Raw genomic sequence first — 288,358 nt, 5'->3', positions numbered from 1 at the left:
TGTAAATTGTGGTATCAGTACTTATGGAAATTCTTCATTGTCTATGAATAATCAGTTTTTCTTACAGTTTGCATTGGTGGGGCAGGCATATTATATAGCAACAGCAACAATGATTTATACCAAGGGATGGAAATAATGCCCTTTGAAAAGTCCCAATTTTGCAATTGGAAAATGTGATTTTTAGATCTGGCTGTTGGAGGGCAGACATTGTCTCAGCTAGCAAAAAATGCAATAATAAAGGAAAACCTCACAATTCAGTGCAGTGAAACAGCTCAATATTTTTGGGACTATGTTGTTATTGAGTTGCCATTGATTCCTCACTGGACTGCAGACTGGACATGTGTTGTGAAGGAAGCAAGGGAGATAACCTATCACTGGACTAAAGGCACTGAAGGAATTAAACCACACAATGGTGTTTGGAAATGCTTGATGTTGGAATACTACTGATGAGTGGCCTCAAAATGGTCGAAGGTTACATGTACGATGAAAGAAGTCATGAAGAACTGAGACGAGATTGTGTAAAGGAGGATATTGGGTTTGTCTAGAGGATTTAGTTAAGAATGGGTTAATAGATTGTGTGTGTGTGTTTTTCTTATGATAATTATTTGCTAATAACAGGACATTCCTGAAATTTGTTTGGCAGATGATACTTATTACATTGCTACTTCAAGAACATTACAAGAAGGGAACTTTAAGTTGCAATTTGCAATTTTCAGTATTTTAAGTTACTTAGTTTTAGCTTGGCCAGTATTATCCAAACCAGTTGCAAAACCACCCATTAAATTGGACATATATACTGTATACTGAGGGCTTACTTAGATATGTACCTACTGCTCCTCCGCCTATCTTTCATTTTACAGCATATAATTAAGCTACCATTAGACAATGGTATGAATTATCCAAGACTATTAAAGATCATGCAGATTTAGCTAATGATGTTTTGCAGAATTCATCCCTTTTGGAGTAAAGTTTGAAAGTGAGATTCAAATGTTAATGTACATCCTATGTATGTGTGTATGTGTGCATGCATGCTAAATACCATTCCAAATCTCTTTTCGTAATTTTTTTTGTTTGATTTCATACTATGAAATCGTGCTCAAGTGTTAATATTGGCTGTTAAGTGCCTTGATATGTAGTATGAAATTAGGTACATTTTTATCATGTTTCATTGTGCCCTTGTACTGATAATATTATTTTTAAATATGCCAATATGTTGATATTGTTTTATCTATGTTTACAGTCGATGATATTTAGTTAGTATCTTTATCAGTATTATTTGCTGAAGTTATGAATGTGGTGTCCCATTTGTTCTGTATTCTCACAAACATATAAACAGTAGTGTGATCCCCAGAATTTTCTGTGGATCAGAAGTGGGAGATGTTGATCATGTTGTAATTAAAATATGGAAGAAAACACCAAACAAGTCAAGGCCAGTGGAAGCACACAAACCAGTTATTTTTGTTCTTGCCATGTGCTTGAAGAAAGAGGACGCCATTTTGTGAAACTGCTCTGTAACCTCCATCTTGCAAACTGTTTGAACTGATTCTTGCCCTGGGATAACCTAGTTAGAGCAACTGAATGTGGTGCTATCGATCTACCAAACCTAGATCATTCTCAGATAAACTGTGTATTGTGTACAATGGTGGTTCACAGAAGAACTATCGTTATGTCAGCCAGTGTCTGGGTGACCTGTTTGGTTTGAACCAAAATCAAAAGGAACACAAGAAGACACCTAGGCAAGAAGTTGTGTCACCCTTGGACTACATTCAATGAGAAGATGTTATAGGTCAGTCAGATGACCCATAGCCATTAATGCTAAATGCAACATTTGAACTGGTAGGGAATGAATATAAAAGCAGAGATTTTTGAATACAGCAAGTATGACACCGGAGATTCACCATCACAGGGAAGAACTCCCATGCAAGGGGCTGAGAGAAGAAAGGATCGATTGTCTGGTTAACAGAGATCCCTATTTCAGTGTTATAAATTGGAAAATTGGTCTGAATGAGTATTGGCACAAACGGAACAGTAGAATTCATGTTTGAAGTTGTTGGCCCGGGGTCAACATAGAAACATAGAAACATAGAAAATAGGTGCAGGAGTAGGCCATTCGGCCCTTCGAGCCTGCACCGCCATTTATTATGATCATGGCTGATCATCCAACTCAGAACCCCGCCCCAGCCTTCCCTCCATACCCCCTGACCCCTGTAGCAACAAGGGCCATATCTAACTCCCTCTTAAACATAGCCAATGAACTGGCCTCAACAGTTTCCTGTGGCAGAGAATTCCACAGATTCACCACTCTCTGTGTGAAGAAGTTTTTCCTAATCTCGGTCCTAAAAGGCTTCCCCTCTATCCTCAAACTATGGCCCCTCGTTCTGGACTTCCCCAACATCGGGAACAATCTTCCTGCATCTAGCCTGTCCAATCCCTTTAGGATCTTATACGTTTCAATCAGATCCCCCCTCAATCTTCTAAATTCCAACGAGTACAAGCCCAGTTCATCCAGTCTTTCTTCATATGAAAGTCCTGCCATCCCAGGAATCAATCTGGTGAACCTTCTTTGTACTCCCTCTATGGCAAAGATGTCTTTCCTCATATTAGGGGACCAAAACTGCACACAATACTCCAGGTGTGGTCTCACCAAGGCCTTGTACAACTGCAGTAGTACCTCCCTGCTCCTGTACTCGAATCCTCTCGCTATAAATGCCAGCATACCATTCGCCTTTTTCACCGCCTGCTGTACCTGCATGCCCACTTTCAATGACTGGTGTATAATGACACCCAGGTCTCGTTGCACCTCCCCTTTTCCTAATCGGCCACCATTCAGATAATAATCTGTTTTCCTATTTTTGCCACCAAAGTGGATAACTTCACATTTATCCACATTAAATTGCATCTGCCATGAGTTTGCCCACTCACCCAACCTATCCAAGTCACCCTGCATCCTCTTAGCATCCTCCTCACTGCTAACACTGCCACCCAGCTTCGCGTCATCCGCAAACTTGGAGATGCTGCATTTAATTCCCTCATCCAAGTCATTAATATATATTGTAAACAACTGGGGTCCCAGCACTGAGCCTTGCGGTACCCCACTAGTCACCGCCTGCCATTCTGAAAAGGTCCCGTTTATTCCCACTCTTTGCTTCCTGTCTGCTAACCAAATCTCCACCCACACCAATACCTTACCCCCAATACCGTGTGCTTTAAGCTTGCACACTAATCTCCTTTTGGGACCTTGTCAAAAGCCTTTTGAAAATCCAAATATACCACATCCACTGGTTCTCCCCTATCCACTCTACTAGTTACATCCTCAAAAAATTCTATGAGATTCGTCAGACATGATTTTCCTTTCACAAATCCATGCTGACTTTGTCCGATCATTTCACCGCTTTCCAAATGTGCTGTTATCACATCCTTGATAACTGACTCCAGCAGTTTCCCCACCACCGACGTTAGGCTAACCGGTCTATAATTCCCCGGTTTCTCTCTCCCTCCTTTTTTAAAAAGTGGGGTTACATTAGCCACCCTCCAATCCTCAGGAACTAGTCCAGAATCTAACGAGTTTTGAAAAATTATCACTAATGCATCCACTATTTCTTGGGCTACTTCCTTAAGCGCTCTAGGATGCAGACCATCTGGCCCTGGGGATTTATCTGCCTTCAATCCCTTCAATTTACCTAACACCACTTCCCTACTAACATGTATTTCACTCAGTTCCTCCATCTCACTGGACCCAACATAGTAACGTTGTTGTTTGTACAGAAACAAAAAAGTGCAAATTTTGATTAATTAAGAGTTTTGTAGTAAATTTCTTAACCTAATTCTGTTCATGAGTGGTCAATAGACAATAAAATGATTATACAAACATATAAACAAGCATTATAAACTACAAGAAAATGACAATTTAGACTCGAATCCAACAGGTGCATCTTCCCACATTTTAAGTACTTCCACCATCCTCTGACACCAAAAGACTCCTATGTACCTCAGTTTTAAATGACTGATCTCTTACCCTGAACCTAAGTCCCCTCAGCTGAGGCTCTCCCGCTAGTGAAAACATCACAATTGTCACATGACCGGCAACAATGAATATAGAATTGAGTCAGGTTTTATAAAAACAAACAAACATTTATTAAACTTTGCTCAAAAATAGCAAAATATATTTAAACAACTAACTTAACTGGAAGTTAACTGCTATATGACAACTCTGGAACAGTTCTTAAAAGGTTAAATGCGAAATCAGTTCTTAAAGTGGTAAATTCGAACACAGTTCATAGAGTGGTAAATTCGAAAGTCCAAGAGATGTATACAGTCAATTAGGAGAGACTTTCCTGAAGTAAAGAATTTCTTGAAGATGTGTCATTACTGCTGATCCCAGCCGGAACCTGCCTTGTCCTCAAGATTCACGACGACGGAAATAAAATGGTTTGAAGAACTGACCTTTTCCACTGGAAAAGGTAAACATTGCACTATCCTTCTTACTTTAGCAGGGGATATCTCAGTTGCAGGTCACTTTTTCTTGAATGAAGATTCACTAAAGGTCGATCCTCTCCAAAACCGCCAAACGATATCAGCTTTACTCGGCTCGGCGAATTCCTGCACTTTGGTAAAGTCTTCACTCTCCAATACTACTTACAATAGAAAGTAGAACTCCAGTTTAAAACAAAACTGCATCATAAGCCAAATACGCAGCAAAACGGAGTATCTAGTACAAAACTAACTGAAAACTAACTGTGCCACATCAGGAGTCTCTTTTATATACCTGTTGAGAACAGGTCATCATGTGACCTCACTGGTGGGAAAATGACATCATGTGTCCTCCGCAAGACCATTAAATCATCCTCATAAGACAATCACAAGGTATCCATGAAGTATGTAACACCTCCCTCCAAAAAAAAAAATTTTGGTCCTTTAGGAGCAAAATTTTTAACAATTAACTATTTACAAAAAAATGCAAACGTATAAAATTTACAACATACACAGTATACACTGTATTATCATACAGCATTTTGCAAAATAATATACAGTAGGAGTGTTACAAGTGTTAAAATACCACTCCACACAAAAAAAATTTACATTGTACATTTTACATCTAGATAGACAATCAGTGATCACGTTATCTTTACCTTTAATATGAGTTATCAAAATATTATACTCCTGTAACATCAAACTTTGTTGCTAAATTGGAGTTTGATTTATTTCCTTAACCATTTTCCTTAACTGAGCCCGGACCTATAACGTAACCAAGGCATGACCAAATTCACTTTTAGCTAAATTAATAGTTAAGTTAGCTTTTGAAAGTCTCTCAAATAGTTTCTCCACCGCAGTAATATGTGCTTTCCAAGTATTATTTCCTGTAAGTAAATCATCAGTATAGGCATCTGTATCTGATAACCCATGAATCACACTATTAATCACCCTGGTGCATTCTTCATCCCAAATGGAAGAACATTATATTCATATAACCCAGATGGGGTTGCAAATGCAGAAATCTCTCTACCTCTATCCGTCGATGGAACACACCAATAACCTTTTAACAAATCAATCCTTGTAAGGAACCTTGCTTGTGCAACTTTATCCACATAACCATCTACCCTAGGGACTGGGTATGCATCAGTTTTTGTCACAGCATTCACCTTCCTGTAATCTGTACAAAACCGAATACTATTGTCTGGCTTAGGCACCACAACACAGGGTGAACTCCAATTCGAATTAGAAGGTCTAATAATATTATTATCTAACATATACCTAATTTCTTGATCAGCAAGTTCACATTTTCCCCTGTTCATTTGATATGGATGTTGTTTTATGGGTTTTGCATCTCCAACATCTACATCATGTGAAGCTATGGTGGTTCTTCTAGGGACATCTAGAAATAAATTCCTATATATAAAAATTAATTGTTTCATCTGCCCTCTCTGCTCTGGCTGTAAATGAGCTAATTTCTCATCAATATTTTCTTGAATTGTTGAATTTGGTAACCTGGCAGAAATAATGTTGGATTTAAAATGAGTTTCAGATGAATCATCTGTCAAGTTTTTAGAAAGATCAGACTCATTATTGACCACAACAGTCACAGTAGCAGCCTATTTCTCATAATACGGTTTTATCATATTTATATGACACAGCTGTGTTAGCTTTCTTTCATCTGGGGTTTTTAATCACGTAATCCACATCATTTACTTTAGATTTAATCTCATAAGGACCATGAAATTTAGCTTGTAATGGGTTCGTTTGCACCAGGAAAGGAACCAACACCCTGTCTCCAGGCTTAAATGACCTCGTTCTAGCTTCCTTATCATATCAAGTTTTCATCTTCTCCTGAGCCAATTTTAAATTTTCCTTGGCCAAGCTACAAGCTTTATGTAATCTTTCCTTGAATTTTAGAATATAATCCAGCAAATTAGTGTGTACCTCTTTATTAATCCATTGTTCTTTCAACAAGGCCAAAGGTCCTTGAACTCTATGCCCAAACACAAGTTCAGAAGGACTAAAACCTAATGATTCCTGTACTGCCTCCTATACTGCAAAAAGTAGTAAATGTATGGCTTCATCCCAGTCCTTTTTATTTTCCACACAATACGCCCTAATCATAGTTTTAAGGGTAGAATGGAATCTCTCCAAGGCTCCTTGTGATTCTGGATGACATGCAGATGAGGTAATCTGTTTTGCTCCCAGTTTATAAACTATCTGATGAAACAATCCAGACATAAAATTACTCCCTTAATCCAATTGTATTTCCTTAGGCAACCCAAAATAAGTAAAGAATTTTATAAGAGCCTTCGTCACAGTTTTGGCTGTTATATTCCTCAGAGGTATTACCTCTGAAAACTTAGACGCTGTGCACATAATGTTCAGCAAATATTGATGTCCAGTTTTAGTTTTTGGCAATGGGCCTACACAACCTATAATAATTTTGGAGAACCGCTCACCAAATGCTGTAATCAGTTGCAGTGGGGCCACCGGAGTAACTTGATTAGGTTTACCACAATTTGACACGTATGACACATCCTGCAAAATGTTGTCACATCTTTTCTTAAACTAGGCCTGTAAAAATATTTAAAAACCTTGTTCATAGTTTTCTTTACACCTTGATGGCCACCCAAAGGCATACTATGAGCCATAGTTAAAATCTCATTTCTATAAACTTTAGGAACTACTACTTGGTGATTAACTTCCCATTCCTCACTAGCAGGAATTATAACTGATCTCCACTTTCTCATTAATACTCTCTTTTCAAAATAATATCCTACTGGCACCTTCTCAATTTCACTATTTGAAAGAGCTTGTTCCTTTAGTTTGACTATCTCAGGATCTCTACCCTGCTCTGCTATCATCTCCTTCTGAGATAAAGACAAATCTTCATGGTCAGACTTACTACCAAAATCCTGATCAAATAATGAAGGTAAGAAAGTTTCTGACACATCTTCAAAATTCACATCCTGAGTTGAACAGTCATGGGTAACAACCTCATCCTGTACATCAGTCTTTTTAGCCATAGCTCTTGTTACAACACAGGAAGAATCTGTGTTAAAATCCCTCTGTGGTTCCTCAGAGTTAGGCTTTATTGTCAAATGCACTTCAGGAAAAACTAGTCCATCTGCTAAGTCATTCCTTAACAAAAGAGAAACATCATTCACAGGTAAACTGGGCTGTAGTCCTACTTTAACAAGCCCTATAACTAACCCTGATCTTAAATTTACTCTATGCAAATATACTGGCACAAGGGCACTCCCAACTCTTTTTATATAGTTTACCTCACCAGAGTCAGACTCATCACTAAACTTTAGAACACTGTCTAACATTAGTGATTGAGAAGCTCCAGTATCTCTAAGGATTCTTATTGGTACTGGATTGGATCCCTCTTTCAAGGATACAAATCCTTCGGTTATAAAATGTTCATATCCCCTCCTAACTTGGTCAGACACTGACAAAACTTAATTTGTATTTATTGAACTCTGCGGATTTACGGGTGTTTCAATATGCTGCACACAAGCATCTGGGACGGCCTCCTTCTCCTTTTTCAATTGAAAACAGTTAGCTATCACATATCCAGGTTTCTTACAATAATTACAAATTAGACCAAAATGTCTTTCCTTCACGTCTCCTTTCATCCTTACCTTTCTCACTAACTTCAGATTTAATTTCTGGTTTACCTTGACTCTCTGTGCTATTTTTCCTTTTAAAAGTCCTACCCGGAAAAAATTTATTCTTATGAATTAAAGCATACTCATCAGCTAATTTAGCAGAATACTACAAAAATGTAGCAGTGTCCCTTTCATTTAAGTATGTCCTCACTTCAACAGGAATGCTCCTTTTAAATTCTTCCAGTAAAATCAACTCTTTTAATTTATTATACTCCCCATTCACATTTTTAGAGGAAACCCATCTCTCAAAACACACAGATTTCTCGTAGTCAAATTCTATGTAAGTTTTTACCACAGATTTCTTCAAATTTCTGAATCTTTCTCTATAAGCTTCCGGAACCAGTTCATACACTTTCAATATATGCTCTTTCACAATATCATAATCCAGTGCTTGCTCAGCATTTAAAGCTGTATAAACTTGTTGTGCCTTGCCTTTAATTACACCTTGTAACATCACTGGCCATCTCTCTTTCGACCACTCTAAACTCAGAGCAACGATTTCAAAAAGTTGGAAATATTTTGTCCACTTCTGCTTCATTAAATGGAGGAGCGAAAATAACCTCTCGACTAGCAACGAACTGTTTCCTAGAACCAGAGGAGTGATTTTCCATCCTTAATTTCTCCATCACTAGCTCAAACTCCTTTTTATCTGCCTCTCTTTTGGCCATTTCTGCTTTAAATCGTTCAAACTTTATCTGTTCAAGATGTAACTGCATTTCTAGTGTACTCATTGGAAACCTCCCTAACACCTCATCATCAAACTTTCCCAAACTTATATAATGCTCCGTGATTTTTCTCTGAATGACGGGCTTTGTTGTAACCTTCGTAATTCCTTTAATATCCAACCTCCTAGCAATCTCCGATACAACAGTTTTTTTTTGCCTTCGCTAATTCTCCCAGGTCAGGCGAATCCATAAAGTCATCAATATTTATTGCTGCCGAATACTACCAATCAAACAAAAGAATTGGGTTTTCCCTTTTCCAAATCAGATTGATAAGTAAACAAGCACTTAAACTCAAAATCAGAACAAATCTGAACGAGCCCCCAAATTATGTCACGTGACCAGCAACAATGAATATAGAATTGAGTCAGGTGTTATAAAAACAAACAAACATTTATTAAACTTTGCTCAAAAATAGTGAAATGTATTTAAACAACTAACTTAACCGGAGGTTAACTGCTATACGGCAACTCTGGAACAGTTCTTAAAAGGGTAAATGCGAAAACAGCTCTTAAAGTGGTAAATTCGAACACAGTTCAATAGTAAATTCGCAAGTCCAATAGATGTGTACAGTCAATTCTTTCCTGAAGTAAAGAATTCCTCGAAGACGTGTCGTTACTGCTGATCCCAGCTGGAATCTGCCTTGTCCGCAGGATTCACGACAACAGGAATAAAACAGTTTAAAGGAACTGACCTTTTCCTCTGGAAAATCAACACTGCACTATCCTTCTTATTTTAGCAGGGGATATCTCAGTTGCAGGTCACTTTTTCTTGAACGAAGATTCAATAAAGGTCGATCCTCTCCAAAACTGCCAAACGATATCAGCTTTACTCGGCTCGGCAAATTCCTGCACTTTGGTAAGATCTTCACTCTCCAATACTACTGACAATAGAAAGTAGAACTCCACTTTAAAGCAATACTGCGTCATAAGCCGAATACGCAGCAAAACGGAGTATCTAACACAAAAATAACTGAAAACTAACTGCGTCACATCAGGAGTCTCTTTTATATACCTGTTGAGAACAGGTCATCATGTGACCTCACTTGTGGGAAAATTACATCATGTGACCTCCGCAAGACCATTACATCATCCTCATAAGACAGTCACAAGATACGCATGAAGTATGTAACACAATATATATTCTGCAGTATCCCTATGGCAACTTATATGTTTCAATGTCAATATCAAATTTATTGTCATGCAAAAATACATGTATGAAGTTGTGCAAAGAAAAATTTACTTGTGGCAACATCATAGGCATATACGATTATGTAAACAGTGTTCACTTGAAAAATGCATAAATTAAACATAAGTTATCCACAAAGTCCATTTTAGTGCAAATTATAAAACTGTTACAGTGTTGCTATACTGATGTGATGTTTAGGTTGTGCTGGATGGTTCAAGAATCGAATGTTTGAAGGGAAGTAACTGTTATTGAACCCAAAGTAGTGAGACGTTAGGTTTCTGGTCCGCTTGCCTGATGGTAGCTGTGATTTCTTTTATTCCCTTTGATTTTGGTTCAAACCAGTCAGCACAGTCACCCAGACACTGGCTGACGTAATGAGATTGCTCTGAGAACCTGCCAACGTACACAATACACAGCTGCACGCAGGGGAGAAGTAGTAGAGGGGCCAGACACTGAGTGAATTTGGGTGGACAGGAATAGGAAGGGTGCAATCACACTGGTGGGATTGTACTACAAACCCCCTAATAACCACCGGGACATTGTGAAACAGATATGTAATCAGATTAAGGAAATGTGTAAAAATAATAGCTTGTTGTCATGGGGAATTTTGAAGTCCCTAATATAAATTGGGACCTTCTTAGTGTAAGGGGTTTAGATGGAGCAGAATTAGTGAAGTGTATCGAGGAAAGTTTCTTAAATCAATATGTGGACAGTCCAATGAGAGGAAGGGCAGTACTGGACCTGGTGTTGGGTAATGAGCCTGGCCGGGTGACTGACCATTCACAGGGTTGACAGTTAGGGAACAGTGACCACATCTCCTTAATTTTCAAACTGGTCATAGATAAGGATAGATATGGTCCTTGTGGGAGAGCTTTAAATTGGAGAGAGGCAAATTATGAGGGCATTAGGCAGGAACTAATTGGGAACACCTTTTTTTTCTGGTGAATCCACATCAGACATGTGGAGCGTGTTTAAAGATCAATCGTACAGAGTACAGGAAGGGTATGTTCCAGTTAGAAGGACGGAGATGGAAAGATAAGAAAGCTTTGGATGTCCAGAGAGGTGGTGAATTTAGTCAAGAAGAAAAAGGAAATTTTTCGAAGTTAGGATCAACTGAAGCACATGAGCAGCATAAAGAAGACAGAAAAGAACTTAAAAAGGGAATTAGGAAAGCCAAGTGGGGCCATGAAAAGATCTTGGCAATTGGGTTTAAGGTGAATCGCAGGGCATTCTGTACATACATCAAGAACAAGAGGATAACTAGGGAGTGAGTAGGACCACTCAACAATAAAGGGTAGAAAATTTGCTTGAATGCAGAGAATGTGAACGAGGTATTTAATGAGTACATTGCTTCAGTATTTACCAAGGAAAAGCATATAGAAGGAGGAGAAGATGGTGGCACGACGCAGCACGCGCAGCCTCTCCGGTGATGAATATCTGTAATCTGTCAAGTAGGAGGCCGTGCACAATTCTGATTTGATGGAGGCAGACGTGAGAGCATGGAGGAACATCTGGTGAAACTTCTGAAGTGCCTGCTTTGCTGCCGCCGCTACTGTGTGATCCAAAATCTCCGGAGGGGAAGGCCCGAATCCTCGGCTTTGCCTGTTGCTTGGCGGCCGGGGTCGGGGTCAAAGTGCTCAGCAGAGATGGTGCTCGGTGCTCGGTGTCGGAGGGCTGGTCGGAGGCTCGAAGTTTTCGGACGGACTCAGAGTTGGACTGTGCTCGGGTGCTTCCAGGATGCTGCATTGGCAAGTTTGCGGCATTGGAAGCTCGTGGCAAGGAGAGTTTCTTCCTTCTACTGTCCGCGTGAGATGTTGGGGCTATCAGACTTTGAGACTTTTTTTTACCATGCCCATGGTCTGCTCTTATCAAATTATGGTGTTGCTTTACACTGTTGTAACTATATGTTATAATTATGTGGTTTTTGGTAGTTTTAGTCTTGGTCTGTCTTGTGTTTCTGTGATATCATACTGGAGGAACATTGCATCATTTTTTAATGCATGCATTTCTAAATGACAATAAACGAGGATTGAATGTCCTCATAATCTAATCTAATCTAATGAAGGACCAAGAGATCAGTGTTGAGTGTATAAATATGTTTAGAGGTCTAGGAGGAGGAAGTGTTGGGCCTCCTAATGAGTATTATTGTGGATGTCCCTAGGGCCTGATTGGATTTATCCCAGGTTATTGAAGGAGGCAAGAGATGAGATTGATGGGCCCTTGACCAGTATCTTTGTGTCTTCTCTAGCCACAGTGTTGGCGCGTGGCCAAGTGGTTAAGGCGTTCGTCTAGTGATTTGAAGGGTGCTAGTTGGAGCCTTGGCTGAGGCAGTGTGTGTGTCCTTGAGCAAGGCACTTAACCACACATTGCTCTGCGCCGACACCAGTGCCAAGCTGCGTGGGTCCTAATGCCCTTCCCTTGGACAATATCGGTGGCGTGGAGAGGGGAGACTTGCAGCATGGGCAACTGCTGGTCTTCCATACAACCTTGTCCAGGCCTGTGCCCTGGAAACCTTCCAAGGCGCAAATCCATGGTCTCATGAGACTAACGGATGCCTATCTCTAGCCACAGGTGAGGTCCTGGATGACTGGCGAATGGCTAATATTTTACCTCTATTTAAGAAGGGAACAAGGGAAAAGTCTGGGGACTATAGTCTGGTCAGTCTCATGTCAGCTGTAGGAAAATGGCTGGAGAAAATTCTTAGAAATAACATATATGGGCATTTGGAAACCCGTGGTCTAATTAGGGAGTCCTAGCATGGCTTTGTGCAGGGTAAGTCATGTCTTAGCAACTTGACTGAGCTTGTTGACAAGTTGACGAGAGAGATTGATGAGGCTTAGGGCAGTGAGATGTTGTCTACATGGATTTTAGTAACGTATTTGACAAAGTCCCTCATGGAAGGCTAATCCAGAAGATTAAGATCCATGAGGTCAGCAGCGAATTAAATGTCTGGATTCAGAACTGGCTTGCGCTGAGAAGATAGGGTGTAGTGGTTGAAGGGACTTATTCAAGCTGGAGGTCTGTAATTAGTGGTGTTCCACAGGAATCTGTGCTGGGACCTCTGCTGTTTGTGATGTATATAAATAACCTGGATGAAAATGTAGATGGCTGAGTTGGTAAATTTGCAGATGATACTAAGTTTGGTGGATTTGTGGGTAGTGTAGAAAACTGACAAAGAATACAGTGTGATATAGATCAGTTGCAGATGTCGGCAGAGAAATGGCAGATGGAGTTTAACCAAGATAAATGTGAGGTAACACACATAAAAGTTGCTGATGAACGCAGCAGGCCAGGCAGCATCTCTAGTGAGGTGCTAGTCAGCATCAAATGTGAAGTGTTGCACTTTGCTAGGGCAAATGCGAGGAGACAGTACACTGTTAAGGGCAAGATCCTTAGAAGCATTGCTGAGCAGCGAGATCATAGTTTTATTTAGATGGTTGAGAAGGCTTATGGAATGCTTGATTTATTAAGCGAAGCATTGAATTCAAAAGTCAGGAGGTTATGTTGTAACTTGATAAAACTTTGGAGTATTGCATATAGTTCTGGTCGCCCTACTATAGGAAGGATGTTGAGGATTTAGAGAGTGCAGAAGAGATTTACCAGGATGTTGCCTTGTTTAGAGGGCATGAGCTATTACAACAGGCTGGATAAACTTGGGTTGTTTTCTCTGTAGTGCCAGAGGTTGAGATGAAAACTGATAGAGTTTACAAGATTATGAGAGGTATAGACAGAGTGGACAGAGAGTATCTGTTTCCCAGGTTTGAAATGTCTAATACCAGGGGGCATGCATCAAAGGTGAGAGGGATAGGTTTAAGATGGATGAGAGGAATATGTCTGGATTGGCACATGGATGCAAGGAAGATGGAGGGATACGGACATGGTGTAGGTAGGAGGGATTAGTGTTCGTTTTTAATTTGCTTTTTAGCTAGATTGGCACAATATTGTGGGCCAAATGGCCTGTTCCTGTGTTGTACTCTTCTATGTTTTACGTTCCAAGATGGCATGGCCCAGATGATGGAGATATTTAATGCTGGATATTGCAGCGTCTCCTGTAGATATCACCAATGGTGGGGTGGGATATATATATATATATATATATATATATAAACAGTACATATAGATTTGTTAGAGAATTTAGTGATAAGCTGAACCTTCTCAGTCTCCCAAGAAAGTAAAGATGCTGCTTATCTTCCTTGTGAGTGCATCTATGTGCTGGGACACATCATCCATACATTAATACCCACGAATTGAAAGCTGCTGAGTTTCTCAGCTGACTATATCCAAAAATATCACCCCTCATTCTTCTAAATTCCAAAGAAAACAAACCCAGACATACTTAGCCTTTTATAATAGGACAATCTTCTATCCCAGCAATTAGCCTTGTGAATCTCCTTTGGTTAGGACTACAAAACTGTGCACAGTACTCTAAGTATGAAATCACCAGTACTCGATAATATTGCAACAAAACTTGCCTATTTCTAAACTCCTACAGTAAAAAAGGCATGGAATAAAGACAAACACACTGTTTGCATGAATCTTGCCCATGCCTCTGTGCTAATGTTCCTTTGATTACACTTTTGTGAAGTCCCAGGGGGTGTTTTGCTGCAAGTAAACAATGAGTAACCAATGTGATTGCTTGCTATTATTTGAAGTGATTACAGACGATATTTCATTGTTTTAACCAATCAGTGCTGACATTTGCCAAGGTTTCTTGGATTTTACGTTCTGTCATTTGATTTTTCAAGCAGGAGCCTAATTGGTCAATTCTATTTCCAGTAAATTTGGAATGTGCAGTGGGAAAGTGACACAGTGTGCCAGACTCTCATTATGGAGACAATTAAAGCTAATTTTCTGCCTGAATTGAAACTCTTAGGAAATCATCAATGCATTAACCCTTTGATTTAATGTAAAATCGCCCTTAAGTTAAATGAATCGAACTCAAAATGTTTCAAAGAATTTTAGCATTGTACAGTATATGTAGGATTTTGTTTGTGAGCAATAATTGTTACTCTCAGACTGCCCGTGAGTAACTTGTCTCTTGGCTGCAGTGATATTTTCCAGAGGCAGTCTGTGAAGTTCCCTTAAATAAGTTCACATTTTCCTGTCGTGTTGCTTTTGTTAGTACATTTCCTTTTTAAGAATTTGGTGCCTAATTCCTCTTTAATGCTCTGTATGACTCTAAGCAAGTTCAGTATCTTGTATGTGATAATAAAGCAAGGAACTATTAAAGCAGATTGTTTGACAATGAGCTAGCCGAGTTAATCATATACATCAAAGACTTACTGGTTGCAGTTGATAGTAGCAGTGTGGCTGAGGGAGCCAGAAGTTCATTTTGCTCAATTAGTGTGTGCAATCCAATTTTTGCCTATGGTGTCTGTAACTGAGTGAAGAGCTAGTTAACACTTTGTGAGAAGCTGGTGAATTCTAACACCTGATCCAACTAATCAGAGTCTGTGCAAGACAACCAGTATTGAAAATACATCTTTAAATAAACAGCATGTTTAAATAGCGAGGGCAAGCCCTGCTACACCAGTCTTCATGCATTCTGAGTCCAATGGGGCTTCTCGGATTTGAAGGAACGATGAGGAATCTGCAATCACAGGTTGTGTGAGGAAGATGCACTTCTATTATATAACAATAGTGAAACACCTACATCTGCTAACTCAGTGTGATGAAAGACTGGGAGGGTGAGGATGATTATTTTAATAAACATGGGGAGAATGTGGTGCTTTATTATGTTTAGAGTCATTGAGTCATGGTGCTCCACAGCACAGAAACAGGCCCTTCAGCCCGTCTTGTCCATGCTGAACTATTATTCTGTTTAGTCCTGTTGACCTGTACCTGGACAATAGCCCTCCTTACCCCTACCATTCATGCACTTATCCAATCTTCTCTTATACGTTGAAATCAAACCCACATCCACTACTTCTGCTAGCACCTTGTTCCACACCCTCACCACCCTCTGAGTGAAGAAGTTCCCCTCATATTCCTCTTAAACATTTCACTCTTAGTCATGACCTCTAGTTCTAGTCTCTCCCAACCTCAGGGAAAAAACCTGCTTGTACTTAACCTATGGATACCTTTCATAATTTTGTATACCTCTGTCAAATCTGCCCTCGTTCTCCTATGTCCAGAGATTATAAAGTCCTAACCTATTCAGCCCTTCCTTATCATTCAGGTCCTCAAGTCCCGGCAACATCCTTGTAAATTTTCTCTGTACTCTTTGCAATGTTATTGATACCTTTCCTGAAGGAAGATGACCAGAACTGTACACAATACTACAAATTAGGCTTCAGCAATATCTTATACAATTTCAACATAACTAAAAAAATACCTGTACTTAATGCTTAGATTTATGAAGGACAATGTGCCAAAAGCTCTCTTTACCACCCTATCTACCTGTGGTGCCACTTTCAAGGTATTGTGGATCTGTAGAACAATCATGGTCATGGATAGAGAAAACAATAAAAATGACAGATTGAGGACAGGTGGAAGACCATGATCACCTACGGAAGGCACATTATGATGATGATGATTCCCAGATCCCTCTGTTCTACCACACTCCTCAGTGCCCTACCATTTATTGTGTAAGTCCTATCCTTGCTTGTTTGTCCCAAAGTGCAACACCTCACACTTGCCTGCATTAAATTCAATCTGCCATTTTTCAGCCCATTTCTTCAGTTGGTCCTGCTGCTAGCTTTAAAAGCTTTCCACATTATCCAATATTCCCCCAAACTTGGCAACATTCACAAATTTGTTAATCCATTTGACCACATTATCATCCAGATCATTGATATAGAACAACAATGGACCCAGCACAGATCCTTGCAGCACACCACCTCTAGTCAGGGAGACAACTGTCTGCTACCAATCTCTGGCTTCATCCATGAATTCAATGTTGAATCCAATTTACTACCTCATCTTGAATGCCAAGTGATTCAATCTTTCTGACCAACCTATCATGTGGGACCTTGTCAAAAATCTTGCTAAAGATCATGTAGACTAAATCCACTGCCTTTTCTTCATCAATTTTCCTGATAACTTCCTCAAAAATCTCTATAAGATTGGTTAGACATGACCTAGCATGCACAAAGTTACATGGACTATCCCCATCCAGTCCCTGTCTATCCAAATACTTACACATTCAGTAGCATAAGTATTTATTAGGTACTTCTGTTCATTACTGCAGGTATCTAATCAGCCAATCATGTGACAGCAACTCAATACATAAAAGCATGCAGACATGATCAACAGGTTCAATTGCAAGCAAAAGAAAATCTACAGATGCTGGAAATCCAAGCAACTCTGAGTTCCTTCAGCATTTTGTGTGTGGTGCTAGGCCATAGTCAACATGGTTTCCTCAGGGGAAAATCTTGACTGACAAATCCGTTGGAATTCTTTGAAGAAATAACAAGCAGGATGGACAAAGGAGAATTGGCTGATGTGTACTTGGATTTTCAGAAGGCCTTTGACAAGGTGCCACACATGAGGCTGCTTAACAAGATACAAGCCCATGGTATTACAGGAAAGATGCTAACATGGATAAAACAGTGGCTGATTGGCAGCAGGCAAAGGGAGGGGCAGTTAGTTTTGAGGGAGTAGAGAAGCTACAGAAGGATGTAGACAGATTAAGAGAGTGGGTAAAGAAGTGGCAATGGAATGCAGTGTCAGGAAGTGTCGGTCATGCACTTTTGTAGAATAAATGAAAGGGTTGACTATTTTCTAAATAATCCCTGTGCAGGATTCCCTAAAGGTTAATTGGCAGGTTGAGTCTATGGTGAGGAAGGCAAATGCAATGTTAGCATTCATTTCAAGAGGACTAGAATCAATCTAATCCTTACTTCCCACATGGCTGTCCATTTTTCGATCATCCATGTGGCTATGTAAGACTTTCTTAAATGCCCCTATTTCATATGCCTCTACCACCAATCCAGAAAGGTCATCCTAAATCATTGTGCAGTTCTGAGCATGCCCAATATTTTGGATCTGGTAATAAAGAAGACTGCCATTGTTGTGCGATGCACTGTAGTGAGTTTATCTCATTAACCACACAGATTTTGGAGCTCTCAGTCACAGATGACTATACCTGGTTTGGCTCCTTGAGTCTCAGATATATCAGATTTTGCAAAGTGCAATGGTTTTTGCTAAAAGTTAAGGAGATAGAGAGCATAAGCCCTTTGATACATTTCTTGTGCACGGGGAATGGATGTGAGCTCCTTCCCAGCCAATAGGAAGGGTGATTTAGGATTCGAATGATCTGCTTTATCAAGGGTTAGTAAACCCAGAATGAACTTTTGGGAGGACTCGTGTGTGGTTTGTTGTGGGTAAGTACCCTTGCCCCATCACTTCTCGTAGAAAGATGGCGGTAGATTGTTGCAACATAAGTGTGGCATGCTAAGGTGCATAGCTACTATACGTCAATTGGATTTCAATAGGCCTCATTTTTACTGAAGGCAGTGGGACCATGTAAAGACACTTCAGGATGTACTGTAGTCAATAAGATCTTGGACTTCAGGAAGTTTTAATATCTGTGTGATGCCAAGTCTTTAAGCTACAATTAAGTGATGAAGAAAGTGATGAGCTTTTGCTTCGGTTAATGTAATTTTAGACATCTCATAAAGGGAGAAGAGACAAATAATTCTGCTGAAAGCAGGAAGGAGCTGATGGCAAATATTTAAACACTGCAGGGATCCTGACCAAAGCTGGCAGCATGTGGTAGCTGTAGGTTTCTCAGCAGTTCTACTATAAGAGATGGCAGGGGTTAAATCTCATAACCTTCGCAAATGCGTGGAGTGAATGTGATGTGCAATTAACCCGTACCCATTGCTTGTGATGTAGACAGTACACCACGTACAAATTGACTATAAAAAGCACACAGCATATCTAGAAAGGTCATAAAAGTCCAAGGAACTTGCGTATGAGTAGTTGGTGATCCTTTTACACTTAGTGGCCACTTTATTAGGTATAGGAATGGAATCTCGTGTGGTCTTCTGCTGCTGTAGCCCATCCACTTCAAGGTTCGACATGTTGTGTGTTCAGAGATGCCCTCCTGCACACCACTGTTGTAATGAGTGGTTACTTGAGTTTCTGTCACCTTCCTATCAGCTTGAACTAGTCTAGCCATTCCCCTTTGGCCTCTCTCATTAGCAAGACTCACTGCTGCTAACTGGATGTTTTTTGTTTCTCGCACCATTCTCTATAAACTCCAGAGATGGCTGTGCCTGAAAATCCCAGGAGATCAGCAGGTTCTGAAATACTCAAACCACCCCATCTGGCACCAATAATGATTCCACGATCAAAGTCACCTGAGTCACTTTTCTTCCCCATTCCGTCATTTGGTCTGAACAATATCTGAACTTCTTGATTATGGCTGCATGCTTTTATACATTGAGTTGCTGCCACATGATTGACTGATTAGATATTTACATTAATCAACAGGTGTACAAGTGTACCTAATAAAGTGGCTTCTGAGTGCATAAGTAGATGGGAACTGATTAGGGATAGTCAACATGGTTCTGTGCATGCTAGGTCATGTCTAACCATCACCCATCTAGGACATGCCCTCATTGTGTTCTATCATCAGGGAAGAGGTACAGGGGCCTGAAGACCCACACTCAATGATTTAGGAACAACTTCTTCCCATCAGATGTTGGATTTCTGAATGGTCCATGAACCCATGATCACTACCTCACTATTCCTTGTTTGTACTTATTTTTTATAACTTATAGTAATTGTTTATAGTTTGCACTGTGACGCTGCCACAAAGCAACAAATTTAATAGCATGCATCAGTGAGAACAAATCCGATTCTGATCCTACTTCTGATTCTGACGTATTATTAGGTTTAGTTGTGCGGAACAAGGCACAGCACAAGAGGAGATATTTCTTAATGCAGGCAAGTGGGATCTGCAAGGATGGGCAAAAAGGATGGCCTCAACATGATGGGCCAAAAGGAGCATTTTTTTTAGATTATGAAAACACTCAGTCCTCTTTTATTGTCATTTAGAAATGCATACGTGCACTAGGAAATGATACAATGTTTTTCCGGAGTGATATCACAGAAAACAAGACAGACCAAAGACTATTACTGACAGTATTGGACTGTATTCATTAGAAATAGAAGAATGAGAGGGGATCTCATAGAAACATTTCGAATGTTGAAAGGGTTGGACAGAGTAGATGTGGAAAGGTTGTTTCCCTTGGTGGGTGAGTCCAGGAAAAGAGGCCATAGTCTTAGAAGTAGAGGGTACCCAGTTAAAACAGAGATGAGGAGAATTTTTTTTAGCCAGAAGGTTGTGGATTTGTGGAATTCATTGCCACATACAGTTGTGGAGGCCCGATCACTGAGGGTGTTTAAGGAGGAGATTGACAGGTATTTAATTAGTCAGGGTATCAAGGGATATGGGGAAAAAGCCGGAAATTGGAACTAGATGGGTGAATAGTTAGCTCATGGGGGAGCTGAGGAGCAGACTAGATGGGCCGAATGGCCTATTTCTGCTCCTTTGTCTTGTCTTGTGTGACAGAACCATATAATTATAACATATAGTTACAGCAGTGCAAAGCAATACCATAATTTGTTGAAGAACAAACCATGGGCACGGTAAAAAAAAAGCATTTTTGTTCTTTATAACAATGTGTGACTCTAAACTGAGCCTAGTCTCCCTGTAAGAAGAACACTTGGCAAATAGTGATCAAGACTTGAATTGGTAATGGGCCAGTGCTCTCTGAAAGAGACACTTACAACACGCTGGAGGAACTCAGCAGGTCGGGCAGCATCCGTGGAAACGATGAGTCAACGTTTCAGGCCGGAACCCTTTGTCAGGACTGTAGAGGGAAGGGGCAGAGGCCCTATAAAGAAAGTCGGGGGAGGGTGGGAAGGAGAAGGCTGGTAGGTTCCAGGTGAAAAACCAGTAAGGGGAAATAACAAGGGGTGGGGGAGGGGAAGCAGGGAGGTGATAGGCAGGAAAGGTGAAGAAGGAATAGGGGAAAACACAATGGGTAGTAGAAGGAGGCGGAACCATGAGGGAGGTGATAGGCAGCTGGGGAAGGGGGCAGAGTGAAATAGGGATAGGGGAAGGGAGGGGGAGGGAATTACCGGAAGTTGGAGACTTCTATGTTCATACCAAGGGACTGGAGACTACCCAGACAGTATATGAGGTGTTGCTCCTCCAACCTGAGTTTAGCCTCATCATGGCAGTAGAGGAGGCCATGTATGGACATATCTGAATGGGAGTGGGAAGCAGAGTTGAAGTGGGTGGCAACCAGGAGATCCTGTCTGTTGTGGTGGACGGAGCAGAGGTGCTCTACAAAGTGGTCCCCCAATCTGTGTCGGGTTTCACTGATGTAGAGGAGGCCGCATCGGGAGCACCGGATACAATAGATGACCCCAACAGACTCACAAGTGAAGTATTGTCTCACCTGGAAGGACTGTTTGGGGCCCTGAACGGTGGCAAGACAGGAGGTGTAGGGACAGGTGTAGCACTTATGCTTACAGGGATAAGTGCCAGGTGCGAGATCCGTGGGGAGGGACGTGTCTATCAGGGAGTCGCAGAGGGACCGATCCCTGCGGAAAGCGGAGAGGGGTGGAGAGGGGAAGATGTGCTTAGTGGTGGGGTCCTGTTGAAGGTGGCGGAAGTTGCGGAGGATAATGTGCTGGATCCGGAGGCTGGTGGGGTGGTAGGTGAGGACAAGGGGAACTCTGATCCTGTTGTGGTGATGGGAGGATGGGGTGAGGGCCGAAGTGTGGGAAATGGAGCAGATGTGGGTGAGGGACGGCAGAAGGGAAACCACGATCCTTAAAGAAAGAGGACATTTGAGATGTCCTGGAATGGAAAACCTCATCCTGGGAGCAGATGCGGCGGAGACAGAGGAACTGGGAATAGGGAATGGCATTTTTGCATGTGGCGGGGTGGGAAGAGGTATAGTCGAGGTATTTATGAGAGTCAGTGGGCTTGTAGAAGATGTCAGTGGACAGTCTGTCTCCAGAGATGGAGACCGAGAGATCGAGAAAGGGGAGAGAAGTGTCCGAGATAGACCAAGTGAATTTGAGGGCTGGGTGGAAATTTGAAGTAAAGTCGATGAAATTGCCGAGCTCAGCATGGGTGCAGGAAGCAGCACCAATGTGGTCGTCAAGGTACCGAAGGAAAAGTTGGGGAGCAGTACCAGAATAGGTTTGGAGCACAGAGTGTTCCACATAACCAACGAAGAGGCAGGCATAGCTGGGGCCCATGCGAGTTCCCATAACTACACGCTTAGTCTGAAGTAAGTGGGAAGAGCCAAAAGAGAAGTTATTTTCACCTTTCCTGCCTATCCCCTCTCTGCCTCCCCTCCCCCACCCCTTTATCTTTCCCCTTACTGGTTTTTCACCTGGAACCTACCAGCCTTCTCCTTCCCACCTTCTTTATAGGGCCTCTGCCCCTTCCCTCTAGAGTCCTGACAAAGGGTTCCGGCCCGAAACGTCAACTCATCGTTTCCACGGATGCTGCCCGACCTGCAGCGTTCCTCCAGCGTGTTGTGAGTGTTGCTTTGATCCCAGCATCTGCAGAGAAATTTGTGCTCTCTCTGAAAGAGAACTTGTTAATTGGACATGGGCAGAATTCAATAGGGTGTGAAGTGATTCAACCAAGATTATGTGAAACTGAAGCTCAACAAATACAGCTATTGTGAAACAAGTAAAGAGCAGAATACAAGTTGGTTCCACTCGCATGAGGGGGACAAGTATACTGTTAGTGTTCAAATTCAAAACTAAAACAAAAACTTGTGTTGTGTTTTTACAATAAATTACTGGTACAGTAGATGGTATTGTGAGACTGCATGTGAAAGTGATCAATAATACAGCAGTTGGTTAATTTTCTTTTTTTCAGCATTCAAGATGGTTTATTGTCATTCTTCAGCAGACACGTGTAAAGGAGAATGAAATGATTGTTACACTGGATCTGATGCAGCATAAAAATACACAATACGCAAAAATAACACAGTAAAAACACAATAAATACAAATACATAAATGCGAGGAATTCTGCAGATGCTGGAAATTCAAGCAACACACATCAAAGTTGCTGGTGAACGCAGCAGGCCAGGCAGCATCTCTAGGAAGAGGTACAGTCGACGTTTCAGGCCGAGACCGTTCGTCAGGACTAACTGAAGGAAGAGCTAGTAAGAGATTTGAAAGTGGGAGGGGGAGGGGGTGATCCAAGATGGTAGGAGAAGGCAGGAGGGGGAGGGATGGAGCCAAGAGCTGGACAGGTGATAGGCAAAGGGGATATGAGAGGATCATGGGACAGGAGGTCCAGGGAGAAAGACAAGGGGGAGGGGGGGGAAAAACCCAGAGGATGGGCAAAGGGTATAGTCAGAGGGACAGAGGGAGTAAAATGAGAGAGAGAAAAAGAATGTGTGAATATAAATAAATAACAGATCCGTGATGGTAGCTGGGACAATTAGTCCATAAACAGTGTGGGTGGGATCCTTCACATTATTGCTAGCCTCTTTCTTGGACCTTTCTATATACATGTCCTTAACGTCAGCCAGCCTGGAGCTGGTGATGCATTGAGCAGTGTAATGACCGACTGTAGAAATTTCCTGTCTGCCACAGTGCAGTTACCATGCCACACAGTGATGCAGCGTGTTAGGATGCTCTCAATCTCTCTTCAGCCTACTCAGAAATTAGAGGCGTTGGTGAGGTTTCTTGGCTGCGGAGGCTGTGTTCTGGGACGATGAGAGGTTGTGCGAGATGGGCATTCCCAGGAGTTTGAAACTCCTTGCAGAATCCACTGTTGTGCTGTCGGTGTATGGAGGGGTGAGACTGGTGTGAGGTCTCTGGAAGGCAGTAACCACCCTGAAAGTGATGTTGACAGTGAGGAAGTGCTTATTTGCCTGGCACCAGCTCTTGAGCTCTGTCACCTCCTCTCCGTAAGTCATCTCACCCCACCCCACCACTGGTGTCATTGACAAACTTAACAATGTGATTACTCGGGGTGCTTGGCTATACAGTTAATTGTGAGCAGAGTGTACAGCAAAGGGCTTAGCACACAGCCCCGGGGGGCTCCGTGTTGAAGATAAAGGGGAGGGAGGAGCAGTTGACTGTTTGATGTCTGTTGTTTCAGAAATCCAACAACCAGTTGCACAGTTGTATGCTTAGACCAAGGAGTAAGAGTTTTTTAAACCAAGGTCTGTGGGACAATTGTGTTGAATACCAAACTGAAATCAAGAAACAGCATTCTGACATAAGTTTCCTTGTTTTTTAGGTGTGTCATGGCAATGTGAATGACAAGTGCAGTTTTGTTGGTAAGCATATTGATGAGGGTCCAGTTATGGCAGTAATGGACTTTTAGATATGTACCATCACCAGCCATTCAAAGCACTCCATGACCATTGGCATCAGCCTCTCTGGACAGTAGTCATTTTTTTCTGAAGGTGCAAAGTTCTCAGGGCATAGGGATGGTAGTGGCTGATTTGAAGCAAGAAGTGACAGCAGCCTTAATGAATGAATTTAGTTATATGCACTAAATATTAATGAAGATGTCATTTTATAAACATTGCGTTTGACCTGTTCTACTAATTCAACCGTGAAACCAATCTTTCCAAAATTATGTCAGCTAAGTTGTTTTTCCTTGACACTGAACGGTTCAGTAACGTAGATTTTGCAGAGCCAAATTCTCATTTGATGTAATCAAAGCATCTACCAGTGTCAGGAAACAGAGCGGGCTTAATCCAAATACAGAGCAGTGGAGCCAATTTAGTGGTGAGTGTTACATACCCAGTAACTGGGTTGCCAAACCAGCAGAAATGGAACACTCGTTGGAGTCTGGATTACTAGGAACTAATAAAGTTTTATTAAAGGCATAAGTAATACAGTACTCTAATCAAAAGGATATTGATTTAACAGGTTAGCAATGATAATGCACACATATACACACATATACACAGAAATAGGGTAATAGGAATCAACCAAGCTCTATCGCAGTCTAGGGGTAAAATGATCAGTCTTAAGTGAAGCAGAGTTCAGTTCAGTTTAGTGCAGTTTGCAGTAATCACTGTTGTGCCGTTGGAGAGAGAGAGAGAGAGAGAGAGAGAGAGAGAGAGAGAGAGAGAGAGGGAGATGCAATTTGGTTCAGGCAGATCTTTGATGTCTTCGCAGTTGGTTTCGGGCAGACACTTTTATGTCTTCAATTGTAATGCTAGTATGATTGCTGGTAATTCCTTCTCCACAGTGGAATAATTTTTCTGATAGACATTAAACTTCTTAGAAAAATAAGCCACTGGGTGGTCAATCTCCTCTTTGTCTGTAACAACACCGCCCCGGCCGCTTCGTCGCTAGCATCTGTTGCTAGGGAGAAGGGTTTTGAAAAGTCAGGCACATTCAATACAGGGTGGTGACACAGAATAGCCTGTAGACTCTCGGAGGCTTGTTGACAAAGGTCATCCCACACAAACTTTGCATTCTTCGGCAAGAGCTTAGTAAGAGGGAGGGTAATATCTGCAAAGTTTTTACAAAACTTCCGATAGTACCCCACCATCCCCAAGAACCTTCTCAGAGCTCTCTTGTCCGTCGGGATGGGAACTTCAGAGATAGCCCACACCTTAGCCTGCATCAGTGCCAGCTGCCCCTGTCCTACCACAAATCCCAGATAAGTGACCTTCACGTGGCCGAATTCACTTTTTGCAAGGTTCACTGTCAGGCTGGCTTCAGACAGCCGTTTAAACAGTTCCTCTACTGCCACAATGTGCTCCTCCCACGTGTCACTCCAGACCACTAAATCGTCAATATACGCTTCTGCGTTCTTTAACCCTTTCATCACTGAATTAATCATCCTTTGGAAGGTTCCTGGGGGGTTTTTCATGCCACAAGGTAAAACATTATACTCGTATAACCCAGATGGAGATACAAATGCTGAGATTTCTCTAGCCCGGTCGGTTAAAGGAACGCACCAGTACCCTTTCAGCAAATCGATCTTTGTGATGTACTTAGCTCTCCCCACTTTATCGATGCAATCATCTACCCTTGGGATGGGGTAAGCATCAGTTTTTGTGATGGCGTTCACTTTTCTGTAATCTGTACAGAATCGTATGCTCCCATCGACTTTCGGGACAACCACACAGGGAGACGCCCATTCCGATTTGGATGGCCTAATAATATCTGTGGCTAGCATGTGCTCAATTTCTTTCTCCACTAGCTTACCCTTCTCCAAGTTCATCCTATAGGGGTGGGGTTGCTTAATAGGCTGGTCTGAGGTGACAACAACATCATGTACCGTCACTTTGCATCGTCTCGGGACATCCGGACACACATCTGCATGCCAGTTAATTAGCTTTGTCAGCGGCTCGCTCTGTTCAGGGGTTAAGTGAGAGACCTTATCAGCAAAGTTGGCCAAAACAATAGAGTTCTCCAATCTGGTCGGCACCATATTTATCTTTTCAAGATGGGTCTTCCCCTTATCATTTGGCACCCCAGCCTCATTGATTTTCGTGATAACACCAACTAGATCTGCTTTCTGATCGTGGTAAGCTTTTAACATATTAATGTGTACTAATTGTGTTGGCTTACACCTGTCCGGCGTTTCGATAACATAATTCAAAGAATCTATCTTTTTAATCACCTTGTACGGACCGTGGAATCTCGCCTGGAGGGGGTTGGTTACCACTGGAAATAGAACTAAGACCCGATCACCCACTTGAAACACTTGTGCGCAGGCATGTCTACCATACCACTGTTTCATTTTAGTTTGGGAGAGTCGTAGATTTTCTTTGGCAAGGTCACAGATCCTTTTAAGCCTCTCACGAAATTTTAAAACATAGTCTATCACATTGACTTGTACTGCCGGACTGGACCATTGCTCTTTCAGTAAGGTCAGAGGTTCTCTGGGCCGATGACCGAAGACGAGCTCGAATGGGCTGAACCCCAATGACTCCTGAACCGTGTCCCTTACAGCAAATAGCAGAAGAGGCAAAGTATCATCCCAGCCCCTAGCGTTCTCTTGACAATAAATTTTAATCATGGTCTTTAATGTTGCGTGGAATCTTTTCAATGCCCCATGGGACTCTGGGTGGTACGCGGAGGCCAAAATCTGCTTTGCTCCCATCTCATCTAACATCCGTCGGAATGTGTGAAATGTGAAGACACTCCCCTGAGCTGACTGGATTTCCCTGGACAGCCCCACCGTAGTGAAAAATTTCACAAGTGCCTTTACCACTGCGGGAGCCTTGATGCTGGCCAGGGGCACCGCCTCCGGAAACCTGGTGGCGGCGCACATCATAGTCATCACATACTCCTGCCCACTCGCAGTTCTGGGCAGGGGACCGACAAAATCCACAATTATTCGGGAAAAAGGTTCCCCAAAAGCGGCTATCAGTCGACGGGGCACTTTAGGCGGGACCTGGTTCAGCTTTCCTACCACCTGACATAAATGACATCGCCTACAATATTCAATAATATCCTTCTTCATGTTCAGCCAGTCAAACTCTTTCATAATTCTATCGACTGTTTTCCTCACTCCAAAATGTCCACCGAGGGGTATCTTGTGGGCCAGGTTAAAAATCTCGTCCCTATAAATTTTCGGCACTACCACCTGGTGTACCACCCCCCACTCCTCATCTGCGGGCACGGTACTTGGTCTCCACTTCCTCATTAGTACTCTCTCCTTCACATAATAGCCCATTGGTTCCCTATTTATCTCTGCTTCGGAGAGAGCTGTCTCCGTCAAAACCATCAGCTCCTCGTCTCGTTCCTGTGCCTGTATAAATTCCTCCCTCGCTAATGGTAAATCCACCTCAACTCCCTCACTTCCTTCCGCTCCACTATGCTCCTTCTTCTCACTTTCTAACCCCTCCTGGTACAAGGCTGGTAAAAACACCTCAGCTAAATCTACATTCGCTTCGGCAGCCTTTCTGGACATGCGCCGAGTCACTGCGCAAACGGGATAAACCTGTGAGTCCATGGGCGGGTCCTCAGTCCTGGCAGGCTTGCTCATCAGCTTTACTGCTGGGTACACATCTCCGCCTGCAAGGTCATTACCGAGTAAGACCTCCACGTCTTCCATCGGTAATTCAGGCCTCACCCCTATCATGACCGGTCCGGAGACTAAGTCGCTTTCTAGGTGTATCTGGTGCAAAGATACTGCTTTAGTCCCTTTCCCAATGCCTTTTATCACACTGACCTCCCCAGTCTCGGTCTCTGAACTAAAGTCTAACAACCTCCTTAAGATCAATGACTGACGAGCCCCAGTGTCTCTCCAGATCCCTACTGGAACTGGGTTTGTCTCCTTCACCAACACCAATCCAGCCGAAATAAACTTCTCACGCCCTTCCTGAACTCTATCAGACCTCTTCCTAGACCTCTTCCTAGCGGTTTGTTTGCCAGCTCAATACAGCCAGTTGGAGTCGCCGTTTTTCCTTTCCCCATCTCCTTCTTTGGGGCAAAACACCTGGACGCAATGTGACCGGCTTTCCCACAATTATAACATACGACCCCAGGAGACTTCCTACCAAACTGCTTCCTGTCTTCCTTATCCTCCTCACTAGTCCCCGGCTTACTTTCTGGCTTTTCCGGTGGACTTTCTCCGCCCTCTCGACTACCCTTTCTGGTAGCTCTTACTCGGGGTAAACTTTGTGTGTTAATGCGTACTGATCCGCTAACTTAGCAGTTGCGGCTAAGGTTTCTGCCTCTTTCTCATCTAGATAGGGCCTCATACCTTCAGGGATACAACCTTTAAATTGCTCAATCAGTATTAGCTGTAGCAGTCTGTCATAATCCCCACTGACCCCTTTCGAGACGCACCAACGCACCACCATCTGCATCTCACGGGCGAACTCTAAACACGTGCGGCCCCACTGCTTCCTCACATTCCGGAACCTTTGCTGGTGTGCCTCCTGGACCAATTCATAAATCCTGAGTATAGCCTCTTTCACTACATCATACCTCTGGGCATCTTCTGCTGACATTGCTGAGTAAGCTTGGTGAGCCTTCCCCTTAAATACGCTCTGAAGCAAAACAGCCCACTTATCCCTCGGTCAGTCCTGACTTGCAGCGACTTTTTCAAAATGTAGAAAGTACCGATCAACATCGGCCTCCTCAAATGGGGGATCCAACCTAACCTCCTGGGTCGCCCTGAACCCTTCACCTTGGTTCGGCATTTGGCTCCTCTCTAGCATCATCCTTAACTTCTCCAGTTCAAATTCCCTTTCCTTCTGCTTCTCTCTCTCTTCCCGTTCTAACTGCTTGTCTCTGTCTTCTCGTTCCAACTGCTGTACTCTCTCTTCCCATTCTAACTGCTTTACCCGGAACTCATGCTCGAGTCTCAATTTTTCCATCTGCAGCTGCACTGCTTCCCCACCAAGTTTGCTCATAGACACCACCTCCAGCTCCCCGTGGGGAAACACACCTTTAGATACATAATGCTTAACGATAGCTCTGTGCATCTCCACTCTCCTCATTGTCAGCTTCCCCTTAAAAAGATTCAACCGTTTGGCAACAGTCACCAATTCTGATTTCCTGGCATCCTCTAATGCCTCCAAGGTTGGCACCTTTAGAAATTCCTCAGTCTCCATTTCTGCTGTTTTCCCTTTCTTTCTTTCGGGAGTTTTAACCCAATCAATTTACCCAGTCCCAAATTTGGCATTCAAAACCCAGACGAGATCCCCACTTATGTTACGTACCCCGTAACTGGGTTGCCAAACCAGCAGAAATGGAACACTCATTGAAGTCTGGATTATTAGGAACTAATAAAAGTTTTATTAAAGACATAAGTAATACAGTACTCTAATTGTAAGGATATCAATGTAACAGGTTAGCAATGATAATACACACATATACACAGAAATAGGGCAATAGGAATCAACCAAGCTCTATCTCAGTCTAGGGGTAAAATGATCAGTCTTAAGTGAAGCAGAGTTCAGTTCAGTTTAGTGCAGTTCGCAGTAATCACTGTTGTACCATTGGAGAGAGAAAGAGAGAGAGAGAGAGAGAGATGCAAATTGGTTCAGGCAGACCTTTGATGTCTTCGCAGTTGGTTTCGGGCAGACCCTTTTATGTCTTCAAATCCCCGCTGTGGTCACCGACTGTGACCCCTCCGTTCCGGATACGATTGTTCTTCCACAGTGAACCCGGCACCTAGGCAAGGGCGGACACACACCCCAGGTTCCCACTGATCGTACCTTTACACCCTGTGAGCCTCTGGTCGGTTCCCGTGAACCGGACCTCCAAACTCCCACCACTTGTCGGGGTACACTGCTCTTTCCAGGGTCTCGTGGTCTCGTGGTGTGTCACGTGCCTTTGCAAACCTGCTCTTTTTATCCCCCTGCTGGGGTATCATCTGTCCATCAAACTTCAAACAGTTCAGGTTCAAAGCAACCGGTCTGCCAATATTCTGAATTGTGTTTCTTTTCCTTTAATCCCTCTCTTCTCTCTTATTAGCATTTTGAATGTTTCTCCATTGTCTTTCTCATCTCTCTCATTAGCATCAATCGTCTGATAGCTTTGCACTAACGTAGATTTTGCAGAGCCAAATTCTCATTTGATGTAATCAAAGCATCTACCAGTGTCAGGAAACAGAGCAGGCTTAACCCAAGTGCAGAGCAGTGGAGCCAATTTAGTGGTGAGTGATTACTTTAATAATAAACTACAAAATAACAAGCCACGAGGGAAAACAAGACAGGAGAGATTGGATACTTACCCCACAAGGCAACAAGGTAACTGAAGGCTAGGAGCAACTGGTTGAGGCTGGCTGGTTCAATGGGTGAACAAGGACTGGGGATGAGAGCTGGGTTTAAATAGGCTGCAGGTGACGAGTTGGAAATGAGTGGCAGGTGACACCTGGGTGGAAACTGGGATGTGACTGCCTGTACAGGCCTGACAGACAATCCCCTCCCACAATTAGCACCAGGGTGATCTGGATGAGGCCAGTGGAACTTCTCAATGAGCAATGGATCCAAAATGAAACTGGATGGTACCCTGTTTCATCTCTCCTCTGCGCCATACTCTTCCCTGCTGACCAGGTACTGCATGCCCCCATTCACGATGACATGAATCCATCAACCAGCAAACCGTGTACACTGGACCATCTTCCACCATCCTAGGTTCTGAAAGTGCAGGCCCAGGTGGATTGAGTGGTCAATAGGCGTGAGGCAGAACACATGGAAGGCAGGTATGATCCTGAGGGACAGTGGCAGATGGAGATAGTAAGTGATGTGAAAGGTGATCTTGAAGGGACTGGTAAACCAGGGCAAGACCTCATAGGAATCAATGCACAGGGGCATATCTCAGGTGGACAGCCAGATGTGGTCTTCATGGTGGAGTAGTCCGGCTGAGTGACACCCGAGGTTGGCCTGGTGGTAGGAAACCTGGGCAGGTAGCTAGGATGGCCTTCCTTGCCCTTTTCCAAGCATTCTGGCAGTGGCGAACAAATGCCCTGCAGGACTAGACCTCCACCATTGGCTTGTCCTCAAGGAACAACATGGGCTGGTAGCCATGAAGCATTTCAAAGGGTGACATACCTATGGCAGAGGAGGTGTGTAGATTTGGGAGATAGTTTGGTCCAGAGCAGGTTCTTTTTCCATGTGGAAAGGTTAGAGGTGGTGAAGCAACATAGAAACTTCTCCACTTGATGATTGAGTCTTTCTAACTGACCACTGGTCTGCTGATGATAGGCAGCAGAAGAGGCTTGCTAGAGGTGTGAGATGAATTGTGTGACTCTATCCAACACAACATCCTGAGGGCAAGCATGGAGGCGAACTACATTTTGGAGAACCAAATCCGCTGACTCAGTAGCTGACGGAAGTATGGGAAGGGCGATGAAGAGGGCTGCCTTGGAAAAACTGGCCCACCACTGTCATAGCCCCATCAGAAGGTGGCAAACCCATTATGAAATCCATGGTGATGTGGGAACATAGGTGTTGGGGCCACAGGAGCCCAGAGGGCTGCTGGTTGGAGGAATTAGACCCTGCACATTGAGTGCAGGCAGTGATGAACTGACATACATCTGTGATCATGGTGGGCCGCCAGAACTGGCGTCGTAGAAAACCCAGGTCCGTCTTCCACCTAGCTGATGGGAGAGGGGTAAGAAGTGGGTCCATTGGAGTGTCTCAGAGCGCACATCCAGCAGCACATACATACGGTTGTCAGGTGTGTCGGCCGTAAAAGGCTCATGCTGTAGGGCCTGGTGAAACTAGTTCTCAGAATGGCAGACAACTGGGGCAAGGATCTGTCATGATAAAATGATGGGATGAGGGCCAATCTCCATCTCATCCGGTCAAATTGGTGGGATAGGGAACTCACCTTAGTGTTCTTGGAACCAAGCCAGTTGGAGATCAAGTTGAAATGCACGAAGAAGAGGGCCCAGTGAGCCTGGTGTGGGTTAAATTGATGGATTTGAGTTTAACTTGTGTGAGTAAGAGGTGCAAGGTTGTGTCTTCCCATTGGGTCCTCAGTGGGAGAAGATGGCCATGGCACCCACATCCAATGCATTCACCTCTATCATGAAAAGGCCTGAAGGGTGTTCGGATGGCGGAGAACTAGAAGTGTGGTCCATGGCAGCAGACCAGGTTATCTGTGAGGTCGGTGATATGGTGAGGGAGGTGAGAGGCCGTAGATTCTGATGAAACAGCAGTGGAAGTTGGAGAAGCCCAAGAAGTGCTGTATCTGTTTGAGGGGCCATGCAACGATGGTGTACATTTTCACTGGGTCCATGGTTACGCCTTGGGTTGAAAGGACATAACCCTGGAAGGAAATGGCTGGGCTGTGGAACTGGCATTTCTCTAGTTTGCAATACAATTGGTTTTTGAGGAGATGCTGAATGAATGTGACAGACATGGTCTGGGACTCCAAGGGAGGGGGTTGACTGGCGCAGGTTTGCTGTAATGAGATGGCGAATTGGTTGAGAGTGATGAGCAGACTCTGCTGGCTGAAATGGTGGTTCAAGTCAAGTCAAGTCAAGTCACTTTTTATTGTCATTTCAACCATAACTGCTGGTACAGTACACAGTAAAAACCAGACAACATTTTTCAAGACCATGATGCTACATGAAACAATACAAAAACTAGAGTGAACTACATAAAACAACACAAAAATTACACTAGACTGCAGACCTACCCAGGACTGCATAAAGTGCACAAAACAGTGCTGGCATTGCAAATAAATAATAAACAAGATAATAAACAGAGCAGGCATTACAATAAATAATAAACAAGGCATAAACCATAGAACCATAGAAACTACAGCACGGAATCAGGCCTTTTGACCCTTCTTGGCTGTGCCGAACCATTTTCTGCCTATTCCCACTGACCTGCACACGGACCATATCCTTCCATACACCTCCCATCCATGTATCTGTCCAAATTATTCTTAAATGTTAAAAAAGAACCCGCATTTACCACCTCGTCTGGCAGCTCATTCCATACTCCCACCACTCTCTGTGTGAAGAATCCCCCCCTAATGTTCCCTTTAAAATTTCCCCCCTCACCTTTAACCCATGTCCTCTGGTTTTTTTTCTCCCCTTGCCTCAGTGGAAAAAGCCAGCTTGCATTCACTCTATCTATACCCATCATAATTTTATATACCTCTATCAAATCTCCCCTCATTCTTCTACGCTCCAGGGAATAAAGTCCTAACCTATTCAACCTTTCTCTGTAACTGAGTTTCTCAAGTCCCGGCAACATCCTTGTAAACCTTCTCTGCACTCTTTCAACCTTATTTATATCCTTCCTGTAATTTGGTGACCAAAACTGAACACAATACTCCAGATTCGGCCTCACCAATGCCTTATACAACCTCATCATAACATTCCAGCTCTTATACTCAATACTTTGATTAATAAAGGCATTACAATAAATAATAAACAATACATCTTGTCAGGAGGTATAGAGGAGGTTTAAACCAAACAAAGCAGCCGAGCCGATTTAGCAGTAAGCAATCACTTTAACAATAAAACGCAAAATAACCAAGCCACGAGGAGCCACGAAACAAGAGGGAATGGATACATAACACGACAAGGTAACTGAAGGCCACGAGCAACTGACTGAGGCTGACTAGTTCAATGGTGAATAAGAACTGTGAATGCAAGTGGGGTTTAAATAGGCTGCAGGTGATGAGTTGGAAACAAGTGGCAGGTGACTCCTGTTGGCTGGGTGGAGACTGGAAGCTGCCTACCTGTGTAGGGCTGACAACCAGCTTCAAAAGTAAAAGCCCAAATCTTAAGGACAAGATAATTGAGCTTCTCAATCATGGAAGTGAAGAGAAGAGGTGGTTGCCAACTTAGTCTGACAAGTTTATAAACATTACATTATGAACAATGGATCTGGGGCTTCCCTGAATCTGCTCATTTTGATTTCCAAACACAGGCAGCTTTCACTTCTGATGAGGGATGAGTGAAAGAGGCAGCACAGTGTCACGACGGGTACTACTGCTGCCTCACTTTTCCAGTGAAATAGATTTGAACCTGACTTTGCTGACGTTTGCACATCTTCCCTCTGACCACATGGATTTCCCAAGTTCCAAATCCCTGTCAAAAGGTTAAATAACTACTCTAAATCACCCCAGTGTATCTTGTTAGCATCAGAAACAAAGGAGAATTGATAGGCATGTGAGAGTATAATGGCACAGGGAAGTGAGGAGGGGGGAAATGAGACTGATGAGATAATTAGTATTTACTTGAATGGGTTCAATGGCCCCATTCATTGTATAAGTAAGACCTGATGTACCATAAATGCAATCTAATCAGCTGACTACTTCCAGCAATTTCTGATTTTTATCTCCTCTCTAAATACTTATAACCTATTTAACTTTCCAAACAAATTACTGTAATATTATACAGTAATGGGAGCACATTTCCACTGTCTAGTTAAGGAGCAATGATAGTATTGCACGGGGTGTCCGCAATAGCAGTGAGTGGCAAACCGAGCTTAAACAGAGCTCTGGTTAATGGAGGTTATTAACAGTCTAACAGGAGGGGAGTCTTCACTTCCCCTGCTATAGGTTGACTCATTATAGAACCTAATGGCCAAAGATAAGAATGACCTCCTATAGCACTCTTTGGAGCAACACAGTTGTCTCACTGAAAGGTCTTGAACTCCGATATTTCTCTGTAAAAATGCTTTGTGCTGTGAAAGATAACTTGATCTGAGGTCATAGTTGTGATGGCCCAAGAGTGCAAACACCTTCCACCAACATTACCATCTAGAACTAACAGATATGATGGTATGGGAAGTATTTTCTTTTGAGGCTCACCATTGGTCAGGGTCAACCATAGATATTATATCCTACTTGCCTATGTGATGCAGAACCCAGGGCAGTATGACATGGAGAGCAAGCTGTTGCCCATTTAGCAGATTCCCCCTCACCACACAGCTGATAAATCCAAAGGAACAGCAGAGACTGATACTGTCTGGCGCCAGCGACATCACAGTCAGCATTGAACTCAATGTAGAACTGCCTTGGGGACTCTAGCTCCGAATTTCTGCTCAGGTTTACTCCCAAAGCCTTCCACATGAGTGGGTGTAGCCACAAAGCAGCGGAGGTTTGAGATCAGAGTTGTGCATCTCCTAGAAGAGCTGCCAACCACAACCGATGAGCCCTGATCTGCCTGAAGTGACTGATTTCAAGGCACCGTAACCCACATCTTCCCTTTCTTTTGTCAGTAGAAACAGTTCTACCGGGCTTGGTAGTTAAGCCACACACGAAGGTCTGTAGCTGGACTTGATTGTCAGAGGCTATCTGAGATGCATGCCATTGGGAGCATTTTTTTTTAGGTAGTGGGCGCTTAGCCCCACTACCAGCCCCCGGCTATGTCAACCTTAAAGAACCATGTGAGGTATTGTGATGGGAGTTAAAAACCCCAGCTTTGTTATTCTTTGAGTTAATGAGTGATTGACATAAGGTAGAGAGTCATAAATATGCCAAGTGTAAAACAAAAATGTACTGTTGTGGAGATAAACAAGAAGAAATATTTGATGTGCAAACAAGAGCTCAGGTAGATCTACTTGTCAGACTTAACAATAGATTAAAATTGGTCCACTTCAGGCCAAAAGACTTTCAAGTCTGAAAATTAAAAAAAACCTGCAGATGTCAGCTCGTTCCACACTCCCACCACTCTCTGAGTGAAGAAGTTCCCCCTAATGTTCCCCCTAGGGGGAACTTCTTCACTCAGAGAGTGGTGGGAGTGTGGAACGAGCTGCCAACTGACGTGGTAAATGCGGGTTCACTCTTAAGTTTTAAGAACAAATTGGATAGATACATGGATGGGAGAGGTCTGGAGGGTTATGGACTGGGCACAGGTCAATGGGACTAGCGGAATAAAGTTTCAGCACAGACTAGAAGGGCCGAATGGCCTGTTTTCTGTGCTGTAGTGTTCTATGGTTGTATGGTTCTATGTTGGAAATCTGAAACAAAACAATGTTAGGAAAACAATGTTCTGGCTCCATCCGCCAGAAAAAGTGGGATTGCCCAGTGGCTACCCATTTTAATTCCACTTCCCATTCTGACATGTCCATCCATGGCCTCCTCCATTGTCATGATCAGGCCACATTCAGGCTGGAAGAGCAACGTCTTATGTTCCATCCAGCTGGCCTCCGACCTGATGGCATGAACGTTGATCTCTTGAATTTCCAGTAATGCCCCCCTCTCTCTATTCTACATCTTCTTCCTTCTCGCACCTTATCTCCTTGCCTGCCCATCCCCTCTCTTTGATGCTCCACCCCCTTTTTCTTTCTTCTATTCTTTTCTGTCCTCTCCAATCAGATTCCTCTTTTCCCAGCCCTGTATCTCTTTCACCAATCAACTTCCCAGCTCTTTACTTCACCCCTCCCCCTCCCGTTTTCACCAATCACCTTGTATTTCTTCCTCCCCTTGCCCCACCTTCTAACTCTGACTTCTCATCTTTTTTTTTTCTCCTGTCCTGCTGCAAGGTCTTGGCCTGAAACACCAACTGTACCCTTTTCACAGATGCTGCCTGGCCTACTGAGCTCCTCTAGCGTTCTGTGTGTGTTGCCTCGATTTCCAGCATCTGCAGATTTTCTCTTGTTTGTGGTAGGAACACTCAGCAGGTCAGGCAGCATCAGCGTTAATATTTCAAGTTAGAACATTAACTCTATTTCTCTCTCCACAGATGCTGTCTGACCTCCTAAGTATTTCTAGCATTTCCTGTTTTTATTTCTGATTTTATCATAGAACACAGGACACAGTACATGTCCTTCAGACCATGATATTGTGCCAACCAATATAAACCTACTCCATAATCATTCAAACTCTTCCCTCCTGCACAGCCTATAACCCTCTATTTTGATGCATTACAGCTTGGGAAGTGGGTGTTTGGAGTTCAATTCTGCCATCTTCTGTTAGAAAGTTGTACGCCCTTCCCGCGAGCTTAAGCGTTTCCTCTGGTGCTCTGATTTCCTCCCACTGTCCAAAGATGTACCAGTTATTAAGTTAATTGGTCATTGTAAATCGTCCTGTGATTAGGTGAGGGTGGGTTGTTGGGCAGTGCAGCTCGTTGGGATGGAAGGGGCGGCCCTATGCAGTATTTCTATTAAAATAAAAATAAGTATTTTTCTTAAATCCATGTACCTATCTAAGAGTCTCTTAGATGTTCCTTATGCATCTGGCTCTACCATCAACCCTGGCAGTGTGTTCCATGCACCCACCACTTACTGTGTATAAAAAAAACTACCTTTGATATCTGTCCCAAGCTTTCTTCTACTCACCTGAAGTGGATATGCTCTGACATTGGCCACTGGTGCCTTGTTGCCCCTGCCCATCCTGAGTGTCAGTTTCACAGCTATTGAGATGCTGCAAGGATACTGGGAGTATTCAGATAAGCTGCAAATCATTTGAATTGTTCAGCCTCAGAATACTTACGTCTGCATTGTGGACTACAAGTTTTAATTCATTTATTCATGGTGAAAAGCTACCTTCTAAAAAGTTGTTGTAGTTCATTTGTCTATTATTTGTTATTCAGTGAGCTCCTGGTCTTATCCGTGCCTCAGTCCTGTTCGTCTGTCTCAGCTGAAGAGTCAAAAGTCTTTGATGTCCTTAAACCGAAGTGCATTGATTGTCTGAATAAATGTGACTGTAAGTTAAGGAGGACAACATTGCTCAGGGTCTTTTATTTCACAACGTTCACACATTCCTAACAGCTATATAAAATACATCAGAACAAGCCTGCAGCAAAGCTAAAAACTGCAGCAATGGAGCAATGCATTCCCATCTCTCCCCTAGGGCTGGTGTATAGGGAGACCTTTACCCTCTGACTTTCCTATGAATTTAAACTTCATGGCTGTCTGCTCCCACTGGAACTCAGAAGCTGGAATGGAAAAATTATGCTTCCCAGCACTTCATGTGACCATAAGACCTAGGAGCAGAATTAGGCCATTTGGCCCATCGAGTCTGCTCTGCCATTGGTACTGATAGATAAAACTGTAATTCAGCAGTATTAAGTCATTTAACTAAATTCTCCCTATTCCTGGATCTCCCTACTAAACGCATTCACCTCATTCCTGGATCTCCCCAGAACACTATTATCCTCAGATCTAGATCTCCCTCCCCAGCAACAGTGTTTTCCTCAGTCTTGGATTGCACTACCAGTCCTGCTCTTCACATTCTTGTAAATCCTTGCCACTCCAAAATGCTAAAATGTCCAGTATCATTATTAAAGTAGTGGCAACAGGGCGCTTGGGAAAAATGATGGGAAATGTCATGATAAAAATGAACTTTTGAAAGACTAATTGTGGTTGAAAAATCTATTGGAAGCTTTTGACTATGTAACCATCAGACTAGAAGATTGATGTGGTGTCCTTGGAATTTCAGAAGACGCAAAACAGGATTATTAAAGAAGACGACAGCACATAGGATTGTGTAATCACAGTTTGTTGATTAATTAATGGAATAAAAACTGAAAACTGGAATCACTAGGCCATTTTGTTTTTAGAAGGCTGTGAGTGTGGTATCAGAGAGAAAGAGTTTAGGGGAATAGAGAGAGATGGCATGGAAACTGGCCTTTCGGCCCACTAAGTCTGTGCCAGCCATCAGCCACTCATTTACACTAAGGCCACATTTTATTCTCCCTACATACTTCCCGGATTCTACCACTCATGCACACCAATACAGAGGATGGTGAAAAAGATATTTACTATGCTGATCTTTGTAGCTCAGGGTCTTTGAGCTGAGACAATATGTTGCAGTTATATGAGTCATTGGTCAAGCCTCACTTGGAGTATTCTGTACAGTATTGGTCACCACCTTATAGGAAAGACATTGCCTCCCCTCTCTCTCTCTCTCCTTTTTCTCCCTCTGTCCCTCTCACTATACTCCTTGCCCATCCTCTGGGCTTCCCCCCTCCCCCTTTCTTTCTCCCTAGGTCTCCCGTCCCATGATCCTCTCATATCCCTTTTGCCAATCACCTGTCCAGCTCTTGGCTCCATCCCTCCCCCTCCTGTCTTCTCCTATCATTTCGGATCTCCCCCTCCCCCTCCCACTTTCAAATCTCTTGCTATCTCTTCTTTCAGTTAGTCCTGACGAAGGGTCTCGTCCTGAAACATCGACTGTACTTCTTCCTATAGATGCTGCCTGGCCTGCTGCATCCACCAGCAACTTTTATGTGTGTTGCTTGCCAAGCTGGAGAGTGTATAGAAGAGATTTACAAGGCGCCGCTTGGCCTGAGTTATAGGGAGAGAATGCCTATGCTAGATCTTTGGAATACAGGTGAATGAGGGGTGACTCATAGAATTTTATAAAATCACGAGAGGTATGGATCAGGTGGACTGCCATAGTCTTTACCCCATAGTTGGCAATCCAAAATGAGATACAATATTAAAGGGGAGAGATTTAAAAGAGAACTGTGAGGTAACTTCTTTACACAGAGAGCAGTGATTACCTGGAATGAGCAGCCTGAGGAAGTACTCAAGGTGAGTACAATTGCAAAATTTAAGAAGCATTTGGATAGGTACATATAGAAGGTTCTGGCCAAACGCAGGCAACTGGATCTAGCGGAGAGGATGCTGTGACAGCATGGACCGTTTGGGCTGAAGGGCCTGCTATATTACTCAACGACTCTATGGCATGGCTCCTGCCATTTATTTCTCAGGAGGCACTGCATTTTCTCAGTAACATCAACACTACTCTCAGTGCCCACTTTATTAGATACACCTTACACCAGCTCATTAATGCAATCATCTAATCAGTCAATCATGTGGCTGAAAACTCAATGTGTAAAAGCATGCAGACATAGTCATGAGGTTCCGTTGTTGTCAGACCAAAGATCAGAAAGTGATCTAAGTGACTTTGACAGTGGAATGATTGGTGGTGCCATTCAGGGTGGTTTGAGTATCTCAGAAGCTGTTGATCTCCTGGGATTTTCACACACAACAGTCTCTAGAGTTTATAGAGAATGGAGCAAAAAAGCAAAGAAAAACATCCGGTGAGCGGCAATTCTGTGGTTGAAAACACCTTGTTAATCAGCGATGTCAGAGTAGAATACCCAGACTGGTTCAAGCTGACAGGAAAGTGAGAGCAACTCAAAAGTCCATGCATTACAACAGAGGTGTGCAGAAGCGCATCTCTGAACACACAAAATGTTGTACCTTGAAGTGGATGGGTTACAGCAGCAGAAGACTACAAACATTTAATCAGTGGCCACTTCATTAGGTAGAGGAGATATCAAATAAAATGGCCATTGAGTGTATGTTCTCATTCTATTATTGCTTTGACCTCATATGACCTTAAAACACTTTTGTGAAATGATCTGTGTAGATGGCATGCAAAATAAATTTCTTTCACTGAACCTTGGCACACATGACAATAATTACCCAATTACCAAACTAGCAGTGAATCATTCAGGAAATGTGTCCCATTTCTAGTTTATTTCATTTCCAGTTCCAGTAAGATGGTGGTGTGCTCAGATGCAGTGGCCTCTCTGGGGCCAACGAAAGATGTTTCTGTCTTTTTTAAAATGTCTTTTTTATGATCGCAAGGCAATGTTGGACATTAAGAACTTGAAGTAGTTAAGGTCTATCCCATCAGCGAGTTGCTCATTGCCTGAGGAGCTGGGCTTGCTGCCTGCTACAGAAAGGCATCGGAGTTGTGCGAGGGGGCAGCATGGAGTCTAACAATGAGTGATCGTCTTGGATGTTTTTCTTGCGATCGCAGGGCTCTCTTGGACATTGGTAATGTAAAATATTGCAAGTCCGGATCACTGGTTTACTGGCACGGGAGCTGTGTGGCCTCGACTGTAGCGAAAGGTAGGCCTTATGCCGCAGGCTTGCCTGTTGCAGCAATACAGGAAGGGAGTCCAGAGGTGGTGTCCATGCTGGATTAGGGCTGGCCCCATCCATTGGTGCTGCCCTCCTGTGTTCACTTGGTGGAAGATAACTGCATTCCATGTGTGTGTGTACATTTGTCCGCGGACTGCTGAGAACAGGTTATTCTTGCTGACAACATCCATGTACCATCAATTCATAGGACATACCAGTCAGGGAATTGGGCTAAATAAATAAATAATTACACACACACACACACACACACACACACACACACACACACACACACACACACACACACACACACATATATATATACATATGTATGTATGTGTGTGTCTATATATATATATATATATACACACACACATACATATACATATCTATATATATAAATCTGTGTGACTGTATGTTTATTGTTATCTTACATGAGCCTTGTGCTATGTATGACTGAAGGTACTGTGCTTTGCACCACAACCCTGCAGGAACACTGTTTAGTTTGGCTGTGTTCATTGGTATTTATGCATGGTTGAACGATAATTAAACTTGAACTTGTTTACATGGGAGAATTCAAATGCCTCATCGACGAGACCATGTGTATGAAGTAAATGCTACTTTGCAGCGTGGAGAGATCTGCAATTGTGGGAAAGTTGTATGCTTCCTCCAACAGCTATAATCAAATATAAGAGAGAATGCAACATAGTTCGTTTTAATTAACAGGGAGTATCATTGCCCTTACCTACATAGCATCAGATGGTAAATCTTAAAATGTTGCAAAAACTATCGCCTCTGGCCAGTAAATCTTGATACATCAATGGTCAGCACCATTGCCAACTTCATAGGAACTGGTAAGAAGGTCCTTGCCCTGCTCAAGACGTTGATGAAACCAGACTTGGAGTATTCTTTTGTGCATTACACTGTACTGCTGCAGCAAAACATCAAATTTCATAACATATGTCAGTGATAATAAAAATGATTCTGATTGTAATTCTGTGCAGTTGTAGTTTTCCATCTGCAGCAGGGGTTCCCAACCTTGCTTATGCTTGGACCCTTACCACTAACCAAAGGATCTATGGACACCAAGTTGGGTAGTTCTGATCTTTGGGAAGGATTTCATTAAACTAGAAAGAGGCAGAAACGATTTGTAAGGCTGTTATTAGGACTGGTGTGATTGAGTTAGAAGATGAAACTGGATAGACTAGGATTATTTTCCATGGAGCTTAGAAGTTAAGAGGTGACCTTATATTGTAGAGTTTCATAAAATCATGAGAGACATAGGTGAGTAGTCACAGTCTTTTCTTCAGGATAGGTGAGCTCAAAACTAGGGGGCATAGCTTTAAAGAGGGGGAAAAGATTAAAAAGGAATGCAAGGGGCAACTTTTTCCACACAGAGGGTGTTGCACATATGGAACAAGCTGCCAGTGGAAGTCACCGAGTTGGGTACAGTTATGACATTTAAGTGGCAGTTGGACAGAAAATGGATAGGAAAGGTTTAGAAGGATATGGGCCAAACAGAGGAAGATTAGACTAGCCCAGTTATGCAACTTGATTAGCATGAAATAGTAAGCCAAAGTGCTCTTTTCATATTGTGTAACTCTATGACTCTAATGTTGCGTTTAAGTTAGAGTAGAAAGCATGCTTCAGGTAGAATGTCCTAATTGGAGCATATTTACCTCACACACAAATAATTCATCCATATGTTCAACACAATCATCCCATCTAAACTCATCATCAGACTTCAAGACCTGGGCCTCTGCACCTCCCTCTGCGACTGCCTACTTGGTTTCCTTATAAACACACCGTAATCCATGGGGACCTGCTGCTTGCTGGCCATCAATACTGGTGCACCTCCAGGCTGTGTACTTAGCTCTATGCTCTGCTCCCTACATACACGTGACAGTGTGGCTAAGCACAGATCTAATGCCAAAGGCAAAATCGCTGATGACACTATTATTGATGGACGAATTGCAGGTGGCAATGAGTCAGGATACCAGAGCAAGATGGTTGGATGTTTCCACAACAACAACTAGAGGTGGCTTGCCCTGGGGTTGGGAGTGTCTGTGTGAGGGGGTGCATGGGTGGTGCGAGTGGGAAAGGCTTGTTCTGTTGTTCTTGTCCTGTTTTATTCCATTGCTGTTGATACTGCTGCTTATGTTGGCCTGCTGAACATTGTGGACATGCTACGTTGGTGTCAGCACTTGGGGCTGCCCCAAGAACATCTTTAGGCGTGTAGGTTATTAATGCAAATAATACATTTCACGGTATGTTTAAATGTACATGTGATGAATAAATCGGAATCTGAACCTGAAAAACCTCTCGCTCAACGTCAGCAAAACTAAAGATCTGATTTTAGACTTCAGAGAGGGGAATAGACAATAGACATTAGGAGCAGGAGTAGGCCATTTGGCCCTTCAAGCCAGCACCGCCATTCACTGTGATCATGGCTGATCATCCACAATCAGTACCCCGTTCCTGCCTTCTCCCCATATTCCTTGACTCCACTATCATTAAGAGCTCTACCTAACTCTTTCTTGAAAGCATCCAGAGAATTGGCTTCCACTGCCTTCTGAGGCACAGCATTCCACAGATAAGGAAGGAACACCAGTTTACATTGGGGGGTGGGTGGTGGAGAGAGTCTGTAGCTTTAATTGCTGGGTGTTAATATATTGGGGGACCTGTCTTGGGCCCTGTACTTTGATGCAATTAGAAGAAAAGTACTCCAGTGACTTTACTTCTTTAGGAGGTTTAGTTTGTCACTTGTCGTTGTATATCAAACTTCTGCAGGTGTACTGTTGAAAGTACTCTGACTGGTTGCATCATGGTCTGGTACGGCAACATGAGTGTACAGGAACGGAAGAAGTTGTACCGGCTAGTGGACTCTGCCCAGTACATCACAAGCATATCCTTCCCCACCATTGGTAGCACCTACAGGAGGCATTGCCACTAAAGCACTAAAGGGCAAGATACATAATCAAAGATCTCCATCATCTGGGCCGTGCCATCTTCTGGCAGCCACCATTGGGCGGCAGGTGCAGAAGCCTGAAGTCCCACAACTCCATGTTCAGTAAATTACGTCTCTTCAATCAGTCAGGTTTGAACCAACACACAAAACCCAAATCGCTACTGCTTATCTGAACTAAAATGGATGTCTTTTTTCTATTTGTGTATCTTTCTTTTAAAAATTATGTATACTTTGGTTTCAGTTATGTTTTGTGAATGCTGCTTACCTGGCGGTCTGAGCCTGGGATGCTGCTGCAGGCAAATTTCTCACTGCGCCTGTACACACATGCACTTATGCATATGACAATAACTTCAACTTTGATTCAATCCTGTTCTATCAGTGTGTCCTGCTTTGTGTGGTCATCTTCTCAGTCTGATTGTATTCCGGGACAATATATATTAATGCACCCATGTCTGAAAACAAGAGCAAAGTCCTTTCACCCCTGCCACATCATACCCTGCAGCTTAGTTGCTGGGTGCCCCTGAATATGTACATGTATTTCAATTGAACTAGACACACCTGAGATATGAAATGAGATGATACTTTAGTGCCTGTTTAGTGTTAACACCTAATTTGTCCCATTTTCCCATTCAACTCTAAAGCATACACTATTCATTTTGAATGCAGTTGCTGCTCATTTCAATAAACCACACTGTTTGAAAGTGTAAATTCTCCATTTTATTGATAAGGAAGTGTAAAGCAAACATTCGAGGGCCTTGCATTGAAAACCAGTACGGAAACTTGAATTACATATTTACAATAGTGCAACAGTGGCTGGTGTAGAGCCTTAAAGGAACCAATACCAGTCTGAATGTATTCATTCATCCCAAGTGTGCCACGGAGGCCAAATTACTACTTTCATCTTGTACAATTTCAACAAGTAGAACAAGTCTTTCCAAACTAATTTCGGTTACCTTGTACAATGTATTTTCTACCATTTAAAAAAATTCCTTTTGTCATACCTCGACACCTGCTTCTCATTTGATTTGACTTTAAGATACTTATTAATTTCCAAGGTAACAGTTTCAACACATTAAATACAAATCTCTCAACATTTTACAATCACCAAAAGGATAAAGAAAAGGCAGGTTGATTAGTACTAACTGACAAATATAAGGAGTGTTGTATAGCATAATTATTCTAGGTGTTTTTCCATTGTGTTTTGCACTGCAGAACAAGAACGCGTTTGATATTTCAAGGCAATTTGTCATATCTTAATTGTTGACAATGATAATGTTAAGATCTTTCTTAAGTCAGTATTTATACCAATAAGCACAAATTGTGGAAAATTATCCTCCAATTGCTAAGCTAGAAAGGGATTAAAAGAAAGAGGCCATTAACAAAGCAAGTTCTCGAACTCCCCATTACATCCTCCAAGTATTTTACCGCCCATGAATGGTTTGTGAGGGCTGTCACTCCTATTGCATATGTTACAGGTTAATTTTAGAGTAACATTGTCCATGTCTTATTTCAATACTATTACCCTCTGATAACATGCAGATTATGAGTTTTGCTTCAAAGTCAACTAATCTGAAACCTCAGTTGCAGATATGCACCTCAGTGCAACCAGTCTGGTCTTAAGTAAATATTTATTGCAGCATTCAGTAATAATTCTATAGGCTTTTACAAACATACACATTTTTCTACACCACAGGGAAGTTTTATGTTTGTGATACACATTAACAATTTGGATACAAATGGAAGAATGATAATTAAGTTTGCAAATGATACGAAGGTTGGTGGCGTAGTTGTTAACAAGGATGGCTGTCCAAGTCCACAGCACAGTATAGATCAGCTGGAAAGCTGGTAAACGGATTTTAATCCTGACAAGTGAGAGGTGGTGCTTTCTGGGAGGGCAAACAAGAGTTGCATATACACAGTTATTGGAAGAGCCCCAGCGAGTGTTAATGAACAGAGGGACTTTGGGCTACATCTCCATAAACCCCTGAAATGGCAGCACAGTAGATAAAGTGGTAAAGAAGGCATATGGAATGGTTGCCTTCATCGACAGTGCATAGAATATAACAGCTGAGACATCAGTTATAAAGCATTGGTTGGTTACATCAGGAATATTGTGTGCAGTTCTAGTTGCTACTGAATAGGATAGATATGATTGCACTGGAAAGGATGAGAGGAGATTCACCTGGAAATTGTCTGGATTGGACCATTTTGTGACGAGGAGACTGTATAGGCTGGGTTTGTTTCTGCTGGAATTGAGAAGCCTGAAGGGTGTCCTGATAGAGGTGTATACAATGATGGGGGAAAATATAGAGTGCAGAGTGAAAATCTTTTTCTCATGGTGGGGGAAGTCTAAGACTGGAGGGCGCAGATCTAGGCTGAGAGGCAGAACGTTTAGAGGGGATCTGAGAGGCAGTTCTTTTTTAATCCAGGGGGGTGCTGAAATCTGGAACATCTGAGGGGATGGAGAAGATTGACGCTCTCACAACATTTAAAACGCATCTAAACAAGTACATAAATTATCAAGGCATAGAATACTGTGTACCTAATGCAGATAAATAGGATCAGCATGCAGAAGTACAATGGTCAGCAAGGGGATGATATGCTAATTACTGCACTCAATAATATTATAACTCCATGAAGAATATCTCAAATATTTTTCATAAGCAAAACAGAGAGGTATACTTGGGCGACAGTGAGTGGTTGGGATCTATGAGCTTGGAGAATGAGGAGGGAAGATATCCCTGAGACCCACAGGCAACCCTTTCCACTTGCTTGTCCCCTCAGTTCTGCTTCCTATTCCCACTCTGACGACCACCTCCAGCCTCTGATTATCTCATCAGAATATGAGGCTGGCTCAACAGCCAGCAGCAACATTGCTTTTGTCACAGAGGTTCCCCAACATCCTCACCATTCACTCCCCCACCTCCTCTCTGCCACATAAAGCTAATCTTTAGCTTTTGCCACTTATGACCACACTTGGGGTATTGTGTTTGGCTCTGGTTGCCTCATTTCAAAGGAGCATTGGAGCTTTGCCAGAGTGCTGCCTGGATTAGAGAACATGCCTTATAAAAAAGGTTCAGTGGGCTAGGGCCTTTCTCTTTAGAGTGACAAAGGACGGGAGGTAACTTGATAGACGTACATAAAGTTATACGATTGAGAGAGTGGACAGACTTTTTTCCCCAGGCAGCAATATTCAGTAGCAGAAAACATCCTTTTAAAGCTGGGGTTCCCAACCATTTCATGCCCCTCCCATTAATGGAGGGGCCTGTGGACCCCAGATTGGGAGCCCCTGTTTTAAAGTGAGTAGAGGAAAGTTTGAGGGAGATGTCAAAATAGCTTTTTTACACAGAGAATGGCAAGTTCCTGGAAAGTCCTGCCGGGTGTGGTGGTAGAGGCTGTTACATTGGGGATAGTCAAGATACTCCTTGATGGGCACAGAGATGAAAGAAAAGTGGAGGAGTGCGAGTTATATGGGAGGGAAGGGTTAGTTTGATTGTGAAGTAGGTTAAAAGGTCACCACAATATCCGGGGTTGGGGGGCAGTGCCCTGCTGTTCTGTGATGCTCTGTCTTCTGACGCTACCTATTTACTTCCAGCATTTTGTGTATATGGGGCATTGTTATTGTTAGGATATCAGTTGGAAGGGCTCTTCCACCATGGGGTTTAAAGCCCACAAAGTTTGGGTACAGTCAAGGGCAAGGAAAGGAAGTGTGATACGAAGGAGACTGAAGGCTGTGAATCTCGAGAAGGTCACTGTCAGGCAGGGTTAACAACACACCTGAGAGCCATGTATCTTGAGCTGGTACTGGGGGAACTCAGCAGGTGGGGCAGCATCTGTGGAAATGAATAGATAGTTGACCTTTTGGGCCGAAACCCTTCTTGGGTCCTGAAGAAGAGTCTTGGCCCAAAATGTTGACTATCTATTCATTTCCATAGTTGCTGCCTGATTTGCTGAGATTCTCCAGCATTTTGTGGATGTTGCTCTGGGTTTCCAGCATCTGTAGACTTCCTCATGTTTATAATTTATCTTTAAATTGAATAACTAAATATTTGAAACAATGCAATCTGTAATAAGGTATTAATCTCAGTTGAACTGCAACACTTTTCCCACAAAAAAAACTTACTGATGATTACAATTCAACATGTAGCAATTCTGAGAAGTTAGAATAAATCCATTCAGTCTTGTACAATGACAATTCTCTAGCACTGCAGTGCATTCTATGGTTCATTAAGGTGCAAAAATCAATCATTTTAAGGCTAATGCTTGCATAGGCTAGTTGGATGTGACATGTTATACTGACAGACACTGATTAAAGCAAAGACGGTCTTGGAGAGAAGGTATGAAAGTATGTTTTTTGACCTAAGTAAGATTGCATAACTTTAGATAATAAAATGCAAAAAAAAACATGGTTGCAGAGTGAAAAAAAAGATTAACGTGGAATACCAGCATTCGGGATTATTCACATATCAGCCTTTACAAAGGATGCAAAGATGCCTCCCTCATGTGCCAGGAGACTTTCAGGTTTATCATATTCAAGGATGGTGCCTCGTTTCATCACAATAACCAGGTCTGCAGTTAGGATGGTATGCACTCGGTGCTGTGGGGAGAGGAGGAACAATTAGAATGCAGCCCACATCCTCTGAAATGGTCGAACTTAAATACTTACATTTTTCATTGTGGATCACAAGTTTTAAGTCTCTTACACATTCTGAAGAGGAAAAGATCCAGGCCATTTAGCTCATTCTGTTCTAGTATTAACCAATCCTGTTTACCCTCTCAGTTGCTGAGACTTAAACCATTGATACACTATAATGATGTTATGAAAAATGCTTAGATGATCCAACTAACACTAGATGCAGTTTAAAGGGGGACAACACAGCTCAGAAATATTTGTTTTACAACAATCAGAGATTTAAAACACTTGTGTGAAGATTAGACAAAAGGTGCACAGCAAGCTCACACCAGCACTCACAGATGCAGAGAAGCTGAACTCAATGCGTTTTCAAATGCTTACAAGTCAGACAGATAATTGCCTTTGTGACAATGTAAGGACTACTTTCTTCAACATGCTCTCTTGGCACGTAGTCTCACCCAGCAGCAACACATATTGGGAAAACCGAGAGCGAGTTCTCCACCCACTATGAAAAGGGAAGTCCCACCTGAAATTTATTAACATGAGTCCTTGTGTAGTGAGGCTGGGAGCCAAGAGGAACAGAGGGAAAGCGGACCCTTCGATGCAGTTATCCTGCATTTTGTTAGTTTCACACCAAGTGAGTGCACAAATATCTTCACCCCTATCTACAACAGCAAGAAAATATTATTAACTGCTAAATGCTCAACTTTCATCACCTTAGCAGGTGTCTGCACTTGCTAGAAAAGTTGTACTCCCTATCATTTTCACAAGTTTACTTGCATTAGCTAGAAATCAATAGGCAGTTCACCTGTGATTCCCCAATAAATCTTCCAATAGGTAAATGGAGAATTTGCTCTTCTTGAAATTCAGAGATTGTTGGTTATACTTTCTTCAGTGGCTTTAAGTGAAGTTAACTCACTTTTTTTCATGGAATGCCTGACAATCAGTATAGTAGGGGCTCTGAAATTAATTTAGATGATTGGAAGTGATCCAACCCAGGCAAAACAAAGTGATTGCATTTATCTCTGAGACAACGGAGACTCAATCACAGAGTGTAAGACTATTGTCATGTGCAGGGAAATGGGGTGAGATCCTTCCTGCTTTTCTCATTACAAATGTGCTTGTGCAGCTTTGTAATGATCTGGTCACAAACTGCAAGATTTGTTGAATTCAATGTTTTGGTCTGCTACTATTACACCGGCTGCTAGCCCAGCAATGAAGCCAGCAACACTGAATCGCTTACCCTGTTTCTCTCCCCATAAATACTGCCTGACCCACTGTGTGTCTTCAGTATCTTCTAATTTTATTCCAGATTTTCAGCATCTGCAGGTCTTTTAAGAAATTTTTACTGAAGCCTCTCAGTTAGTCTGCTCACTGTGGTTCTGAAATAATACTTCTGATTTTTCAGTCATGTCTGGTAGCACCTACAGAGCTCATCTGAATTAGGCCATGAAAAGTATCTCTAAAGTACAATGGATTTTCCTAGATGGTTTTGCAATCTGCTATCTCCATATGAATATTCCTTTGTAATCTTGACTACCCAGCTGTCTTTGTGTTCATTCAAAGCTCTGTTGCCAAAACCATAACTTACTCTCAATACTGTTCACTCATCATATCAGTGTCTTCCGGATAATTTTTAAATACTCACACGTATTTTCAAAGCCCATCATGATCTTGCCCCCTCACTTTCTCTTCCAGCCTTACTGGCCCTTGCACTGTTGAAATGCAAACCTCCTGCACATTCCAAATTAATAATCATTCCATCCTTAGCAGCTTTGATTCTAATTACCTTGGCTCTCGACTCCAAAACTCCCTCCTCAAATCTCCCTGCCACACCCTTTGCTTTCTTAAGATTGTTACTAAATCAGCTTCTTTAGCCAAGCTTTCTTCTTTTAACCCTCTGTCAAGAAAGTTTTTATTGATATCTCTTGTAAAATTACTCGGGCCATTTGTAGTGTTAAAGACATTTTATACATTCAATTTATAGATGTTCACTGAGTCGTGTGCTTATCTTTAAGTTATATATCTTAAACAAATACCCCCATTATTTATCAAAAAATCCCTATTGAAAACAGCTGATTTTCAGCTGTAGGCTCGTTTAGTTGAGTTAGGTGAGAGAAATTAAATTAATCAAGGTTGTTACTGTGAGTAGAATTGGGTTGAGGGTTTAGAACTTGGATCCTACTTGAAGCTCTCGAAGATTATTTCTTCAGCTACTTCAGAACAACTAATTGAGAACTCAGGATTCATTCCGTTAGGCAGTTGCACAATAGTCTGTTTCAGATTGGCCTCTTATGTACGTTTCACAATATTTGATGAATGTTTTTAAATTGGCAGCACAATATAGACGGTGCCGTATCTAAGAGTTTTGGCCCATATCCATCTAGTACTTGTCTTGATTACTCATTAAAACACATATTGCATGATCTGGGGGAAGAAAACAGTTATGAGGTTGATACTGTCATTGTGAATACAAAAAAAAATTAGTAGTGATTGTCAGCAGAAATTAGTTTGCAATCAACAAGCACAATTCATCAACTTGTCATGTTCCATCTACCCATCAAGTTGATAAAGAAATCAGAAAAACTGCCAATCTCCTCAAAGATCATTTTTTGTCATTACGCAGTCAATATTTACTTTCAGTACAGCTTTTAAGACAAAGATGAATAACAAGCTAATCTATTACACTTGACAGCTGCTTGAGAGCCAAATACAATATCCAAATGCTTTCTCTGAATGTCAGAGAAATGCCAAATTAATCTGAATTTGAGGATTTGTAGAATTAGGGGTTAGCAGGTCACATCTTCAGGATAAAATTAAGTGAAAGTCAAAGGACATTTTGTTTTTTTTTATAAACCTACAGTATGTCTTGAATACAAGAGTTCCAAAACAGCCACACTATAAAAGTTGTGCAACAGCAGTACAGAAACTATGGTAAAGTGCAGTAAGCTAGTGTGTTAACACAAAGATTCTAGCAAAACAACAAGACCGTCAAAGCTGCCATGGCTAGTGCTAATGTGCTAATATCCATCAAATCTACAAACCCAAGAGCTAGACTCTGTGTATTGGATTCCTCTACTTGCTGGACTTCACCAGAGAGGTAAAGGGGCTTTCCTCTTGAGAGAGCAATTTTGAGGAATTGCCACACTCCACTAAAATACCTTTGCAAAAGACTAACACTAGGTCTGTATCCAGAATGGGAGTCACACGATGCTGGAAAGAAAAACAGCAGAAAAAAAAACAAGAAAATGAATGGCCGGGATGGTGAAAGAGAGCGATGAATAATAATATGAACTGAACAGAAAATTGTTAAAACTTGGGAGAAGCATAAAGATACTGAACACAAATCACAGGATCTGTGCCAACCATTAAGCACCCATATACTGTAAATAAATTCCATTTGCTTTTGCCCACATTCTCATTAACGTTCCCTCAGATTCTACCCCTTCCTTAACACTGGGGGCAAATTACCACAGTCAATTGACCTAACAACCTGCATAAATTTGGAATGTGGGAGGAAAGCAGAGCACCCAGGGGAAACCAACGTGATCAAAGGGTGAGGGTGCAAACGCCACACAAGCGCCATAGGAGGGGATTATTGGAGCCGTAAGGCAGCGACACTCACAGCATCTGCAGCACTGAGCTTTCCAAGTAATGATGTATCATAAAACCTACCCGTTTCAGAGGGACATTACTTGAGAGCCATTGGCTAATAAACTGAGTTGACCCAACTAGCTTATTAATGAACATATCACACCCTGGGAAAGCACTGTTTCCCAACTTGGTCTTTGTTTAAATTACTTGTTCAAGCTCACTGATCATGTGTTATTAGCTACCACATTTATTCAAAGCATTTACTTCATTAACCATGCTTCTTTATTTTCTCTTCCAACCTTGGCAGAGGTTAACAGTTAAAAGAGTGAACTGGCGGCCTGCTTTATATCTTGCCTAATTGCTTAATTGTTAGGATTCACAGTATGTTAGCACATTAAGTTTAAATCTACCCCATTACCTTCACTGATGCCAATTCATTATAACTACCGGGCATAAAGATTGCTTACATTTGTAAAGCCACTGAAAGGAGAGCTTCCTATGATTGTGGAGTACACTGGAAGTTTCTTAGTTTTAAAAAGATTTCATATTGAGTATGTCCTCTCTCCGGGACGAAACTGAGCATTAAAATCGTACCTCTTAGGTTTGTGCCATAATGGATCTTTCAAGTCTGACGTCTCTGGGAAATGATGCTGTCTGTGACTAATTTTCTTGGCCTTAATATTTATTGATGTAATTGCACTAAAATAGCAGGCAGATCTGTAACATTTTATACCTAGACACTTTAAAACATAAAAGATGAGAGTAGGCCATTCAGCCCCTCATATATGCTATACCATTTATTAAGGTCAAAGTTAATCTCTTGGCGACAACTTCCTGCACAAACCCCTGATTCTATCAGTAACTAAAAAAATATACTCAGTGACTGAGCCTTTACATCTCCCTTAAGTCGAGAATTCCAGTGATTCACTATTCTCAGGATGATTTTCCCTCATCTCACTCCTGAATGGCTGACTCTTTACTTAAGCCCTAGCTTCAAGAAACAACAACGCTGTATCTAACCTTAGAAGCCTCATAAGGATATTGACTGTAATCATTTAAGGCCTCAACACCATTCTATGAATCTTACCCATCTATTCCTGTTCTCTGTCCTTTAACCAATCCTCAGTTCAAACCAATAAATTACTCCAGTTTGATTTAGCAACCTTACTGAAGCAATAGACACAAACTGCTGGAGGAACTCAGCAGGCCAGGCAGCATCATTGTCCATACTGTTGAAGGGTCTCAGCCTGAAACGTGAACTGTTCACTCTTTTCCATAGTTGCTGCCTGACCTGCTGAATTCCTCCAGGATTTTGTGTCTGTTGCTTTGACTTTCAGCATCTGCAGATTTGGCTCGTATTTGTTTAATCTTACTGAAGATCTCTTGAAAGTCCAAATGCAGCACGTCTGCCAGCTTCCCCTTTTCTATTTGGCTTATTACAACCACAAAACTCGGTTAGATATACCAAATATGATAAACGCAAACAACAGGAATTCTGCAGATGCTGGAAATTCAAGCAACACACATAAAAGTTGCTGGTGAACGCAGCAGGCCAGGCAGCATCTTTAGGAAGAGGTGCAGTCGATGTTTCAGGCCGAGACCCTTCGTCAGGACTAACTGAAGGAAGAGTGAGTAAGGGATTTGAAAGTTGGAGGGGGAGGGGGAGATCCAAAATGATAGGAGAAGACAGGAGGGGGAGGGATGGAGCTAAGAGCTGGACAGTGATTGGCAAAGGGGATATGAGAGGATCATGGGACAGGAGGTCCGGGAAGAAAGACAAGGAGGTGGGGGGGGGGAACCCAGAGGATGTGCAAGGACACTCAGGTTGGAGGAACAACACCTTATATTCCGTCTGGGTAGCCTCCAACCTGATGGCATGAACATCGACTTCTCTACACTCAGGTTGGAGGAACAACACCTTATATTCCGTCTGGGTAGCCTCCAACCTGATGGCATGAACATCGACTTCTCTAAGATGAAGCCACACTCAGGTTGGAGGAACAACGCCTTATATTCCGTCTGGGTAGCCTCCAACCTGATGGCATGAACATCGACTTCTCTAACTTCCGCTAATGCCCCACCTCCCCCTCGTACCCCATCTGTTACTTATTTTTATACACACATTCTTTCTCTCTCTCTCCTTTTTCTCCCTCTGTCCCTCTGAATATACCCCTTGCCCATCCTCTGGGTCCCCCCCACCACCTCCTTGTCTTTCTTCCCGGACCTCCTGTCCCATGATCCTCTCATATCCCCTTTGCCAATCACCTGTCCAGCTCTTGGCTCCATCCCTCCTCCTCCTGTCTTCTCCTATCATTTTGGATCTCCCTCTCCCCCTCCCACTTTCAAATCCCTTACTCACTCTTCCTTCATTTAGTCCTGACGAAGGGTCTCGGCCTGAAACGTCGACTGCACTTCTTCCTAGAGATGCTGCCTGGCCTGCTGCGTTCACCAGCAACTTTTATGTGTGTTGCTTGATACCAAATATGATATCTCTTTCATAAGAGATACTGCCTCATCCAATTATTATGTATTGTAAGTGTCCCATTATTACTTAAAATAATATCCAACATTTATCCTACAATTATTACCTAGTTTGTGGCAGCATTTTTCTTTGCTCTTTTCTTTCTCAAATAGTGTGATCATTCCAGAAGTTATTGATCAGATCCAGGGTTTTATTAATTCACCGTCCCACAAACTCCTCCAGTCTTCTAGTGTTACTAATGTTCAATTTCTTTAAGTCCTCGTTTGCTCCCAACCTGCAACTCGCCACTATTTCTGTCATTTTATCTCTGAGATTTCAGCAAAATAACATTTAATGACTTGCCTCACTGACTGACTTAATAGCTGAGATCACCATTTCAGTTATATAAACTATTCCAAAGTAGAAGGGAAAATCAGAATAATACAATAATAAACACAAAATTGCAATACTCCCACATCGATCAGTACAAAGGTCAATGCATGATTAAAAGGGAAAAAAGGATGGATTAAAAAGTATTAGTAAAAGAACGCCATATGGACACTACAACACTCGGTATAGTCCTTGTACTTACTGCTATTGTCACCACAGTCCGATCGGCAAAGGCTGTCATCACCACTTTCTGCAAAATGCTCTCCTATTAAACAATAACAGATTTAGACATCGTAAAGTAACTCAGAAAGAATGGCTTCACTATAAAGTTGTGTGAAATAATTTTTTAAAGGAACTTCAATTTTCTTTGTGGCAGGGCTCCACACAAAAAAAAATGAGTCGCCCTCTCTAGGCTCGTTGAAGAATTGCAGGAAGTTCATCTTCAAAACATGCCTGAGCCAGCCCACCCTAGTAAGCTGTGGTAGAGGTAGAAATCAAGGTTGACACAGAAGATTTAGAACATTGTGTTACAACAGTACAAGGCGTTGGTGAGATGACACTTGTGTGCAGTTCTAGTCACCAACAAAAAGGATGTCATTAAGATGGAAAAGGAGTTGAAAAGATTCACAAGGATGTTACTGGGTCTGGAGTGCTTAAGTTAAAAGGAAATGCTGGGGCAACAAACATTTTGCTGGAAGACCTCAACTGGTTAAGAGTGTCTATGGGAGAAAAGGATTTGTTGGCTCCTCAGTTCGAGACTTTGTGCCAGGACTGAGAGCAGAGAGGCAAGACGGCCAGTATAAAGAGGTGAAGGGGAGTGGCAAGAAATGATTCTGGGGTGATGGTGGATTCGAGGGGTGTAAGGTGACAGGCAAGTTGTGCCAGTTAGGGCAGGTGATCTGGGATGGAGTTGGTAGACAATAGCACTCTTACAGGACACGCAGCTTTTCAAAGGAAATGCAGTTTCTATTAAAAAGAGAACATTTTAAACAACCAATCCCTATCAAGATTCAAGTTTATTTATCACACGTACATTGAAACGTACAGTGAAGTGTGTCGCTTGTATCAAAACCCAACACAACCAAGGTTGTGCCGAGGCAGCTACAAGTGTCGCTACACATTCCTGTGCCAACCATCCCAGAACTAGCTTCAGAAAGATGAAGTAGTTCGGAGACCTCTGATACTTTATCAAGAGGTTATCAAGCAGGTTCCAAGCTACGTTAACACAAACCTCGGAGTGGCCATGACCTTGCCCCGCAACACTGAACCCAAGGAGGAATTGGATCATGCTAAGTTGATCCAGTTGGTTCATCAGGAGACAACCAGCTCACTGAGAATGCCACTGGTGGGCTGGGTCAATAAGAGCTGTGAAAGGACAGGAATTACTAGAGGCATAGATAGGGTGGATATTTAATCTTTGTTTCCCATGGTACCTGAAGCAGAAAACAGGAGGTAAGAGGTAGGAGGTTTAAGGGGATCCTTGGGGTAAGTTTTGTTTTACACAAAGAGTGGTTGATATCTGAAACATGAGAAAATAGTAGAATCAAATATAATTACTATATTTAAGGGTATTTATACAAGCCAGTGGATCAGCGTACATATGGTAGGCCAAAAGATCTGTTTCTGTGTTGTACTCTCTGCTCCCTCCTTTTTGTCAACGAAGATACATTTTGCCACATTAGATAAAAGTAGGTGAAATATTTCATTTTGTATATCCTTCAAAGGTTTATGCTTTGTAATGCTGTGAGAAACAGCTGGGCTCTCATCTGATGCTTAACTTACTGTTGCCATATCAATGGAAGCTGTAGCCTCATCCATAATCAGAATGCTGCTCTTTCGTACGAAGGCCCTGGCCAAACTGAAGAGTTGCCTCTGTCCAACACTGAAGTTCTCTCCACCCTCAGTAACCATGGCATCTGCGAAGAAAACAGCCAGTCGACAAGGGATGGAAGCACAGTACTCAATTGTTGGTAATTTTTTGCCCACTATTACCCAAGAAAAACACATCAATTCACAGGAAGTTCCTACAGCTAGAAAGTGAAAGAAATTATCAGTTTGGTAACTATTGGCCAGGACCTCAGGAAATAGCCATGGTGTGTCTTTGAACTCACCATCCATATCCACTTGAACAAGCAAAATGGACCTCATCTTATCCAACAAGACAGCATTCCTAACTGTGCAGTATATATTCAGAACTGTGCTGGAGTACCAGGGTAGAGTTAATGCTCAACTTTAAAGTTGAAGGATTTTGTATTCAAAGTCAAGTTAAAATGCTACTGTTCTCTCTGAATAATATTCAGATATATAAATAGAATCGTATTCTTTGACAATGGCAATTTCGACATTTTTTATTTTGGATAAATAAATATTTAAAATAACAGATTTAGAATGAGCTCAGTGATTCTCCAAGTTCAATATAAACATATGAATTAGCAGCAGAAGTACCCTACTTGGTCCCTTAGGCCTGCATTTAATAAGGTCATCACTGAGCTAATATTAACTTCATTTCCACGTTGCTGCCTTTCCCTGGTAACCTTTCAATCCCTTCATTATCTAATATCTATCTCCCTCTGCCTTAAAAATTTTCAGACTCTGTCTCCAACATGTTGTGCAGGAAGGGAGTTTCAAACTCCTTCTACAAGAAAACATTCATCTCATTTGTCTTAAATGAGCAATGTGTAAATTGAAACAGTAAACCCTAATTCTAGATTTCCCCCACAATCAAAACCCTGTCTCTACATCCATCCAGTAGCGTTTGATTGGTGTAAGTGGATGTAATTGGCACAAAACTGATGGGCCTGTTTCACACTGTATTTTTTATGACTCTACAAACCCTCAAGATTTTTCATATATCAAGTCACCCTTCTCTCTTTTAATCCCCAGCAGATACAAACCTAATCTGACCAACATTTCCTCATAATGCAACCTGCCTACTGCAAGTGTTAGAACATTGAATGGTACAGCACTGTACAGGCCATTCGGCCCTCAATGGTTTAGAAACCTTTCAACCTAATTGGTACCGTAGTGGCACAGTACCATGGAAGTTAGCACTGGCTGTAAGTTCAAAGTTCAATCCCATCGCTGTCTGTAAGAAGTCTGCATATTCTCCTTGTGAGTTCAGGAATTTCCTGCAGGTGCTCCCGTTTTCTCTCACTTTCCAAAGATATATGGTTATGGTTTGCACGTTGTAGGCATGCTATGTTGGAGAAAGAAACATAGCTACACTTGGAGGATACAAGTATATTTCATTCACCAGATCTTTGCCTCCTCATTTTTGCTATCTACATCTTTTGTGGCTTCCTCAAATTGCTTTTGTGTCTAAAACTTTGTGTGATCAGTAAATCAATAGGTCTTTATTCTTTGGAGCGTAGAAGGTTGAGGGAGCACTTGATAGAGGTATTTAAAATTATGAGGGGGATAGGTAGAGTTGACGTGGATAGGCTTTTTCCATTGAGAGTAGGGGAGATTCAAACAAGAGGACATGAGTTGAGAGTTAAGGGGCAAAAGTTTAGGGGTAACACGAGGGGGAACTTCTTTACTCAGGGAGTGGTGGCTGTGTGGAACGAGCTTCCAGTAGAAGTGGTAGAGGCAGGTTTGATTTTGTCATTTTAAAAAAAAAATTGGATAGATATATGGACAGGAGAGGAATGGAGGGTTATGGGCTGAGTGCAGGTAAATGGGACTAGGTAAGAGTAAGCGTTCGGCACGGACTAGAAGGGCCGAGATGGCCTGTTTCTGTGCCGTATTTGTTATATGGTTATATGGTTAAATTTAGTAATCACACCTACAGTGCCAACATCCAAGTCATTTATATAAACTGTAAAGAGTCGGGGGCCCTGGCAGCAATCCTTATAGCAGACTCACTATAGCTTGTTTGCTAACTAAAAAAAAGGTCCATATATTCCCAACACTGTTTCCTGTTAACCAGCCAATCTTCTATGCATGCCAATGTTACCTCCCATACTGTGAGCCCTGACTTTCTACAATAACCTTTGATGTAACATCTTCATCAAATGCCTTCCAGAAATCTTAGCTTAGTACATTCAAGGATTTCCCTGTATCCACTAAACCATTTTGACCATGTCAGATTACCTTAAGTTTTTCTAACTTATTCTGCCATTGTAAAGGTTTGTACCATCTTTCTCTACACAAATGTTAAGTGAACTGATCTGTAGGTTCCTTCTTTTTGCCTCCATCTCTTTGTCAGTAAAGGGGTGGCATTCACCATTTTCCAATCTAATCAAAACTTTCCAAGATCTGGGAAAAATCAGTCTAATACACTGCCTTCAGAAGAAGTAATGTTTGACAAAGGATGTCAGTCCGAAAATATTGACTGTTTTGCTTTCCACTGATGCTGCTTGAGCTGCTAAGTTTTTCAAGCATTTTCTGTTTTTCATTTCAGATTCCCAAAATTTGAAATTATTTTGATATACATCAGCTATGTTTTTATCTACTTCCAAGATCCATCAGGGCCCACAAAGTAATGCAGAGGCACCGCAAACAGATTTGCTTCCAGTGACCTGGGGTCAATCCTGGTCCCAGTGATCTCTGCATGGAGATTGCATGTTCTTCCTGTCACCCCATTGTGTTTCTTCAGGGACTGCCGTTTCCATAAGACAAAGGAGTAGAAGTAGGCCAGTCGGCCCATCGAGTCTGCTCCGCCATTTTATCATGAGCTGATCCATTCTCCTGTTTAGTCCCACTCCCCCGCCTTCTCACCATAACCTTTGATGCCCTGGCTACTCAGATACCTATCAATCTCTGCCTTAAATACACCCAATGACTTGGCCTCCACTGCTGCCCATGGCAACAAATTCCATAGATTCACCACCCTCTGACTAAAAAACTTTCTTCACATTTCTGTTCTGAAAGGGCGCCCTTCAATCCTTAAGTCATGCCCTCTCGTACTAGACTCCCCCATCATGGGAAACAACTTTAACAACTTTGCCACATCCACTCTGTCCATGCCTTTTAACATTCGAAATGTTTCTATGAGGTCTCCCCTCATTCTTCTAAACTTCAAGGAATACAGTCCAAGAGCGGACAAATGTTCCTCATATGTTAACCCTCTCATTCCTGGAATCATTCTAGTGAATCTTCTCTGCACCCTCTCCAACGTCAGCACATCCTTTCTTAAATAAGGAGACCAAAACTGCCCACAGTACTCCAAGTGAGGTCTTACCAGCGCCTTATAGAGCCTCAACATCACATCCCTGCTCCTATACTCTATTCCTCTAGAAATGAATGCCAACATTGCATTCGCCTTCTTCACTACTGACTCAACCTGGAGGTTAATTTTAAGGGTATCCTGTACGAGGACTCCCAAGTCCCGTTGCATCTCAGAACTTTGAACTCTTTCCCCATTTACATAATAGTCTGCCCGTTTATTTTTTCTGCCAAAGTGCATAACCATACACTTTCCAAAATTGTACTTCATTTGCCACTTCTCTGCCCATTCTTCCAATCTATCCAAGTCTCTCTGCAGACTGTCCATTTCCTCAGCACTACCGGCCCCTCCACCTATCTTCGTATCGTCAGCAAACTTAGCCACAAAGCCATTTATTCCATAATCCAAATCGTTGATGTACAATGTAGAAAGAAGCGGCCCCAACACTGATCCCTGTGGAACACCACTGGTAACCGGCAGCCAACCAGAATAGGATCCCTTTATTCCCACTCTCTGTTTCCTGCTAATCAACCAATGCTCTATCCACATATGTACTTTCTCGTAATTCCATGGGCTCTTATCTTGTTAAGTAGCCTCATGTGTGGCACCTTGTCAAAGGCCTTCTGAAAATCCAAATTTACAACATCCACTGCATCTCCCTTGTCTAGTCTACTGGTAATTTCCTCAAAAAATTGTAATAGGTTTGTCAGGCAGGATTTTCCTTTAAGGAATCCATGCTGAGTTCTGCCTATCTTGTCATATGCCTCCAGGTACTCTGTAACCTCATCCTTGACAATCGACTCCAACAACTTCCCAACCACCGATGTCAAGCTAACAGGTCTATAATTTCCTTTTTGCTTCCTTGCCCCCTTCTTAAATAGCGGAGTGACATTTGCAATCCTCCAGTCTTCCGGAACCATGCCAGAATCTATCGACTTTTGAAAGATCATCGCTAATGCCTCCGCAATCTCCACAGCTACTTCCTTCAGAACACAAGGGTGCATTTGATCTGGTCCAGGAGATTTATCTACCTTTAGCGTATTCAGCTTCCTGAGTACTTTCTCTGTCGTAATTGTGACTGCGCACACTTCTCTTCCCTGCCACGCTTGAGTGTCCGGTATAGAAACATAGAAACATAGAAAATAGGTGCAGGAGTAGGCCATTCGGCCCTTCGAGCCTGCACCACCATTTATTATGATCATGGCTGACCATCCAACTCAGAACCCCGCCCCAGCCTTCCCTCCATACCCCCTGATCCCCGTAGCCACAAGGGCCATATCTAACTCCCTCTTAAATATAGCCAATGAACTGGCCTCAACTGTTTCCTGTGGCAGAGAATTCCACAGATTCACCACTCTCTGTGTGAAGAAGTTTTTCCTAATCTCGGTCCTAAAAGGCTTCCCCTTTATCCTCAAACTGTGACCCCTTGTTCTGGACTTCCCCAACATCGGGAACAATCTTCCTGCATCTAGCCTGTCCATTCCCTTTAGGATTTTATACGTTTCAATCAGATCCCCCCTCAATCTTCTAAATTCCAACGAGTACAAGCCCAGTTCATCCAGTCTTTCTTCATATGAAAGTCCTGCCATCCCAGGAATCAATCTGGTGAACCTTCTTTGTACTCCCTCTATGGCAAGGATGTCTTTCCTCAGATTAGGGGACCAAACCTGCACACAATACTCCAGGTGTGGTCTCACCAAGGTCTTGTACAACTGCAGTAGTACCTCCCTGCTCCTGTACTCGAATCCTCTCGCTATAAATGCCAGCATACCATTCGCCTGGTGTCTTCCTCAGTGAAGAGTGATGCAAAATACTCGTTCAGTTCCTCTGCCATCTCCTTATCTCCCATTACAATTTCTCCAGCATCATTTTCTATTGGTCCTATATCTACTCTCACCTGTCTTTTACTCTTTATATACTTTAAAAAGCTCATGGTATCCTCTTTGATATTATTTGCTAGCTTCCTTTCATAGTTAATCTTTTCTCTCTTAATGACCTTCTTGGTTTCCTTTTGTAAGGTTTTAAAAACTTCCCAATCCTCTGTCTTCCCACTAATTTTCGCTTCCTTGTATGCCCTCTCCTTTGCTTTAACTTTGGCTTTGACTTCTCTTGTCAACCATGGTTGCATCCTTTTTCCACTCGAAAATTTCTTCTTTTTTGGAATATACCTGTCTTGCACATTCCTCATTTCTCGCATAAACTCCAGCCACTGCTGCTCTGCTGTCTTTCCCGCCAGTGTCCCTTTCCAGTCAACTTTGGCCAGTTCCTCTCTCATGCCACTGTAATTTCCTTTACCCCACTGAAATACCGACACATCAGATTTCGGCTTCTCTTTTTCTAATTTCACAGTGAACCCAAACATGTTATGGTCACTGCCTCCTAAGGGTTCCTTCACCTCAATCTCTCTAATCACCTCCGGTTCATTACACAATACCCAATCCAGTACAGCTGATCCCCTAGTGGGCTCAACAACAAGCTGTTCTAAAAAGCCATCTCGCAGACATTCTACAAATTCTCTCTCTTGAGATCTAGTGCTGACCTGATTTTTCCAATCTACTCGCATGTTAAAATCCCCCACAATTATCATAACACTGCCCTTCTGACAAGCCTTTTCTATTTCCAGTTGTAATTTGTAGTCCACATCCCTGCAGCTGTTTGGAGGCCTATAAATAACTGCCATCAGGGTCCTTTTACCCCTGCTATTTCTTAGCTCAACCCATAAAGAATCTGCACCTTCCGATCCAATATCACCTCTTTCTAATGATTTAATATCATTTCTTACCAATAAAGCCATGCCTCCCCCTCTGCCTACCTTCCTATCCTTCCGATACACCGTGTATCCTTGGATGTTCAGCTCCCAGAGACATGCATCCTTTAGCCAGGTCTCAGTGATGGCCACAATATCATACCTGCCAATCTGTAGCTGTACAACAAGATCATCCACTTTATTCCTTATGCTGCGTGCATTTAAGTACAACACCTTAAGACCAGTATTTAATACTTTTTGCTTTGATTTCACTGCAACTTTATTGCACTGCAACTCATCCCAATGGCTACAAATTTGCCCCATCACCTGCCTGTCTTTCCTGACATCTTTACTGCTTACTGTCTTAGATTTATTTCTGTTTTCCCCTTCCTCTACTCTATCATTCCGGTTCCCATCTCCCTGCCAAATTAGTTTAAACCCTCCCTAACAGCTCTATTAAACTTTCCCGCCAGGATATTGGTCCCCTTCGGGTTCAGGTACCTGTCCCTTTTGAACAGGTCATACTTCCCCCAGAAGAGATCCCAATTATCCAAGAATCTGAAGCCCTGCCCCCTACACCAGTCTCTCAGCCACGCATTCATCTGCCTGATCCGACTATTCTTGCCCTCGCTAGCACGTGGCACAAGTAGCAATCCCGAGATTACTACCCTGGAGGTCCTGCTTCTCAGCTTCCTTCCTAACTCCTGGAAATCTCTCTTCAGGACCTCCTCCTTTGTCCTATCTATGTCATTGGTACCAACATGTACCAAGACAACTGGCTGCTCACCCTCCCCCTTTAGAATATTCAGGACCCGATCCGAGACATCCCGTACCCTGGCACCTGGGAGGCAACACACCATGCAGGTATCTCTGTCAGGCTCGCAGAACCTCCTGTCTGTTCCCCTGACTATGGAACCCCCTATGACTACCGCATTCCTCTTCTCCCTCCTTCTCTCCTGCACAACAGCGCCAGGCTCAGTGCCAGAGACCCGGTCACCGTGGGCGTCCCCTGTCAGGTCTTCCCCCTGAACAGCATCCCGAACAAGATATTTGTTGCTGAGGGGGAGAGCCACAGGTGTGCTCTCCACTATCCGGGCATTTCCCTTCCCTCTCTTGATAGTGACCCAGTTTTCTGACTCCTGTAGCCTAGGGATGACTACCTCCCTGTAGCTCCTGTCTATCACCTCTTCACTTTCCCTGATAAGCAGTTTCCTCCCACATTCCCAAAGAAATGCGGATTGGTAGCTTCATTAGCCACTGTATGTTGCTCCAGTGTATAGCTGGATGGTAGGATCCAGGGAGAATTGATGAGAACAGATTATAGGGTAATGGAATGGAATTGCTCTGAGTGTTGTCACTGACTTGATGGGTTGAATAGTCTCCTCTATGCTGCAAGCAAACATGGGATCCAGTCAAACTGTAGCACCAATAATTTGCACAGTACCACTTGCCTTGTAATTTTCCTGAATTCCTTCCTTTCATTCCGATTAAGAGCATTTCTGTGTTTACTTGTATCCTCTTTAATAAAAACTGATGCAAAATATCTGTCTAATTTACCTGGCACCATCTCATTTTCCTCCATAAATTCCCCAAGCTCAGTTTTTAAGACCAACACTCACTTTGTGAATTCCATTCTTTTCAAGACAGCAATAGAAACTCTTACTATATTTTTATATTTCTGTCTTGCTCGATCTTGTACTTATTAATCACCATGTCATTCATTGCTTTTTTTTAATATACTCTACTATATTCTGTACTGCCAAAAGAAAAAATTATTTCCTGGTGCCAAAAAGATTGGCAATTCTGTGAATTCTTTGCGAATGACTGGAAGAGGGTAGGCTCCTCACAAGATTTGCACATGAAGAATGGTTCCACAGGGGCATAGATGGAACTGTAAAAAAAACTGAATCATCACTTCACTGGAAAACTCGAGCACGGACCGTATCAGTCTTCAGTCAGTTACATGCAGCAGCCAACAAAATAACTTCAGCCAAACTCAGAATACAGTCACAGAGTAACAGAACATAAAAACAGGCCATTCAGCCTCCTGTACCTATCAGTGGGCACCGACTTATTTTAATGCAAGTTCCCGCACTTGGCACATAGCCTTCAATGATTTAAGTGCTTGTCAGGCCACTTCATAACTGTTGTCAGTGACTCTCCTTCCACTACTCTCTCTGGCAGTGTTTTCCAGGTACTCACTTCTGTCTGGGAGGGAAAAGACACCCCCCCCCACCTTCCCTCAGATCAAACAAACAACCTGCTGGATAAACTCAACCATTCAGACAGCATCTATGGGAAAAGACGGGGGGGGGGGGGGAGGGGTGGTTGTTAAGAGAAACTGTTGATATTCAGAATTGAAACCTTGCATCAAGACTTCAGGGTTTAAACCTGAACTGTCAGCAATTCCTTTTCCTCTCACTCTACCAACATTCTGCTCCTCCGCCACAGATATTGCTTGGCCCACCGAGTTCCTCCAGCACACTATTTGTTACCCCAGATTCCAAAATTTGCACTCTTGTGGCTCCTTCTCAAGTCCGCTCTAAATCTCTTATTCCTTCTCCAACATGCATGTCTTCTTATTTCATCCACCTCTGATAAGGCGGAAAGTTTCCTGCAGACTACGCTACCTATACCCCTTTGCACCTCTGATTTTTGGATATTCTGCCCTACCCTTCTTCTACTTCCCTCCCTTCTTAAAGAGTGGATGGACATTTTCAATTTTCCTGGAAACTGATGATTCTTGAAGGATCATTCCTCGTGCCCCCACAATCTCTTCAGCTGCCTCTTTCAGAACCCTGGGCTGTAGTCTATCAGGTCCAGGTGTCTTATCTGCCTTCAGACCTTTCAGTTTTCTCCTTGGTAATAGCAACTACACACACTTCTACCCCCTGACACTCTCAAACTTCTGGCATATTGTTAGTGTCTTTCACAGTGAAAACTGATGCAAAATATTTCTTAAGTTTTTCTGCCACATCTTTGTCCCCCATCACTACCTCTGCAGCATCATTTTCCAGTCGCCCAATATCCACTCTCATTCCTCCTTTACTCTTTATATATGCGAAAAAACCGATGGCATTCTCTTTTATATCATTGTCCAGCTTACCTTCATATTTCATCTTTTCTCTCCTTATGGCATTTTGTTGCCTTCTGTTGGTTTTCAAAAGCTTCCCAATCCTCTAACTTCCCACTAATTTTTGCTATATTGTATACCCTCTCTTATATTCTTATGTTGTCTTTGACTTACCTTGTCAGCCATAATTGTGCCTTCCCCCTTTTAGAATAATTCTTCATCCTTGGGGTGTATCTATCCTGCACTTCCAAATTTGCTCCCAGAAACACCAGCTATTGCTGTTCTGTTGTCATCCCTGCTAGTGTTCCCTTCTAATCAACTTTGTCCAGCTCCTCTCAGGCCTCCATAATTCCCTTTACATCTCTAATACTGATTCATCTGACTTTAGCTTCTCCTTCTCGAACAGCAGGGTGAATTCTATCTTATTATGATCACTTTCTAAGAGTTCCTTTAGCTTAAGCTCCCTAATCAAATCTAATTCATTACACAACACCCAATCTAGAATTGCCTTTCCCCTAGTGGGCTCAATCACAAACTGCTCTAAAAAGGTATCTCATAGTCATTCTGCAAATTCCCTCTCTTGGGATCCAGCACCAAAATTATTTTCCCAATCTACCTGCATATTAAAATCCCCCATGACTATTAGAACATTGCCCTTTTTATATGCCTCTTCTATCTCTCATTGTAATTTGTGTCCTACATCCTGGCTACTGTCTGGAGGCCTGTATATAACTCCTATCGGGATCCCTCTACACACTTCTAGTTTCTTAACTCTATTCTCAGGGATTCTACACCCTCCGATCCTATGTCACCTCTTTCTAAGGATTTGATTTCACATTTTACCAGCAGAGGCACCCCATTTCCTCTTCCCACTCGCTTTCCAGTTTGATACAAGGTGTATCCCTGGATTTTAAGTTCCCCACTATGATCTTCTTTCAGCCTGACTCAATGAAGCTCACAACATCATACCTGCCAATCTCTAACTGCACTACAAGATCATCTACCTTATTCTGTATACCGTGTGCATTACAATATAGCACCTTCAGTCCTGCATTCATCACTCTTTTCAATTTTTCCCCCATGTTGCACTTCAATTCATCCCACTGACTGCAATTTTGCCCCTTCATCTGCCTGTTCTTCCTGACAGTCTCTCTACACACTGCATCTCCTTGTATACCAGCTGCCTCTTCCTCAGCCCTATTCCTCCAGTTCCCACCCTCCTGCCAAATTAGTTTAAACTCTCCCCAACAGCTCTAGCAAACCTGCCCACAAGGATATTGGCCCCCCTCAATGTTCAGGTGTAACCCGTCCTTTTTGTAAAGGTCATACTTTCCTCAGAAGAGATCCCAATGGTCTAGTAAAGTGAAACGCGGCCCCCTACACCAATTTCTCAGCCACACATTCATCTGCCAAATCATCTGATTCTTACCCTCACTGACATTTGGCACAGGCAGCAACCCCAGCAATCCAGAGATTGATATTCAGCTTCTTATCTCACTCCCTATATTCTCTCTTCAGGGCTTCCTCCCTTTTCCTACCTAATCTGTTGGTATCTATATATACCACAACTTCCATCTGATCATCCTCTCCTGTTAGAATGCTGTGGATCTGATCTGAGAGACATCCCTGACCCTATACATTTCTTATTGTAATTTATAGTATATTTTATGTATTCACTGTACTGCTGCCGCAAAACAACATGTTACATGACAGATGTTACAGTTCAAATGTCATGAAACTGATTCTAATTCTGATTCTCCCATGACACGGTCTTCATTGTTGTCCAACACTACATCACTGAAGTACCTTGGGATGATTTACTATGCTGCCAGTAGTCTAGAGTAATACAAGGTCTCTAAATGCATAATAAATAAATTACATGGTTGTAATAATTTATATATTTTAAGTTTTTTTTCATCAGAGGTGAGATTAAACAAAAAGAAAAAGCCCTTCTTAAATAATGGTTTGTCACAGACTAGATGGGCCGAAAGACCTGTTTCTGTGCTGTATTTTTCTATGACTCTAACACTTATGTTAATAGTCATTATCTATGCTTTTCATTCGACTTCATAATACCAAAGCATTAAGGTTCTTTAGGCCCACCCGACTGTGCAGACTGGGCCTCTAATTTAACATTCTATTTAAAATCCTGCTTTGCACAGAGCCCTCCCTCAGTCCAACATTGTCGTGTCAGCCAAGATGATTATTGTTTGTCTCCAGAGTGGGACTTGAACCCATGACTGACAAAGTCTGAGACAAGAGTGCATTCTGCTGAGGTACAGTTGAAACCTAATTATACACCATCACACAAAATGTTGGAGGAACTCAGCAGGCCAGGCAGCGTCTTTTTCCATAGATGCTGAGTTCCTCCAGCATTTTGTGTGTGTTGCCTGGATTTCCAGCATCTGCAAATTGTCTCTTAGCTGGGCAAGCTCCCTTGTTTGGGTGCCCGACACTGAGGGTATCAGAGTGGTGCAGCTGGTACAGCCAATGCTGCACAGAGCCAGTGACCCGGGTTCAGTCGTGCGTCCGGTCCAGTCTGAGTAGAATTTGCACGTATTTCTAGGATTGGGTTTCTTCTGCATTTTCTAGTTTCCTCCCACATTCCAAAGGCACGGGTCAGTAGTTTAATTGGCCATTTAGTTTGTCCCTGGTGTGTAGGTGTGTGGGAGTATCAGAGAGATTTGATGGGAATATTGGAGAAATAGGATTAATGTAAATAAATGCCTGATTGTTCCCATGCCACATAGCTTTCTGTCACTCTATTCTGAGCTCTTTCATGGGACAGCGTCAAAAAAAAAGAATGTGTTTAAAGCCTTTTCAATAAAATATAATATCCCCAGTGATCCTGGAGAATCTCTGACTCCTGGGAATCTGTGAGCCATGAAGAAGCAGCACTCAAGATGGTCATGACAACCGTGAGTTCTTGCATTGGGAGCATGCAGAAGACCAGTATAATGGTGGAAAGAGCTCACCATCTCAGAAATTATCCAAACAGACATCCTATCAAGTGCTTCCTGCCCAGTCTGTGGAAGAGTCTGCAGTTCCCACAACAGTTAGCTTCAAACCACAATCAGATTTTGAGTTGATCCAAAGCAATAATAAGTCTTGAGGAATATGGAGGAAGATCAGGAAAATAATGTGATGTTGAAGACCGACCATGAACTTGATGGATAATGGAGCAGGCTCAAAGGGATGACTAGTTGACCCCTACTCCAGTTCCCATGTTCTTACAAAACCAGACAGGAAGCAAGCCATTCTGAAACCTAAGTGGACTGCTTATGAAATAAGATGACACCAAAGAGATAACGTGAAGCAACCAAGAGCTGGACATATTGTACTACACTTCCATTGGAAGGACCTGTTTCCCAAAAATATAAAATAAAGTCTCCAACCTGATGGCATGAACATTGACTTCTCTAACTTCTGCTAATGCCCCACCTCCCCCTGGTACCCCATCCGTTATTTATTTTTATACACACATTCTTTCTCTCTCTCTCTCCTTTTTCTCCCTCTGTCCCTCTGACTATACCCCTTGCCCATCCTCTGGTTCCCCCCGCCGCTTGTCTTTCTCCCCGGACCTCCTGTCCCATGATCCTCTCATATCCCCTTTGCCAATCACCTGTCCAGCTCTTGGCTCCATCCCTCCCCCTCCTGTCTTCTCCTATCATTTTGGATCTCCCCCTCCCCCTCCCACTTTCAAATCTCTTACTAACTCTTCCTTCAGTTAGTCCTGACGAAGGGTCGCGGCCTGAAACGTCAACTGTACCTCTTCCTAGAGATGCTGCCTGGCCTGCTGCGTTCACCAGCAACTTTGATGTGTGTTGCTTAAATAAATGATCTACCTCACCAAAATGTTTTGGAAGCTATCATGTACATTGGAGGAAAGTACCAGTGGTAGTTTTTTTTTACACAGAGAGGGGTGGGGAGAGGTGGATACATTAGGAAGATTTAAGAAACTATTAAATAGACACATGAATAAAAGAAAAATGGAGGGCTATGTGGGAGGGAAGGGTTAGATTGATCTTTGAGTCAGCACAGCATCATGGGCTGAAGGGCCTGTACTCTATGTTAACTACTCTTCAATCTGAGTAACCGAGATGTCATGAGATGGTTTGTGAGAAATCAGCCTGGATCAGTGGCAAGAGTATATCCTGTGAGAAATGGGTGAAGGTTTATTGTTATCACATGTACCATGATACGTTACATGCACCGATCTCGAGTGATACACAGTAAATTGTCTTATGAGAGAAGATTAGTCAGGCTGGGTAGGAATCTGCTGGAGTCTGGAAGGGTAAGAGGGGACTTGATTGAAACATACAAGATCCTGAGGTGCTTTGGAGGGGTAGGTGAGGAGACAGTTTTCCTCTTTGAACAGAATCTAGAACTAGGAGTCACTGTGTAAAAATAAGTGCCAACATTTTCAAACAAGTTAAATGAATTATTTTTCTCTTGGAAGGTGATAATTTTTGAAATTCTCTTCCTTGAAGTGCAATGGAAGAAAAATCATTGACTATTTTAAGACTGAAAAATAGCTAATAAGCAAACGTAAATGGAAATGGGGAATCTCAATGTGTACTTAAGAATGTATAAATAATTGTAGTTTTATACATATAAAAAAATGGAAAAGGTTATATGTGTGAAAAAAGTACATGATAATTGTGAATTCCTTATCCAAATAAAAATAAAATTAAAAAAATAAAAAAATAAAAAATAAAAAAAAAGGGAAATGGGGAATTGAGCTTGCAATTGGATCAGTCAGTATCTTAGTAAATGGGGACTGGGTGGGCTACTCCTGCTGCTAGTTTGCATGTTCATATATAATCTTCATATTTCAAATACCAGCACATGAAAAAAAGAGATATGGAACTTGCCACATACTTAATCCGCCCGGTAGCGACTTGACCATGTTCTTTAGCTGAGCTATTTCCAGTGCCTCCCACAGCATGTCATCAGTGCACTTGCACTCGGGATCCAAGTTAAAACTGAAAGGAAAAGAAAAGCTCACAAAGATACCACTTTATTTCAGTTTTACATTTTTCATGCTGTTTTTGTGATTTGTTTTGACCATGTTTATTGCAAGATCTTGGTGAAGCCAAATGCTCATGTAATGTCCTGGTTAACATTTCTACTGCTATACTGAGAGGTAACTTATTTTAGCTGTTGTATGTAAAAGCAGTGCACCAGCATCTTTGATGTGTGTTGCTTGAATTCCCAGCATCTGCAGAATTCCTCGTGTTTATGCCTTGCTGAGAAACACACATCAAAGTCGCTGGTGAACGCAGCAGGCCAGGCAGCATCTCTAGGAAGAGGTACAGTCGACGTTTCGGGTCGAAACCCTTCGTCAGGACTAACTGAAGGAAGAGCTAGTAAGAGATGCGTTCACCAGCAACTTTGATGTGTGTTGCTTGAATTTCCAGCATCTGCAGAATTCCTCGTGTTTATGCCTTGCTGAGAAGAGTGTTTTGGCTTCGGCTAATGATAAGGAGCCATGTTGTCCAACTTAGGAATGTTGTTTCAGCCAATCAGGGTTGTGGGATGTGAGATAAGGTTCGAGAGAGCTGGAAGGAAGAGTGTTTTTTGGAAAGATAGTACTCTTGGCTTGGGGCGTTTTGGTGGGAGATGCGGAGGGAAGAGCATCAGGGGAGATGCCTGAAGGATTCCAAGAAGGGAAATTCTACTTGCTGTTGGTGATGAGAATTCAGTGCCATGAGTAAAGAGATACACCCCTGAATTAGCTGCAATGTTTACGAGCACATTGGACTGGTTTAACTGTGACGGGCCCTTTTATTTTTCTTTCCTGCTCCTATTAACTGTTTGATAAAGTTGAAATTGGTAAATAGTTATAATTTTATGCTGCGTATGATCTGTTATTTCTTGGTGACGGATAATTGTGCATGAGCAGTATCTACACAGCATTCACTCAAATTGAGGTTCCTTTAATCAGAACATCACGATGTTGCTGTTTGGTTGAACCCTGAATCATAGCGACCCCAGACGTGTATTGCTTATGGAAGGATGCCTTCTCACTGCTGAGTCGCACGGATGTTAGCAGGGTCAGCTAGCGAGCCAAGTTGGTGTACGAGCCCCGATGAGAGGGGTGCACTAGCATCAAATGGAGCAACCAAGGTTTTCACATATCTCCTGTTGGATGGGGTCTTGCTTGAATTGGCCCTATGTTTAGCAGAGAGGCTTGACCAAGTAAAAAAAATACAATCACCAATGCAAGTTAGCAGTGACAACCCCCTACACCCAGCAGGGCTGATGGTAAATGAGTCTAGTGTAAATTGACAAACTGTAGAACAATGGGGGAAGGCAATAACCGGGTGCCTGTTCTCCAACTGCAAGGTTGTTAACAAATTGGTTAATGTGTTTGAGCTGCCATTTCACAGATCTTTCATTTGGTAAAATCAAAACTATGTAAACAAGCCAAAAGATTATTGAAACCCCCAGAATATAATATAATCTTTTTAGGTGATTATTAATTAAAATCACACTGCAGATGAGGAGGATTTATCCCTCAAGAGACCACAAAATCTCACGAGGTGATGAAGTGGACGGGAGATGACAGAGTGGCACAGTGGCGCAGATGGAAGAGTTGCCGTCTCACTCCTCCATAAGCCCAGGTCTGATTCTGCCCGTGGGTGCCGTCTATGTCGAGTTTGCATACTCTCCCTGTAATCAGGTAGGATTCCTTCAGGGACTCTGATTTCTTTCCATATCCCAAACAGCTTACAAGTTGGTAGGTGGATCATCCACTGTAGGTTGCCCCTAGTGTGTAATAAGTGGCAGAATCTGGGGCAGTAACTGTGGGAAGCATAATTGTGGGATTAATGTAGGATCAGTGCAAATGGGTGGCTGATGGCCTATGTGGCCTCAGGGGGCTAAAAACTGCTTCTGTGATGTCTCTCTCTAATATTCAAGAAGTCAGAGCAGCCCTCAAAGAAATAGGGAAAACAGTTAAGATTGGTGGGAGAGACTTGAGCAGCCCTGTTGGAATTTCATTACCCTGCCTGGGGAATTAGTCTGGTGCAAGGCAGGTGCCACCAAATCAGCAGGCAGGAAACACCCTATCTAATATTTTCTTTTCCCCGCAGAATTTAATGATATAGAGTGTAAAATTGGACGATGCCTGTTCACCTATCAATGCCATGGCAATAGGGGAGAAAAGGCATGAGAACAATTCTGACTGGAAACTACTACAGTCTAGTTCCCTCTCATCATCCCAATCTGATCGTGAGTTGCATCATATTGGTAATGCAACTACAGGATCAGGAACTCCGTTTCCTGTAAAAAATAAAATCTCTTGGTTAGGAAAAGCTATTTATTTATTTATTTATTACTCTTCAATTTCATCAGAAGTCCTCCTGCAGTAGGAATACTGTAAGTACATTTAAAAACAATGTGCTATCCTTGAGAAGACAACCAATCATTTCAGGGTAATGTTGTTAACATCTACCATAAATGCTGCCTGGGTAGGGAGAAAAGCATTATCAAGGATGGATGCATCTCACCCTAACCATGGACTTTTTACTCTCCTCCCATCCGCTCCCACACCAGCAGACACAGGAAGAGCTTCTTCCCTGAGGCTGTGACCCTGCTGAACCTCGCATCACAGCGCTAAGCAGTATTGCACCCATATTGTACTGTCTCAGTACTTTTATATTTGTGTGCTGTAGCACTTACTTTTTATTCGCAGTTATTTTGTAAATAACACTATTCTTTGCATTTCTGGTCAGATGCTTATTGGCTTTGTATCTGTACTCGGCACAATGACAATAAAGTTGAATCTAATCTAATCTAATCTAATCTAATCTAACCTTGTCTAGGAAACAGAGGCATAGGAATTGCTGAATAAAAACCCTAACTTCCATCTGGTCTACCTTCTTACTGGTCGGTGGATGGTGGAGTTACTGAGTAATTATGCCAAAATATCCAGTTACAAGCCCTAGGGGTGGAAAGATTTGAGAGTCATTGGTCCATGATTATCTGTTCCTTCCATACAGGATCAACTTCATATTCTGCTTCACACAGGAGATCAAGTTTTTCCAGGTTATCAGTTGTAAGATGAAGGGCAACTGAAAGCAACAAGAAATCAAACAGCATCTTTGGGGGGGGGGGGGTAAAGAAACTGTCAACATTTCAGGAAGAAATCCTACATCAGGACCATCAGGACTCAGATTCAGGGTTTCATTCCAAATTGTTAACATCTCCTCTCCTCCCCCGCCCCCCACCCCCACACTCACAGATGCTGCTTGACTCACTGAGTACCTCCAGCAGATTGTTTCTTGTTCCAGATTCCAGCATCTACAGTCTTTTGGCCATTCTGTTGCCAAGGAATTAATCAAATGGTTAGCTGAACAAACAGCTAATCAAAAGTTACTTTGTTTTGCATGGAGGATTCTTATTATTAGGATAGTTCTATTCTGAACTTGTGGTTTTAAAAAAGCCACATTGCATTTGTGTCAACTCCTTATAGTTCAAAAATTCAGTTGAATATATATTTTCATTTCTATCTTAGTTCTTATCTATTTCTACTGGAAATATCCATGTGTTTACCTTGTACTTCCATAGTATTTATGAGAGAGAAGAAGGTAACAAAGATTTTCAGACTTACAGATCTGACAACTAGGTGTAAGATTGAAAGGTACCAGGAATTAAAAGCTCACGTAATTCACCGTCTACCTTTCCTTCTCCCCCACACGCCAGCTCTCCTGATGCTCAGCATATTTAGATCTTCATTGCATTGAGACTCTATGCTTAATGCAGGCTGTAAAGTTCGAGTTGACATCTGATAGTAGAGCGATCCAACATTCTTATTTACAGTAGTCTGGGATGCTTTCCAAGTTCAAGAAATGAATTCTTTTGGATGTGGGGTGTGCAGTGGTTGTAAGTAATGCTTACCGAATGGATCCACTGAACAGCACAGGATCTTGCAAAATGATGGAAAGTCTGGAGCGCAGAGTATGAAGAGGGAGCTTACTGATGTCTATTCCATCAATGACAATTTTGCCTATTGTATTAACATAAAACACAATAAGGATTATGATTCAAGCTAAAACCTTTCCCTAAATTTATTGTTATTCAAATCATTTGTTATTTCACCATTTAAAGAAACTATGTTTACAGTTTGATGAAATCCATATGCCCTTTCATTGAGAGCCCAAACCAGGAGCAGACAGTGGAAAAAGATTGTTTAACCATCGTATAACAACTAGGTGACTCCCGTCTGTAGAAAGTATGCTATAAATTAGTTACTGAGATAATGTTTGGCAGTGATTAAATAAGAAGGTTGCCATGTATTTGAGTGTCTTACAACACTGACAAAGTGCACAATGTATTCAAAATCTGACCTTCAAATATATCCACCATTCTGAAAAAAGCCAGAGACAGGGATGATTTCCCACTGCCGGTGCGTCCACAGATCCCTACCTGGAAAGCAAATGTAACAAATTGTCTGGTACTGCATATTGTTTCAACATCAAATAGGCTTTAATGCAGTAAAAGGCAAAATGGGAAGGAGAGAAAACAAGCCCATAAATTAGAGAAGGAGTGGAGGGTGACGGATGCTTCAAAGAGGGTAAAAAAACTGAGTGACCATTGGGATAAGCTTTAGATACGGTTACCTGGTTAGCACATGAATTGAAGCAGGCAGGGGATGAGAACATAAAGAACATAGGCAAAAGCAGCTCATAAAATATCTTTAATAGCTAGTGGTGGATAGGTTGGACACATGATGCCACCAACTACATCCACAAGTTTAACTTGATGCAAGTAAAACCATGAAGGTTGCCAATCTAGCTATATCGCCATCTCATTTTCCAGGTGTTATTCCTTTGACCTTACTTGCCTTTCTACAATGAAATCCCGACACCAGGTGCTTTAAAAGCAAACCTCAGATAAAGAAGCAAGTAATTGTTTTGGATTGTGCAAAGACTGCATGCTGCACAAATGGAACTCCGATTCTGACATATCTGTACCTGCAGCAAGAGATGAGGCTTGCTTCAGCATTAAGTTAAAGGGACCAACTTTACCTCACCTTCATCTGTGTCTATTGACTTGCATGTATTTATTCCTTCAAGTTTCTTCCTTAGGGGTTGCATCCCTTTTGTATTTCATTACAAATATCCATAGTGTTTCATTCAAGTATCTGTCTTCCCTTCTGAGTTAAGAGCCTATCCATAACCACTTAGCATACACCTCTTTGCCCTTATCTCCACACCTCACTCTCTCACCCAATGAAGCACACAACTCCAGTCCTGATCCTACACCAGATCGTCTCTAAATAGCTCCCACCCACAACTAAGGCTTCCCCTCACTTTCCCTGGTAACTCGTTTTTCTTTTGTTTTTATTCATTTTTATGGGATCTGACAAGGCCAGTAATGATCACTATATGTATTCGATGAAAAAGCGGTAGTGGGCCTTGAGGAGCTGCTCTTCTGGAGGAGATATTCTCACAATACTGCTGGGCAGAGCATTCCACAATTTAGACCATATGATGATGAAGTACTGCCATTAAAAACAAACACAGCCGATACAAACCTGGCTGAGACTCACTTTCCTACCTATTCTCCTACAAACTGAAAATGTACCCGTCTCAGCACAGAACACATTCACTGTTCTCCAAAGTAGAAAATGCCAAAGCTTCCCAATGCTTCCAGTGAAGTCCTGCCTCCTCTTCTCTGTCTTAAAAGGTGAAACATTATCCTTTATGCCCAAAATCTGTGTGACAAATTAATTCATCAGATAGTCCCCCATAATTTTTCAATTTTTTGCACTTAAATTACCGGAAACTTTGCCCGATAAAGGTGAGTCAAGGACAATGGGGCAACCTACTCTTGGTGAACAGCACAAGACAAAAACATTTTGTATCTCTCATACAAAGCTCCGACTTTGAAGAAAGAATTAAAATATTAATTTTTGAATGCTTCAGCTTTCAATTTCCAAATGTACATAGCTCATTGTTTTTTCTCTCTGTCTTTATCACATTGACCTTGTTTGTTTCTTCTATCTGTATAGACTGGCCTGCTGGACATGTGACACAGCCCTGCTCTAAGTAACATTTCCTACAAAGATGTTCAATTTAATCTTAACTGCTGCTTAATTGCTACTTTAAATCATATAGTCTCAACCTACCAGAGATGTTCACTTTCTTCTACCCATTCCTTTCCCACCTCGTCTGGTACTGAAATTAACTTTTTTTCCAACTTACCTAGTTCTGATGGAACAACCAAGCCTGAAACATTAACTCAGTTTCTTTCCACAGACACTACCTGACCCACTGTGTGTTTTCAGCATTTTCAGTGTTTGTTTCAGAATTCTAGTGTCTGCTGTTTTCTTTCTAAATTTTCTTTTAAACTTTTCCCTCTCAGTGGGCTGAGGAAGTTAGCAATACTATAAAATCACCAGTATCACTACACTGCTCAGCTTATCACCAAAACAACCAGTAAAAAATATATTTAAACACTCCGGAACAAAAATAGGAAAAAAAGATTACCTCAGTATATACCTTAGTACAGCAATACTATGACCACTTTACACTACAATGGAATTTGCTTTTAATTTTGTTCTCTCATAAAAGTTGTGTATTATTTATGCTTTTTCTCTGAGGATGTTGTGTATCTGATATTACGTGCCTGTGATGCTGCTACAAGTAAGTTTCCTCATTGCACCAGTGTATATGAGAATAAACTTGACTTTTGATTCTAGCCTCAAATTGATTTTTGCAAACAGTACTGAATGGCTAAGTCCTAATTTGAACGGTCGTGTGTTTGTATGTTCTCTGGATCATTTTATCCTGTGAACTCTTCTCCCTTGGCAATGATGCGATTCAAATATTCTTCAGATCTAAATGCCTTCATTCAGTGGAGGTGGTAGATACGGGTTGGATTTCAACAATTAAGAGCAATTTGGATAAGTACATGGACAGGAGGATATGGAGAGCTCTGTATGTTCTCTGGATCATTTTATCCTGTGGACTCTTCTCCCTTGGCAATGATGCGATTCAAATATTCTTCAGATCTAGATGCCTTCATACAGTAGAAGTGGTAGATACGGGTTGGATTTCAACAATTAAGAGCAATTTGGATAAGTACATGGACAGGAGGGTATAGAGAGCTCTGTTCAATGTGCAGATCAGTGGGACTAGGCAGAATAACAGTTTGGCATGGACCAGATGGGACAAAGGGCCTGTTTCTCTGCTGTAGTGCTCTATATCTCCATGACTTTATTCGCAATTTCACTTTTTCCATTCCATCTAAACACATAGATCAAATTACATTCTAGGTTGTTTACTTTGGCAAACTGTTTGCTGAACATATTCAGCAGCTTTCTTGCAGATTATTTTACTGAGCAATCTCTTTGCTTCCCATCATCTTCTGGAGCTTTAACCAAATAGGTATGATGATAAGTGAGAACAAACTTAAGCCTCCGTTTAGCACCTTGCCTGCACAGTCCGGCCAACTTCACATTGGTTGGCCTCATCAGCAACAACGATGAGTCGGCATACAGAGAGGAGGTAGAAAGCCTTGTGAAATGGTGTGAGAACAACAACCCCAGTCTCACCACGGGCAAGACAAAAGAGATAATGGTGGACTTCAGGAAGGTGCAGGTCAACTACTCTCTATTGCACATCAATGGCTCTGCCATGGAGAAAGTGAACAGCACAAAGTTCCTTGGTGTGCACATAATGGATAATCTAACCTCGACACCAACACCTCTTCACTAGTCAAGAAGGCGCATTGACATTTACGTTTTCTTAGGAGACTGAGGTGTGCAAGGACCCCTGCCCCCATTCTAGCAACTTTCTACAGGAACACAATCGAGGGCATCCTGTCTGGACGCGTCATTGTGTGGTATGGAAGCTGCAAAGCATTAGATCGCAAGACTCTAGAGAGAATCACTGGGGTCTCCCTCCCCGTATTTGTGACATTTACTGGAAGCGTTGCAGACAAAGGACCAGAGGCATAGTTGAGGATCCCTACCACCCATCCCACAATCTCTTTGACCCACTACTGTCAGGAAGGAGGTACAGAAGCATCAGGACTAGGGATGCCAGACTGGGTAACAGCTCTTTCCTCAGGCTGTGAGACAAATGAATACCCTGCCACTACTGTGGCCTTGTCACTAGGACAGCAGGCGGTTTACTTTTTACCGCATGGTTTACCTGTACTGTGCACTACATGCATTTTGAATTCTGTTCAATTAACATATTTGTGGTAATATTTGGTTTTCTGTGCCATGCGTGATACATGTTTTGTGGGTGCACCGTTGTCCAGAGGAACATTGTTTTGTTTGGTTGTATATATTTTTTACAGTCAGATGACAATGAACTTGAACTACAGTGGAAGGGCAGAGTGAAGAAATTCTAAAGTGAGGAAAACATGAGACAATGAAATGCTTGCACATATTTATATGCTGCTTCTTCTGGTAAAAAAATTGCAAACATCCATAGCATTGTTTACATGTTATTTCTTTCAGTCACCTTAAGGCAATGAAATTAAATAGTGAAAGAGAGAGCAATCCGATGGCCTAGACAAAATAACTAGACACCAGATGTGTTTACTGTGGGTCTAACACAGTATAATACATATTAATAAAAGGACAGAGCAAATAAAATTCTACTACTATTGAGATCCATTCAAATAAGCCTGCTGTTTGATGCATACTTCCAGAATCGATCAAATTCAAGCCACATTTTTACTTTGAATTTGAAATTTCTCATATCGGTTGAGTTGTATTCTTCTGTATCTGCAGTTCCCCTGATATGTTCACTTGCCTGATGCTATTGCCATATTCTTATCTGTAAGGACTATAAGTCAGCAAGATTTGTGCTGGTTCTCACCTTCTGGCCAGGTGTGATGTAGGCTTTGACATGTTTAAGCACCGGTTTGAGAGATGAGTCATATCGAACACAGAGGTCCTGAATTTTTATCTCTCCTTGCTGCGGCCAGTCTTCCGGGACCTGGGATGAGTCTAAATAGAGCACAGATATCCAGACTGAGTACAGAACCTCAAGCAGGCACTTCTAATTCAAAAGAAAAATGAAAACTGCAGATGCTGGAAATCTGAGGTAAAAACAGAAAATGCTGCTCAGGCAGCATCTGCAGAGAAAGGAACAGAGTTAATGTGTCAGGTTAATGAACCTGATTATTGCACCACAGAACCATAGCGGCTAACACGATGCAATTACAGCTTGAGATGCCGGAGTTCAGAGTTCAATTCCAATGTCATCTGTAAGGAGCCTGTATGTCCTCCCTGTGGAACGCATGGGTTTTCTCCAGGTGCTCCGGTTTCCTCCCATAATCCCCAAGATGTACTGGTTAGCAGGTTAATTGATCATGGATCAATGGGTCAGAAGCATCTATTCCATGCTCTATCCCAAAAAATAAGTAAATAAATAAACCTGGAAGTGGAATTCTGATGCAGTGTCTTCAATCCGTTCAATTTTATTTAACGGACTCTGATTCAATTAGTCGCTTCAAATTTAGAGCAAATTATTCGAACTATCTCCCTTCATACAAGGTAACTCCACCTGCGGCCAGGCTCTACCATAGATTGAGACAATGGAGAACTGTACATGTAGAGAATCATAGGTCATATAGATTGTACCATAATTTGTGCATGTTCCAATGCTCCAAAGTTGAGTACATCCAGAGAAACTTCAAAAATAAAAGTTATTTGGCGTTTTACATCCCATTTGGAAAGTGAGGGAGCAGGTATAGCTCTTTGTACCTGTTTCAGCATTCAAGCAAATCATAACTCAAAGAAATAAATTGGAATTAACATGGAACATGAGAATTAGATGCAGGAGCGAGCCACCTGACTCATCTAGATCACAGCCAAAGCCAATATACCTCCCAAATATAATTTTCCTTTTCCATACTCACATTCCTCGGTTCCCTCACTCTCCAAAAATCAATCCATGTTAATTTGAATGAACCCATTGCCTAAGTCTCTACAGCCTTTTGGAGATCAGAATTCCAAAGATAAACCATTGAATTTCTCCTCATCTCATCCTTAAGTGGTCTATCTCTTATACTGAGAGTGGAAACCACAGCAATGGGAGACATCCTCTCTGCATTGAATTTTTTGAACCCTGCAGAAATTTTATAAATGTCAGTGAGATTTCATTTTTCTAAACTCTAGAGAATACAAGCCTAGTTGACACAATCTTTCCCTAAACAGCAAACTTTCCATTCTTGGAGTTCCTCCAATAAAATTGCAAAAGCCCTCCACTCTTTAAGAAAGGAAGAAGGTATCAGAAAGATAGTTATAGACCAGTTAACCTGACCTCAGTGGTTGGGAAGATGTTGGAGTCAATTATTAACGATGAAGTTATGAAGTACTTGGTGACACAGGACAAGATAGGACAAAGTCAGCATGGCTTCCTTAAAGGAAAATCTTGCTGGACGAACCTATTGGAATTCTTCGAGGAGATTACAAGTAGGGTAGATAAAGGATGCAGTGGATGTTCTATATTTGGACTTATAGAAGGCTTTTGACAAGGTGTCACACATGAAGCTGCTTACCAATTTAAGAGTTGTGGTATTACAGGAAAGTTACTGGCTTGGTTAGAGCATTGGCTGATTAGTAGCAGGCAATGAGTGGGAATAAAAGGATCCTTTTGTGGTTAGCTGCCAGTGATTACTGCTGTTCCGCAGGGGCCGGTGTTGGGACCACTTCTTTTTATGCTGTATATAAATAATTTAGATGATGGAATAGATGGTTTTGTTGCTAAGTTTGCAGATGATACCAAAATTGGTGGAGGTTGCAGGTCATGTTGAGGAAACAGGTAGGCTGCAGAAGGACTTAGATAGATTAGCAGAATGGGCAAGAAAGTTGCAAATGAAATACAATATTGGAAAATACATGGTCATGCACTTTGGTAGAAGAAATAAATGTGCAGATTATTTTCTAATTGGGGAGAAAATCCAACAATCTGAGATGCAAAGGGACTTGGGAGTCCTTGTGCAGAACACCCTAAAGGTTAACTTGCAGGTTGAATCAGTGGTGAGGAAGGTAAATGTAATGTTAGGATTCATTTCAAGGGGTCTAGAATGCAAGAGCAAGGATGTGATGCTGAGACTTTATAAAACACTGGTAAGACCTCAGCTCGAGTATTGTGAACAATTCTAGGCTCCTCATCTAAGGTAAGATGTGCTGCCATTGGGGAGGGTTCAGAGGAAGTTCACAAAGATGATTCTGGGAATGAAAGGGTTATCGTAGGAGGAACGTTTGATAACTCTGGGTCTACATTCACTAGAATTTCGAAGGATGAGGGTGGATCTCATTGAAACCTTCTGAATGCTGAAAGGCCTAGGCAAAGTAGATATGGAAAGGATGTTTCCCAAGCTTGGGTAGTCCAGGACAAGAGGGCACAGCCTCAGGAGAAAGGGGCATCCATTTATAACAGAGATGTGGAGAAATTTATTTAGCCAGAGGGTGGAGAATTTGTGGAATTTATTACCACAGGCAGCTGTGGAGGCCAAGTGATAGGGTGTATTTAAGGCAGAGCTTGATAGGTTCTTGATTGGTCATGGCATGAAAGGTTATGGGGAAAGGCTGGGGAGTGGGGCTGAGGAGGGGGAGAAAAAAAAAGGATCAGCCATGATTGAATGGTGAAGCAGACTCGATGGGCCAAATGGCCTATTTCTACTCCTATGTCTTATAGTCTAAATCTTTGCCGCACTCTCCCTGGAGAAAATACTGTGCATTCTCTTGTTTTTAGCTAGGAGACCACGATATTCCAGGCGCAGCCTCACCAAGGCCAAAAATAATTGCAGTAGGAGGTCTTTATTCATAAATTAAAGTTCACACATCGTAAAGATCATCATAGCTTCCCCCCTTTTCCCTTCCTAATCAGTTGCTGCTCCTCAATTTTGTTGGCTTGTGTACAAGGTTATCTTGTTATATAGTCTAGGGATTATATATACCCAGTGGACACGTTATTAGGTACATCAGTACACCTGTTTACAATGCACCAGCCATGTGGCAGCAACACAGTGCATAAAAGCATGCAGATGTGGTCAAAAGGTTTAGTTGTTGCTCAGACCAAACATTAGAATAGGGAAGAAATGTTATCTAAGTGACTTTGACCATGGAATGGTTGGTGCCAGAAAAACCGGTTTCAATTTCTTAGAAACTGTTCATCTCTGGGGACTTCCACACACAACAGTTTCTAGAATTTACGAAGAATGGTGCGAAAATCAAAAAAAAAAACGGTGAGTGGCATTTCTGTGGGCAAAAACACCCTTTAATGAGAGAGATTAGAGGAGAATGGCCAGATTGTGTCATCATGTATATATAGATGACCTAGATAAAAATGTAGATGGGTGGTTTAGTAAGTTTGCAGATGATACTAAGATTGGTGGAGTTGTGGATAGTGTAGAAGACTGACAGAGAATGAAGTGTGATATAGATCAGTGGAAGATATGAGCAGAGAAATGGCAAATGGAGTTGAACCCAGATAAATGTGAGTTGTTGCACCTTAATAGGGTAAATACAAGGAGACAGTACACTGCTAAGGGCAAGATCCTAACAGTGTTGGTGAGCACAGAGATCTTGGGATCCAAGTTCATAACTTCCTGAAAGCAACTGCACAGGTTGATGAGGTGGTTAAAAAGGCTTATGGAATCCTTGATTTTATTAGTCAAGGCATTGAGTTCAAAAGTCTAGAGGTTGTGTTGCAACTTTAAAAACTCTGGTTAGACCACATCTGGAGTATTGCATACAGTTCTGGTCACCCCCCTATAAGGAGGATGTTGAAGCTTTGGAGAGGGTACAGAAGAGGTTCACCAGGATGCTGCCTGGTTTAGAGGGCATGTGCTATCATGAGAGGCTGGATAAACTTGGGTTGTTTTCTCTTCTGGGGCAGTGGAGGCTGAGGGGAGATCTGATGGAGGTTTACACGATTATGAAAGGCACAGATAGAGTGGACAAGGCGTATCTGTTCACCAGGGCTGAAATGTCTAATACAGGCTAATACAGAGCACATAAATTGAAAGTGAGATGGGGTAGGTTCAAAAGGGATGTGAGGGGTAAGATTTTACTCAGAAAGTAGAGGATGTCTGGAATGCACGGCTTGGTATGGCGGTAGAGGCAAATATGATAGAGGCTTTTAAGAGACTTTTATATAGGTACATGAATGTGAAAAAGATGGAGGGATATGGATGTTGTGTAGGCAGGAGGGATTAGTGTTTGGGTGTTTTTGATTTGCTTTTTAGCTGGTTCAGTGCAACATTGTGGGCTGAAGGGTTTATCCCTGTACTGTTCTATGTTCTATGTAAGCTGAAGTAACTCAAGTAACCAGATGTTACAACAGTGGTGTACAGAAGAGCATCTCAAAATGCTTAACACATCGGACCTTGAAGTGGATGGGCTACAGCAGCAGAAGACCACAAACATACAGGAGGTACTGAATAAAGTGGCCACTGAGTGTGTGTGTATATATAAATTAGAATGGCATACCAGAGCTGGTCATACTTGATGGCCATGCATGAAATATAGAACAAAGACTTTGTTACACTTGAAAGGCACACATTAATACAGTTATCCTTTAACAAGGATACCAAAATATCACTCTTTCTAGGTGTGAATTCAGGGGAACATGTTACATTTTTGAATCCTACCCATGGTTCCTTCGTAATTTTCACTCTCAATGTTCAGGAAACTGTTGACCTTCTTCACAGCTCCCATCTGCACCTCCAGGTCAGCAAGATTCCTTACCACCCAGTTGAGGTAATTACAAACCTGTATTTAAAAAAATGCATTTAAATAGTTCTTTCCAAGATGCTTCAAGAGCTTCAGACCTAATTAACTTGTCGATATATTGTAAAGACAAGCAAAGAAGTATCTGTTTTGTGGATAAGTTTTGACCTTGGCAAAGGGGACTCCCCAAATCTTCTTTGAATCAGTGCTATCAGATTACTCTCCAAAGCACTATTTCAAAAAACCAAAGGATGCTGCTTCAACAACCCATGCAAGATCAAGTCAAAACATAAGGGAATTCTCACAGCATATAGGACCCACTACAAAAAATAAATGTATGTTGCAGTTTTGTATAGTCTTTCATGGCATATGCTTTACTGGGGTTTAATAAAGCTTTAAAGTTTTTACATTTACTTTTAGTCTATTGGCATGTACTTAATAGAAACCAAGTTAAGACCTGGACAAGACTTAACTGAGAGAATAAACTCAAGAAAATCATGCAGCACTGGTAGTGTACAACCTAATTCAAACACTTTAGAAATGTTCAGTGTGATTCTGAAATGTGGCAAAGTCAAAGCATGCTTTGTGTGACTGTCAAGGGTTTGCCGAACTACTGTTTTTGACAAAAAGCTCAGCTTACCGTTAATGCGTAGGTAAGACCGAATCCTACAAGACCGGGTGAAAGTTCGTAGTAAGAGGCATACATTATGGAGGCCAAGGCCGCAGTAAGTACAATGTAGGCACCAAGGTAATCCTGTTTATTTCAATAGGAAGAATCAGTCAGTTTACATTAACATTATAAGCCACCTGTAGTAAACTATAAAAAAGATTAAGGTGCCAATAATTCTTTTTGGAATCTTTTGACTAATAAAATATGACGAGAAACACAGGTTGTGGCTGTTCATTGTAACCACATTCGAGCAGCAAAGCTGCCAGTTTTTCATCTAAAGATTCTACCAATGTGCCACTGCGAGCAGGGACAAGTATTTTTGATGTCTCTCCCTTCACAGATGTACGATGTACACATGTACCACATACCCGTCTGGTAAACTTATTTTTGAACTGAACCATATATAGGAAAGACACATTCCAAAACGGGAGGTTTTGAATCTACGGAAGGACAAAATATATTATTCAAGCAAAGTAGCAGTTTACCTTAGCGATATGAAGAGAAAAAGATTTAATTGTTCATAACCAAGGGAAAGTTTAGATTGGCAGAGTGCTATTACTCAGGCTTAAAAAGGAGCCTGTGCTATTAAGATGCTGTTGTATTGAAACATATTTATTCTCCTTTATTACAACTTGTGGCAGCAATGGTCTGATTGCTTGCGACTATAAACACAGATTGAGTATAAATCTTTTCCCTCATACCGTTCTCACTTCCAGCCATCTGTTAGCAGCTGACAGGAACAAGTAGGCAATATTGTTGGCGTCAGTGAGCTCCAGCATACGCTGTTTGAATCTCGATTCATGTCTGCAATAGAACAGGTTCCTCCCTTCAGATTAATCCATTATTTCAAAGCTCCGTAACAGAACCCTATTTCATATATTTTATTGCACTTCAAGTTAGGGTTTGCACATGCCATTGAACTGTTTTGTGTGTGAGACCGCATATGATCTTCAGTGTTTCCACCAGGACCCTGTCCTGATCAGAATGCTCCTCTGCAAGATAAGTGATGAGTAAAGTCTACAACCTTCTTAACCCACCCCAGAGAACCTATTCCGCACCCTTGTTCCGACAGGCTGGAGATCAAACGGGACTTTGCAACCACCGTCTTACCGGAATGCTCGGATCGTTGTGAGACCTTCTGCAGTTTCGGAGAAATGGCACAATAGAGGTAACTGTGTACTGTCATCCAGCTCCTGGAGATCCCTTTACAAGTTAGCAATTGAAATAAAGAGTTAGCACGGTTTAAGATGTAGTCGACTAGACAGTAGATTCCCACACTATGAAGAGGATGCATTCTTAGAAGCACATCCATAATTGTTATTTTCCATAATGCAAACTCTTAACAAAAACTGAAAAAAATCGTTGCATCTTTCACACCCTGTGTTTCTTCAGCTTCTCTCCCCTCACATAAATTCTGTAGGAGTGCATTTTTAGGAGTTGGTGTTGGGACTCCTTTTCACATTATATGCCAAAGATTTGGATGATTGATGGCTTTGCGGGCACATTTGTGGATGAGATGAAGATAGGTGGAGGAGCAGGTTGTGTTGAGGAAGCAGTGAGTCTGCAGAAGAACTCCGACAAATTAGGAGAATTGGCAAAGAATTGGCTTATGGAATATAGAGTTGGGAAGTGTATGATCATGCACTTTGGTAGAAGGAATAAAGGCACAGGATGTTTTCTAAATGGGGAGGAAATTCAGAAATCAAAGTTGCAAAGGGAATGGGGAGTACTTGTGCAGGATTCCCTAGTTGACTTGCAAGTTGAGTCACTAGCAAGGAAGGCAAATTCAATGCTAGCATTCATTTCAAGAGTGCTTGAATATAAAAGCAAGGACATAATGCTGAGGTTTTATAAGGCATTGATCAGAACACACTTGTAAGCAGCGTTGGGTTCATTATCTGAGAAACGATGTGCTGGCATTGGAGAGGGTCCAGAGGAGCTACATGAGAATGATCCCATAATGTAAGGATTAATGTGTGAGGAGCATTTGATGACTCTGGTCCTGTACTCATCAGAGTTTAGAAGAATGAGAGGGGATCTCACTGAAACCTATTGAAATATTGAAAGGCACAGAGAGAATGGATGTGGAAAGGATGTTTCCTATAGTGGTGGGGGAGTCTAGGACCAGAAGGCATAGTATCAGAATAGAAGGATGTCCCTTTAAACAGAGATGAGGAGGAAATTCCTTAGCCACAAGGGGGTGAACCTGTGGAAATCATTGCCACAGATGGCTGAAAAGGCCAAATTATTGGGTATATTTGAAGCAGAGGTTTACAGGTCTTTGATTAGTAAAAGGGTCAAAAGTTTCGGGAAGAAGGCAGTAGAATGAGATTGAGAGGGATATGAAATCAGTGACAATGGAACGGTAGAGCAGAATTGAGGGGCCATATAGTATAATTCTGCTCCAATGTCTTATGGTCTTATATTATAATAGAGTTATAATAATAAGTCATGTTGAACTCATGTCTGAGGTATTCAGAACCCAGTGTGTGTATTCACAGACGGGGCTTAGCTTCTAAAGCTCACAGCAGCTATTGTATGTGCATGCTGTCTTCTCTGAAGCAACCGCCATGCATTTGAGAAAACAAAGGGGAAAGCATTAAATCGTGGGATGCAAACAAGAGGAATTCTGCAGATGCTGGAAATTCAAGCAACACACATCAAAGTTGCTGGTGAACGCAGCAGGCCAGGCAGCATCTCTAGGAAGAGGTACAGTCGATGTTTCAGGCCGAGACCCTTCGTCAGGACTAACTGAAGGAAGAGTTAGTAAGAGATTTGAAAGTGGGAGGGGGAGGGGCAGGGGGAGATCCAAAATGATAGGAGAAGACAGGAGGGGGAGGGATGGAGCCAAGAGCTGGACAGGTGATTGGCAAAGAGTATATGAGAGGATCATGGGACAGGAGGACCAGGGAGAAGGAAAGGTGGGGGAGGAACCCAGAGGATGGGCAAGGGGTATAGTCAGAGGGACAGAGGGAGAAAAAGGAGAGTGAGAGAAAGAATGTGTGTATAAAAATAAATAACGGATGGGGTACGAGGGGGAGGTGGGGCATTAACGGAAGTTAGAGAAGTCAGTGTTCATGCCATCAGGTTGGAGGCTACCCAGACGAAATATAAGGTGTTGTTCCTCCAACCTGAGTGTGGCTTCATCTTTACAGTAGAGGAGGCCGTGGATAGACATGTCAGAATGGGAATGGGATGTGGAATTAAAATGTGTCGCCACTGGGAGATCCTGCTTTCTCTGGCGGACAGAGCGTAGGTGTTCAGCAAAATGGTCTCTCTAATCGTGGGACGCTTAGGTATTATGGTGGTGCATGATCGGGGAGGGTTCTCCCAGACAATGGAATAACTTCATTGGTTATCTTTCTTCAATCAGGTGGATGGACATCAAAGCCACAGATTGCTACATTTCATACTGACACTCACAGATCTAAAAATAGTTATCAGTGCTGCCTGTGCGTAAGAGAGGAGCACCGAGAAACCAATGTGGAGGAATTAGTGTGATAAAATCATTTCTGCAATGAGGCCCTGTGAATCACCTTTGGTTCCCTTCGGTCTACTCCTAGTTTCCCGACCATTGCAAATATCATAGGTTATGACCGTCTGGTCCAATTCCTGTCAGTGAGTCAGAAACAGTGATGCGAAACCCAAGGTGACATCATCACGTCAGCAAAATATTACACCAGGGTTAAAAGTGCGGCTAGGGGAGAGGTTAGACAAACTTGGGTTGTTTCCTCTGGGAGCATTGGAATCTGATGGGAGACCTTACAGAAGTTTATAAAAAAGATGGGAGGCATGGATAAGGTAAAAAGAATCATCGTCCCGGGGGACAAAAAAATGCCTAATACTAGAGGACATGCGTTAGTGTTGAGGCGGAAAGTTTAAGGGCAAAGTACAGGGCAAGTTTATTTATACAGAGAATGGAGGGAGCCAGTGGGGGTGGTAGAGGCAGATACCACAATGAAGTAGTAAGAGTTGTTACACAGACACCAGAATAAGCATGAAATGCAGGGAAATAGTTTATGTGCAGGCGGAAGAGATCTAGATTATTTCAGGGTCATGCTCAGCACAGATTTCATAGGCGGAAGGTCCTGCTCCTGTGGTGTATGCTTGATGCTTTTTGAATCACCAAGTTCTGATTCCAATGGGTGACACTCCTATCACAGACAACACTTTAAACATGCATAAAGTATCTTTCATATTAAATTATTGCATGAAACGAGGCACAAAAGTATTTTATTTTCTCCTAATCAAATCGCCAGTCTCATGTCTTGAGTAAAGATCAATGTTCATCAAATTTTTTGAGCCAGGAATAGGATCATTTTATTGGTGAGATGAAATACAGTGGTTCAGAGTGGAGCCTCACATTGTGAATATTTTAGATCTCATTTTTATAAATTGTAGTATAGAAAACTTAAGAGAATAAAAATAGATAGTAGATAGTTTGTAAAAATAAGCCAGGTGATTCAATTTTTTATTCCATTGTCCCATTTTCTTCAGTGTTCAAAGTTACAAAATTACGCTTTGTTTAACTTCAGTCAACCGTGAATTGTTACATCCTATCCACAAAACGGAAAATGGTAAGGTGGACAAAAGTGAAATCTATGCAAGATGCCCAACATTTTTGAAGGAAGATTAGCATCCATCACTTGCAGTTCTCTTCCCTCCATGCAAACTAGGGCACATTGATTCTTACTCACTTTGAAGCAACCCGGAAGTACTTCTGTATAAAGTAGAAAGCAACGCCAAAAGGAAATAAAGCCACAAGGAAGATTGGTGTGACATACGAAAGAACACCTATTGCTGACAGACAGAGGAAGATCGATCTGGTCAAGGACTCCAGTGTCGGTGGAATATGCTGTACAGAAAGAGGCAACAGTTATAATTCATCTCTACCATGTTAACACTTCTGGCCATAAAATCACAAGATGCCAATTATGCATCAACAGTTGTACATGTCAAATTCCTCCCTCTGGCAAGGTTAACATTCTTCCTAAGGAACTGCAAGCTGCTAGTGGAAGAATACAAAATGACCTCTTCCGCAGTAACATTTGGCTCACTCTACTGAGAGGGAATCAACAATGACAGAACAGTCTTGTTTTTGTTGGAATCGAGATGCTGCAACGTCATGTGGTCAGGAGCACTGCTTTTGCTCAGATATACATGTCAGCATACCATACATCCTTACTGGATGCCAATTCACATCCTGTTTCAGGCTGTATCACTTCCCACCAGCCATTTGCGCTCCCACAATGCACAATACAGGACTGCGCGACTCACTGTATTAGAGGGATGGCCATGGGACTGATGAATTATGAGGTACCAAATGGATATCCTGTTTCTGTTCAGTTCTAGTCACACTATAGAAAGGATGTAGAAGCTTCAGAGAGGGTGCAGAGGAGATTTGCCAGGATTCTGCCTGGATTAGAGAGCATAAGGACAGGTTGAGTGGGCTAAGGTTTCGCTCTTTGTAGTGAAGGAGAACGGAGGTGACTTGACTGAGATGCACACGATGATAGGAGGTATTGATCAAATGGATAGCCAGAGACCATTTCCCCCCAAGAAAAATGGCTAATACCATAATTTTAAGGTGATGGAGGGAAGTATAAGGGGATATCAGAATTTATTTATTTATTTATTTACACCGAGAGTGGTGAGCATGTGGAACACCCTGCCAAGGGTGGTGATGAAGGCAGATACACTCGAGGCACTTAAGAAACTCTTAAATAGGCACAAGAATGACAGAAAAATTGAGGGCTACGTAGGAGGGAAGGATTAGATTGACATTAGAATAGGTTAAAAGTTTGACAGAAGAGCCTGTACTGTGCAATGATGTTCTATATTCAACATTCTCTCCCAGCTGACCATAAGACATCCTATCTGGATGCATCACTGCTTGGTACTGAAGCAGCTCTTCCCAAGACTGCAAGAAATTGCAGAGGATTATGAATACTCTCCATTCTATTGTAAAAACCAGCCTCGCCTGCATTGTCTGTCTGCACTACTCACTATCTCCTGAAACCAGGCAGCAGAATGAAAGATCCTGGTATAGGGTACAAAGTGTACTAACTGAGAATGAGGAGGAACATTAAACAATGCCCACTGCCTTTTGGGAGGCACCGCGGGGCAGCGAATAGAGCCGCTTCTTCTCAGTCCCCGAGTTCGGGGTTCAATCCGTGCAGAGCTCATGCAGTCACGCCGTGTCCCAGTAGGTTTCTCTCTGGTGACCCGGTTTCCTGCTGCATCTCAGAAAGCCCATATTGGTTGGCGGGTTAATAGGCTCCTATTGTGCAAGTGGGTGGAAGAGAATGGAATGCAAGGCCCTGTTACTGGCTCGATGCTGAGTTGTAGGAATTAACAGTAACTGCCCATGTGTTCCTACTTTTGGAGTACTTCCACCTAAAGTCAATGATTCAAGTTACAAAAATAAACAGAAATTTAGAAGCAGCAACCAAAATGCTGGCACACGTACAACTGAGTGTACAATCGCCCTATTTGTGTTTGACTCGGTTGCCTTTGTATATTAAATATTTAACATCATTTTCTTGTACATGCTTGAGTTCCTAGTGCACCTGCACAAGAATTCGAAGCCAGTAACAGATCCGTTGGTAGATTTCAATTAAAAATAGCTTCAAATCCTGACATTCTTCCTCGTAATTGTTTCTCAGCACAACTTGCAAATCAAATGGCACAAACACAGTTGCGAAATTGGAGGGAAGGCTGAGCAGCTGGAGGATGGGTTCTGGTGAATTAGGTGTACAGCTTTCAAAGTGCCATGGAGCAAATCAGTAAGTGAGATTGTTTTCATCTGCTGGATTTATTGTGCAAATGTTTTTATACCAAATTCTCTTGCTGAGTCTAAATTTGGAAATGCAGTTCCATCTGTTTTATTTCCAAATCACAGTTGTACAGTTATCCTGCCTTCAAATATGATTTAATTTTAAGTTGAGCAAACGTGTTAATAATGTTTGAACATTCTTCCTTCATTTTAAGCGCAAGGTTAAGTCTCAGAATTTAGTCAGGTCTTTAACTGTGCACATATTCCTGTTTCAAGCCTACATTGAACATTCAGAAGTTGAGGCACATTGGCCGGAGCCCCAGCTCTGCAAATCTCTGTGGGTCCCCTGGGGTAGTCGAAGGCTCGGTTTCTATGTGTCCATGTCAGAATCCATGTCCAAGTCTGAAGCCAGAGGCTGGAGGCCAAAGAATATGGACTGTCTTGGAGTTAGAGGGCTGTGTGTGTGTGTGTGGGTGGGAGGGAGGAATGGGGATTGTTTTGCTGATGTTCTCTTGTTGCTCTTTGTGTCCTGCGTTGTTCTGCCAACCACTGCAGGTATGCTATGCTGACGCCAGAATGTGAAACGACCCTTGTGGACTGCCCCCAGCACACGCTTGGTTTTTAACACAAATGACACATTTCACTGGACGTTTCTATGTGCAAGTGATAAATAAACTTTAGTCTGGAATTCAGACCCAAATACGATAACACACTTCAGCAGTTTGGACTTGACTAATGAACAATCATCTGACAAGGAACAAAACACACTCAGTGTAGCCTAGCTCAGCATATCAGCTGAAGATTTAAGCCAACTACAAATTTCCTAATTTCATAGAGGATTCCAATGAACTGGTCCTAGTTCAGATTTGATGTCCTACTTTACCAAGTGGATACCGATACATAGGAATGGTAAAATATTCAGTCCTTCAGTCATTTGCCCGTTCAGATCAATATCACAACTCATTTGTTTATCTACTTTGGTTAAGCTGCTTGTTCTGACTCCACTGACAGTGAAAATATTTTCCATTTGTCTACACCATTAAATTCTTTAATGTTCTCAATCACTTAAGTTACCTTAAACCTCTACTCAAATGAGTGCGAGTCAATGCAGCCTGCTGAAATAGCAAACATTCATACCTGATCTATTATGTTTGTGTCAGCAGAAAAGCGGTTGAGGATTTGGCCCAATGGTGTCAGGTCAAAGAACCTAAAGGATCAGAAAACAAAGTAAATAAGTTAAAGCTGACAACCAACCCCAAATATATAACATAGAACTTTCACACTAGGTTAAAACAATCATGTCATGATATAAATAATTATGGCTTTTTGTGATTTTTATTAATGAACTGGATGTGGGGGTAGAAGGGTGGGTTGGCAAGTTTGCAGACGACACAAAGGTTGGTGGTGTTGTGGATAGTGTAGAGGACTGTCAAAGATTGCAGAGAGACATTGATAGGATGCAGAAGTGGGCTGAGAAGTGGCAGATGGAGCTCAACCCAGAGAAGTGTGAGCTGATACACTTTGGAAGGACAAACTCCAAGGCAGAGTACAAAGTAAATGGCGGGATACTTGGTAGTGTGGAGGAGCAGAGGGATCTCGGGATACATGTCCACAGATCCCTGAAAGTTGCCTCACAGGTGGATAGGGTAGTTAAGAAAGCTTATGGGGTGTCAGCTTTCATAAGTCGAGGGATAGAGCTTTAGAGTCGCGATGTAATGATGCAGCTGTATAAAACTCTGGTTAGGCCACACTTGGAGTACTGTGTCCAGTTCAGGTCACCTCACTATAGGAAGGATGTGGAAGCATTGGAAAGGGTACAGAGGAGATTTACCAGGATGCTGCCTGGTTTAGAAAGTATGCATTATGATCAGAGATTAAGAAAGCTAGGGCTTTACTCTTTGGAGAGAAGGAGGGTGAGAGGAGACATGATAAAGGTGTACAAGATAATAAGAGGAATAGATAGAGTGGATAGCCAGCGCCTCTTCCCCAGGGCACCACTGCTCAATACAAGAGGACATGGCTTTAAGGTAAGGGGTGGGAAGTTCAAGGGGGATATTAGAGGAAGGTTTTTTTACTCAGAGAGTGGTTGGTGCGTGGAATGCACTGCCTGAGTCAGTGGTGGAGGCAGATACACTAGTGAAGTTTAAGAGACTACTAGACAGGTATATGGAGGAATTTAAGGTGGGGGCTTATATGGGAGGCAGGGTTTGAGGGTCGGCACAACATTGTGGGCCGAAGGGCCTGTACTGTGTTGTACTATTCTACGTTCTATGTTCTATTAATATTGAAACTCCTTCAGAAGTTGATTTGATGGATTCTGATAGAGGCTTTGGTATTTCTTAAAGTAGCAAAGATGTTAAAAACGTTAAATCACAGTGTACAGCCAATTGAGTTGTTTCAGTTCAAACATTTATATTCTATTTTATTTCAGGGGTTCTGTTCCACCTTGAATCATTTTAAACACAAAGAATATGCAGGAAGGCTTTGTACTCTGCTGGCACTATGTGGCAGTTCAAGTGCACAAAGGTAATTTTTCCTGGTGCAAAAGTTTTATAAGTTTCCCAAATATTACTGCCATTGACGTCAATGAGAGAGGTAGAATAATGTGCTGGCTTGCTATCTTCAGTACTTAATACAACACAGAAAGAGATCAATTGGTTCATCACTCCTAGAAGAGCAATCTATCAGTTCCATTCTCCTCTTCCTGTATCGCTCCAGCTTACTGCCCCTCACACATCCCCATTTGGGCTGCTCTGTTGGTGCCAGAATCTGCAGTGACACTTACAGGCTGCCCCCAGAACACTCTTGGGTGTGTCGGTCATTGAGACAATTGACTCATCTCACTGTATGTTTCGATGTACACATGATAAATAAACTTGAATCTTAAATTAGCTTCACTTTTCTGATTCCTTTTGCCATTTTTCCTCACTAAGCGTTAGCCAATTAACCGACCAGCGCAACTTTGAGAGGACCTAAAGCACCCAGAGGAAACTCACACAACCTCTAGGAGAATATGTGCATATAATACAGACAGTACCGGAGGTCAAGAGCAAACCCAGGCCACTAGTACAGTGAGGCAACTGTTGTGCTCATTCTGAAGGATCTATGTAAAGCAATTAAACTTTAAGTCACCCTTTCTGACCATTGCATTCTTTTCCAGTCTGAGTTCATGGTCTGTGGAGCTAGAAGTATATTCAATGATGTGGAATTAGGATGCATTATCCTCTTCAATAAAAGTTGTCAAAAGTAGCTGTGCTCAATTTGATAATATCATAATACCACTGTGTCCAATTTGTAAATAGCTTTGGACCACTGCTAGGTACCCTCAAGCTAAGTGAAATATTGACTGTCCCCATAATAGACACTTTTTAACCCATGCAAAATCCCAGGTCAACTCTGAGCTCAGTAACTCTAAGGCATCAATTATCTTTAGACACAGTGACCTGGGACTTTGTAGCCTAGGTTCTAACATGCAGAGAAAAGCTGAATTTCAAGTGCGTGTCACTGCCCAAAATATCAAATTTTTGATCAGTTGCAAAACTCAAAAACTCTGTTAGATTGAAGTTGCAATAATAATGTGCTTTGATGGTTGCAGCAGAAGAAGTCTGTGATGGCTGGGTACTAATTCTATTGCTTTGGTCTTCCCTGCAGTAGTCCCTGGGGATTGTCTTTCAACCTCTTTCAATCAAAACTCACAGCTGGGGATACCCATTGACAGTGGGATGGTTCTCAGTTTTGATTATAACCTCTTGGGCAATGACGCAGAACATGTTGGGGAGCAAGTCACAGACAACATTCTGGCACTAACCGAAAAAGCCAAATGGCATGTGTGGCACACAAGTATTAGGAAATGTCAGTTAGCATAACGGCTTTACAGTGCCAGTGGGTTCCGGGTTCCATTCCTGCTGCTCCGTGTAAGAAGTCTGTACGCTCGCCCCATGGTCACATGTGTTTCCTCCGGGTGCGCCAGCTTCCTCCCACGTTTCAAAGATGTACAGGTTAGTTAATTAATTGGTCAGATGGGTGTAATTGGGTTGTGTGGGCTCGTTGGGCTGCAGGGCCCACTACCGTATCATATCTCTAAATAAAAATAAATAATTAATTTTCTTCTTGACATTCAATAGTACAACCATGGTGTAATTCACCAGCTTCATAGACAGGGTTGATCACTTTAATTATCTGGTTACAAGAGAGAACCAGTGCCAGGTATTCTGGAACGCATGAATTGCTGCCGGACCCTCAAAGCCTCCACAACACCTACAAGACCAGGAGTGCAATTCAACATCTTCCATTTGCCTAGATGAATGCAATACTCAAGGAGAAAAGCAGTCCACTTGTCTCACCACCTTTGTTGTCCATTCTGCCTATCACCAGCAAAATATCCTTTCAATATGTACAAGATGCATTGCAATATCTACCACAACTTTTCAATGCCCCATCCAAAAACTGTGAGCTTTACCACCTGCAGTGGCAACCTAAACAGTAACATGGACCACGTCACAGATCATTTTGACTAGATAATCACTCACATCTCCTCTATCATTGCTAGATCAAAGTTCCAGGGTTACTCTATCACATTCACTACATGAGCTGTACCAGTTCACCACCACTTACTCAAGGGGAGTTAATGGTAGACAATGGCAGCAATACCCACTGAACTTAACTAAGTGAAAAATAATATTATTTTAAACAAAAAAGTGAATTAATGGAGATTCTGAGATTGTAGATAAGTTCATAGAATATGCTTAAATGCAAAGTGGATGGAAAATTGCTTTCACTGAAGAGATGTTGACGTAATTTCTATTTTTAAATTGTTATAAGAGACTTGGTGGTTTATAAAACTGACAGTTTCTTGGATGTAATTCTAAACTCTGTCCTAGATCTGCTGATGGTGGCTGATTTTAATAATTAGTCCAGCGTGTTCTGCAAAATCAGCAATTGAACCGAGCAAGAGGTTCAATTTTGTTAACTCACTACAAATGCTCTAGATTATTAGAGGAAATACTCACTTTGGCGAAGATGTAAACATAGAAACAGCGAGAACAAGAGATCTGTCTAACCAGTTCAATTACGCTGGCACAACATTGTGGGCCAAAGGGCATGCTTCTGGGGTGAACTCTCCTGTCCACTTCAGTGCCCCATTCCTGCTTTCCCCTCACCTCATGATTCATTAAGCTTTAAGATACACAAATGATATTGATTTGAATTTAAGATTTAACCTCTACTTCCATCAGTAGTAGAGAATCCCATGAGTTCACCAACCACTGATGAAGATATTTCACTGCTCTAAATAGCATGCCAACCATCCTAAAGCTCTGAACCATGGTTTTGAAACTCCAACCACCAGGAACATCTTTCCTGCATTGTCTGTTGTTCAGTTTGAATTTGATAGGTCTATGGGACCCCCTCTCATTGTTCTCTACTTCAGAGAATACATGTCTAATTGACTTGATCTCTCCTCATATTTTCAGCCCTCCCATCCCAGGAAACTGGATCTAATGAACCTTCTCAGTTCTCCCTCCAAAGTTCAAAGTTCACAGTATGTATATCTCACCAAATACTGCCCTGGGATTCATTTTCTTGCAGGCATTCACAGTAGAACAAAGAATACAATAGAGTCAATGACATACAAGGAAGGACAACCAACCACTGTGCAAAAGAAGACAACCTGTGCAGATACAAAAAAACAAGCAAATAAATAATACTCAGAACATGAGTTGTAGAGTCCATAGGTTGTGGAATTAGTTTAGTGTTGATAAGTTCAATGTTCATGCCAACATCCTTTCTCAGACAATGAGAGTCCATATGGGATCTCAACAAAGCCCTGTAATCCCTGGTAATCCTTTCAAAGTGTTTTTTTTAAATTCATTTACAGGATGTGCCAAGCTAGCATTTATTGCCCATCCCTAGTTGCCCTTGAGAAGGTGGGGATGAGCTGCGTTTTTGAACCGCTGCAGTCCCTGAGGTATTGGTACACCTGCAGTGCTGTTAGGGAGGGGGAATTCCATGATTTTGAACCAATACCAATGAAGGAACAGCAATATGTTTCCAAGTTAGGATGGTGAGTGACTTGGAGGGGGATTTCCAAGTGGTAGTGTTTCCAGGTATCTGCTGTTCTCGTCCTTCTAGATGGTATTGGCCGTGGGTCTGGAAGGTGCTGCCTTAGGAACTTTGGTGTGTTGTTGCAGTGCATCTTGTAGATAGAACACACTGCTGCAACTGTCTATCGATGGAGGAGGGATTGGATGCTTGTGGAAGGGGTACCAATCAAGTCGGCTGCCTTGAACTGGATGGTGTCAAGCATCTGAAAGTTGATGGAGCTGCACTCATCCAGGTGAGTGGCGAACATTCCATTACACTCCTAACCTGAGCTTTGGAGATGGTGGACAGGCTTGGCGTGTCAGGAGGTGAGTTACACACCGCAGGATTCCTAGTCTTTGACCTGCTCTGGTAGCCATTTATATGGCTAGACCAGTTCAGTTTCCTGTCAATGGTAACCCCCAGGATGTTGATAGTAGGGGATTCAGTGATGGTGATGCCACTGAATGTCAAGGGATGATGTAGAGCCTCTCTTGTTGGAGATGGTCATTGCCTGGCACTTACGTGGTTTGAATGTCATTTGCCACTTGTCAGCCCAAGCCTGGATATTGTCCAGCTCCTGCTGCATTTGGGTATGAACTGCTTCACTATCTGAAGAGTCACGAACGGTGCAGAACATTGTGCAGTCATCTGTGAACATCCCCACTTCTGACCTTATAAGGAAGGAAAGATTTGATGAAGCAGCTGAAGATGGTTGGTCCTAGGACACTTCCCTGAGGAACTCCTGCAGTGATGTCCTGAGGTGGAGATGATTGACCTCCAACCACCACTACCATCGTCCTTTGTGTGAGCTTTTTAAAAGTGTAAGCACATAATTGAGAATTTAACACAGTACTGAGGTTAGGTTCACTCGTTTGTAACTCCCTGTACTTTTTCTTCCCTTTTCCACTTGGAAATAGTGGGTTTACATTTGTCACCCTTCAATCTGTGAGTCACGCTCCAGAATCCTAAGAATTCTGGACAATAACCACAATACAATGACTTCCTGTAGTGCTCTGGGATGCAGATTATTGGGTTAGTCTTCTTTGGTCTATAAAACTTGACTAATGTGGCAGTTCTACCCTTCAGGTCTCAACCATCTCACTCATTGGTACTGCTACCATACTTGGTGATGGGCAATGAAATCCTCTACACATAGTAGATTCTATGCCTCTGCTACTTTCAGCACTACTTCCAAACGTTTTAAAACAGAGGAGTGTTGCTTCATTGGCTACTGGAAGAGTGTGTGAGATGAATGTAAAGGCTCTTTGGCCCACACCCTTCTGCCTGTACACCACTTCCCTGTCGCCGTAGGTGGACTTGTTCTGTTGGTGGGACTGACCCGTGCCCAGGGATTGCAACAGAGGAGGCTGACGCCTTGTCTGAAAGACAAGATTTTGCAAGAATGACTGGATCAAACTGTTACACGGCCAGCCTGTGGGACAGCTCTTCCAACTTAAGCAAAAGTCCCCAGGTCTTTGGGAGCAGGATTTTGTGAGGTCAACAGAGCTGGGCACAACTTTGACAATTTTGAATTTTGAAGTCGTGTCCCTTTATGTTTTCAGTCTTTTTCTGTTAAATCGTAGAGATAATGGTACAATTGAATGGTCTGCTAATTCTTTTTGGAAAGTATTTAAGGGTCAATGAAATGGGATATGCCTGAAGCCATAAACAGATTGAACCAATCCAGAATGGCAAACTTTCTCCCAGGAATAGTGTCTGTGGACCAGATGATATCTCATGTCAATTTAAGAAGTTATTTTTCTCTGAAATTCTAGCTTATTCACTTTAGTTAAATATCATAGCTGTCATGATGTATTGACATTTGGGTCATTTGATTGTTAGTCCAAGATTGTTAAGATGCTGCATTGACACCATTTTATGATTTAGCGAACAAGACAGAGAATACAGACTTAATTGGGCCAAGTGCTTGAAGTCCAGTACAGCTTTCCTTCATTAGAGGAGAAGGGGAATTGAGTTCTGTCTGCTCAAGAACTGTACTAGACGTGAAAATTGTAAATCTGAAGATGAGCAGAGGAACCTTCCATTTTCCACAGCCCCATTCCTTCCCTATGTAGAATAACCTCACAAGCTTGCTTTTTATTTTCCTTTTCTCATCACTTTAAAATCGTGCAAGTTGGTAACAGGGATCTAAATTTGGCTTGGTCACAAAAGATAGTGGCAGAGGTGTGTTCTTTTGACTGGAAGTCTCTGACACCAGTGGTGTTCTGTTGGGACATCTGTTATTTGCAATATATATTAATATATTCACTTGGATGAAAATGTAGATTATCTGATTAGTAAGTTTGCAGATGACACAAAAAATAGTGGAGTTGTGGACAGTGAGGAAGGTTGCCAATGTTACTGATGGATATTGAGCAGCTAGAAATAAGAGTGGAAGAGAGGCAAATGATGTTCAATCCAAATAAATGTGAGGTTTTACAATTTGGAGGGTCAAATGTATGAGGAAAATACACAGCAAATGGCAGGACTTGGGGCCACTGATGTACAGTGGGATCTAGAGGTGCCTGAAAATGGAAACACATGGCAAAGAAGACATATACATTATTTGCCATCATTGGGCCATTGAGTAAAAAAGTTGGAAGAATTCAAATTGTACCATTATCCTGTCATATTGCAGCTGTATAAAACTTCAGTTAGGCCACATTGGTCATATTGTATACAATTTTGATGTGAAGGCTTTGGAGAGGTGGCAGAAGAGATTTCCTTGGATCTCACCTGGATTAAAGGTGACTAGCTATAATGAGACATTGGAAAACCTCAAACTGTTTTTGGAGTTCTAGGGCATGGGGAGGTGGGCAAACTGATAGAATAGTGCTACAGTGTGAAGCAAGTTTTTCTTTAAAACAGAGCACTTTCCTGTAATGCTTCCTGTAATGTGTTGCTACAGAAGGCTGGAGATGACAATATTTAAGAGGCATTAAGAGAGACAAATGAACAGACAGGGATTAGAGGGATATAGACGACGTGCAGGCAGATGGGATTAGTTCAGGTGGGATTAATTCAGGTGGGTATAGTGGTTAGCACAGATGTGGTGGGCTGAATGGCCTGGTTCTTGGTTGTACTGTTCTGTGATTAATGTTCTAAAGTAAGTTGATGCATGTGAAGCACTTTGATTCATTTCTCAGCGATTATTAGAAAAAAATTTCAGACCATACCAGACCAATCTCATTCAGATTCACCAGTCCTGGGAAGTAACAGTGGGACCAGAGACAGGAATGCAGCAACTTATCTCTTCAGTTCACCCCTGTCAGTATGGTGTCTGTGTGCCATGCTGCACAAACTCCTACCGTTGATGGGGTGGGCCTACGTGTACCACCATAGGGGAGGGCAGGAAATCTTTGGACAATTTGATTAGGAAGGAATGGACAGGTTCTGAGGTAGAAATGAGAAAGGTCTGGTAAAAATTCTAAACCCCAATCTCCTTATAATTACAAAATGGAGCACAACATTTTAAAAGTGGTAACACATTGATAAATGTGGTTACAATGAACCAGACTCTACTCAGTTTAGCTACCTGGCCACCTTTTGTACTTTATTGTATTTAGAGAGCCCATTTGTTAACAAGCCCCACACATCAAAGTTGCTGGTGAACGCAGCAGGCCAGGCAGCATCTCTTGGAAGAGGCACAGTCGACGGTTCAGGCCGAGACCCTTCGTCATTCACAAGCCCTTCTGGCCCAACAAGCCCAAACCACCCAGTTACACTGAGATGACAAATTAACGTACAAATATGTAGGTCTTGGGGATGTGGGGGGCGGGGTGGAGAATGGGAGCACCTGGAGGAAACCCACATGTCATGGGGAGAACGTACAAACTCCCATCAGACAGCAGTAGAGCCGAACCCAGGCCTCTGGCACTGTAATAGTGTTAGGCTCACTGCTAGTTTTCTATGCCGCCCCAATAGCAAGGAGGTGGAGGCTTTGGAGAAGGTGCAGGAGGCACTAACCAGGATGCTGCCTGGATTACAGGGCATGTTACACAAGCAGAGGTTGGACAAACTTCGATCATTTCTTTGGAGTGGCAGAGGCTGATGGATAACTGATGGAAATATCCAAGATTATCAGGGCCATAGATAGTATCTTTTACCTGAAGTTGAAGTGTTTAATACTGGGAGGTGGTGGTGTAGTGGCATCAGCACTGGGCTTCAAGGCAGATGGTTCTGAGTTCAAACCCAGCCAGGTCCCAACCTGGGCAGCAGCAGTACCTGTGTGCAAGAGAGGCCTGTCCACTTCTGTATCATGAAACCCTATGGATCCTATGGTCTATGAGGTCACAAAGAGTCGGACAACAACAAATGCACTGAAGATGGAAGGAAAAAGGTTGAAAGGAGCCTTGCGAGGCATGTTTATCCACACAAAATGTGCTCCGTGCCTGAATTGTGCTGTCACAGCTGGTGGTAGACGCAGGAACAACAGTGATGCCGAGGTAGGCACATGAAGATGCAGGGAACGGAGGGATATGCATCATGTGCAGGCAGAGTGCATTCAGGAATTATTAGGTTAATTAGTGTGGCACAACATTGTGGGCCGAAGGGCCTTTTCATGTTCTGTGCCATGTTCTACATTCCTACCAGAGGCCAGAAGGACATACACTGGAAAAGGAGTTAGAAACCAAGCCCTGAACAATGCTGTGGACTTCGGTATCCGGGTGTAGACCAAGCAGATAGCTGACAGAACCACTAAATTCAGGGAATGCATGGCACAAAGGAAGTCACTGGACCCACCACAGTCCATGCTAGAAGAAGAAAGTTATCCTGACTACTCCAGCTCTCTATCTGTACCTTATGGGCTGTGGCACTTTAAGAACCAAGTGCTTTTTAAATGTGGTAAAGGTGTCTACTTCTACTACTCTTCCAGGACCCCTCCATACTCTGGTGAAACATATTCACCCATTTCACCGCTAATCGTTCTCCGAATGACTTTTCATTCTAAACCACCTGGTCACTAAGGTTCCTTGTGTTAACCTTATCCAGCCCCCTGAGGATTGCATACACCTCAGCTGAAGCTCTCCTCTGCCCCTCTGATCTTCAACTGTACATTGCCTTTGTAAGTTTCTCTGCATCCACTTGGGTTTTATCGAGTATTTCCTGTAATGTGTGTAACTAGAACTATATTCTATATCCAGGTGCACCTTAATCAGTGGTTTATACCATTCTGGTTTTATACTCCATGCTCTAACCACCACAATTATTGATCCCATCACCACAAGAAACTTGAGGATAAACTTTGTAAGATACATGGTTAATGCATGCCTCAAATTTATCATGAATTCCCTTGTCTTGTTTGCTGTTCTTGAATATCCCATTCTTCTGTCAAGATAATTTTATTTATCAATTCTCCCTACTGGACCTCTTCCTATTTAAGGGTTTTTTTTTTATCCCTAACAACTGCAAGGCAATATTTAGGCAACACACATCAAAGTTGCTGGTGAACGCAGCAGGCCAGGCAGCATCTCTAGGAAGAGGTACAGTCGACATTTCAGGCCGAGACCCTTCGTCAGGACAGGAAATGTTTATATCATTTTCAAACTTCTTAATCGTGTTCCCTCTGTTCAAATCTAAATGGCTGATACTAGCACCCAGAACATTCTCATTACTGCCATCAGAGAGGAGGTACAGGAGCTTGAAGGCACAACACTCAATGTTTCTGGAACAGCTTCTTACAATATTTCTGATTATGATTTATAGTATATTTTATGTCTTGCACTGTACTGCTGCCACAAAACAACATATGCCAGTGATGATAAAGCTGATTCTGATTCATAGATGATAATCCTACTTCAGCTTAGAACATAGAACATTACAGCACAGTACAAGCTCTGTGGCCCACAATGTTGTTCTGACCGTTTAACATTCTCTATCTAAGATCAAAATAACCCTTCCCCCCTACATAGCCCTCCATTTTTCTATCATCCACGTGCTTATCTAAAAGTTTCTCAAATGCCCCTAATCTTTCTGCCTCTACCTCCACTGTTGTCAGCATTTTCAGTACACCCAACACTTTTTGTTTAAAAAACAATTACCTCTGACATCCCACTACACTTTCCACCTTAAAATTATCCCCCCCTCGTATTAGACAAACTTCTCTGTGTCCTTTGAGTGCTGGTCTATTGTACATTCCTTAATTCTTTTAACAACTGCCTCTAAACACCCAATTCCTAATCTCTGAAATTCATTCTTTAAATATCTGTTCCTCTCTCTCTCTCTCTTTCACGAACACACTTAAAGCCAACCTCTTTGATCTGCCTTAACGTTTCCTTATATGGCATAGAGACATTTGAATAAATGTTGCTAGATAATAGTCTTCTGAAGTGCTCGAGATATTTCACTACACTAAGGTGCCATATAAGTATGTTACTTTTATTGATGCTCCATTAATTCTCTTTCATTAATGTAATTCAAGACTTTTTACAGCTTACCTCACTGGTGCTAAAATGATCTTGTTTAGGAGATTACGGTGGAGATTTTTGGCTGCTGTTAGGCCCATCCACTCAACAGTCAGAGATGTAATCAGACAGAACATGATCCCCACACTGCACAGGATGCTATACGATACTTTGCAGTAATTTTGGTTGTCCTAAGGAGCATAGAGAAAGAGGGTCAACATCCTGAAAGAGATCACCCACACAGTTATTTGGACTCTAACCTGATTAGGTAACCATTATGCAGCAAAAGGTCTAAATTTCAAATCACTGCATCAAAATTGAAAAGTTCTAGATTGTCCAGAAGATATTTTAAAGAGTAAGAATTCATCATATTTTTGACAAAACTAAAGATATAATCTATACTGAGCAAACAATCATACAGTAATATGCATCAAAAAGGACTTTTAAAATGAGTTTATTAAATCAAGTTTCATTTTCTAAATTTATTATAAACTTATTTTAAATGGGTCTCAAAAGCTTATAATCAAAAACTCACCCAGTGATAAAATGACAACCAAATAAATCAATCTTTTACCCCTGCCCCCTTTTTTTAAAAAAAACTACAGGCATGAAACTTTCTTTGTAAATTATATTGCATTTACACATTACAGTCAGAATCACCATACCGATTTCTCCGAGGTAGAATTGATGTAACAAAATATACTGGACTAATTGTGCTTACATTCACTAGAGTTTTGAGGAATGAAAGTAGATCTCATAGAAACCTCCAAAATTCTAACTGGACTGGACAGATTAGATATAGGGAGGATGTTCCAGATTGCCATAAAGCCATAAAACACAGGAGCTGAATTAGGCCATTTGGCCCTATGAGTCTGCTCCACCATTCCGATCATGACTGATGTATTATTCCTCTGAATGGATAAGGATTTCAATTCCAGGGGCTGTAATCTAAGGACAGAGTGTAAACCGTTTAGGACTGAGTTGAAGAGAAATGCCTTCTCTCAGAGAGTGGTGAACCAGTGGAGTTCTTTACCACAGAAAAGGAACTGAAACCAAATCAATAAATATTCTCAAGAAAGAATTAGCTATGTTTTTGAAGCTAATGGGATCCAGGGACACGGGGAGGCAGCTGAAACTGGACATGGTGTTCGGATGATCAATCTAAGACTTCCCTCCTGCATAGCCCTTTATTTTTTTTCACCATCCATCTGCCTATCTAAGAGTCTTTAAATACGCCTAATGTATCTGCCTCTACCACCACCTTGACAGGGCATTCCACAGTCCCATCACTCTTCATAAAAACCTTTCCTCCAATCACCTTAAAATCATGACCCCTGGTATTAGCCATTACTACCGTGGGAAAAAGTCCCCGGTGGTTCCACTTGATCTATTCTTCTTATTATCTTGTACACCTTATACATCTGCATCTTTTCATCATGTACTTTTACGCTTGGTACATATCTTGCACTGATTTAACTTATCGTTACTGGTTACCTCTGCATCTCCTTGTGGACATGAATTCCACATTCGCACCATTCTCTGAACTCATTTTACTCATCCAGTGCTTCGCTTCGGATCCCCCGCAGAAACACCACACGGATGAAGACAAATATGTTATCCCAATCATTTTCAGAAACTTAACCAGAATCTGGCATCATGTGGGAACTTCATCATGATTGAATGGAAACAAGCTGTACATTTATTAAAAACATACAGAAGTGGTTTGAAAAGTGCAGTTGGTCTGTCAGTCAAGTTCATCTGGACACTACTGCAGCCTCCACAGATCTCATCATCCCACTTGTACAGTCGAACAGATAAATAGGTAAATGTCATTCATCCCTGGACCATTTTAACAAATTATTTCTGCTCACCCACAAGACCTTGACATCAACCCTATCGTACAATGCTTGGAACTGAATACTTCCTCTGAAGCCTAGCAAGTAATTTATAAAACTGTCGAAAACGTCCTTACTTTCTAATCTATTGTTTTTCAATTGAGACAAAACAAGGATCCCAACATCCTCCTGCTACTTTTAATAACCCGCATACATGAGGCACTGGCTTCTCCAAGCTCTGCATCTTTACCTAAACTTCGTTTCATCTCTTCCCATTCATCCTATTAAACAATTCTCTGTTAAGCGCCTCCAGACCTGTGGCTTATGAACATTCTCATTTGAAGGAAGAATAATCTCAAACATTCATCAGAAAAGCCACCTCTTGGATTAAGTTTTTGCTTCTTCGCTGGCCCTGCTGTGTATGATGTACTGTATCAGGATACTTCTGTCTATGTAAGGTCAGTTTTTTATCATATTGCCTCTGATGGGTGAGTCACCCAACATGTTGAGAAACTACCCAAGCCATATTATGTCCTGAAGTTAGGGAGCTTTGCATTATACAACACCAGCTTTATGCCTGCATAGCAAGTTGGACACCAACCCAAATATGTAAGGTCACAAGAAAAAGCATCAAAGTAGACAACTCTGTTCACCAAAGTTATTCTATCATTCAATAAGTTAATGGGTGAAACTCTGCACCAATTCCACTTACTTGACCTATCTCCATACTGTCCCCCCACCAACCTCCTCCAATTACTGTAATATCAACTAAATGTAAATTGCTGTCATTTCAGGTGAATGCCAAATTGGGTTCATGTTAACTTCTTGTTTCCCAAGTAGTACACTCTTCCCGAGTCCCTCTGTATCATTACACTCCAACCACTTAGAGAGGAAGTTCCTACCTTGTCCAGTGATTGACCATTCTCTGATGATGGCTGGCGCACATGGACAGATGTCCACTTTGCCAGCCAAAAGTCAATGGCCACCATGACGGAATGCTTTAGTAACTTGGAAATTACAAGCAAGAAGAGCAGAAGGAACCCTCCTGAGGTCAGATATCTCCAGAAAGCTCGCCAAGGCATTTTTGTCCGAAGCCTCATCACTGTAGACATGTTATCTTCTTCATCATCTTCTTCGTCTTCTTCTATCCTCAGAGTATGAAAGAAACATTTATTTTGGCTGATACTACACCTTCACTATAAAAGAATAGTACTTTGCATGAAGTACCTATTGGAGAAGTGAAGAAGTGCTTCCAATAAGCGGAAAATGAAAACTGATACATTGATTATGTTTTATTTCATTTATGATCATGCAAAAAGAGAATTCAGCATGGTTTTAAAGTAGCATGCACATGAAATAATACACAATAACCTTTTCAAAAACCAATTAACTTGTGAATGTCTTTTATATCAAAATGCAGAAATAAAAGCCATTGGAATCTGTTCTGGACAGAAGTGGGTTGTAGCTGAGCAGACTGCAACTCCGTGACTACCTTCACTTCATGACCTTCGAAGCAAGAATCCTCCTAACTCCTACCAGATTTGGTTTTAAAGATTTCAGCTGACGACCTCCTCCCTCCCCAACTCCAAACACATCAGGTGACCCACAGCTTCTTGGAAGAAAGAGAGTTTTACTTTAAGCTTTCACTTCTTACAGCCTATTTCTCTTTAAACATACAAAGCTATATGCTATTGTCTACTCAAGAAAATACCAGCTAGCAGAAGACATATCTTAAAGCTCATAAGCAGAAGAGATTCTGCAGATGCTGGAAATCCAGAGCAACACATACAAAATACTGGGGTAACTCGTCAGGTCAGGCAGCATCCAAGGACAGAAATAAACAGCTGAGTTTTTTGGCTGAGGTTCTTCACCGGCACTGGCAAGGAAGGGAGAAGAACCCAGAATAAGAAGGTGGGCGGGGGGGGGAGGAGGAGGAGTACAATCTGGCTGGTGACAGGTGAAACCAGGTGAGGGGGAAGATGGGTGGGTGGGGGAGGGACAATGTAGTGAATAGCTGGGAGGGGTTAAGTGGAAAAGGTAAAGGGCTGAAGAACAAGAAATCTGATAGGAGAGGAGAATGAACCATGTGACAGATGATAGGATGAGGGGCACCAGAGGGAGGTGATGGATAGGTGAGGAGAACAGCTTCTTCTTCAACCCTTTACTCTTTCACCACCAAACTTCTTACTTTTTATCCCCTCACCCACCCACCCATCTTCCCCTTCACCTGGTTTCACCTGTGTGTGTGTGTGTGTGTGTGTATATATTATATATTTATATATTTATATATATATATATTTATATATATATATATATATATATATATATATATATATATATATATCTAAAACTTTGGCACAGTACTATATATCCACACTCCTTGTACCCCAACATGCTTTCCAGCTGAATATACTTCAGACGATTAGTCTTTGAACAAATGATCTATGACATGGAATTGATATACCTTTGCTAAAGCTTGCCAAGGATTGTCAATTAACTGATATGTTTGGCGGTGAGGAAAGCCCAGACAAAAGAACACTTTGTTTATATATCATCAGTAATATCCATTTGAAATGTTAGCTTTCCATTGGATTAACACCAGCAATCTAATCACGGATTTATGATTAATCAAGGATATATAAGGGCCAATCATTTACAAGTGAGGTATGTAGACATTTCTTCTCCCAGAAGGTGGTGAAACTATGGAATTCTCTGCCCGAGTGGAGGCCTGATCATTAGATATATGTGAGGTGGGAAAGGATAAACAATTGACAGATTGAGGAATTGAAGACTATGGGGAAGAGGAAGAGGAAGAAGCAAAGAGGAGGAGTTGAGGCCAGTATCAATCAGTAATGACCATTTTGAATGGTAGGGCAGGATTGAAGGTCCGTGTGGCCTAATCCTACAATTTTCTTGTGTTTTGTGCACTCCTGGATTGCCTACTTTTGGTTATGGAAGATTTGGGGCTTATATTGGGACCTCTACAGAATTTTAACTAACTCTCTAGTTCTGGTCACTTAACTACAGGAAGGATATGGATAAGTGCGCACGCGCCGGTCGTGCATGCAGCCTGGTACAGCCGTTCCGATCTATTCTTTTACTTTCTTCTTCTTACTTTTAATTTATGTTATTTTTTGTATTTTTTTTGCACGGTAACACGTTGAAGCTGCACCCTCTCTAATGTGCTGGTAGGGAGAGTTTTATTTGGGTTTTCTTTAGCGCTGGAAATGGTTACATCCCGACACGTGGGACAGAAGCAAGGTCGCATGGTGTATTCCACAGTCCGGCAAATTCCGGCCGGCTTAGCGAACAGAGCGGCAGACACCCCTGCTGAAATCTGGAGGAAAACACACAGAGCAGGCAGAGGGGGATTACAAAGCCGCGGAAAGAGGACCGGGTTGAGACAACAGAGACTTTTGGAGAAGAGGAGTTTGGTGGGTAATACCATTCCGCCTGACCGGAAGTGCACCGAGAGTGGTAAGCGTGAAGGATTGGGGTGCTTACTGATCTGGCTAACAACAGATGGTGCAATTCGGGTCATATTACGATCGAGGAACGTGTTTGCAGACTGGATACTGAACTTTTTATTGTTGGAATTCGGCCACATTCCACCGTGATACAACACTTGGCGGCACGGGAGGTCGTTCCTGCCTGTGACCATCGAACGTGCAGCTCCTCCCGTGGAGGGTCAGACACCCTGAGCCAAGACTGGTCCTGGACTTATTTTCCATCTGGCATAGTTTTGCATTTTGTTGTTTGACTGCTGGGGTTTATTTGTATTGCTATACTCTATTCTTGGTTGGTGTGGCTGTAACGAAACCAAATTTCCCTCGGGATTAATAAAGTTTATCTATCTATCTATCTATCTAACTATAGAGAGAGTGCAGAGGAGATTTACAAGGATGTTGCCTGGATTGGAGGGTGTATTTTATGAAAATAGGTTGAGTGTACTTGGCCTTTTCTCCTTGGAGCGATGGAGGATGAACGGTGACCTGATAGAGGTATATAAGATGATGACGGGCGTTGATCGTGTGGATAGCCAGAGGCTTTTTCCCAGGGCTGAAATGGCTAAAACAAGGGGGCGTAGATTTAAAGTGCTTGGAAATGGGTACCAAGGGGATGTCAGGGGTAAGTTTTTCCACACAGAGAGTAGTGGGTGTGTGGAACGCACTGCTGGCGACTGTGGTGCAACGGATACGATAGGGTCTTTTAAGAGCCTCTTAGATAGGTACATGGAGCTTAGAAAAATAGAGGGCTATGCACCTTCTAGGCCGTCTCTAGAGTCCGTTACGTGGTCAGCACAACATTGTGGGCGGAAGGGACTGTAATGTACTATAAATTTCTATGTTCTATGTTCTTTGCCAGTAAAAGTCCTGTTACAGCTTTACAACATCATCCTAGTTGGAACTCCTTTGGCATTACTGTATCTCCTAAAGAAACACAGCCCTAGCATGTGGTGAGGTGGCGTTGGTGGGGTAGTTGATGGAAATGATAAGGTAACATTCACTTCTCACCAAACTGGCGAATGGTTGCTGGTAAGAAATGTGCTAAAGTTTTAGTATATCTTGTTTCTACTCAACTTCTGGACACTGTAAGTGTCTACCTTTTACCTCGTCCAGAGGTACAGATGAGACATGGGACAGTGAGAATGCTGGAGAATCTCCTCTCTGATCTCTGCCTACATTTTGTCAAATCTGGTTTGCATAAGACTAGACCAGGGTACACCACAACTGGGGTTGGAGTTGGTGAAGGTGGTGGAGATAGGGCTGGTGGTCATTTTAATTGCCTCTATCTCAGGGCTAACCCTCCCAAATAATTGCCAAGGGAGGTCAAGTGGTTCCCACCTCATGAGACGTCATTGATTAAATGACCCACAGCTATTTTAACCCTCCTTTTCTAATAGTTCTGGACCCGAAAGGAGTGGCACTATTCAATAGCAAGCAACCAGTAAGGACCAAAAAATCCAACCTTCATCTTCATCATCCATTTGAGCTTTGGCTTCTCGAGAATACATCGCTCTGCGCAAGGTTTTCCTTTCAAGAATTGTCTGACTTTCACCTTCTGTTTCCTGAACCAACACAGAAAGGGTCTTGTTAAATTCAATTAAAATATTGTCACATTACACGTCAGGGTTCACACTAAAGCTTCTTGAATTTAAAGGCAGTGGGTATTTGTGCATGTATGCTTAAATTATCCAATGACACCTTACAGCTATCTTCTCTTTTACTGCTAAACATTACATTTTTTTGGGAGGATACTTTTTAAAACTAAGCCATACTGTTAGAAAAGCAATATCATATCGATCACTTTCCCTACACTTCTCTGCATTTACATTTCCGTAGCAGTCTGACGATTAGATGAGAATCCCAAGACCTGGAGACAAAAGTTTGACTCTCATGGCAGAAGAGCATGACTGATTTAAAACTATGTTCTATACAGCCAAACAAGTTAATGAGTTCAAATGTAAATTAGAAACAAAAGAGACTGCAGATTTGGAAATCAAATAAAATTGCTGCTGGAGGCACTCAGCAGGTCAGGCAGCGTCTGTCGAGAGAGAGACACAGATTGCACTTTGGGTTGAGATCATCCGCCCGGACTGATTTCTGGGGTATTTTAGTGGTGGTTAAATAAAATTTGAACTTGCCCACAATATCTACATCTCATAAACAAATGAGAAATGTCAGTGCAGAGGCATCCTTAGGCTCAGAATGATCAGGTGCAGAAAGGATGTTATTTTACAATAGGTCAGTACTGATGACAAAACAAAACTTAAGTGCCGGGGTATATTTTGCTTTTGCTCTCTAATCTAATTAGATACTGTAATATCAATGGCTTATTGAACTCCAATCCTGATATTCCATTCTGAAGTAACCATTGGAACTGAATATCCAGAAGCAGCTAAGGGAATACAAAGTGAGCTAATGCTTTGCTGCTTACTCAATACAAACAAATAGTCTATCAGGCCAGGGCATAAACATTCCCAAACGCATTCCACAGATTAGACAAGATCAGGTCACTGGTGTTGCTTTCACTCATGTATGATTACAGATGAGACTCGACGCCAGGAGATAGAACAAAGCCAGAAGTTGAATAAACCTTTATTCAGTAAAACTACTTAACTACAAAAATCTCAAAACTCAACAGTACATCCCAAAGCATGACTATTTAAATGCCTTACCCAAGAACATTCGAGATGTTGATATGAACAATGACCGATCAGAGAATGTCAGCCTGGGATTGGTTTCAGTTGACCAATGAGTGTTAGTTGTTTCAGCTCGTTGTAATACTTCCTTCATGACGATGATTACCTGCAGGATTTGAGACAAGGGTTGACTTGGATTGGAACAGGCTGCTTCCATTGGTGACCACTCCTTCTTAGTAGTAGCAGGCTGTCACTTGCTTGTTGCGATGTTGGTTGCGATGTTGCTTGCAACTGTGCTCGTGCTGGAGGTTAGTTCAGTCAGGGTAAATCAAACACTTCCGGTAAGAGATGAAAAGTCTAGCTCTGTGTTTGGTGATCTGTCCGACAAACTTGGGCCTTTGGGAGCACATGGTCGCAACTGGTTGATGTGGCGATGCAAGTGACGTCTATCTACGATAACTTCGTAGACCACTTTCCCCATTTGTTTGACAATCTGGCCCGGTATCCAGGGGTCTTGCCCATTGTGATACTGTCTGGCCACACTGCAGATCCAGACATGAATGATTTCACCCTTCGACCAAGGTCAGTGTGGCTGCCTTTGAGCACCTGACCATCTGCCATCTTGGATGTGGTTGCTATGGCAGCATTGCATCCAACACTGTGCACAGTTTTCTTCACAAAAGCACTGGAGCTGGAGACTTCCTCTCAAGGCTTGGATGCGATGTGACTCGATATGTCAGCAGAAATGTGTAAAGATGCTCAGCCAATGTTCCTACCCCTCTTGATTTCAGAAGTGATTGTTTTAAGGTATCCACTGTTGGACAGTGGATGATAAGAGGTGAGCAGATGTGGATAATTCCACTGTTCCGGCAGAATACAGCAAACCGCTGTGAACTGAATTAGGTGCCATTGTCAGAAACGAACATTTCTCGCATCCCAAAGGGGCTGAAGATTTCCAGCAGATGTTGAATAGTAGGATGTGTCTTTGTTGACCTTTGGTTATTTGGCATAGGCGTCAACCAGGGCTATGCCACTTTAACACCCATGGTTCTTGATTTCAAAATCATATCTGTACTTGATGTCAAAATCATAGGCTAATAACATCATTGCCCACTTTTGTAGACATTTAGCACTATACATTAGGATGCCTTTCCCGAAGATGGACAACAGTGTTCTATGTCCTGGTAAAGTCAACTGTGAATGTGACTATTAAACTCCTTGTAGATTTTGATGGCTTTTGAAACTGCTTGCCCTTGTGTTTCACTGGCATTGAAGACAGTGAAGGATAGCAAAAGCCTTCTTTGTGACCATGGCATTGACATTTGCTGCAAATGTGTTTCTTTTATGGGCAGTTTCATGGATTTTTAGCCTGGACCACAATTGCAAAACCAGACTCTGCTACAAATAAAGAAGCATAATTTGATTATAAAGTGTAGCAGTTAGTGCAACGTGTCACTGAGTAACACAGGGGTTTGATTTACACCACCATCTGTAAGGTTTTTTTTTACATTCTCCCGTAATAGTCTGGGTTTCCTCCAGTTGCTCTGGTTTCCTCCCACATTCCAAAAAATCATTAGGATTAGTGAATTGAAGACATGTTACGTTGGTACTGGAAGCATACCGACATACACTGACTTGATTTGTTGCAAATGACACATTTCACTGCATGTTTCAAAATAAAGCTAAGCTTTAACTCCCACATAATGTAATCCAGTCTCACCCTAACAGGGGAATTTCCTTTGCTCCACCATTACCTTCTCTCACCTTGTCATCTAAACTAACTTTATTTTTTCTGAATGGTCTTAAACTTCAACCATTATTTCTGTTTCTCTCTCCACAGAAGTTATTTCCAGCATTTTCTGTTTTTGTTACACATTCACCATGCCTTGCTGCTTTGCTTGGGCTCACGAAGAACACTTCCCTGAGAAGGAGAGGAGTTAAATCCAGAAATGAGAGGCGTGCTGCTTCCTTGTATTTTTCTCTCAGTTACAGTTAACAGAAAATAAATCTTAGCAATCAGACATACAAGTGGTTCATCTGACAGGCTGGTTGCATATATTCTCAAGGATGCTTCCTGGAGTTTCACATATTACCTTCTCAAATTCCTGATCCTGTCGATTCATAAGGGTTTTCCATTGCTCATACAGTTCTACGTCATGGTGCTGAAAATCCTTCAAGGTGCCTTCTCTAATGATGGTTCCATCTTTCATCGCAATTATCTGGATGATAAAAAAAAAATGCCAGCCTCTTAGCTGAGCTGAAATTCATCTACTATCCTTAGAGAGTCACAGGCTTGAAAGATAGGTTACAACATGCTATGAATGTAGTTGGTAATTGGTTTATTGTTGTCATATGTACCAAGATACAGTGAAGTGTCTTTGAAAATCTGCTGTATGTGTCTGTAGACCTACCCCAAGAGGATGATGCTGAAAGTGATTTGTAAGGCACAAAGCTGTAAATAGTTCACAAAGGCAAATAGGGATGAGCAATACACGAGAGAATCTGCAGATGCTGGAAATTCAAGCAACGCACACAAGAAGTACCGGTGGAACGCAGCAGGCCAGGCAGCATCTATTGGTAGAGGTACAGTTGACGTTTCAGGCCGGGACCATTCGTCAGGACTAACTGAAAGAAGAGCTAGTAAGAGATTTGAAAGTGGGAGGGGGAGGGGGAGATCTGAAATGATAGGAGAAGACAGGAGGGGGAGGGATGGAGCTAAGAGCCGGAAAGTAGATTGGCAAAAGGGATACCAGGCTGGAGAAGGGAGAGGATCATGGGACGGGAGGCCTAGGGAGAAAGAAAAGGGTGGGGGGGGGAGACCCAGAGGTTGGGCAAGGAGTTATAGTGACAGAGGGAGAAAAAAGAGAGAAAAAAAGGAGGAAAGAAGAAAAAATAACAACAATAACTAAATAAATAAGGGATGGGGTACGAAGGGGAGGTGGGGCATTAATGGAAGTTAGAGAAGTCAATGTTCATGCCATCAGGTTGGAGGCTACCCAGACGGAATATAAGGTGTTGTTCCTCCAACCTGAAGGCTTCATCTTTACAGTAGAGGAGGCCGTGGATAGACATATCAGAATGGGAATGGGATGTGAAATTAAAATATGTGGCCACTGGGAGTTCCCGCTTTCTCTGGCGGACAGAGCATAGGCGTTCAGTGAAACAGTCTCCCAGCCTGCGTCGGGTCTCTCCAATATATAGAAGGCCGCATCGGGAGCACCGGACGCAGTGTATCACCCCAGCCAACTCGCAGGTGAAGTGTCGCCTCACCTGGAAGGACTGTCTGGAGCCCTGAATGGTGGTGAGGGAGGAAGTGTAAGGGCATGTGTAGCACTTGTTCCGCTTACAAGGGTAACTGCCGGGAGGGAGATCGGTGGGGAAGGATGAGGGGGACGAATGGACAAGGGAGTCTCGTAGGGAGCGATCCCTGCGGAAAGCAGAGAGAGGGGGGGAGGGAAAGATGTGCTTAGCGGTGGGATCCCGTTGGAGGTGGCGGAAGTTACGGAGAATAATATGTTGGACCCGGAGGCTGGTGGGGTGGTAGGTGAGAACCAGGGGAACCCTATTCCTAGTGGGATGGCGGGAGGATGGGGTGAGAGCAAATGTGCGTGAAATGGGAGAGATGCGTTTGAGAGCAGAGTTGATGGTGGAGGAAGGGAAGCCCCTTTCTTTAAAAAAGGACATCTCCTTCGTCCTGGAATGAAAAGCCTCATCCTGACAGCAGATGCGGCGGAGACGGAGGAATTGTGAGAAGGGGATGGCATTTTTGCAAGAGACAGGGTGGGAAGAGGAATAGTCCAGGTAGCTGTGAGAGTCTGAAGGCTTACTATCTCTTCTTTCAGTTAGTCCCAACAAAGGGTGTCGGCCTGAAACGTCGACTGTATCTCTGCCAATAGATGCTGCCTGGCCTGCTGCATTCCACCAACATTTTTTGTGTGTGCTGCTAGGGATGAGCAGTAAATGCTGGTCTTCTAAGTGAAACCAGAACTCCATAGACAGATTTTTAAAAAGCCATTGAGATTTCATCGATAGGTACAGAAAATAATCAGAAAGACCTCTGGAATGCTAAGTTTTATTTCTAGAGGTCAAGAATGTTCAAGTTGTGTAAATGGTGGGTTAAAAACTCATTCAAGGAATTGTGCAGGGATAAACCTGGTGAATACAGACCAGTCAATTTAGCCTTAATAGTGGGGAGATTTCAAAACAACTATCAAGGACAGAAATGTCAGTCTTCTGGACGCATGGATTGGTTACAGAAAGCTAATGTGAATTTGATGAAAACTAGTGTGGACTGATGAAGGGTTTTGGGCTGAAGTGTGGACTGTACTCTTTGCCATAGATGCTGCCTGGCCTGCTGAGTTCCTAAGCACCCTGAATGTGTTGCCTCGATTTCCAATATCTGCAGATTTTCTCTTGTTTGTGAACTTGTAAATGACTAAACATGTCCAGAGTCTGCTACCCTATATTCAGCATCCTCTTTTCTTTTTACTACCATATACTGCACTGAGATCCATCTCCTGCTCTGAGAAAACGAATCTCAGGATAGAATATGGTGACAGATACAAACTTTGATCATAAATTTAATTTGAACATTTACTACATCAAAGCACTTAACGCATGATATGAACTGCCTGAGTGACACACAAACAGAAGATGTTCACTGTATGTCAGTACATTTGACAATAATAAGTCAATTCCAATTTTGATCAAGTACCGGGGTTGTATATTTGGGTGTTCGAAGAAGTGTCAAATGTAACAATCACCACCACCATCAAGTTTGGAACAAACGGTATAACATTCGATAAGTAACAATATTAATGTTGCAAGATTATTTTTTACACTGGGAAAATAAAGTCTGGCAAGTAAAGGGGATGCAGGAAACTGGCCTAATGAGTAACAAGAATGTGATTTAAACATAGATCAAGGCCATTGCAAGTTCCTGCAGGTTAACTCAAGTAACCTCCTGTGTAATGAGTGAACTCCAGGGCATCTTCTGTATCTTGGACAACCAGAGGTGTAGGAAGTGTCATCAGTTGGAGGAGCTTGTGTTCTAAGCTTTGGAAGTTGAGTAACAGTTGGTCACCCCAGTATATCCATGAACTGAGTGCTTTGTGGATAGTACGTTTCCGGACATAGTGCAAAAAAATGCAGGCAGAGGGGCAATGGGGGACTGGCACACAGATGAAAAAAAGGAGCAGGCAGGCAGTTCAGGAGACCCCCAAGGACATTCTGTGCTTAAACCTTTATTTTGTTCTGGGCACAGCTAGGAGATAGATTTTCCCTAGCGTGCAACCAGGGCCAATTCTATAGTGTCATTCATGCTCAGCTTGAAAGGGTGAGAGGATAATGATAGAAAGAACACTGAAACCACATTCTTGAACTCTTGATTTTGTCTCTTCTATTTCTTTTCAAGGATCAAGGATCAACTTTATTCACCATATACATTTACATGTATTCGGGATTTGCTGTGGGGTGTTGGTCAGGATGTGAAATGCAAGTAACAACACCATTCATCAATTATAAAGAATTATGTAAAAAGTACAGCTTTGCATATAAATAAAAATAGAAAAAAGGCTGATAAAGTTCGAGGTTAAAGGACAGATATGGAATAAATGAGCATAAATAAATAAATGCCGGCATTTATTTACAATGTAAACAACATTATAAAAAGTGGTTTAAAGTGTCTACAGTGCAGTACAGTTACAGGGGTAGAGATAGATGAGGATGGGCGGGTGGGGGGTGCTATTTGCTCTCCAATACTTCGCAATTTTCCATTGCCTTTTACAATTGTCACTGTATTTCCTGTATTTATAATCAACATGCAGATGGTTTACTCTGTGAACTTCCTGCGAACAAGGAATTTCATTACAGCATGGTGTATATGAGATTAAACTAACGTCAATCTGAATCAGGCATGTTTCCAGAATGCTGTTTTGCAGGATCAGGATCCTGGATCCGGGATCCCTGTGCCAGGGTTAAGGTCATCATTGCGTATTTGGCAAAATATTCTGGGCCGGATGGAGTGGATGTGAATCGTTAGAGACTGTGGTCCATACAGTACTGTTATTAGTGATATAGACAGAACAAGAAGCTCCACAGGCAGACTTGAAGGAGCTAAGAAAGAAATTAAGGAGGACCTGAAAGGTGGTTATAAAACGCATGTAGGCTGCAGCTTGCTGGCATCATACTACATGGATGATAAAAAATCAAGATCTACATCAAGGCGTCAACTGCAAGACACGAGTCCGAATTGCTCGGAGTTCTTGCTTACCCAGTCAGCATGTGTCAGGTACTGCAGTTTATGTGTCACCAGAGCTACGGTCCGCTTGTCTTCTCGCAGGAATTTGAGGATTCCTTCCTGCATCAGGTGATCACTGAGGTGAATATCCAGGGCAGAGAAAGGATCATCCTGGTGGGGGTAAAACAAAGGGACACTCGAGCACTTACAGGAATAAACCAGTACTTCAGCCCCATGTTCAAACGTTTCTTAGTTAGTGACTGTAGTGGGAAAGCATTTAATGGGTTGTACTTACTCCAAGGGTCGAAAACTCCGATGTGACATTAGCTAGAAAATTCCCCTCATGATCTCCTGTATCTAACCCTTCTGCTGCCATATCTTCGCATTGATTGCCTGACCCCTCAGAGTCATCACTTCATCAAAACCCACTGAATAGCTGTGAAACAAAATTTTCATCCCCCATCTGCAGTTACTGTACAAACGTATATTTCCTCATGATCTGTGCCTCAGGCAATGTCAAGGAGAGTAACCTTTGATTCATAAAGGCAGAAGTGCATAGAATATATCACAGGGATAGTCAAGTTCAGCCCACAATGTCTAAGCCAACAATAATGTCAATTTAAACTAAATCCAACTACCTGCACATGGTCTGTATCCCTCCAACCTCTGCCTGTTAATGCTTCTCAGATGTTGCTACCATATCTGCTTTAGCACCTCACCTGTTCCAGATGCCTACCAATCTCTGCTTCGCAAATCTTCCATAAACTTAACCCCCCCCATCTTAAATCTATCCCCATCCCAAATATCTGACATTGTCACCGTGTGAAAAAGACATCATCTACCCTAACTATGCCTCTCATAACTATATATATTTCTATCAGGTGTTCCCTCACTCTCTGATGCTCCAGAGAAAACAATCCTAATTTATCCAACTTCTCCTTATAGCTAATACTCTCTAATCCAGGCAACCTCCTGGTGAATCTCTGTTCCACCCTCTCCAAAGCCTTCACATTCTATAATGCAGTGACCAGAAATGCACACTTTACTCCTGACCAAAGTTTTAAACAGTTTCCAAATTTATAGTCAATGCCCTGACCAATAAATGCAAGTATACTGCATGGTTTCTTTACTGAAACTCCTTGTGTTGCCTCTTTCGGATAGGTATGGACTTGCAACCCAAGATCCCTCTCACTGCACATCACTGAGGGTACCACCACTTACTGTCTACTTTCTTCTTACATTTGATCTCCTAAAGCGTAACACCTCACACTTATCCAGATTAAATTCCATCTGCCATTTCTCCACCCATCTCCAACCAATCTATATCTTCTGTACTCTTTGACAATGCTCCTCGCCATGCACAACTCCACCAAATCTAATGCCTTCTGCAAACTTGCAGATCAGACCATCGCTACTTTTGATTGGGGGGGTGGGTGACACGATAGCGTAGCCATTAGTGTAATGCTTCATAGTGCCAGCGATCATGATTGGAGTTCAATTCCCAATGCTGTCTGCAAGGAGTTTGTATGCTCTTCCTGTGACCGTGTGGATCTCCTCCAGGTCCTTCTGTTTCTTCCCACATTCCAAATACATACAGGTCAGGGTTATCAAGTCGAGGGCATGCTACTTTAGTGCAGGAAGCAAGGTGACACTTGCAGGCTCTCCACAGACTGTGCTGATTGCTGATACAAACAACGCACCGAAGGACCTCGGCCTGAAACATCGACTGTACTTTTTTTCCATAGATGCTGCCTGCCTACTGAGTTCCTCCAGCACTTTGTGTGTGTTGCATGCATCTCACTGTACATTTCAATTTTTTGTTGTACAAGTCACAAACTTCAAAAAAAAAACTAATCACAGACCTCCAGTCAGAATAACAACATTCCGGCACTACCCCCTGTCTTCTACGGCCAAGCTAATTTCAATCCAATTTACCAACTCTCCATGGATCCCATGCACTTTAATTTTCTGGATCAGCCGACTATGAGGAACTTTATCAAATGCTTTACTCAAGTCCATATAGACAACAACCACTGCACTACCCTGATCAATGTACTAGAGTGGGTGGAGAGGAAGATGTACAGGACTATAACTGACCAGCTCTAAGGTTGGAAACTTTGAGATTGTTTTCCCTTAGACAAGGACTAGTGGAGAAATGTCTGACGTGTATGAAGTTTGAAGAAACGAGATAGAATAAATATGAAGTACTGATTTTCATGTGCAGAAGCCAAAACAAGCAGCCATAGATTTAAAAATAATTGTAAGAATTAGAGAGGGAATGAGGGGAGAGGGTGGTAGAGGTCTGGTACTCAGTGCCTGAAAGAGTGGTACTGGCACACATGTAACATTTATATAATATTTCATGTGTACTTGAAGAACAGTGGCTTGCACAGATATGGACCAGGTGTTGGAAGGAAGGATTAAGATGGAGGTTTCTTTTGTAACCAGCACGAATAACACAGATTGAAGGGATCCCGTCCATGTCCAGGATGGTTTGGGAGAGCTGGCTTACTTAAATACTCAAAGGCACAAGAACTGAAAGCCAACACAAGGCAAACTTGTGGATTCAATCCGGAATGGGGAGGATTAATCATTCAGGACGGTTTTAGCTATTCTGAATTTTAACCCCCATTTATCCACACCTGATCCACAGGCTGTGGCTGCTTACTTTGGAACTGAAAAATGATTGAGGGACAACATGTGGGGCCTAGAAGAGTATAAATAGAGTGGATGTATTTCTCTTAGTAGCTGGGTCAAAAAGTCAAGAAGCCTAAAGTAATCCATTAAAGGATTAGAAGAGCGAAGAAAGAACAACGGTCTCCTCCTTCCTTGTGAGTAGTGTGATCTAGAACTTACGGCCTCATAGAGCAGCACAGGGAGAGTCTCATCACATTTATCAACTGCTTGGATACACACTCAGTGGCCACTTTATTAGGTACACCTGCTCATTAATGTAAATATACATTCAGCCAATCATGTGGCAGCAAGTCGATGCATACAAGCGTGTAGACATGGTCAAGAGGTTCAGTTGTTGTTCAAACCAAACATCAGAATGGATAAGAAATCATAGAATCAAAAGTTGGTGCTAGATGGGGTGGTTTGAGTATCTCAGATCTCCTGCTGATCTCCTGGGACTTTCACACACAGCAGTGTCTGGAGTTTACAGAGAATGGTGTGCTAATCATACGGATATAGTGAGTGGCAGTTCTGTGGGCAAAAACACCTGATCAATGAGAGAGTTCAGAGGAAATGGCCAGCTGGTTCAAGCTGACAAGAAGGTGACAGTAACTTCAATAACCACACATAACAACAGCGGTGTGCAGAAGGGCATGTCAAATCTTGAAGTGGATGGGCTACAGCAGGTGGTACCTAATAAAGTGGCCACTGAGCTGTATACTTGAAGGGCCATGATCAAGCATATACTGAGTGGCCACTTGATTAGCGATCACCTGCTGTAGCCCATCCACCAAGATTCGACATGTTGTGCATTCAGAGATGCCGGGTGTGGTGTTGGAAGGTGAGCTTAAATTGGGAATGTCTTTCTTTTAACCAACACAGGTGGTGGGCTGAATGACCTCCTATTGTATCATAAACCTTCAATGGTTCTTTGATCCCAAACTGAATGAAAATCTATTCATCTTTATCCTACTTAACTCTGAGTCCACAGCCTTTTTGGTGGGGGCGGGAGAAGGCAAAGTTCAGATTTCCACAACCCTTTAAGTAATAAAATCTACCAACCTGTCCTAAAGTATAGAGATTGCTTCGTTGTACCATACAAAAACGATTCTCTTGATTGGTTTCTACATTTTCAGCAGTAGTCGTTATGCTGGGATTAACAGTATGGACATGTGGTCAGAGAGGCCAAGATAAGGGTGTGGGATGGTTTTGTAAGTACCGTGTCAGTTTGTATAAACATTGTCCAGTCTGTTTGTTTTCCTTCATGGTCATGGGGACGAGTTGGTGGAATTTGGGTAAAATGTCCTGCAGGTTAACATGATTGGAGTCTTCCGCAATTATCAAAGAGACAGTCCAGATGCTTGTTTTTAGAGAGCTGATGATACTGCAAAGCTCTCCTTTGGCAGTTCTGCTCGGGTCGGAGGGGATGGGAACAGCATTAATGAACACAACAGGAAACTCCCTGAGCAGCTAATGTGGCCGGCGTTTAATTGTAAGATGTTCAGTTGCCCCAGAACTGTGATGCTAACTACAGATGTTACTACACATTCAGATTCCAGCACAAGTGAATACAAAACCAAGTAAATTCAGCCCATTAGCTCAGTATCGTTGTGGTAGCAAACCAACTATTATGGCAATCTTGTTCTTTAGTTAATTCAAAAATCCAGTGAAGTGTATGACTTTGAACATTTTCTTGTCTTCAAAGATGAGCAGTTTAGAAATAGAAGCATTGTTAGTTAGCAAAAGAATACCAGTAACAAATTTCATTCCATTTTAAGTGCTTGTAAAATACTCATTAAGTACAGTTAGTTTACATAACAACATAAGACATTAAACAGAAGTACAATTACAGAGAATGTTAACTGTTCATTAGCTTGGAATTATGGAGAGGATGGTTCCAGTAGCGTAGTAGTCAAGGACCACAGGGCACAGCCTCAGGAAATCCCTTTAGAAGAGAGTTGAGGAGGAATTTCTTTATAGCAAGTGATCGGTGAATCTGTGGAATTCATTGCCACAGATGGCTGTGGAGACCAAGTCATTGATATACTTAAAGCAGAGGTTAACAGGTTCTTAATTAAACACACACATTCTGCAGATGCTGGAAGGCCAGAGTAAGACATACAAAATGCTGCCTGCCCTGCTGACCTCCTTCGGCATTTTGTATGTGCTTTGTTTAGTGAGGGCATCAAAGGTTATGGGGAGAAGGCAGGAGAATGGGCTTGAGAGGGATAATAAATTAGCCATGGTGGAATGGTAGAACAGAATCAATGAGCCAAATCGCAAAATTCTGCTCCAATGTTAGGGATTGTGGACAAATGTGGAAAATCAAGTTGGTGCTGGATCCCAGGAGAACAAACTTGCAGAATGCCTACAAGATGGCTTACGGTTGAGCTCACTGGGAAAAGGCAATTCTGGATTGAAAATTGTGAAATGAAGCAGATTTTATCAGGGAGCTTAAAGAAAAGGAACCTTTAGGAGTCAATAACAATATGACAGATTTTACCCTGCAGTTTGAGAAGAGGCTAAAATCAGATGGACTATTATTACAGTGGAGTAACGGGAACTACAGAGTCTTGAGAGAAGAGCTGACCAAAGATGATTAGAACGCTGACTTGCAGGGATGACTACAGCAGCAATGACTGGTGTTTCTGGGAGAATTTTAGAAGACACAGGACTGATTCATCTCAAAGAAGAAGTATGCTGAAGGGAGGATGAGGCAACCGAGACTCATAAGGGTAATCAAAGACAGCATAAAAGCAAAAGAGAGGGCATACAATATAGCAAAAATTAGTTGGAATCTAGAGGATTGGGAACCTTAAAACCAAACAAAAGGCAATTACAACTGCAATAATGAGAGAAAAGTTGAAATACTAAGGTTAGCTAACCAATAACATAAAAGAGGACACCAAAATCTTTTTAAGATATATAAGAAGTAAAGGAGAGGTAAGAGTGGATATCGGACCACTGGAAAATAATGATGGAGAGGTAGCAGTGGAACGAAGAAATGGTGGACAACTGACTAAATATTTTGCATCACTCTTCACTGTGGAAGTGACCAGTATGTCAGAGCTTTGGGAGTGTCAGGACAGAGTGCAGTTGCTATTATTGAGGAGAAAATGCTTGGAAAGTTGAAAGATCTGAAGGTAGACAAGTCACCTGGACCAGATGGACTATACCCTGTGGGTTTATGCAAATATTAGCATTCATTTCAAGAGGTATAGAATAGAATATAAAATTCTGAGGCTTTATAAGACACTGATAAGTCCACAAACGGAGTACTGTGAGCAGTATTGTGAATCTGTGGAATTCATTGCTAAAGACGGCTGTGGAGGCCAAGTCATTGGGTACATTTAAAGCAGTGGTTGATAGGTTCTTGATTAGTAAGGTTGTCAATGGTTACAGGGAGAAAGCCTGAAAATGGGGCTGAGAGGGAAAATAAATCAGCCATGGAACGGTGGAGCAGTTTCGATGAACTGAACGGCCTAAGTCTGCTCCTACATCTTAAGGTCTAAAAAGATATCACTATTGCCTGTGCCAGCTCTTCTTTTTCTCTGCATTGCTCCAAGATTTTCCTTTTTAATATCCAATTCCTTTTCCCAAAGTTACCATTGAATCGGCTCCTGGCGCATTCAAGATCATAACAGTTTTTCCTAAAAATAAATACCAAAGAATTCATTTCTGGATCTTGATCAGGTGAAATATTGCATTGTTCAAAGTGAGACAAGAGCTTTTCACCCAGGAGAACTGCTCAACTCTCTTCTCTTAAGCTGCATAACTGATGATCCTGAGTTCCTGTTCTCTCAGCTGTGACATAGAGATATTCCAGCAGCTGTAAATGTTGATCAAAAAGCCTAATGCTTAATGATAGCACTGAAATGGCCACAAACAATTTAAAAAGTAGGTTTCTGGAAACTTGCTCTATGTGTATTGGTTCCATGTATAATTAAATGGAACTGGGACGATAGCTGGTAGCAGGGAGGAACAATACACAGGCTCTTTTACAGGCGGTGTGTCTGATACTCCCAGTGTTGCATTGCTAAAAAGATGAGAATCAACACAATATTGATTCAACAGCAAACAGTTTCAATCATTATGAAGCACTTTACATTTATAAAAAGTTTTGTCCAAGTACAATTTATTGTTCTCATAGGAATACACACACTGGATGTAAATTTCATGATAAATTAACTTTTTGCAGTAGTATCACAGCACACTGCAAGATGAAGACAAGTATAACTTACATGTGTGCAAAATCTGCAATAAAATAAACATAATGACACTAGAGATTGAGATAAAGAACTGAAATATAGTTTACTATACAACTTTAGCTACTTCAGGGGATGGCAGTAAGACATGACTTCATCGCATACAACCCATTTCAGGAAAATTCTTTGTATTTTTTGTCCCAGCACAATCTCAAACCAATCAGAGCAATCAGGAGAATAACAGCACAACCAATACCAGGAAGTGCTGGCAATGGACTAAACCTGAAGAAAGGGTGGAACCCAATTCTATCACCACAACACTATATTGATAGGTATCCGTTAGTCTTGTGAGACCATGGATTTGCGCCTTGGAAGGCTTCCAGGGCGCAGGCCTGGGCAAGGTTGTATGGAAGACCAGCAGTTGCCCATGCTGCAAGTCTCCCCTCTCCACGCCACCAATGTTGTCCAAGGGAAGGGCACTAGGGCCGATACAGCTTGGCACCAGTGTCATCGCAGAGCAGTGTGTGGTTAAGTGCCTTGCTCAAGGACACAACACGCTGCCTCAGCTGAGGCTCCAACTAGCAACCTTCAGATCACTAGACCGACACCTTAACCACTTGGCCACGCGCCAACACTCCAATATGATGAACAACCTGATGAAAAACAAAAGTGAGGCTGCAGAAATAACAGCTGAAAGTCCTCTGAGGCACAGCTGTGAAAAGAGTTGCCAGAGTCAGAGGCATTGCTCTCTCAAACATCAGAGGCTTGCTGGGTAGCTTTCCATCCCAACATTCCTAGGTAGGAGTGCCAGGTATTCCTGAGAAAGGACTCCGAGGTTCTCCCTTAGAAGATGATGCATATACTGAATGAGCAGCCAGAGGAAGTGGTCCAGGTACATACAGTAACATCTGTCTTTTAAAAGGAATTTGGACAGGGCATATTCTCATGGAACAATGCAGCATGCATACAGGACCTCCGGTTCAACCTGTCCACCTAGCTAGTCCCAATTTCCTGCATTTAGCTCATACCCCTCTAAGCCTCGCCCCTCCACACAGCCAACCAAGTGCTTCTTAAATTATACTATTATACCTGCCTCAATCATTTCCTCTGGCAGCTCATTCTATATACTCACCACCCACTGGGTGAGAAATGTCTCCCAGATTCCTTTCAAACCTTTTCCCTTTCACCCTAAACCTACGCCACCCCCCCCCCCAGTTTTGGACTCCCCAACCCTGGGGAAAAGTCTATTACCGTCCAGCTTATCTATAACTCTCATAATTTTAAACTCCTCTATGAGGTCACCCCTCATTCTCCATGTCAGGAAAAGTAGAGGAAGCTTGACCCAAATGGAGAGCGGCAGGGACGATTTAGTAGTGCGCAATCACTTTAATAATAAACTGCAAAATAGCAAGTCATGAAGACAAAACAAGAGAGAACGAGTACTTGACATGACAAGGTAACTGAAGGCTAGGCGCAACTGGTTGAGGCTGGCTGGTTCGATGAGTGAACAACAATTGTGGATGAGACCTGGGTTTAAATAGGCTGCAGGTGATGAGTTAGAAACAAGTGGCAGGTGACTCCTGTTAGCTGGGTGGAGACTGGAAAGAGCCTGCCAGCTGGTGTTACAAAGACATGGCCTTGTCAACCTTTCTCCACAACTCTGGCCTTCTAGTTCTGACAACATCCTGATAAATCTTTTTTGCACTCTTTCAGGTTATCCACATTTTTCCTATAACAGAGTGACCAAAACTGCACACGATACTCCAAGTGTGGCCTCACCAACAACTTACACAACTGCAGCACACTGCTCTAGCTCCTATAATCAATGCCCTGACTAATGAAGGCCAAAGTGCTAAAGAGCCTTTGTACCACTCTTCATAGTTATGCTGCTGCTTTCAACAAGCTTGGCACTCCTACTCCGAGATCCCTCTGTTCCATTGCAACCCCCAATCCCAATCATTCATATTGCAAGTCGTACGCTCATTGACTTCCTCACATTCATCTGTTTGATATCCATTTGCCACTCTTTGACCCACTTCTCAGTAATCAAGATAAAGATCCCCTGCAATCTACGGTAAACTTCTTCACTAAGTCTACCTCATCTGCAAACTTACTGGCCAAGTCTCTACATTCTCATCCAAATCACTTATAACAACTCATGAGGATCCCAACACCTTACCCTGCAGCATATCACTAGTCACTGACTTCAATTCCGAGAAAGAACCTTCAACTACCACCCTCTGCTGCCTACCTCTGAGCTAATTTTGAATCCACATAACTAGCTCTATGGGTCCTAACCTTCCAGACCAACCTGACACAAGGGACCATCTTGAAAGATTTGCTAAAGTCTGTATAAACAACATCACTTCCCGATGTACATGGATCTGAATGGTTTAGAAGGCCTAGAAGGATATGGGCCAACCAGAAGAAAATGGGACTACCTTGGATGGGTATGTGGTTGGCAAGGACAGGTGGAATTAAAGGGTTTGTTTCCATGCTATGGGAATCAATACCCCATCCATTACGGACAACACAGTTGACAGATTAAAGTGTTAGCCAGGTGTTAATAAGGATGGAGCAGTGAACAGTCTGGTTCATTTTATTCTCATCAACAAAGCAGCTGCAATTGGCTACAAACAGATAATGCTCAATGCAAGATGTGTTGGATTCTTACCAGGAACACTGTACCAGTGTCTTGATACAAAGCTCGAGCTACAGAGATTCTCTGTCTCTGACCTCCGCTCAGGTTAATCCCCTAGAGTAACAAGGTGAGATGATTAGCAGATTTGAAATTTAAAAAATCCTTCATACACTAACCAGTCCATATCAACCACAGTGCCCACCCAGCCAGTCACAATTTGAAAAAACACACACAAAATGCTGGTGGAACGCAGCAGGCCAGACAGCATCCATAGGAAGAAGCACAGTCAATGTTTCGGGCCAAGACCCTTCGTCAGGACTAACTGAAAGAAGAGATCTCTTACTATCTCTTCTTTCAGTTAGTCCTGACGAAGGGTCTCGGCCCAAAACGTCGACTGTGCTTCTTCCTATGGGTGCTGTCTGGCCTGCTGCGTTCCACCAGCATTTTGTGTGTGTTGCTTGAATTTCCAGCATCTGCAGATTTCCTCCTGTTTACAATTTTAAAAGTATCTTCTCATATCACCTCAACAATGCAGCTTGGATGATATGGCAGAAACTTAAGTGGTGTGACAAACAGGTCAGCCCTCCACCACTTGACTTATGATGCCCACAGTGTTCCACCCACGTGTGAAATCAGAATTGCAGTGAGTGAGAAAAGCATTCACAGTCTGAATCAAATTTACAAGGTGAACGGCACGGTCAAGATCATACATGTCCATGTATTTACCCTCTCTCCAATTTCAGTTTGGTCTCCAAATGGCAATAGATCAATGTCAGGCTGAAGTGAACAGGCATCAATGACGGCTTTGTACCTGAGAGGGCGAGAAATGAAAGGTGTGCCTGCATTAAGACATCAAGACAATTCAGTAGCAATAGTGTCTGCCACTGTTCAAGGGACATACAGGTTCAAAGGGGGCTGGAAAACTTGGCTCTTCCAAACTTCATGCTGGGCTGGCAAAATACGATCATCACAGCAGGAAATAGAAAAAGGAAACAGTTAATGAAACAGGAAGGTACCATAACATTAGCAAAGCTAGAAGATGATGTACAGTACTCTGCAAAAGTCTTCAGCACATGTATAAAAATTCTGTAAAGAGAAAATGCTTTCAAAATAATGAAATAAATATCAAAATACCAAAAATTCACTATAAAGAGCAGTAAACAGTAAAAACTAAATCAAATCAATATTTGGTGTGACCACCCTTTGTCGTCAAAACTGCATTAATACTCTTAAGTGCACTATCGTCCAGTTCTATATGAAAATCTGCTGGTAGGGTGTTCTAAGCATCTTGGAGAACTTGCCACCATTCTTCTGCAGACTTTGGCCATCTCGCTTGCTTCTGTTTCTCCAGCTAATCCCAGACAGCCTTGATGATGTTGAGATCAGGGTTCTGTGGAGGCCAGACCATCTGAAACCAAAATAACCTAGGGTGCCTAAGACTTTTGCATAGTACTGTAGTTTGTAATAACAACATCGGAATTGGTTTATTACTGCCATATGTCTCAAGGTACAGTGAAAAAATTTCCTTGCATATAGTTTATAAAGACCAAGTCATTATTCAATGAGGTAAAAGTAGATAAAACAATAATAGAATGCTAAATAAATTGCAGCGTAGATAACAATAAGGTACAAGATCATAATTAGGCAGATTGTGAGGTCAAGATTTAAGAGTCCATCTTACCTCAATTAATGTTTATAAGTCCCTTAACAGTGACAGATTACCCAAAACCATCACTACTGCAACATGTAACCAACAAGATGTAGAAGGCAAACTCAATGGACCATGGTCTTTATCAGTCTAGGAATTCCTAGGTTCCTTGTGAAAATAATTCTATGATCAATGATAATGATCTCAGGAAAGCAGCCAACAGAATCAAGTACCATTCCTGGTCATTCTCACTTCTCCCTCCTCCATTCAGACAAAAGATACGAAGGTTTCAGAACATGTACCACCAGGATCACGGACAGCTTCTACCCTGCTGATATCAGACTCTTGAATCGATCTCTCATACGATAAACATAAACACTTGATCTCGGTTTACATCACCTTATTTGTATACCAGCACTGCCTTTTCTCTATAACTCTATTGCTATATCCTACATTGTTTTTTTTCTTTTACTTCCTCAATGTACTAATGTTTGGAATGATCTGTTTGGATGATATGCAAGGAAAAAAACTTCACTGTATCTCAGTACTTATGACAATAATAAACCAATTTCCAAAACAGTTGGTCCATTCATTCTGGTGAAAAATATTTGCATCTTTACCTAATACCTTGTCAAGGCCCAGACACCATTAATTTACATCAACCAATCTCTCTTGCGGTTTACATTCATCATGAGATAACTTTACATTTTCTCTCTGTTCTCTTTATTTTTCTTGAAATTAATTTGATGCTAATGAATCCTATTCACTTGTCCATCATTCCTCCTGTTTGTGGGTTAAGGAGAATGATGTCTGGGCAGACCTGACTGAAATACAATGAGACATGAACAGCAAGTTATAAAGTACAATTCTTGTTGGTTGTTTTAAGATTCAAGATAGTTTACTGTCATTCTTCAGGAAAATGAAATTATTGTTACTCTGGATCTGATGCAGCATAAAAAACACAATAAATATAAATACATATGATTAGCTTATACACAGTATATAGACAGATTGTATGTATATAAAATGATGCTAGGTACAGGAATGTCTGTACGTTAGATAACTCTGACAGGAAATAATGAAGTCGTGGTGTTGGGGGGAGCGGTTAATGGGTTGACATGTTGGAGTTTTAAGAGACCCACTGTAAGAGTTTCAGTTCCACTTCTATTAACGGGAACAATTACCTTTGTTTTATAAAAGGACTCCCAAACGTAATGTTTTCTTCCACCGTTGTATTTAATAGCCAAGGCTTCTGAGCAGAATAAGCAACAGAATTTCGTGTTCTGCTTGAGATAAAGTTAAAGGCAGTTAAAGTGATGAATTTCGCCTTTATTGAAAACAGAAACATAATCACAGAAAACATTAAGCATTTAGGAGCTCAGAGCCTTGATTCAGAGCAATCATGAGCAAGACACACTCTTTTCTGACACAAAATACTTAGTTCACATTTTACAGCATACTCAAATGCTAAAGGACAGACACAGCAATAAAAAAAAGCCAAGCACAGCACCTCTATAAAGTGTTTCCTTTCTTGAGTTCTATTTTTTGCTGTTAAAGTTGCCCTTTTGTTGTCCACCCAAGTCAGATTTGGCTTAATTTTCCTTTCTCTAAATTATTCTGTTTGTTCATCATTCAGTTCTTTATGTGTGGCAAACCCGGAAGGAAAAAAAATGTATCCTGTTCGCAAAGCTCACTAGTTTTTCGGTCAATGAAAGTTGCAATGTAGGTTAACAAAACCAGAAATAATGAAGTAAAAGCTTGGCTAACTTCTACAGGAATAAATTGAAAACTGGAGATGATAAATTGGTCAGAAACTTGTCAACAATATTGTATACGTTTCCGAACTCCAGTTATAATGCTATGGAGTCCAGTGCAACAGAGATTTATGCAAAGAGGTCGAAACATACAACAAAGATTGATGAACTGTGTCTCTTTAGTCTGACACAGGGGTTCCCAAACTTTTTTTAAGCCATGGACCAATACCATTAAGCAAGAGGTCCACAGACTGCAGGTTGGGAACCCCTGGATAGGACAAAGCTAACCTATTGAAACATTTACGAAGGTGTTAGTCACTAGTCTAATGAGTGATGTATTTACATTGTGCCTTGCACAACTTCTGGTTTAAATTATATAGGAAGGATAACTGTTGGCTGGTAATGGGCATCTAATACTTGGAGAAAGGCGGAATTGATCAGATTTAAATTGGCTTTATTTGTCACATATACTTCAAAATATACAGTGAAATGTGTAATTTGCATTAATTCAAATCAGCAAGGACTGTGCTGGGCAGCCCACACTTCAAGATCCTCACTCAGAAGTATCTACAAGAGGTGTGTCTGCCACTCGATGAGCTACAGATCATTCATCCCCTTGATTATTAAATGTTGCTGCGTGCCCTTCAGGGCTAGCCTGGCTGTCACCTACTGATGTTTAAACATTTGCACTGGGAATTTTGATGGACATTTTAATGGGGAACCCAATCCCTGACAAAGTGGAGTCCTGACTCTTGGGAGATAACAGGCCTGTTATTCTCTCAAAGCACACCATCCGTTGTATAAACACAAGAGAATCTGCAGATGCTGGAAATCCAAAGTAACACACACAAAATGCTGGAGGAGCTCAGCAGGTCAGGCAGCATCTATGAAGAGGAATAATGGTCTCCACTCGAAACTTCGACCATCCATTGTATTGTAGGCTCAAAGCTCACATTGGTTCGAAATATGAAATTCCCTCGAGCATACCATTAGTTCTGTGGATTAGCCTCTCATCATCTATGCCCTTTGTGCTTGACTTTAAGGATTGGTACTGCCAAGCCAAAAACGGGAAGAGCCCAACATCATCGCTATTATTTCAGATAGGACCAAGTGTGACTACAAATGACCAGCATCACATGCAGTGAAAATGGACGGAGCCCTCCCATTGGAGCCATTGGCAGGAGCTTTGACAGAATTATGGAAATACCAGCTAAGCAGGAGAAAGCAATGCTGAGGAGACTAGATAAAGAAGAACCAATACATGGAATAGGATTGTTTAGTTCCAAGTGTAAAAAGCATTACCACTGGTGTGATGGTTATCAGGATGAAGTATCACTAGAAAAATAATACAGCACACAATTAGTTATGGGTAAAGAATAAGAAAGAGTACCTCCTAGTCGCCTCCAACACAGGCTCAATCTCATGTGCACTGCAATTTACGGTAAAACCAAGTTAGCGACAAAAATATGGTTGAGGCAATAGGTTACTCAACTTAGAATTTATTTCACAGCCCAGAGCTTCTTTTTTTTAAATATTGGAGAGAGATCTTATTTTCTTCCCATTACCCAAATGCTGTTCGGTAGTTAATCAGGGAACAAAAGAGAGGGACAGGAAAAGAAACAAAATTCTTCTGTAGTGAGCGGTAATTCTTTGTGAATAGTTAATCCGGAGTTTATCAGCGAGAGGATGCTATGTCCTTGTATGGAGGAATCTAACAAACTATGAGCTTGATTATTCAGAATAGTGTTAGGAAACTCATGAAAAGATGTGTGCAAACTTGAAACTTCCTTGTCTGTTGGAGCTGGTGCCCAATTGAAATTGGATCGATATACTTTTGCAGGATGGAATTTGAACCACAATAGGTAAATGAAGCCTCACAAGTGAGGAGCTGCAGTTTTAACCTTAGAAGGGAAGTCTGTAATCACCTCCCTTATACAAATGGGTGCAAAATCCTAAAGGGGTGTAGATTGAGGTCAAGAAGACCAATACATTTTGATTTGGGTCAGAATTTTAAATATTTATGGAGATAAGGCTATGGTATGAAGGGATCACAAAGGGGCAGAGTTATAGAACACATACTCAACAGGTGAGAAAAGAAAACATCCAAAGGGAAAAATGAATTCCTAATATGGCAGAGTACATTCCTCTACCTCAAAGCAGAAAAATTTCAATCCCAAAAACAAAGATTCCATTCATAGATGCAGACCAAAATGTACATATGAAGTACTTCAAAATACCTCCATGATGTTTCCTGGTTCATCTCATTTTCAGGTTCCCTAAAGTTTGTGCCAAAAAAAAAAGAATCACCATTGTCAGGATTAGTGAGCATTACAAACTGCAGGTTCCATTGTATCAGACACCACTTAACACGAGAATAATGTTCATTTACCAATATAGCTTCTGTAGAGTTTGTCTGTAAGATGGTGCCTTCAAGAAGAGAATCAGCACAACCATACCGGAACTAGGTCAATATCAACGTAATTTTTTTTCCAAGTACATTTACAGGATATCACCGTATACCACCCTGAGATTCATTTTCTTGCAACCATTTACAGGAAAGTAAAGAAATTCAATAGAATTTATGAAAAAAATCTATGCATAAACTAAGATTGATGAACACAATGTGCAAAGGAAAGCACATCATGCAAATAAAAAACAAAAACTGAGAATATTAGAATAATATAGAATCCAAAAGGCTAAATTATAGTGTTAACTGCCTTCATGGATGTGACAACATAACCATCCATATCTATCACTCTCTCTTTATGTCACTGTTAATTGTGTATGATAATTCATTAAGCCTCCGCTTCAAAAAAAGACTTCACTTCTCAGAATAAATATGACTTTAATTTATATGGTGTTTGTGACTAAATAAAAAATCACAAGGAATTATAAAGAACGTGGTTCGGATGGAAATGAACATTAAGCCAAAGATTAAGTCTGGTGATGATCAAATGTTTGGTAGGGAAGATAAGTTACAAAATACAACTCCTCTGACATGTTATTTTGTATCCCTCATCAGTTTTGGCATCTGTTTAATAATACTGTGGGACAACTTACAGGCCAGATCAGGTGGGTGAGCTGGATGCTTTCCCTGAACTAGCATAGCTGTGGCATTGCTGGCTGTTTTCAATGGTTGTTATCTCAGGCACTAGACCATAAATTAAAAATATTGTCTAGATCACTTTCAGAACTTGGGATTGGACTCATGATGCATGAGTTTCAAAGTCACCAGCTGTACCCCATCAATGCTGATGTAAAGGAAGGTTGAATCAGATGAACAAGTTTATCCTCAATGGTTTCAAGAAACATGCACAGAGATAGCATATGTGAACAGTACTCCGTTTCCAAAATATGGTCCTGTACATGCCATTAAATTGTATTTAAGAATTGGATGTGGCTAAATGTGTGCGTTTTACTGAGAACAAATAACAAAGGATTTCTCACTAAAAATTTGGCACATGGGGTTTTGTCTCTCTTTATTTCACTGCAATAAATTTTAACAATATATTTTCCTACAACATTACAATTTTACTTACTTGCTCCAATATACGCTGCCAGAAACTTTCTGCATCTCTCCAAGTGTTGCCAGGAGAAGGGAAGATTTCCCACATCCTACCTGCCCTACTATCATTGTCAGCTGGCCTGGAAATAAACACCACATACAGATCAATATTTTGTCAGTTTGACATCAAGTAATCTCTTGACTGAATTTCCTAGTAATTTTTTCACTAATTCGGTTTAGACAATGTGAGAACATGATCAAAAATAAAAATAATGACTTCCAGTCAACATGGCAATGCTCCCATGGCAATGTCGACATCTTCTGGAAAGACCACAAATCTATATATTTCACTTCTTTTATGTCCTTTACGTCTGGTTTTCATCTTGAATGTGTTTCTGAAACTGTTGGAGTCTGTGATTTGTAGCGTGGTGATCGTTTGGGTGATCCAGTGCTTTGCTGACTCCGAGAGGCAGGGAGTGCAAGCCTCATGCTGGGGAGGTTGCGGGAGGTTGCGGGAGGTGCGAGCTCATGCTTGACTACATTTTGCCAATTAAAGTTTCCATTGTTCACTGATTAAAGCAACGAGGGGGATTGAAATATTGAGGTGGATGCAGAAGGTGACTACCAGCTGCCTGCTTTCTGATTGCTGGTGGGATTGCTCTGCTGCTGGAAAGGGGAGCCTGGGTGGCCTTCTGCTGTGCCCAAGGTTTTCTGCATTTTGGATATAGATTATGGACTTTTTTTCAGTCTTATAGTTTTTTTTATTCTGTGTTTTCACCCACTCTTTCTCTTGTTTTGTGTGGGGGAGGGGGATTTGGGGGTCAATGTTCTTGTGCTATTTTGTGAGGGCGAGGGGGTTCTGTGGGGTTCGATGTTCTTGTTGCATTTCTTTTGTAAGTTTTTCTGTGCCGGGAGAGGTAGATTTGGAGGTCGATGTTCTCTTTGCATTTTCTGCAAAGACGGGCGGGCTTGAGAGGAGTGTCAATGTTCCTGTTGAGTTTTTGATTTTTTTTTGAACGGGGAGAGGGGTATTTAGGGTCCAATGTTCTTGTTGTGTTTCGTGTGGGTGGGGGGGGGCACGTTTTGAGGGTGGATGATCATATGACCATTCTTTTTTTCTTGGTTTTGTGGCTATCTGGAGAAGAAAATTTTCACAGCTCTATACTTTGCTATTAACCATATAACCATATAACAATCAGAGCACAGAAACAGGCCATCTTGGCCCTTCTAGTCCATGCCGAACTCTTACTCTCACCTAGTCCCACCGACCTGCAGTCAGCCCATAACCCTCCATTCCTTTCCTGTCCAATTTAACTTTAAACGACAACATCGAACCTGCCTCAACCACTTCTGCTGGAAGCTCGTTCCACACAGCTACCACTCTCTGAGTAAAGAAGTTCCCCCTCATGTTACCCCTAAACTTTTGCCCTTTAACTCTCAACTCACGTCCTCTTGTTTGAATCTCCCCCACTCTCAATGGAAAAAGCTTATCCACATCAACTCTATCTATCCCCCTCATAATTTTAAATACCTCTATCAAGTCCGCCCTCAACCTTCTACGTTTCAAAGGATAAAGACCCAACTTGTTCAACCTTTCTCTGTAACTTAGGTGATGAAACCCAGGTAACATTCTAGTAAATCTTCTCTGTACTCTCTCTATTTTGTTGACATCTTTCCTATAATTCGGTGACCAGAACTGTACACAATATTCCAAATTTGGCCTTACCAATGCCTTGTACAATTTCAACATTACATCCCAACTCCTATACTCAATGTTCTGATTTATAAAGGCCAGCATACCAAAAGCTTTCTTCACCACCCTATCCACATGAGATTCCACCTTCAGGGAACTATGCACCATTATTCCCCCTGTTCTACTGCATTCTTCAATGCCCTACCATGTATGTCCTATTTTGATTAGTCCTACCAAAATGTAACACCTCACGTTTATCAGCATTAAACTTCATCTGCCATCTTTCAGCCCACTCTTCTAACCGGCCTAAATCTCTCTGCGAGCTTTGAAAACCTAATTCATTATCCACAACTCCACCTATCTTAGTATCATCTGCATACTTACTCATCCAATTTACCACCCCATCATCCAGATCATTAATGTACATAACAAATAACATTGGACCCAGTACAGATCCCTGAGACATACCACTAGTCACTGACCTCCAATCTAACAAACAGTTATCCACCACTACTCTCTGGCATCTCCCATCCAGCCACTGCTGAATCCATTTTACTACTTCAATATTAATACCTAACGATTGAACCTTCCTAACCAACCTTCCGGGTGGGACCTTGTCAAAGGCCTTACTGAAGTCCATATAGACAACATCCACCGCTTTACCCTTGTCAACTTTCCTAGTAACCTCTTCAAAAACTTCAATAAGGTTTGTCAAACATGACCTTCCATGCAGAAATCCATGTTGACTGTTCCTAATCAGACCCTGTCTATCCAGATAATTATATATACCATCCCTAAGAATACTTTCCATCAATTTACTCACCACTGATGTCAAACTCACAGGCCGATAATTGCTAGGTTTACTCTTGGAACCCTTTTTAAACAATGGAACAACATGAGCAATATGCCAATCCTCCGGCACCATGCCTGTTTCAAATGACATTTGAAATAAATGAACCTTTGAAGCAAAATGAATTCCTTATATACTGTTGCTGAGACTGGAACCTCACAATCTAAGGAGAGAAGATGGCTGCTTCATCCAGCCTAGTTGATCCACGATTCAAAGTGCCAATGGATGTCCATGTGCCAAATTCTACTTAAATTCCTTCATATCAGGTCATCAAATATGTATTAGCCTCAGGTTCAATATTAACAAGTGATTTTATTACCATTTGTGGACCTGAGTGCCAATGATTTTTCATTCTCCGTTCATACAGCTTGTTCCTAACTTTACTTCTGAAAGTCTCGTCAAGATTAGTTTGTTGTGCACCGAACCCGATTAAGGAGATTAAGGCATCAAAAAAGGTGGAAAGTGAACCAGTGCTCCAAGTCAGGCAGGATCCCCCACCCAAGCCCATCCTGCCTGCCTGCATCTGATCTGTCTCTCTCTTTTCTCGTTATTATTAACGGGTGTGAGGTGCAGGGTTCTTCCCTGGCTGCACTCGCTTCAGCCCTGAGCTGGCTCCATGGCTGCCCACTCACTTTCAGGGACTCTGCAGTTCATGTTCTGTATATTATTTATTTACCTTTTTAATTGTTTGCACGATTTGCTGTTTTTTCCCGCAAATTTGACATTTGACTGTTTTGGTTGTGTGGGGTTTTTCTTGGATTCTACTGTGTTTCTTTGTTTTGTGGCTGCCTGCAAGAAGATGTATCTCCAGGCTGTATATGGTATACATACTTCGACAATAAATGTACTTTGAACTTTGAAGTTAGAGAAATCGATATTTATGCCGTCAGGTTGGAGGCTACCAAGGTGGCATGCCATCCATTTGGAGTGGCCAGCAAAAATTTGGCTCATTCTGCCCCCTTGGTGAGGTAGGAATGGATTAATTGGGCATGATGATCCCAGGTTTTGCACATCATCTAAATCAGCCCCTAGTAGATTTTAAACACTAAGATTCAATCAACAAAATTGGCCCATTTACATCCTTGTTTATTCTAATACAGGTTCTCCCCTTCCTACAAACAGATGATTTATATACAGCTTGAGCAGCTGAGAGGCTGGTGGGAGGGATTTGCCAGCTGCCGTGTGTCTGCGAGCACGTTCTACCACATGTGAACTTGATTCTGAAAGACTCGAGAGAAATTTGAATGGCTGAGTTAAATATCCTGGTTTAACTACACACTGCCTTTGGTTTATCTATGATTTTATTTAAATATATTGCTGGGTTACTACATCTCCGACTTGCAAGCTATTTGGGTTTTTAACAGTTCCCTGTTGTAACCTAGGGAAGACCTATAAATTCAGTTCATTCCGTTGTTAGTAATTTGAAAATTTTACCAAAGGTTCAATAAATGGAAATTACATGTGTTACCTGTTGGAATTCTTATACTGATATCTGAAAGAGTTACTCCACCACTGCTCCAAGAAAAGGATCCACGGGTGACCTGTAATTTTAAAGTTAAATTAGAGTGAGATATTATTTCACATTGGAAGAAGCAACTAAATTACAAAGTTGTTTTTGCATTTTTAAATCTAACAGATTTAATTTGAGAATTATAGAATCATAGTATGTTGCAACACAAAAGCCATCATCTTTGGTGGAAATTCTCAACTAATCCCCCTCCCTAATACTTTTTCCATTGGTCAATTATCCAACTCTTTTTAGAATATTGTGACTGTCCCTGTTTGTACACCATTTCAAAAAGCAATCCATTGGTTCTGCAAATATAACCTAGTCTGTAAAAGAAAATGGTTATTTTGACAATCCACTACTGCCTTTTTCCCTCCATCAAAGACACCTCCAGTAATTCTCCATTCAGCCTGTGTTGTGGACCGCTTCTCTAGCCTAGACATGCAACTGAGATCCCTCGTTGATGGTGCAATTAGTAACTATTGAAAAATCAGGATTTCTTTGTTTTATATGCAATTTAAATTTACCAAAACAAATAGCACTGAACATACGTTACATCCAAGGATTTTACATTGTTTGAATTAAAAATTTATCATTGTGATTAAAGGCCGGATATGAATGCTCTCACAGTCTGGCCTCTGTCAACTGTGGGAAAGACATGCCCTGCCTCCCTTATAATTCCCGAGGCACAGTGGGAACTGCCCATGCATTTTCATTCCTGTCTGCACAGATAAACAGGGATTAGTCGTGTGAGAACCACTGATTTAAGATAGGAAACCATTATGTTAATCACCTTGACCACCACATCTTCAGTATCCTTGGACAGAAAGTATCTCCTCTGTGGCTGCTCATATCCTTCCAGATTCCCTTTCAGGGCGTGTCTTCTGTGAAAAGCCTTGGCGTGCTGTAACAAAAGAAAACTGTTACAATCAAACCCACTCAATGCCGACTGTGTTCAACTTTTACTTGCATCTCATCATGGAATCTCCAACTTCATCTCAATTATCGTCTCCTTCCCAGTCACAACACACACATAGTATCAATCCAAATCCTTGTCATATCTATGCAACCCTATTTTCTTTGGGAGGAGATTGTGAGCACAAGGGGGATTTGGGTAAAGTGGGAAATATAAATATTAACGCTCTGGTTACCTTGTTCCAACTTAATGAAACTGAGATGGGGAGTTGAGCATCAGCTGCCAGAAGGCAGAATAGAATTTTAAATACAACAGGCTTATCTATCATGTTTAAGCATCTTGGTTAACATTCCTTAATTATCCCTTGGAAAGGATCAGCCTGGCCTCCTGAGTTATTTTTTCCCAGGTTTCTGGCTTACTTAAGATTTCCAGCATCTGCATTTTATTTTGATTTTCAGCCTTTGGATCTCCTCCACTGAAATCTATCCCTCCTCAGAACAGCCTTTCTGATCTTTCCTCATCTATCCATCCTTTCAGTGTAGATTGGCTAATCCATTCTCTAATCCACTCTGACAATGATAGATTCTCGCTCTGTACTGTCCCTGCTTTCTGAAGAGAGAACATGGTGGGAGAGCTATCTGCTTCTGCTGGGTAGATGCTTCATCCAATGGGCATAAGACTGATTGTAAATAAAAGTTTGCTTGGACTTTCAAAGATCCAAAATGGATGACTTTGCATCTCCCCACTTTGGAATTCATCTACCTCAGATTTTCTGACTTCCTCCATTTAGCACAGTCCGTTTTCGCTGTCTTCCATTCCAGCCACACTATTTACTGCACCACCTAACTTAGAATCAGCAAACTTGTATGGGTCTTTTATAAACAACATGGAAAGCTGTGGCCCAAGAACCAATTCCTGATGGGGGGGGGAGGGGGCAGTCACCATTAGTAATCACTGTTATGTTTTGTAATTCCAGAAATCAATCAAAAGAAAAACACGAGAACTGGGAGGTGCATGTCTAACTACTTTTAGTTTCGTGAGACACGCACTTATGATGTGGTGGTTTAATGACATATGCCTTTCAAGTACTTTTACATATAACGCATAATGAATTATGTAAACAAACAATGTTTAATGAAAAATATGCAATATTACTCAAATATTAAATGCATTACCCTTCTTAGCTATAAATTCCAACTCAATATAGAACGTATCTCAATTATATACACATAATGATAGAAAATACACCTACTATATAGACATCCATAGCATAATAAATTTTAAATTGTCCCATTTAGGCCAAAAGGTTTAATTGCTTTGGAGGATTTCTTACTCTTCTGGGATAAGGGGGGAGGAGAAGATGGCGATGCTACGCAGTGCGCGCGGCCGCTCTGAATTGATATCATATTTGTTAACTAGGGGCCGTGCACAATCCTGATTTGATGGAGACGGACGTGAGAAGCACGGAGGAACATCTGGAGAAACTTCTGAAATGCCCGCTTCGCTGCCGCTGCTACTGTGCGATTGAGAATCTCTGGAGGAGAAGGCCCCAAATCTTCGGCTTTGCCTATTGCCTGTTGCCGGGGCCAGGGTCGAAGCGCTCAGCAGAGATGGTGTTCGGTGCTTGGTGTCGGAGGGCTGGTCGGAGGCTCGAAGTTTTCGGACGGACTCAGAGTCGGACTGTGCTCGGGTGCTTCCAGGATGCTGCATCGGCAAGTTTGCGGTGCTGGAAGCTCATGGCAGGGAGAGTTTCTCCCTTCAACTATCTGCGTGAGATGATGGGACTTTCGAGAGACTTTGAGACTTTTTTTTTTACTGTGCCCATGGTCTGATCTTCATCAAATTACAGTATTGCTTTGCACTGTTGTAACTATATGTTATAATTATGTGGTTGTTGTCAGTTTTTTTTAGTCTTGGTTTGTCTTGTGTTTCTGTGATATCATTCTGGAGGAACAAATTGTATCATTTCTTAATGCATGCATTACTAAATGACAATAAAAGAGGACTACGTGTCCTCATAATCTAATCTAATCGAATGTCTTCAAACAACAGGAATTCTGCAGATGCTGGAAATTCAAGCAACATACATAAAAGTTGCTGGTGAACACAGCAGGCCAGGCAGCATCTCTAGGAAGAGGTGCAGTCGACGTTTCAGGCCGAGACCCTTCGAAAGGTCTCGGCCTGAAACATCGACTGCACCTCTTCCTAGAGATGCTGCCTAATCTAATGTCTTGCCTGACAAGGTGGGGAGGGAAGTCACCCTGCTTGGCAGGTGAGACTTGTGGCTGTGAAACTATCTCAGATTCTGAGGCCCCATCCATGCTGGTTGCAGGATTTGACTCTGAGGCTGTGGGAACTGGTTCTGACAGATCTGGGCACCTTTCTTCTCTAACAACTGATTCTGATTCCTCAGCTGATCATTGTGTCATCTTCAGATGATATCAGACGCAATCTCCACTGTGTAGGAGAGTGATCCAGTTCTGTCCTGAATCAGCCCAAGTACCCACTTTTGAACCTGGGTAGTCCCTCACTACGACTGCTTGTCCAGAAGTGACACATTGAACCTCCTTGTTTGGGGAGCCCTCAATTTGTCTCAGCTGTTTGTCCCGCGTACTCCTTCTGAATTGGGTTTGAGGAGATGCAAGCGCAAAGGTTAATCCGGGAACAGCATAGCTGGTGTGGTGTTGGTTGTGCAGTGTTCTGCATTGCGAGGTGCAAAGAGGAAATTGGCGAGCTTCTGATTCAGTGTTAGTGTGATGGTTCTGTTGACATTGCTCACTGTGCACTCTTTAGACTCCGGATAAATCTTTCTGCCAAACCATTTGTAGCTGGGGGTGTGGTGCAGATGCAGCATGTCTTATCCCATTCATTTTCACAGGAATGACTGAAACTGTTCTGCTGCAAACTGTGGCCCATTGTCACTGACTAAGTGTCCTAGAACACCAGTCCTTAGAAGATGCTTCTCAAAACAACAACAGTGTGTGAGGCTGTAGTGGAGGCTACCGGAAACCCTTCTGGACACTTTGTAGCTGCGCCCACTACTACCAAGAAAGCTTTGCTTATGAATGATCTGGCAAAATCCATATGAATCCTCAGTCAGGGCAATGCAGGGGAATCCCAGATGGAGAGGCACTGCTTTTGGCATCTTCTGGATGTGTTAGTATCCCAGACAGTGCATGGCAAGCTGCTTGATCTACTGATCTATCCCAGGCCACCAGACAAATCTTCCAGCCAATGCTTTCACTATGACTAGCATGTATTTTCCTAAACGCTTTAGCCCTCAGCTCGGATGGTACAACATCTCTCAATCACCTTCAGGGGCAAGTTCATCCCGGCGCTGGTAAAACTGGGGGAACTGGAATTTCTCCTGCACATTCCTTCCACTTTTTGGTGGCCATGTAGACCTCAGACAGTATAGGGTCGTTTCTGGTCTCCCTTTGGATCTTCTCTACCGTAATAGGGTGACTTTCAATTTGCATCATGGAGAATACATCAAGAGGAGTGTATCTTTAGTAAATTTCACAAGTATTCCCTTTTTCAAGGGTAAACAGGACAATCCATCAGCATTTGCATGATTAGTTGTCCTCTTGAATTTGATCTTATAATTGTGTCCTCTAAGAAACAGAGCCCAATTCTGCATTTGTGCTGCTGCTGTTAGTGGAACACCCTTCTGTGGATTGAAAATGGACACCAGTGGTTGATGATCAGTAATGAGGGTAAACTCTCTCCCATAGAAGTACTGGTTGAAATGCTTTACACCCCAAACCAGATGCAAGGCCTCTCTGTCAATCTGTGCATAATTTTTCTCTGCAGCGGAAAGGGGACATGATGCAAATGCTATGGGCATTCTCTTCCGTCACTCATAACATAGCATGACTGCACCTACGCCACAAGACAACGTGTCACAGGCAAGCTTCACAGGATGATATGGATAGTAATGTATGAGTATAGTGCATAACATCACATTTTCTTTTGGAAAGCCAACTCACACTGCTTTATCCATTACCATTTCTTCCCAATCTGTAGTCCTGAGTTCAAGGGGTGGAGCACAGTAGCCAGGATTGTCAGGAATCTGTTATACTAATTGACCTATCCTAAGAAGGACTGCAACTGTGACATGGCCTTTGACCTTGGGACATCCACCACTGCTTGAATTTTCTCAGTACATGTGTGTCATTCTCGTGCATCAATGGTGTAACCACAGTAAGTGATGTTTGGTTTAAAGAATTCACACTTGTCACATCATGCTCTGAGCCCATAACCTTTTAATCTTTTTAGCTCCTTCTTGAGATTTTAGAGATGTTCCTTGATATCCTCAGTGTTAACAATGTCATCTGGGTAACACAGTGCCTGGGCAACCTTGCAGCTTTCTGCCAGAATGCAGGTACAGATGCTACTCCAAAAATAAGCCTATTATAGTGAAAAAACCCTTTGTGAGTACTTATGGTGAGAAACACTTTGGATTTGCGTCTCCATCTGTAGGTAAGCCTTAGCTATGTCCTCTTTGCTGATGTGTTTTCTTCCAGAAAGGTTTACAAAGATATCCTCTATCCTGGGCAGAGGGCATTAATCTACTTTAGGTACTGGGCTGATGGTCACCTTAAAATCACCACAGATCCTTACAGGTTCATCCTTATTGGCTACTGGGATGACTTGGATTGCCCATGGGCTCCCCTCAACCTTGGAAAGAATTCCTTTATCCTCATCCTCCAAGTGATCTACCTCACAGCTACTTTAACATGGATGGTATAAGGAAGCAGACAGGCTTTGTAAACCCGGGGTGTGGCATTTTCATTTAACTCTATTTTATCCTTGATATGTTTGAGCTTTCCAGTGCCATCCTTAAATGCTGCTGTGTCATCATCCAGTACCCTTCTGAAATCATTTCAGTTGACTCTATTGCAGGGTATGAGATATGCAAATGCTGGATGTATCTTTGAAATGCTGCTCAAACTCATATTATGGAATGACTGAAACAGCTGATACAGTGTCCATTTCCATTTTAATTAATTTGCCATTCACTTCTGGTAAATAAGCCATATTGCTTGTCTAGTTAGTTTTCACATTTTAAATCTCAAGGCTACTCAGTCCCGTATCACTCTCATCACTATAAAATTTTTCATCAACAGCATGTAGATTAGTACCCTTTTTGAAACTGCAACTTGACTTTTTATATTTTTCTCCTCCCTGTGCAGTCCATTTATTTTTGTCTGTCTGACATGCTCTTTGTATGTGTTCTACTTTGTGCATTTTATGCAAGCTTCGCCTTTAAACCTGCATTGGTCTGCTGTATGTGAGCCTCTGCCACAATGGTAACACAATTGGTTTGGACAGACAGGCTTCTGTTTAGACATTGCAATTTTGTTCACGCTCACCTTCATTCCTGATTGCAACTCAATTGCATCTCTGGCCGCTGTTTCCATTAATACAGCAATTTGGACTTCTCTTTTAAATGTGAGTTGTACTTCATTTAGGAGTCATCTTTGAATGTTTTCTTGTAAGGTTCCACAAACTAAATGATTACAGTGCATCATTAAGCCTCCATCACTGAACGGGCAATTTCTTCAATTCAGCCACATAATCTAAAATGGACTTCCCTATCTTTTGATTATGCTTATGAAACCTAAAGTATTCTGCAATTAACAGTGGTTTTGGTTCTAAATGTACCTGCATTATGTTGACAATATCAGCAAAGCTAATTTTGGCTGAAAAACAGTCAAACTTCTAAGCAAACTGTATGGCCTTCCACCAATTGAAATCAGCAAATCTGACCCTCGTTTTGCATCAGTCATTCCATTTGCTTTAAAATACCGCTCAATTCATTCAGTATATATAATCAAGTTATCTGTTGTGCAATTGAACACATCTATCATTCTGATGTAGCCAGCTATTTCTGCACTTGTTCTTTATTTATAATTATCATCTGCTACTCTCTATTTATGAATCTGTGAATTTCATTCATTTTCTGCCACTTTTCTTAACTTAACCATCTCTCTCACCCATTTCCAAAGAGAAAAAAATGTGCTGTATTTTTTTTTAATTGGAACGTCTCTCTCCTCCCTTCCAACGTAAAAAGAAAAACCATGCTGCACTTCAGCAAGTAGATAGTCATCTTGGGAACACTTTCAAAACTTCCTCATTGCCACTGTTACGTTTTGTAACTCCAGAAATTAATCAAAAGAAAAACACAGAAACCTGAGATGCATGTCTACTTACATCTACTTTCATGATGTGTGTATTTAGGACATGGTGGCATTATGACGTATGCGATTGACGTACTTTTACATAAAGCCCATAATGAACTATGTGAACAACAAAGAATGCTTAATCAAACAAAATATTTACAATATTATTCAAATATTACTGAAATTTCAAATACACAACAATGTCCTGCCAAATGGACCTTATTGCCATTATCCTTGCTCTACCTCTCAGGTCTTAAATCAAATTTCCACCATGAAAAGCCATTCCCAAGCTCCTCTATTTTATATTTTTTAAAAATTTTGCAAATGAAACATTTAACTAAATAGCACACAAGTCAACTGTTACCTAACATTGAAATACCGCAACAAGGAACAATGACTGTCAAGCAGGGTGCCAGATTTTTGATAAGTCACATAAATAACATTTGGATGACCTCATTGTTTTAGATTTAGTGAAAATTAAATTTATAGCTTCATAGTTTATCATTCTTCAACATTTAGACAGTTCAGTCACTTAACACTGTAGTAGCAAAGCTCAAGAAGAAATAAAGGGCTCTCTGATATGTAATCAACAGAAGATTTATGTCTGACTGAGAAACTGCATGAAACAATTGTCCTTGTATTGCAAACTCAGAGTTATGTCTTCTAAACCAGAGCAAAGTATGTTTAAATGCAAGGCAATTTGTCTGATGTTATCTTTGTTTTATATGGCTCTGTATAGTTTCCAGTTTTTCATCTTAAGCACAGCAGTTTATCCAGCATTGGTCACATCAGTATTGAACATGTTTATTCTGCTCACACTGGTTTCTGAAAAAACTCATCCATACTTCAGCTCAGTTTAACCTGTTACTTACAACTCCTGAATGTTTCTTGCAGGTCTCCACATTCAGTGAAGTCTCGCCACCCCGAAATCCATCATTTGAAATCTCATCACTGGTCAGAAACTCGTTCAACTTCTGTTCACTGGTGGAAATGTGCCAGATGAAAATTAGTTTCAGCATTGTGTGAGCGAGACAAAGATTCATACGTAAAGAGTCAAGACTCAGGGTAAAAATAGTAAGTTAATTTGCCGATACCGTGTGCACTTTGCAATCAGCAAAAAGCTTTACAAAACATAGAACACAGAACATTACATCATCGTACAAGCCCTTCAGCCACAATGCTGTGCAGACCTTTTAACCCACTCTAAGATCAATCATACCCTTCCCTCCTACATAGCTCTCCATTGTTAATATCATCCATGCGCCTAGGAGTTTCTTAAATTCCCTTAATGTATCTGCCTCTACCACCACCCGTCAAGGTGTTCCATGCACCAACCACCCTGTGTAAAACAACCTACTTCTGATCAACCCCTACACTTTCATCCAATCATCTGAAAATTACGGACCCTGTATTAGATATTCCTCCCCTTGGAAAATGTCTCAGGCTATCCACTCTATCTATTCCTCTTACCAGCTGGTAGAGCTCTATCAAGTCACCCTTCATCCTCATTCACTCCAGAAAGAAAAGCACAAGCTCGCTCAGCCTATTGTCATAAAACATGCCCTCTAGTCCAGGCAGCATCCTGGTACATCTCCCCTGAACCTTCTCTAAAGCTTCCACATCCTTCCTATAATGAGGCAACCAGAAATGAACACAATATTCCAAGTGTGGTCTAATGCAGGCTTCATAAATTTGCAACATTACCCATTGGAGCTTGAACTCAATTCTCCGACTAATGAAGGCCAATACGCCAAACAGCTTCTTAACAAAGCATCAGGCAACATCTTACAGGCCAGCAATGATTCCCTTTGTGATCAGGATCACACAAATGTTCCTTAGTGTTGGCACATCATGATGCATTTATATTGATATCCCCAGTGATATTGATCAGTTTTAATGACCATAAAATTAATCAATTGATACCAAATTATTTTAGGAAACTTTTTAAAGCCAGCTCTGGTTAACATTAATTGATTAATTATATGGTCATTATTAACTATAGTCAAACAGCCCTCGAGTCCCTGCCAACCGTTAAGCATCCATTTAGATGAATCCTCCACTAATCCTATTATATTCAACCTCCAGGTTGAGTCGGTAGTGAAGCAGGCGAATGCAATGTTGGCATTCATTTCTAGAGGAATAGAGTATAGGAGCAGGGATGTGATGTTGAGGCTCTATAAGGCGCTGGTGAGACCTCACTTGGAGTACTGTGGGCAGATTTGGTCTCCTTATTTAAGAAAGGATGTGCTGACATTGGAAGGGCACAGAGAAGATTCACTAGAATGATTCCGGGAATGAGAGGGTTAACATATGAGGAACGCTTGTCCGCTCGTGGACTGTATTCCTTGGAGTTTAGAAGAATGAGGGGAGACCTCATAGAAACATTTCAAATGTTGAAAGGCATGGACAGAGTGGATGTGGCAAAGTTGTTTCCCATGATGGGGAGGTCTAGTACGAGAGGGCATGACTTAAGGATTGAAGGGCGCCCATTCAGAAGAGAAATGCAGAGAAATTTTTTTAGACAGAGAGTGGTGAATCTATGGAATTTGTTGCCACGGGCGGCAGTGGAGGCCAAGTCATTGGGTGTATTTAAGGCAGAGATTGATAGGTATCTGAGTAGCCAGGGCATCAAAGGTTATGGTGAGAAGGCAGGGGAATGGGACTAAATGGGAGAATGGATCAGCTCATGATAAAATGGCGGAGCAGACTCGATGGGCTGAATGGCCGACTTCTGCTCCTTTGTCTTATGGTCTTCCTGCATTCCTATCAGCTGCACCCCACCCCCAGCTCACTTGTACTCTCGAGCAATTGACAGTGGCCAATTAACCCCGTCACCTGCACTTCTTTGGGATGAGAGAGCAAACTGGAACACCCAGAGAAAACTCTCACAGTCACAGGGGAACATGCAAATTCCACACAGACTGCACTGGAGGTCAGGCTCAAACCCAGGTCATCGGAGGTCTGAAGCAGCACCCATGCCTCCTTGAGATGAGCATTTTACTGCTGGTTGTTTTCACCATCATAATTCATATTCTAGGATACTATGATGAGATTTGAACAAAGCCACTCAGATTACTAGTCCATTCTTGGTCTTGTAATCTGACCCCAATACTGATATTCATGCCTGTACAACTGGATAAGAACCTGTAAAGGTTCTTATTTCTTTGATGCTCATTGAGCTAAATGTGTGAAAGGGGCATGGATTCAAATTCTTTGACATTCATCCAATTGAAATTTCAAGGAAGATACAACAAGAATAGGGTGGTTAGTCCTGCCAAAGGGTTTCAGCCTGAAGCTTCGACTGTACTTTTTCCCATAGATACTGCCTGGCCTGCTGAGTTCCTCCAGCATTTTGTGTGTGTTGCTTGGATTTCCAGCATCTGCAGATTTTCTCTTGTCACAAGTACCTTTATGACGGTGCTTTTAGAAATCAGAGACCCAGATTCGATGGAGATAGATCAGCAGTCTATTAGAGCTGCTATTTCCTCATGTAACTGATGGGAACTTCACGACACACCAATACAAGCTTCAAAAGATTAAGATTAGCTTTATTTGTCGCATGTGTATTGAAACAGACAGCAAAATGCATCGTTCGCATCGAATCAAATCAGTAAGGATTGTGCTGGGCAGTCCACAACTGATGCCTTGCTTCCAGAGCCAACAAATCTTACCCACAGCTCACTAACCTAACTGTACATCTTTGGAATGTGGGAAGAAAGCACAGTATCCAGAGGAGACCCACATGGTCATGGGAAAACATACAAACTCTTCACAGGCAGCGAAAGGAACTAAAACCCAATTGGTGATTGCTGGTGCTGTAATAGCATTTACACCAATTGCCACGCCACTCTGCTGCCACTATTGCTGTCAGCTGTTTGCAGTATTTTTCATGAGCGCTCTGATGTTTTGAATACTCCACATCAGACAAGGTGGGAGAACTCTGTATAATTTCCATCAGGTTAGAGGTTAATATTTTTGAATGGTTTAGTTTTTCCTAATCATAATTGCTTTAAGATTTTAAGATGTGACTTAGTTTTGACAGTCAATAATTTGAGTGTTTTTAAATATCTAAACATTTTGACTTTGAAAGCTTTCAAAGTCACGGGTTGTCAAATAATAACAACAACAACAACTTATTTATGGAGTACTTTCCATAAAAATGAAGTAGTTCCATTCTAATTTTCAAAATAGTTAAGACAGCAGTGATCTGCTTCTTCATCCTGGTTTTAGTTAATAGTCTAGCAGTGGCATTCTGAATGAGAACGTTTGTCAGTAGATTACTTTCGAAGGCCAGTCAAAAGTGCATTTTAGTCATCTTGTCTACTCAATATAAAGGCATCAATGTCATGATGTGAGGTTTGGCCAAATGTTAAAATTAATCAGCATTTTGTATGATGGGCTTATTGCCTCATTGTCAGTGTTCATGGCAGCTTCTCTCTGCATCTTAACACTGAATGGAAATTCTGGGAGCAACGCCTGAGATTGTTGTGTGGATCCAGGATATCTGTGAAGAATTGAAGTGGGAAAAGCAGAAGGATTTAGTGGGACATACAGTAAATCCAAAAGATCCTGCACATCCTAGAAATCCAGTGCAACACACACAAAATGCTAAACGAACTCAGCAGATCAGGCAACATCTATGAAAAGGAATAAATAGTTGACGTTTTGGGCCGAGACCTTTCATCAGGATTTAGTAGGATCTCATAAGATATTTTCCACTCCTCTCTTCTTACACCTCATGAACCACTGGCCATGACTCACTGGCAGGTCCCGAGTAGACCATAAGTGCCATCTAGGATAGGTCTTCTCAAGATGAAGGCAAATAGTCGCTATAAAACTGTGAAGGGATATCAGAGGCTTGAGTTCTCTGTTTTCAATTGAAGCATCAGATTACAATAAGACATGCATTAAGGACAGCTATTTTACCTGCACTCTCAGAATTAGACATCAATTAACTCACCACAGATTGGGTATCAAAACTGAACATCTCCTTGTTTGTATGGCTTAATGTGATAGTTCATTAACCCAAGTAGCTGCATAAGAAGGGCAAAGAACAAATCTAACAACCCACGGATCTGTTTTACTGTTCATGACGATCATAGAAGCACTTTTACACTAACCTACTTTCCAACTCTGTCCTTATCTTTCATTGCTTCTCCTGGTGAATAAAATTCAAGAATTACCATGATTAATATGCCCAGTGGTTGAATATTTGTCAATGCTTGAGGTTGAGAATTCCAGCCATTTGCACTCCTTTTAAAGCCCCATATCTTAATTTAAATGTCAGCCCATAACCCTGGAATCTCTAGCTGAGGAGAACTTCCTTTCATCAACCCACTTATCAAGCATTATACATTTCAATGAGTGTTCTTTGAATTAGGAAATATGGGCTCACTCACTTAATTACTACATGAAGGGCTACTCCAAGGTTCTAAACTTCACAACACCAGTTCACTGGCTTCGTTGCTACTTGAAAGACAGATTAGCTTTATTTGTCACCTGCACATTGAATCATGGAAACATGCAGTGAAATGCACTGTTCTGTGTCAAATCAAATCAGTGAGGATTGTGTTGGGCAGCCCACAAGGGTCATCACACTTCCGACGCCAACATTGCATGCTCACAGCTCACTAACAGTAATTGCACATCTGTGGACCGTGGGAGGAAACTTGTGTGGTGATGGGGAGAACGTACAATCTTATCACAGACAATGACGGGAATTAAATCCCAATTGTTCACCGCTGGCACTGTAAAGTGACATGCTAACCACAATACTACCATGACGCCCAAACTTAAATGAGAACTAACCAAGCTGGTGTTGCAAGTCCACGTCAGTGAGGTCTACTGCAGGTACCCCTCAGACCAGTGTGCCTTTGCATCTCCCAGCACAACATTCCCCCACCCTTCCCAAATGCTGGCTGCAAAACCAGCATCCCTCAAACCCAATGACAAACCCAGCATCCAACTGTTCACCACTCAACACCACATACACATGTTCAGAGCTGGTCCGTGAGATCCCTTCTCAGAAGCATGAACCACCTTTTCGTTTGCATGTCCCTCATGTGCAACAGACATTCTGCAGCATAGAGCCCTCGACATAAAAATATTCACTGATCTGAGGGGATCAACCACACCTAATAGACCTTTCCAGGTACCAAAGAACTTCTACATCACTAAGCTTTTTTTTACTGAGTGTATCCAGTATTTTCTCATTGTTATTATATTGAGTAGGATTGTTTGCTGTTTAAAAATGAGGCTGCCTATTTAACAAACTTCGTGCTGTTCAAAAATTACTGAAATTAACGTTGAAATGTGGCCATTAACATCTGCATCTTCCATTACTTTATACAATTCAGTCATTCTGGAAATAGTAGTTAGCTTCCATTTAAGCTTCCACACTTTAGAGTCCAATCATTTGTTGGTGAAGTGTGTTTTCCAAGCTGGTGAAATAGGAATGGCAATTTTAAAAGTTATAAATGAGTACCGTACCTGACTAAAGCTTTAACTGTGAATCTGACCACAGTGGACAGCAGAAATAGGGGGGTCACCAAGATGTTGAACAGGGACAAAGAGGCAAAGGCTACAGCAGAGGACAGATTCGATGAGTCGAAGTGTGTGTACGCCACAAAGGTCTGGAAAATAGCAGAATAAAGTTCTAATTATTGATCACACTAAAAGTTACGATCTTCAACATTTCTCACCTGATCACTGCACCATTAACTCATTCCCCAATAGAGAAAGGAAGCACAATGGCTTTGCCGGGTGGTTATATTTGAATTGGGGTATATGGGGAGTCAGGGAGGGGTAGCACCTCTGGTGGGGGAGCATGTCGCGTCCTTTTCAAGGCGGTTAGTCCACCTTTGGTTCCCACCTGGCACTCAGCTCCCCGTAGCTGTTTGCATGCGACCGTGGCCACACCCCGGGCAATGGCTTCGACAAGCCGGCTAAACCAGGTGAGGGTAGCCAACGGGTCTCAAACCCTCAGTGAGATAGGGAGTTGTCTATCCCAGCATGTGAAGACAGACTCCGGCGGAATGAGCGGACGAGACCAATGGAAGTTCCAACGGTCAAGAAGGCAGTCTCTACAAGCGTCTTGTAACGTGTAGAGGAGGACAAGACGCAGAAGACGTCCTGGTCATCCACTGCGCCTAGTCCCATCTCCAACCGTCTCAACTCTGTCTTGCCACTGGATCCAGATGGGAATTGGGAAGAGAGAGTGAGGCTGACACTGCACAACTCTCCCTCACTTAAATCCAAATCGTGCGCTAGTCTCAACACCATCAAATGCTGTTGAGGTCCTCATCGACGTCGACGATGGACGAGCGAACGATATTTGAATTAAAGGACAGTGTCTGGACAGCCACTAATAGTCTGATGTTTTTGCTTTTGATTCAGTTTAGGTTTCAGTGAATAGTTTGTGCATTGACAACCAACTGAAAACTATTAAAATCATTACAATGATTTCAGAAAGACTTCTTCAAACCATGTTCCTACGCTATTAGTGATGTTACAGCAATGCCAACCTCTGATTAGCAAGGGGGTCATATCATTATTAATTTGTCTTAGTTTCTCTGCACTGGCAAAACTTCCAGTTCTGCTTAGAGCCATAGCCTGCTGTTTATGGTTCTCCTTTCAGATCATTGTCCAGCAGAGTGTAAATGAAATGAGTAGGTTTAATTAGATAATACCAACAAAATTTTTTAACTCTATGAAAGTCCAGGATGAGCAGCTGCTCTGTTATTGGATATTTGGTATATCACGTCAATACCATTGACCCAGATCAACTGTCCAGCTCTTGGCTCCAGCCCTCCCCCTCCTGTATTCTCCTATCATTTCGGATCTCCCCTTTCCCCTCCTACTTTCAAATCTCTTACTAGCTCTTCCTTCAGTTAGACCCGATGAAGGGTCTCGGCCCGAAACGTCGACTGTACCTCTTCCTAGAGATGCTGCCTGGCCTGCTGCGTTCCCCAGCAACTTTGATAATGTGTAACCTGACAATTCCTATTTTGCATTTTCTTATAGAATTTCAAGACTTAATTATCACATTATTTTAGCTACTTATAACAATAATGGTAGAATTGAAACCATCTGTTAACTTATGGTTGCAAACCCACAGAGCAAAACTGAAAATGACAAAACTTGTTCAAATATTCAGGAAGACAGAGGAAAATACCAAGTTTTGATTACATTTTCACTTACCACCAATACAGCCGCAATCGGTATTGCTGCATTCATAAACACTGGAGAGGGGAAAAAACATTGGGTTGAATGAGAGGAGACCAAAAAGCAACTGGATTAGTCACTTCAGCATAAATGTTATGGGAAAGAACAGTCTCCTGTCCCTTCAAGATTCTTCAGACAAATAACAGTGGGTCCAATTGTAGGTGTACAGAAATAAAAGTGCTTGAAAAAAAATTGAGGATTTACATAGTTCGGTCCCTGACTTCAGGACATCCAAAGGAGTTTTACAACAAATGAAGCTCTTCAAAAGTGCAGCTGCTATTATATTGTGGGAAACACACATAACAATCTCCCATAAACAGCATGACCATTGATCTCAGATATTGGCTAATAATGACCAGATTAATGGAACCTTTCTAGTGCAATAGGATCTTTCATATCTGCCTGAGGGCAGATGGGACCTCAACTTAGGTCCATATCCAACTGTCAGCAGTTCTAACAATATCATGCACCCTCAGTACCAAACTGCTGTATCAGCCTAGAATTCAATTCCATGAATTTGGAGTCTAGCTTGATCAGGTTCTTCTGATCTGGATGCAAAAGTGTTTACCCAATCCATAATTGAGACCATCTTAAAGTAAATACCAGCAATACATTGCACTTCTGATGCCAAGTAACTTTGGTCCAAGGAACATCGAAGTCTTCCTGTAGGTCTGTGTTGCAGGGTACTATGACTGCAAAATGTTTCTAATGGGTGTTGATCTGCTCAATGCATGTGATACTATCAGCTTTTCCTTCCTTTCTATCTATGGTAAACAACAGCAATGACCCATGTAGACATATAGCATTGTTGTAAGGCACACCAGCAGCTCTACTTCGGTAAGGCTTTGAGATTTGGTACGTCACAAGACTCTTGAAAATTTCTGAAGGTGCACCCTAGAGAGCATTTGGGCTGGTTGCAGTGCAGCCTGCTATCCAGTGCAAGGGATTACAAGAGACTGCTGAGAGTGAGAGACTCAGCCAGTTCTATAATGGGCACAAACCTCCCAACCAACAACACATCTTCAACAGGGAGTGCCTCAAGGCAGCATCCATCATTATCCTCACCATCCAAGACGTGTCCTACATAGAACATAGTACAGCACAGTACAGGCCTTTTGGCCCACAATGCCCTCAAACCCTGCCTCCCATATAACCCCCCACCTTAAATTCCTCCATATGCCTGTCTAGCAATCTCTTAAATTTCACTAGTGTATCTGCCTCCACCACTGACTCAGGCAGTGCATTCCACACACCAATCACTCTCTGAGTGAAAAACCTTCCTCTAATATCCCCCTTGAACTTCCCACCCCTTACCTTAAAGCCATGTCCTCTTCGCATTACCACCACCAGGGATGTGGTACAGGAACCTGAAGTCCCCCACTCTACATTATAGAAGCAGCTTCTTCCCTTCCACCACCAGTTTTCTGAATAGCCATGAACCCATGAACAGTACATTGTTATTTGACTTTACACTAGTTCTTTTTATATGTGTACTTATAGAACTTTTTTTAAAAAATCTTCCACTGTACTGCTGCAGCAAAGCAATCAATTTCACAACATGTAAGGAATAATAAACCTGATTCTGATTTGTTAACACACTAACATAGTAAAGTGGGATTGGTGAATTGGGGAGCTGCATCCCGACCTACTCAATGTCTGCCAGCCTGCCCACCAAACCTTTATCTTAAAATGTTAATGATATCTGCAGCGACAGGCAATTGTGGTCAATGCGTACTGGATAAGGATGTGTAGAGTGCAAAGCTCTTGAGACTGGTTAGTTCTTGCATTCGTGTTTTCTCCACATTGTTACAAAATATGTGCTCCCAGGCATAGAGCTTCAGAAGTTTGATGCCCTTCAAAATCTCATTGGTATTCTTCAGTCTTTCTGTGGAGTAGTCCTGTGGATGAATAGAAACCAAACACAAATATCAATAACTGTGATGTATGACTCCACTTCAACTCTAAATGTTAAGTATATAGTCTTTGCAATTGCACATCCTGTGCCATAATGCTCCACTGCTGCTGTTAAGTAGACACAAGAGATTGCAGACACTGGAATCTGGATCAACAAACAATCCACTGGAGGAACTTAGCAAGTTGAGTTGCATCCTTGGGGTTGGTGGGGGAGAGAGGAAAGGAACTATCGACATTTTGTGTTGAAATGCTGCAACAGGACTGGATCGGGCAGTTAACTGAAGATGCTCAGCAGAGTTGGTTTATCCAGATAAACAACAGAGATTTCTTTCAATGGAATGTCCTATTCTACGAGGCCTGCTTACGCAACGAGTTCGAGTTGGAGCGGTGGACACGGTGTGCACCCAGAAGCCAAGAGCTACATGGACAGCATGTTTCGTGAGGTGGTCACTCTGCAACTTGAGAACGTTCAGGCAGAGAGGGAATGGGTGATCGCCACACAGAAGAGGACGGCAGGGAGGTAGTATGGACCCTTGAACTCACCATACAATTTGCTCATTGACCAGTATCCTGTGCTGGGAGGTCAGGTGGGGCAGAAGGTCAGTTTGGAGATGCAGTGGAGAGGACGGATAGTCAGCTTGAAGGTGAGGGGGACGGTCAACCAGTAAAAGTCTGATTAATTTGAATTTGGTTAATAATTCAGAGTTTGGAGACTAGTAATTGTTGGTAATCCATGAAGCTAACCACCTGCCTTCCACCTGAGCAAATCCCCCACCCTGCTGATGAGACATTTACTGGAGCAAGATAGGACACCTGCCTGAGTGGTGCCACAGCAACAAAGTCTCTCTCGATGCCAGCAGAACTAAAAGAGACTGTTGATGACTTAGGAAAGAGGGGATTGACTCTACATTGGAGGATTGACTATGGAGAGAATCAGCAGATTTAAATTCCTGGAGATTAACATACTGTATTGGATAATTTGTGCTGGGCCCAGAATAGAGATGCAATCATAAGAAATGTGTGCTTGTGCCTTTTCCTTCTTAGGTGGTTGTGGAGGTTCAGTTTGTCACCAAACTTGAACAAACACCTACAGGTGTGCTGTTGAAAGTATCCTGACTGGTTGCATCATAATCTGGTGCGGCAATTCAAATGCACAAGAACACAAGAAGCTGCAAAGAACAGCTTACACTGCAGAATACATAACGGGCACGTCCTCCCCACCATCGGTGTACCTGCACACTCACTGCCTCAGGAAGGCAACGCCTCTGATCGAAGATCATCACCATCTGGGCCATGCAATCCTTTCACAGCGACCACCAAGCAGGAGGTACAGAAGCTTCAAATTCCACAGTACTAGGTTCAACTACAGCTACTTTCCCTTCAGCTATCCAGTTGTTGAACCAACTGGCAAAACCCAAGTCAACACAGTTTAGCAACTTTAAGAACTTTGATCACTTTGCACCAAAATGAACTTTTTTTTTGTTCTAATTGTTTCCTTCTTGTAAAAATAGCATTATTTGTAATTGCCATTAATTGCTATTTAATTAATTATACATAATTAATAATACCATTGATGCTGCCCTCACCTGGGTCTGCTCCATTTCCTGGATATCCACTCTCATTCATCTTCCCCTATCACTCTAACAGTGATAGAGTTCCTTTTATCCTTATGTACCACCTCATGAGACTTCATATCCAATACATCATTCTCTACAACTTCCACCATCTTCAGTAGGACCCTACCAACAAACACTTCTTACCTCCCCCACTCTCTGCTTTAAGCAGGGAACTCCCCATGATTCACTCACCCATTTGTCCTAGCTCACTGATCACTGTCCTGGCACTAATCCCACCAAGCAAAACAAGTGTTATACCTGCCCATTCATCTCCTCTCCCACCACCAACCAGTCCTTCCAGATGAGGTGAAACTTTACCTGTGAGTCTTTCTGGGTTATCTACTGTCTCTGGTGCTCCCACTGTGGCCTCTTCATTGGTGAGACCCGATATAGAATGGGGGACCTTTTTGTCAAGCTCCTTCGCTCAGTCCACAACAGGGAGGATTTCCCAGTGGCCGACCGTTTTAATTCCACACCCATTCCCATTCTGACATTGCTCCACAGGCTCCTCTACAGCCAATGCTGTCGGGTTGGAGGAGTAATATCTCATATTCCGTTTGGATAGCCTCCAACCCGACGGCATTAACACTGAGTTCTCCAACTTCCAGTAATTTATTCCCCCGCCACTTCTCTCCAATTTCAAGCCCCATTCTGGTTCTTCTCTCATCTCTGCTCTTCCCCTCACTTGCTTAGCACCTTCTCTGGTGCCCCCCTCTTCCTTCGCTTTTTCCCATAGTCCACTCTCTTCTCCCATCAGATTCCTTCTTCCACCTATCACTTCCCAGTTTTTCAATTCATCCACTCTATCCCACCCACCCACCATTCCCCTAACTTGGCTTCACCTATCATCTGCCAGCTTGTTCTCCTTCTCCTCCCCCCACCCCCTTATCCTGGTTTCTTCCCATTTGCTTTCCAGTCCTGAGGAAGGGTATCACCCGAGACATCAACTCTTTATTTGTCTCCATAGATTCTGCCTGGCCTGCTGAGTTCCTCCAGCATTTTGTGAGCATTACTGAACATACTTATTTATGTTCTTCTTGTGATACTGCTTAAATTATGCTATGTAACCGTGATGCTGCTACAAGCAAGTTTTACATTGCACTTACGCATGTGTGCACTTGTGCACATAACAATAAACTCCACTTTGACTTTGACCCAAACCTATCACTGGTAAAGAAATCCCACTCTTCACTTCAAGTGCATCTTCTAGCCAATCAATAAATGGAATCCCTCGTGGAGCGAGTGAATATTGTGCCGGGTGAAGCAACATTGTCTTCCAGGTTACAAATGCGGTACTTACCAACGTGCTTTTCTGTGCATCCGCGAGCTTGGTTGCTATGAAGTACTGCATGGGAGCGAGCAGCGCTATGACGGATGCGCCAATCAGAGCACTGATTCCCAGCATGTAATACAACAAGATCACACCCATGATGATCTGTGAATAGGAGCAAACACCACACTATAAGTTCATGATTGCAGACCTCTGATCTCGCAGTATTTCTGAGTCCCAGAGCAGGCACCCTTGAAAGACGTGTCAATTCCTGAATACTCCACTGGCACTCACTGCCTACTCCCCTCTGAAGGTACTGGGCCCCATTCAATGGTCGGGCATTAAAGCACAACAGGCAAACTTAAATTCAAACAGGAAATGCTGGAAACATGCAGGAGGTCAGGTGGCATTAATGAAGAAAGCAAGAGAGTTCAAATTTCAGGTAATTTAACAATCAAAAACACTCAACAGATGCACCTGTTCTGTTTCCAGCATTTTTTTGTTTCTATTTCAGATTTCCCGCAGTCTTTTTCTTTATTTTCACTTCTACATGTTATTTCTACAATATTTTAGAAAGTGAACAAATTTCAAAACGTGACCTGGTTTAGTTAAAAAAGAACGTAAGGGAATAATTTTCAAGCCTGGCAGACCAGGATAGAAACTCTTTCTACATGACCATTTAGTGTTTGTCAAAGTGAACACATAATCTCTGAAGACTTTTTATTATCCTAGGGTTCAGAGTGGCTAATGTGCTGGTGATGGTGGGGAAGGGTTCTGCTCTTGCCAGAATTTTGACAGCATTTGTTGGTTTTCTACATGGTAAATTAGCAGGTTGGGTGCATGGACCCCCAACACTTATAGAAACACAATAAAGTCCTACCTCATGGTTGGATGGGGCAAATCCTGAAGCTTTAACCAAAATGATAACAGAGCAGCAAAAAAAGTGATCCTGATGCCTACAAATTCTCTTTACTTTTACTTCATTGTAAAACCATTGCCAAAAGCTGAAGCCATAGTTAGTCTCAATGGACATAACATCTGCTTAAACTCAGAGGACAGTAATTTACCAGGCAGCCCAGGAAGACCTGAATCTCTACCTCAAAAATTATTAATGGATCACTACACTAATATTCTCAAGAGGACCATCTGCTTTGTCCCACTCCCATTCAACCCCTAGCTGAGATGAGTTCACCTTCACATGGCCAGCTTCCTCCCTCCCCTCTAACATGTTCCTCATTTCTGCCATTTGACTGTCCCAATTAGATTAGCTGTGTTGAGGTGCAGTCAGTTCTCCAGCTCTTGCAATCTCACCGCACGCTTCAAAATCAAACACAACCACGCCCATCAACAACACATTACTATGTGAATTCTGCTTTCGGAAATTGGCGGTTAAGGTTAGGGAGGGAGGGAACGTCGACTCAGACCATGAGAGGCCTGCGTCGGGCATTTTCATGCCTTACAAGGCGCAGATTGGAAGTCTGTGTGGGGTGCAACTCCACGCACAGACTAGAGCAATGTGTGATTAAGTGCCTTGCTCAAGGGCACAAACACACTGCCACAGCTGAGGCTCGAACTAGCGACCTTGAGGTAACTAGACAAACACCTTAACCACTTGGACACTAACTGCCCAATTCTGATTCTACAACTGAAAGGCTTGCCTACCGAGCAATGGTCAGTAAGAATGTAGACTGCTGGTGGAGACTGCAGCCACAGTTAGGCTTGTACAGCTGAGGATCATGGGTACTATCCTGCCCTCCATCGAGCTCATCTTCGAAAGGTGATACCTCAAAAAGGTGGCAGCCATCACTAAGCACCCTCACCACCAGGGCATGTCTCTTCTCATCACTACCATCAGGAGGACGTACAGGAGCCTGAACACACACTCAAAATTTAGGAACACTATCTTCCCCTCCCTCATCAGATCTTGAAATGACAATGAACTCACGAACACCATCTCACTGTTTTTCCTCTGTTTGTCTCTTTGTATATCTTATTTACACTCAATGGCCATTTATTAGGTACCTCATGTAACTAATAAAGTGATCACTGAGTATGATTGTGGTCTTCTGTTGCTGTAGCTCATCCACTTCAAGGTTCAACGTGTTTTGCATTCAGAGATGCTCTTCTGTACACCACCATTGTAACACGTGGTTACTTAAGCTACTGTAGCCTTCCTGACGGCTTGAAGTAGTCTGGCCATTTTCCTCTGACTTTTCTCATTAACAGGGTGTTTTCACCCACAGAAATTACACTCACTGGATGTTTTTTTGTTTCTCGCACCATCCTTTGTAAATTGTAGAGACTGCTTGCATGGAAATCCCGGAAGATCAGCAGTTTCTGAGATACTCAAACCACCCCATCTGGCATCAACTATGATTCCCTGGTCAAAGCCAATTGGATCACACTTCTTCCCCATTCTAATGTTCGTTCTGAACTACAACTGAACCTCTTGACCATGACTGCATGCTTTAATACGCTGAGTTGTTGCCACATCATTGGCTGATTCTATATTTGCATTAACAAGAACATGTACAGGTGTACCTAATAAAGTGGCCACTGAATGCACATCTTTTATTGTATTTTATGTAGTGTTCTGTAGCACTAGGGAAAAGAGTACAGTCGACACTTCGGGCCGAGAACCTTCAGCAGGGCACACTGAAGGGTCTCGGCCCTAAAGATTGACTGTCCTCTTTTCCATAGATGCTGCCTGGCCTGATGAGCTCCTCCAGCATTTTGCGTGTGTTGCCTGCACCTTTGTCTTGCGGTTTTGTGCCCCGGTGATCCATTCTTTAGTTCTCCACATTGTCTGGCTATTGAAGGCAGTTCAGTAACCAGTGCACAATGCAGCTCATTCCTTAACATGGCCACATTAACTTTGGCTCAAACAACAGCTTACCCTGGACTGGTATACCTCCCATTGTACAGCCCCATATATTGAACTGATTCCTTCCAGATATACAGAACAAATTCTTAATTTCTGCACCATCTAAAACACCCAGAGGCCCAAATACATTACTTTCACTACAACACAAAAATTATTCTACAGGACCACTGAAAATATAATGGGTGAACTAGTACACTTAGCTAACACCTCCTATATTCCATCAGCTAACTACTTTCAGTAGAGAGGAAACTATCTAAATCACCTGTTGGTTTGCCCAGGAGTTCATCAGTCACCAAGAGGAAGAGGGCAGGCTATAAGCGCAGTCTCTCATGCCTGGCTAAAGACTGCCCTTGGAATTCTCAGCAGTTAGATTTTAGGCGTAGGGAGTGCCAACACGGGAACTCAATCGGAGATGATGGAGCGTTGAAGGGGGTAAGAGAGGGTCACCTCCCTGTCTGTGGAAGCTCAGCTTCTGCTTTCCTTCAAAAGTCAACATGAAAGTGTTCAATGACAGAGGCTGCGTCCCACTGCTTTCCAAGGTCCCACAATCAGACCAAGCACCGATGAAGTTCAGATCATTTGACCGTACAATATAGGAGCAGAATTAGTCCATTTAGCCCATTCAGTCTGCTCTGCCTTTCCATCAAAGCCGATTTATTATTTTCCTCAACCCCATTCTCCTGCCTTCTCCCTGTAACCTTTGATGCCCTTACTAATTTAGTAATAATTAGTGATAATTTTTCAAAACTCGTTAGATTCCGGACTAGTTCCTGAGGATTGGAGGGTGGCTAATGTAACCCCACTTTTTAAAAAAGGGAGAGAGAAACCGGGGAATTATAGACCGGTTAGCCTAACGTCGGTGGTGGGGAAACTGCTGGAGTCAGTTATCAAAGATGTGATAACAGCACATTTGGAAGGCGGTGAAATCATCGGATAAAGTCAGCATGGATTTGTGAAAGGAAAATCATGTCTGACGAATCTCATAGAATTTTTTGAGGATGTAACCAGTAGAGTGGATAGGGGAGAACCAGTGGATGTGGTATATTTGGAATTTCAAAAGGCTTTTGACAAGGTCCCACACAGGAGATTAGTGTGCAAACTTAAAGCACACGGTATTGGGGTAAGGTATTGATGCGGATGGAGAATTGGTTAGCAGACAGGAAGCAAAGAGTGGGAATAAACGGGACCTTTTCAGAATGGCAGGCGGTGACTAGTGGGGTACCGCAAGGCTCAGTGCTGGGACCCCAGTTGTTTACAATATATATTAATGACTTGGATGAGGGAATTAAATGCAGCATCTCCAAGTTTGCGGATGACACGAAGCTGGGTGGCAGTGTTAGCGGTGAGGAGGATGCTAAGAGGATGCAGAGTGACTTGGATAGGTTGGGTGAGTGGGCAAATTCATGGCAGATGCAATTTAATGTGGATAAATGTGAAGTTATCCACTTTGGTGGCAAAAATAGGAAAACAGATTATTATCTGAATGGTGACCGATTAGGAAAAGGGGAGGTGCAACGAGACCTGGGTGTCATTATACACCAGTCATTGAAAATGGGCATGTAGGTACAGCAGGTGGTGAAAAAGGCGAATGGTATGCTGGCATTTATAGCGACAGGATTCGCGTACAGGAGCAGGGAGGTACTACTGCAGTTGTACAAGGCCTTGGTGAGACCACACCTGGAGTATTGTGTGCAGTTTTGGTCCCCTAATCTGAGGAAAGACATCCTTGCCATAGAGGGAGTACAAAGAAGGTTCACCAGATTGATTCCTGGGATGGCAGGACTTTCATATGAAGAAAGACTGGATGAACTGGGCTTGTTCTCCTTGGAATTTAGAAGATTGAGGGGGGGATCTGATTGAAACGTATAAAATCCTAAAGGGATTGGACAGGCTAGATGCAGGAAGATTGTTCCCAATGTTAGGGAAGTCCAGAACAAGGGGTCACAGTTTGAGGATAAAGGGGAAGCCTTTTAGGACCGAGATTAGGAAAAACTTCTTCACACAGAGAGTGGTGAATCTGTGGAATTCTCTGCCACAGGAAACAGTTGAGGCCAGTTCATTGGCTATATTTAAGAGGGAATTAGATATGGCCCTTGTGGCTACGGGGGTCAGGGGGTATGGAGGGAAGGCTGGTGCAGGGTTCTGAGTTGGATGATCAGCCATGATCATAATAAATGGTGGTGCAGGCTCGAAGGGCCGAAAGGCCTACTCCTGCACCTATTTTCTATGTTTCTATGTTTCTAATCGAGAACCTATCAAATTCTGCTTTAAATATACCCAATGAATTTGCCTCTACAGACGCCTGTGGCAATGTATTCCACAGATTCACCACCTTCTGACTAAAGAAATGCCTCCTCATCTCTACTATTCTGCAACAATAACTATCAAGGACCTCTTGAAGCCTGAGACTAAGACAGTTGTAAAGTGTCAACACAAAAGCAGAAATTTAACTAGTCTGCTCAAAGGGCTGCATTGTATTACCTTGAAGGTTTCAATGCCAAGACAACAGTGCATGAGTTTAATAGAGCAATCAGCTCTCTACTGAACACGGTACATTTACCTGATGATTTCCAACTCGATGTTTTTTTTAAGTACCTAGATGGTTAGCAATATCTTATGAGAGTACTTTACCTGAACTGGCATGGCCCACAGATTAGGACAAAGAAAGAGGAACCACATCAGCTGGTTTGTTTCAATGGCAACAAGATTATTGATTTGGCCCAGCGTCATTTCCCCCATTGACATATTGGAGGTAGATAGACAAAGAATCTTGTTGTAGATCATGGCCTAAAGAAGGAAAACAAACTGTCATTTTTGAAGTCTATAGAGTAGACAATGAGGAGAAAATGTAAAAGTTAGGTACAAGTAGGAGCAGTAATTAACATGTAAATCAAATAAGCATCATCATCATCATCAGGTGCTGTGCCCAGTTTGAGCTTTGACTGCCATGGCCCACACACTCCTGTTTCGGGTCAAGTGGATCAGTTCATTGGTATTCATTTCCAGTTCTCTGGCTGCTGTCTCCATCATCATTTGTCTTTGCCTTCCTCTTGCTTTCTTCCCTTCAATCTTTCCCATAATTACCGTGCATTCTAACTCCTCTTTCCTAATCACATGTCCAATGAAGTTACATTGCCTTTTCATGATCTCATACATTATTTCTCTTTTTGTTCTTGCTCTGTTCATGACATCCTCGTTAGCTATTCGTTTCGTCCATGATATTCTTTGCATCCTCCTCAAAAACCACATCTCTGCTGCTTCAAATCGTTTCCTCAGGTTAGTAGATATTGTCCAACATTCTGAGCCACATAACATAACTGGATAAACGTAACATTTCAGTACTCTGAGGCGGGTTGTCATGCCTAGCTTAGTGTTGGTCAGTATACTCTTCATTCTCGTAAAGGTGTCTTTTGCCATCCCTATTCTTCTTTTGATGTCCATGTCGCACCTGCCATCTGATGTCACCCAGCTTCCTAAGTAGCAAAAGTTCTGTACTTGTTTTATGTCTTCCCTGTTTATTCTCAGCCTGCAGATAGGAATCTCCTTTTTTTTTGGATATCACCACATATTCTGTCTTTTTGTCATTGATAGATAGACCCATTTTTGCACTTTCTTCAAAAACTATATCAATTAAGTTTTGTAGTTCTTCCGCCGTACTTGCAATTAACACAGTGGCATCCGCATATCTGAAATTATTGTTTCACTGTATTTATTAATCAAATCGCGGAGAAAGCACACCCTTGTCTAATGCCTCTCTTGATTTCCGTAAAGTGACTCACTTCTCCATCTATTCTTACAGCGGCAGTTTGTTCCCAGTACAGCAAATAAGCATAAACAGCAAAATGGGCACTAATAATTCTGTACATGGCTGATGTACTTTAAATTGAACATGTTGAAATTTTTCTAAAACTATTTTCTTGCGATGTTATACCAAAGCCTGGCCAGTTTAAACACTCATCTTGCTTAAACCGAGTTTCCTGGCAATAGACAAGAAGGTGGAGGGATTCAGTGGGTCAGGCAGCATCTGTGGACTGAAATAGACAGTCAATTTGAGACCCTTTCTCTGGATCGCATTTAGCATCTGCAGTCTCATCTGTCTCAAGTTACCCGGCAATAGATAGTACAGCAGATCTCACAACTCCAGTAACCCTGGTACAATCCTGATCCCAGTGCTCTCCACGTGGGCTTTACATGTTCTCCCTGAGACCGGGTAAATTTCCCCGGTTCAAAGTCATGATTGATGATTAACTAACTATGTAAATTACCCCTCAATGTAGATAAGCGGCTAAAGGAATTAATGGAGAGAGATTAAACTGCAGGTTCACAGTTAAATAACAAGGGGTCAAAGGGGCTACTCAGAGGAAGCAGCAATGTTAATGGTCCAAATGGTCTCCTGGGTCATAACAATCTTATCTATTATTGGCAGGAGTGTTAAAATCAGGATAAACAGGCAGAAATTTGATGGATAAGGTAGGTCCATAGAAAGTTGTAAATCCTTCTTCACTAAAAATTTCAGTTCAACATCATTTAGTGATTAAGAAAACCTACATCTCTCCAACTCATGACAATGAAAGTTCTTTATTTTTCAAAGAAACATTTCTGATGCATTCAAATATACTAAAAGCATAAAATAAAGCTTTTAAATAATCATTCAGAACCTGAAGGAAAAACTTTTTCACGCTGAGCGTTGTGGATCTGTGGAATGGTCTGCCTCAGAAGGCAGTGGAGGCCAATTCTCTGGATGCTTTCAAGGAAGAGTTAGATAGAGTTCTTAATGATAGCAGAGTCAAGGGATATGGGGAGAAGGCAGGAGCAGGGTACTGATAGTGGATGATCAGCCATGATCACAGTGAATGGCGGTGCTGGCTCGAAGGGCCGAATAGCCTACTCCTGCACCTATTGTCTATTGTCTATTAAGATAAGGAAGCTAAGTCAGCACAAGGTTTCTTGACGGGTATCAGAATTTCAATGGTGGTTCAGTCAATCAGTGTGAGTAATCAACAATTTCACTACTTATGCAAAGTTTCCATCCCATACAAGCAAGAAAAATTAGAGTGTAAAATACAATATTTTTTCCATACAATAGCATTCCTCTTCGTAAATGCAGGGCTTCAGAAAATTGCAATGTCCTGAGATTTGGCAGAGCATTAAAAGTAGCAACAACCCAAGTATCTTCATGATAATCTGGTGAAGGATCCATGGAATTCATTGCCACAGACGACTGCGGAAGCCAAGTCATTGGGCATATGTAAACTGGAGCCTTATAGGTTCTGGATTAGTCAGGGCATCAAAGATTATGGGGTTGAGGGACAATAAATCAACCATGATAGAATGGCAAAGCCAAATGGCCTAATTCTGCTCCTAAATCTTATGGTCTAAAATAGGAAGATATCCAAAGACACCTTCCCAGAGAACAATCAGACAAACACAGATTAGGAGAAGATATGAAAGTGGATAAATAAAAGGTTGAACAGACATAGAATGGTATTTCTCACCCTGAGGCAACAGATAAGCAGTTATTATCACAATACCTTTTGTATGATCAGACTGCGTGCATCTTGACTCTTCCATTTCCCATATTCTGAGAATCTCATTAACAGAATCTTATTAACACTCAAGTGCTTTGGCGATAGAAAGCACCGCATATTTTCAAGCTCATTTGTTAAAGAAAGAAAGCGAGCTAGAGCGGACAGAGGTTTGTTAAAGAGGCAGCGCATGTGGATCTCAAGCCTGGAGTTCATGGCTGAGTCATCAGCTAGTCAGAGGGGTCAGTATCGAAGATCAAAGTCCAAAGATCAATCTGAGATCAGGGCGTTGAAGCCTGGAGGCTGGTCCTGGGTTTGGGTGACTGTCCACGTGAGTGGGTCGGTGGGAGTGGAGAAAGGGGCTTGTTTTGCTGCTTGTTGTGTTCTGTGTCGTTCTGCTGAATATAGGTGTGCTGGTTGTTAATGCAAATGACAATTTTCACTGTATGTTAACATGTACATGTGATAAAATCAATCTGAATCCGAAACCAGGATTGGGTCCTAGAAATTCTTAATTTGCTTGAAATTCCAGCATCTGCAGATTTCCTCATGTTTGGGTCCTGGATATCTGAATACAATTACCAATAATGGCAGGAAGAATGAGCAGACACAGACCCAGAAGACCGGTTAGAAGTATTTATGTAATCATACAAGGATTAAAATATCAGTTAGGAGAAAACAAATGTTCACAGACAGACATTACCATGAATGTTCCTAAACATTTGGCGTAATGTCTAATGCAATTTGTAAACTGTTAAAAACGATTTACAAGCATTAGTGCCTTGTAATAGAAACTTATTATAATAATAAATCATTAAAATGAATTGGAAACATAACATCATTAAGTGTAGCTTTTGAATTAGATTTAATGACATGGACACACTCAGAGGCATCTCAAAATGTCTGGGAACATCCTTAGATTGGAAAACAACCCCTATTTGAGGGGAATCTATTGGATGAAGTACAATATAATTCATTGTACAATCTTTGCAATCAAGTGCAGACTGAAACTGCTTTAAAATACTCATCTCTCCATATCACATGGGGCAAAGGGAAGAATCTATCTAAATGCTGGAGAACAGAGCACTCAGTGTGCATTTTTGCATTTTTGTATGTGAATATGTTAATGAAAATGTCGACTGTACACAAGGGCCAATGTATCATGTGCAATAAAGTAAGCTTTACACTGCCAATTATGCCCACAAGCACACTGAGTCATCCATTCATATCCTTGACATCAATGGAATGAATTTTGGACGAAACTTTCTAAAACACATTGTTTTTAACTATTGACTGAGGAACAAATTACAGGTAAACATGAAAATCACAGAAAATCACCAAGTTTATACAGGTAACCTGGTAATACTTAACATTCAACCAATAACAAAAGCATGATTATCTTCAGTCTGCTGTTTTCAAGTTGGTGACTGACACTAACTGCTACAACAGTGACTGGACTTTCCATATTGCTTGATTGACTGTAAGGCACAAGAGGGCAACCCAAAGAGACCATCTGAACCCACACAACGCACTGAAGGATCACGAATCAAGGATCAACTTTATTCACCATGTGCATTTATACATATATGAAGAATTTGATATGATGTATTGCCATATCATGCAATACAAACAAAAAAAATCAACAATTATAAAGAATAATTTATATATATATATATAAAATAAAGTTAGAGATTGATGTATGGATTTAGAATGAAATGTGCATAAGTACCAGCATGCATTTACAATGTAAGCAGCATTATAACAAGCAGCTAAAACTGCTTACATGGGAGAACAATGACTGGGGTAATAGATAGAGGGGGTGGGGGTGGGACTAACTAGAATGGTTGATCAGATTAACTTTCTGAGAGAATAAACTTTTAAGATGGTGTTAAGTTTTGTTTTAATAGTACTGTGGTGCTTTCCAGAAGAGATCTTTTGGAAAAGGCAGTTTGCAGGGTGGGTAGTATCTGCAATGATTATTATTGAATGTTTCTCTGTCCTGAACACATACACGTGTTATACAAAACATCAGGACAATTATATTTGCAGATATCTGCTGGTCAAAAAAGCCAGTTAACTATCTGTAAGGTTCTATTGCAATCTTACTTGCAACATTTCTTATTGAGCCCTCTAAATTGAGCTGCAGACTTTTACCAAAATGATCAGCCTTAAGATAAAGCAGAATTATCACATGACAGTAAACAGGGAACAACAAAGTCTAGTTTACTTTCTTACGCACCAGTAAGGCTCCACGCAAATTGATTCCTGTTTCAATGGCCACATAGTAGGAAGCTTGTAAAAATGTCCTCTGCAGAATGAGTGCGAGAAAGAGCAACACTGCCAGAACATAAGCGTTCTCCAAGAATTCCTTCGATGACAGAAAATAGACGCCCAGAAATTCCTATAAAAGGAAATATCTTAGCCGACAGTACAAAAGTTAGCCATTACCTTACAGCCTGATGTATGGTGGACATGTGCAAGTATTAGATGAATCCTCTGCCAGTGATTAAGCCCCATTTATCTATTTTAATAAAGGTAAGGTTTTAAACAGGAAATAGTAACTCTGCAAGTCAGGTACCCTTTTCAAAGCTTGGTTTGTTGTCTATGTGAAGATGCCAAAGGAAGGCAAATTTAATTAATCCAATCCAAATGCATTTGCCTGTGGACCTGGACCAAAGTTTATGTTCTCCTGCAGGCACTTACCCTTTTGACTTAGGCTTCAGACAAAATAACATTTCTAAACCAGACTTTGGACAGATAAATTAACTTACAAAGACTTGAAAGGCAATATGTGATGGTGACCTGGACTGCTCCTGAAAAGCAAACATCCAGCTGTTGGAAATCTAAAATAACAATAGAAAATGCTGGAAATACTCAGCAGTCAGCTAGCTGCTGTGGAAAGAACAAAATATACATTTCTAGTCCTTGACAAGATAGATCCAGGATGTGAAATATTAACTCCATTTCTTCTTCCACAGATGCTTCCTGACCTGCTGAGTGCTTTTTTTTTGAATCTTCAAATTTGGGAGTGAGTGAGTTTGGAATGAGAGGAAGGGGGAGGGGGAGGGCGGAGGGGGGAGAGGAGGGGGAGAGGAGGGGGAGAAGAGGGGGAGAGGGGGGGGAGAAGGGGAGAGGAGGGTGAGGAGGAAGGGTGAGGAGGAAAGGTGAGGAGAGGTGGAGGGTGAGGAGAGGAGGAGGGTGAGGGGGAGGGGGAGGGGGAGGAGACCACTATATTATGGAGCGATTGTATTCCTAATAAAACTGTTTACAGTATATTGCAATTTTCCATAACACAAACTCTTTTCTCCAATTGAATTCTTCGTTATAAATGGATATATGTCCAAAGGGAAGTTTTTCTCAGAATGCTAATGCCTGTGATCAACAGGCAGGAGAATACTGAGTGCATTGTAGGCAGAAAAATGGATGTTCAATTGTTTAATAAATTATCATTGTACAGCTATCAATGGAAGAGATTGCCTTGTCTGTTTTCAAAGCAAATCTCTTCAGTGGCCTCCTGCTATACACCAGCAGCCTATAATTGTTATCCTTGGTAAACTAATTCAGTTCTCCAAATACATTTTGTATTTATTAACTTTTTCACATAAAATTACTAAAAATAAATTTTTATTCAACTTTTCAAATGTTTTGGTAGTATTTTATGAAATCCGTAAGGGAAAATTTCCTCTACCCAAAGCGACAATAGCTGGCTCCCTACATAAACATGTCTTTATACATTTGTTCATGCATCGCCTTTGTTGAACTCGTGAAGTGTAATGGACTGGAATTTGCTCATTTTCCAACTAGATGCAAATTTCCTAAAATACATCATGAACTGAGAGGAAAGGGATTAATTTTACTTACTTTGTCTGTCTGATTTTCTACTAAGCCAAATCCTTCCTGATCGTCGTCTGTGGCATTGACCTGAGGAAAAACAAAATTTAAATGGTCCACTTCTACAAGCTACGGAGTGCATTATTGAAAAGATACACAAGACCCAAATGTCAGTGTTGTAATTTGCACTTGATTGTTAACATGCTGAATTAATGGACTTGAAAACATTTACAACTAAAGCTCAACTTTGCATCACAGAATCAATGTTACAGTTCAGTAGGTTCATTTAAATCAATTTGTCACCATAGCAGGCAGGTGGCCAGCTGTGAGAATGGGAAAACTGATGCCTGGTGGGGGAGACAGTATTATTTAATGGCAGCCTGCAATACCTTGAAGGGGAAATACTTTTCCATGAAACTAATTCAAAATGGGTTTCTAAATCAACAGCAATCTCAACTTGCTTCAGGTTCCCAGATTCCTGACTATAACCATGAAAATGCAAAGAACATTCCAGGAAAAGCTAAAGAGTTCCCGCCCTTTCAAGTGGGAAGCAGATTTTTAGAAGACTGCAGAACAAGTGCTGAAAAATGGAATTGGTATAGGTACCCGATGGGGAGCATGGCCTTGATGGGCTGAAGAGCCTGTCATCATGCTCTCGGGCTCTATAACTGTAAGTGACCTCTCAGTGATGCTGATTCACTTTTTATATCCAAAACCCAGCACATTTAAAGCCTGGCAGATCTTAAGGTCCGATCAGGCAGAATTTATTGTTATGTGCACTAGAAGTGATATACAGGTGCAATGAAAAACTTACTTGTGGCAGCATTACAGGCACACAGGTACAATCAACACAAATAACACAGCTCATAAATAAAGTATACAAATATTTATACCAGCGATAAAAAGCACTACATAAAAGCAAGGCGTAAGTGCAAGAAAAAAACGAAGGCACGAAGTCAAGGCACTTGTGCTAGTTTTACTAGAAATCATACTCAGTAAAGCTGCCTTTGACTTGAAAGGTTAATCTTCTCTATTGCTCTGCATTGTGGTAAATTTGGCTTGGCCTTCCTTTCCAAAAAAAAAACACGTTTCAATTTTGTGCATAAAAATTGACAATTCTAAGCAGAATTTTTAGACAATGCGGTGACGGAGCCTAAGCTATTCTCCTTGGGCACAAGCAAATAAAGTGCGATTGAAAAGTGACTGTAATTTGGTCAGAGTTCAGTTAATTGGCAACAACAAGACTATCTCATCAGTGGGAGTCACATCATCCTGTAACTCCATCACGTTGGGGCATAAGGGTACTAAAAAATGGCAAGTACCTAGCTGAATCGTTCAAGCAACAGGAGTGAATGCAAGTGACAGAGCTATTCAATGCTGCTGGTTCATTTCATCACTAAAACGGTCATCTGGGATAAGAACCAATTTTCAATTGCATATTGCAGGAAAAACATTATTCAACCAAATTTCTAAAGAAGGTTACTTTCTCAGCAAACTACTTCCAATGCGAATTCTGCTTCCAACTTATGTCTTCAAAACAGGCTTACAGTTCACGGAAAAGGCCAAATAGGTTGGTTTCGATTGGATGATCCAAGTACCATGGTCAGGCTAGCAACAAGGGCACAACTGGGAAGATATCAAACTGCAGACTCACTGTGATATTCGACTTGGATGTCTTGCTAAGACGGTCAACAATTTTATAGATGCAGAGAGGTCCAGCGAAACCCAGGAGGTCAGCAAGGTAGCGGAATGTGCTGCTGAGGAGGATAGGTCGGCCGTACGCCCTGTACATGGATCGCCAAATGGACAGAGGGCGACCCTCTGGTACACCTTCATTCTTCTGAGGGAAAGAATCAATGAAGGTGTTAAATTGATTTCAAAGTACTGTATATTTCAAGAGAAAGGAGAAGTGGGGGGGGAGGGAGAAAAGAGGGTTAAATACTGGTTTGAGTAAAAGCCTTAGGGGTTAGAGAGAGATAAATCAGGAAGCAGGCCATTCAGCCCATTGAGTACGTGCCAACCATCAAACATACAATTTACAATAATCCTACCCTAAACCATTTTATTCTGCCCATCAACTCCTCCCCAGATTCTACTTCTCCTACACAGGAGGGGCAATTTACAGTGAAAAATTAACCTACTGACCCACACATCTTTGGGACATGGGAAGAAACCAGTGCACCTGGAAGAAAGACATGTGACAGGCAGAATGAGCACACTCCATATGAACAGCACAGGAGGTCAGGATTGAAGCCGGGCTGCCAGAGCTATGGGGTAGAGACTCTGCAGGCTGCACCAAGTTACTGTCTGGTTCCAAGTCCGATGTTATTAATTTCCATTCATTATTAAGAGATCAAAATGATTGGTAATCATCATCAGCCTGGCACTTTCCAAGAGTGCTCGTTCATCACATATTTACTATATTTCCAGATATTTTCAAACTATCTGATGATAGTTAGAAAATAGGTGATTTGGACACCAACTCCCAAAAACACAGGGGATTCAGAATTATTTATCACAAGTACATCGAAACTTACGGTGACTTACATTTACATTAACAACCAGCAACCCAAGAATGTGCTGGGGGCAGCCCACAAATGTTGCCATGCATTTTAGCAACAACAAAGTATAGCATGCCCAGTTTGTTTAACACATCAAGTATTGCAGGGCTATCCTGAGAGCAAGTTACTCGATAGTGATGGAGCTGTAAATTATTGGATACCATTGGTGTGCCGTCACCTGGACGTGTTAGGTACCATTATGTCCTAACCATTTTTAATGGGTAACATAGAAAACTTTAAGTCTAGTTTATTAGGGAGACTGATGGCAGGGTTGCTGAGTTCCATCGGTTGTGGTGAGGACGAGGCCCAAGTCGCGGGCTCGCCTGTTACAGTCGCCTGGAGAGGAGGTGCCAAAGTGATGTGGTCGAGCCCCGGTGGGGTGCTTTGGAATCTGTACTGGTTTGGGGCCTGGCCCCTCCCATCAGTGCTGGCCTCCAGTGTTTGCTTGGTGGAAGAACAAGCTGAACCAGAACTATAGCCATGCCACTCAGGGACTTGGGCTCTATATATTTTTTCTTCGTGACTCTGTGTTTTTCTGAAATCATAACCATATGTGTTATGTGCTATTGGTTATGTGTGTTGCACTTTGACCCCAGAGCAACACTGTTTCATTTGGCTGTATTCATGAATAGTTAAATGATAATTAAACTTGAACTTGAACAACACACAACATAAAACGACTCAAGCAGCAATTACAACAATAGAACAAAACAAGTCAACAACAACAAAACAAGCCCTTTTCCCATCTATCCTCCAGCCTCTGGCCCAGACTCCCAGTCCTGAAGAAATCGGGCCTCTATCCTCCGGCCTCTGGCCCACACTCCCAGACTCAGCCTTCGGGCCTCTACTTCCAGGCTTTCTGACTTCGATCTTCAGCCTTTTGGGCTTTCTACCTCTGGTCGTGCTGAGCTCTGGCCTTCCACCTTTGGCTTTGCCCTCCAGACTTCATCAACCTTTGAGTATTGACCCAGAATTCACCTTAAGGCCTCAATCTAGGGACACATCTATCACAGGTTTGACCTTACAATAGTCAGTGACTTACAACAGACAATTAGCCCATCATTCAGCACATCTTCAGATTGTAGAGGAACACAGAAGAAATCACATGGTCACAGAAAAGCCATGTAAACTCCACATTGACAATGCTGGAGGTCTTAATTAACTTGGGTCATTGAAGCTGTGCAATAACAACTGCCCCACTGTATTATACTAAGATAATATTATAATGTATTACTAAACTAATTTTTGACGTGAAGTCACATGATTTCTGGTGATAAAGGCTAAGTAAATGGAGAGGCAGATAACAATATATTTTTGATAGACAAAGAATACAGGAGATACATTTTTATCATCAACGTTGATATTTCATTGTGATTCTTACCTTCTGCTCTTCATAGGCTTCCTTTAGTAACATGTAGTTGGTGAGAGCCCGTGTGGCTATGGGGAGCTTGCCAATGGTCTTTAGGTCTATTGGTCTTTTGTGGGCCGAAATAATGAGGGTGTTCATCCACCAGTAGGTCGCCTTCGACAGCAAGTTGACAAATGGCTGTAGGAATCTCACTCCCAGATCTTGCAAATCTTCCGGAGGTTTTACTTTCTTCGGGTTGTTAAAGAACACGTATTTCTATCAGGAGTGAAAGTAAGATGGATTCATCGAGTGCTGCTTGATTGATAGATTTGAGTTTCAGAGCAAGAGAAGCTGTAAAATATTAATCAGGTCCTAGTTGGGAGATTGCTGCCAATTGTGACCACCAGTTGTCAGGGATTATTCTGGAGCTACAAAATTATGTGAATGTTGCAGATAACAAGTCTAGATGTCACTAAGCACACCAAACCTAGTCACAGGTAGATTTGATCTATTAATACTTGGCATTTTATGTCCACAGAGAGCCAGCCCTCATAGAAACTTTCATTAAAAAATGAGGACCAGTTCTCAATTGAAATAGTATCCACTATAGTCACATAATTTCATAACTCCCAAATAATCCCTCACACCATCTTTCGGAAAAGATGCCAAGCACTTGGAAGTGATTGATTCCTGGGATGGCAAGACTTTCACATGATGAAAGATTGGATCGGCTAGGATTATACTCTCTGGAATTTAGAAGACTGGGGAGGATCTTATCGAAACGTATAAAATTCTAAAGGGATTGGACAGGCTAGATGAAGGAAGATTGTTCCCGATGTTGGGGAAGTCCAGAACAAGGGGTCACAGCTTGAGGATAAAGGGGAAGCCTTTTAGGACCGAGATGAGGAAAAACTTCTTCACACAGAGAGTGGTGAATCTGTGGAATTCTCTGCCACCAGAAACAGTTGAGGCCAGTTCATTGGCTATATTTAAGAGGGAGTTAAACAAGGCCCTTGTGGTTAAAGGGATCAGGGGGTATGGAGAGAAGGCAGGTACAGGGTTCTGAGTTGGATGATCAGCCATGATCGTACTGAATGGTGGTGCAGGCTCGAAGGGCCGAATGGCCTACTCCTGAACCTATTTTCTATGTTTCTATGTTTCTATGAAGCAGTCCTATACTGGTACCAGGGATAAGGGTCAACTCAGATGAGGACAGATTCTGGAAATAGGTTAAATTCCCCTTAAGCAGCATGGTTTAAGGCAAAACAAGTGCTCTAAGTTATGAAGTTTTGCACAATTAAGAGGGAGAAACTGATTCTCTATCCAAAGGGTGTATCGATTCAAAGTAATTGGCAAAAGACATTGGCTATGCTTGACCCTGATCCCCTCTAAACCAAGAAAGTACAGGGGAATGAGCTCTGCATAAAACTGAAGTCACACGCCAAACTGAATTAGGTAAGATACAAGGCAACACCAGGTGAACTGTTTTTAACAGCTTTACACCTCTGAAAAATACACAGCTATGATGTGATTTTAACAGTATGGTTACCTAACAGAGGAGGTGCATTCTGTGGCAGCTGACTCTCCAACGCTTCTCAGCCATATACAAGGAGCATGCCTGCACTTGCCTCTACGAAGGCAGCTCTAATGGCAATAAAGAAACTCAACACAACTCCAGATCATCAGCACTGTTGGCACCCTCTCCACTGTATTAAACAATTATTCCTTCTGCCACGACACATCATGTCCTCTGTGACCCCCTATCAATTCTTATTGATATGCCATAGACAGCATTCTACCTGGATGCGCGAAGGCTTGGTATGACAACTGCTCTGCACATAACCACAAGAAACTGCAAAGTCCTTGGCACAACTCATCATGGAAACCCGCTTCGCCTATCTATACTTCCCACTGCATCGGTTAAACAGCCAGCATAATTAAAGACCCCACCCATCTCTCTTCTCCTTCTCCTCACTCCCACAGAGTAGATACAAAAACCTACATGTGAGTGTAGAGTTAAATGGATCTTAGAATAGGTTAAAGAGTCAGCACAACACTGTGGGCCAAAGGGCCTGTATTGTGCTATAATGTTTTAAGTTCTATTGTCCATGAGGTGAAACCTGTCACTGCCTATGTTCTCCCTTTCCACATTTCAAATCTTAATCCCTCTGGTGTCAGATACCAGGAAAATGTTTCTTACGATTACACACCTCTGAGACCCCCTTTCGTCTCCTCTGCTTTAGAGCAAACAAACCTACATTATTCAGTTCCTCTTCAGAACTCCATGATAAGGAGCATGGAAACAGACTCTGAGGTCTATGCCAACTGTCCATCACTCATCTATACTAATTCCATTTATTTTCTACACATTGCCATCAACTCCTCCCTGGATTTCTGTAGTCACCTACACAGAGGGGGCATACCAATTGGCATGGCTTTGGGTTGTGGGTAGAAACTGGAGCAGCCAGCAGAAACCCACAAAGTCACAGGGAGAACATGCAAGCTGCACACAGAGAATACCAAAAGTCAGGATTGAAGCTGGGTCACAGAAGCTATGGGGGCAGCTCTATTAGCTGCACCATGGTGCTGTCGCAGTTCACCAAGCTTCAGGATAATTTCTACCCTGCTATTATAAGACTATTTACAATAAGTTAGACTCTTAACCTCACAATTTACGATCTTTACAATTTATGATCTTGCACCTGATAGTTTATCTGCACTGCATTTTCTCTGAAGCTTTATTGTTATTGTTTTACCTAGTTTTACTCATTGTGCTGTGTAATAATCTGATCTGTATGAAGGGCATGCAAGATAAACTTTTCATTATACCTCTTCATTATTAATAAACCAATTCCAATTTATTCCAGTTACTGATAAACATTGAAAATTCCACCTGCATACATACCCTGAAAATGATCACGTTAATCTCGACAGCCATCAGAGACCCATAGAGGAAGACCAGAATGAGTGTTATACAGAACCGCAGCTGGGACATGTTGACGCCGTGATCACAGTACTTCACCAGTTTAATGGACTTTGTGATAAAAGCCAGGACCCAGTAGATAAAAAGGGCTGTGAAAAACAAGTTAAAATCAACAGCAAGAACTTGCGCTTTACAATGACTTTAAATCAGCAAAATAGCGCAGGGTGCGACCATCTAGGTCTTACTCTTGTCTCACTATTACCATCAGGCAGGAGGTTCAGGAACCTTGCGTCCCACACCACCAGATTAAAGAATAGTTATTACCCTACAAGCATTAGGATGCAGTGTGGATAACTCCACTCACCTCAACAATGATTCCACAACCTCTGGACTCACTTTCAAGGATTCCACAACTCATGTCTCAGCATTATTTATTTATTTGTTTTTAATTATTTGCACTTTATTTTCTTCTTTTGCACATTGGTCGCTTGTCAGTCTTTGTTATTTATAATTTTTAATAAATTCCATTATATTTCTTTATTTTCCTGTTAATACCTGCAAGAAAGGTAGTCAGGTAGACAGGATTGTAAAGAAGGCTTTTGGCATCCTGGCATTCATAAATCAAAGTATTGAGTATAGGAGTTGGGATGTCATGTGGAGGTTGTATAAGACATTGGTGAGGCCAAATTTGGAGTATTGTGTGCAGTTCTGGTCACCTAACTATAGGAAGGATATCAACAAGATTGAAAGAGTGCAGAGAAGATTTACTAGGATGTTGCCAGGTCTTCAGGAGTTGAGTTATAGGGAAAGATTGAACAGGTTAGGATTTTATTCCTTGGAGCATAGAAGAATGAGGGGAAATTTGATAGAGGTTTACAAAATTATGAGGGGTATAGACAGAGTAAATATGAATAGGCTCTTTCCACTTAGATTAGGAGAGATAAAAACGAGAGGACATGGCTTTAGGGTGAAAGGGGAAAGGTTTAGGGTGAAAGGGGAAAGGTTTATGGGGAACATTAGGGGGAACATTAGGGGGAACTTCTTCACTCAAGAGAGTAGTGGGAGTGGGAACGAGCTGCCATCTGATGTGGTAAATGCAGGCTCACTCTTAAGTTTTAAGAATAAATTGGATAGGTACATGGATGGGAGAGGTCTGGAGGGTTATGGACTGGATGCAGGTCAATGGGACTACCAGAATAATGTTTCGGTATAGACTAGAAGGGCCTATTTTCTGTGCTGTAGTGTTCTATGGTTCTTAAAATTAATCTCAAGGTCATATATAGTGTCATATACATACTTCGTTAATAAATTTACTTTGACTTTGGCATGGTTTTATGTGAAACCACATAAGGAGATAATACAACAACTTGGCCTAAGGTGGTTTGGAAGGTGATTCTAAAAATGGAGGGAGTGGCAGGGAGCTTGGGATGTAAATTTCCTGGCTGAAGGTCGGTTGAATGAATGCTCAGTGCTGGGACGCTGGAAGCCCGGGCTTGGCACTGTTTTAGGCAAACATCATTAAGGATTCAGTTCAATGATCCATCACAGGAAAAGCCCTCCCAACCATTCAGCACATCTGCACGGAGCACTGTCATAGGAAAGCAGCATCCACCATCCAGGCAATGCTCGCCTCTCACTGCTACCATCAGGAAGGAGATACAGGAGCCTTAGTGGCAACACCACCAGGTTCAGGAACAGTTATTACCCTTCAACCATCAGGCTCCTGAACTGACGTGGATAACTTCACTCACCCCAACTCTAAAGTGATTACGTAACATACTGGCTGATTTTCAAAGACTCTACAACTCATGTTCTCAATATTATTCATTAATATTTTTTGTTTTTTTAGTATTTACACAGTTTGTCTTCTTTTGCAGAATAGTTGCTTGTCAGTTTCAGTTTGTACATAGTTTTTTATTGATTCTATGTATTTCTTTGTTCTACTGTGAATGTCTGCAAGAAAATGAATCTCAAGGTAGAATATACGTACTTTGATAATAAATTTACTTTCAACTTTTAACTTGGATTCCCTTTGCACAAGTGTCACGGTTACACTAGAAAGGAGTGATTGAGAGATTTGCTGAGGTCTGAGGTGCCCTTTGAACTGCCTGTACCTATTTAGGCCTTTATGAATACATTGGCGATGTAAATCTCCTTCACCAGCTGATACCCTTGCACCAAATTGAGGGGGAGAGGGGGTGTTTAAACAAAGAGGATTAGCAACACACCTCCATGCAGCAACTTTCAGACTGCATCTCCCTGTCCACCTGGTACATCCATCTACGGTAAGGCGGATGCCCTGTACAATTCCCACACCATCCACACACACTGTTTTCACAGCTTGTGCTCCCTTCGAGTCCTGACTGGAATTGACCACAGCCAGTGTACCATGAACCATGGGAGAAAGAGGAGGAGGAGGGGCACTCGAGGAAATGGATGGGCAGGTGAGAAGAGAAAGGGGTAAGAGAGGAGCCAGAATGGGGAATGGAAAAAGAGAAAAGGGGGAGGGGGGAGAATCCACTGGAATTAGCGAAATCAATGCTCATACTATCAGGTTGGAGGCTATCCAGATCTCAGCCAGCCTGGTGAAGTTTCTGAACACTGACCTCATTTGCCGGTATGGGACAAGCTCATCTGCAGGGTATTACATTAGTCAGCTAATCAGAGAATCACAGGAACGTGGAATGGAGAAAGCTGGGGTGATCTGCCTCCTCCAAACAGTAGCTGTATCCGTCCACACAGCACCGCTTTCTGATCCTAAACCTGGACGTACGTCATCCGCTAAAGTCAATGGAAACGCACTCCGTCATCTTTTCAGTGGGTGGCAGGAACAACCCTGATAAAAGTTATTGTCATCTCCAGTCTAGATCTTTGACCAATTAAGTTTAGTGACTGACCCACCCAGCAGAGGGAGCAGTTTTTCTATCCCAGCTCTGACAATTCCCTTTTATAAATCCCTGCAAGTCAACCCCTGCAGTTACATCACAGCTTTCAACATAAACCCATCTCTGTCCATGGCCTAATAAAACCCTCCTCCTTCCCTGAGCAACTTACAATGTGGTGGCTGATGTTGTCCAGGTGAGGTCTTAACTCATAATCAAGGATCAAGGACCAACTTTCATCGCCATATACATTTACATGTATTAGGAATTTGTTGTGGTGTGTTAGTCAGAGCGCAACATGCAACCAAAAACAGCAACATTTAACAATTATAAGGGATAAAGAATTATATTAAAATTATAGTATATATAAATAAAAAAAGAACTCTATTTCAACATTCCTTGCTTCTTTAAAATCAAGCCATCTATATCATTTGTTCCTTTCGTAACAAGTGTGAGTTAATTAACAACAAGGTGTCTCTGTTTATCTACACTAGGTGAAGCTATCAATTATTGAAAATACTGGTTTTCCATATCAGTTAACCCAGGTGTAGCAAAGCACAACTGTCCACATTGAACTCTATTTCCTAAACTTCAGTCCACTCTGTTGCCAACCAAACCAGTCTACAACTGTCCTCACTCCTAATCAGAACATTACCAAAGGATGAATGCAGGATGAATCTGTGCACAACGGTCACTACAGACCTGATGAGAGTCCTGTTTCTGGGCAGTGTGTCTCTTTGGTTCTAGTATGTATGGGACAGAACCAGGGCACCCTGGGGAATCCTACACGGTCACAGGGAGAATGTGCAGACTCCACGCAGACAACGCTGAAGGTTAGGACTGAATTTTGGTGCTGTGAGGCAGCAACTTTACGAGTTGTGCCACTGTTCTGCCCCAATCTGTAGTTTGCATTGTCTGTGACTGTGTGGCGGAGCTCCCAATCCCTTCTAAAGACTGAATGACAAGTGGCTCACAAATGCCAGAGACCCCAGTTCAGTCCTGACTGCTGGTCTTGTCTGTGTGGAGACTCCACATCTCCTGGTGACTCAACGTGTGCTCCGATTTTCTCCCACAACCCAAAAACATTTGGGTTGGCTGGTTGATTGGCCACTGCAGAGAGACCAAGTATGAAAGTGAGGAGTAGAATCCCGGAGGAGGGAAGGAGGGTGGTAGTGGTCAATGAAAACATGGAGAGAATTAAAAATGGGATTAATGTTGGATCAGTGAAAAAATGAAAGCTCGATGGTCAGTGCCAACTCGACAAAGTGAAGAGCTTTTATCTGTGCAGCAGTTCTCCATGAATGATGTGAGTAGTGGGATCTGCAAACCACCTCTAAGTCAGAGGGAAATCCATTCAATCACCAACACCCTCAGTTATCATTACCCCATGCCTTTAAAAGAGCAGACTCTCGATGTAGGGCTCAAGTCCGCCCTGGTCTTGTGTTTACTCATATTCCTTTTCAGTATTAAAAGTCACATTTCTTCAGCTTGTCCAGAGAACCATATGAACATTCAAAGTAAGTTTATAATCAAAGTATTTACAGTATATGTCACCCTGAGATTCACTTTATTGCAGGCATTCACAGTGGGACAGAATCACTGAGAAACTACACACAAAGACCAACAAGCCTTTGTGAGGTGGCTTGCAGATCCCTTTACTTACATCAGTCATAGAGAGATACAGCACAGACACAGGCCATTTGGCCAGTCAGGTTGGCACTGGCCATCAGACAGTCATTTTACACTGATATAAATACAAAAAGATTCATAGTACTGTAAAAGGACAACTAATGGGAAACGATTTTGGAGTTGGGAAAGCAGAAATTCAAACTCACCTAATAACAGCTTTGGAAAGTTGGAAGTTTCTATATTGTGATAGTAAACAATAGACGTGGTTGCCGCTATAAATCCCATCGTTGCAGGCATGAAGAGATGCAGGTGCCGCGTGTTCATCTTCCTGTTTCAGCAAAATAAAAGAAATTGTAAGAAACACATGGCACTATATTGTGATATCTTACAGATAAAAGTAGAAGTGATGTGCAAATTATGGAAGTACATGGCACAGAGAGTTCAGCTTATCCATGGGCAAGTGCTGCTTCTTTCAAAAAGTTCACAACTAGACTATATCTCAAAGTCAAACTAAATTTATGTATGATCAGTGGCCACTTTACTAGTTACCTCCTGTATGTAATAAAGTAGTCACTGAGTGTATGTTTGCCATCTTCTGCTGCTGTAGCTCATCAACGTTCGACGTGTTATGCATTCAGTGATACTCTTCTGCATACTACTTTTGTGACACGTGATTATTTGAGTTACTGTCACCTTCCTGCCAGCTTGAACCAGTCTGGCCATTCTCCCCTGCCTTTTTCCATCAGCAAGGTGTTTTTGCCCACAGAACCACCGCTCACTGGATTTATTTTCTTTGTTTTTTGCACCATTCTCTGTAAGGCTAGATATTGTTTTGTTGAAATCTCCGGAGATCAGCAGTTTCTGAGATACTCAAACCACCCTATCTGACACCAGCAATCATTCCATGGTCAAAATCACTTAGTTCACATCTCTTCGCATTCTGATGTTTGGTCTGAACAACAACTGAAACCCCTGACCATGCATTGCTGTATTGAGTTGCTGCCACATGATAGGCTGAACAGATAATTGCATTAACGAGCAGGTGTACAATTGTACTTCATGAAGTTGCCACTGTGCCACTGTTTGTATATATTACTTTGAGATTCATTCTCTTACAGGTAATTACAGGAAAACAAAGACATACAATCACATTTCTGAAAATTATACATAAAGACTGATAACCAATGTGCAAAAGAAAAAAAATTCTGTGCAAATAAAAAAGTAAATAATACTGTGAACATAAGTCGTAGATTCCTGAAAATGAGTGTGTAGGTTGTGGAATCAGTTCAGTTATAGTGACAGAAGTTATCCATGTTGGTTCAGTAATAACATCCTGCTCTTCTATCATAATCAAGAAATTTAAATAGCAAAGTGTATACAGCTTCCTTCTGATTCTGTTCCTGGCCATCCTTGGAGTTAGAGGTCACACTGACTAGCTGCCAGGCCTGCACAGGCAAGAACCTTCCAGTCTCCACCCAGCTAACAAGAATCGGCTGTTACTCGTTTCCAACTCATCTCCTGCAGCTTATTTAAACCCAGTTCGCATCCACAGTCCTTATTCACTCATTTGAACCCACCAGTTGTTCCTAGCCTTCAGTTACTCTGTTGCCTTGTTAAGTTTCTGTTCCCCCCTGTGGCTTGTTTTATTTGCAGCTTATTAGTAAAATATCAGTTACTGCTATATTGTCTCTGCTGCTCTGCTTTTGGGTCAAGCCTCCTCTACATTCCCAGACAGGGTGAGTGAACACATGTTTGACCCAGCAGAATATTCTCACCCAAAGGAAGCAGTCCTTTGACAGGAGTATGGGTTCCCAAACCAGCAGAAAACCATTGACCATCTGCTTGCTGCTCTCAATCAACTCTGTCTCAATACAGCAACCCCAAGTCAGTCAATCTCCTCCCTCAAGCCCCGGATTCCAGTGCCCGAACGCTGCGATAGATCCCTAACCCCGTGCTGCAACTTCCAGTCCCAGTGCACATTATACTTCGAGCTCTAGCCATCTCTGTATTCTACAGACAGAGCCAAGATGGTCTTCAGTCGTTTCTCCCTGGAATGGGTGAGCTCTGACCTGGGCCACCACTAACTGTGGCAATAAAACTACCATCTGCAATAAACATGTAAAATTTACCACTGGCCTCTTGGAGTGCTTGAAGGGTGAACTGTCTACCCGGGAGATGCCAACCAACTTCAAAAGCCTCATCGCTCTGGCCCTCCAAATTGACATGCGTCTTACTGATCAACTCTCCAGTTCATTAGCCAGAACCCCGGTTCCATTCCCAGAACCATTTCAGGCTGTAGGACCATTTTCAACAGCACCAGATCCCATGCAGGTACGGTAGGGAGAACTCCCTTAACCCCCCAAGAGCACGAGTGTTGGAGAAGAAACAAATTGTGTGCTTGCTGCGGAGCCACTGATCACCAGTGTATCGAACGCCCACTGGTTCTGGCAAAAGCAGCATTACCAGGTAGGATAGAGGGGCTTTCTATCTGGTAAGGTCTCCAGTCTCCTCATTCCAGCACCACAGGCCAACTTGCCTCCTCTGTCCTCCTCCACACACCGACAGCTCTACGCACACAGGAGGCTCTGGTGAATTCTGATGCAGCAGGCAACCTTCTAGACCGGACTCTGTATGTGCAACTTGGACTCCATACCAAGCCAATCTCTCACCCCTTCTACATCACGGACACTGACAGACATCTCTTGGGGTCTGGGATGGTCAGAGTATGCACACAGTCTGTGCACCGTGCGTCCATTCAGTTCCTCTGTATCAACTTGCTCAACTCTCCTTTCATTTTGGGTTAGCCCTAGCTCTCCACTCACAATCCTCACTTCGCCTGGCCATCTAGTTCACTGAGTGAGGTACACACCCGTCTGCGCCCTCAATTGACTTCACTCCATAAAGCTGTGGAGATAAAGGAAACCCTCAGGCTCACCAAACACTCGCAGGAATACCATGATCTAGCCATCACCTTCAGTGAAGCCAGAACCCTACCCTCTCACATACTACATGATCGCATGATTGCCCTCTTCCTGGGCACCACCACTCACTGAGGTCATCTGTTCTCCCTGACGCCCAAGCCATGAATGACCATTGCTGAAGCACGGCTTCATTCGACCATCCCAGTCCCCTTCTTTGTCGGCAAGAAAGATGGATGTCTTTATCCCTGCATTGACTACCATGGACTCAACAAAATCACCATTAAGACCTACTACCCTCTCTCCTTGATGGATAGCAAATCTAAAACACTCTGCTCTGGACACAGATTTTTACCAAGCTGGATCTACAGAGTGCAAACAATCTGACCTGCATCCACTGGGGATAGATGGAAGATGTATTCATTGTGCTCACAGGCCACCAGGAACACTTGGAGACTCCTTTCAGACTTTCCAACAGTCCAGCTGTTTTCCAAGCCTTCATCTAAGAGATCATCCGAAACATGCCATACTAGTATATGTTTGTCTACCTCAATGACATCCTCATCTTCTCTAAGGGCTCTCAAGATGTCTGTCACGTCCGTACAGTCTTTCAGCGTCTCCTCAAAAACATCTGTACTGCAATTTAGAAAAATTCCAGTTCCACACCCCAGTCATTGCCTTCCTGGGTTATGTCCTTACACAGCACGGCACAACCATGAACCCAGAGAAAGTGTGCACTGCAGTTGAATAGCCTGACCACACTCCCTCAAACAGCTATAGTGCTTCTTGGACTTCTCCAAGTTCTATTGCCAATTCATCAGGAACTACAGCCAATGTGCTGTTCCTCGCACCTCCTTCACCACATCACCTACCTCATGGATAACCTGGTCTGCTGCCATGGACCAGTCTTTCAAGCAGCTCAAGAAATGCTTCATTGTTCCTATCCTCCACCATCTGAATCCCTCTGAACCTTTTGTGGTAGTGGTGGACATAACTGTCATGGGCGAAAGGGCCATCCTCTCCTAGCGAGGACTGGACAGGAAGACGTACCTTTGTGCCACCTTCTCACACAAGTTCAACTCTGCCCAGCACTGTTATGGAGTAGGAGACAGGGAGCTACTTGTCATTAAATGGGCTTTGGAGGAATGGAGACATTGTCTGATGGGAAACTCCAAGCCCTTCCTAATCTGATCTGACCACCAGAACCTCATCCATTTAGCAGATCCAACACCCCAGACCAGGTTAGTCTCAGTGGGACCTCCTCTTCAACTATCTCACCATCTCCAACTAACCCAGCTCCAAAGACACTAAGGCAGACACCCTGTCATAACTGTTCGACCCAGCTAAAACAGAGATTGACTCTCACTCCCATCACTCCATCCTCCCAGATATTCTGGGACCTTGACAAACAGATCTGCCTGGCCCTACAGCACGAGCCTGCTCTGGCTGACACGTCTGACAACTGCATGTACAGTATGTGCTGACAGCCATGCACTCTGAGGCTGTCCAGTGGGCCCACCCCTCACCACTCTCCAGCCACCCAGGCGCATCATCGACTTTCTGTGTTGCCGGTTCTGATGACCCAACGTGATTGTAGATGTAGTCAGTCTGTTGTTACCTACACTCAATGTACCCACTCTAATTCCTTCAGCCAACAGCCCTCTGTGCTCCTATAGCCCCTGTCGGTCCCTCGATGCTCATGGTCCCACATCACCATGGACTTCAACACTGGTTTGCCGCCTTCCGAGGGGGCCGCGGTGACTATGGCGGTGATGGACCAGTTCCTTCACCCTTACTTGCCTAAATGAAAGCAAGTTCCACAATGGACATGGAACTCTGCCCAACAGCCCAACTGATTATCAGCCTGACCATTCACTCCCATGCACAACACGTCTAGACTTTTCTGACCTGTCCTCAGAAACTACTGCCCGCCATCTTCTCCACAGGTAAGAGCAGCAACTACCTGACCCCACTCACCCTCAAGTATACAACGATTTTGACCCATTTCTAAAGATCTCTACCTAACGTCAAGGTAGGAGCACAGTCGCCATATAGAATGCGGAGGCTCAAAAGGGCAGCTCACCACCTCAAATCTAGTACGTGGAGCCATTACAAGCTGGCATCTCCAGTGATACCACAAATCGAGTGAGGGGAAAAAAAACATGCTGAACAAAGGCATTATAGCATCAAGCAGCACAGAAATAGGCCCTTTGACTCATTGTGTCTGTTATGCCTCGGCACCTTACTATTCTAACCCTAAACACAAAATAATCTGCAGATGCTGTGATCGAAGCAGCACTTACAGCACGTTGGATGAACTCAGCAGGTCGGGCAGCATCAGTGGAAACGATGAGTCTTTAAATGTTAAGACGTTTCGGGCCGGAACCCTTCGTCAGGACTGAAGAATGAAGGAGGTGGAAGGATTTGAAGAATGCTTGTAGGTTCAGTTGAAAGACCGGTAATTTGAAAGACAAAGGGGTGGGGGAGAGGATTTTTAATTTTAATTTTAATTTTTAATTTTTAGTTCTAACCCTATCTAGCCACATCGATTTGTGCTTCACCCCGCAGCGTTTGCACCCTTCTCACATTTTCCACATTTTTACAGTCTACTTCTAACACCCTGCTCTGTCTGCTTCATGGTGCAGCTGATTACTCTCACACCTTCCTTCACTGTTTACCCTCTTCACTCACCCTACACAATCTGCCGGAGCTCTCAAGCTTCCATCTTCCTTTCAGGACCACTTAAGTCAGACCCTACCTTCTCCATCTCACTTCTACTTGAGCTCCACTCTGTCAAGTCCACTCTCTTCTCATCACTCAACACTTCTATAGTTGTACCGTGGAGAGCAGTCTGGCATGGAGGGGCTACTACACAGGACTGAAAGAAGCTGCAGAAGGCTGTAAATCCAGTCAGCTCCATCTTGGGCACTAGCCTACAAATTATCCAGGACATCTTTAGGGAGTGGTGTCTCAGAAAGGCAGCATCCATTATTAAGGACCTCCAGCACCCAGGCCATGCCCTTTTCTCACTGTTACCATCAGGCAGGAGGTACAGAAGCCTGAAGGCTCACACTCAGCGATTCAGTAACAGCTTCTTCCCCTCTGCCATCCGATTCCTAGATGGACATTGAAGCTTTGGACACTACCTCACTTTGATCTACAGTATTTCTGTTTTTGCACATTTTTTAAAAAATCTATTCAATGTATGTAATTGATTTACTTGTTTATTTATTATGTTTTATTTTATTTATTATTGTTATTATTTTCTCTCTCTGCTAGGTTATGTATTGCATTGAACTGCTGCTGCTAAGTTAACAAATTTCTTGTCACATGCCGGTGATAATAAACCTGATTTTGATTCTCTCCAAGGTCCACTTCTCATTTCTTTGTGCCCGATTAATTGTACACATTTATTGCTCAGTTAACCCCTCTCTCCATTCCCAAAGACCATAAGACATAGGAGCAGAATTGGACCACTTGACCCATCGAGTCTGCTCTGCCATTTGATCATGGCTGATTTATTTTCCCTGTCAAACCCATTTCCCTGCGTTCTCCCCATAACCATTACTAATCAAGAACCTTTCAACCTCCACTTTAAATATACCCACTGACTTGGCCTCCACAGCTGCCTGTGGCAATGAATTCGACAGATTTACCTCCATCTAGCCCTCCCGGCTCCAGGTTCGCTCTGCATCATCCATCAGAGCTACACCCTCATTTCATTCTTTAAGGTCAGCAGTCAAATTGCCATGTGTGCGGAGCTTTGTTTCATATTGGACTCTGTAACCACATATAACATTTCAGAAAAAAATATTATTTTTGGAGCGACACGAGAAGCAAAGAACCAATATGTTCCAATTGCTCTAACAAGACAGAGTCTCTGTCATTTTTGACAGTGTCCCCACTTCAGGCAACGGTACAAGTCTCCGTGCTCATTACCAGTCAGAGCAACTAGATGTTCCAGCCCTTAATTCAGGACTAGTATATTGTCATCCTTTTTGGCTGCCTTTCAATTTTAAAAGAAATGCTTTAATCCCAAGTTACTGTTATAAAATCCTTCATTGCCCCATGAAAAATTCGAAAGTACTCTGCCACTGTAGAAAATTTTACTGATAAATATGAGTACAGTATCACATTACAAGTATATAACATAATAAATAACATAAGTATTATGAACAGCGAATGAGGAATTGCTTATGGCTCACTAGTTTATAAAAGTATTACAAACTGTTTAGTTTCTTTCCTTCAGATACCCAGCAAAGTTGTTTCAACACATAGTCATTTAATAATTTGTTAACCTTGGTTAATGAGAGGACAATAAACTTGGGTGGCCATTCAGTACTCTATTTGGTACACCTGTACACCAGCTCGTTAATGCAAAGGTGTAAGCAGCCAATCACGTGCCAGCAACTCAATGCATAAAAGCATGCACACATAGTTACCAGGTCTGGCTGTTGCTCAGCCCAAACATCAGAATGGGGAAAAAGATATGATCTAAGCGACTTTGACCATGGCATGGCAAATCACTCAAAATGCCGGAGGAACTCAGCAGATCAGGCAGCATCTATGGAAATGAATAACGGTTGTTTCCTTCTTGTTCTGACTTCTCATCTTTTTGTCCCCAGTCCTGAAGAAGGGTCTCATCCCAAAATGTCGACTGTTTCTTCATTTCCAGAGATACTGCCTGATCTGCTGAGTTCCTCCAGCATTTTGAATATTTTGCCTTGAATTTCCAACATCTGCAGATTTTCTCATGTTTGTGGTTGACCATAGAGTGATAGTTGGTGCCAGACAGGGTTTTGTTTATTTATTTGAGTATCAGAAACTGCTGATCTCCTGGGATTTTTCCACAAACCAGTCTATGGACTTTATACAGAATGGTGTCAAAAGCAGACAAAACTATCTGGTGAGCAGCAGTTCTGTGGGCGAAAACACCTCGTTTATGAGAGAGGTCAGAGGAGAATGGCCACACTGGTTCAAGCTGACAGGAGGTAACAGTAATTCAAATAACTACACATTGGCGTGCAGAAGAATATTTCTGAAAGCACAACATGTCGAGCCTTGAAGTGGATGGGCTACATCAGCAGAAGACCACAAACATACACTCCCAAACACAAGAAAGTCTGTAAATACTGGAAATCCAAAGCAACACACACAAAATGCTGCAGGAACACAGCAGGTCAGGCAGCATCTATGGAAAGAGTAAGCAGTTGACGCTTTGGGCTGAAACCCTTCTTCAGAGCATACACTGCTGTATCTAATAAAGTGGCCAGAGAGTGTATTTTAATGTTTCTGCTTTCCTCTGAGCACTGGCTGTGTACCCTTAACTTCCTTTTATATAGTTAGTTATCTTCAGACAATTAATATGATGGGGTCAGGACAAAGAGTTGAAGAACTGAACAGCCTGTACCAGGACAGATAGCATCACCTAGATGGACTGACTGACTGGGAGGGATTGATAAACTGAGATTCACATCAGCATTTATTTTAATTGAGATATTTCTGGCAATTTTACATTACCAGCGGTTACTTCTTACTTTTTTTCCTTGATGTGTGTTTTCTGCATTCTGTTTTCTCATTACTACCTCACTGTACTGACCTGTTGGACAGCATGCATACAAAATCTTTTTACTTTATCTTAGGACACATGACAACAATAGAGCAATGTCAATATCATTCTGAAAGAGTAAATTTGACTCTAGAGGTAGAAGGACACGGTGTGCTGCATACCAAAATATCATCTAAACAACAGATACAAAATGCTGGAGGAACTCAGCAGGTCAGGCAGCAGCTATGGAAATGAATAAACAGTCAACGGTTTGGGCCGAGACCCTTCTTCAGGACTCAAATAGAAAGGGGAAGACACCTGAATAACAAGGTGGTGGGGGATAGGAGGCTAGCAGGATGGTGATAGGAGGTAGACAACAGGTTCCTATTTCATTGCGTGACTTTGTCCTGCTGATATGGGCAGGGAACAGGTTAAAAACCGGGAGACTGGTGTGGAGATAGTAAGTGTTTATTTTAACTGTTAGAACATGACCAGTGATTACTCCCAAGCATCTGTATATGGTCTCAGCTTTCCACAGTGTTTATTACAGATGAAATGAGAGTTTGGATTTTTACAAAGAAGCAGAAGAGCTCTGCCCAAAGATGACAGCATTATTCACCATGCATTTGATGGCTTGCCCAATCCAAGTTCGGAAGATTCGGTGGTTGTGAACTTGCAGGCTGTTCTTTGTCAGCACTTTCCCAACGACCCATTGGAGGAAACCAATGAAGATGTGGCAATGGCCAGCATTTGTGAATCAACCCAAAAAAAATGCCAGCAATGGCATTTCCATTCATGGAAAGCAATGGTCAAAATAGAAAAAGATATTAAATAATCTGCATAATTTTGAGTTGAGTTTAGTTATATTGTTGATGTTTCTAATCTTTTTCCTACTGTCAATTTAAAATAATAGTGTTTGAATGGTTTCACTTCAAAAAATATTCAGAAATATTTAAAGCCTTTGACAACTTGCTAATCTGTTTGGCTTTTATTAATGTTTTTTTCCCCCCTAGAATTTTCATAGCTGATATCCAAAAGGTTGCAAGTGCTGCCTTCATCACAACAAACGGTTTGGACGCTTTAGTCAAAACAGAGTGACAAGCTTTAATTGGGTTGATAGACAAAGTTAAACCATGGCCCAGCAAAGAGCTGAGAAAGCTGAGGGCTGAATGGCCTCCTGTTTCTGAGAGCTGTCAAAGTAAACGTATTATCAAAGTACATTTAGATTAGATTAGATTAGATTATGAGGACACGCAGTCCTCTTTTATTGTCATTTAGTAATGCATGCAAAAAGAAATGATAAAATATTCCTCTGGTGTGATATCACAGAAACACAGGACAGACCAAGACTGAAAAACTAACAGAAACCACATAATTATAACATATAGTTATAACAGTGCAACAATACCATAACTTGATGAAGAACAGTCCATGGCACAGTAAAAAAGTTCAAAGTCTCTCGAAAGTCCCACATCTCATGCAGACGGGAGAAGGAAGAAAACTCTCCCTGCCATGCCCGACCACAGTCCTACTCTGAGTCGTCCGAAAACTTCGAGCTCTGATCAGCCCTCCGACACCGAGTACCGAGCACCATCTCTGCCGAACGCTTCGACCTCAGCCTCGGTCGCCAGCAGCAGGCAAAGCCGGGGATTTTGGGGCCTTCCCTCCGGAGATTCTGGATCGCACAGTAGGAACAGCAGCAAACCAGGCATTTCAGAAATTTCTCCAGATGTTCCTCTGCTTCTCACGTCTGTCTTCATCAAATCAGAATTGTCCACAGCCCCTATTTAACAGATACGATATCATTTCACCGGAGAGCTGCGTCGCGCTGCCATCTTCTCCCCCCGCCAAATGTCATCATACACTATCTTGAGATTCATTTTCTTGCAGGCATTTACAGCAAAATAAAATAAATAACTGAATTTATGAAAAACTATACTCAAACGGGTGGTCTTAAACAAAGACTGGCAAACAAGCAATGTGCAAAAAACAGTTTTAAACACTGTCCATCATAAATAGAATGAACCAGTGAGGAATTGCTCAGAGCAGATTTCTGCAATAAAGAGACTCACAATGAAATCTAATTTAGTATTTGGTATTTATGTTTGAATCCTAAAACCTGTAAGGAAATAATTGAGGATATATCAACAAATACAACTATTTCCAGTAAGCAACAGTTACCAGTAAGTTGCAGTGTTCTCTCAACAAGTTGCTGAGTCAACAGTTGCAACCTGGCACTTGATCAAAGTTCCAAAACAAATTTGATGGACAAGAAGAAACAAAGAAGAGAGGAATTGAGGGAGTACACTAAAATAGGACAAATAAGAGTTGTGACACCACCAATTGTAGCTAATACCGGTGCATACTTAGTGACATCTGCCTGAAAGAGGCTCAAGATTGGGTATTAAATATACCAAATTATTAGAGCGACAGAAAAGGTAGTGAAGATGACAGAAAGGGGAAGGATAGTGTTATGTTTTGTAACTCCAGAAACTAATTGAAAGGAAAACACTGGAGCATGGGATGTGTGTACTTAGTTTTTTTAATTTAGTGAGGCACTCAGATATGATGTAGTGGTGTTATGACGTATGCCATTCACATACAACTCATAATAAATCATGTAAATAAACAAAGAATTCTTAATTAAACTATATTTTTACAATATTACTCAAACGTTAAATACACAAAAAGTAGTGATTATGTTTGATGATGAAATCACTTCAAAGATAATGTACCATTCTTGAAGTAAGCAGTAATGGAGGTTGTGTTTCGGTCATCTAGATGCAGTTTTGAAATAGCAAACTATCTAAATGAAGAGATCAGATAAACAACAACAGTAGAACAAACCCCCTCCCTCCTTCCCACCCACCCACACATGTATACAGTTCTCTAACACAAGGACAGGCATCCTTCATCTCCAGAGGACTCACGGAGTCACACCACCAACATTTTAAAAAATCCTGACTCTGAAGATGGTCACTGGATAAAAAGTAAATGATGAGATGTTACCTAGTTCAGCTTTCTGTCCTCTGGAATTTAGAAGGCTAAATTGTGATTTGATCAAAATTTTCAAAATGTTAAGCAAAATTGAAAGGGTAAATAGAGAGAAAATATTTCTTCAGTGGGGGAAATGTACAGATCAAAATTTTGAAACAAAACTTTTAGAAGTGAAGTTAAGACCTGGGGATTGTCATCAAGGAAGTAATGATTTTTGGTCAAAATTTAATTTTAACTCTGAGATTGATAAATCTTTGATTCCCGAGGGAAAGGGACAAAAACAGGAAGAGAGAGTCATGAATCTCCCATGATCTCAGTGAAGGGGAAAGAGCTCACTAGGTGGCAAGTGATTCACCCAGTTCCTATGTACCTGATCTCCCCTCAAAATCCTTTGTATGGATAACTACTAAGAACGGAAGGTGCCAGTTATAAAATGACTTAATGGTGAATGCAGATTAAGCTGCATTTTATGCATGTTTGGGCTGGCAGAGCTTGGGGCGCTCTGTAAGAGGACGAGGTCAGGGTGAGGGAATTATGTGAACCATGGCTGAAGTTTGAATTAGTAATGATACTCTCACACTGTGTGACCATTAGGTAGAGTACATGTCAATGGCTGTTGAATTGAATGGTATCTTCTAGGTTTCAGTGACCCCCTCCAAACAAGGGGTGATGTGGTGGTGCAGTAGTTAAGCCCTCCTGCCTTACAACTCTAGCAACTCAGGTTCAGCCCTGACCTCATGGTCAGCCTGCATTCTTCCTGCAGCCATATAGGTTTCCCCAGGGTTCTCCACTTTACTCCCCGATCCCAGCATGACACTGGTAGGTTTATTGACTCTTAATGCAAGTCAAAGGCAAAAGGATCAAAGGGGAGTTGATGAGTGTGAGAGAGACAAGGTTGCAAGGGAAAAGGGAAGAGGTGTAGGCCTGATGGGATCAGCTCACCTGGCAGACAGTATGAACAAGTAGCTGTATGGCTTCCTTCTCTGCCTTAATGCATACACAAGTGTAAGAATGGATTATAGATAGTCACATCATCACACTTCCTCAAATATGGGTTGGCCAAATAGTTTACCCAGTAGGTCTAATGTTTTCCTTCCATATTTAAAGCCAGATTCAAGTGTAACTGGAACACTTGAAATGAATGTTCCCTCCACTATCTGGGTGTGAGGGCCTTATCTGGATATTCTACAAAACCAATGCTAATTATAGATCTTTCACTGAGTGCATGGGAAGTTCATCCCTCTCTAGAAAGAGCTATGGCATGTTTTGGGGAACAGATTAGAAAGGGAGTTGGTCTACAGCTCGCTATACATTACAGGAATGTTTGCCCTGATAAAGGGCCCGTGGGAGTTGGAGAGGTCCTTTCCTACACTTTACGTCAAGACCCATTCCACTGCACTGAACACAACACCTGGCATGAAACTTCTGAGCCATGTTGCAGTACAGCCATACTGTTGGAATTCCTCTTTTTAATGATGATTAAACCACATTTATAGTTCTTTATTTCAGAGATACATATAACATCAGTCAAGCAATAACCACTCTACCCGTTCCAATGGGCATTAGGGTTTTCCACTGTATTACCTGCAGAAGGCCAGAGAGTGGACCTTGTCAATCAGGAACAATAAGATAGATTACTAGCAGGAAAGTAGTAGAGGAATACGGGTCCTAATGTGGACAAATGGGATTAGCATTGTTACATACCTCGTGGGTATCTTGTGACTGTCTTATGACCAAGATGTAATTGGGTATCTTGTGAGCATGATGTAATCGTCTTGTGATGGTGGGGTGATGTAATTTTCCTGCCAGTGTGAGGTCACGTGATGACATGTTCCCTACAGGTATATAAAAGGGGAAACCCCTGTTGTGTTGCAGTTGATTCGTTGTATAATTCATCAGTTACTCCGTTATGCTGCGTATTCGTCTCATGACACAGTTTTGTTTTAAAGTGGAGTTTTACTTTCTATTGTAAGGTAAAAATCGTTGTGTCGGCAGTTTCGCCAATTGCTGCCAGTTTCTGTGTGTTGCACCTTTGATTTACCTTTACTGTTTAGTATTAGAGAGTGAAGACCTTACCAAAGTACGGGAACTCGAAGGATTGAGTAAAGTTGGTGTCGTTCAGCGGTTTTATAAAGGATCGACCTTTTTGAATCTTCATTCAGGAATAGTGGCCTGCATCTGAGATAACTCCTACAAGATCAGGAAGGTTTGTGCAGTGTTCACCATCCAGGAAAAGGTCAGTTCCTTTAAGCCATTTTATTTCCTTCGTCATGAATTCTTTGGACAAGACATCTCAGCTAGGATCAGCAGTAATGTCAAGTCTTCGAAGAAATCAGTTTCAGAAAAGTCTCTCCTTACTGACTGTATAAATTACTTGGACTTTCGAATTTACCACTTTAAGAACTGTTCCAGAGTTACCATATAGCAGTTAACTTCCGGTTAAGTTAGTCGTTTGAATACTTTTCACTATTGTTGTGCAGAGTTTAACAAAAGGTTTGTTTATAAAACCTGACTCGATTATATATTCATTATTGCTGATGATGTAACAGCATAGATAGGCATCATGGACACATGGGTGGGGTGAACTAGAAGGACCTGTTTCTGTGTTGTATATCTCTGTTTTATTATGTTGCCCCATTACAGGAAGATTAAGAGGGCCCTGGAAAGGATGCAGCAGAGGTTTACCAGAATGCTGCCTGGATTAGAGAGTATAAGCTATAAGAAGGGGTTGGGCAAAGTTCATCTGTTTTCTCCGAAAGTATGAAAGACATAGATAGGGTAGATGGTCAGAATCTTTTCCTCAGAGTAGAAATGTCAAGCTCTAGAGGACATGCATTTCAGTACATCATCCAATCCAAACTCATTATCAAGCTTTGGAGAACTGGGCCTCTGTTCCTCCCTCTGCAACAGGATGCTCACCCTCCTCATTGACAGACCTCAATCAGTGGTGATCAGTAACACCTCCTCCTTGCCGACCAGCAAGGCTGCATGCTCAGCCCCCTGCCTGACTCTACACAACTATTCCACGTCATATAAATGGCATTAAAAATTTGCTGATGATACCACTCTTGTTGGTGATGGCGTACAGGAATGAGATATGACACCTGGTTGAGTCATGCCATAACCTCTCACTCAACATCAGCAAAACTAAAAAGCTAATTATTGATTTCAGGAAGGAAACAGGAGGGTGTACAAGCTCCAGTCTACAGTGGGGGGGGGGGGGAATTGATGGAGGAGAGAGTCACTAGCTTTAAATTCCAGGGCATTAACACAGCAGATGACCTGGCATGGGACAGCATATAGATACAATCACAAGGAGGGTACACCGGTGTCCATAACTTTCTGAGGTTAAGGAGATTCAGCTCGTCACCAAACACTAACAAACTCTACATTTATACTGTTGAGAGTCGCCTGACTGGTTGTAGCATGGTCTGTGCAGAAACACTGGAAGCTGCACAGTATAGTAAACTCAGGCCAATACATCACAGGCACGTCCCTCCCAAACGGGAGGAACTGCCTCCGGAGGGCAACCTCCAACTTCGAAGGTGCCCATCATCTAGGCTATGCCATCTTCTTGGAACGACCACTGGACAGGATTTACAGAAGCCAGAAGTCCCACACCTCCAACTTCAAGAACAATTATTTCCCTTCATCCATTTGGTTCATGAACCAACCTACACAACCCTAATCACTACAACACTGTGACCACTTTGATCGCTTCGCACTAAAATGGACGTTGTGTGTGTTTTTTAAATTCCAATTGTGTTTTCTCTTGTAAAAGTGGGATATAATTTACTATTTTTATATGAATGCCAAGTCTGAAGCTATGTGTCTTTGATGCTGCTGTAAGTTTTTCATGGCACCTGTGCATACACATACTTGTACATATGACAAACAACGTGACTTTTGATTTAAGATGAGAAGAGGAAAGTTTAAGGAGATGTGCCCGTTAAGTTTTTATTAGCACAAAAAGTGGTGGGAGCCTGGGACATGGTGTCAGGGTGGGGCATGTAGTGGAAAGCAGATGTAACAGTGACATTTAAGAGACTGTTAGAAAGCAGGGAAGGGTAGGAGACAGGATACAGGTCATGTATCGATGGAAAATAATTAGCTTAATTGGGTATCATGGACATGATGGGCTGAAGGGCCTGTTCCTGCACTGTACTGTTCTGCGTTCTCTAATTCTTGTGCTTTACCTCCAATGTTTCTTCTGCTGAAACCTTATGTGCAAATTAGCTGACACAATTCCCAATGTCACTCTTAAAAATTGGCACCAAGATATTATATAATCTATAGAGGTCACAAAAAAGTTATATAAATGCAAGTTTCTTTTGGATAGCTATGGAAACCAAGAACATTACGATGCAAATGAGCAAATACACTGGAATGTTATAAATGTTCCAAGTGCTTATAAAATAAAAGAACTCAAACACAATAAGATGGTTGTATAGAGATACAAGGAATGCCTCCTTATTTAGTGAAAAAGTCCACTTCTATTGGAATAAATTCTGCTTAAGTATCTGGCTGACAGTAAGAGCCAGCCAGAGATGTTGCCCAATGACTCGACATAACATGAAAATATTTACTCATGAGTCTGGCATACACACTTAGTTTTACTTTAGACTTTTTTCCATTGTTATCCTTGGCAATATCTAGAGGGCTATTCAAATTTAATACCAGAATTTAGCCTTGAATTATGATTCAATAAACAATTCTGTGTATTATATATAATTTGTCAAATTATGCACTTCTAATCATTAGTACCTAACATTGTTTTCCAAAATAAAAGTTTCAGATCTATAGATAGTGTTGCAGCCACTTTTAGTAATTCAGTCGTTGGTTTCACTCATTTATCTTAGAGAGAATTTTTGTTGTCTGTCTTGGAGACCAATTTTCTAAGAGATACAATGTGCCATTTGGTGTTGCTCAAGAAAGCTGTCCTGGTCCCCTATTCTTCTCCTTGTACGTGCTCCCCTTAGGAGACGCCATTAGGGACCATGATTACAACAGTTTGGCAGTTGACACGCAGTTGTACATCTCAGTTGAGCCTCGTGATGATAACACCCTATCTTCTCTGATTTCCACTATGACTGCAATAAACAAATGGATGAGCGATAATTTCCTCAAACTAAATGAACATAAAACTGAAGCCAAAAGATATAAATTTATTAATAAATTATTGTAAACTCAGAAGCAACTATCTTGGGTGTTTATCCTTAATTCAGCATTAAATTTTAATTCCCACATAAAAGGTGACCAGAGCAACATTTCTTCACTTAAGAAATACTTCAACAGTACGTCCATTTCTGTCATGTAATGATGCTGAGAAACTAATTCAAGCCTTTATATTGAATAGACTAGATAACCACAATGCACTTTATACTGGCCTTCCGAAGCAATGTATTGATAAACTTCAACTCATTCAGAACGTTACTGCCAGACTTTGAAGTATGATGAGGGAGCACATCACTCTTCTCCTAGCTACTCTGAATTAGCTTCCCGTATCTTTTAGAATTGATTTTAAAGCTCTCAATGGTCTGGGACCAGAATTGCTCTTGTTTTATAACCCTGCTCGAGTTCTTAGGTCTTCTTCCCCTGGTCTCTTAAATTTAAAAGTCAAAAGGTAATTGGCTGGTCAGCTTATTTTAAGCTGCTCTCCTAAACTACCCAAAACTATCATGCATGCAGAGGAAGTTTTAAAATTTTGAAAAGTTAGTTCAAAACCTATTTGTTTAACCTTGCTTTTAACTAACATCTTTTTACTTTTCATTTTCACATTTGCATTTTATCCCATTATAAAGCACTTAGAATTACATTGCCTGCGTGAAAAGTGCTCTATAAATAAATTATTATTATTATTGGCCGTTAAGATACTAACATAGGCTGATTTTATGCAAAATACTTAACAAAACTCACAAGGCAGTTTGTGGTCTCCACACCTGCACCAGACTCCGTTTTTGTAGTTTAGGTCAGCAATAAGTGCTCAAAGTGGTTGGAGTTTGTATGGATGGACTGTGCGCATGCAAAGAATGAGATTGCTGGCCCAATGACAGTTTCTTTCGCTCATTCATCACTTAATGATGAGGGTTACAATCAGCCACATCTGGTTTCTAAATTAGTTTCATATGCTGATTACCAAAAACTGAATGTTAATTCAAAAGAAGTAGTAAATTTCGTGCAGTAGATTTCACACATGGGGGAGAGATGTCATTAGGATTGATTTCACTGTCCAGTAATCAGTGATTGGTTAATAACCAACACCACAATATCCTAATGGTAATCTAGTAAATTGTATATCATGATGCAGTATCTTCGCTATTGCTTTAATTGATTATCTTCTTCTATCACACATCATTTCTGTTCAGAGAGTGGGAAAAAGTGGTTTTGTGACAAATCTTGTTTACACCTGCAATCACCTTTGCACCGTCCACAACAAGCATGATTTTCTGGTTGCCATCCATTTTAATTCCAATCTCCATTCACATTCCAACATGTCCATAAAACCCTAAGACAGAAGAGCAGAATTAGCCTATTTGGCCCATCAAGTCTGCTCTACCATTTAATTATGGCAGATCCATTTTCCCTCTCGGCCCCAATCTCCTGCCTTCTCCCCGTAGCCCTTCATGCCTTGACTAATCAAGAATCTATCAACCTCTGCCTTAAATATACCCAGTGGCTTGGCCTCCACCGCAGCCTGTGGCAATGAATCACACAGATTCACAACCCTCCTCACCTCAGTTCTACATGGAAGTCCTTCTGTTCTGAGAATCTGTTCTCTGTTCTTAGACTCCCCCACCATTAGAAATATTCTCTCCACATTCACTCTATCAAGGCCTTTGAACATTCAACATTCTTCTGACTTCTAATGATTATAGGCCCAGTGCCATCAAATGCTCCTCATATGATAAGCCTTTCAATCTGAGAATAATTTTCATGAACATCCTTTGAACCCTTTCCAATGACAGCACATCCTTTCTTACAAAAGGGGCCCAAAACGGCTCACAAAAGTGAGGCCTCACCAATGCCTTATATAGCCTCAGCATTACATCCTTGCTTTAATATTCTAGTCCTCTTGAAACGAATGCTAACATTGCATTCACTTTCCTCAGAACCGATTCAACCTGTAAATTAACCTTTCGGGAATTCTGCATGTGGACTCCCAAATCCCTTTGCACCTCAGATTTTTGAATTTTCTCTCCATTTAAAAAATAGTCTGCTCTTTTATTTCTTCTACCAAAGTGCATGACCATACACTTAATGACACTGTATTCCATCTGCCACTTCTTTGCCCATTCTTCTAATCTGTCCAAGTCCTTCTGTAGCCTCTCTCACACTAACAGCCCCTCCACCTGTCTTTATAATGAACCGCAAAGATGGCCACAAAGCCATCAATTCTGTCATCCAAATCATTTAAATATAATGTAAAAAGAATCAGTTGCAGGGCAGACCCTTGTAGAACACAAGTCACTGGCAGCCAACCAGAAAAGGCTCCTTTTAAACCCAAACAACAGGAATTCTGCAGATGCTGGAAATTCAAGCAACATACATCAAAGTTGCTGGTGAACGCAGCAGGCCAAGCAGCATCTATAGGAAGAGGCGCAGTCGACGTTTCAGGCCGAGACCCTTCGTCAGGCCTGAAACGTCGACTGCGTCTCTTCCTATAGATGCTGCTTGGCCTGCTGCGTTCACCAGCAACTTTGATGTATGTTCCTTTTAAACCCACTCTTTGCTTCCTGACAATCAGCCAAAGCTCTATCCATGCTAGTTTCTTACCTGTAATACCATGGGCTTTTAACTTGTTAGCTGACCTCATATGTGGCACCTTGTCAAAGGCCTTCTGAAAATCCAAATACACAGCCTCCACCAATTCTCCTTTGTTCATCTTCCTTATTAGTTCTTCAAAGAATTCCAACAGGTTTGTCAGGCAAGATTTTCCCTCAAGGAAACCAATGCTAACTTCAGCATATTTTATCACGTGCCTCCAAGTACCCTGAAACTTCATCTTTAACAATAGACTTCAACATCTTCCCAATCACTGAGGTCAGACTAACTGTCCTACAATTCCCTTTCTTCTGCTTCTCTCCTTTCTTGAGCGACATTTGCAATTTTCCAGTCCTCTGGAACCATGCCAGAATCCATTGATTCTTGAAAGATCATTACTAATGCCTCCGCAATCTCTTCAGCCACCTCTTTCAGAACCCTAGGATATAGCCCATCTGGTCCAGGTGATTTATTTACCTTCAGACCTTTCAGTTTCCCCAAGCACCTTCTCCCTAGTAATTGCAACTTCACTCACTTCTACCTCCTTACATTCTCAAACTTCTAGCATACAACTAGTGTCTTCCACAGTGAAGACTGCTGCAAAATACTTATTCAGTTCATCTGCCATTTCTTTGCCCTCCAGAGGTCTGATATCTACTCTCGCATCTCTTTTATACTTTATATATCCAAAGAAACTTTCGGTATTCTCTTTAATATTATTAGCTACCTTACCTTTAAATTCCATCTTTTCCTTCTTAATGATTTTTTTAGTTGCCTTCTGTTGGTTTTTAAAAGCTTCCCAATCCTCTAATTTCTCCTAATTTTTGCTCTATTATATACCCTCTCTTTGGCTTTTATGTTGATTTTTGATTCTCTTGTCAGCCACTGGTTTATCATCCTGCCTTTAAAATACTTCTTTCTTGCAGTGTCTGTCCTGCACCTTCTGAATTGCTCCCAGAAACTTCAGCCATCATCCCTGCTAGAGTTTCCTTCCAATTGATTTTGGCCAGCTCCTCATGGTTCTATGATTCCCTTTACTCTACTATAATCCTGAAACATCTGACTTTAGCTTCTCCTTCTCAAATTGCAGGGTAGATTCCTTTCCATAGCCTGACCTGCTGAGTTCATCCAGCATCGTTTACAATAAATTGGTACAGTGGTACAAAACTCCAGACACCCAGATTTAATCTTGGTCCCTGTCACTGCCCTCAGCACCTAGGCCATACTCTGTTCTCATATCTACCACTGGACAGAAGGTACAGGAGGCTTAGGTCCCACGCCACCGGGCTCAGGAACAGTTATTGTCCTACAACCACCAGGCTGTTGAACCAGTGTGGACAATTTCACTCACCTCAGCTCTGAACTGATTTCACAACCTATTGACTCATTTTCAAAGACTCTACAACTCATGTTCTCGGTATCATTTTTTGTTGCGCAATGTGTTTTCTTTTGCACACTAATTATTTGTTACTCTTTGCTTACATATATTTTTTCATAAAGAAATAAATAGAATTTATTTTCCTGTAAATACCTGCAAAAAATGAACCTCAGGGTACTATATCGTGACGTATACATACCTTGGTAATAAATTTACTTTGACTTTTGAACTAGCACAGTGACAGAAAAACACAGCCTAAATCATATTCTTGCTTCAAACTAGCAGCTCAGTACTCATATTTTCAAATTAACAAGACATAGGAGCAGAACTTAAGCTACTTGGCCCATCAAAATCTGCTCTACCATTCCATCATGGCTGAATGCTTATCGCTCTCAAACCTGTTCTCCAGCCTTCCACCAAAATAGAAACATAGAAACCTACAGCACAATACAGGCCCTTCGGCCCACAAAGCTGTGCCGAACACGTCCTTAGAAATTACCTAGGGTTACCCATAGCCCTCTATTTTTCTGAGCTCCATGTACCTATCCAGGAGTCTCTTAGAAGACCCTATCATATCCACCTCCACTACTGTTGCCGGCAGCCTATTCCACGCACTCACCACTCCATGAATAAAACACTTACTCCTGCCATCTCCTCTGTATCTACTTCCAAGCACTTTAAAACTGTGCCCTCTCGTGCTAGCCATTTCAGACCTGGGGAAAAGCCTCTGACTATCCACACGATCAATGCCTCTCATCATCTTATACACCTCTGTTGATAATCAAAAATCTATCAACCTCTGCTTTAAATATACACAATAACTTGGCCTTTACAGCCATCGGTGGCAACAAATTCACCACCCTCTGGTTAAAGAAGCTTCTCTTCATCTCTGTATTCTGAGCTCGCCACCTGCTCTGAGTTCTCCCACTACAGGAAACATCTTCTCCAGTCTCAGTCCATCTTGTGCTTTTCACATTCTATAGGTTTTAATGAGTCACCCCACCCCCACATTCTTTTAAACTCCAAAACTCCAGCAGGTACAGGCCAAAACTATCAAATGCTCCTCATTCATTAACACCGTCATTCTCAGGATCATTCTCATGAACCTTCTCTGGACTCTATCCAACATCAGCACATGTTTTCTCAGATAAGAGACCCAAAACTGCTCATAATACTCCAAGTGTGGTCTGACCAATGTATTATAAAACCTCAGCAGTACATCTTTGTTTTTATATTCTAGGCCTCTCAAAATTAATGCTAACATTGCACTTGCCTTCCTTACTACTGACTTACCCTGTACAATTTAGGACAAAGAGAATGGAGAATGTGGATTGAGGGGCACTTTTAGTAGATGATTATATAGGACGAAGAGGATGAAGAAGAAAAGAATGGATTGGAAGGCTGTCTTGCTCATGAGGGGCACCTTTAGCAGCAGATTGACAAAAGGAAAATAGGAAAGCAGTCTGCTGTAGGTTATAGATGGTGAAGGAGCATTTTGGAGAGTGAAGAGTATTTCTCAAGGGGAGGTTATCAACAGAAGAGGTAAGAACAGGAGTAAGTGTTAAATGATTGTAGGGAATGGACAGTGAGGAACACTTGTAGGATACATAATGGAAATAGGGAGAGATGAGATCATTGAAAAACTACATCAGGATTAACAATATTACTGATTCCCCAACACCTATTTCCACACAACTGTTTTTTTTCACAGAAATACTAAAGGCTGGAAATTTGACCTCCAAAAACATCTCTTCACTCATTCTGACATCAGTGTAGTCAAAACAAGTTCAGTTGTAGTCAAATGATCACATTTCAATTTGCTAAAAACAGACAATTTTAGAAAATTAACAATGTAAGAAATCCAAGCCATACCTGTCTGAAACCATACCCTCTGCGATTTCACAGACAAGTACGAAGAGTAGTATAAAAGTGAGGATCCATCGGAAACTGTGTCCCGGGAAGTGTAACCATGTGTTGTGGTGGATTTGAACCTTTGAACTTTGACTTCCCCAACCTGAAATTCAAAATATTATTTTCCTTTAATAATTACCAATAATGGAATACAATGTTAAAGACTAAAAGAAAATTATTGTGCACACTGTATTATTTGCAACCTGGGCAGCCTCTGCATCTTATCACAGGCATTTCCTCTGATCTAGAGATAAAAGATGGCAGATGCTGGAATCTAGAGCAAAACTATAAACCACTAGAAAAACTTAGCAGGTCAAGCAGCATCTGTGAATTGCAAAGGGATGATTGATGTTTTGGACTGAGACCCTGCATGAGTGCAGAGGGAAGATAGCTGGTATATAGAAATGAGAGGGAGGGGTGAGATAGAGGCTGGACAGTGAAGATGAGTGGGAGATGGAGCCAGGCAGAGAAGGGTGGGAAGTGTTGAGACAGAGACTGGTGGGTGATAGATGGAAACAGAAGAACATCTCAGGTAGGTAGAGAGGGGAGGGGAGGAGGGGAGGGGAGGGAGGAGGTAAAGTGAGAAGTTGGAAGGTGACAGGTGGAAATAGATAAGGGACGGATGATGGGAAGATGGAACCAGATAGGGAGGGTGATGTCTAGATGACAAAACAGAGGGTGGGAGGAGGAGAGGTGGCTGGTGGTGAGAATCTTACAGAAGTAGTGAAGGATGATAATGCTGGAAGCAGAGGCTAGTGAGGTAAAAGACAAGAACCATGGGAACCCTATCTCTCTTCTCCTCGGGAGAGAAGGTGCTGAGAACAGACATGCAGGAAATGGTGGAAGTATGTTCAAGTGGCCCATCAACAAAGACAGAGAGGAAGACATGTTTCCTGAAGGAGGAGGCCATTTTATTGGTCCTAGAGTAGAAATCCTCATCTTAAGAACAGAAGAGGTGGAGACAGAAGAATTGAGAGAAGGCAATGGCATCCTTATAGGAGATAGGGTGGAAGGAGGGATTGTTGAGATAGCTGTGGGTGTCCATTGGTTTGTAGTAGAAAATTGTGGACAGTCTGTCTCCCGAGATGGAGACAGAGATACAAAAAAAAATGGAGAGAAGTGTCAGAGGTAGTCCAGGTGAATTTGAGGGCAGGGTGGAAGTTGGTGGTGAAGGTGATGTTCTGCAAAAATTTCCTTTGTTCTCTCTACCCTTCTGCCCTGCAAATTCAAACAGTTGTAGCTTCAATGAACCAGTTCTGAAGAAGGGGCCTTGACCCGAAACATCAGCTCTATCGCTTTCCCTACTGATACTGCCTGACCTGCTGAGTGCTTCCAACGTTCCTTGCTTTAGTTTCAATCTGTCGATGTTGCCCTTTGAAAACCAAACGTACCTTTGTTCTATTCCTTCTGGGTGTGATTTTCATTTACTGATTTTGAAAATCATAACACAGATCCAATTGCTTACATTAACTGCAAATCCACATACAGCATGTGCAATAATATTAATCTAGCTGTTACTGTGACATCTTCCAATTCACAACAGATAAAGTGAAATGGAGCGTGAAACTCATGCTGATATAACTCATTTACTTTGGGCTAATTCTGAAGTATTTATCTCTTGGACTCACATGACTATTATTAATACACATAATTCTTTTAATCATTTATAGCATGCAGGTGAACACCCTTGAACACTCAAGGGCTGTGTGCCGAGCCCTCTTCTGTACTCCCTTTTCAACTATGACTGCATTCCTGTACATGGTTCTAACTCCATAATCAAGTTTGCAGATGACACCACGCTGGTTGACCTGATCAGAGGGGATGACGAGACGGCCTACAGGGACGAGGTCCAGCACCTGGCCACGTGGTGTGCTGACAACAACCTGGCCCTTAACACCCAGAAGGCCAAGGAGATCATTGTGGACTTTAGGCATGCTAGGAGCCACACTCACGTCCCCATCTACATCAACGGAGCTGTAGTGAAGCGTGTATCAAGCTTCACATTCCTTGGTATCCACATTTCCGAGGATCCCACCTGGTCCCTGAACTCTTCCATCCTGATCAAAAAGGCACAACAGTGCCTTTATCTCCTGCGGAGCATGAAGAAAGCTCACCTCTGTCCCAGGATACTGACGGACTTTTACCGCTGTACCATTGAATAATACTCACTAACTGCATCTCAGTGTGGTATGGCAATTGTCCTGTATTGGACCGCAAAGCACTCCAGCGTGTGGTGAAAACTGCCCAGCGGATTTTCAGCACCCAATTGCCCACCATTGAGAACATTTACCATAAACACTGCCTGGACAGGGCGAAAAGCATTAACAAGGATGCAACTCACCCTAATCATGGACTTTTTACTCTCCTCCCATCTGGTAGGCGCTACAGGAGCTTCCACTCCTGCACCAGCAGGCACAGGAAGAGCTTCTTCCCTGAGGCTGTGACCCTGCTGAACCTCACATCACAGCGCTAAGCAGTATTGCATCCGTATTGTACTGTCTCAGTACTTTTATATTTGTGTGCTGTAGCACTTACTTTTTATTTGCAGTTATTTTGTAAATAACACTATTCTTCGCATTTCTGGTCAGATGCTAACTGCATTTCATTGACCTTGTATCTGTACTCGGCACAATGACAATAAAGTTGAATCTAATCTATGGCTACAAGGTCATAAGATATAGGAGCAGAATTAAGACGTTTGGCCCATCAAATCCGCTCTGACATTCAACTACAGCTGATTTATTTTTTAATCACATTCCCACACTTTCTCCCTTAATCCTTAACTCAATTACCGTACAAGAACCTATTAATTCTTGCCATAAATATACCAATGCTTTGCATGCCACATCGCTCTGTGGCAATGATTCACCACCTTCTGGAGGAAGTAGCTCATCCTCATCTCAGTTTTAAAGAGATGCCACTTTATTCCAAGGTTCCGCCCTTGGGTTATGGACTCTCCCACTAATGCCAAGACCCTCATCACATCCACTCTACCCGGGCCATTTCAGTATCCGGCAAATTTCAATGAAATCTTACCTCAACCTTCTGAACTCCAAGAGTCATCAAACACTCTTAATATACCTATTATCAAGTCTCCATCGCCAGCAGAACAATGACAAAGATACATAGTGAATTCACCACTACTGTGGTTTCTCAACCAGCTTGCTCACCTCTGTAACATCATCCCACCCTGAGTTTCTTTCATCCACATTCATTCAGAGGTCCATGAAAGACATCTGTGAGGCTAGGCATAGCTCAAATACCATCGATAAATTTGCTGATGATGCAACCATTGTTGGTAGAATCTTAGAAGGAGATGAGAGGGCATACAGGAGTGAGGTATACCAGCTAGATGAGTGGTGTTGCAGCAACAACTGTGCACACAAAGTCAGCTAGACGAAAGAGCTGATATTAGAACTCAGGAAGGGCAAGACGAGCAAACGTGAACCGATCCCCATAGAGCGATCAGAAATGGAGAGAGTGAGCAATTTCAAGTTCCTGGGTGTCAACATCTCTGAGGACCTAACCTGGTCCCAACATATCAATGCCTCTATAAAGAAGGTATGACTGCAGCTATATACGTGGTCATGCACTTTGGTAGTAGAAATAAATGTTGGGACTATTTTCTAAATGGGGAGAAAGTCCAGGAATCTGAGGTGCAGAGGGACTTGGGCATCCTTGTGCAGAACACCCTGAAGGTTAACTTGAAGGTTGACTTGGTGGTGAGAAAGCCAAATGCAATGTTAGCGTTCATTTCAAGAGATCTAGAATACAAGAGCAAGGATGTGACACTGAGGCTTTATAAGGTACTAGTGACACCTCACGTTGAGTATTGTATACAGTTTTGGGCTCCTCATCTTAGAAAAGATGTGCGGCCAAAAAGGTCTATTTTAACTTCATCAGTCCACAGGACTTGTTTCCAAAATGCATCAGGCTTGTTTAGATGTTCCTTTCTAAACTTCTGATGCTGAATTTTGGCCGCAATGAGCAGAGGTATGTTTGGAGAAAAAAGGGTGCAGAATTTCATGAAAAGAACACCTCTCCAACTGTTAAGCACGGGGGGTGGATCAATCATGATTTGGGCTTGTGTTGCAGCCAGTGGCACGGGGAATATTTCACTGGTAGAGGGAAGAATGAATTCAATTAAATACCAGCAAATTCTGGAAGCAAACATCACACTGTCTGTAAAAAAGCTCAAGATGAAAAGGGGATGGCTTCTACAACAGGATAATGAACCTAAAACATCTCAAAATCCACAATGGACTATCTCAACAGGCACAAGCTGAAGGTTTTGCCATGGCCCTCAGAGTCCCCTGACCTAAACATCATCGAAAATCTGTGGATAGACCCCAAAAGAGCAGTGCATGCAAGATGGCCCAAGAATCTCGCAGCTCTAGAAGCCTTTTGCAAGGAAGAATAGGCGAAAATCCCCCAAACAAGAATTGAAAGACTCTTAGCTGGCTACAAAAAGCATTTACAAGCTGTGATACTTGCCAAAGGCGGTGTTACTAAGTACTGCAGGGTGCAGGGTGCCCAAATGTTTGCTTCGGGCCCTTTTCCTTTTTTGGTATTTTGAAACTGTAAAAGATGGAAATAAAAAGTAATCTTGCTTAAAACATTAAAGAAATATGTCATCTTTAACTTTATGCCTTTGGAAATCAGGTCATCTTTTACTCACTTACCTATTCACAGTAACAGAAATTTTGACCAGGGTATCCAAACTTTTGCATACCACTGTGTATATTATTTCTGGGTTTGCACTATTTTTAATCTACACAATATACATACATATACTTACTGTAATTGATTTACTTATTTTTTTCTTTCTATATTATCATGTATTGCATTGTACTGCTGCTGCTAAGTTAACAAATTTCACAACACATATTAGTGATAGTAAACCTGATTCTGGTTCTGATCTCGGCCTGAAATATGCATAAACTAGTGCAAACATCCTCTGAGACCTTCTGGATCTTGTCCAAACTACATATCATTTGCAGGACCAACTCCAGCCATAACCTGGAGATAATGCTGGCCTCAAGTTTATTTACACAAGATATTGTACTAATGCTCCCACAATCCAAATATCAGACTGCATCTCTGCATCAAATTGCTTTAGTCCATCCAGTTGAGAGTAAATATGACAAGGCAGAATGAAGAGGCAAGCTTTATTTGTCACATGTACATCAGAACATATAGTGAAATCTGTGACTTACATCAAATCAAGTCAGCATGAACTGTGCTGGACAATCTGCAAGTGTTGGTATGCTTCCAGTAACAGCTTGCATGCCCACGACTGACTAACCCCAGTCAGACGTCTCTTGAATGTGGGAGGAAACTGAAGCACCCGGAGAAAGCCGATGTGGTCATGGGGAGAACGTATAAATTCCTTACAGACTTCAAGAATCGGACCCTGATCTTACAGTCGATGCTGTAAAGCGACAGTGCGTCCATACAAAGTGGTTAAAGGAGAGTTTTATATTTACTTCGTTAAAAGTGCCTGTCAGAAAGGAGGTCTAATGAAGCAACAACAGCAATGTTCTCCACAACCAAAAAGATCACATCTTGCTTTTGACTTCAGCATTGCTCTATATGAAGGCAGCCAACAAAGTCTCCGTGGGGAAGGACCATAGTTCAGTGCCCAGCCATGACTAAACGCTGTGTAGCAGCCTTTTTAATGCTTTACAGGGGTATTGTTTAAGGAGGAAGTCATAGTCATAGTCATACTTTATTGATCCCGGGGGAAATTGGTTAAGCTTTCATGATATGAACGCACTGTAGGAGAATGTATTGGTATGATGGATGTAGACAATGACATGTCTTGATTGCATTTTCTGAATATGTTATGAATCAACACATCACCAGCACGAGCCTACCCACCAAAGAAATATTGTAAATACAGAAAAGTGCCAGAAAAGGGGCAGTAACATTATGAAAGATCCCACACACTTTGCTCATGGACTGTCCATCTCACTCCCGTCAGGGAGGAGTCTACATAGTATCCACACTGGGACCACCAGTCTCAAAAATAGCTACCTTCCCCGGACAGTGAGACAGATCAACACCTCCACCCACTACGCCACCTCTCCATACCCCCGACCACCTCGACTTTATCATGTCCTGTCACCTTAGGTACAGACATTCCTATGCCTACTGTCACTTGTGGACATACAATGAATATATGTATATAAACCATCTTATGTATTTATATTTATAGTGTTTTTTAAATTATTGTAACACACATCAAAATTGCTGGTGAACGCAGCAGGCCAGGCAGCATCTGTAGGAAGAGGTGCAGTCGATGTTTCGGGCCGAGACCCTTTGTCAGGACTAACTGAAGGAAGAGTGAGTAAGGGATTTGAAAGTTGGAGGGGGAGGGGGAGATGCAAAATGATAGGAGAAGACAGGAGGGGGAGGGATGGAGCCGAGAGCTGGACAGGTGATAGGCAAAAGGGATATGAGAGGATCATGGGACAGGAGGTCCGGGAAGAAAGACAAGGGGGGGGGGGACCCAGAGGATGGTCAAGAGGTATACTCAGAGGGACAGAGGGAGAAAAAGGAGAGTGAGAGAAAGAATGTGTGCATAAGAATAAGTAACAGATGGGGTACGAGGGGGAGGTGGGGCCTTAGCGGAACTTAGAGAAGTTGATGTTCATGCCATCAGGTTGGAGGCTACCCAGACGGAATACAAGGTGTTGTTCCTCCAACCTGAGTGTGGCTTCATCTTTACAGTAGAGGATGCCGTTGATAGACATGTCAGAATGGGAATGGGATGTGGAATTAAAATGTGTGGCCACTGGGAGATCCTGCTTTCTCTGGCGGACAGAGCATAGATGTTCAGCAAAGCGGTCTCCCAGTCTGCGTCGGGTCTCGCCAATATATAAAAGGCCACATCGGGAGCACCGGACGCAGTATATCACCCCAGTCTACTCACAGGTGAAGTGTTGCCTCACCTGGGAGGACTGTTTGGGGCCCTGAATGGTGGTAAGGGAGGAAGTGTGAGGGCATGTGTAGCACTTGTTCCGCTTACACGGATAAGTGCCAGGAGGGAGATCAGTGGGGAGGGATGGGGGGGGACGAATGGACAAGGGAGTTGCATAGGGAGCGATCCCTGCGGAATGCAGAGAGAGCGGGGGAGGGAAAGATGTGCTTAGTGGTGGGATCCCGTTGGAGGTGGCGGAAGTTACGGAGAATAATATGTTGGACCCGGAGGCTGGTGGGGTGGTAGGTGAGGACCAGGGGAACCCTATTCCTAGTGGGGTGGCAGGAGGATGGAGTGAGAGTAGATGTAGGTGAAATGGGGGAGATGCATTTAAGAGCAGAGTTGATAGTGGAGGAAGGGAAGCCCCTTTCTTTAAAAAAGGAAGACATCTCCCTCGTCCTAGAATGAAAAGCCTCATCCTGAGAGCTGATGCGGTGGAGACGGAGGAATTGCGAGAAGGGGATGGCGTTTTTGCAATAGACAGGGTGAGAAGAGGAATAGTCCAGATAGCTGTGAGAGTCAGTAGGCTTATAGTAGACATCAGTGGATAAGCTGTCTCCAGAGACAGAGACAGAAAGATCTAGAAAGGGGAGGGAGGTGTCGGAAATGGACCAGGTAAACTTGAGGGCAGGGTGAAAGTAGGAAGTTAATAAAGTCAACGAGTTCTGCATGCGTGCAGGAAGCAGCACCAATGCAGTCGTCGATGTAGCGAAGGAAAAGTGGGGGACAGATACCGGAATAGGCACGGAACATAGATTGTTCCACAAACCCAACAAAAAGGCAGGCATAGCTAGGACCCATACGGGTGCCCATAGCTACACCTTTAGTTTGGAGGAAGTGGGAGGAGCCAAAGGAGAAATTATTAAGAGTAAGGACTAATTCCGCTAGACGGAGCACAGTGGTGGTAGAGGGGAACTGATTAGGTCTGGGATCCAAAAAGAAGCGTAGAGCTTTGAGACCTTCCTGATGGGGGATGGAAGTATATAAGGACTAGACATCCATGGTGAAAATAAAGCGGTGGGGGCCAGGGAACTTAAAATCATCGAAAAGTTTAAGAGCGTGAGAAGTGTCACGAACATAGGTCGGAAGGGATTGAACAAGGGGTGATAAAACCGTGTCGAGGTATGCAGAAACGAGTTCAGTGGGGCAGGAGCAAGTTGAGACAATAGGTCGGCCAGGACAGGCAGGTTTGTGGATCTTGGGTAGGAGGTAGAAACGGGAAGTGCAGGGTGTGGAAACTATAAGGTTGGTAGCAGTGGATGGGAGATCCCCTGAGTGGATAAAGTTGGTGATGGTGTGGGAGACAACGGCCTGGTGCTCATTAGTGGGGTCACGATCGAGGGGTAAATAAGAGGAGGTATCCGCGAGTTGTCGCTGTGCCTCGGCAAGGTAGAGGTCAGTACGCCAGACTACAACAGCACCCCCCTTATCGGTGGGTTTAATAATAAGGTTAGGATTAGTGCGGAGGGATTGGAGAGCAGAGCGTTCAGAAGGAGTGAGGTTCGAATGGGGACAAGGTGCGGTGAAGTCGAGACGGTTGATGTCCCGTCGGCAATTAGCAATAAAGAGATCCAGAGCAGGCAGAAGACCAGAGCGGGGTGTCCATGAAGAAGAGGAGGGTTGAAGACGGGAGAAGGGGTCATCGGTGGGGGTGGAAGAGTCCTTGCCGAAGAAGTAGGCTCGGAGACGGAGACGGCGGAAGAAAAGTTCCGCATCGTGGCGAATGCGGAACTCGCTGAGGTGTGGGCGAAGGGGGACAAACGTGAGGCCCTTACTGAGAACAGAGCGTTCTGCCTCCGACAGTTGAAGGTCGGAGGGGATGGTAAAGACCCGGCACGGATGAGAGCTGGGATCAGAGGGGGGAGCGGGGAGGGTTGGGGTGAGAGGAAGATGGAGCCTCTGAGGGCCCAGGAGTTGACGGTGGGATCTGAGGAAGACAGGGCTGCGGAGTGGTGGTGGGGGAAGGGGAGACGGATTATTGTGTTCCTTTTCTTACTTTGTTTTTTTTTGTGCTGCATTGGATCTGGAGTAACAGATCATTACAGCGCAATACAAGCCATTTCACCCAGAATGTTGTGCCGACCTTTTAACCAACTCTAAGATCAATCTAACTCTACCCTCCTACATAGCTCTCTATTTTTCCATCATCGATGTACCTAAGAATTTCTTAAATGCCCCTAATGTTTCTGCCTTCACCTTCCCCAGCAGGATGTTCCACACTCACTCTCTGCATAAGAAACTTACCGCTGACAGATCCCAGCCCTCAAACTTCCCTCGAATCACTTTCAACTTCTCCACCCTTGCATTAGCCATTTCTGCTCTGGGAAGAGGTGTCCACACTATCCACATATCTTATCATCTTGTACACCTCTATAGAATCACTTCTCATCCTCCTTTGCTCCAAAGAGAAAAGCTCCAGCTCATTCAACTTGTGCTCACGAGACACCAATTATTTCATTCTCCTTTACACTTGTGCACTGGAAATTCTGGGGGAAACTTGAGTGGAATTCTCTGAGATCACAGAGACACTTGGTTTGGAATTTCAGCACCAAACTTAAAAAGCCAGTCAAGCATGTCGGGACTTTCGGCATGATTGAGATCACAGAGATAATTGTTTATGGAGTTTAAGTGCCAAATTTAAAAAGTCAGCAGGGCTTTTCAGGATTTTCTGTGTAGATTGAGATTGTTTCGGTTAATAGGCACTTGGCAAGTGCCATTGATAAGAAGTTAGGTTTAGGCGGGCTGGGCATCGTGTGAGTGGAACAGAGTTAGAATGGGGAACTGAGACTTTGGCTCAAGAGGCTTCAGCAAGGAAAGGCAGAAGCTAGGTTGTGGTTACTGTCAGGTTTCTCTTTCTTTGTCTATTAGTGCCTATGTAGTGAGTATGGATCCCAGCACCCTGGCGTGCTCCTCATCCAAGATGCAGGAGATGTGGGAGACCATTAATCTACCCGATTACTACATCTGGGTGCAGCTCCACACAAACCACGTTAGGGAACTTGATCTGGAACTGGACGACCACTGGCTTACTCATATGAATGAGGAGGTGATAGTTAAGAGCTATGGGGAGGTGGCCACTCCTAAATTGTTGGAAGTCGGTAGCTGAGTGACTGTCGGAAGAGGGAAAGGAATAGGCAGAGTATTTGTGTGACCATTCTCCACAATAATCACTTTGGATACTATTGAGGATACGTTGGACCACCTACCAGGAAAAAGCCATAGCAACCAAGTCCCTGGCATTGAATCTGGCTCTGTGGCTCAGAAGGGAAGTGGGAAGAAGAAAAGAGTGGTGGTGCTAGGGGATTCGATAGTTAGGGGAAAAGACAGGTGATTTTATGGATGTGAAAGAGACTCCCAGATAGGTGTCAGAATCCGATCGGGAGAATAAACAACCAAAGTTGTGGTACATTTTGGTATCGAAGACATAGGTAGCACAAGAGATAAGGTCCAGAAGAGAGAATACAGGGAGCTCGGTAGGAGCTGAAAAGCAGAACATCAAAGGTAATAATCTCTGGCTTTCTACCTGCGTCACTCACTAGTGAGTCTAAGAGTTGGATGACTTAGCAGATGAACGTGTGGCTGATGAATTGATGTAGAGGGGTAGGGTTTCTGATTTGTGGATCATTGGGATCTCTTCTGGAGAATGTATGGACTGTACAAAAGGACCTTGAGGGGGACCAATATCCTTGTGTATCCTTCTAGAGCTGTTGTGGAGGGATTAAACTAGTTTGGCATGGGAATAGGAATCAGGGTGATAGGTCAGATGATGGGGCAGTTAGGGTAGAGGTTAATACAGCATGCAGAGCAGGGGTACCCAACCTGAGCTCAATGGACCCCTTGCTTCATGGTATTGTTCCATGGCGTAAAAAAGGTTGGGAAACAAAGTGTGATAGATGGTCGGTGAAAAGGATGGGTTGGATTGGTTGCAATGTATCTATTTTAGTGTGAGAAGTATCAGGATCATGGATGCTGAACTTAAAACATGGGTGACTACATGAAACTATGGTGTCGCAGCCATTACAGAGACTGCCTATCACAAGGGCAGGAATGGCCACTGGATATTCCAGAGTTCAGATGTTTCAAAAGTGACAGGGAATGAGGTAAAAGAGGCGGGAAGAGGTATTGCTAATCAGGGATAGTATCATGGCTCCAGAAAGGGAGGATGTCGTGGAGGAATTATCTACTGAGTTAGTGCGAGTGGAAGTCAGAAGCAGGAAGGAAGCAAGCACTCTATTGGGAGAACTCTATAGACCACCCAGTAGCTACAGAGAATGAGGCGCAGTTTGAGAGGCAATCTTTGAAAAGATGTAAAAATAATAGGGTGGTTGTCATGGGTGACTTCAGATTCCTTAATATTAATTGGCTCCTCCTTAGTTCAGAAGGTTAGGTAGGACGGAATTTATTAGGTGCATCCAGAAAGGATTCCTGATAATATATGCACTGTAGATAGGCTGACTAGAGGGTAGGGCGTACTGGATCTGCCACTCCGTAATGAGCCTGGTCAGGTGACAGACCGCTCAGCCGGTGAGCACTTCAGAGACAATGGCCACAACTCCCTGATTTTTAGCATAGCCTTGGACAGGGGTAGGAGCAGACGGTATGGAAAAGTATTGAATTGGGGAAGGGGAAATATGAAGCTATTAGGCAGGAAATTGGGAGTGTAAATTGGACACAGATATACTTAGGGAAATGCACGACAGGAATGTGGAGGTTGTTCACCGAGCACTTGCATGGGATTCTGGAAAGGTTTATCCCATTGAGGCAGGAAAAAGGTAATAAAGTGAAGTACTGGCAGACCACAGTACATGTGCTTGCAACACTGTGTGTCCGACAGAGTGATCAGCAGCACTGGGGCTCCACAGGGTACTGTCTTGTCTCCCTTTCTCTTCACCATTTACACCTCGGACTTCAACTACTGCACAGAGTCTTGTCATCTTCAGAAGTTTTCGGATGACTCTGCCATAGTTGGATGCATCAGCAAGGGAGATGAGGCTGAGTACAGGGCTACGGTAGGAAACTTTGTCACATGGTGTGAGCAGAATTATCTGCAGCTTAATGTGAAAAAGACTAAGGAGCTGGTGGTAGACCTGAGGAGAGCTAAGGTACCGGTGACTCCTGTTTCCATCCAGGGGTCAGTGTGGACATGGTGGAGGATTACAAATACCTGGGGATACGAATTGACAAACTGGACTGGTCAAAGAGCACTGAGGCTGTCTACAAGAAGGGCCAGAGCTGTCTCTATTTCCTGAGGAGACTGAGGTCCTTTAACATCTGCAGGACGATGCTGAGGATGTTCTACAAGTCTGTGGTGGCCAGTGCTATCATGTTTGCTGTTGTGTGCTGGGGCAGCAGGCTGAGGGTAGCAGACACCAACAGAATCAACAAACTCATTCGGAAGGCCAGTGATGTTGTGGGGATGGAACTGGACTCTCTCACAGTGGTGTCTGAAAAGAGGATGCTGTCTAAGTTGCATGCCATCTTGGTCAATGTCTCCCATCCACTACATAATGTACTGGGAGAGCACAGGAGTACATTCAGCCAGAGACTCATTCCTCCGAGATGCAGCACAGTGCGTCATAGGAAGTCATTCCTGCCTGTTGTCATCAAACTTTACAACTCATCCCTTGGAGGGTCAGACACCCTGAGCTGATAGGCTGGTCCTGGACTTATTTCATAATTTACTGGCATAATCTACATATAACTATTTAACTATTTATGGTTCTACTACTATTTATTATTTATGGTGCAACTGTAATGAAAACCAATTTCCCCCGGGATCAATAAAGTATGACTACTTTACTACTAACCATGGTTGACAAGAGATGTGGAACATCTACTCAAGAGGAAGAAGGATGCATACTCATGGTTTTGGAAGCAAGGATCAGACAGGGATCTAGGGTGTTACAAGGAAGCAAGGAAGGAGCCTACAAATGGAATAAGGAAATCTAGAAGAGGACATGGCAGGTAGGATTAAGAGAAACCCCAAAGCATTCCACATGAAGAACAGGAAAATAACTACAGTGAGAATAGGACTGTAAGAAAGGAAACATATGAATCTAGTCAGAAGAAGTAGGAAGGTCCCTAAGAAGTACTTTGCTTCGGTATTCATCAGTGAGAAGGACTTTGAAGGATGTTAGGTCAGTGTAGAACAGGTTGATATTCTGGAATATGTTGACATTACAAGGATGTGCTGTAATTTTTGAAAAACAATAGGATAGATAAGTCTCTGAGGCAGGACAACATATACCCCAGGTTAATGTGGGAAGTGAGGGAAGAGATTGCTCTACTTTTGGGGATTATCTGTCTCCTCACTAAACACAGGAGTACCACCAGAAGATTGGTAAATGTTATTCCTTTGTTCAACAAAAGAAAGAGGGATACCCTGGGAATTATAGGCCACTGAGTCTTAATCAGTGGTGGGAAAACTACTGGAGAGGATTTTTAGAGATAGCATTGATGAGCATTTGGAAAAGCATAGCCTGATTATGGATAGTCAACATGGCTTTGTGAGGGACAACTCATGCCTGACGAGCCTAATTGAATTCTTTGAGGAAGTGACAATACAAATTGATGAAGGTAGAGCAGTGGAAGTAGTGAAAATGAATTTTAGTAAGGTGTTTGAGAAGGTTGCCCATGAAAGCCACATTTAGCAAGTTATAAAGGGCATAGGGTCCATGTAAACTTGGCTGAATGGATTCAGAACTGGATTGCCCAAAGAAGGCAGATGGAGCATATTCTGCCTGGAGGTCAGTCTGGAACGCCCAGAGGTGTTCCGCAAGGATCTCTTCTGCAACAACTACCCTTTGTAATTTGTATAAATGACTTGGATGAGGAAGTGCAAGGGCCAGTTTGCAGATGTCATGAAATGTTGATGGTGTTATGGATAGTGTAGAAGGTTGTCATAGGTTACATTGGGCATTGATAGGATGCAGGGGAAGTGAGAAGTGACTCCCCTTTGAAGGTTGAACTTGAAGGCAGAATTCAGGGAGATTGGCAGGATTCTTAACCGTGTGGAGGAACAGAGAGATCTTGGGGTTCATAGATCCCTCAAAGTTGCAGCACAAGTTGATATTTAAGAATATTTCATGATGTGTTGGCCTTCATTAGTCGGGGGATTGAGTTCAAGAGCTGCGAGATAATGTTGCAGCTCTATAAAATCCTGGCTAGAACAATATTGTGTTCTGTCTGTTTGCCTCATTATTGGAAGAGCATGGTGCAGAGTATATTTGCCAGGATGCGGCCTGGATTAGAAAACATGTTTTATGAGGATAGGTTGAGTGAGCTAAGGCTATTCTCCTTGGAGTGAAGAAGGTTGAGAGATGACTTGATAAAGAGGCGTACAAGATGATAAGAGGCATGGAGTGACAGGCAGACACTTTCTCCCAGGTCACAAATGGCTAATCCGAGGAGCATCACTTGAAGGTGATTGAGGAATGTACAGGTGAGATGTTAGAGGTTGGTTTTATTACACAGAGAGTGGCAGGTTAGTGGTAAAGTAGATACATTAGAGGCATTCAAGAAACTCAGGGGCATGGACGAATGAAAAATAGAAGGCTATATGGGAGGGAAGGATTAGATTGATCTTAGAGTAGGTTAAAAGGTCAGCACGATGTGGGCCAAAGGGCCTGTACTATGTTGTACCATTCTATGTATAAAGTTCTGAATAATTATGACATTTTTCAAACAAAATTAGGGATTAGATCTGCTCTTCAAGTGTCTGGGGATCACCTGTTAGTCACAGCCAGGTGGAGCTCCACTGAACCTTTCAAACCAGGCTCAGCAATTTGTAACAGACCTACTTTTGGAGGGATGTGTGCACACATTATTCGCATTCCAAGGGGAATATGTATATTCAAATCGAGGTTTCCTCATGGCTTCGCTTCTCCAGTGATCCGCCACTGGGATACTCATAAATGTCTTGTCTGAGAGCTTCTTAGAGGAAGTCCATCAGTGTATCTTCTTACACTTGCAATCCCTACAAAAGGAATTGGGAAAAGGAGCAGGAAGCCAGGGAAATAACTTTCCACCCCCAGTAAGGTGAACGCTGTGTTGGCGTCTGTCACAGTTCAAGTCCCATCAGTAGGGAGAGTCTCAGAGCTAGACTTAACTGAGCAGAGGCTTAAAATCTCTTCTGCCTTCTTCAGTTCACTGCCTTGTGTGTTGTTCACTCTGCTAATGCCAGGAAGGGAATGATCTCTTAGAGCAATTGATCCCAATCAACAGGACTTCAAAATTAATTCTGTTCTCAAAATGTAATTCCTATAACAGTAAGTGTACCTTTAAGAACTGTGTGTACTATGGAATATGCCTACTCGTGCATTGTTGGACCAGCCACCAAACCTCACTGACAAAAACTATGCAGAATGAAGAAAAGGTTTGGATACTTTCTTGATCCCAAAGGAAATTACAGTGTCACAGTAACATAACAAGTGTACAGGTATAAATATTAGATTAGATTATGAAGACACGCAGTCCCCTTTTATTGTCATTTTGTAATGCATGCATTAAGAAATGATACAATAGGAGAAATGATACAAAAGAAGAGAAGTAGAAAGAATTAAATATAAGTTATCTCAAACAGTCTAACAGGAAGGAGTCATCACTTCCCCAGCTATAGGTTGACTCATTATAGAGCCTAAAGGTTGAGGGTAAGAATTACCTCATAGACCGCTCTTTGGAGTATATTACTAAAAGTGCTCCCCTGTTCAGCCAAGGTGGCATACAGAGGGTGAGAAACATTGTCCAGAATTGCCAGGATTTTCCGTAGGGTCCTTTGTTCTACCACAGTCTCCAGAGGGTCCATTTTGACTCCAAAAACAGAGCCAGCCTTTCTAATCTGTTTATTGAACCTGCTGGCATAACCCGTGTTGACGCCATTGCTGCAGCACACCACCCCATAGAAGACTGCACTGGTGACAACAGACTGGTAGAACAGGTGAAGGAGGGGCCTGCATGCTCCACTCCAGTTTGTCATCCAGGTGCACCCCCAGGTACTTGTAGGTCCTCACTGCATCCACATCCCCACCATCAATAGTAACAGGGAGCAGTGCAGACTTAGTTTTCCTGAAGTCCGTCACCATCTCCTTTGTCTTACTGATGTTGAGCTGCAGATGATTCATCTTGCACCATTTGACAAAGTCCTCCAACAGGGCCCTGTATTCATCCTCCTGCCCTCCCTTTATACACCCAACCATTGCTGAGACATCAGAGAATTTCTGCTGATGACATGTTGTATCTGAAGTCCGAGGTGTACAGGGTAAACAGGATGGAAGCCAATGCAGTCCAGTGTGGGGCCCCAGTGCTGCTTATAGCCATGTCTGACACACAGCTCTGAAGCAACACAAACTGTGGTCTGTCAATCAGGTAGTCCATTATCCAGGATACAGTGGAAGTGTCAACCTGCATTGAACGGAGCTGTTCTCCCAGCAAAGAGGGCTGTATGGTATTGAAGGCACTTGAGAAATCAAAAAACATGATCCACACAGTGCTTCCTTGCTTATCCAAGTGGAAGTAGGCTCTGTTCAGCAGGTAGATCAAGTCAAGTCAAGTCACTTTTTAACTGTCATTTCGACCATAACTGCTGGTACAGTAGACAGTAAAAATGAGACAATGTTTTTCAGGACCAAGGTGCTACATGAAACAATACAAAAACTATACTGGGCTACATAAAACAACACTAAAACTACACTAGACTACAGACCTACCCAGGACTGCATAAAGTGCACAAAACAGTGCAGGCATTACAATAAATGATAAACAAGACAATAGGCACAGTAGAGGGCAATAGATTGGTGTCAGTCCAGGCTCTGGGTATTGAGGAGTCTGATGGCTTCGGGGAAGAAACTGTTACATAGTCTGGTCGTGAGAGCCCAAATGCTTCGGTGCCTTTTGCCAGGTGGCAGGAGGGAGAAGAGTTTGTATGAGAGTTTGCGTGGGGTCCTTCATAATGCTGTTTGCTTTACGGATGCAGCGTGTGGTGTAAGTGTCTGTAATGGTGGGAAGAGGGACCCTGATGATCTTCTCAGCTGACCTCACTGTCCACTGCAGGGTCTTGCGATCCGAGATGGTACAATTTCCGAACCAGGCAGTGATGCAGCTGCTCAGGATGCTCTCAATACAACCTCTGTAGAATGTGGTGAGGATGGGGGGGGGGGGTGGGTGATGGACTTTTCTCAGCCTTCACAGAAAGTAGAGGCGCTGCTGGGCTTTCTTTGCTATGGAGCTGGTGTTGAGGGACCAGGTGAGATTCTCCGCCAGGTGAACACCAAGAAATTCGGTGCTCTTAACGATCTCTACGGAGGAGTCATCGACGTTCAGTGGAGAGTGGTCGCTCCGTGTCCACCTGAAGTCAACAACCATCTATTTTGTTCTGTTCACATTCAGAGACAGGTTGTTGGCTCTGCACCAGTCCATTAGCTGCTGCACCTCCTCTCTGTATGCTGACTCATCGTTCTTGCTGATGAGACCCACCACGGTCGTGTCATCGGCGAACTTGATGATGTGGTTCGAGCTGTGTGTTGCAGCACAGTCGAGGGTCAGTAGAGTGAACAGCAGTGGACTGAGCACACAGCCCTGGGGGGACCCCGTGCTCAGTGTAGGTGACAGTATCGTCAACTACAATGTACTCCTGGTAGGCAAACTGCAGTGAATTGAGGGCTGATCTGACCAGGGGTCGGAGGTGAGTCAGGACCAGCCTCTTTAGGGTCTTCATGGTATGTGAGGTCAGGGCCACTGGACAGTAGTCATTCAAGACTTTCAGTTGGCCCTTCTTGGATACTGACACCACACATGATATGTTTTCCACAGAGTTGGGACCCTTTCCAGGCTGAGACTCATATTGAAAATGCTCTAGAGAACTCCACACAGCTGCTCGGCACACTCCTTCAGAAGACAGGGGTTCACACCATCCGGTCCCAATACCTTGCCATGTCTGAGATTCCCCAGAGCCCTCCTCACCTGCTTAGTAGTGAAGGTGAGTCCATGAAGATTGGGGAGCTGGTGGAAGGTGGGAGTTGGGGGAGGTGAAGATCGGGATGATCGCAGTTGGTATGTGGAGGTGTTGATGGTAGGTGCAGAACAATTTGGACATTTTTGAAGTTCTCTACGCTGACATTTCCAGGTAAAATGTGTTTTTTTCTGCTCACAGACCAGAAAATGACCGTAAAAAGCTTTAATTAGCTATCAGGAAGACACACCATTCAGCACATTTACAAGGAGCACTGCTACAAGAAAGCAGCATCCATAATCAAAGACCCACACCATCCAAGCCTTCTTCTCACTACGACCATTGGGAAGAAGATACAGGAGCCTTAGGTCTCACACAGTCAGCTTCAGGAACAGTGATCACCCTGCAAACATGAGCTTCCTAAACCAGCGTGGATAACTTCACTGCTACAACTCTGATTTCACAACCTACAGACTTAATTTTAAAGTCTCTACATATCCTTAAATTCTATTGTATTTATTTTCCTGTAAATGCCTGCAAGAAAATGGATCTCAAGGTTGTATATGGTGACATATACATACCTGATGCAAGGAATAGAGGGATATGGATCAGAAAGGATTTAGTCCAATTTGGCATTGTGCTTAATGTACACATTGCGGACTGAAGTGTCTGCCCCTCTGTTGTACTGTTCTGTGTTCTATATTCAGGAAACCATCAGTGGTAATATGTTAAACAAAAATCAATCCTGGTGGAGGTAGAATAGTAACTGTTAGCGTATCTGGCCCGCTCTGCTGAGTACTACACTTGGAAGCAGTACAGTATAGTTGGATTGCTGTTACAGCTCTTGAACTCTCTGTGGAATACATTTCTCAAATCCAGTTATCTGTGGAAATTCATGCTCATGTCATGCCTGTTTCATGTTGGCAATGTGAGCCGTGCTCTTCACGACAGAGGCAATTTCTGTGTAGACTCACTTCTTCGACACAAAACATTTTCCAAGCTTTCTCACTGCACACCTGCATCTCACCTCTGACAAGCTTCCCATTAGAATGCAGTTAATCCATAGGACAAACGGGAACTGAAATGACTCAGCCCACGTCCCCTTGTACTTATGGATGTTCGGACTTTGGGCTCCAAGTCATCATTAAATCAGAGCAGCACATTGACACAACTGGTAGAGCAGCTCCCTTGCATCAGAGACAGAGATTCAGTCCTGACCTCAGGTGCTGGCTGTGTGGAGTTTGCTTGTTCTCCCCATGGCAACAGGGATTTCCTCCCACATCCCAAGGAACCAGAAGCTGATAGGTTATTTGGCACTGTATATTGTTCTGAGTGCCCAATCATGTGGCAGAATCTAAAGGAAGCTGATGAGAATATGATATGCGACATTGTTGTAGCAGACACTTACACTCCACTAGGAGCAGGACTATTGGCAGTGCAGTCTCTGTTATTCACCTTCATAAGCAGCTGCAAAGCACAGACATTGCATAAAGGATGACAAGAGATAAATTGGTAAAATAGATGTAAATCCTCTCCAGCTCATGACTGGAGAAGCTATGAGGATGCTAGAAGGTCCAGGGCCTCCAATGCGTTTTTCTTAATTTATTCCTATTAACTTTGTTTGTTGCTCTTATATTTAGACCTTTTGCTATATGGTCAAGCAAATTTAAATTTCCGTAGATGTGTCATGGAGAGTATTCTGATTGGTTGCATCACCATCTGGTCTGGAGGTGCCGATGGGCTAGATTATAGGAGGCATCAAAGGCTTGTAGATTCAGCCAGTTCCATCACAAGCAGAAGCCTCCCCACCATCAAGAACATCTTCAAAAGTCAGTGCTTCAAGAGATTGGCATCCTTCATTAAGGACCCTCACTCTCTGGGACATGCCCTTTTCTCATCACTAACATCAGAGAGGAGGTGCAGGAGCCTGAAGACCCACAGTCAATGTTCTAGGAACAGCTTTTCCCCTCTGCAAGAATAGGCAGGGTTTTTGGAGCAAGATCCCAGGAGGAGAGTTGGCATGTCAGGTTTAGATAGGGAAACATGAGCAGATCATTCAAGAAACAGAAAACACAGCTTCAATGTGATAGGCAACAGTTATCGGGGGTCTCAACAGTTTTACACCGTGGATCCAGGTTGGGAACCCCTGACTTAAAGGCAGGTTTTGAGAAAAAGAGGATCTTATATAGAAAATTACCTATAACCTGTAATATCACTCCCTCAATGATAATGAGTCATCAGGGCTTTCAAAGGATTTTGGATTTACACTTCAGTGAGGACTATGGAGAAAGAGCAAAGGGAATGTAACTAGCAGGATTGCACTGCAAGGAAGAGCGCAAACTTGATGGGCTGAATGGCCTCTGTAAAAATTCTATGGCTGTCTTTAGGAACAAATGAGCAAAAACCAAGTCACTACACATGAAATAAAAATGAATCTGCAATACTTCTTAACGTTAGAATTTAAAATGTTATTGAAATATTCTGCATCATCCTATTTTCAGAACTTCCCTGGACTGACAGTGGCAAAATGGAGGATTTTTTCCTGTTTGTTGCTATGGACATGAGGAACTTCCCAACAGAATGAGTGTAAAGCACTTTATAGATTTGCCTATTTAGATTCCCATATTTCTTATTATTTACTGACTATGGTAAGACAGTATAATATCTCGGCTTTAAACATTTATCGTCTCAGTTCTAAAATAAAAAAGCTGCTGTAAAAATAACATATGTTTCAAATCCACTCTGTGGGAAAATTATTTGGTTCACTATCAAAAGAATTTGAAAAATACATTGCAGCAGCCTTTCACTTGTTTGACAGCTGCATCTCTACAGGTTTTTAAACACCTACCTCATATTCAGAGAACTAATAGAGTTCGCTCTCACTACAACAGTGAAATATTGCTAAATAAACTGGAAAATAACTAATGAATCATTGTTTGAATATATAAAAGCCATCTGCAGTGTTATATTTTTGAAGTAGGCATAATCTTCGGAATCTCTTGAGATCACTGTTATCTTCCTTTTCATAATCTGGGACAATTATTTATTAACTCAGAGCAATTCATAAGGATCAAAGCAAGAGGCAAGAATTGTCTGGTAAACGAAGTCAAACCACATGTTCATTTCTGTTATGTAGTCTGTCTCCTGATGGTTCTCTCTCAATCTTAACTAAGATTAGTTTTCAAAATATTCCTCTGTTTAACACAGGTACCAAGGAGGATATACCATTGGCTTTAAAATTGTCTCGGGGCCATAATCTTACGAGCTGGCTAGTCTAGAGGTCAATACCAAAGATCAGAGCTTGAAGGTCATTCGGAAGTTTGGAAGTCGAATCCCAATTGCTGAAGTCTGGAGACTGAGGCCTGGTCCTGGATTTGGAGAGCTGTCCATGTGTGGGTGAATAGGAGGGAGGAAAAGACCTTGTTCTGTTAGCTGTTGTGTTCCATGTTATTCTGACAAGCACTGTGAGCATTCTATGTTGGCACTGGAATGGGTGGCCATTCTTGCGGGCTGCCCCAAGCACATCCCTAGGAGCATCGGTTGTTAACACAAATAACACATTTCACTGTACGTTTCGATATACATGTGATAAATAAATCTGAATCTGACCCTGATATGCCATACGTCAAGCGTTATTTAAACATCTGTATCGTATGCCTTGCTGCTGTGATGCCAGGTGACTGTTCTTTCTTACATAGAACATAAAAGAACAGGTTAGGTGATCAAGTATGTCTTGACCTTTAAAATTTAAGGATGTGACTGATTGCTGCCAAAAGTTTCAGGGAGTTCACCACTTCCGTAGTTGATAAAAAAAACTAAGTGAAGATGTTTTCTAAATTGCCACACGCACACGCATCCACAACAAAGCAAAACTAGAGAGCAAAATATTTTAACATTTAAAAAGTCCTCTGTAAACGGCAAAATTATTATGCACTTAATTTCTGCTGCTGCATCAGTCTGGTGAACTGGGTTCCAGACATCCCAGCTCTCCCAGAAGTTCCGGGAGTCTCCTGCATATTAATAGTGGCTCCCTGATGCCTACAATTTATATACAATATCCCGGAAATCAATTTCTTTGAGAGCGAGCAAGCGAGAGAGCGCGAGAGCAAGAGAGAGAGCGTGAGAGAGAGCGAGCGTGACAGCGATCACAAGAAAGAGAGAGAAAGAGCAAGAGAGCATGAGAGAGAGAGAGAGAGAGAGAGAGCGCGCACGCACGCCATGGCAGAGTATTCCAAAAAAAGAAAATATCAAACGTACGTCACCCCAGACTACACTAAAGTGTACCCCTGCCTAATAGGGCCAAATATAATGACAGTGTTGCTCGCTGCACTGTTTGCAACAGTGACTATTCTATTGCCCATGGTGGGTTAAGATTGTAAAAGACATGTTGAGGTGAGTTTAACAGGTGTTATTCGTTCATTAGCATAGCTAACGTTATTTAAACTAGCTGGTTAGCTGCTAAGGAGCGACTCTATTGCAGACATCCCACCTCTCCCGGAAGTTCCGGGAGTCTCCTGCAAATTGATGGTGCTACCTCCCTGAAATGAGTTTTTGCAGGGTGGGATGTCTGGGGTTCAGATGGTCTGTGCAAAGGAATTTCAGATTCACCATTCTGACTGTCCTGTGCTATTGGATACTGAAGAGCGCTGCGGGCTACATGAATGATACGTGTTGTAGGCACACAGTTTGTGGAGTTTGAATGGTTCTTTCTAATTCCGTTTTGATCGCTCTCTCCCTCCAATCCTCTGATCTTTCCCCTTGTCCGCTGGCCAACCCAATCTCCTAACAAGTAGCTTGTTGTTTAAAAATTAAACACAGTCATAACAGTGATAACAAGTGCTTCCGGCAAAAGGCTCCAATTAAGTGTATACACAGTAGGGAATGGCAGGGGAATGACGGGGCCCATTTAGTGAGGATGCGACTGGAACAGGGCCCTGCTTAAAGCTTCAGACACAAGCAAGTCATGAGGGGACCTGCAACATCTGATTTCTGGAGATATACAGCAGGTCAAGCATCAAGGCAAAAGGTACAAGTTGGCATTTCAGGGCAAGACCCTGCAACGGCACTGAGAGGGAAGAGGAAACTTTACGAGTTCAGAGCAGTACAAGAGATTTTAGACTATAGGAACAGAATTAGGCCGTTAGACCAGAGGGGTGGGTGAAGCTGAGGCTGGTGAGTGACAGGCAGTTTGAGGTGGCGAGGGGAGTGGCAGGCCAGCAGAGATGGGGGGGGGTGGCAAATGGAAACTGGTGAGGAAGAAAAAAGGATGGGAAAGGTGAAGAGAGAAAGAGAGTGGACAGGTGTGTGTGGGAGGACTACACCAGGAGTGTGAAAACTTCCTAAGTGGAATGTGAGACGTTGTTCTTTCAAGTTGCATTTGGCCTCTCTACAGCAATGGAGAAGGCTGAGAGCAGACCATTTGGTGTGGGTGTGGGAAGCAGAGTTAACATCGTGTGCAGCTGGAGCTCAAGACTGCAGACGAAGCATGGGTGCTCCACAGATCAGTTAGCCTGGTCTACAGTTGGTGTTATCAGTCTGTAGGAGGCCACATATGAGCAGCAGATACAGTCGAGAAGGTTGGAGGAGGTAAGATGAATCTCTGCTCTGGTTGGAAGGAGTGTTTTAGTCCCAGGACAGAAGTAAAGGAGGAGGATAAAGAGATTAGAGAGATTGGCTTTATTTGTCACATACAGATAAATGTATCGTTCTGCATCAAACCAAATCAGCGAGAGCTCTGCTGGGCAGACCACAAGTGTACCCACACTTCCAGCACCAACGCAGCATGCCTACACCCACCAACGTCTTTGGGACGTGGGAAGAAACCTGAGCACCCAGAGGAAACCCACGCAGCCATGGGGAGAACGTACAAACTCCTTACAGGCAGTGGTGGGAAAGAAATCTTCCAGGAAACACCAAGTGCACTGAGATTTGAACCTTGAGATGTTTCCTCACTTCGAACTTTGTATTCCAGGTATTCTAAGTAACACTGAAAGTGCTGGAGGAACTCAACTGGTGAGGCAGCATCTATGGAGAGGAATAAAGAATTAACATTTCAGGCCAAGTTCCTTCATCGGGACTAAACAGGAAGGGGGAAGAAGTCAGACTGAGGAGATGCGGGGAGTGGAAGGAGCACAAGCTTGAAGGTGAGACCATGTGAGGGGGGAGAAGGCAAGTGAGTATGAGATTACAACATTTTGTTTTGCTGAGGCTTAATTTAGGTTTTGCTAATGATAATGGGCTTCAAGCTTTTCAGTGATTTTAATCTGTCTTGATCATGATAAACACCAATGCCTATTTATCTCAGTTAGTCCCAAGGCAAGGTACAGTAATCCCAACAAAACAGCTTCTCAAGGCTCATCCCCACAGCTGAGCAGGACATAGGCTGAAGACTACAGTCGAAACCCACTGCAGATGCTGGAGTTGAACAAAACTCCGGAAGAACTCAACAGGTCAAGTTGCATCTCTTCCCAACTTCCTGGTCTGCTCATCACTCCCCACTCCATGGGATGTTCCCCTGTAACCATAGGAGTTGTAACATCTGCCTCTTCACCTTCTATGGATGTAGTGGTGAGCGTAACCATTCTAATTCCGGCTCTAAGATCAGGATTCAATTCCTGCCGCAGTCTGTAAGGAGTTTGTACAATCCCCCCATGACTGTCTGGGTTGCCACTGGCTGCTCCAGATTCCTCCTGCATTCAAGGACACATGGCTTAGGATCAGTGAGTTGTGGACATGCTATGTCGACGTCAGAAACACGCCAGCTCTTGCAGGCCGCCCAGCAGCATCGTTGTGGACTTGATTTGATGCAGACAATGCATTTCACTGCATGTTTCGATATAATAATAACAAGCAAAGCTAATCTTTTTTAAATCTTTTTATTAAAAAGAACCCAAGAAACGATAGGGTTTGAGAATAAGCATAAAGTTGGCCTGCTCTAGAGCTGATGGCATGATAGTGTTCTGCTAACTGCCAAGCTATTACAATGCCAGTGATCAGATGATCGGGGTTCAATTCTCACCACTGTCTGTAACGGGCTTGTTCATTCTCCCCGTCACCACGTGGGTTTCCTCTGAATGCCCTCATACCATATGTCATGAAATTTGTTATTATGCAGCCGTACATTGCAATGCACAATAATAAAACTAAATTAAAGCGAGAAATATATATACAGTTAAATTAACAAAGTAGTGTAAAGGAGAGAAATAAAAATGGGGTGAGGTAGTGTTCATGGATTCGATGTCCATTCAGAAATCTGGTGGCAGAAGGGAAGAAGCTATTCCTGAGGGATAGGGGTCCTTAATCATGGACACTGCCTTTCTGAGGCCTTGCTCCTTGAAAAAGCTGTCCTGGATGCTATTGAGGTAAGTGTCCATGATGGAGCTCACAACTTTCTGCAGCTCGCTTCGCCCCTGTGTAGTGCCCCCTCCCCATGTACCAGGCGGTGATGCAGCCAGTTAGAATGCTCTCCATGGTCACAACACAGCAACAGCCCCTTCTGCCCACCTCATTCATGCCAACCGATTGCCCACCAACACTACTGCCACTTGCCCACATTATCCTTCTACAGCTCGTCTATTCCCGTGCCTGTCTAAAAAGGCTCTTAATCATGGTGAGTGCACTCGATTCCACCACCTCCTCTGATATCAACCAGTCACTTACTCTCCAAAACCCACCCCTCAGATCCCCTTTAGAAATATTTTCTCTCTTCTTAAAACTCTGCTCTCTTGTTTTTGATACCCCGATTTTGATTACTGAAGCTATTTCATTCTGTCCAACAAGTCACCCTTCACTTGAGAGAAATAAACTCAGACTATCTAATCCCTCTCCATCATTAAACTCCTCCAATCCAGGCACCATCCAGGTGAATCATTTCTGAGCACTCTCCAGTTCCATTCCTCTTGAATTCTCCCACTGAACCACATTGCCTCTCCATCCCTTCCTTCTCCAGAATTCTCCAAACAAACCCCCGCTGACTAGATCCCAATAGAGTGGACTTCTGTTAACTGAGACACATCGTAACCAGTACATTTTAACCCAATTAAGTGGCTGCCCCAATTAGCTGAAGTTTCATGGAAACAGTTAAAAGGCATAGCAAAGCCAAACTACCATTTAACTGACTAACAAATCATGCATTTAAATAAAACACAGAACAAATCAGAACACTACCAATACCACCACAGTATTATAAAACTGTATTTGTTCCAAATAATTATCGACAGATGAAATTCATCACTGCTATGTTCTTTTGATTGACTGGAAATAAACAAGATCTGCACAGAAACCAAGTGCAGACAATGGACTACCTTCATTGCATTCCAGCAAAATTCAAAAGAAAAAAGAAAACGATCAAAAATCACTGCTTTTTGAATAGGTGTCCATCAGCCCAAATGGATAACACAGCACAAGCCCACATAACTAACCGATGCTATTTAAAAACTGTTTGCTCTATAACATGTAATGGCTGTTTCTGGCACCTCCAAGCCTGAATGCCTGAAACCGCAATGAGCAAAGCAGTTCTGAGTTCTCTTACTGCTTATTTCTCACCAACTATCAGAGACAAAAATCACTGCTTTTTGAACACAAACACATGCAACTGATGCTATTTACGAACTGTTCACTCGAAGCAACTGCATGTGACTGACAATAGTTAGAAACTGTCCAAATTCAGCAGCATAGCGTCCCAAATAAACAAAGGGAATCCGGGCTATTGTCTCAGTTAGTTCTTTGTTCTTTAAGAATTGTCCCAAATAAGCGGCTAGTCCAATTAACTGGAATGCACTGTATATTTTTTTTTTGGTTGGTGCTAATTCTTAGCCTGGTCATACTTCTGTGAACTGTCTAGTGATATCTAGCACTCCAAAGCACTAACTAACTGCACATTGTTGTTATTGCTGTCGATGTTGCTGCATTTCTAGGTTTTCACTATTCAGTTAAATCTCTACTGTCTGCATATGTTCACTCAGAAAGGATCTACCACTGGAAAGAGAAATTTGCTGTTTCCACAGAAAACTTTAACCAATGTTCTTACTTCCCTTTCTAGTGCAGTAAATAATCTGCTCCTTTCAGACAGGCAAATGGATTCCCTTCAAAATTATATATGTTGATCTAAGGTTGAGGGTTTCCACAATCTACAAAATTCCAAATAGGAATGAATGCCAGACTTAATGAACATCATCTCCATGTAATAAACAATTATATCCTCTTGCAATACATCCTGGCATTTCAAGTTCAACTTTAAAATTAAGACTCTCGCAAACATCCATCTGGTTTTCCTACTCTTTTGTGAAGATGGTGGCCTCAAGCTTTGACCTTCATGGACTTCAGAGGAGAAAGGAGCTCAGATTCAGACTGCAAACAGTTTGTCACTTTTTGCCACAGGTGATTATTATACACCTGATGGCTCCCCATTCAGGTGACTTAATATCAGCAGCTCAATACATTTAATCAAGATATTCAAACCAACTATGAAAACCTTGAAGCCCACAAGAGCTGCCTGCTTTTGGTTGACAATCCCAACAAGCATTTTTCTATAAGCCTCCCTTTGCTCTTCGGAAGTCGCTGGTCAGATACAATCTCAGTTATTACTTTGTAACTTAGAACATGATGCTACAAGAAAACACTCCACAAAGGTACCAACCTATGTGCATTACAGAATGTTCTATCCAAATTTTACATGAATATTCCTTGCTGGGGGAAATTCAAATCTATCGCATCCCATGTGGATGAAATCCGGTGGGGTTGTGCCTGTTCTTCACTGAAGGGTGCCTGCTGGGGTGCTCATCTGACAGTGGCAAGAGTCTCACACATTAATGCCAAGTGCGGGGTCTAATATTTCAACAGAACTCTAGTTGGATATTAGCTTGGGCATAAAGTCTCTATAAGTTCCTGGACAGGATGGTGGCAGTCTCGTTATGGAGGTAAAGATATCCTGACAATAAGTCACATCTATCAGAAATGTTATAGCCTGCTCTACCACAGAAATAAACCCTCAAACCTAAAGTGAAGCTCCTTTCTTGCCAATTACCTACCTGCTGAAGAGCCTCCCACTGCTGCTGGTCAGTTAAGTCCAATGTTCAACTTCTACAGGTGCCCAGTGGAGGCAATCCTGACTAGTATCACTGACTGGTATGGAAACACCAAAGCCCTTGAACAAAAAAGTCTATAAACAGTAGTGGATACAGCCCAGTCCATCAGAGGCAAAACCTTCCCCATCACTGAGCACATTTACAAGGAGCACTGCCACAAGAAAGCATCAAAGAAGACCCCCATCATCCAGGACATATTCTCCTCTCACTGCTATCATCAGGCAGAAGGTACAGGAGCATTAGGTCCCACACCACCGGGTTCGGGAACAGTTGTTTCCCTACAACCAACAAGCTCCTGAACCAGCATAACTTCACTCGGGTGCTAAACTGACTCCATAACCAAGGAACACACATCAAAGTTGCTGGTGAACGCAGCAGGCCAGGCAGCGTCTCTAGGAAGAGGTACAGTCGACGTTTCAGGCCGAGACCCTTCGTCAGGACTAACTGGAGGAAGAGCTAGTAAGAGATTTGAAAGTGGGAAGGGGAGGGGGAGATCCAAAATGATAGGAGAGGACAGGAGGGGGAGGGATGGAGCCAAGAGCTGGACAGGTGATTGGCAAAAGGGATATGAGAGGATCATAGGACAGGAGGCCCAGGGAGAAGGAAAGGGGGGAGGGGGGAAACAAGCCAGAGGATGGGCAAGAGGTATAGTCAGAGGGACAGAGGGAGAAAAAGGAAAGAGAGAAAGAATGTGTGTATATAAATAAGTAACAGATGGGGTACGAGGGGGAGGTGGGGATTTAGCGGAACTTAGAGAAGTCAATGTTCATGCCATCAGGTTGGAGGCCACCCAGACGGAATATAAGGTGTTGTTCCTCCAACCTGAGTGTGGCTTCATCTTTACAGTAGAGGAGGCCGTGGATAGACACATCAGAATGGGAATGGGATGTGGAATTAAAATGTGTGGCCACTGGGAGATCCTGCTTTCTCTGGCGGACAGAGCATAGATGTTCAGCAAAACGATCTCCCAGTCTGCGTAGGGTCTCGCCAATATATAGGAGGCCACATCGGGAGCACCGGACGCAGTATATCACCCCAGCCGACTCACAGGTGAAGTGTCGTCTCACCTGGAAGGACTGTCTGGGGCCCTGAATGGTGGTAAGGGAGGAAGTGTAAGGGCATGTGTAGCACTTGTTCCGCTTACACGGATAAGTGCCAGGAGGGAGATCAGTGGGGAGGGATGGGGGGGACGAATGGACAAGGGAGTCGCGTAGGGTGCGATCCCTGCGGAAAGCAGAGAGAGCGGGGGAGGGAAAGATGTGCTTAATGGTGGGATCCGGTTGGAGGTGGCGGAAGTTACGGAGAATAATATGTTGGACCCGGAGGCTGGTGGGGTGGTAGGTGAGGACAAGGGGAACCCTATTCCTAGTGGGGTGACGGAAGGATGGAGTGAGTGCAGATGTGTGTGAAATGGGGGAGATGCGTTTGAGAGCAGAGTTGATGGTGGAGGAAGGGAAGCCCCTTTCTTTAAAAAAGGAGGACATCTCCCTCATCCTGGAATGAAAAGCCTCATCCTGAGAGCAGATGCAGCGGAGACGGAGGAATTGCGAGAAGGGAATGGCATTTTTGCAAGAGACAGGGTGAGAAGAGGAATAGTCCAGATAGCTATGAGAGTCAGTAGGCTTATAGTAGACATCAGTGGATAAGCTGTCTCCAGAGATAGAGACAGAAAAATCTAGAAAGGGGAGGGAGGTGTCAGAAATGGACCAGGTAAACTTGAGGGCAGGGTGAAAGTTGGAGGCAAAGTTAATGAAGTCAACAAGCTCAGCATGTGTGCAGGAAGCAGCGCCAATGCAGTCATCGATATAGCACCTTATATTCCGTCTGGGTACCTCCAACCTGATGGCATGAACATTGATTTCTCTAACTTCCGCTAATGCCCCACCTCCCCCTCGTACCTCATCCGTTATTTATTTATATACACACATTCTTTCTCTCTCTCTCTCCTTTTTCTCCCTCTGTCCCTCTGACTATACCCCTTGCCCATCCTCTGGGTTTTCCCCCCTCCCCCGTTTCCTTCTCCCTAGGCTTCCCAACCCATGATCCTCTCATATTCCTTTTGCCAATCACCTGTCCAGCTCTTGGCTCCATCCCTCCCCCTCCTGTCTTCTCCTATCATTTTGGATCTCCCCCTCCCCCTCCCACTTTCAAATCCCTTACTAACTCTTCCTCCAGTTAGTCCTGACGAAGGGTCTCGGCCCAAAACGTCGACTGCCCCTCTTCCTACAGATGCTGCCTGGCCTGCTGCGTTCACCAGCAACTTTGATGTGTGTTGCTTGAATTTCCAGCATCTGCAGAATTCCTCGTGTTTACGTCCATAACCAAGGACTCACTTTCAAAGACTCTCCAACTCATGTTCTTAGTATTTTTTTTTTATTCACACAATTTGTCTTATTTTACATACTGGTAGTTTGTTAGTCTTTGTTATGTATCATTTTACATAAATCCTCCTGTATTTATTTATTTTCCTGTAAATAAGATCATAAGACATAGGAGCAGAATTAGGTCATTTGGCCCATTGAGTCTGCTCTACTATTCGATCATGGCTGATCCTTCCCCCCACCCCACCACCCCCCTCAGCCCCACTCCCTGGCCTTCTCCCCGTAACCCCTGATGCTGTGGCCAGTCAACAACCTATCAAGTTCTGCCTTAAATATACCCAAATACCTGGACTCCACATCTGCCTATGGTAACAAACTCCACAAGTTTACCATCCTCTGGCTAAAGAAAGTTCTCTGCATCCCTTTTCTAAATGGTTACCTCTCTATCTGGAGGCTGTGCGCTCTTGTCCTAGACTCCCACATCATGGGAAACACAGTTTCCATATCTACTCTATGTAGGCCTTTCAACATTTGAAAGGTTTCAATGAGCTCTCCCTTCATCCTTTAAATTCCAATGAGCACAGACATGGAGCCATCAAATATTCCTCATTTGATTACCCTTTCATTCCCAGAACCATTCTTGTTAACCTGCTCTGAACCCTCTCCAATGCCAGCACGTCTTTTCTTAGATGAAGAGCCCAAAATTGTTCACAATACACAAGGTGAGGCCTCTCAAGTGCCTTATAAAGCCTCAGCATCACATCCCTGCTCTTACATTCTCTTGAAATGAATGCTAACATGGCATTTGCCTTCCTCACCACCAACCCCACCTGCAAGTTAACCTTTAGGGTGTTCTGCACAAGGACTCCCGAGTCCCATTTGCATCTCAGATTTTGGATTTTCTCCCCATTTAGAAAATAGTCTGCACATTTATTTCTACTATCAAAGTGCATGACCATGCATTTTCCAACATTGTATTTCATTTGCCACTTTCTTGCCCATTGTCCTAATCTGTCTAAGTCCTTCTACAGCTTATCCATTTCCTCAACACTACCTGCCACTCCGCCAATCTCTGTATCATCTGCAAACCTAGCAACAAAGCTATCTATTCCATCATCTAAATCATTGATATACAGCATAAAAAGAAGTGGTCCTAAAACTGATCTCTGCGGAACACCACTACTCACTGGCAGCCAACCAGAAAAGGACCCTTTTATTCCCACTCGCTGCCTCCTACCAATCAGCCAATGTCCTAACCATGTCTGTAACTTTCCTGTAATACCATGGGACCTTAACATCGACACAGCCTCATGTGTGGTACCTTGTCAAAGGCCTTCTGAAAATCCAAATATACAACATCCACTTTATCCATCCTACTTGTGATTTCCTCAAAGATTTCCAATAGGGTTGTCAGGCAGGATTTTTCCTGAAAGAAATCATGCTGACTTTGTCTTATTTTGTCCTGTGTCTACAAGTACTCCATAACCTTATCCTTAACAATTTTCTCTAACATCTTCTCAACCACTGAGGTCAGGCTAACTGGACTATAATTTTCTTTAGCAAACACGAGGAAATCTGCAGATGCTGGAATTTCAAGCAAAACACACAAAATGCTGGTGAACGCAGCCGGCCAGGCAGCATCTCTAGAAAGAGGTACAGTCGATGTTTCGGGCCGAGACCCTTCGTTAGGACTAACTGAAAGAAGAGATAGTAAGAGATTTGAAAGTAGGAGGGGAAGGGGGAGATCCGAAATGATAGGAGAATACAGGAGGGGGAGGGTTGGAGCCAAGAGCTGGACAGTTGATCGGCAAAAGGGATATGAGAGGATCATGGGACGGGAAGCCTAGGGAGAAAGAAAGGGGGAGGGGGAAGCCCAGAGGATGGGCAAGGAGTATAGTGAGAGGGACAGAGGGAGAAAAAGGAGAGAGAAAAATATATATAATTAATAAATAAATAACGGATGGGGTACGAAGGGGAAGTGGGGCATTAACGGAAGTTAGAGAAGTCAATGTTCATGCCATCAGGTTGGAATATAGGGTGTTGTTCCTTCAACCTGATTGTGGCTTCATCTTGACAGTAGAGGAGGCCGTGGATAGACATATCAGAATGGGAATGGGACGTGGAAATAAAATGTGTGGCCACTGGGAGATCCTGCTTTCCCTGGCAGACAGAGCATAGGTGTTCAGCGAAACGGTCTCCCAGCCTGCATCGGGTCTCACCAATATATAGAAGGCCACATCGGGAGCACTGGACGCAGTATATCACCCCAGCCGACTCACAGGTGAAGTGTCACCTCACCTGGAAGGACTGTCTGGGGCCCTGAGTGGTGGTGAGGGAGGAAGTGTAAGGGCATATGTAGCACTTGCTCTATTTACAAGGATAAGTGCTGGGAGGGAGATCGGTGGGAAGGGATGGAGGGCACGAATGGACAAGGAAGTTGTGTAGGGAGTGATCCCTGTGGAAAGCAGAGGTGGGGGGGAGGGAAAGATGTACCAGAGAAAGCATGATCTCCCAGGATTCCACGTCCCATTCCCATTCTGATATGTCTATCCATGGCCTCCTCTACTGTCAAGATGAAGCCACACTCAGGTTGGAGGAACAACACCTTAAATTCCGTCTGGGTAGCCTCCAACCTGATGGCATGAACATTGACTTCTCCAACTTCTGTTAACGCCCCACCTCCCCTTCGTATCCCATTCGTTATTTATTTATTTATTATTCTTATTATATATTCTTTTCTCTTTCCTTTTTCCCTCTCTGTCCCTCTCACTATACCCCTTGCCCATCCTCTGGGCTTCCCCCCCTCCCCTTTTCTTTCTCCCTGGGCCTCTTGTCCCATGATCCTCTCATATCCCTTTTGCCAATCAACTTTCCAGCTCTTAGCTGCATCCCTCCCCCTCCTGTCTTCTCCTATCATTTCAGATCTCCCCCTTCCCCTCTTACTTTCAAATCTCTTACTATCTCTTCTTTCAGTGAGTCCTGACGACAGGTCTCGGCACGAAATGTCGACTGTACCTCTTCCTATAGATGCTCCCTGGCCTGCTGTGTTCACCAGCATTTTTTTGTCTATAATTTTCTTTCTATTGCCTTCCTCCATTCTTAAAGAGTGGAGTGACATTTGCTGTTTTCCAGTCCTCCGGAACCATGCCAGAGTCATTGGACTCTGTCCAATGATTCATGAAAAATCATTAATAATGCACCAATAATCTCTTCTGCTACCTCCTTCAGAACCTTAGGGTGCAGCTTATCTGCTCTGGGTGACTCATGTACCTTTAGGTCTCTCAGCTTTTGGAGCATCTTCTCCCTTGTAATAGTAACAGCACTCACTTCTCTTCCCTCACACCCTTCACATCTGGTACACTGCTAGTGTCTTCCTCAGTGGGCAGTGATGCAGAATAATTATTTAGTTCATCTCCTTGTCCCAATTTTTTATTTTTTCAACCTCATTTTCTAGTGGTCCTATATCCACTCTCATCTCTTATTTTTTAATACTTGTAAAAGCTTTTTTATCCACTTTGATATTATTTTCAAGCTTGTTTACATATTTCATCTTTTCCTTCTGAATGATACTTTCAGTTGTTGTCTGTAGGTTTTTAAATGTATCTCAATCCACTATCTTCCCAATAATTTTTGCATTGTTGTTTGCCCTCTCTTTTGGTTTTACATTAGCTTTGACTTCCCTTGTCAGCCACATTTGTACTATTTTGCCATTTGAGTATTTCTTTGTTTTGGGAATATATCTATCCTGCACCTTCCTCATTTTTCCCAGAAAATCTAGCCATTTCTGCTCTGCCGACATCTCTGTCAGCAACTCCTTCCCATTTATTTTGGCCAACTCCTCTCTCATACCATTGTAATTTCCTTTACTCTGCTGAGATACTGCTACATCAGATTTTATTTTCTCCCTATCAAATTTCAAGTTGAACTCAAATCATATTGTTACCACTGTCTCCCAAGTGTTCCTTTATCTTAAGTTCCCTAATCGCCTCCAGTTCATTACATAACACCCAATCCAGTAGAGTTGATCCCCTAGTAAGCTCAATGACAAAGCGCTCTAAAAAGCCAACTTGTAGGCATTCAAATAAACTCACTCTTCTGGGATCCATTACCAACCTCATTTTCCCAATCTACTTCCATATTAAAATCTACTGTGCCTATCATAACATTACCCTTTTGACATGCTTTTTCTAATTCCCGTTGTAATCTGTACTCCACATCCCAACTACTGTTTGGAATGCCTGCAAGAATGAATCTCTAAGTAGTATATGGTGACACATATGCCATTTGATAATAAATTCATAAACGTAGTTTTAACTTTAAATTGAATTCAGCCTCTAACCAACGAATTGTGACATTCACCAAACAGCTGACTGTCCAGGGTTGAGGTCAAGGGCTTAAAGTATCCCACCTAGGAAGTCTGGACTGTCAAATAGATTTCCCACTTACTCTTCACCCACAACATGCTTAAAACTCACTAAGGATTAAAATCTTCTACCATGTTACAACAGCTCTCGACAGTTTAAATAAGTCTGGGAGGAACCCTCCTTTCTGCCTGTGCACATCTCCTATTGCTGTGGACTACATTAATCTAATAATGACTACCCCTCTAGAAATTAAGGAGCTTTATCTTATCCGCCAATAGAATTACTTGTGGTTTATCTGAGAGTCCTGGCCAGAAGACAAATACTCAATGCACTCATCAACTAAACACGGCTTCTCTGGTCTGTTTCATGTGATTTTGGTGTTGTCATTGCTGTTGTTGACGCCTTCAGCTAGTGGCTCCTTTCATTTCCTCAAGATATTCCTTAATCTTTGCAGGTTTCCTTGCAGAAGCAAGTAGGCAAGGAATGAAGTGGACAATGTCGTGTTCTGAGACGAGGCCCAAACAGATAGCTCTGCTATCTGGCTACCTAATTCCTTCTACATTAAAGTATCTAGTCCATACCCGGATCTCTTACCTATATATGTTCCTCCACCATTGATGCTGCTCTTACACACATCTTCTCCATTTCCTGGACATCAGCACTCAATCCAGCTTCACGCTGACTGAACAGACTACCACCCCATGAGCCTCTGCATCCCACACACCATTCTTCACAACTTTCACCATCTTCAATGGGATCCTACCACCAAAATTACCTTTACCACCCTCCCACCATCCCTGGCCAATCTCCATTTTCTGCTTGGATCGCTCCCTCAGTGCTCCCTCCACACCGATCTCTGTCCTGACATATCCCTGCAAGAGGCAGAAGCTACACCTGCCCATTCACCTCCTCCCTCACCTCCATTCAGGGCCCCAAACAGTTCTTCCAGGTGAGGCAGCACTTCACTTGCGAATCTGTTGGGGGTTATCTATTGTATCCGGAGCGCCTGGTGTGGCCTCTTCTACAGTGAGAGACCGTACATAAATTGGGGGACTGCTTTATCGAGCACCTCTATTCCATCTGCAAAAGCAGAATTCCCCAGTGCGCAAACATTTTAATTCCTATCCTCCATTACAACACACAACATGCTGGAAGAACTCCGCAGGTCAGGCAGTATCCATGAAAATTAACAAACAGTTGATGTTTCGGACCAAGGCTTTTCATCAGGACTGGAAAGGAAGGGAGAAGATGCCAGAATAAAAAAGTGTGCAGAGGGGAAGAAGGACAACCTGGAAGGTGATAGGTGAAGCCACGTGTGTGAGAAAGGTGAAGGGCTGGAGAAAAATGAATCTGTTAGGAGACTACCTAGAAGAAGTATGAAGTGTTGGTCCTCCATCCTGAGAGTGGCCTCATTGTAGCAGAATAGGATCCTATTCCCATTCCCATTGCAACATGTTGGTTCATGGCCTTCTCGTCTGGCATCATGAGCCTACTCTCAGGGTGCGGAAGCAACATCTCATTCAGTCTAGGTAGCCTCCAACCTGATGGCAGGAACATTGATTTTTCCTTCGCTAATTTTTCCCTCCTCCTTCCCTCTTCATCTATTCCCCACTCTCATCTCTTACCTCTTCTCCCACATGCCTAACACTTCCACCTCCCCCTGGTGTCTCTCCTCCTTCCGTTTCCCCTATGTTCCACTCTCCTCTCCTATCAGATTCCTTCTTCTCCAGCCCTTTGCAATTTCCACCTATCACCTCCCAGCTTCTTGCTTCATACCCCCTCCCCAACAACCTGGCTCCACCTATCACTTTCTAGCTTGTCCTTCTTCCTTTCCCTTCCCCTTTTTATTCCGGCATCTTCTCCCTTCCTTTCCAGTCCTGGTGAAGGATCTCGATCCGAAACGTCAACTCTTTATTCATTTCCACAGGTGCTGCCTGATGTGCTGAGTTCTTCCAACATTTTGTGTGTTGTATGTCTCACACTGCCTTCTTTTTAAGTTTACTATTGTCCTGACAGTTTGCACATGTTTTCTGTTCATCACCTATTACATCTGCCTGCCAATGAAATCACCATGGATATATCACACCGTTTTCCAGTTATCACTTATGTGTTCTAAATTGCAATTATTTTGCTCTTGTTAACTGTAAAGTTGTTGTAGCCCATCTTTCACAAGTATGTGGCTTTCTCAATTACCAGCCATACCTTATTTGTGCAAATGTTGGGCAATATGTTCACCTGGATTTATGCCAACTCACTGGCGCAACTCCAAGATGTTGGGCAATCTTTGCCAGCTCTCCACTCTACCACTCATTGTCAGGATGCTCAATCAGAAGCGAGAAGGATGAACAAGGTGTTTGCATTCTAACTAGATGCAGCTGCTGGACAGTCTCCCCATAATTTATACATAGCAATTAATGCAGGAAGAGCCTTTTATTTTTAAAAAAACACTGCATAATATGTGCACTTGAGCATTGAGAACCACTGCTTCTAAAAACAAAATTAATCTTGTTTGCCCTATCCAACTAGGCTGAAACTGCCTGATGTACTGATCTGTACCTAATGCCACCCTATCCATATTCCATCTGCTTCCAAATCCGCTCCTTAGAACAAGCCCCTCCTAATATATACCTTATTTCCAGATTTCTCAAAAATCCCAAGATTAAAATGAAGACTTAAAGGTATCTTGGCAAGATTCCACCAAAGCCTTACATCCAAAATAGAACAACCCAGGTGAATCAGTCAAAATAAGTTAATTGCATTTAAGCATGCGGTTTTTACTCACTGGACGGAACCAAACCGTTATAATATACTTCCTCAACACTGAAATATTATATTTATAAACAGCAGTCTATTTTTCTCATATACTCCAATAGAAACGCTATTAAATTTCATCCAACTAAATGTATAAAAACATTTGAGCCCTCAAGATGTTCCAGCAGACCCGAAGTGACTGTTACTAAACAAAACACTCTGTTTTGTGACATTGTCTTTCGAAAATCAATCAATAAAACCACTGCTAAACAGTGCGATTATCGAATCGCACATCAGGTATATTTAATCCGGTTGCAATTAAACAAATTGCTTAGTCTGTGCACTAGGAAATCTCTCGGTAGATGAAACAAGAATTGTGCCTGGAAGCAACAGACGTGGACTGAAAAATCTAATTACAAGTGAGATCGTGTTATATAATCGTTTCCTCGTACACCATGATACAGATGAGGAGCGTTTGGAGAAGCACTTGAACCTACACTGAAGGCCTAACTATCACGGTCGCTTTTTCCACTGGTCCCTCTATAATCTCCCTGTTTAGACCACGCAACGCTAAAACATTCTCTTTGGTGGAACAGTGGCAGGCTGTGCAGACCATGCCGATTCCAGCGAGAAGATGCTAGTGTTCCACCAACTGCTCCCACAACTCGCTACTTGGGAGGAAATTGTCCGTCAAACGCACAGGTGGACACGAATCCCGAACAGATAGCTGTGAAGGGAATTGTAGAATCGTTCCCCCGAACCCCAGTTGAGTTAATGCGACCAGACAAAGCTCCAAGAGTCGTGGACTTCCCGAGGCAGACTGGGACCTTGCTTCTTAAAGAAAGCAGGCAGAGAAAACCTGGATTACAAACGCACCCAAATCCGTGAGCTAAGCGACCAAATATCTCGCGCTGTGGGCGAACCCTCTCCCATCCCCAGTAACATCCACCTACTCACCGATAAATAATATAGGGAAAGTGATGAAAAGCAGGAAGACGTGGGGGACTAAATTCAGCGCATCCACGAAGCAGCCGTTGTTTAAGACGCCGTCGTCGACGTTGTAAGCACTGGCGGTGTCATTGCCACAGAAAGACAGTGCCATATCTGCGCGCAACGAAACGAGAAAGCGGTCCTGCCAACGAAGCGATTCGCAATCCTCACACCACTCATAATCCAGGGATTGCAAGGCTCCGCAACCCTGCTATTTATACTGAGATGGTCCAGAGATGACGTTCGGAGGGGTGCGATTTGGCTGTACCGAGTCCCGCCTCCCGTCGCAATGAACACACATGCACATAGGATCCGTGCGAAAGCCCCGCAGGATGCCGCAAATATATGCACCGCTTGTGTGAAAACTCGGAAGACGCCGGAGCCCCACCTATTTCTGAACCGGATCCGCTGGAAAAGTGGCACGTTACTTTCCGTCTCCCCTCGTGTATGGTTCTGAACCGCTCAATAAAGTGGACTTCATCTACTGCACGGAAAGACAGATTCGCTTTACCGTCCAATGAGGCTGCAGTGTGATATTTACCATTGTGAAGCTCCCGGTTGAGGAGTTGTAAATTCAGTTCTTGCATTGTAGTGCTTTATTTCGGCGGCAGAGCGAGGGTGAGCTGCATGGGGACGCTACTTCAAGTCTTCAGAATTTACACAACCCAGCTCCTGTTACAGAACGCTCTCTACAATTGCCTTTGGGTCGGACAGACAAATATCGTCGCAGCATTTCCAAACATAATAGGGTCTCTGTATATGTCAACTGCAACTTCGAGTCTTCGCCGTTATTATTATTGTGAAGGGTTTAAGTGAAGTTTGTTGACTGATAGTGGCGTTGGTGACGAGAGACTTGCGATAAGTCTCAAGGCAGAGAGAGGGATGGGCATTTTTTATACATTGTGATGTTTTCTGATTTGGACTCACCTGAAACAATGGTAATATGTAAAATGCAGCTGTATACGGTAACTGACAGTGAGGCGGGGAAAGAGCAGCACCTGGGACTGACTGCCTGGGCTGGCCTGTGCACGATTAGCGAAAGGCACTCCTTCCTGCAGCCGTGCGCTTCTACGATTCTGTGTGTGGATACAAAAAATTATAAAACAGATCAATATAGCTTAACGAAGGCATGGGGCACAGCAGAAATATTCATGGAAAGGCTGTCCAATGTCAAGAATCCCTCTCATCCTGGCCATTCCCTTTTATCACTTCTGATCAAGATTGAGGAGCTTGAAACTAAACACCAGCTTCCCCCCTCCCCCCCCCCCATCACCTCTTTCATATCCTCTTCCCAGTGGTACTGCCACGCCCTTGGACTCTACCTACCTCAGCTATTCCATTATTGTCACCTTAGACATCGAAGAGTACAGCACAGGGGACAGGTCCTTTGGCCCATAATATCGGCACCAAAGACAATTCCAATTAAAATAAGTCCCTCCTGTCTGATTCCTATCTGTCCATTCACTGCATATTCATGCGACTATTTAAAAACATCTTAAAGCATCACTATCATATCTACTTTTGCCAGTACTCCTGGCAGCCTGGTCCAGGCACCTACAGGCACCCACCACTCTTTGTGTAAAAAAAACCCTGCACCACACACTTCCTTCAAATATTCCCCTTCCTGCTTTCAATATGCATGTCTCTAGTATTTGGAATTTTCATACTGCAGAAAGGATAGTGACTATCTACACTACCTATGACTCTCATAATTTTATAAACTTCTATCAGGTCTCCTCTCCATCTCCACTGCTGCAGAGAACATGACCCCAAGTTTGCCCAACTTTTCCTTATAATTCAGGGGAGTATTCCACCATCATCCCGGTAGTGATGTACATTCCACGTCAGGCAGGCCTTGAAGAAGCTGAATACCGTGATCTGCAGTCGTGGAACAGTGCACCCTGAGGCCTTCCCTATCATTGTATTGTATGTCAACCAGACCAGCTTGAAGAAGTCTCTGACAACTACCACCAATATATCACCTCTGGAACCAGAGGGCCCGACACATTTGTCCACTGTTGAACCACCCGTATGTATGCTTACCATGCGATTCTACGCCCACACTCAAGAAAGTCTGATCACCTGGCTTGTACTTCTACTCCCGGCATACAAGCAGAGACAAAAGACTGCAGCACCACTGGTGAGAACCAAAAAAGGAAGATCAAGGAAGGCAGAGGAGTGCTTATAGGACTGCTTTGAGTTGGTAGACGGTACAATATTCAGGGATTTATCTTTGAATCTGAATGAATATGCCACAGTTGCCAACAACTTCTTAAAGACCTGTGTGGTTGAGTGTACACCTTCGGGAACATACCAGACACGCCCAAACCAAAAGCAATGGATGAACCAGGAGATTCACAGTCTGCTGAGGGCTAGGTTTATGACATTCAAGATCAGTGATCCAGAACTATAAAAGACGAGCAGGTACAACCTATGGAAGGCTATTTTAAGGACAAAAAAAATTCCAATTGAAGTTAGAAATAGAATTGAACGCATGATGCCTCTGGCCAGGTTTGCAGGCTGCTACACGTGGCAAGGTGAAACCTAACATCACGAATAGCTATGATTCTTCATTTCATGATGAGTTTAATGCCTTTTATGCATATATTGAAAGGGAGAATAAAACTACGCCTGTGTGAATCCCTGTGATCTGTGTCTCAGAGAATGACTTTGGAACATCTTTCAAGAGGATGAATCTGTGATGAAATGCTTTGAGAGGCTGGCCAAAGACAGAATCAGCTCCTACCTAAGCAAAGGCCTACACCCTCTGCAATTTGCCTATTGCCACAGTAGGTCTCCAATGGATGCAATTTCGCTGGCTATCCACTTGGCCTTGGATCACCTGGACAATACTAATACCTATGTTGGGCTGCTGTGTATTGACTACAGCTCAGCGTTCAACACCATCACACACTCAGTTCTAATCAACAAGCTCCAAAACAGGTGCCTCTGTACCCCCCTGGATCTTCAACTTCCTTATCAGGAGACCACAGTCAATGTGGATCAGAAAAGCATCTTCTCCTCGCTGACAGTCAACACTGGAGCACCTCACGGTACGTGCTTTGCCCACTGTTCTACTCTCTCTACACCCTTGACTGGATGGATAGACACAGATCAAACGCCACCTGTAAATTTGCCAGTGATAGCAGAATTTCAGATGATGACCAGGGGAGTACAAGAATGAGATAAATAAGCTGGTTGAGTGGTGTTACAACAGCAACCTTGCAGTCAACGTTAGTAAGACCAAGGAATCGATTGTAGACTTCAAGAAGGTAAGATGAGGGAATACATACTAGTCCTATTCAATGGAACAGCAGTGGAAATGATGAGCAGTTTCAATTTCCTGGGTGTCAACATCTCTGAAGATCTATTCTGGGCCCAACATATTGATGCAGTTACAATGAAGGCACAGCAATGCCTATATTTCATTAGAAGTTTAAGGAGACGTGGTATGTCACCAAATATTCTAGCAAATTTCCACAGGTGTAACATGGAGAGCATTCTTACTAGCTGTATCACCATCAAGTATGGAAAGGACATTGCACAGGATTGGGAAAAGCTGCAGAAAGTTATAAGCTCAGCCAGCTCCATCATGGGCACTAGCCTTCCCAGAATCCCAGACACTTTCAAAAGGTGAGGCCTCAAAACGGGAGCATCCACCATTAAGGACCCCCTTCACCCAGGACATGCCCTCTTCCCATTGCTACCATCAGGGAGGAGATACAGGAGCCTGAAGACACATACTCAACATTTTAGGAACAGCTTCTTCCTCTCCACCATCAGATTTCTGAATGGACAATGAACACATGTATACTATTTTTTTCTTTTCTAGCTCTATTTTTGCACTACTAATTTAATTTGCCTATTGCCACAATGTGTCCACAGCAGACACAATCTCAATGGCTCTCCACAATTACCTGACAATGCAAATACCGATGTCAGCATGCTGTTTATTGACTACAGCTCAGCATTTAAACCATCATTCCTACTGTCCTGGTTGAAAAGCTACAGAACCTAGCCATCTGTACCTCCCTCTGCAACTGGATCCTTGACTTCCTAATCAGAAGACCACAATCTGTATGGATCAGAAATGACATCTCAATCTCGCTAACAATGAACACTGGTGCGTCAAAAGGATGTGTGCTTATCCCACTGCTTTCTACACCCATGTCTGTGTGGCTAGGTATAGCTCAAATGCCATCTATAAATGTGCTGATGATACAACCATTGTTTCAGAATTTCAGATGATAATGGAAGGGCATACAGGAGCAAAATGTACCAGCTAGTGGAGTGGTGTCACAGCAACAACCTTGCCCTCAGTGTCAGCAAGACCAAAGAGCTGATTATGGACTTCAGGAAGTGTAAGACAAGGGAACACAAACCAATCCTCGTAGAGGGATCAGAAGTGGAGAAAGTCAGCAATTTCGAGTTCCTAGGTGTCAAGATCTCTGAGGAACTAACCTGGACGCAACATATTGAAGCAGCTATAAAGAAGTCAAGATGGTGGCTATATTTCATTCGGAGTTTGAGGAGAATTGGTTTGTCAACTAAAACACTCGAAAACTTCTACAAATGTACCATTGTGACTGGCTGCATCACTGTCTGGTATGGGAGAGGGGAGCACAGCACAAGATCGAAGTAAGTTGCAAGAAGTTGTGAAATTAGTCAGCTCCATCATAGGTACTAGCCTCCGTAGTGACCAAGACATCTTCAAAGAGCGGTTCTTTAGGAAGGCGACATCGGTCATGAGGAATCCCACCACCTAGGACATGGGTGGGAAGCTGGTACAGAAGCCTAAAGACACACACTCAGTGATTCAGGAACAGCTTCTTCCCCTCTGCCATCTGATTTCTAAATGGACATTGAATCCATGAACACTACCTCACGATTTATTATTTAAGTTCTCCTGCATTACTTATTTTCACTTAACTACTGAATAGACAAATATATACTTAATGTAACTCAGCTTTATTTTCTCTGTATTTATTTATCATGTATTTCATTGTACTGCTGCTGTAAAGTTAACAAATTTCACAACATACACCAGTGATGGTAACTCAGATTTTGATTCTGATTATGTATAACCATAGAAGCTTACTGCAGGAAAGTGTCCCTTTGGCCATTGTGCACATGCCAGCTCTTTGCAAAGCCTATGCAGTCAGTCCCAAATTCTGCTCTTTCTCCGCCTCATTGTGATTTACAGTACACAACTCAGCTTTAGATGTTACTACTGTTTCAGGTGATTCCAAATAAGAAAACCTCACAGAGTAAAACAAATTCCCTCTCCGCTCTCATTCTTTGTCAGTTATCTCAAGTCTCATATCACCGACACCACTAACAGTGGACACTGGGTCAACATACTCCACTCAAGTCCTTATTATTTTAACAGCGAAGACTCAGAGTAATTTGCAATTGACATGCACAGAGGCCCTGCTATGTTTGGAAACACTGCAACAGTGTTTGTCTGTCAGTCTGATCCAAAGATAATTAGAGAAGGTGTTCTATATTCGCAGCTGGATTGTGTGAAAGCCTAAAGTCTGAAGACTTGAAGTAGCCTCCCAATCCCATTCATCCTCACTCTGCCATCGAAAGAAGGGACTGTGTTGTGCATTCAGAGATGCTCTTCCGCACACTACTGTTGTAAAATGTGGTTATTTGAGTTACTGTCACTTTCCTGTCAGTTTGAACCAGTCCGGCCATTCTCTTCTGACCTCTCTCACTAACAAGAGATTTTTGCCCGCAGAACTGCCATTCACTGGATGTTATTTTGTTTTTGCACCACTCTCTGGAGAGACTGTTGTGCATGAAAATCCCCGGAGATCAGCAGTTTCTGAGCTACTCCATCCACCCAGTCTGGCACCAACAATCATTCCACGGTTAAGTCACTTAATCACATTTATTCCCCATTCTGGTGTTTGGTCTGAACAACTGAACCTCTTGACCATGTCTGAATGATTTTATGCATTAAGTTGCTGATTAGATATTTGCATTGATGTGCAGGTGTACAGGTGTACCTAATAAAGTAGCCACCAAGTATATATTTCATACTTTAGTTTTTCTCCATCAGTCCAGATATAGACTAATATGCTTCAGAAATTATTGTTCTCTCCACTTAAATAATCAAGATTTTAATGCATCATTTGTTAGTTTCTTCCAAGAGAACTCTTTTTTTAATCATCGTTATGGAGAATACCTGTGAAAACTCATCACTGTAACTATGGCCTCTTGTTGCATTAGTGCTGCCATTTTACATTGGGACGATGGTAATTATGGTTGATGGGTTGACATAGACTGTGGACGTAAGGGAGATAATACCAGAAACACATTTATAAAGTAAAGAATTATTAACATTAAATAAGAACTGAAGGGCAATAGGATGCGATAGTCCAATTAGCCCAAACTTTGAGCCATCCCCAGTGGCTGCTCAGTAATGAACATGCTCATGAGGTACTTAAAATCATAGAACAATGCATATTTCTTAATTGGACAACTTTATTTCCTTCGTCATGTGCCTACTTTTACAGCAATGTATCTCTACATTGTATTTGGATTCTCCTTGGATGAGTTGCAGTGTCAGATAACTCAAGAACACCAAGAGAGCAGTGTAGCCTGTTTTCAGGGCTCAGACAAAAGCTACAATTATAGTACAGCAATGTTTTATAGTTCTTGAGAATTCACTGGTCTGAAAGCAATAGATAGGTGAATGTTGTTACATACCCACATTGTGGCACAGTGGGCTATCAAGGAATCGAATTGCCTTCCCCTGTTCCAAGGTTCTGCCCATGCCCAGGTAGCCTTGAAGAGACCGCTGGCTCACTAGGGGTGCTCCAGAACTGGTGGGCACTGCAGGGACTGGAGTGTTCTTAGGCAGTGAAGGAAACATATTAGTTTAAGTTTTATATTTGCTTTAAGTAAACTTATTCTAAAACCAAATAAAACAAGAAACAAGGTAGTCAAAATGGAGACCTGCTGAAGAAGGCCAAAATATGTATTTATATATAGATGTGATTACAGATTTAACAGAACCCAGGTTTCCTCACTCTAGACTCTCAGAATGGTATAGGTTTCACCTTGCTTCTCACCCACCAGCCGTCCCCTGGCCCTTCTCTGGGTACTGGGATACTGGGAGTTACTTCCCTTCCACCTCTCTGTAAAACCACTTTGATTTAGCATTCTTGTTCATGGTGATCACTTCCTCCAGATAATTCTGCCACTGGGCACTCCCATCCTTTTCACTTCCCACTCCCTGATGGTAGAAACAAGAAGAAGGCATGTTCTGAAAGGTGAGAGTTCTTCATGATGGAAGACGTCTTTCTGAAGCACCACCCTTTGAAGATGTCTTTGATGGTGTGGACGGTTGTGTCTGTGATGGAATTGGCTGAGTCTGCAGTCCTTGGCAACCTCTATCAATTATGTCCATTCTAAGTGGTGATGCATCCCATCAGAAAGCTCTCTGTAGAATTGGAGCAGATTAATGAAGCAGGCTGAAGAAGGAACACAGCTCTAGAAGATTTATTCTCTCTCTCAAATTCAGCACTACTGCCACTATATCTTCTGCTCTTCAGATGAAAACAATCACTGTTTCCCTTTCTACCAACACTGCCTGAGTACCTTGAACATTTTCAGTTTCTATTTAAGATTTCCAGCACCTACAGTTTTGTTGTTGACTTCCATTACCCCGTCTTTATTCACCTTAACCATTAAATACACTATTTCATAATCACCCATTCACTGTGCTTCAGGATCCTATCATATTGGTGAGGTCTGGTCAGCTCTAGGTAGCGCTTCATTGTGATGAGGATGTTGGCTTCATTACACATCGGTAGGAAAACCCCAAAAGCTTTTTACTTATCGGAGAACTTAGGGGCAGGTTTGAACCCACAGATTAACACTCTATAGACATAGAGACCCTTGAAGGAGTCCACAAGTCCCTGACAGGCCTGATCAACTGGGCAATGAATAAGATGGATTCAGATTACAGAAAATGTGATTCAGGCAATGCATGTTGCTCATTGCAGACAATTCTCTTAAGTCTTAGACCATAAGACCATAAGAGATAGGAGCACAATTAGGCCATTCAGCCCATCGGGTCTGCTCCACCATTCCATCATGGCTAATCCCGGATCCCACTCAACCCTATACAACTCTACATGAAATGTTGCTGTAGAAAAGCAGCATCCATTATCAAAGATCCTCACCACCCAGACCATGCTCTTTTCTTGCCGATGCCATCAGGTAGAAGGTACAAGAGCCTTAGGTTCAAGAACATTTACTACGCCTCACTCATCAGACTCTTGAACAAAAGGAGATAACTACACTCATTTAAGGATTCTGTTATATTGTTAGGTCATGCTCGTTATTTATTGCATTTTATTTATATTTGCATTTGCAGTTTATTTACAGTTTACAGTTCCTGATGTTTACAGTTGGCAGTTACCGTTCTATAGATTTGCTAAGTAGGTTCTCAGTAAAAGAACCTCAGGGTTGTATGTGGTGACAAGTATGTACTCTGATAATAAATTCTACTTTGAACTTGGTACTTGAGCTTGGTGGTACATGCTTTTAATTTATCTTCTGCCCATTGAGAGGGGGAGAGAGGAGAGAATGCCTGAGGTGCATAGGATCTTTGATTATGTTGGCTGTCTTACCAAGGCAATGAGAAGTGTAGTCAGAATCCTTGGAGAGGAGGATGTTTTCTGTAATGTGCTGAGCTGTATCCACAACCCACTACAACTTCTTGGGATCTCAGGATTTGTGTATTCAATATTTCAGTAGTATTTGAGCAATATTATAAATATATTGCACATGCGCCGGTCGTGCGTACAGCCTGTTACAGTTGCTCCGTAGTGTCTTACTTTTAAACTTTTTAACTTAGTTATTTGTTGTATTTTTTTCTCACGGTAACATGTTGAAACTGCACCCTCTCTAACGTACTGGTGGAGAGAGTTTTACTTGTTTTTTTAGCGCTGGAATTAGTTACATTCGGACACGTCTCGTTGGCGTGGCAGCAGGATGGTCGCATTGTTTATTCCAGGGACCAGCTGATTGCGCTCATGCCGGCCGGTTTAGCGAACAGAGCAGCGGACATCCCGGCTGAAATCTGGAGGAGAACACACAGAGGTTGCAGAGGGGGATCAAAAAGGCGAGGGAAGAGGACCGGGTCGAGACAACAGAGGCTTATGGAGAAGAGAAGTTATAAGCCGTGTCTCCCCTCTCTTATCATGGGAAATGTGAGATCGCTGGGGAATAAAATGGACGAACTGACTGCGCTTGTCAGGAGTCAGAGAACATTTCGGGAGAGCAGTGTCATGTGCTTTACTGAGACGTGGCTGCACGAGGACATACCCGATCAAAGTGTTTCCATAGAGGGCTTCCAGACCGTTCCAGCCGACCGGAATTGCACTCAGTACGCGTAAAGGAGGGGGGCTGGCGGTTCTGGTAAACAGCAGATGGTGCAATCCTGGGCATATTACGATCAAGGAACGTGTCTGTAGCCTGGATATTGAACTTTTTGCTGTTGGACTCCGGCCATGTTATTTGTCAAGGGAAATCTCTCATGCAATTGTGGTTGTTGTGTACATCCCTCCCTCTGCCAACCCGACGTCAGCGTGTAACAGCATTTACACTGTCATAGCCAGATTACAAACTCAGCACCCGAGTGCCCTCATTACCATCTCGGGTGACTTCAACCAGGTTACCATGGCTAGAACACTGCCAACTTCACGCAGTTTGTGAGCTGTACAACCAGAGGGGAGAGGACTCTGGATTTGATGTACGCTAACGTTAAGGATGCATACAGCTCCTCTCCCCTCCCCCCACTGGGAAGGTCAGATCACAATCTGGTGCATCTAAAACCCTGCTACGTGCCTCTGGTGAAGAGTAAACCTGCAACCTCCAGGACAGTGAGAAAATGGTCAGAGGAGGCTTACGAGGCACTCCAGAGTTGTTTTAAGGTGACAGACTGGCAGGCACTCTGTGAGCCACATGGAGAGGATACTGATGGACTCACTCACTGATTACATCAACTTCTGTGTGGACTGCAATGTTCCGACAAGAACTGTCCTTTGTTGTTCAAATAACAAGCCATGGGTAACAAAGGACATTAAGGACATCCTGAACGCTAAAAAGAAGGTGTTTAGAGATGGAAATAGGGAGGAGCTGAGGGCAGTACAGAGGATCCTGAAAGCCAGGATCAGGGAGGCTAAAGACAGGTACAGGAGGAAGCTTGAGTGGAAACTCCAGCAGAACAACATGAGAGAGGTCTGGAGGGGGATGAGGACCATCACTGGGTTCTGGCAAACTAGCAACAGAGGAGCTGAAGGCGGTTTGGACAGGGCCAATGAACTTAACCTGTTCTTTAACAGATTTGACATTGTGATCCCTGCCCATCCCCCACATGAGCCATCTGTTGTCGGCCCCCAACCAACACATATTCCACTCTCCCCTCCTACCTCTCCTCACAGTCCCCCACCCTGCTCTCATGACTATACCCCTTCCCCACACGAAACCACCACGGTGGGCTTCACAGCTGAACAGGTGAGAAGACAGCTGAAACGTCTCAACCCAAGCAAGGCTGCAGGACCGGATGGTGTCAGTAACAGGGTGCTCAAAGCCTGTGCCCCTCAGCTACGTGGAGTACTTCGCCATGTATCCAACCTGAGCCTGAAGCTCCGGAGGGTTCCTGTATTGTGGAAGATGTCCTGCCTCGTCCCTGTGCTAAAGATGCCACGCCCCAGCGGCCTCAATGACTACAGACCAGTGGCATTGACCTCCCACATCATGAAGACCCTGGAGAGACTTGTTCTGGAGCTGCTCCGGCCTATGGTCAGGCCACACTTAGATCCCCTCCAGTTCGCCTACCAGCCCCGACTAGGAGTTGAGGATGCCATCGTCTACCTGCTGAACCATGTCTACGCCCACCTGGACAAGCCAGCGAGCACTGTGAGGGTCATGTTTTTTGACTTCTCCAGTGCGTTCAACACCATCCACCCTGCTCTGCTGGGGGAGAAGCTGACAGCGATGCAGGTGGATGCTTCCCTGGTATCATGGATTCTTGATTACCTGACTGGCAGACCACAGTACGTGTGTTTGCAACACTGTGTGTCCGACAGAGTGATCAGCAGCACTGGGGCTCCACAGGGGACTGTCTTGTCTCCCTTTCTCTTCACCATTTACACCTCAGACTTCAACTACTGCACAGAGTCTTGTCATCTTCAGAAGTTTTCGGATGACTCTGCCATAGTTGGATGCATCAGCAAGGGAGATGAGGCTGAGTACAGGGCTACGGTAGAAAACTTTGTCACATGGTGTGAGCAGAATTATCTGCAGCTTAATGTGAAAAAGACTAAGGAGCTGGTGGTAGACCTGAGGAGAGCTAAGGTACTGGTGACCCCTGTTTTCATCCAGAGAGTCAGTGTGGACATGGTGGAGGATTACAAATACCTGGGGATACGAATTGACAAACTGGACTGGTCAAAGAACACTAAGGCTGTCTACAAGAAGGATCAGAGCTGTCTCTATTTCATGAGGAGACTGAGGTCCTTTAACATCTGCCAGACGATGCTGAGGATGTTCTACGAGTCTGTGGTGGCCAGTGCTATCATGTTTGCTGTTGTGTGCTGGGCAGCAGGCTGAGGGTAGCAGACACCAACAGAATCAACAAGCTCATTCGTAAGCCCAGTGATGTTGTGGGGATGGAACTGGACTCTCTGACGGTGGTGTCTGAAAAGAGGATGCTGTCCAAGTTGCATGCCATCTTGGTCAATGTCTCCCATCCACTACATAATGTACTGGGTGGGCACAGGAGTACATTCAGCCAGAGACTCATTCCACCGAGATGCAACACATAGGAAGTCATTCCTGCTGGTGGCCATCAAACTTTACAACTCCTCCCTTGGAGGGTCAGACACCCTGAGCCAATAGGCTGGTCCTGGACTTATTTCATAATTTACTGGCATAATTTACATATTACTATTTATCTATTTATGGTTCTATTACTGTTTATTATTTATGGTGCAACTGTAACCAAAACCAATTTCCCCCGGGATTAATAAAGTATGACTATGACTACTATATTGTTCAATTAAGCATTCTTGTTTATTTAAATAATTCCTTATGGGTTATATGTAAACACCAGTGAATTGCATACAACCTGACGCTACCTCGTGACATACACACATCTCACGAAAGTAAAGAACAAACAAAGACTCATTCTCCCCAGCTTCCAAATTTTCACTTAAATTAGTTTTATGTTTTGGAGTTACAAAACATAACAGTGGCAATGACGTATTTTTAATACGAACCCAAGGCAACTACCTACCTGTTGAAGTGCAGCAAGACATTTGAGTTTTAAAAAGTGCAATGAGAAACGGTCAAGTAAAAAATAATGCAACACATTTTTTTCTTCAGAGCAGCACATTTTCTTCATAAGAGGAAACATGATCGAGTATAACAAAAGGCAGAAAATGGACTAAATTCACAGGTTTATAAACACTGAGTACTGGGAGATAATGATCATTAAAAAAGAGCAGAAATAGCTGGTTCCATCAAAAAGATTGACATATTTGATTACACAACAGAAAACTGTAATTTGTATATGGAGTTAATTCAGCAATATTTTAAAGAAAAGGGAAAACTAATGAGGAAAAAAAAGTACCAGTTTTGCTGAGTGCATTGGGTGAAAACCCATAGTCGTTGAAAGTGGGCATGCAGGTACAGCAGGCAGTGAAAAGGGCGAATGGTATGCTGGCATTCATAGCAAGAGGATTCGAGTACAGGAGCAGGGAGGTACTACTGCAGTTGTACAAGGCCTTGGTGAGACCACACCTGGAGTACTGTGTGCAGTTTTGGTCCTCTAATCTGAGGAAAGACATCCCTATCATAGAGGGAGTACAAAGAAGGTTCACCAGTTTGATTCCTGGGATGGCAGGACTTTCATATGATGAAAGACTGGATCGACTAGACTTATACTCTCTGGAATTCAGAAGATTGAGGGGGGATCTTATTGAAACGTATAAAATTCTAAAAGGATTGGACAGGCTAGATGTAGGAAGATTGTTCCCGATGTTGGGGAAGTCCAGAATGAGGGGTCACAGTTTGAAGATAAAGGGGAAGCCTTTTAGGACCGAGATGAGGAAAAACTTCTTCACACAGAGAGTGGTGAATCTGTGGAATTCTCTGCCACAGGAAACAGTTGAGGCCAATTCATTGGCTATATTTAAGAGGGAGTTAGATATGGCCCTTGTGGCTAAAGGGATCGGGGGGTATGGAGAGTAGGCAGATACAGGGTTCTGAGTTGGATGATCAGTCATGATTGTACTGAATGGTGGTGCAGGCTCGAAGGACCAAATGGCCTACTCCTGCAACTATTTTCTATGTTTCTATGTTTCTATGTTAATCAGTTTGACTGTTCCAACCAAAACAGGCAAAATGAGCTTTGCTAATATCATGAAAGTAATTAGATTAGAAGATAGAACATAGAATAGTACAGCACAGTACAGACCCTTCGACCCACAATGTTGTGCCGACCCTCAAACCCTGCCTCCCATATAAGCCCCCACCTTAAATTCCTCCATATACCTGTCTAGTAGTCTCTTAAATTTCACTAGTGTATCTGCCTCCACCACTGACTCAGGCAGTGCATTCCACGTACCAACCACTCTCTGAGTAAAAAACCTTCCTCTAATATCCCCCTTGAACTTCCCACCCCTTACCTTAAAGCCATGTCCTCTTGTATTGAGCAGTGGTGCCCTGGGGAAGAGGTGCTGGCTATCCACTCTATCTTAGATTCAATTTTATTGTCATTGTACCAAGTACAGATACAAAGCCAATGAAATGCGGTTAGCATCTGACCAGAAATGCAAAGAATAGTGTTATTTCCAAAATAACTGTGAATAAAAAGTAAGTGCTACAGCACACAAATATAAAAGTACTGAGACAATACAATACGGATGCAATACTGCTTAGCGCTGTGATGTGAGGTTCAGCAGCATCACAGCCTCAGGGAAGAAGCTCTTCCTGTGCCTGCTGGTGCGGAGCGGAGGCTCCTGTAGCGCCTACTGGCTGGGAGGAGAGTAAAAAGTCCATGGTTAGGGTGAGATGCATCCTTGATAATGCTTTTCACCCTTTCCAGGCAGCGTTTACGGTTGATGTTCTCAATGGTGGGCAATTGGGTGCTAATAATCCGCTGGGCAGTTTTCACCACATGCTGGAGTGCTTTGTGGTCCGATACAGGATAATTGCCATCCACACTGAGATGCAGTTGGTGAGTATGCTCTCAATGGTACAGCGGTAAAAGTCCGTCAGCATCCTGGGACAGAGGTGAGCTTTCTTGATGCTCCGCAGAAAATAAAGGCACTGTTGCGCCTTTTTGATCAAAATGGAGGAGTTCAGGGACCAGGTGAGATCCTCGGAAATATGGACACCAAGAAATTTGAAGCTTGATACACACTCCACTACAGCTCCGTTGATGTAGATGGGAATGTGAATGTGGCTCCTAGCATGGCTGAGGTCCACAATGATCTCCTTGGTCTTCTGGGTGTTGAGGGCCAGGTTGTTGTCAGCACACCACGCAGCCAGGTGCTGGACCTCGTCCCTGTAGGCCGTCTCGTCATCCCCTCTGATCAGGCCAACCACTGTGGAGTCATCTGCAAACTTGATTATGGAGTTAGTACCATGTACAGGAATGCCGTCATAGGTGAAAAGGGAGTACAGAAGAGGACTCAGCACACAGCCTTGAGGCACGCCAGTGTTCAGGGTGAGAGTGGAGGAGGGGAGGTTGTCTAACTTAACTGATTGGGGTCTGTTAGTCAGAAAGCCCAAGGTCCAATTGCAGAGGGATGAGCTGATACCGAGTTGACAATGCAGGAACATTAGAACTGAAGCCATTGTTGATTGTAGGACGCTTTAGGTTCCATAGGCAGAATCAAAAGGAAGGGCAGTCTATTCCAGCATACATGGCTGAATTCAAGAGGATGTTTTATCATTGCCTTTTCAATGATGGGTTTAATGATACACTGAGAGATTGTACAGTTTGTGGAATCTTACGGGAAAGCATTCAAAAATGGCTCCTAACTGAAGCACAACTTACATTTTTAAGAGCAGTTGAAATTGTGGTTTCAATGGAAACTGCAGACAGAGACATAACTGAGTTGCAGTTAACAATAAGTATTCCCGCTTGAGTACTGTTGGGGGGGGAACGGCCTACCTGGGGGAAGCAACAGTGGCCATGCGTCTGACACAGAGTCTGGCCCTGTGGCTCAGAAAGGTAGGGAAAGAAAGAGGATGGCAGCAGTGATAGGGGACTCTATAGTTAGGGGGTCAGACAGGCGATTCTGTGGATGCAGGAAAGAAACGTGGATGGTAGTTTGCCTCCCAGGTGCCAGGGTCCGGGATGTTTCTGATCACATCCACGATATCTTGAAGTGGGAAGGAGAACAGCCAGAGGTCGTGGTACATGTTGGTACGAATGACATAGGCAGGAAAAGGGAGGAGGTCCTGAGAAAAGACTACAGGGAGTTAGGAGGGAAGCTGAGATGCAGGACCTCAAAGGTAGTAATCTCGGGATTACTGCCTGTGCCACATGACAGTGAGCATAGGAATAGAATGAGGTGGAGGATAAATGTATGGCTGAGGGTTTGGAGCAAGGGGCAGGGATTCAGATTTCTGGATCATTGGGACCTCTTCTGGGGCAGGTGTGACTTGTACAAAAAGGACAGGTTGCACTTGAATCCGAGGGGGTCGAATATCCTAGCGGGAAGATTTGCTAAGGCTATTGGGGAGAGTTTAAACTAGAATTGCTGGGGGGCGGGAACTGAACTGAAGTGATGGAGGAAGGGACGTTGGCTCACAAATAGAGAAAGTTTGGAGCCATTACAAAAGGGAGGATAGGCAGGTGATAGAGAAGGGACGCGCTCAGTCCAATGGTTTGAGATGTGTCTATTTTAATGTGAGGAGTATTATGAATAAAGCGGATGAGCTTAGAGCATGGATCAGTACTTGGAGCTATGATGTTGTGGCCTTTACAGAGACTTGGATGGTGCAGGGGCAAGAATGGCTACTACAATTGCCAAGCTTTAGATGTTTCAGAAAGGACAGGGAGGGAGGCAAAATAGGTGGGGGCATGGCACTGTTGATCAGAGATAGTGTCATGGCTGCAGAAAAAGAGGGAGTCATGGAGGGGTTGTTTATGGCAGTAGTCCCCAACCTTTGGGCCACGGACTGATACCGGGCTGTGAAGCATGCAGGGGTGCAGTGGTAGCCCGAGCGCACCCAGCACATCTTTAAGAAAAAAGCCGAAATAAACAAACTAATTAATTCGGTGCCACCCAGAATCCAGTCTTCATTAGAGGAACTGAGGTGGAGAGAGTCAATAACTTTAAATTCTTCGGCATTAAGGATCGATGTTTCTCTCTCTGAAAAGTGTCAGGGAATCCGTCCTGGGACCAGCACGTAACTGTCATTACAAAGAAAGCATGGTAGTGCCTATACTTTATTGGAAGTTTGTGTAGATTCAGCATGTCACCTTGATCCTGACAGCCCTGTCTTTTCAGCCTGTCTGGGCTGGCGTTTAAATTGACCAAACAATGGAACAGCTAAAGGCTCCAGCGCCCTGGAAAGAGGAGAGAACATCACGTCGAGCAAGTGAAATCGGTAATCGCCTCTGATCTGGGCAGAAATTTATGTGCCAGGCGGCACCTAATTAATTAGCTTGTTTATTTCAGCTTTTTCCTTAAAGATGTGCTGGGTGCATTCCGACTACCACTGCACCCCTGCATGCTTCGCGGTCCAGAGGTTGGGGACCACTGGTCTACAGAACAGGAAGGGGTCAATAACTTTACTGGGTGTTTTTTATAGACCACCCAATATTAACAGGGACATCGAGGAGCAGATAGGGGGACAGATTCTGGAAAGGAGTAATAATAACAGGGTTTTGTGGTGGGAGATTTTAATTTCCCAAATATTGATTGGCGTCTCCCTAGAGTGAGGGGTTTAGATTGGGTGGAGTTTGTTAGGTGTATTCAGGAAGGTTTCTTGACACAATATGTAGATAAGCCTACAAGAGGAGAGGCTGTACTTGATCTGGTATTGGGAAATGTACCTGGTCAAGTGTCAGGTCTCTCACTGGGAGAGCATTTTGGAGATAGTGACACAATTCTATCTCCTTTACCATAGCAAAGGAGAGGGATAGGAACAGACAAGTTAGGGAAACATTTAATTGGAGTAAGGAGAAATATGAGGCTATCAGGCAGGAACTTGGAAGCATAAATTGGAAACAGATGTTCTCAGGGAAATGTACGGAAGAAATGTGGCAAATGTTCAGGGGATATATGCGTGGGGTTCTGAGTAGGTACATTCCAAAGAGACATGGAAAGAATGGTAGGGTACAAGATCCGTGGTGCACAAATGCTGTTGTAAATCTAGTCAAGAAGAAAAGAAGAGCTTACGAAAGGTTCAAGAACTAGGTTATGATATGAATCTAGAAGAGCAAGAGGATAAGACGTGAGAGAATAGGACCAATCAAGTGTGACAATGGAAAAGTGTGTATGGAACCAGGGGAAATAGCGGAGGTACTTAATGAATACTTTGCTTCCGTATTCACTACGGAAAAGGATCTTGGTGATTGGAGGGATGACTTGCAGTGGACTGAAAAGCTTGAGAATGTAGATATTAAGAAAGAGGATGCACTGAAGGTTTTGGAAAGCATCAAGTTGGATAAGTTACCGGGACCGGACATGATGTACCCCAGGCTACTGTGGGAAGTGAAGGAGGAGATTTCTGAGCCTCTGGCAATGATCTTTGCATTGTCAATGAGGACAGGAGAGGTTCTGGAGGATTGGAGGGTTGCGGATGTTGTTCCCTTATTCAAGAAAGGGAGTAGGGATAGTCCAGGAAATTATAGGCCAGTGAATCTTACTTCAGTGGTTGGTAAGTTGATGGAGAAGATCCTGAGAGGCAGGATTTATGAACATTTGGAGAGGCATAATATGATTAGGAATAGTCAGCATGGGTTTGTCAAAGGTGGGTTGTGCCTTACGAGCCTGTCTGAATTTTTTGAGGATGTGACTAAGCACATTGATGAAGGTAGAGCTGCAGATGTAGTGTATATGGATTTCAGCAAGGCATTTGATAAGATACCCCATGCAAGGCTTATTAAGAAAGTAAGGAGGCATGGGATCCAAGGGGGCATTGCTTTGTGGATCCAGTACTGGCTTGCCCACAGAAGGCAAAGAGTGGTTGTAGACGGGTCATATTCTGCATGGATGTCAGTGACCAGTGGTGTGCCTCAGAGATCTGTTCTGGGACCCCTACTCCTTGTGATTTTTATAAATGGCCTGGATGAGGAAGTGAAGGGATGGGTTAGTAAATTTGCTGATGACACAAAGGTTGGGTGTGTTGTGGATAGTGTGGAGGGCTGTCAGAGGTTACAACGGGACTTTGATAGGATGCAAAACTGGGCTGAGAAGTGGCAGATGGAGTCCAGCCCAGATAAGTCTGAAGTGGTTCATTTTGGTAGGTCAAATTTGATGGCAGAATATAGTATTAATGGTAAGACTCTTGGCAGTGTGGAGGATCAGAGGGATCTTGGGGTCCGAGTCCATTGGACACTCAAAGCTACCACACAGGTTGACTCTGTGGTTAAGAAGGCATACAGTGTACTGGCCTTCATCAATCGTGGGATTGAGTTTATAAGCCAAGAGGTAATGTTGCAGCTATATAGGACACTGGTCAGACCACACTTGGAGTACTGTGCTCCGTTCTGGTCGCCTCACTACAGGAAGGATGTGGAAGCCATAGAAAGGGTGCAGAGGAGATTTACAAGGATGTTTCCTGGATTGGGGAACATGCCTTATGAGAATACGTTAAGTGAACTCGGCCTTTTCTCCTTGGAGCGACGGAGGATGAGCGGTGACTTGATAGAGGTGTACAAGATTATGAGAGACATTGATCATGTTGGACAGTCAGAGGCTTTTCCCCAGGGCTGAAATGGCTAGTACAAGAGGGCGTAGTTTTAAGGTGCTTGGAAGTAGATACAGAGGAGATGTCAGGGGTAAGTTTTTACGCAGAGCGGTGAGTGCGTGGAACGGGCTGCCGGTGGTGGTGATGGAGGCAGAAACAATAGGGTCTTTTAAGAGACTCCTGGATGGCTACATAGAGCTTAGAAAAATAGAGCGCTGTGGGTAAAGCCTAGGTAGTTCTAAGGTAGGGACATGTTCGGCACAGCTTTGTGGGCCGGAGGGCCTGTATTATGCTGTATGTTTTCTATGTTTCTATATTTCTATGAATGCAACTCAATTACGCTAAATGGCACCTGCATACAATGGGTCTTTGGTCAACATCTTCTGGATAGATCGTGAAACCATATATATCAGTACTTTTATGTCTCTTCGGTTTCTTTTTCATCTTGAATGTGATTCCAGAACTGTAGGAACCTGTGGTTTGCAGTTTGGAGATCATTTGTGTGCTTCAGCACTCTGCAGTCTCCAGGAAGATTGGGGTGGGGGGGGCAGAGGCAACATCACGAAACTCGTGGCGACATTCAACTTCACTTCACTGATCAAAGCAACAAAGGAGACTGAAACAGCGAGGCGAATGTGAAAAGTGAGCACCAGCTGCCTGCCTTTTTATCACTGGGGGTTCACTCTGCTGACAGAAAGGGTAGACGGCCTTTTGAACACCGGTACGATTTCTCTGCTGCTGGAGAGGAGAGACTGCCTTTTGATTGCTGCTGAGGTAGCTTGCTACAGAGAGGGGACACTGCCTTTTAATCGCTTGCTGCCGGAGAAGGAAAGGTCTGCCACTGTGCCCGGAAAATGTTACCCAGGTTTTCTGCATTTTTGGATGTGGACTTGGACTGTAGACTTTTTCCAGTCTGACAGTTTTTTTAATATCCTGTGTTACATACCCCGTAACTGGGTTGCCAAACCAGCAGAAATGGACCACTTAGTTGGAGTCTGGATTACTGGAACTAAGAAAGTTTTATTAAAGAAATAAGTAACACAGTACTCTAACAGTAAGGATATAAATGCAACAGGTTAGCAATGGTAAAACACACATGTACACAGAACTAGGATAATAGGAATCAATCAAGCTCTATCGCAGTCTAGGGGTAAAATGATCAGTCTCAAGTGACGCAGAGTTCAGTTCAGCTTAGTATAGTACGCAGTAATCGCTGTTGTGCCGTTGGAGAGAGAGAGAGAGAGCGAATGATGATATTCAAATCGGATTCAAACAGACCTTTGATATTCCTCGCAGTTAGCTTTCGGGCGAGCCCTTTGTAATGTCTTCTGAGGTCACCGACTGTGACCCCTCCATTCCGGATACGATCGTTCTTCTGCGGTGAACCCGGCACCCAGGCAAGGGCGGACACACACACCAGGTTCCCGCCGATCATACCTTTCTACCCTGTGCGTCTATGGTCGGTCCCGCAACCAGACCTCCAAAACTTCCACCAACTTGTGGGGGGGGGGGCACAACGCACTTCCAGGGTCTCGTTATCTCGTGGTGTCGTGGTGTGTCTTGCCTTAGCGAACCTGTTCCTTTTATCCCCCTCCCCCTCCCACTTTCAAATCTCATACTAACTCTTCCTTCAGTTAGTCCTGACGAAGGGTCTCGGCCTGAAACGTCGACTGTACCTCTTCCTAGAGATGTTGCCTGGCCTGCTGCGTTCACCAGCAACTTTGATGTGTGTTGCTTGAATTTCCAGCATCTGCAGAATTCCTGTTGTTTGCCTTTTATCCCCCTGCTGGGGTATCGCCTGTCCATCAAACTTCAAACAGTTCAGGTTCAAAGCAACCGGTCTGACAATACTCGGAACTGTGTCTCTTTTCGTTAATCTCTCTCGTCTCTCATTAACATTTGGAATGTTTCTCTCTTTGTCTCTCTTATCAGCATCAATCTTCTGATAACTTGGTCTTCTGTCACATCTGTGTTTTTTGCCTGATCTTTCTCTTTTTTTGTGTGTGTAGGGGTGGGGGATTTGGGGGTCAATGTGCCTGTTCCATTTTTGTTTGTTTTTGTTTGTGTGGGAAGAGGGATTTGTGGGTTAATGATCATGCTGCTTCTTGGTTTTGCGGCTATTTAGAGAAGAAGAATTTCCGAGTTGTATACTTTGATAATAAATGAATCTTTGAACCTTTGAATGAAAGTGAGTGTGAACAAAATTGCAACATCTAAACGGAAACCAGCCAGGCTGAACAAATTGTGTTATTGTCGTGGCAGGGTCTCACATACACAATACCAGTGTAGGTTTAAAGTTGAACCTTGCAGAAAATGCAACAAAGAAGGACACAGACTAGACAACGATCATGTTGGGCAGACACAAATAAATAGATTCCACAGAGAAAAGAAAAATATAAAAAACTCAAGTTGCAGTTTCAAAAAGACCATTAATCTGCATGCTGTTGGTTAAAAAAAAATCTGATAATGATGAGAGTGACACAGGATTGGGTAGCCTTGAGACTTAAAATGTGAAGACTAACAAGAGACAGGCAATATGGCTTCCACCTGAAGTGAACAGAAAAGTAATTAAAATGGTATTCGACACAGTCTCATCTATTTCAATCATTCCGCAGAATTAATTTGAATAGAATTTCAAAGATATTAAACTGAAACCTGCAGATAACCAATTAAGAACTTATGCAAGAGTAAAGGTAACTCCTATGGGAATGTCATTGATAACACAACCAACAAAGCACATCAGGCTTGTAGTTGTAAAAGCAGAAGGGCAAGCATTCCCGGGCCATAATTGTCTGAGAAAACTACAACTTGATTGGAGATCTATAAACCATTTGCACGTTTCTTTGTGATAGAGTCAATTGAAAGTGAATTAAGAGGGGTACTAGATGATGCTACAGCAGTGTTCGAGGATAGCATTGAAAAGTTCAAACATATCAAGGGTAAAATTGTGCCACACCGTAGTTTTGCAAAGACCACCTGGTTCCTTATACTATCCTTGATAAAGTAGCCAGTGTGCTAGATCATGTGGGGGCTGAAGGAATCTTTTCCAAAGTTTGTGGAGCCCATGGGCAATGCCAGTGGTCCCAGTAGTCAAAAATAATAGGTCTGCCAGGATCTGTTGTGATTTTAAGGTCACCATCAACCCAGTGCCGAAAGTAGATCAATACCCTCTGCCCAGGATAGATATCTTTGCGAACTTTTCTGGAGGGAAACGTTTGAGTACTATGGACTTAACTGACACCTCCCTACACATGGAGCTGGAAGAGGAGTCCAAAATGTTTCTCACCATAAACACTCACAAAGACCTTCATTGCTTTATTTTATGGAGTGGTATCTGCATCTACACAAGAGACAAGCAATATGGCTTTCATCAGAAGTGAACAGAAAATTAATTAAGATGGTATTGGACATTATCTCAACTGTTTCAATCATTCTACAAAAAAATTTGAATAGCAGAAAGCCATGGACCAGGAGCTGCAAGACTGCATAGGTAATCAGTGCTACCTGGACTACATCATTGTATCAGTAAAGATAAAAAAGAACACCTCCAAATTTCTTGGTAGTGGTGGACGCAGATAGAAAGTGGCCAGAAGTCTTCTCAATAGCCTCTACTACAGCATTGTACACTATTGATGTGTTCAAAATCCTCTTCTCAAGGACTGGTGTTCCAGAACACTTAGTCAGTGACAATGGACTGCAGTTTGTTGCGGAACAGTTTCAGTCATTACTAAAAATGAATGGAATATGACTTCTGCACCGTACGACCCAACTACAAATGGCTTGGTGGAAAGGTTTGTCCAGCATCTAAAGAACGCACGATGAGCAACGTCAGCAGAACACACTACATTGATGATGAAACAGGTTTGCACCAATTTCCTCCCTGCATATCACAATACAGCAAATTCCACAACCAACAACTCAACAGCTATGCTGTTCCTGGGTCGTTCCTTGCAATCACGCTTGGATCTCTTCAGACCCAATCTCAGAAAGAGAATGCAGGACAAACATTTGAGACAAATTAAGGGTTTCTCAAACAAAGTGGTTCAATGTTTCATTCCTGGGCAAGCAGTCCTGTCAAGGGATTACAGAGGTGATCAAAAGTGGGTACTTGGAAAGATTAAGGACAGAACTGGACCACCCTTCTACACAGTGGAGATTGCGTCTGAAGATGACTCATTGATCAGTTGAGGTAAGCAGTTAATTGTTAGAGAAGTATTGTGTCCAGAGCTGTCAGAACAACTTCCTACAGTCCCGGAGTCAAATTCTACAACCACCACAGAGGAGGTGGCCCCAGAACCTGAGATTGTTTTATAGCCACAAGTCTTACCTGCCAAGCAGAGTGATTCGCTTGTCAAGAAAGATATTATCCCACAACAGTAGGAAGTCCTCCACAGCGATGAAATCTTCAGGCCTGAATGTGACAATTTAAAATTTACTATGCTGTGGATGCCTAGAATGGAAGTTGCTATATAGTATATTTCATATATGGTTGAGATGCATTCTTTATTGAGTTAGTATTTATAGCTAGTGGCGAGGAGTGCTGTGTATTTAATATTTCAGTAGTATTTGAGCAATATTGTAAATCAAGTCAAGTCAAGTCACTTTTTATTGTCATTTCAACCATAACTGCTGGTACAGAACATAGTAAAAATGAGACAATGTTTTCAAGGACCATGGTGCTACATGAAACAATACAAAAACTATACTGAACCACGTAAGAAAAAACACAAAAACTAAACTAGACTACAGTCCTACCCAGGACTGCATAAAGTGCACAAAACAGTGCAGGTATTACAATAAATAATAAACAAGACAATAGGCACAGTAGAGGGCAGTAGGTTGGTGTCAGTCCAGGCTCTGGGTATTGAGGAGTCTGATGGCTTGGGGGAAGAAACTGTTACATAGTCTGGTCGTGAGAGCCCGAATGCTTCGGTGCCTTTTGCCAGATGGCAGGAGGGAGAAGAGCTTATATGAGGGGTGCGTGGGGTCCTTCATAAAGCTGTTTGCTTTGCGGATGCAGCGTGTGGTGTAAATGTCTTTGATGGCAGGAAGAGAGACCCCGATGATCTTCTCAGCTGTCCTCACTATCTGCTGCAGAGTCTTGTGATATAGTGCTTAATTGTACATTCTTGTTCATTTAAATAATTAATTGCAGGTTCTACTTAAAAATAAGTGAATTGTGTGCATCAAGACGCCACCACGTGATACATGTGCGTCTCACTGAACTAAAGAACAAACTAAGACCTGCTCTTTTCCTTTAGATGAGTTTTATGTTAAAACAGAACATCAGGCAGAGCAGTTTGCATACTAAGCTGTGATGGATTTGGATAGGATATTCTCAATGGTGCATCTATAAAAATTGCTGAGGTTTAGAGTAGACATGCTGAATTCATTGAACCTCAGACAAAATGAATATCATCATCATAATTGGGCCATAGAGAGTGAGTGCCGGGGAAGAAGTAAGACAGAGCAGTTTCTTTCTGAGCTGGAATAGTTGATAGAAATCAAGCATCCTCACCTGGAGTTAACGGGTGATCTTTAAATGCTGGCTGCATCAAGCAGAATTGCTAACTTTCCTACTATTGAATATATCTTCAGCTCTGAGATGTTAAGAGACAGTACTTGTTGAATTTCAATATGATGCATTTTGCCAGAACTGTGTCACACTAATTTAAGTTACTATCTACTTATGCCTTATGTTTCATTTGAATGTTAGCATTGTATGCCAACTCACCTACAGATATGGTAGCTGGCATGACTCAGAACAACAGACATTTTGGATCTAAGTTTTATGGCTTCAGTGTAGTGAACAGCTCACCTCATAAAGTGCTGCCCCTGGACTTTAATGGACAGCTGAACAACAGGGCTCGCACTATCGCCAATGCAAGCATTTCTCTTGTCAATCAATTTACAATCCATTTGTCTAGGAAAAATTAATCATGAGATTGAATCAAGATAAACTTATTAGCATATATCATTTTCTTTTCCACTGGCCTTAAATAAACCAATCGAATGAGACAAGATTCATGTATAGTGGATTCCAATTAAGTGGGCCATCAGTTAATTGAGATAGCACTTAGTTGGGACAACTCTTAAAAAACAAAACCTAAATTGAGAAAATAGCCAGATTTTCTTTTGTTTATTTGGGGCATGATGCTGTTTAGTTGGGGTAGGAGATGGTTGACAAACAGTTTCTAACTATCATCAGTTGTGTACACTTGCATGGCTCTTAGACGCTTAGAGTGATCAGTTTTTAAACAGCATGTGTTTGTGTTCAAAAAAGAGTGATTTTTGTCACTGATCATTGGTGAGAAATAAACAGTAAGACAATTCGGAACTATTTTGTTTGCCGTGGTTTCAAGCATTCAGGCTTGCAGACGCCAGAAACGGCCCAGGTTGAACATAAAATGCTTTCATGACTTCACCAACTTAGGAATTATGAAGAATTTGAAAGTATCGACAATCATCTTGAGTGTTGCCATGCAAATGAAGAATTGGAGGATGCATTTGTCTAAAGCTTTGTATGATGCTTTAGTCTGAAGAACTACCACCAACGTATTACCTGGTGAACCAGAGGAGCCAACTCACTTGACTACTGTTATACCATCATCAAGAACTCTTACCATACCACCCTATGCCCACACTTTGGAAAGTCCGATCATCAGGCTGAACTACTCCCAGCGCATAGGCAAAGATGGTGGTGGCAAGCAAGAAGGTACGGTTAAGAGAGGTGCTTATGGGACTGTGTAGCGTCAGTGAACTGGACAATATTCAGGGATTCATCTTCAAGTCTGAATGAATACACCACAGTTGTCACTGACTTCATCAAGACCTGTGTAGGTGAGTGTGTGCTTTCATAGTCATAGTCATACTTTATTGATCCCAGGGGAAATTGGTTTTCGTTACAGTTGCATCATAAATAATAAATAGTAATAAAACCATAAATAGTTAAATAGTAATATGTAAATTATGCCAGTAAATTATGAAATAAGTCCAGCCTATTGGCTCAGGGTGTTTGACCCTCCAAGGGAGGAGTTGTAAAGTTTGATGGCCACCAGCAGGAATGACTTCCTATGACGCTCAGTGCTGCATCTCGGTGGAACGAGTCTCTGGCTGAATGTACTCCTGTGGCCACCCAGTACATTATGTAGTGGATGGGAGACATTGACCAAGATGGCATGCAACTTAGACAGCATCCTCTTTTCAGACACCACTGTCAGAGAGTCCAGTTCCATCCCCACAACATCACTGGCCTTACGAATGAGTTTGTTGATTCTGTTGGTGTCTGCTACCCTCAGCCTGCTGCCCCAGCTCACAACAGCAAACATGATAGCACTGGCCACCACAGACTCATAGAACATCCTCAGCATCGTCCAGCAGATGTTAAAGGACCTCAGTCTCCTCAGGAAATAGAGACAGCTCTGACCCTTCTTGTAGACAGCCTCAGTGTTCTTTGACCAGCCCAGTTTATTGTCAATTCGTATCCTCAGGTATTTGTAATCCTCCACCATATCCACACTGACCTCCTGGAGGGGTCACCGGTACCTTAGCTCTCCTCAGGTCTACCACCAGCTCCTTAGTCTTTTTCACATTAAGCTGCAGATAATTCTGCTCACACCATGTGAGCATACCAGACATAACCAAGCCATTACTTCCTACAAAGCAAAACCTAACATCATGAATCACTGTGATGTTTGATTCCCAGATGAGTTCAACACCTTTTATGCTTGCTTTGAAAGGGAAGGTAGAAGTACCCCTGTGTGAGTCCCTGCAGTATCTTGTGAACCTGTGAACTCTGTCCCAGAGGCCACATTAGAACATCCTTCAAGAGGGTGTACCCTCGCAAGGCATGGTGGTAAACCTGGGAGGGTTCTAGAAACCTGTGTCAACCAACTAGTGGGAGTGTTCAAGAATATCTCAATCTTGCACTGCTACAGTAAGTAGTTCCATCTGCTTCAAAAGGGCAACAAGCATTAGAGTGCCCAAGAAGAGCAGAGTGAGCTGCCTCATCAACAATTGTCCAGTGGCACTCACATCTACTGTGATGAGCATCAAAGTTGCTGGTGAACGCAGCAGGCCAGGCAGCATCTCTAGGAAGAGGTACAGTCGACGTTTCAGGCCAAGACCCTTCGTCAGGACTAACTGAAAGAAGAGTGAGTAAGAGATTTGAAAGTGGGAGGGGGAGGGGGAGATCCGAAATGATAGGAGAAGACAGGAGGGGGAGGGATGGAGCCAAGAGCTGGACAGGTGATTGGCAAAAGGGATATGAGAGGATCATGGGACAGGAGGCCCAGGGAGAAAGACAAGGTGGGGGGGGGGAGCCCAGAGGATGAGCAAGGGGTATAGTCAGAGGGACAGAGGGAGAAAAAGGAGAGTGAGAGAAAGAATATGTGTATAAAAATAAATAACGAATGGGGTACGAGGGGGAGGTGGGGCATTAGCGGAAGTTAGAGAAGTCAGTGCTCATGCCATCAGGTTGGAGGCCACCCAGACGGAATATAAGGTGTTGTTCCTGCAACCTGAGTGTGGCTTCATCTTTACAGTAGAGGAGGCCGTGGATAGACATGTCAGAATGGGAATGGGATGTGGAATTAAAATGTGTGGCCACTGGGAGACCCTGCTTTCTCTGGCAGACAGAGCGTATGTGTTCAGCAAAGCAGTCTCCCAGTCTGCGTCGGGTCTCGCCAATATATAGAAGGCCACATCTGGAGCACCGGACGCAGTATATCACCCCAGCTGACTCACAGGTGAAGTGTCGCCTCACCTGGAAGGACTGACTGGGGCCCTGAATGGTGGTAAGGGAGGAAGTGTAAGGCCATGTATAGCACTTGTTCCGCTTACAAGGAAGTGTGTTGCTTGAATTTCCAGTGTTACGTACCCCGTAACTGGGTTGCCAAACCAGCAGAAATGGACCATTTAGTTGGAGTCTGGATTACTGGAACTAAGAAAGTTTTATTAAAGAAATAAGTAACACAGTACTCTAATCGTAAGGATATAAATGCAACAGGTTAGCAATGATAAAACACACATGTACACAGAACTGGGATAATAGGAATCAACCAAGCTCTATCGTAGTCTAGGGGTAAAATGATCAGTCTCAAGTGACTCAGAGTTCAGTTCAGCTGAGTACAGTTCTCAGTAATTGCTGTTGTGCTGTTGGAGAGAGAGAGAGATAATATGCAAATTCTGATTCACACAGACCTTTGTTCTTTGCAGTTAGCTTTCGGGCGAACCCTTTTAATGTCTTCTGTGGTCACCGACTGTGACCCCTCCATTCTGAATACGACTGTTCTTCTGCGGTGAACCCGGCACCCAGGCAAGGGTGGACACACACACACCAGGTTCCCGCCTATCGTATCTTTTTACCCTGTGCGTCTATGGTCGGTCCCGCAACCAGACTCCAAAACTCGCACCAACTTGTGGGGGCACACCACTTTTCCAGGGTCTCGTTATCTCGTGATCTCGTGGTATGTGTCGTGCCTTAGCGAACCTGTTCTTTTTATCCCCCTGCTGGGGTATCGCCTGTCCATCAAACCTCAAACAGTTCAGGTTCAAAGCACCCGGTCTGTCAATACTCTTAATTGTGTTTCTTTTCCATTATCTCTCTCTCCTCTCTCATTAACATTTTGAACGCTTCTCCATTTGTCTCCCTTATCTCTCTCATCAGTATCAATCTTCTGATAACTTGGTTTTTCGTCACACCAGCATCTGCAGAATTCCTGTTGTTTGTGTTGTCTACTGTGATGAAGTGCTTTGAGAGGTTGGTTATGGCTAGAATCAACTCCTGCAAAAGCAAGGACCTGGACTCACTGCAATTTGCCCATCATGAGAATAGGTCTACAGCAGATGCATCTCACTGGTTCTCCATTCCGTCTTGGATCACCTGGAGATTACCAATACCTATGTTAGTCTGTTGTTCATTGACTGCAATGTTGTATTCAACACCATTGTACCCTCAGCTCTAATCAACAAGCTCCAAATCCTGGGCCTCTGCGCCTCCCTCTGAAACTGGATCCTCCACTTCCTCACCAAGGAACCACAGTCTCTGTGGATCAGAAACAATATCTTCTCCTCACTGACAGTCAACACTAGTGCACTTCAAGGAAGTGTCCTTAGCCCACTGCTCTACTCTCTCTACATCCACAATTGTATGACTAGACACTCAAATGTCATCTATAAATTTGCCAATGACACAACTATCGTTGGCGGATTTTCAGATGGTAACGTGAAGGTGTACAAGAGCAAGATCAATCAGCTGATTGAGTGGTGCTGCATCAACAACCTTGCACTCAATGTCAGTAAGACTAAGGGATTGTCGATTTCAGGAAGGGAAATTGAGGGAACACACACCAGTCCTCACAGAGGGATCAAAAGTGGAAAAGGTGAGCAGTTTCAAGTTCCTGGGTGTCAAAGTTTCTGAGGATCAGTCCTAGATCCAGCATATTGATGCAATTACAAAGATGGCAGGACAGCGGCTATATTTCATAAGGAATTTGAGAAGAATAGGAACGTCACCAAAGACACTTGCAAATTTCTACAGATATACTGTGGCGAGCATTCTAACTAGTTGCATTGCCATCTAGTATGGAGGAGCCACTGCCCAGGATCGGAAAAAGCTGCAGGAAGTTGTAAACTCAGCCAACTGCATCAGAGCCACTAGCCTCCCGAGCATCCAGGACACCTTCAAAAGGCAATATCTCAAAAACGCAGCATCCAACATTAAGGACCCCCATCTCCCAACATATGCCCTCTCCTCCCTGCTACCATCAAGTAGGAGGTACAGGAGCTTGAAGACCCACACTCAACATTTTAGGAACAGCTTCTTCCCCTCTGGCATCAGATTTCTGAATGGACAATAAACCCATAAACAGTAAATCAGTATTTCTATTCCACTTTTTTTAACTTAATTTTCTTTTTTAATATATACTTACAGTAATTTGTAGTTTATTATTATGTATTGCAATGTATTTCTGGCACAAAACAACAGATTTCATGACATATAGTATGCCAGTGCTATGAAACCTGATTCTCATTCTGATTCTGAAGTCAGTCCACTATCTGTACTAGGTGTCTGCGCTGATTTTATTCATTTACAGACAACCAAAAGAATACGGCAGATAAATTCCTCTGCTGATAACTGTTAGGAACTGATGCACAGTTTTATGATACTGTAGAGGCAATGGTAGTGTTCTTATTTGTTTTATACTTCATTTAAATACATAAATTATTGCTTAGTTAAATGGCAGTTTATCTTTTAACTATTTCCGTGAAACTTCGACTAATTGGGACAGCTGCTTAATTTGGCCAAAATATACTGGCGCTGATGTGTCCGAATTCACTGGAATCCACTGTATTCACAAGATTCAAGATTCAATTATTTAATATCATTTCCAATATGCAAACATAAAGAAAAATGAAATAATTGTTAGTCCTAGTCCATTGCAACACAAAAGGGAAATACAATAATATGAAGAACACAATAATAAAAAGCAAAATCAATATGAATACATAAGATAGCTAATGTACATAGATAAATTATAATGGTAGCTCTGATTTCTGGACAGAAACTGTCACATAACGCAGTCAGTCAAATTATTTGTTAACATCTGGGGATGTGCCTGAATCATTTCTGATGTACCACAGGGCAGTAAAGCAATGGCCTGAAGAAGCCACACTCACAGAACGAGGTATTGCGACCAGTCCCTCTGACTCCACCTTTGGACATGGCATGACCCAGCCGGACAGACCCACCATAGATGAACATAAATGCATATGAAGCAGGAAGGCCATTCAGCCCCTTGATCCTCCCCCTCCATAGTATCATGGTTAATCTTCTACATTATCTTGATCTTTCTTCATATTCCTTTATTCCTTTAATACAAACATCCACTGTTAATGAACAGGTTTCATTTTTACAGACATCCAAAAGTCAATTTTGGCCCTAAAGCAGGAAATACGCAAAAGTCACTCAATATGGTAACTATAGTTCCAAAGTATTGTCATGAATGGCATCAAATCCATGTAAGACTGATAACAAATGGAGGGAAAGAGAGAGGGGGAGAGAGAGGGAGAGAGAGAGAGAGAGAGGAAAGTAGTTCTACCATTCATAGGAATAAGTGTACACTCAGTGGCCACTTTATTAGGTACTTTCTGTACATAATAAACTATCCACTGAGTGAATGTTCATGATAGTCTACTGCTGTAGCCTATCCACTTCAAGGTTTGAGATATTGTGCATCAGAGATGCTCTTCTGCATAACACCGTTATAATGCATGGTCATTTAGGTTACTGTCACCTTCCTGTCATCTTGAACCAGTTTGGCCATTCATCTCTGACCTCTCTCATTAATAAGGTGTTTTCACCCACAGAAAGCCACTCACTAGATGCTTTTTGTTTCTCGAGCCATTCTCTGTAAACTCCAGATGCTGGTGTGCATGAAAATCCCAGGAGATCAGTAGTATCTGAGATTCTATAACCACCCCATCTGGCACCAACAATCATTCCAGGGTCAAAGTCACTTAGATCACATTTCTTCCCCATTCTGAAGTTTGGTCTGAACAACTGAACATCTTGACCATGTCTGCAGGCTCTTAAGCATTGAATTGCTGCCACGTGATTGGTTGGTTAGATATTTATATTAACCAGCAAATAATAAACTGGGCACTGAGTGTATGTGCATACATTAGACTTTTGAATTTAGTAAGATTATGGGAGCTCATTTGTAGGCAGGGTGTTTGTAACCTGGAGACAGCCTGTATCAAGAAATCTGTTGATTTCTATTTTAAATTGAATTAAATTGCTGTAACACCATTTCCTGCATTCTGTTATTATTTGTCTTTTGTACTACCTTCTGTATTTATCCACAGAATGATCCATCTGGGCAGTCTATAAAGACAAGTTGCTTTTCACTGTATCTTGGTACATGTGATAATAATAAACCAGTTATCAATTTAGCCCCTAGGTCAGCCGGAGAAGAGAAGTCTAAGGATTCTCCTTACTTTGTATGAAGGAATTTCTCCTTACTTCAACCCTAAATGACTTATCCCTTATTTTGAGATTGGGATTCTTCACTCTAGAAACCCTAACAATGGAAAACATTTGCCCCGCAACCAGCCCTGTAAAGTATCAACCCTGTTATGTTTCAATTATGCCATTTTCATTTACAGATCCAGGATGTATCTGGTGTGGACAGGTATCCAAGCATAAAACATAATGCAATGCCACATTTGTTTCTTGTATTTTATTTTTCCTTAAAGTATGTATTGTAGTATAGGCTAGTCTTTGCATAATTTTGTGACTAACAAAAAATTAAAATATACAGAAATCATATTGAGGTATTTGATGGCTGCTGTCTTTTTCCTTCACATTATTTGCAGAATATCAATTTCAATTGAAGTTCTTGGAACTCATTCAAAATCAGAAACTGGTTTATGATCACTGAAATATGGTTTGAAATGTATTGTTTTGTGGCAGCAGTTCTGTGCAGGGCATAAAAATGACTATAAGTTACAATAGATAGTGAGATAAATATATAGATAGATACTAGATAAAAAGAGGAATAGTGAGGCAGTGTTCACGGACTATTTGGAAATCTGATGGTAGAGAAGAAGAAGCTGTCACTGAAACATTAAGTGTGAGTTTCTCAGGCTCCTGTACCTCCTCCCAGGAGGTAGTAATGAGAAGAGGGCTGGTCCTGGATGGTGAAGGTCCTTTATGGTAAGAAGAAAGAACAACCAATTTTTTAGTTAACTCCCAGTTGCTGCATGCTAATTGCTTTATTCCAAACCTGCAAATTAGGGTCATCAAGTTGTACAATTCAGAAATAGGCTCTTCAGCCTGTTTGGCGATCCATACATTTTGAACCATCTACATTATTAGTACTTGACTGCACAAGGACCATATCATTCGATTCATTGTCTATTTACGTGTTTGCTAAATGTCTATTAAATATAGTAAACATATCTGATTCCACCACTTCCTCTGGCAGCACATTCTGGATATCGACCGCTTTCTGTGTAAAATATTACCCATCAGTTTCTCTTTAAAGTTCCTATCTTTCACCTTAAACCCCCTTGACTACACATAGTAGAGAAGCATATTCTGGATGGGATTGAGAGCCTCAAGTCCATACCCAAGTTATAGAGAAAGATTGCACAGGTTAGAACTTTATTCCTAGGAGCGTAGGAGAATGATTTGATTGAGGTATGAGGAGAAGAGATATGGTAAATGAAGCAGGCATTTTTCCATTGAGTGAGACCAGAACTAGAGGTCATGGGTTAAGGGTGAAAGGTGAGATATGTAAGAGGAACATGAGGAGAAACTTCTTCACTTAGAAGTTTCGATTTCAGTATTTCAGAGAAATTTGGATGAGTACACGGATGGGAAGGGTATGGAGGGCTATGGTCTGGGTGCAGATTAGTGGGACTAGGCAGTCCAAGCATGGGCTAGATGGGCTGAATGGCCTGTTTCATTGCTGTAATACTCCTTGGCTCCATGCATAGGGTGCACGCAGAAGTAATGCACCAACACTCAAACCACACACCCACAAACCAGCTTTTACCCATCAGTGGCAGAGTTCCCTCCTTCCTCCCTTCATCCATGTCAAAGCCCACAGAAGCAGGGTGAAAGTCAGTTGCACCTGATCCTAAGTGACTGCCCCCGAAAAAAACAGCAGTAAACATGTCATATCATAACATTTTGCACTGCCTGGTTCAATAACAGTTACTTTCCTGCAAGCATCAGATCTTTGAGCCAACTTGCACAACCCTAATACTATTGAGGAATATAGGGAAGCAAGAAAGGAGCTTAAGAAGGGGCTGAGAAGAGCAAGAAGGGGAAGGCCTTGGCGAGTAGGGTAAAGGAAAACCCCAAGGCATTCTTCAATTATGTGAAGAAAAAAAAGATGACAGGAGTGAAGGTAGGACCGATTAGAGATAAAGGTGGGAAGATGTGCCTGGAGGCTGTGGAAGTGAGCGAGGTCCTCAATGAATACTTCTCTTCGGTATTCACCAATGAGAGGGAACTTGATGATGGTGAGGACAATATGAGTGTGGTTGATGTTCTGGAGTATGCTGATATTAAGGGAGAGGAGGTGTTGGAGTTGTTAAAATACATTAGGACAGATAAGTCCCCGGGGCCTGACGGAAAATTCCCCAGGCTGCTCCACGAGGCGAGAGAAGAGATTGCTGAGCCGCTGGCTAGGATCTATATGTCCTCGTTGTCCACGGGAATGGTACCGGAGGATTGGAGGGAGGTGAATGTTGTTCCCTTGTTCAAGAAAGGTAGTAGGGATAGTCCGGGTAATTATAGACCAGTGAGCCTTACGTCTGTGGTGGGAAAGCTGTTGGAAAAGATTCTTAGAGATAGGATCTATAGGCATTTAGAGAATCATGGTCTGATCAGGGACAGTCAGCATGGCTTTGTGAAGGGCAGATCGTGTCTAACAAGCCTGATAGAGTTCTTTGAGGAGGTGGCCAGGCATATCGATGAGGGTAGTGCAGTGGATGTGATCTATATGGATTTTAGTAAGGCATTTGACAAGGTTCCACACGGTAGGCTTATTCAGAAAGTTAGAAAGCATGGGATCCAGGGAAGTTTGGCCAGGTGGATTCAGAATTGGCTTGCCTGCAGAAGGCAGAGGGTGGTGGTGGAGGGAGTACATTCAGATTGGAGGATTGTGACTGGTGGTGTCCCACAGGGATCTGTTCTGGGAGCTCTACTTTTCGTGATTTTTATTAACAACCTGGATGTGGGGGTAGAAGGGTGGGTTGGCAAGTTTGCGGACGACACAAAGGTTGGTGGTTTTGTAGATAGTGTAGAGGATTGTCAAAGATTGCAGAGAGACATTGATAGGATGCAGAAGTGGGCTGAGAAGTGGCAGATGGAGTTCAACCCGGAGAAGTGTGAGGTGGTACACTTTGGAAGGACAAACTTCAAAGCAGAGTACAAAGTAAATGGCAGGATACTTGGTAGTGTGGAGGAGCAGAGGGATCTCGGGGTACATGTCCACAGATCCCTGAAAGTTGCCTCACAGGTGGATAGGGTAGTTAAGAAAGCTTATGGGGTGTTAGCTTTCATAAGTCGAGGGATAGAGTTTAAGAGTCGCGATGTAATGATGCAACTCTATAAAACTCTGGTTAGGCCACACTTGGAGTATTGTGTCCAGTTCTGGTCACCTCACTATAGGAAGGATGTGGAAGCATTGGAAAGGGTACAGAGGAGATTTACCAGGATGCTGCCTGGTTTAGAAAGTATGCATTATCATCAGAGATTAAGGGAGCTAGGGCTTTACTCTATGGAGAGAAGGAGGATGAGAGGAGACATGATAGAGGTGTACAAGATAATAAGAGGAATAGATAGAGTGGATAGCCAGCACCTCTTCCCCAGGGCACCACTGCTCAATACAAGAGGACATGGCTTTAAGGTAATGGGTGGGAAGTTCAAGGGGGATATTAGAGGAAGGTTTTTTACTCAGAGAGTGGCTGGTGCGTGGAATGCACTGCCTGAGTCAGTGGTGGAGGCAGATACACTAGTGAAGTTTAAGAGACTACTAGACAGGTATATGGAGGAATCTAAGGTGGGGGCTTATATGGGAGGCAGGGTTTGAGGGTTGGTACAACATTGTGGGCTGAAGGGCCTGTACTGTGCTGTACTATTCTATGTTCTATGTTCTATGTCAGCTACGGGCCATCTCTTGCAATACCATGGGCCTGTTTCTAATTGTGAATTTTGCACTACTGTGTAGTTTTACCTAGTCATTTTCTTCACTGCCTGTATAATTTATACACTCCGTGCTGTCCACACCAACGTGCCTATGATACTGTTGTAAGCAACGTTTTTACTGCATTTGTTCTGCTCCGTATTTGTGCACATGGTAATAAGCCAGGCTCTACTTATATTTGATAGAGAATACACAGTATGTTTGCAAAACAAATCCTGCTTACCATTTTTAATGCTACAGTAGTGATATGAAGAGTCAAGGTCAAAGGGGGGAATAAAGTTATAGAATTGCTTGTGGTTCAGAAGGAGACAAAATGCTCCCTCTAGGCCAACAGGTTCCCAATAAGCTTGTTCAATAACTCTCATATGCAATCTGCTCCCTCTAGCTACAATCAACCATCCTCCGCTCCCATTTTCTGAAGACAAGCCTTCCTGACCACTGTAGGAGGTCCAGTGACCACTATCTAACCACCAAACCTTGCTTCCAAGTTACTCATGAATTGGACCCACTCTCAACTAAGACTAGTTGCTTTCCTTTCTGAGGTTATGTACTCCTACAGGGTTCCTACTTCATAACCGTCTGACTCATGGACAGAAAACTAGATGGAAATAATTTAAATGCTCTTTGGGACTGCGAGGCATTCAGAAAACTCCCTCTGTCAAGCTACACATTCTTACAACAGCTCCTGCTACAGGAGACATGTGCCTGGGCATCCAAGTCACAGGAATTGCTAGATATTAAAAAATTTCTTCACGTTCAGCCATCCAGCTTCACACCAGGAATAGATCTGTCAACTAATTATAGCTATCAGTCTCTATCTATTGATTATTTTTATTGCTCATTTAGAGATACAGCCCAATTACTCCCATGTGATCAATCAGTCTACTGACCCCAACATCTTTGGAAGTAAACTGGAGCACAGGGAGGAAACCCAGATAGTCACAGGAAAAATGTATGAACTCCTTACAGAGGTGGTGGAAATGAACCCAGCTCACTGGCGTTGAACTAGTGTTACACTAACCACTACGATACTGTGCCATCCTGTAACACCACCCCACTAATCTCTAGCTAGGAGTCATAGAAGGAATCATGAAGAGTTCCAGCTTGGAGGCAGACCCTTCAGCCCATCAAGTCTACCCCAACCATCAAACACTTACACTAATTCCATATATTTTTTTTCTCTTTATGTTCTCATCACCTCTCCCCAGATTCCACCACTCACCTACTCATGGGGGCAATTTACACTGGCCGATTAACTCGCAGACTTTTGGGATGACAGAGGTAACCAGAGCCCCCTGAGGAAACCAACACGTTCATGGAGAAAATGTACAAACTCCACATATGTAGAAATTTGAAGTACAGTTATAACCAGTAGATAGAAGGCCTGATAACCTATCCAGATTTGTGTGCGGTACAAGGGGAATGATGCATTGCTAGAGCTGTCTCTTCCTGAACACTGAGAATTCAACAGTTGCCAAGCCAGTCCCAGAATGTCTTTTTCTTCAATTGCTTGCTGCTGATATTAGTTTGTCAATATATGTACAGTGGGCTCTGGTTGGGCCATCAATTAATAGGGGTAGCCACTTATTTGGGACAACTCTTAAAGAACAAAAATTAATCGAGAAAATAAATGGGACTATGCAACTTAACTGGGACAGGGGACTGTTACGAATATTTTATAACTAGCGTCAGTCGCATGCACTTGTGCGGCTGTTAGACACCACACTAGCTTAGAGCGAACAGTTTTCAAATAGCAGCACACACAGAATGCAGGAGGAACTCAGCAGGTCAGGCAGCATCTATGGAAAAGTGTAAATAGTCAATGTTTCAGGCCGAGACCCTTCCTCAGGACTGGGTTCTTCCAGCGTTCTGTGTGTGTTGCTTTGGATTTCCAGCATCTGCAGACTTTCTTGAGTTTGCAGTTTTTAAATAGCGTCAGTTGTTTGTACTTGTGTTAATTTCTTCATTTGGGCCAATGGACGCTGATTCAAAAAGAAGTGATTTTCGATAAGTTTGTTTCTTACTTTGACTTGAAGCAGGAAAGCAATGAAGGTAATCCATTATCTGCACTAGGTGTCTGCACTGATTTTATTCATTCACAGTCAATCACAGGAAGGACAGCATACACTGTATGAACTCTGTCGATAACCATAGGGAACTAATACACAGTTTTATAGTGCTGTAGTTGTATTCGTGGTGTTCTAATTTGTTCTGTATTTCATTTAAATGCATAATTCATTACTCAGTTAAAATGTTTTGTCTTTTTTATAGCTTTTAACTATATATACTGTGTGTGTGTGTGTGTGTGTGTGTGTGTGTGTGTGTGTGTTTGTGTGTGTGTATGTGTGCTTGTGTGTGTGTATGTGTATGTGTGTGTGTGTTCGTGTGTGTGTGTATGTGTGTGTATTGTATGTGTGTATGTGTGTGTGTATGTGTGTGTGTGTGTGTGTATATGTGTGTGTGTTTGTGTGTATTGTATGTGTGTATGTGTGTGTATGTGTGTATGTGTGTGTGTGTGTGTGTGCTTGTGTGTGTGTATGTGTATGTGTGTGTGTTTGTGTGTATGTGTATGTGTGTGTGTTTGTGTGTGTGTGTGTGTGTGTGTGTGTGTGTGTACATATATATGAAATAAATAAGTCGTGCAAAAAGAAAGCAAAAATATTGAGGTAGTGTTCGTGGCCTCATGGACTGTTTCGAAGTCTGATGGCGGAAAAAAAAGAAGCTGTTCCTAAAACACTGAATGTATGTCTTTTGCCTCCTGTACCTTCTCCTATTGTGACCTATCGTGGCTGTAGGCAAATTCCTCCCACATGGAAGCCCATCTTTTTGTCTGATTTGTGTTGGAGAGCCCTGCTCCGGTCAGCATCTTGCCGGCTGTAAGAAATAGGATCAGTGCAGTTGATGCTGGAGGTAACTGATGGGGATGGCAGAGCGCCAGAGAGTTCTAAGAACCACGGCATAGAAGCAAACCCCTCAGCCCACTGTCCATGCTGACTATCAACCACCCACTTACACTAATCACATTTTTTGCCACTGGGGTTGCAAGGGTGGGAAATGAACCTTCCCTGCACCAGTTTGTTACCAGCAGTCAGGATCAAAACTCTCTGTTGTCTAATCCACAGCTGGGAACTCTACCCTCCCAGAGCTCTGTTTGCTGGCCACTTTCATAGTTCATGACAGGAAGAGGGATATCTGCAGTTGCCCCAAACGTTCCCCCACACTGGGCTCCAAACCTTCTGCTTGTGGTGGTTATATGCACTTTGGGTTCCCAGTGTTAAAATAAAGCCCTTGGATGCTTCTACCATGAGAACCACTTCTTACAAACCTTATCACAAAGAATTCTTGTCAAAAATCATGAAGATTATGTGCTCTTTTAACCTGCCTCAGGGTTTCCATGTGATACAGCCCTGATCACCATCGACGGAAAGATATTTCTTTAGCCAAATGGTGATGACCCTGTGGAATTCATTGCCACAGGCAGCTGTGGAGGCCAAGTATATTTAAAGCAAATAGTTTTTTGGTTAGTAAGAGTGCCAAATGTTTGGGGAGAAGGCAGGATCATTTCTGTTTCCTTGGTAGTCAAAAACTCCCAGTGCTAGTGTACACTGTGAGTTTCCCCTCAGGATTCAATGTATAATTGCGTCCTTTGGGAAACTCCTCCCATATGTCAAGTCAAGTGGAGTTTATCCTCACATGAACTAGTATGGTGGGGTATGAAAACTTGCTTACAGCAGCATCGCAGGCACAAAGGTACAGACAACATGCAGAATATCAACAAACATTAATTACCCCACATAGTGAAGAAAAGAAAAACTGTGCAAAGCAAAACATAAAAGCAAATAAAAGCAGACCAGAAAAGGTCCATGGTAACCTGCACTGCACGTTCGCAGTAACACTATATCCTGCATTTTGTTACTACTTAGCACTACCTCTGTGTACTGATGTTTGAAATGATCTGTAGGGATGGCTTGAAAAACTAAAATGTTTCACTGCCCCTCAGTGCAGGTGATAATAATAAACCAACACCAACACCAACACCAATACCAAATCTGTCCATCAGGTATTAGTGCACTTTATTTAAACAGTTAAATGGTCCTCTTAAGGAGGGCTGAGTTTCACCAGAGGAAATATTGAAAACCCAGCTGTCCCATATAATGATCCATAGATCCATGAAGAATTTTTACAAAACATTTTATCATAATATATACAGCAAATACAATCAGGGTGTATCCTTCATTTTGTTTAATGTTCAATCAATTAAATCCATTCTCTTACAATGTGGCAACACTGCTTATGCTTCCTGCTTAAATAATGCATTGTGAAGCACTTGAGGGGATGTTACATAGGACCCAGCCCCTCAGAGACCAGAGGCATCAGACCATAAGACCATAAGAGCAGAATTAGGCTATTCAGCACAACAAGTCTGCTCTGCCATTCATCTTGGCTAATTTATTATTCCTCTCGACTCCATTCTCCCGCCTTCTCCCCAAAACTTTGACACTCTTACTAATCAAGAAACTATTCACTTTAAATATACCCACCGGCTTGGCCCCCACAGCTGCCTGCGCCAATGAAATCCATAGGGTCACCACCATTTGCCTAAAGAAATTCCTCCTCATCACTATTCTAAAAGTACGTTCTTGTATTCTGAGGTTCTGTCCACTGCTCCCAGACTTCCCCCACTCTAGGAAGCATCCTCTCCATGCCCATGGCAACAAAATGGAATGTTTTTGTCAATAGAAATGCTGCCAGCAAAATAAATAACCCCGCATTGACTCTGGAGATAAACTGGAAATGAGGAGCTCTCTGCCAATACTCGCTGAGGTTTAGATGAATGGGAATGGAGGTAAACAATCAATGGATGCTGTCTAAGCTTCTCACTGCCTCAGCATAAGCAAAGACCCTTCCCACCCTAAACATTCTCTCTTCTTCCCTCTTCCGTTGGGAAGAAGATACAAAATCTTAGAAACATGCATCACCATGCTCAGGGACAGCTTCTATCCCAAAGTCATAGACTCTTGAATGGACACTTTGTACGTTGAAGATGAACTCTTAACTTCACAAGTTACCTCGATCTATCCTTACACTTGCACTCGATAAACTGGAAATTTAAGAGACTACTAGACAGGTATATGGAGGAATTTAAGGTGGGGGGTTATATGGAAGGCATGATTTAAGGGTCAGCAAAACATTGTGGGCCGAAGGGCCTGTACTGTGCCGTACTATTCTATGTTCTATATTCTATGTAATGCTTATTATTCAGGCATATAAATGTGGAAGCAACTTAAAATCTCTGAAATCTTTCAACTGCCAACACTGTAAGATTCAATACAGCTGTAGGTGACTCCCTCTTTAATTAGTATTCACTGCCCTGTCGATAGGTTTCTGTCAACAATCCCGTGAGCTATAACAAGATAGTATAATATTCATTCCAACTAGAGAAGATAGTACCAGAATCCTCACAAAACCAGGGGTTGCCAGTCTGCCAGTCTGAGTGCATTCATCAAACATCCGCCAGTTTCTGGGAGGTGAGCTTCCTGTCTCAGGAAAACTTACATGATTAAAATGCACCTTGGAGTTTCTAACTGAATGTTCTACTGACTCTAAGTTTCCACATTTCTGCACTTCCTCAGTGAAGGTCAGATTAAAATTAGGGTGCTTGGATAATGAGCAGAGACAGCTCTTAAAGATAGTCCGTGGTTAGCTCTGAAATATATGCAATCCGAACAAAATACGATTAGTTTCAGTAGGTGAAGCTCTTGGTGAATTATAGATTCTCCTAGTGGGGAGGGTTCAAAGCCTTGACTTAAAACCTCAGTAATTCCGCAGAACATCATTATCTCAACCTTCCTTCCTTTCCCTGAGGTACGTGCAGACTGAAGCAGCCACAAGCCAGTCATCATCAGAGAACAGCTGCATCCAAGCAGTGACCTTAGCAATGTGATGTAAAACATCCATCGCTGTGAAAGACACTTGCTTTTCATAGGGCGTGAGAGGGCAGGGAACTTTCCATAAGCAAGGCGGATGACAAATCTTATACAGGGCAGATAGCACAAATGCTAAAAGATTTCCCAGTTGAGACTTCATGGCAACAGATCGAATGATGATGTACAACTTGAACTCTCTGTGGCCTACTGTGATTCCCATCCTCAACACTAATGCGGCTGTCGAACTGAAGAAACAGTAACGTTTTCCAAAGGACTGACATTAGAATAAGACCACAGAACATTGTCCACAGTCATTGCTCTGGAGTTACATATGTTACTTTAGAACGACTTTGGACTGCTTTCAGCTGGTTTAAAGATCCAGAAACTTGGTTTATTTTGAATATTACCAGTTGAAAAAGCACTTAAGAACAACAATGAATCGGAGTCACCAAATATTTAGAAGAAAAAAAATAGTAATTTATGTTTTAAATATTAGCTCTTTAAAAATCATTAACTTACAAAATGTAACTTTATTATCATTTGCTCCAGTTATAATCATATGCAGATCACTAATTCTGAGCTGATATTATTGCAAGTTGCCTACAAAATCTCTGTAAAATATTGCAGAAGACCATTTTCCATCGTCCTTGCTTGTTTTTCATCAGCAATTTGGAATTTGCCTTGGGCTGCTTCCAATCAATTACCATGAATTCCACCATATGACATTGGCAGAAGCTTTGTCTGCTGAGTAGGGGCAAAGTTGGTCTTCTGAACCTCAAATTGCCTTCTCTCTATCTGTATTCTCGATCTGCAGGGGCCTAGAAAAATGCAGAAGTTTGGAAAATTAGGAAGCGTGGTCTGCAAGCAAGCTTGTTACTGTCACCAGATTACTGAGCACTCGGGACGAGCAGGATTGTTTCTTAAACACTGGGCAGATTCTCTTGCTATGCAGAAGGAGCATAGAACATAGAACGGGACTACATAGGCATAGGCCCTCAGCCCACTATGTCTATGCTGAACACATGTACAATTAAACTAAGTCCTTGTTGCCTGCACATGTTCCAGATCCCTCCATTTCCTACATGTTTTTATCTCTATCTAAAAGATTAATTAATGTCACTATTGCTGGCCTGTTCCAAGCATCCACCATTCTCTGAGTAAAAATATTTGCCCCATTCATCTCCTTTAAACCTTACCCCCACCCCCTTCACCTTAAATACATGTCCTCCTAGTATTTAAGATCTTTGGTCTAGGAGAAAGAGTCTTGACTATCAATCCTACTTATGTCTCTCCGAATTTTATAAGCTGCTATCAGGTCTCCACTCAGCCTCCAGCACTCCAGAGGAAACAAGAAAACTGCTTCTTATAGCTCATAACCTCTAATCCAGGTAGCACCTGGTAATCCTCGTTGCTACCCTCACCACATCCTTGCTATCATGGGACAACCACACTGTAATTGTATATAGTATTCCAAAAGTAGTCTAATCAGAGTTTATATAGCTGCACCCTAACTTCCTGATTCTGATACTCAATGCCCTGATCAATGAAGGTAAGCATGCCATATGCCATCTTTACCTCCCTATCTTCTAGCATGGATATCTTCAGGGAGCTTTGAACTCAGACCAAAGAAACAGAGGTTTCTTCTCTAATTAGCTAGCCCTCACCCTGGCATTGGGGCAAAGTTTTATCCAGTTGAAAGCAGCTGACACAGATACTAGCCAGTGCACTTCAGGAAACGTGCTCCCTTCACAATCCCTAGATATTTTTATATTAACTTTTAGCACTATAACCCACTCATTCAAGCTTTAAGTTTCCAGTTAGTATTGACTTTCAAAAATGTATTTAGCTTCTCCCTTTAAATTTTGCATATTTTCTCATTCAACTTTTATTCAACATTTCAAAAATACTGCAGATCATGAAGATTCACTTACTCTCTGCAGCCATGTTCAAAGGCAAAGGCAAATTTGAGAAATAGCTATCACTATGATGATGTTTCCATCAGGAAGAAGGTGCAGGAGCCTCAGGACTACTCCCCAACTCTCAATCATCAGGTTCTTGAACCAAAGTGGATGAATTCACTCAACTTCACTTGTCCCATCACTGAAATGTTCCCACAACCTGTGGACTCACTTACAAGGACTGTTCATCTCATGTTCTCAATACTTATTGTTTGTTTGTTTGTTTATTTATTATTTCTATTTATATTTACAGTTTGTTGTGTTCTGCACATTGATTGTATGCCCATTTGGTGTGGTCTTTCAATGATTCTATTATGGTTATTGGACTTACTGAGTATGCCTGCAAGAAAATTAATCTGAGGGTTGTATATGGTGGCATATGTATATAAACTTTGATAATAAATTTACTTTGAAAGTTGAACTTTGAACACTTGATTACAGTTAATTCAATGAAATCCAGGACCTCCAGGGTAGTAATCTTGAGATT

The 288,358-nt window shown here is 42.6% G+C and overlaps 1 protein-coding gene across 7 annotated transcripts; it reads right to left on the bottom strand.

Annotated features, from left to right (window-relative positions):
• Positions 1-44,962: 44,962 nt before the first annotated feature.
• LOC134359321 (ATP-binding cassette sub-family C member 9-like) lies at positions 44,963-244,644 on the bottom strand. 7 transcript variants are annotated; one of them, XM_063072379.1, is made up of 41 exons: positions 244,276-244,644; positions 205,832-205,973; positions 183,564-183,685; positions 178,829-178,995; positions 175,957-176,199; positions 173,669-173,854; positions 172,045-172,104; positions 170,423-170,584; positions 165,290-165,445; positions 159,805-159,939; positions 156,710-156,872; positions 154,951-154,991; positions 153,241-153,383; positions 147,624-147,732; positions 140,444-140,554; positions 139,612-139,684; positions 135,635-135,740; positions 134,333-134,371; positions 133,486-133,524; positions 131,526-131,624; positions 129,420-129,504; positions 128,727-128,807; positions 119,205-119,342; positions 115,027-115,152; positions 111,760-111,859; positions 107,694-107,935; positions 104,990-105,147; positions 93,609-93,678; positions 90,394-90,551; positions 86,807-86,899; positions 86,398-86,500; positions 85,667-85,780; positions 84,948-85,068; positions 80,162-80,292; positions 75,671-75,749; positions 75,222-75,330; positions 71,199-71,302; positions 57,114-57,247; positions 55,534-55,596; positions 51,980-52,099; positions 44,963-48,850 (listed from the first exon to the last, which is right to left on the bottom strand). In XM_063072379.1, exons 1-41 carry the CDS (start codon positions 244,418-244,420, stop codon positions 48,713-48,715), a joined length of 4,908 nt encoding a protein of 1,635 aa, XP_062928449.1. In that variant the 5' UTR covers positions 244,421-244,644; the 3' UTR covers positions 44,963-48,712. The 7 variants fall into 7 exon arrangements, with proteins under 7 accessions (XP_062928449.1, XP_062928447.1, XP_062928443.1 ...); XM_063072377.1 differs by having other exon boundaries at positions 52,065-52,099; positions 244,276-244,643; XM_063072374.1 differs by having other exon boundaries at positions 48,719-48,850; positions 51,931-52,099; positions 244,276-244,643.
• Between the last annotated feature and the right edge of the window lie 43,714 nt (positions 244,645-288,358).

The sequence above is a fragment of the Mobula hypostoma genome, chromosome 20 (genome assembly GCF_963921235.1).
Source record: "Mobula hypostoma chromosome 20, sMobHyp1.1, whole genome shotgun sequence".
In the NCBI taxonomy this organism is placed as follows: Eukaryota; Metazoa; Chordata; class Chondrichthyes; order Myliobatiformes; family Myliobatidae; genus Mobula; species Mobula hypostoma.
The sequence above is the reverse complement of the archived record's forward strand: the minus strand, read 5'-3'. Positions and strand labels throughout refer to the sequence as shown.

Bases quoted from the DNA above. Each gene is read 5' to 3' on its own strand.
- LOC134359321 (XM_063072379.1), bottom strand. From the start codon at position 244,420: ATGGCACTGTCTTTCTGTGGCAATGACACCGCCAGTGCTTACAACGTC. The intron at 176,200-178,828 runs GTATGTATGCAG...CACTCCTGATAG, and splicing joins TTAACGTGATCATTTTCAGG to AAATACGTGTTCTTTAACAA. The intron at 139,685-140,443 runs GTGATTAACATA...TTAAAATTACAG, and splicing joins CTGAAGATGTGGTGGTCAAG to GTCACCCGTGGATCCTTTTC.